This window comes from Oryctolagus cuniculus, chromosome 8 (genome assembly GCF_051225735.1).
Source record: "Oryctolagus cuniculus isolate XC-2025 breed Fujian yellow rabbit chromosome 8, ASM5122573v1, whole genome shotgun sequence".
NCBI classification, from domain to species: Eukaryota; Metazoa; Chordata; class Mammalia; order Lagomorpha; family Leporidae; genus Oryctolagus; species Oryctolagus cuniculus.
Window position 1 is genome coordinate 75,171,771 of NC_142874.1, and position 273,159 is coordinate 75,444,929.

The window sequence follows — 273,159 nt, forward strand, 5'->3', positions numbered from 1 at the left end:
CTTTTTAGTTTTCACAATGGATATTTCTGCTTCATGTAGTTTTGATTTATAATGCATATGTGTTCCTGAACTGCAAACTGTGTCTGATGAGATTAAGATATACAATCCCCATTAGAGGATACTGGCTGATGTAGGAAAAAGAACATGGCAAAATAGCTGATCAGAAGCAAATTTTCAAAATGCATACCTCTATAGATTCAGCATGCATTTGCTTGTCTTACAAAATCAAACTCGAGAACTGGTAGTGAAAAAAGAAGCTGAAGAGCATAAAAAAAGATGGGAAATATGCTAAGATTTAAGGGAAATTACAAGAATATAGGAAAATATGTTATGGGCCTAAAATCAAAAAGTGTACAATTACTGCAATTTGACACCAATGTATACCTTGGGGTAAATATTTGAAATCACATTTCATTCTGAAATAAGCTTATGGATTGAAAAGTAGAGGTAAAATTTCCACAACAACTACCAACAGAGAAAGTATATTTTCTTCTTTTTCCCTGAGCCCCATTCCACTAGAATGTTGGCCTTCACCATTCAGTGGCCCAGAAGGGGAACCCAAAGATTTACCTACCCAGAGCAGGAAGCAGTTTTGCTGGAAACCACACAGCATGGATGAGAATCTTGATAATTGCATTACCCGTGTCCTGGTTTTCTTGTTTGGCTCCTATTTTTCTATGCCCGGTAAGCCAGTGCAAATGGCGGCTTTTTTCCCTAGTCCCAGTATAACCAGCTGTGTGGCTGCTATAGATAAGAGAGATTGGGGGAAAGAAGAGCTTGATGATACTGATTTGATTAAAGTCTAACAACCAAGAATGGGTAAGGAGCACTGTATTTTTCTGTGTTGATAAGAATAAATTTCTATGCTGTTCTGGGATGCTGCATTTTAAATTTAATGTTAGTTGTACGTTTTTGTGTGTGAAGCTAGCAATTTTCCAGTATCTGGAAAGATGGCTGAAAAATATACCCATATGTAAAAACACAGACTTAGTGAAAGGGCAAAAAGGTCAACTGAGAAGCAGTTGAAGTAGCAAAGCATGGCTGAATTTTTAAACAAGAGTGATGGCATCACAACCATTACCAACACCAAAAACTTCAAAATCAGACTGCCAGAAGTCTCACTCATGCTTACAGGGACCCAAACCAGTTTTTCTCATGACAAAGCAGAAATTATGGGAAAATATCCTTTATAGACTTTGGCTGCTTGACTAAGAGTGTCAGAAAGTACAGTGATGCTAGCAGTTTCTGTCCCTCTTTTTTCCTCACTCTTATTTTCCATCACTCTCTCTCTCTCTTTTTCTCTCTCACATGCATACACACATGTGAACTCTTGAATAGGAACTGTATCTACAATCCTTAACACTGTCTAGGTTGGGATCAGCAGTTCTATGTTTGTCCTCCTGTTCTCTCCTCAAGCAGAGTCAAGCTTTGAGCATATGCACACACAGACACATAGGCAATCTCCTAAATATTCGTTTGGCTAACAGTTCAGAAAATTCCAGTACTCCAAGGATTAAGCAGTCACTTTATTTCTTTTGGAAAGCTCTGGTATAACTGAAGCCCAACACTTTGTTTATCTTCCACTGTTTATCTTCCAAGGAACATGCTCAAATGTACTCATCATGACAGAGTACCTGCTGTGGAAATAAAACTTCAAATTGTGAGATGAGAAGGCTTTTTGGAGGAAGAAGTGTTATCAAATTTTTATAACGATTTTATCCTTTTTTGTAGAAGATACAAAATAGAAGATTCTTAGAGATTTTAAACAAACTTTATTGAAGCAGACTTTCTAGTCCCTCTTTAGTGTTCTTGCCTAAAACCGATAAAACTATGTAGAACCATCTTAATGGTAAATGGATATTTAAAACTTACAAATACAAATTTAATGAGATCATTTATTTAAATGAAACAGAAACAAGCTTCAATTATGTTAAGTGGTTTGATTTCCCCCATCAACATCACTTTTTGGAGAACGTCTAAAAAATTAGTACAAGAAAGAGTTGTGTTGCAGAGCCCTTTATTTCCCCTGGTCAGGCACTAGTATGTGTTCTGATGAATAATGCAAAGATTCAGTGCAGGAAGCCAAAAAGAGAATAAAGATAACCAAAGATGATATAACAAGCAACACCATTTCAAAGACTGAAAATTATTTATTAGTAAGCTAATTTTTCTTGTCCCAATTATCAGATTTACAAAGTGTCATAAGACATGATTAAATGAAGTTGCTCCCAAAATTCTTTTTTTTTTTAAATTTTTTTTTTTTTTTTGACAGGCAAAGTTGACAGTGAGAGAGAGAGACAGAGAGAAAGGTCTTCCTTTGCCATTGGTTCACCCTCCAAAGGCCGCCATGGCTGGCGCACAGTGCACCGCGCTGATCCAAAGGCAGGAACCATGTGCTTCTCCTGGTTTCCCATGCAGGTGCAGGGCCCAGGGACCTGGGCCATCCTCCACTGTACTCCCGGGCCACAGCAGAGAGCTGGCCTGGAAGAGGGGCAACCAGGACAGAATCCAGCGCCCCGACTGGGACTAGAACCCGGTGTGCCGGCGCCGCAGGCTGAGGATTAGCCTATTGAGCCATGGCGCCAGCCCCGAAATTCTTAAATCCTTATTTTTCCCTAAGTGGACGCCAACACTAGAATTTTTAAAGCAATATGTCATTGAGAAAAAAATAGTAAAATTATAGCTTCTTCTCTAAATATATTGTCACAAAAATAGACAGGAGACAGGAGAAATCAATGACTTGATTTCTTGTCTCAATGGCTAGATTTTGGCATTTAAATATGAACAAATAACTTTAATATGATGTAAGTGCTATATTAAAAACATTTGTTATGAGAGGACAGAAAACATGTTATATGGGGTTTCTAAGGATTGTGTCTCACAGTCAGATCCCTGATCCAGAGATAATGGCCTAATAGGATAGCACCAAAAGGAATGAGATTGTTGACAGCTTTGATGGCGTGAACTTCCCTGATTCCCTCCTCTGTGGCATGTACACCTATGGTCTTGAGAAGTTCTCTGCCATCCTTAAGCATATCATTCTTCCTTGTATCAAGGATTATGATGTGATCTCTCAATCCCAGTCTTGGACTAGGAAAATAGTAACATTTGCCATACCATCTCTACAGCAAGATTCTACATCAAATTCTCTTTTCAAAGATTACAAAATAAATGAGGATTAAAATGGAGAGAGTCAATGATTTGCCATGGGAACATGAGAGGGAGAGAGTATTCATAGACCTAGAGAGAACCTCAGATGTGCTGATAAATGTTTGTCAACTTATTCTCCAGGGTTAACAAAAAGTCTGGCTCATAGCATTTTTCAATTAATATGGCATAAATATGAACACTGGATCGCATCTGAAGCCAGTAGGCAGACATTAACAAATGTGAAGTTACAAAGAGATGCCGCAATCCATTCTGCAGATCCACTGTGAGTCCTCTCTAGCACAACGCTGTTAGTCGTCACCAGATGATGGCTTTCTAGGGCCACCCAAAGAGCCTTTTCACAGCTCCAAAGGAAGCGGCACTTGGGGTTAAGTATTTGTGCAGAGTGACTAATAATCTCGCATGGATAGATTTATCTGTGCCTTCAATATCTTCACTTCTCCTCTTGTGTGGATGCGCATCCACCCTCACACCCTGTCTCACTTTAGCATCTAGCCACTGCTACAACAAAGAGAAAAGAGCTTCTAGTTAGGGAAACTGACAATCAAGTCAGCAAGGGGTCTCACTATTTTGTTACACAAAATATTAAAGAAAGGTGAACTCAGGGGTGAGGTTACTAAATGAAATCAATGTTTCTGCTTCCTGGTGCATATTTTTTAACTTTCACTTAGTTCCATGAAGATATTTTTCTTAGCATGTTGGAAAGCATACATTTTGCATGTATAATTATTTTTAATTTTTATTAATATAAAAAGAACAGATTTCATGTATTTCATAATACAATCCTAAGAAGATAATCATACTGCCCTCCCTCCTTCCCTTTCTCTCTCCATCCCTCAATACCTCCTCCTCCTGTCTTTCTTTTGCTTCCTTTCATTTTGGTAATAATGTATTTTCAATTTACTTTATGATCACAGTCTTAATGTACCAATAACTATAATGTTCAATAAGTAAAAGTAAAAAGAACACAGTTCCACAGGAGTATAGATAAGGACTATAGACAATAATTAAATTATAATTTGTCAGTTACAATATTGTATGCTGTAGATTTTTTGTATTCTGTATAAACTACCATGTACTAGAGAAAACACACGGCATTTTGTTTTTTGGGACTGGCTTGTTTCCCTAAGTATAATTGTCTCCAGTTTTATCCATTTTGTTGCAAAAGACAGAATATCATTCCTTTTTTATGTACTATATTTTCTTTATCCAGTCATCAGTTGCTGGACTTCTGCATTGGTTCTGTATCTTAGCTATTGATAGAAACATGAGGGTACAGATAATTCTTCCATGTGCTAATTTCATTTTATTTGGCTAAATTCTCAGGAGTGGGATGGCTGGGTCACATGGTAGATCTACTTTCAGATTTCTGAGGAATCTCCATATTGCCTTCCATAATGATTGTACTAGTTTACATTCCCACTAACAAGATAATAATGAACCTTTTGTCTACAACCTCACCAGCATTTATTATTTTTTTTCAAAGATATATATATTTATTTGAAAGGTAGAGTTACACAGAGGCAGAAGCGGGGAGTGGGGGTCTTCCATCTGCTAGTTTACTCCCCAAATGGCCACAATGGCCAGAGCTGGGCCATTGCGTTATTATTACTTAGTATTTTATTATTACTCTGTAGTTATTATTCATAAGAATGTGATGCTTGGGGTCTGCGCTGTGGCATAGCAGATGAAGCTGCCTCCTGCAATGCCAGCACCACATATGGGCACTGGTTCAAGTCCCAACTGCTCCACTTCCAATCCAGCTCTCTGCTATGGTCTGGGAAAACAGTGGAAGATGGCCCAAGTGCTTGGATCCCTGCACCTACATGGGAGACCTGGAAAAAGCTCCTGGTTCTGGGGAGTGAACCAGCGGATGGAAGACATATCTCTCTCTCTCTCTCTCTCTCTCTCTCTCTCTGCTTCTGCCTCTCTGTAACTCTGCCTTTCAAATAAATAAATAAATCTTAAAAAAAATAAAAAGAATGTGATGCTGGTTATTTTTTTCTGTTTCTCTGTACATCCTTCAGTATCATTTGTAAGACTAATCAGGTGGTGAAAAATTCTTGCAATTTTTTTTTTGGAGTGTCTTTATTTCACCTTGATTTATATATAAGAACTTTGCTGGGTACAGTATTCTAGGCTGAAAGTTTTCTTTAAGGACTTGGACTGTAGTTCTCCATTCTCTTCTAGCCTATAAAGTTTCTAATGAGAAACCTTCTGTTAATCTAATTGGAAATCTTTTAAAGGTAATTTGGCATTTCTCTCTTACCTATTTTAGAATCCTTTATTTGTGTGTTTTACACAAAAGTGTAAAAGTTTGAATATGTGTCATGGTGAAGATCTCCTCTCATCATGTCTGTTTGGGGTTCTATGTGCTTCCTGTACTTGGATGTCCATATCTGCGTCCAAATTTGGGGAATTTTTCTGATATTATTTCACTGAATAAGTTTTCTAAATAATTATGCTTTTCCAATCCTTCATGAATGCCTAAGACATGAATAGTTTGTATAACATAGATTCTGAACACTGTTTTCAATTTTTCCAAGTTTTTCTTTTTTCATTTTCTAGTTTCTTTTTTGGTCTGACTGATATATCTCAAAACCTTTGTCTTCCTGCTCAGATATTATTTCTTCTACCTCACTAAGTCTATTGTTTAGGCTTTCCACTGTATTTGTTAATGGACATTGAATTTTTCATTTCTTATATTTCAGTTTGAATTTTCTTTAATACTTCTATTTCCCAGCAAATTTCTCATCCATACCATTCAAAGATTTCTTTAACTCATGTAATTGCTCCTATGTGTTTCTGAGTAATCTTACAATCATTCTTTTGAATTTCTTTTCAGGTATTTCATCAATCAACTCATCACCACAGCCTAATATTGAATTATTATTGTGTTCCCTTTCGGAAGTCATATTGTCTTCCTTGTTCATGTTTCTTATATTTTTGTGCCTTTTATCCATAAGAAACATTTATTGATGTCTCCTCTGAAGTCTTACCCAGAGTTAGGTACTAGGTGGGGCCAGAGAGTTCTGACCAGTGCTTGTGGGTGGGGTAAGAGTCCAAGGCTACCCCCAAGTTATGCAGGGTAGATCTCCTCCATTGTCAGTAGGGGAGAGGAGATGATCACCCTGGCAAATGTGATCACTGTTTCCTCCCTCTCTGTGTCAAGGTGAACCTCTCTACGCCTGCAAATACCCACCCACTCGGGCCCATGAACTACACAAAGAATCTATGTGCTCTGTAGTGTGAGCGTGGAGCCCTCCATGATGTCTATCCCCAACGCTCAGGGAATTCTGACCTCTGGCGTCAAGCTCAGTAATTTCCCAAAGACCCAGACACACAACATGCCCTTATCAGTTTCCTGGCCTGGCCTATCCCATAGCCACAGGATTCCCACAGCCACAGTGTGCAGGGTTCCCACAGTCAAAAGCAGCAAGAGATCCACTCTGCCCTACAAACATCCCCATCCAAAGAGAGAGCTGCCCCATACCTGGAACCAGCCACTGCCCATTAGAGGTCAATTGGTGCTCCACCCTGAAAGCTGAGTCTGGCACTTTGATGGGAGGAGAGCAAGGAGAGTAATGTGCCAAGTGGGTATCCTTCCCCCCACTCCACCAAATCTCTACCAAATCACCAAAACCAGACCCTACTTGCCTTATCCTGGAATGATGGCTTTCCACCCATTCGTCACTGGGTGCCCTGGGGGCAAAAAGGTGGAAAGCAGTGTGCCCTCTGTTCACAGAGTTAGGTAGGCACCCTGCACCCCACCAGCTCATCTGCCAACTTGTGGGGACCACAGATTTCTCCCTTTGACAAAGTCCCCAGAAGGGTAGAGGCCACCATAGCCTCCACTTGCTTTATTCTGGGAAGATGGCCTTTCCCTGCTGGTTGCTGGGAACCCTGGTGGGGTGAGGGGAAGAAAGCAATATGCCCTCCATTCACAGTTAAGTAGGCACCCTAACCCTGCCAACTCCTCTGCCTGGACTCAAGGTGTAGGGACTCCAAGATTCTCCTCCAGGTGAAATCCCCAGTAGCACAGGCTTCTTCAGGATCCCTTGCTCTGAGAAGATGGCTTCCCTGCTAGCCACCAGCCATGGGTGTCATTGGTGGTGTCCTATGAGCTGCTCTCAATGGATATCGTTAAGGAAAGTTTGATGTTTTTCACTGAGAACATGCTGATATGATGAATTCAATGACCATGAGCACAAATGTCTCGGCCTCAATTGGAGCTAATCTCCAGAACTAAGACTCTCAGACCATCAGTGTAACTATCAAAAAATTTAAAGAGAAAATAATGTCTTAGTGTCAATTCAAAAATATTTTTCCTTTGTAGACCCTCAAAGGGATCTGTTGAATCCCTTAGGATCCACAGACAACACTTTGAGAACCACGGCCTTAATCCAAGTCACAGTTGTCTCTTGGTCTGGCTATTGCAATATCTCCATAACCAGGCTCCCCAAATCCAGTCTGAACACCTGTAACCCATTCACCAACACTCAGCCAAAGAGTGATCTTTCAATAAGGCAATTCTAATCATGTCATGTGCCCAAAAACCTTTTATGACATCCCATTCTTTTTAGGATAGGATTCAGACACAGATAGAGCCCTCTGTGGTCTGATCTTCTTAGACCACTGCAGCCTTCTGTTTTGTTTTCATTATATTTCTAATGCTTGCTACATGTTAGGGCCTCTAATGTTGTCTGATTGTATTGAGAGTGTCACCTAAAATGAAAAAGAAGGAATTGAAAGATCACCTTCATGTTAGTATCAAACTGTCTATTCCTTTGAATGTACATAAAACTGACCCTGTGGCCTCCATTGAAGGAGTACGTAAAGACCTTCATCAAGTTCCAAAGTCCCTAACAAAGACTTTATCGCTAAAAATACTAAAAAAAAAAAAAAAGCAAAATGGAAATCCAGAGAACACATTTCTTACTCCCGCAAGAATCAAACTTAAGCTCATAGGAGAGCCAGATCAACATTGTTATACTCAAAATTGAAACAAAATTCAGATTGTTATGGAGATAAATTTGTTATACCCAAATCCATCTTTCTTTAAATAAGATAAACAACCAAGGTAATGCTTAAATTCCCCACTCAAAGAGACTTCAGATAATCTATAGAGATGTCCAGCAAATTTCTGAACTCTAGCACTATGCATAGCTTGGCCCAAGAATGGACTTCCAGTACCCTTTACTCATTCATTTCATTCCCTCATCTATCCCTCCATTCCAGTAAAAACAGTGAAATAATGATCTAGAACAGAGTCCAGTCTGTAACTTCTTGACTTTCTGAAAAAAATGATTATGCTTCCAAGTTTTATAACACAGTGAGTCATCAACCCAAAAATATTGTGGCTCTTCTTCTATTAAAGAAAAACATGACATAAATTAAATAATTCCAGTAAGGCTCAGTCTTCTTCCTTATGACTTGCACACCTCATACCAGGTGACATGCAGCAGGTGAATGGACGCAGCAACCTAAAAAGGTACCACTAGAAATTATAATCTTTAATATTTTGTTTGCTCGGGTCAGACTAAAGCACCAAAATGATGCAAACCTTCTTGAAACACTCTTGTAAGTATCTCCATTAATTCTACTCAAGATAAAAAGTAATGTATCCAACACAGTAAAAGTGTATTAACAATTCATAGTAAGCTACGAAACTCAGGGTTGCATGGTGATGGAATGTGAAAACTTTGGTTAAATTGCTAAATATTTGATCTCCATTGCCTCAGCTATGTTTAGAAACATATATGAGACATTGTTTCCTGCAGTATTTCTCCCAAAGCTGGAGTTTGCTTTAAAAAGACAAAAGTTTAAACAATGCAATGAAATATGTCTGCACTGATGTGCACACATTTTTTCTTTTTCTTTGTCCTTGTGAATTTTTGAAATATAATTTTATTACATTGTGCTTGAAAAAGAGACAGATTAAAATTCAGTTTCAAGGAGAGAAGATGGTGACCATGTGAGATCTAATTACAGTGATCTACCCTAATTGGGTCAGCAAGAGGGTAGGAATAAATGCACTCAACAATGGAAGTGGGAACTCATCTGGAACACAGCTGGTACTGTGCCATCGCCTTGGAAACTCACTGGGATGGAATGAGTCATTTCTTCATATTGGGTTTGAGAAAGGAATCCCAGATGGAAACATTCAGAATAGGAGGCTAGTATCTAGGGAAGAGATAGTGGTCTTGTTTACAAACCTGGTAATCAACAGAAAACTGAAAGAGATGATTGCTGGAAGGAAAAAAACACCAGGAATCCCAATCCCGTAAGTGTGGAAGCTTCAAGAAAAAATCCAGTCATCAGTTGTCTTGATAATTTAGATGCTATTTACCTATACATCTATCTTTTCTACTACTAATTCCATTTTCCATGTATAGCATTCGAATTTATGCTACGCACTCAACTGATGAGTCATATACTACAATCCAAACTCCTTTAAGAAAAGTTTCATTCACCAAAAGCTATAAAATTCAGTTACTCATCTATGAGGTATGATAGCATATAGAAGCTGGTTGTATGATTTGTGTATTACTCTGCCTCTTGCTTTTGCATTCATTCTCATCTACTTTAGACTTGCTTTACCTATGGTCAGTACTTTCTCCACAGCTAGCACAAGGGGAAGGCAAGACTTAAAACTCAGTCCAGTTGAGTTATTTTTATTGGAATGCCTTGAGAAGAGTATGGAAAATAAGAAATGCCCAGCAAAGTAAAGTTTGCAAATTATCTATGAATTGAATTGATTCATATTGTCAATATCCCTTGCTTTAGAACAATATTCTCTAATGGAGTTCTGTGATTATGGAAATGTTCTGTAGTTGAGCAACTGAGTAACTGAATTTTCAATTTTATATCAACTTAATCCATTTAAATTTAAATTCAAATGGCCAAATGTAGTTAATACCTATCACACTGGGTAGTGCAGGCCTAGCATGGGTCTTCCTAGTTAGCATATTCAGCTGCACCATATAATTTTATTAACTCTAAACACATTAATTTAAAAATCATGAGCATTTGACATGTATTGAACAAGTCTGCTATTGACTTTTGTACCAGGAAGAGAATATCTGCCAATTACAGTAATGTAAAACATGTTGTAGACCAAGATTAAACTATCTAGGGGTATAAACTAGTTATAAGAACTAGTTCAGAATTATTATAATTATTTATATGGTGTCACTATTATGGTACAGTGGGTTAAGCCACCACCCGTGATGCCAGCATCCCATAACAGAATGCCAGTTCAAATTCTGGCTGCTCTGTTTCTGATCCAGCTCCCTGCTAATGCTCTTGGGAAAGCAAAGGAAGAAGGTCTAAGAACTTGGGTTCCTCACACCCACATGTGAGAGAGACCCAGATGGAGATCCTGTCTCCTGGCTTCAACCTGATTCAGCCTCAATTGTAGTAGCAATCTGGGGAGTAAACTACAGGATGGAAGATCTCTTTCTGTCTCTCTATCATTCTGCCTTTTAAAAAAATGAAATGAATCTCTAAAAATACTGTAATTATTTAGGAATTATTATAGATAATAGTACATTTATTAGATAATTATTTATTTATTATTAACTTATCATTAATGTGAAGTAAGTCTAAAGGAAACTTTACTTGTAAACATTGCTTATTTATTCAAACAGTATGAGAGATACTGGGCTTGTACTGCGGATATTTTTTTCTTTTTCTTTCTTTTTTTTTTTTTTTTTTTTTGACAGGCAGAGTTAGACAGTGAGAGAGAGAGACAGAGAGAAAGGTCTTCCTTCCGTTGGTTCACCCCCAAAATGCTACGGCCGGTGCGCTGCGTTGACCCGAAGCCGGGAGCCAGGTGCTTCTCCTGGTCTCCCATGCAGGTGCAGGGCCCAAGCACTTGGGCCATCCTCCACTGCCTTCCCGGGCCATAGCAGAGAGCTGGACTGGAAGAGGAGCAACCGGGACAGAATCCGGCGCCCCAACCAGGATTAGAACCTGGGGTTTGAGGATATTTTTTAAAAGCTTTTGGGGATGGGCATTTAACCTTAGTGGTAAAAACACTACCTAAGAAACCCACGTGCCACATCACAATGCTAGGTTCCATGCCTATGCTGGCTCCTCACACCGACTTCCTGCTAAAGCAGGCTCTGGGAAGCAGCAGCAAGGGCTTTAGAATAGGACTCCTTGTGGGAAACCTGGGTTTCTGGCTCCTGGTTTCAACCCCATTGTTGTGGGTATTGGGGGGAGCGAGCTAACAGATGGCCACTCTTTCTCTCTCTGTCTCTGTTCAGCAAATAAATAAATAATTTTTAAACTAACATGTTCCCCTCAAAAAGCTCTCTTTAATTTTTAAATATGTAATATCGAATGTATTTCATATTTTGCACTTTTCACACAAATGGGGCTAAATTTTTCCCAAACAGTAGAAATGAGTGTTTTAAATATTTAATTTACTTGTATTTTACACTGATTATTATTTATATGGTTTTAGTATACTATATTAATATATATCCCATAGTTTATATATTGTATGTGTGTATACATATATAAAATAGTTTAAATTTTCTGTTAACAATTTGTTAAAATATTTCTCAGTATTTAAACCCTAATTTAGTTTTGTATATAACAGTAATGTACTAATATAAATATATATACTGAGATAAGAGCATATTGTATTACTTATATTAAATACTCTAACTATACCTGCGTAACCATACTAGTAGTCATAGAGATAAGTACTCATGGCTTATTCTTTTAATTTCCTGCACTGCTATTATTTTAATGCTCAATATGCACTATCAATAAAAATGGTTAACTGATTTACATTTAATGAACTGACTTTAATATGTTATTTTTTTAGGAATATGGAGGATTGGCTATTGAACTAGATTGCCAGACCATTCAACTCCTGGCTTTCCCACATACTAGATAACTCAGAGCAAATCATTCAACTATCTCTGCTTCAATTTCCTCACCAGGAAGGTGGGAAGTAATAAATACTCCCTAACAGGATCACTGTGAAGAATATAAAAATTTGTGAACAATGCTTGGGTGGCATTGTTCCTGAAACATAGTAAATGCTCAATAAAATTTTCTTTGTAGTAGTGCTACTATTATTGTTATTAGAAATAGTACAAATAAAATTAATAAATGTGATGTCCTGACGTCTTTGTAGAGCAGTTATCTGTGGAAAAGAAGCCTGCTTGCCAATACTCAATACAGAATATACCAGGTAGTGTCTGTCCACACAAAAAAAACTAAGCTAGAATTTAAATATCAGGAGATTTTTTTATTCATTAGGATCTAAGTACATAGATTAAAAACTTCAAATATTTTCATTTCTTTTTTGAGTGTTAATTTACTTATCTTTATCCTCTAAGTACAAGACTGGAAAATCCATAGCCTTTTCTACCTTTTGTTCTATATTTTGATGAGTACATGTTTGACATGGCATCATTGCAGAAGGATGGACTTCATGTGGAAAACAAATTTATTTTTCTCTGGCAGATACGCGTATATGAAACTTTAAATGTGAGCTTTACTCAGTATGAATATGTTTACTCAGAATGAATATATTAAAAATTGAAAAACATCTAAGGAAACTTTTTTATAATAAATACTGTCCTAGAAAGGATGTAATATTTCATTAAAGCTCTGATCCAAAAGCAAAGACAATTTCAAGTAGAGCATTGAATTAGATTACTAAATGCCACCATGATTCTGTAAACAGATTTAGCTGGCAATGCAAATTAAATTAGGGAGACTGAACATCTCAATAATGTTGCTAATTTGCTCAGGCCTCAAAGATGTACATCTTTGAAATTAAACTTAAGTTAATATTGTTTAGTAGTTGGAATGTTTTATGAGCTTAAACCTTATATTTAAAATTAGACAATTGGGGGTGGGTGTTTGATCTAGTAAAGATGCCTGTTTCTCACTTCAGAGTTCCCAGGTTTGAATCCTGACTCTGGCTGCTGACTCTTGATTCCTGCCAACACAGATCCTAGGAGGTAGCTATGATGGCTCAAGTTGCTGGGTTCTTGTCACCCACATGGGAAAATGGATTGCATGCATTTGAGAACTGAACTAGCAAATGGAAATTCTCTCCCTTCTTTCTCTCTCTCTCTCTCTCTCTCTCAACACTTGCTCTATTATTTAAAAAAGTAAATACATAAAAATGCACATTTGTAATTCCACTATCAGTGTACAATTATAGGATATTTGAAAGAAATAACTGACTCTAAACTGCAGAGCTAAATGGAGAAATGTGGGCAGTCAGCCAGGGTCGCTTTTTAACCTCCATTTCTTTCTTTATATTAGTTTTCAGAGCATCAACTACTGTAATAAATTAGCTTACAAATGCATAACTCAAACACAGCAGAAATATATGTGTCACTCATGTAAAGTTCAAAATAGGAGATCGCAACTGAAATATGAAATTTGATGACTCACGCTGCTTCCAATATTAACTCCATTACCTCCAACATATTACTTCTAATACAGTCATGCTAATCTTCATCAAATCAAAGGGGGAAAACTAATAGCATCAAATGGGAAGGCTTCCTGGACCCAACTTGGGAGTCAGATCATTACCACTTACAATCATATTCCATTGGCTGGAACTCAGCCCTAAAGTCATTGCTCACTATGACGGGAGCCTGGGGAATGTAGCTTGATACACACCTAGGATGTCGAAAAATAGCAGGACCATATCCTTCCTGATGACCTGCACAGGACAGAGAATAGTTACTCCTCCTGGGTCACAAGTGACCCCCAGCTTCCTCTCTCCTCTTTTTAATTTCCTTTAGTCAGTCATAGCTATGGGTCAGTCCTGGATGCACATTTTGAAACCAGGGTCATAGAGAATGACTACTCACCCCACAAGGAAACCAATAGAGAAGGTTTGGAGTTTCCTGTTTTGTAGGAACAGAATCAAAAAATGTTTTAAGCAAAAGCAACCTATTCCATGAATGAGGCACATTCTAAACAGTAGTCAATTTCTTAGAAATGGAGAGGGGATAAAAATAAAGAAAAATTATTGTAAGTAGCATCTATTCCTTTGATTCCTTTCTCTTCTCCTTAGATATTTCATGGAGTAGAGTATTAGCAAACAGATGACTCATCTGGTATTGGGTGAAACGATACTTCATCAAGCCAATAATTATGTATTAATTCCTGCTAAGATACTATAATTTAAAAGGTGTAATAGAAATCACAAAATGCAATATGTTCTGATACTGAGATGTTGACTTTCCTCCACAGACCTGCCCCACTCACCTCCTTTTTCTTCTCTATAAATGCAACTTTATATTAACAGTTGCCCAAAGACAAACTGTAGAGTCACCCTGCATTCATCTCCTTCTCTCATACTTCTTATCCAAGCTGTCAGAAAATCCTGTTGACTCTACACTGAAAATATCCAGAACGCTGCCCCTCATCTTCACTGCTAGTTCAGCCTCCCAGCCTCTCTTACCTGGATAACTAAAACAGCCTCCTAACTACTTTTATGTAGTGCCCACTTCTCTCTCTCTCTCTCTCCCACCTTCTCCCTCTCTCTCTCCCTCCACACACACACACACACACACACACAGAGAGAGAGAGAGAGAGAGAGAGAGAGAGAGAGAAAGGAGGGAGAAAGAGAGGCAAAGTTACTCTTGATCCAGGAGAAAAAGCAGAGGCAGTGAAATCCATTAGGGGACAATTGCACTAATCCATGAGAGAGATAACACACACACACACACACACACACACACACATATTCCTACTGCTCTGCCCTTCTGAGAGTTCACTTCAGCTATATTGACTTCTTCACTGGTATTGAACACACTGGCTATTCTGTCATCTGGCACTCTAATGTCACTGTCTCCACAAGGCTTACTCTGAATATCTGATTAAATATTCTAACATTCTACTCATCCTTTTATTCACTGTCTGTCTCCAAAGCCTCCTAAGCGTATTTTTCCTTTTTATGTAGCAATGAGTTCAAACATGCTTTATAATTTGCAGTTTTGTTGCTTGCCTCTCTTCCAGAATTTAAGCTCCACAAGAACAGAGATATCTTTTGTTGTTGCTTTTATCCCCATTCCTGTCTTTCCAATGCTGAAAGTCTACCTGGGACATAACATATGTATTTTATTTATTGACTATTGAGTGAATTTTTCTAGACAGCAATATATAGTTTGATGATTGATGACATTATTAGGTCTAAGGTTTCCTATGTCCCTTTCATCTGATAGAGTTTAGTCAATATTTTTGAGACCAAAATATCTGAACTGTGTCTAATGGAAATTCAATTTCAAAAGATATCCTTGCTACATGGGCTTAAGATAGTAGCATGCCATACCTTCTTGAGGATTCACAGGCATATTAATACATTATATAAGTTATTCTTCTATAGAGAAATCTGTTTCTAAACCAGAATTCTTAAACTTAGGGCCGGGCAGGTTTAGCCACTAGCTGCAGTGTCAGCATCCCATAAGAGCACCAGTTTGAGTCCTGTCTGTTCCACTTCAGATCCAGCTCCCTGCTAATGTGCCTGAGAAAGCAGCAGAGGATGGCCCAAATCCTTGGGCCCCTGCACCTATGTGAGAGACTCAGAAGCTTCTGGCTCCTGGCTTCAGCCTCACCCAGCCCTGGCTGTATTGACCATTTGGGGAGTAAACCAGTGGATGGAAAATCTCATTCTGTCTCTTCCCCTCACACTCTAACTCTGACTTTCAAATAAATAATCAAATAAATCTTTTTTTTAAAAAAAAAAAAGAATTTCTCAAACTTAATGTGCCTTCTTTGTGAAGCATTAACTACTAGGGTCCTATGGATTACAAATACTGCTCAAAAGCCACACTTGGGGATCATGGCTGTCAAAAAAAAAAAAAAAAAGAAAGAAAACAATTCCATTAATGCCAGCATATAAAACAATGAAATATTTAGGAAAAAAGCTAACAAAGTAATTGTAACATGATTACACTGAAAACTCTAGACATCAGAAAGATATTCCTTATTAGTAGGCAGAAGGACTAAATGTTTTTAACATAATAAACTGTCCAAACTTATCTGAAGAATTAAGGCAATCACTCTCAAAATAACCTGTGGGTTTTTTGGTGTTGTTTGCAGAAATTGACAGGCTGATCCTAAAATTTGTTGGAGATTCAGCAGATTCAAAATAGCAAAGCAATCCCAAAAAAGAAAACAGCTAGGTAACTCACACTTCCTGATTTCTAACTTGCTACAAAGTCACAGTAACTAAGATTTTGTAGAACTGGCAAAAAGACAAATGCATAGATTAAAGGAAGAGAACTGAGAATTTTCACAGCCAATCAATGATGGACCTGAGATTCCAACTCAGATCAGACTATAAAAGCTGTGCTTTTTCCACTAACACATCAGTACTTTTTGGAAAATATTGTTTTCCACATTCTCCACAATATCTAGTGCAGGACTACAGACTATCCAATGAATCAAAGAACAATGTTTCTATAATGAAGTAAAGGGTGTATAAAGAAGGTCCAATTTATTTTTAAGTACCATCCACCAGTTAAGTCTGAAACTTAAGAAATTAAAAGTATAATTATCTATGTGCTAAAAACAAAAACATGGAATTCCTACAGGGTGATGTCTTTAACCCTTCAGAATAGATTAAAAAGCTATTACAAAAACTATCAGTCGGAAATATGGGCACCATCAAATGTAAGATCAAAACTAAAATTAAAGCACCAGGAGATTCACAGTATGCTATGGCTTGAGCGTCTCCACCAAAAGTCATGTTCAAAGCTAATTTCCATTCTAACCATATTAAGTGGGCTCTTTTGGAGATGGGTCAGAGATGAGAGCTCTGCTCTCATGAGTGGATTAAGGCTGAAATGATGGGAGTGAGTTAGTCATTCCAGGAGCAAGTTCTTGTCATAATGAATGGCTTCAGTCAAATTTTCCTCTCTCTGTGTGCTCGCTTATTCCTCTGCCACGTTATGATGCAACACAAAGCCCTCAGCACATGCTGGCACCACATTCTTGGACAGCCCAGCTTCCAGACAGTGAGCCAGGTAGACTTCCTTATTCATTACCCATCCATGGTGTTCTGTTACAAAAGCACATAATGGATTAAGACCCTTTCCATTCTCATTTTTCCTGCTAATACATCATTTTCAATTAGATTAAGGTAGCTAAGTGGAAAGGAGAATTTTTCATGTTTATGTACTGATACACACGAATTTTCCTGGAAGACCTGAAGGTCATCATAACCAAAGATCTTGGAAAATTCTTCGTCTGGGAATACATTTACCAGCAAAACAATCCGGAAGAATTTAGCATCATCATCAGTGATGAATGTGCAACATTATAACTGCCTCCTCAACCACTGAGAACAAAAGGTTTCCACAATCAAGCCTGAAGGGAACAGTACTGGAGCATGAAATGACTTTCTAACAAATTTAGACTGGACAGTTATTTTGTCTTGCTCTTGTCTTAGCAGATTAGCCCATGAGCACACCACATAGTCTCAGGAACTCACGCCATCCTATCTGCCTGCCAGGTGGCCATGCAGGAAGGGTGTTCTGTGCATCTGGCTCTAGGGTTGGATCCATGACAGTTGACATGACAGAGGAAGGATGGCTTGGGGAGATTGTGCATGAATGTCAAGCCAGACTTCTCACTAGTCTCCTTTTATAGACTTGAGAGCTAACCACAGGCTAGCTTTGATAAAAGTGAATCATAGAAATGGGAATAAATGCAATGTCTGCCACATATTTTAGGCCCATTTCTTTTGACAATGATTGCAAATAGAGTTGTCTTTTATGGGGTAATAATATCCAGCAGATATTTTAAAAGAATCTTGTTTTATCTAACACTCTGATATAAATAATGTCGTTTTCAGGTAAAGGAAATAACATCTGAGTTGGTGTTTCATTTTCATTGCCCTGAAAAATTTGCTTCATTTTCTAGAGCCTACCATTTCCTGCTTATAAAAACAGCAATAATACAAGTCATCTTTCTATTTCCCTTCTGTTTCTTGTGTGAACAAAGGGTCATTGCACATATAATGGAAAATGTCTCTCCTGTGCAAACTTAGGCCTGAACGCCTCAGGCCTGGGAGCAAGAGTACAGAACTTCCCAGGGAGCTTCCCGGGCTCCAAAGTTGTAAGGCTGAGGCTATCTTCCTTCCTTGGTCTCTTCTCTACTCCAGGTGTATGATTTTGTTGTATGTATGTTTGTTAGTACTAGCCCCCTAGTCCTTTTGCATTACATAAAGTGAGGGTGTAAATAATCAGCTTTTAATGAAACAACATAGCCACTCCTTGGGTTTCCCGAGCACACACACTGAGTAAGCATGTTCAAGAGTACCAGCTTCAAAACCAGTTTTAAATGCAGAGGTCACAAGTCAAACGCTCTTCTTAGTGTTTGGGAGAAATTTTAAATGAGAAATTGCAGGAAATGAGTATTAGATATCCACTGATGCCCTCAACATACTACACACTGGCTGCCAGACACTATTCTACCTGCTGCACAGGGATCAGTACAGGGAACCCTTGCAGCAATTCTCTGATGTATGTTCTATTATTACCACCACTCCTACTCTACAATACAAATATGGAGGATAAGAGTGGTTAAGTATGTTGCCTAAAATCACACGGGTAGAAAAGTGGCAGCCTGGATCTGAATGGATCTGAAGCCAGGCTGGCTGGCTTTGCAGTGAATTATACCACTGTGGAGCATGGCCTCTCCAGACAGTGGAAGCCAGTTGTGTACATTCTGTGACTCAGCACTGAAGGCCCAGCAGATTCATGCTCAAAAGGGGGCAGGAGATCACCCATTCTGATGTCTGGGCCCCATTCAGACATCACCATCTGTATTTTCTGAAAGGCCCACAAGTGATTCTGTTCTTGCCCTCTGGTTAAGAACCATTGAAATAGATGAACCATCTATTTCTGGTCATAAACTAAAGAACAGCAAGGACTTTGAAGATATATTCTGCATCCTAGGCATGCTCATCACCATCTTTTTTACACAAAAGTCATGAAAATTCAGACAGTGCCATAGTGACAAAATGGTTATAAGAATAAAAAATCAGGCTGGCACTGTGGTGCCGTGGGTTAACGCCCTGGCCTGCAGCGCCAGCATCCCATATGGGCACCGGTTTGAGATCAGGCTGCTCTACTTCCAATCCAGTTCTCTGCTATAGCCTAGGAAAGCAGTAGAAAATGGCCCAAGTCCTTGGGCCCCTGCACCCCACTGGGAGACCCGGAAAAAGCTCCTGGCTCCTGGCTTCAGATTGGCACAGCTCCGGCCGTTGTGGTCAACTGGGGAGTGAACCATCAGATGGAAGACCTCTCTCTGTTTCTCCTTCTCTTTCTGTGTAACTGTGTAATTCTGACTTTCAAATAAATAAATAAATCTTAAAAATTAAAAAAGAATAAAAAATTATAACTGCCAAAAAATCTCAGCCATATACAGGCCTTGAGCTGCTACTCACCTGTCAACAAAAGACCACATTTGCAACCGTAGGGAGTTGCTAACTACATTCAAGGGAACACAGATATAGTCCAGAGTGCATGCAGACAGATGGAGCAATAGCTCTTTTGTAGCATCTGTTGTTTACACTTTTCTATTAGCACAAATGGAAAGAAATACCATCATAAGACAGCCACCCACTCAGCTAAAGTACAGCTGCCTAACCTCTGTTTTTAATACAAGAAAGAGAATGTCCTTTTAAACGTACTTTTTTCAGTCCAAACTATGCAAAGTATCTTTAACAACTTTAATTTGTCATAGATGATCACAGATATTGAAGGTACAAAACAAATTGACCCTATACTCAAAAACATGACTTATTTGGAAGACAGCAAGAGAACAAAGTGAAAGAGACAGAACAAAGTATCACAAATGATAAACTAAAGCTAAAGTGTGTTTTCCAGGGAGGGTTGGTGGCTGTGCGGGAGACACATGATGCATTGCTTTTGAAGGTCAGACTTCCAACTCACAATGATTCCAGTTCCCGGAGTTTTCAGTAAGCAGCAACGATTTACCGAATTACAGAGATCACGTATACGCCTTATTCACTGGGCTACTCAACGGGTTTCCCATTGTTCTCTGCCCTGCTAGATACAAATGCATTAGGAGCCATATTCTGCAACAAGAGTTGTCCCTTTTTTCAATAATGGCTGAGATGCTTCAAATCCTTTGTGGCACAATGGGAATAGAAAGAACTGGACACAAATTCTGTGCCCTCAGGGTCTGCCTGTGGTTGTTCCTGCCCTCATGCCAAACCAACTGCCTGCTGAAGTGACCTAATAAAGTGATGGTCACTTTTATTTCATTTGTGGTTTCTTAACTTTAGGGGATAACTTGCTGTGTGTCCCCAGAAACTCAATATTTTGTCCCATTTCACACCGACTGCCCTGTGGTAAATTGTTCCTGCCCCCAGGTGGGTTATTTTTCTCTTTGCTTCTCTTTGGGTTATACAGTTTTATGAGGCAGTTTGACAATTTGGAACTGGATCCTCGAAACTTTAGGGAACTAATCACATGTCAATGTGGATAAGCAAAAATGTCAGCGTTCTCTAGACTCCATGGACTTTCATTTGTGAGGTATTATACTAAGTCGTTTGATGCTAAGGGAGAAATCAATCAAGCAATGAGAAAAGTAGTAACTAAAACACAAAGTGGGGCAGGAATTGCGGTGCAGTGGGTAAAGCCACTACTTGGGACGCCTGCATCCCATATCAGAGTGCCATTTTCAATATTTTCCAATCCAGCTTCCCTCTAATGCACCTGGGAAAGCAGTGGGTGATGGCCCAAGTATTTTTCACCCTGCCACCAAGGGGGTGACCAGGATGGGGTTCCAGGCTCCTGGCTTCGGTCGGACCTAGCCCTGGCTGTTGTAGCCATTTGTAAAGTGAACAAGCAAGTAGATTTCTCTCTCTCTCTCTCTCTCTCTCTCTCTCTCTGCCTTTCAAATAAATGTTTAAAATAAGAAACTGAAATTATAATGATTTAGATAGAAGCTAGGTTGACATTACCACAGATAGTATATAAATAGTTGAAAGATGCATGTTAGGCAAAGTAATACTCTGGGTGAGAGTACAGAGCCTGCCGCAGCTCAACAGGCTAATCCTCCACCTGCGGCGCTGGCACACCAGGTTCTAGTCCCGGTCAGGGCACCGGATTCTGTCCCAGTTGCCCCTCTTGCAGGCCAGCTCTCTGCTGTGGCCCGGGAGTGCAGTGGAGGATGGCTCAAGTACTTGGGCCCTACACTTGTGTGGGAGACCAGGAGAAGCATCTGGCTCCTGGCTTCGGATCAGCGTGGTGTGCCAGCCGCAGCAGCCATTGGGGGGTGAACCAACGGAAAAGGAAGACCTTTCTCTCTGTCTCTCTCTCTCACTGTCCACTCTGCCTGTGAAAGAGAGAAAGAAAGAAAGATTAAAAATGTCTCTTGCTCTGCACAGACTAGGAAGGGTACAGAACTCTAGAGGCCTCATTTTTCTCTCTTGAACTTTACCCCAGTGTTGCAGCTTGCCACGGTCAGGCAGCCTGGGGTCCTCCACATAGTTGGCAAGTGTCCATGGAGTCTGCGCTGCAGCACCAGCTTTACCTGTGGATATGGGAGTTCTATTAGCAGGCACTGCCACTGTCACCTTGGCCCCGGCTGCAGGGTCCAGTCTGGCTTCACCAGCCACTAACACACAGACTCTGGTCTTTAGTTCAGCTTGCATGTCTACTTTCTAGTGCTCAGAACTCCGAGAAGCAGAATGACTCCTTGACTCCTAACTTTCAATGGCTGCCTTGGGCAACTTGCTTCACTTCCCTAAGTTTTTCAAATATAAAATAAGATCATGACCAAAGTCCCCTCTACCTACTGAATTTGCAACTTTTCTAGGTAATGCATTTCTTTTGAAAGTCAGTTTTAACTGGTTATAATCAAAAGTAGTCAAATGTGCATCTCTCTGAAATCACCACAATTACACCCAGCTCTTCAAGAGAGGTTTCTCCACATCTGCGACGCCTTAGCTGTAGGAATTAAAACTACAAAATAAAATCTCATCGATAATATTTCTTTGTATTCCTTTGAAGCAGTTAATCAAGCATCTGCATTCCTATCAAAATTTTTTTTTAATTTTTTATTTTTTGACAGGCAGAGTGGACAGTGAGAGAGAGAGACAGAGAGAAAGGTCTTCCTTTGCCGTTGGTTCACCCTCCAATGGCCGCCGCAGCTGGCGCGCTGCAGCCAGCGCACAGCGCTGATCCGATGGCAGGAGCCAGGTACTTATCCTGGTCTCCCATGGGGTGCAGGGCCCAAAGACTTGGGCCATCCTCCACTGCACTACCGGGCCACAGCAGAGAGCTGGCCTGGAAGAGGAAGAGGTGCAACCGGGACAGAATCCGGCGCCCCGACCAGGACTAGAACCCGGTGTGCTGGCGCCGCAAGGCGGAGTAATCGATTAGCCTAGTAAGCCGCGGCGCTGGCCCCTATCAAAAATTTTACAAACATCTTTATTATATTCTTATCCCATTTGGGATACAAGTTTCACCTGGAAAATTCAAAAAGCAAGAAAAAAAACAAAGATGTGAAAAGACATGTGGATACAACATGTACTCATGAAATAAATATCCCAAGGCCTATCGTCTCCAAAGCCAGATGGCTGTATCAAATATCTAAACTGCAAAATACTGCAGTGACATAGTTTACCAAAAAAGGGGAAAAAATGGAAGAGAAAGGAGTTTATATTTTGAACATCTAGAAATGCTAAATACTATGTTTGGACATTTATATATCTATGTAATTTAAATCTTTGCAGCGGTTTTGTGGGGTAGTTATTTTCATTCCCATTTTTATAGAGAAGTCAATTGAAATGCAGAAGACTGAATGCCCTCCTCCAGAGCACATGGTCAGTAAGATCTAGAGTTTGAACCCCTGGCTGACTACCTCAGATCCTAGGTCTTTTCCAAACAACCCCCACCATGCTGCCCTGGACTCCCTGGGTGGCGGCCACAGAAAATATGTGAAGCAATCCACAGCACACTGATGACAGGGTGGCTTTTCACTTGCGGCCAGATACACTCTTTGTATGTTCCCATCAGCTGGGCTCTTTTTCAGAGAGCATCCACTCAGATCCAAGGTCCACATCCTCAGGAGGCAACTGTCCCATCACCCATAGAGGACCTTTGCTTCCTTAGGTGGCATGAGGTAGCTCGTCAGGCCAGGGTGATTGGTTTCTGCTTAATGTTTGATGATGCATTTGTCTTAAGGTCAAATGGGATTATTACCAGAACTGTCCTGAAATATAAACAGCAAATGGAAAAGTGACACAAAACATGGTTAAGTCAGAACTCAAAAAAGAATATAAAATTAGTTTTATGTAGAAAAGGGAAAATTGGAATAAAAGCAGGAAAAAACAGTAATAGAAATGTGTTTTACAAGTATCATTAAAACACTTTTAAAAAACAGATTTCAGTTATGCAAGGCAAAGGAATGGATAAAGAAATTCTTGCTTCTTTGCTATAGAGGGAGAGGAAGTAGTAACAGATGACATTGCAAACACGGATACTTTAATTTTACTCCTTCAAAAATTTTATTTTTATTAAAATATAATGGGAGGTGGTGCTGTGGAATAGCAGGTAAAGCAGCCACCTGTATTGCCAGCATCCCATATGGGCGCCAGTTTGAGACCCAGCTGCTCCATAAAGTAATTAGCCTGCTTTGGCAAGCTCAAATAGTGCTGGAAAAACCAATTTAATTTCCTTTCCTGACATGTGGTAAACTAATGTCAATAAACAGAGAACTACATTTATTCTCCTTACTCATCAAGAAGGCCTTTAACTTCATCCCACCTGACATTCCTGGGAGTATTGGATTCCCAGGCTCCTCAAAGTGTGAGCATTGGCCCAGGGCCAGGAGTATCAACATCACCTGGAAACTTGTTAGAAGTGGAGCCCCATGGATCCCTCCTCAGATACACTGGGTCAGAACCTGCACTTTAGCAAAATTCCCAGAAGAACCTCATGCACATTAATTTTGGGAAGCACTGGACCAGACAACTAAAATATCTACTGATCTGGTAACCTACATTTTAAAATATAGGTTAAGAGTGGAAACAAGGATAGAGGGGTCAAAGGGGAGAAACCAACAATCATCCCAGCTAAGGTTCAGTCTGGCTGCACATCCAGGTTCTGAGCACCATGTACTCTCGGCCTGCAATTGTCTTTCTCATCATCTCATCATCTCCATTGGCTCTTGGCTCTTTCGCCACAGCCTCTATAAAAGTCATAATGATTAGAACTTAGTTTTACTTTTGATATCTAGCTCAGGTCCAAGGTGACAGAAGAGGAGAGGAAGGTAGGAAGGCAACGTCTCTAAAGGAAATTGTGCCGGCGCCGCGGCTCAGTAGGCTAATCCTCCACCTAGCAGCACCGGCACACCAGGTTCTAGTCCCGGTCGGGGCGCCGGATTCTGTCCCGGTTGCCCCTCTTCCAGTCCAGCTCTCTGCTGTGGCCAGGGAGTGCGGTGGAGGATGGCCCAAGTGCTTGGGCCCTGCACCCCATGGGAGACCAGGAGAAGTACCTGGCTCCTGCCTTCGGATCAGCGCGGTGCGCCGGCCGCAGCGGCCATTGGAGGATGAACCAACAACAAAGGAAGACCTTTCTCTCTGTCTCTCTCTCTCACTGTCCACTCTGCCTGTCAAAATAAATAAATAAATAAATAAATAAATAAATAAATAAAATAAAGGAAATTGTGGCTGATGCATTGTGTTGATTTCTCAGTCAGTCACTGATTCAGCCCAAAACCATTCTCTTCAACCTCTGACTTGGAATCCTAAACTCTATCTATACCACCTTAGAAGAGAAAAGCAGCATGAATACACTGGGCTAGTTTCTAGAAATTTTTTTTTTTTTTTGACAGGCAGAGTGGACAGTGAAAGAGAGAGACAGAGAGAAAGGTCTTCCTTTGCCCTTGGTTCACCCTCCAATGGCTGCCGCGGCCGGCGCACTGCGGCCGGCGCACCGCGCTGATCCGATGGCAGGAGCCAGGAGCCAGGTGCTTTTCCTGGTCTCCCATGGGGTGCTGGGCCCAAGCACCTGGGCCATCCTCCACTGCACTCCCTGGCCACAGCAGAGAGCTGGCCTGGAAGAGGGGCAACCGGGACAGAATCCGGCGCCCCGACCGGGACTAGAACCCGGTGTGGGGGCGCCGCTAGGCGGAGGATTAGCCTAGTGAGCCGCGGCGCCGGCCTAGAAATTATTATTTATTATTGTCAGTTGGTTTGTGGAAGTACACTCTGGTGACTTAAATGAATGCAGTATGTGGGTAAGTTTGATCACCATTGTGATGAGCGAACTCAACGGTGTGTGATCTGCTACACAGCCAGGTCCACTCTGTCAAGTGGGTCTCCTAAAGAATTGCCTTTTGTGGGGGCCTGGGTGCCTCTTCCTCTATGGAGAAACTGAATGCAAATGACACCTTAAGAAAAGCTTTTCTAAAAGTATGGTATTCGTGGTTCATCTAATGAAAAGCTAATTCGAAAGATTAGAGAACATCTGTAACCATAACACCATGTCATCCATGCTGAACGTTACACTCTGCTCAAGTTTACAGACTGTGGGTATGTGATTGATGAGATATTCACATTGAAAGCAATGTGCAGGGGGAATTCTGGACACCACTGCCCAAGTGTACAAATATACCTGAGAGACGCAGGCTTTGCAGATGTGGGTGTGAATTGCAGCTATGAGAAGTTCCTTCATGATATAAATTGTGTGATCAATGGGATGTGAACTGGGTTTCACTTGTTTTAATTCCAATTCCTAACACATGACTTGTCTATTCCTGTTCTTCATTTATTTGAGAAAAGAAAACTTCTCCAATTACTTATCAGATAAGCATAATATCACTTAGAGGGAGGGATGAAGCAAGATGACCTTTTTGTGGTCAATTACTAGAGATTCAGTACCACAAATTAGATAGGGTTTTGTTAAAAATGCAAGCAATGAATGAAATTTTACTTGTGAGAAAAATAGACTTGAACCAGAGAGGTTAGATACTTGCTAATATTAAACTCGAGAATCAACTCACATCAACTCCTTCTTAAGAAAATTCAGTGTGACAAATAAATTGCAAAATACACCCTCAAAAAAGTGTTTTATCATCAAAATACATTAGGATCAATGGGTAAGAAGGAAGCCTGATGATGCATCCCTATTGAGACATATTTTAGCTAATAACTCAAGTAAGTTATTCTAAATGCTTCTAACTTTTGAATTCTAGTGCAAAATAAAATAATTGTGTATAATTTGTAACATTGATTATATAATGATTTAATAATTGTTTATATTGACCAGGGTGATGGTTCACTGTTTCAGCTAAGCACACTCATAAATATAATGTTATTACATTTAAGCTAAACACATGATAGTTTGAAGGAAATGTCAAAAAAGTCTTTTAAAAAAAAGATTCATTTATTTGTCTGAAAGTCAGAGGGAGTAAGAGAGATGTTCCTTTTATTAGTTTATTTCCCAGATAACCACAACAGCCCAGACTAGGCCCAGGCTGAAGCCAGGAGCCACAAGCTTCATCCAGGCCTCCCTCGTGGGTGGCAGGGCCCAACCAGATCATTAGCAGGGAGCTGGATTGGAAATGGAGCAGCTGAGACATGAACCAGCACCTACATGAGATGCCAGTGTCGCAGGCAGCAGCCTTACCTACTATGTCAGAATACCTGCCCCTAATGAAGTCCTTGAGACGATAATATCTTGACATTTTACAATAATAAAATGAAAATTATGGACACACTACTATGGCTCCAGGGTGAATAGTGAGTGAACAAAGGAAACTTTCAGTCAATGACTAAGCCAAAAGCCTCCAAACAAAATGGAGAAATGCTCCAAGTGTATAAACACAAGACCTTTGTATGAGTATTTACATAAACATGGAAGATACAAAACAATACTCTATCAGAATATGCAAAAGAAATACCTTAGAAATCCCTAACAGGCCGGCGCTGCGGCTCACTAAGCTAATCCTCCACCTGTGGCGCCAGCACCTGGGGTTCTAGTCCTGGTTGGGGTGCTGGATTCTGTCCCGGTTGCTCCTCTTCCTGTCCAGCTCTCTGCTGTGGCCAGGGAGTGCAGTGGAGGATGGCCCAGGTCCTTGGTCCCTGCACCCACATGGGAGACCAGAAGCACCTGGCTCCTGGCTTTGGATCGGTGCAGCGCGCCACCGGAGCGGCCACTGTGAGGTGAACCAACAGAAAAGGAAGGCCTCTCTCTCTCACTGTCCACTCTGCCTGTCAAAGAAAGAAAGAAAGAAAGAAAAAGAAATCCCTAACAAGTACTGCAGAAAATGGCCTACAGCACCTGGCCACATCTGACCAGCTTGGGGCATCTTTCTGGGCAAGTCACCGCTTTCATCTTTTGTGTAATCTCAACCAGAGACTGGAGTGCTGATGACACTCACAGTCACCTTATTTGTGAGACTCAGTCAGGGAAATGTGTGCATCAAGGCACAAGCTGCCATGGTAACGAATGTCACTCTACCCCCTCTATATGTTCGCATAATGTATCCAATTGCTAAAATGTACCACAAATGCTGAACATCATGTTTGGCAACAGAAAGGAGTTTATATAGTACATTTACATTTTCAAATCCTACTAACTTGGATGAGTTAAGACCAGAAAAAGAAAAAAGAACTAGTTACCGTGAAAGATGAGTTAACAATGTAAAAGGATATGGGAGACGGGGATGGATTTGGGTCCTAAAGGTTAAGCCGTGGCTTAGGAAGATGGCATCCCATATGGGACTCCCCAAGTTTGAATCTCAGCTCCCCTTTTCACTTTAGCTTTGTACTAATGTGTTCCCTTGGAGGCAACAGGTGGTGGCTCAGGTGCTTGGGTCATTGCCACCCACGTTAAGATACCTGGACTGAATTCCAAACTCCTGGCTTCAGCCTGTCCTAGTCCTGGCCTATTGTGGGCATTTTTGTTGTGAACCAGGGATTCAAAGATCTTTCTCTGTGCCTCTCTTTGTCTCTCTACCTTGCAAATAAATTCAAATAATTTTTTAAGTTCATGAAAAAGTCTTTCTGGTGCAAAAAAAATTTTTTTCACAAACCATGGAAATGCATATTATGGGAAAAAAACTATGCAAAGATGTCAAAAAATTTTGTGCCAAAACAGTCATACTTCGAATTTCATTTTCTATGAAGTGTTTGAAGTAACCTTATATGAAGGAAATAGTAAAGAGTCAAAAGGAAGAACAAATTAACTGCATTGTCTCAAGCTTTATGCCTATATATTCAAGGCTTACAAGTAGGACAGATGGGAAGATGGGCACTAGTAACTGCTTTTCACTCAAAAATCAACATGGGCAAAAAAATAAAAGATTTGCATTTAGGAACCTTGATTGGCAAAAATAAAGATATATGAGAGAACTTAGAAAAATGAGAAATCATTTAAAATATGGAAAGCCTTATGAAACATTATAGATGTATAGTTAAGGGGAAAAAAGTCTGTTTTCTGAGATGCTTAACTCCCTCTTATTTCATCTTAATATAAAATTAAATACTTGCTTACTGACTTCAGATGAATGGAACTCTTTATAACCCTTTCTTGGGATGAAGCAATCAAATCCTATATTTCCGCAATGAAAAATCACTTCACACCCATTAATGTGGTTATAATAAAAAAAGATGTACCATAACCAGTATTGATTAGAATGTAGAGAGTTTGGAACCCTTGTACACTGCTCACGGGAACATAAAATGGTGCAATCACTTTGGGAAACAATTTGGTACTTCATCAAAAAGTTACAAATAGAGTTACCATAAAACTTATCAATTCTACACCTGAACATGTATCTAGGAAAATGGATAGCAATATTTTTACAGACTAACTGGTACATGAGTGCTCACAGAAGCATTATCCATAAAAGCTAAAAATTGTGGAAGCCCAAATGTCCATCAATTGAGAATGGGTAAACAAAACATTGTGTATTATTTCAATGGAATATTATTCAGTCATATAAATGAATTATACATATTACAACATGGATAAACCTTGAAAATATTATGTTAAGTGAAACAAGTTAAACACAAAAGGCCACATATTATATAATTGCACTAATATGAAATGTTCAGAATAGGCAAACCAATAAAGTTAGAAAGCAGAATAATAGTCCTGGAAGGTGGGGATGGTGAGAATGAGATCAGAGTTTCCTTGGGGGCTAAAGATTACGTTCTAGAATTAGTGGTGATGATTGTGAAACTTTGGAAATGTACTAAAAACCACTGAGTCATCTATTCGAAGAGGACAAGTTTATTACATGTGAATTATATTTCAATTTGAAAAAAATCTTAGTAAATGACAAATGAGTAACTAATATTAGCTATTAAGTTCTACAAAAAGTGTTTTCCCTTAGATTCTAAACTTTCTCAGTTTATAAACCTTTACTTTTTTAATATTTATTTTGTTTATTTGAAAGACAGAGTTACAGAGAGAGGTAGAGACAGAGAAAGAGGTCTTCCATCTGCTGGTTCACTCCCCAGATAGCCACAATGGCCGGAGCTGCGTCGATCCAAAGCCAGGAGCCAGGAGCCTCCTCCGGGTCTCCCACATGGGTGCAGGGGCCCAAAGACTTGGGCCATCTTCTACTGCTTTCCCAGGCCATAGCAGAGAGCTGGATCTGAAGAGGAGCAGCAGGGACCAGAACTGGCACCCATATGGGATGCTGGCACATCAGGCCAGGGCTTTAACCCGCAGCACTACAGCGCCAGCCCCAGTTTATAAACTTTTTAATTGAAAGAATAGTGTATACCAGCTGTTCCTGAAGATATAAAAAGACTGAACTTAAAAGATTCATCAGAGGGGCTGGCGCTGTGGCATAGTAGGTTAACCCTCCTCCTGTGGCACCAGCATCCCATATGGTAGCCAGTTCATGCCCCAGCTGCTCTTCTTCCAATCCAGCTCTCTGCTAATGCACCTGGGAAAGCAGCAGAAGATGGCGGAAGAGCCTGGGCTCTTGCACCCACACGGGAGACCCAGAAGAAGCTCCTGGCTCCTGGTTTCAGATCAGCCCAGCTCCAGCCATTGCAGCCATTTGGGGAGTGAACCAGAAGATGGAAGATCTTTCTCTCTGTCTCTTCCTCTGTCTTTAACTCTCCCTCTCAAATAAATAAATAAATATTTTAAAAAATAAAGAAACATACATGATTTCTGCCTATATGGATTTCTCTGTCCATCAGAATAGGCAGACACAACATGAAAAACAATAAAGACACTACATGAGAAAATAAACAGATCTATACAAGATATCATACCACAGAAGGGATAGGAGCTAATTCTGGTAGCACTGGGGCTTAAAGAACATCAAAGACAGTTTAATTTCATCTGAGTCTTCATGGAAGAACATATATTCACAAGACATGTAGGGCAAGGGCAAAGACCAGTAGGCCTGAGAGATCCTGTCAGTTTCATGGATCTGTACATCATTCTATTGGGTGAGAACCTAAGAACTTTTGCAGATGAGCTGATTGATGAGGCTTTAAGGTTTTTGTTCTTACAGTGAAAGAAATTGTGAGCTCTCTTCCTTGGGGGTGGAAGGTCATCAAAGATACTATCCCAGGAAATGAAATATTCAGATTTCAATTTAGGTAGAACTTGCTGGCAAAAATGTGGGGCGAGGATTAGAGGAATCCAAGATTGGAGGCCAGGAGATCATTAGAGAATAAATGGTTAGAGCAAGTGAACTCTGAAGCACTATTGGTAGAAAGAGAGAAAGCGACCAGATCAGATACTGTACAGAGAAAAACACTGTGAGCTGAGAGAAGATAAGGAATAAGAATGAGTCATGTATGATCGGAGCAGGAAGAACATCAAGGTCTGTTTGTGCTGTTTCAATTTCTACCAAAATTGAATTTAAATTGTAATATTGAATTTGAAATGTCTGCCCCTGGTGTAGAAATCTAGAAGACGGAGGTTTGAGTGTGCAGCTTGAGGGAGAAAGTGTGGTCTGGAGATATGAATTTGAGGGCTTATTAGGACTTAGGTAATGGGAATGAATGGGCTTCTCCAAGAAAAACAGAAAAACAAGGGCAAAGACCAGAGACTATTGGAAGCCTAGATCATCAATAGGGCAGCACAGAACTTGGATATTGCTCAGTGAGTGCTTATCAAATGAATGAACAAATAAACATCAAACTGTGTCCATAGGATGGCAGATAGGGTAAGGGGATGAAAACAGAACCAAGAAAAACACTACAAAGTCTTCTCGATTTCTTTTTTTTTTTTTTTTTTTTACAGGCAGAGTGGACAGTGAGAGAGAGAGACAGAGAGAAAGGTCTTCCTTTTGCCGTTGGTTCACCTTCCAATGGCCGCCACGGCTGGCGCGCTGCGGCCGGCGCACCACGCTGATCCAATGGCAGGAGCCAGGTACTTCTCCTGGTCTCCCATGGGGTGCAGGGCCCAAGGACTTGGGCCATCCTCCACTGCACTCCCGGGCCACAGCAGAGAGCTGGCCTGGAAGAGGGGCAACCAGGACAGAATCCAGCACCCCGACCGGGACTAGAACCCGGTGTGGTGGTGTTGCAAGGTGGAGGATTAGCCTACTGAGCCGCGGCGCCGGGCCCAGAGTCTTCTCGATTTCTAATGTTTGTATGTCACAATAAGATATAAAAAAATCGGTTTTGTTAAACATTGTCTGAGCACTCAATTTCGGGAATTTCAAGGTTAGAGTTAAGAAAGCCAGGAAAATGAGGATGAATACAGAATACTGAAGACTGACTCCTTCTCAGGAAGAGAAGGAAGCTCCAACAACAGAGACAGGTAGCCTCTGAATAGGGCTAAGAGCAGATCTGAGCAGCGGTGTGAAAACCAAGCCAAGCAAATGGTAAAAGATGCCCCACTGTGTGAAAGGCTGTGGCCATGTCAAGTTCAATGAGGACTGAGACTTCTACACTGGCCATGGTAGAACAGAAAGCATTTGTGACCTTAATGCGTGCTTTTCTGTGGAGTAGAAAGGGAAGGAAGCCTATGCAACAATGCCTTCAAGAGAGGATTCTGTGAGGGACTACAAGAGCAGACAGAGAATGAGGGAGTTAAGGGAAAAAAAGAGAGAGATGGAGTCCACTCTGATGGAAAGCAGAGAAATCAGCAGACTACGGTAGGGGAAAGGGAGTGGCATTAAGGAAGGGCTTTTGAAAAAGACATTCGGTGGAGGACATTACAGGATGGTTTTCCTCCTTGGGGATGACATGGTGCAGAGATAAAAAAATGGGGATACAGAAGAGAGAAGGGGCAGCAGAGCCTCCAGGAAGTCAAGGAGGAACAGGAGCTGGTGCCCAAGAGGAGGAGTGGCAGGCACGCTTATCCCCAAGGCCAGCAGGAAAGGCAGAGCATGTGGCAACAGATGTAGGAAGGGTGAGAGGGTTGGTGGGGTTTAATTTAGCAGATAAGAAACGACAGAGGAGTAATAACTTCCCAAGATCCAGGAAACCAGAATAGCTAATTTAATTTCTGTCTAAAAATGAATGTGACATATGTTAAATGCTGACCCAAATGGGACTCAGTATCATTGCTTAAAAAGATTATTATTTTTATAAAGTAGTTCCAGTCTCTTAGTAAGTGTAAGAGCATAATGCTATGAATGTTTCAACATGGGAAATAGTTGGTTTCTACATATCAAGTAATATGAAGCCTTTACATTGGAATCTATGTGAAGGAATTTTTAACACAACTGGAAGATCTCTATGGTCAGTTGACTAGCCTGACATTAAACAGGAAGCCATCACAGCAATATTTACTTTAGGAATACAAATCGAAATCAAACAAGCTCAGGGGGATACGTTTCCTTGCAAAATGAATGAAAAATAAATGGTCTAATAGCTGCCTCCCCAATCACAGTCTATTTTTACAAATCATTTTTAAGTAATTACGGTCTATTTTACATAGGAGGCATTCAAAATTCTCTGTCAATTAATACCCTCAAAAAAGTGAGTGAACCTTGAATAAACAATAAGGACCTTTCTGGATCCTATGCATAAATAACTGAATTCTTCTTGGATCCATGACTTATTCCCCTTCCAGAGCATTGCCTGTATGTGTTCTAAGGCAGCAAAAACAACTTTATACACTTCAAACTTAAGTTTTTATAGAAAAAATAATATGAAGCTTAAATTTATCTGTGTAGAGTCATATTCTTGCTAAGTACTGAGAAAGGTTTGAACAGGCAAAGTGATAGACATTTCAAAAGGCATTTAGGATTTGTTTTATTTTCTAACTGAAACACTAACTGAAGGATAGGTGTTATGATCATTGTCACTATTCATGTTTCCAGGGGCTTTTTTTGCAACTAGATTTTCTCTACAGTTAGCGATGAGGTTTTCTTTAAACAAAGAAGTTGGAACGCTGTTTCTACCTATGGGGTGAGGATGCAGCTTAAACAATCTGGATTTTTTTGTCCAAGAAGGAAGATAATAATATTTAAGTATAGCACATTGCACATATAGTCAATGAATATCTGTTGACTTGGTTTAAAGATTGTAACTATTTTCCATAAAGTAATAAACATTTAACATAATGAACTATGAATTCAAGCATGAGTTGAAAAATAAATACTGTAAGATCAATTGGGGATAACACTGTAATTATAGATGAACAAATTCTGATCAGATATTCAATTTTATTAAAAACAGAACCATTATTTACTCTAGAAAATACAAAAATATTAGAAGAAATCTCTCTGGGATTCCAAAAGCTAATCTTGCAGATTATCTAAGAGATGGATTAGGTTTTATTCCTTTGCTCCAAATAAATGTGCCACAAAAGATAGTCAGGATGAAAAACAAGCAAACATATGAAATAGCTTTCCTTCACCCACAGACATCAAATGCCATTGCTCATTTTTACAGAAAATAGCTTCATTTTAAGCCAAAAATAATCATTTAACATAAAACCTTTCAAATTGTTAACATGAATTTGGGTCTGTTTTATACGCAAGAGCATATCTACTAAAGTTGTAAACCTGCTTTCAGAATTATAAGTAAAATGATAATTCATAAATTGGTAGTTATTCTTCCCCGCTAGATCTTTGAACTAAATTAACACGTTGTTTTGGGCTAATTGCTTAATGCAATCTCCGTTTGAAAGCCCAGATTGATAGTTCTGAGACTATTTAAATTGGGAGTGTTTTATAGATTACCATGATCTTCCAAAGGGTCAAATGCTCTTTTTATGGTAAACAGTTTCGTTACCACTTAATATTTTGTTTTGTTTTGTTTTTTTGAGACGTAAAGAGACAGAGAGAAAGAGAACTCCCATTCTCTAGTTCACTCCCCAAATGCCCGCAAAGCCTAGGCCAGAGCCAGAGACAGGAGCATGGAACTCCATTCAGGTCTTCCACATGGCTGGCAGGGGCCCAAACACTTGTGCCATCCCCCACTGCTTTCCCAGGTGCATTAGCAGGGAGGTGGATCCGAAGCAGAGCAGCTGGGTCTCAAACCAGGATCTGCTATGGAATGCCGACGTCACAGGCAGCAGCTTAAGCCACTGCACCACAATTCCAGTCCATGTGCTTAAAAAACAATTTGTGACCTTAGCTTCATTTATTCTATGTTTTAAAATCTGCTAAGCTTTTTTTAAAAAAATTTTTAATATTTTCCCATGGCATTAAAATACAAAATTCAGACACAAATTATATACCCATCTTCTCCCTTCACTTTGCTTTGCTAAAAAATTTTTACTTGGATTTCTTGCTATCACAGGAAATATATAATTTTAAAAAAATACAATGTACAATGTCAGAAAATTGGAACTCAACTGATTTCAGATGAACAGGCATATTTGAATTAGCAAATTTTTAAACTAATACAATCTTTAAAGGGTGTGTATCTCACTTGGCAGGCCCCTGTGGACAGAGTTCTGGGTTTGTGTGCCGGTCCTATCCCTTTGATGCCATGAGCTACAATAGTCTTTTTCTACCTTTTCAGTTGACTCAACACCAGAAGTATATCTACAACAGAAGTGTTGATTAAAATAAAGTGCTAGGAGGCTGGCACTGTGGTGCAGCAGGTTAAAGCCCTGGCCTGAGGCGCCAGCATCCCACATGGGCGCCGGTTCGAGGCCTGGCTGCTCCAATTCCCATCCAGCTCCCTGCTATGGCCTGGGAAAGCAGCGGAAGATGGCCCAAGTCCTTGGGCTCCTGTGCCCATGTGGGAGACCTGGAGGAAGCTCCTGGCGCAGCTCCGGCCGTTGTGGCCATTTGGGTAGTGAACCATCGGATGGAAGACCTCTCTCTCTCTCTCTGCCTCTCCTCTCTCTGTGTAACTCTTTCAAATAAATAAATAAATATTTAAAAAATAAATAAATAAAATAAAGTGTTAGAATACTATCAGCCACAAATAACAACAAGTCCAACTCACAGCAACGTAAGCAATCAGGGATTTATTAGCTGGATTAACTAGAAGAAGGGAAGGAAGACTGGCTCTTGGATGGTATTCATCCTTTGACTCTCGCTCACTCCCCTACTCTTAATAGAAGCTCAATTTTCAAGGTAACAAAACAGCCTGCAGAAGAATCCCGACAGCATTCAAAGAAGACTTACTCTGAGCATCTCATGACCACAATGAGTCCTTCCCCGAGGCTCCTTTAAGGCCCCTCCTCACATTAACCAGCTCACATGTCATCCTCTGTACCAGTCACTTGGCTGCAGGATTGGCTTAGCCTTACATACACCAGAGAACCCTGAAGCCACAGTGAGTTCAGGTTGTCCTGAAACCCAGGCTAGGCGTGAGCAAATGGAAAACATCTCCATAAAGTCTGGGTAGTGTTAGAGGAAGAAAGGGAGGGAGGAATGCTGGAGGCAGCAGAAATGGCTATTTCAAACGGTGATTGGTAGTCATGTATGAAATATAGCCCCTCAAGCAAATAGAAAGCCTGAGAGGACAATATTCTTCCCTATATCTAGGATTTATCTTTTGTAGCTGTAGAGTTATTCAGTCAGGAGAATTTTTGCAGTCCTATTGCTCAAATTTACAGTGTGCATCCCACCTTTTTGTTGAAAAGATTTGTATACCAGGCAGGTCATTCTGTAGCTGCTGGTTTTGAAATCAGCCTGTAACTTTAGACATGCTACCAAGCATTATTTCCTTACCATCCCTACTTGTTACTGTGCATTTCAGATTATGTATTTGCTAACATCTTATTCAACCAAAATTTAACAAGTATTTCTCACATTCACAGCACAGTGCTAGGCTCTCTTTTAAAAGATTTATTCAATTATCTGAAAGACAGGGTTACAGGAAAGAGGAAGAGAGAGAGAGGGAGGGAGAGAGAGAGAGAGAAAGGAAGAGGAAGAGAAAGGGGAAGGGGAAGGACACCAAGAGCCAAAGCACTTGGGCCATCTTTTGCTGTTTTTCCAGGTACATTTGCAGGGAGCTGGATTAGAAATAGAGCAGCCTGGATTCAAACCAGTGCTCACATGGGATGCTGCATAGCAGGTGACAGCTTAACCCGCTGCACCACAACACTGGCCCAGCTATCTTCTATTTATCCATATATCATACTTGCAAGGCATATCTAGAGTTCAGGTTATTGGTGACAGAAGCAAAGTTTAAAAGGGGTATACTTGGCAACTTGCTAACAGAAGGGAATGAATGTAGAATAGAACAATTTCTCTTTGAAAACTCACATGATTATTAAATAATTTAAAATTTATTTTTAAAAGCTGCAAACTTTTTATGAATCTTTGAGTAGCCCGTTTCTAAAAGTGTAACTCAGATATCAACAGGTAGTGTGTTAAATGATTTAATTTTCACTTTTGCAGCACAAATACTGGTGATTTACATAAAGAAATAACCACATCAAAGGGTTTCTTTTGTTTTAAATGGATTCAGGCATCCCTTGAGTGATATCTCTTAAATGCTGGGCCAGGGGTGGGGAGTGGAGATCAGAACCAGTTATCTGTCTTCTATGTTGTCCATTGTTTAGGTTTGTTCCTGTTGTCAAAACTGCCCCCACCCCCACTCCAAATGGTGTGACACATGCTCATGCATAAAATGTTAAACTGAGTACACCCCTGTATTTGTTTTGTTTTCAACATTGCCAAGGTGTTATGGGAAATTAAAGTAACAACATTAGAAAAAAAATAAAATTATTAAAAAAAGAAATAATTGGAACAAGAGAAGTATAAACTATTGTTATAATTACATCTTATATTTGTGTTATGTCTTGATTGTGCCCTTAGATTACCTATGTTCAAGATGAGGCATTTAAATGCAAATCATTTAGATTTGTGGTATTACAAGATTTTGTGTGTGTGTGTGCGTGTGTTTATTAAGGGCAAAAGTGAAGAATATAGAGACTGATATAGGTTAGTTTCAGATTTCAAAAATACATATACTAGACCAGAAATCCTTTTGTTAATTTTCCAAGCAAATAGCAAGTGTTGCTAGAGTGACCACCTTCAGAAGCCCAGAGAATAAAAGCAATTATAGCACATCTCTTATTTTGCTCTAAATGATGGCCCAGTCAAAACAAGTCTTGCTAGTAAGTTCTCCAGCACACCGTCTTAAACTCTGTCCCATGTTCACCCTCCAGTCCCCATTTACAGAGAAGTGTTCAAGATTGCTCCATCCCCAACGTGGTCCCGACAGCTCCTCACATTTTTTTTAGGTCTTCCATCCACTGGCTCACTCCCCAAATGGCCACAGTGGTCTTGGGGGTTCAGATGTGAACGCCTTTGGAAGCCCACAATTCTGTTTGCTAACCCATTCAGGAACTTCTTTAGACAACAAAGATCTACTTGAGGGGGACTTTTTGTTTCTACCCTGAGCATGATTGAAAGAGGCAGAATTTTTCATTGTTTGTCTAAATGGGCATTCCCTTTAAAACCTACATTAATCAAAATACTGACTTGCACTTTCTTATTTGCATGGTAAAGTGAGAAAAAAAAATCAAAATCTCAGCTTTTCTTTAACCTATAAGGAGCTAAATAATATATTAGCTACTAGAAGAAAATATGGTCAAAGACATGATTTGAATATAAAACTCAAAACCTGCCATTCCATGGTCTACCCTCAGCTCTCCTACTTCTTGCTGGTTTCATGAAGATGAAATCCAGGAATTAGGCTACTTGGGTTGTTCAAGGTTATCCACCTTTGAAGGACAAACTGACATGTAGGTTAATCCACTTTAGCATTGGTGAGCTGTACCAAACAATATGCCTAGCCCAAAGTTTTGCTGACTTCATATCTTTCTAATATATCACTTTTAATTGAAAAATTAAAATTGCACGTATTTATCATGCACATGATGTTTTGAAATATGTACACATTGTAGAGTGGTTAAATCAAGCTAATTAACATGTGAATTTATATTATCTTTGCTTATCCCTGAATATCAATAAAAATGTTTAATGTAATCCAATTAGAATATCCATCCTACATAAGTATTTTAGGTAATCCTAACTTTGAAAGCACCCAAAAATAAAACAATGGAAAGTAAAATTTTTAGCCATCAAATATGAACAGTTGGCTCATTATTACATTTTTTATAAAGAATTATTTTATTTATTTGAAAGATAGAGAGAGATCTCTCACCCAATGGTTCACTTCCCAAATGACCACACCAACCAGGGCTGGGCCAGGCTGAAGCCAAGAGCCCAGAAGCTCAAGCTCTTGGACCATCCACCCTCAGCTGCCTTCCCAGGCACATTAGAAGGGAACAGATAAGAAGCAGAGAAACGAGCCTCCAAAACATGATGTCAGCATCACAAGCAGTGGTCTAACCTGCTGTGCCACATGCCACATGCCTATTGTTAATGTTATTGTAAAGTATCAGAACTCTAGGTTCAACTATATGAAATTACCCATAAGTATTTAGCTAGTATTTTACCTACAAAAATGACATTTCATATTGCTTAATGTAATTCAGAGTCTGTTAACAGAGCACTGCAAATTCCAACAGCATTCACCCAAATCTCTACAAGGTACAATTGGTACCCTTCACTGCACCCCCAGTAAAACGTGGGAGGCTTTGCTCACTGCACATACCCACTGTCCAGTCTATTTCATTTTGTGGGTTGTGGGTAGCATTTCTCCAGGCACTCCTGGAATTAGACAGAGGCTGTGAGGCTGTGATGGGCATTCCAGGCTTCAGACAGAGGGCCAAATCGGAGTGGATGAACCTTCAAATGACTACACTCCCTAGTCTCCTGTCTTCCACTTGAGAACCCAGAGAGACTCTGCTGTATTCCATCTGAATTCATGACCCACAGAAACATTGAGAGAGCAACCTGTATTATTGTTGCTTTATGCCACTAAAAGTTGGGGTAATTACTTACACTGCAACAGAAATGACTACACTTGTCCTCCAGAAACTATCATCTAAGGCCCTCACCTCTTCTTTCTTTCTTTTTTTTTTTTTTTAAAGATTTATTTTATTTATTTGAAAGACAGAGTTACAGAGAGAGGTTGAGACAGAGAGAGAGGTCTTCCATCCGCTGGTTCACTCCCCAAGTGGCCGCAATGGCCAGAGCTGCGTCGATCCGAAGCCAGGAGCCAGGAGCTTCTTCTGTGTTTCCCATGTGGGTGCAGGGGCCCAAGGACTTGGGCCATCTTCTACTGCTATCCCAGGCCATAGCAGGGAACTGGATCAGAAGAGGAGCAGCTGAGACTGGAACCAGCGCCCATATGGGATGCCGGCACTTCAGACCAGGACGCTAACCCGCTGCGCCACAGAGCCGCCACCCCCCCCCCCATCTTCTTTCTCCCTCCATCATTCCTGATGCCCATGAGAAGAGAAGGCTCTTGCATTCACTGAGTCCATTTCACATCAGACCAAGGGTACGCATACGCATTTCTCCTGTTCTCTACATATCCCCTGGCAAGCCTTATGAGCACCTCGTGGTGGCAAAGCCTGCACACTCTGTAGCTGAGCTGTGTGGCTTCAAGTTCTAGCGTTGTCATGTACTAGTGGGGAGACCTTCAGCTCATTATATAATCTCTGCAGGCCCCAGTTTCCTCATCCATCAAAATAGTAACAATAGCAAATCTCGTATAAAATGAGGATTAAATGAGTTATTATTTGTAAAGAGAGCCTAGGAATAGAAAGTGTAACAAGACACATAGAGTATGTCAGAAAATTCCCAATTTCCTCATGAGTAGAGCAACTCTAAGCTACATTCATGGAATCCAGGCAACCTTAGGAATAGTCTTAAAGACTTACTCTATCACAAAGTATTCTGAAGTATTTCATTTAGAGTAGCACGTTAATTACTTGATGTAAGTACTTGATATAAGTAAATGATCATACTGTTTTGCATGACTATCTTTTCTGTGACTTTTTGAGCCTAATTTCGAACCTCATTGCCCACACTATCAGCTCTCTTCTCTGCTCCCAGTACATCTTAATAAATGAACAGTGGGAGCATGGGTGGCAGAGAGGTTAGGGTGGGAAGCATCACTGTGTTCCTGAGTCTGTAAATATGAAACATATGAAATTTGTATACCTTAAAAAAATTTTAAAAACAAATAAATAGAAGAAAAAGAGATGTATATGATGGGGCTGGATGCTGGTATCACAAATGAGTGCTGGTTTGAGACCCACCTGCTCCATTGCTGATCCAGCTCCCTGCTAATAGCCTGAGAAAAGCAGCAGATGATGGTCCAAGTATCTGGGCCCCTGCCACCCATGTGGGAGACTCAGATGAAGCTCCTGGCCCCTATCTTCAGTCTGGCCCAATGCTGGTCATTATAACCATCTGGAGAGTAAAGCAGGGGATGGGAGATCTCTCTCTGTCTCTCCCTCTCTGTAATTCTGATTTCCAAAGTAAATAAATAAATCTTTAAGAAATGTATATGAGGTTTGATATATGAGCCTACATTCCAACAGGAAAGATATGTCACTATCAAACCAGGTAATTCAGAAGGGTTTAATGAGGGACTCTTTTTAAAAGATGGATGTTATCGAAAACAGCCAATGAGAAAACAATGGTGGGGAGCCATTACCTCCCAAGGGATAGAATCCAAGAGAAACTGCACAGGTTCTTCAAAAAGTACATTAAAATGCATATTATGAAAAGCTATAAACTTATCTTTGAATTCCATTTTCTATGAACTTTTTCAATTACCCTCCTGTCTAGGGAGGGTTATCTTGGAAGAATTTTGGCAGACACGACCAATCCAGGGTGACCCAGCCTGGAGGTTGCCAAGTGTTTGGTTATTTATTACTGTGTAGAATTGTCCCCAGACATATTAGTGTCAGACAACTATCATGCACTGTGCTTACAGTTGTGTGGGTCAGAAATTCTGGCAGAGCACCATGGGGATGGGTCATCTCTGCTCACAGTGCCTGGAACCTTGGCTGGATTGGTCTGAACAGCTGGAGATGGCTGGGACAGTTTGATGGGGTTATATGTCTTGGGCCTCCATTCTGCTGTTGGCTGGGCTCCTTGGTTCTTCTCCACAGTGCATCTGCTGGGATGGGAATGTCCGCCAAGTGTCATCTTCACTCATTTCTCCCTGGGAAGGCTGCAAGAGCTTGGCAATGGCCAACACTGCCCTCTCCACACAGTCTCTTTCTTGCAGCTCACTTCCTGTGGCTTCCTCCAGTGGGGTAGTCCCAGAGCTGTTGAATTCCTTACAGGGCAGCTCAGAGCTCAGGCTTGAACACTCCAAGGAGACCTGGACAGATGTGGGCTGCAAGACTTCATGTGATGACCTAGCCTTGGACGTCTGAGTTCATTTTTTCAGGCAAGTCCCATTTGCGAGTCCACAGCAAAAGAGGAGAGGAGAATTAGACTCCGCTTTTCAAGGAGAGAAACAGCAAAGAACTTCCCACTGTGTTCATTCTGCTAAATCAGGTTAATAACCACTCTGACCTCGTTCTCCTCCTGCCCTACCTGCTTTCTATTAACTAGGACAACCAATAGCCAGAGGGCAAAGGAACAGCTTATGCCTACAGTTCAGCCTTCCGGGGATTAGAGTGTACCTGGAGGGACCAGGGGAATGTATCCAGCATAGCCAATGATTCTGTCATTCCTCAAATACTTGTTTTAGGCCTTCCCGGCATGGTGCCAGATTATGTATCAGTGTTCCTGGTCACACAAAGATAATCCCTGGGTGACAGCCATATAAGCCCTCCATTTCTACTTTTGCGTTCCCAGTATAGTAGCTTTTTTGTTTGTTTTTCTTTTTTTCCTATTATTTAAATTTTTATTTGTTATACAAGTTTAATGTATTTCATATATATAGATTTAGGTATATGGTGGGATTTCCCCCTTACCCTCCCTCCTGCCCACACTCCAACCCTTCCTCCCTCTCTTGAATTCCCACTCTTAATTTTGACAATGATCTATTTTCAATATACTTAATGATCTTCTGGTTAACCTTACTCTACTCTTACAGTGTTAGTCAGTATTTATATAGAGCTTTCTTTGGGGGCTATAATTTCATCCCCACAACATACTCACTGTTTCTGGGAAGTCAGTTCCTCACCACCACCATAAAATCACCTTTCCTTACAAGAAAGATCACCTTCCCCAACACATCAGTCCGTCAGCCAGCATGCTGAGACTTGGGATGTCATGCTTGTACCTTCAAGTCTAGCACCATCAAACACTGTGTGTCCTCTATTGTGGTGAAGTTCAGTTCACAAGAACATTTTTGTATGGAGAGCAGGGAATGATATTTCAGTGAAGGCCTTTGAAAAAAATCATACTTGGGACAGGCATTGGTGCAGCAAGTTAAGCCACCACTAATATGCATGTATCCATGTCAGAGCATTTAGGTTCATGTCCTGGGGCTGCTATCCATTCCAGCATACTAAAAATGTGCACTTTTTTGAAGCAGCAGATGGTGGCTCAAATAGTTGGGCTCTGGCCACCCATGTGAGAGAGCCAGATTGAGTCCTGGGGTCTTATCTTAGGCCTGGACCAGACCTGGCTATTGCAAGCATTTGGGGAGTCGACCAGTAGATGGAAGATCTCTTTCTCTCTCTTTGTCTCTCTCTGCCTTTCATATACATGAAATAAAATAAAATAAATTTTTAAAATTAGATTCTACATGCTGTTCCTTTTGGTCTAATATTAAAGACTAAGTAAATTGATACCTTCCATGGCAAAGTCTAGAAAAATAACATTCCATTTCTTCCAGAATCTTTTGCTAACCATTGAATACCTGTCCAGTGATTGTAAGATAAAATGAAGCCAGGGACTGGGAACCCAACCTGAGTCTCCTATGGGGGTAGCTGGGGCCAACCACCTGAGCCATCACCTGCTGCTTTCCATGGTGAGCATTGACAGGAAGCGGCAATAAATGCACAGTAGAGCCACAACTCCAACTAGGCATTCTTATGTAGGCTGTGAGTTTCCCAAACAGCGCTTAACTGCCGTGTCAGATGCCAACCCTGCAGTCTCATTTTAAACTAAGCCTCATCATGGTCCTCCAGATTCCTCAAATCAGAAAGATCTGGTTTCTCTTGAACTATGCATGTTGTTCTGACAATAGGGAATGAGGGCACATTCACATCACACTAAAGATTTTGCCCTTCTTTTCTGTGACCAGATGATCCTGAAGATTGGGTGGCAGGGGTATTCTTTTCTTCATTGGTTATAAGACTGATTCTCCTTATGAAAATAAAGATTAGGGAGAAAAGCATAATGCATTTATTTAACAAAGGTTTACCTGACACTGAAGCTTCCAGAGTAAAGATCCACAGACTTAGGGAAAATTGTGAATTTGTGTGCTAAGTCTGATCAAAGAAGTAGATAGTTGTGCAGAAACCTGAGTGGACCAAGACAGTGTACGTTAATGGCAATGAATTGAGTGAGGGTGGGGGTGGCCTAGCAAGACTTGTGTGCTCAGGTTCTTCCTGGCCTCTGCTTGTCCATTCCTTTGCCCTGGGTGTAGAGCAGGACCCCTTTCCAATGAGAGACTTACTTCCGGGGAGGTAGGTCAGAGTGACCCTTGTGACCAGCTGTACACAGAAAGGTGAGAGATCATAATGACCTTCTCGCTTCTGAGACCCTCCCCATGTCCTTCAACTCAAAGGATTGGGTCAATGTTTTCCCAACCCCAACATTTGCAAGTCATCTCCACTCCAGGGCAGCTTGCTAAAATTAAACAACAAGCAGAACTGACTTTGAATCAAGTAAAGAAATCCCATGTAAACCAAACTAAATCTGTTCCTAACTCAACTCCCCTATAGCTGGATCTCCAAATGCCTGCTATTACTGAAGCAGTCTGAGGTGGAAATGTTAGTGTGGGGTCAGTTGCCTTAGCCAATCAGCAGTTAAATGCACCGCAATCAGGCAGACACATTGCTCGGGGTCTGCCCAGAGTCTCAGAAGGGAGGATCTGGAGAGCTTTCCTAGCTTTAGAGTCAATGCACCTGAGCCCTTCTGGCTGCTAAGCGTCCCTCAAAGCGGCCATTGCTCTTCTCTGCCTCTGACTAGGTCACGGGCATCCTGATTCAACCTGACATGCTCCCACCACCCCCATGCTAAATCATAGGGAATAAACTCCCATGCTTTGTTCCTCTCCTACAGAGGTTCCAAGCACTCTGTAAATTAATCCACGTCTATCTCAGGGACCTTCCTTTGCTCATCGGAGACTCAGAGAGCAGCCTTTTGTTTAAACTACCATCCTTTACTTTAAAGAGGGCAAAATTGTCTATACTATATTTCCATGACTAAGGGCAAAATTTAGTATGATGCTTAGCAGAACAAAACTCTGAATCAAAGAATCTTTCTGCCTCTTTTAATTAAACTTAATTCATTTGACTCTCCATCACTAAGAACACCCACAATTAACGTGTGCTTCAGAAGGCATCCTGTTACTCATTCATGAAATCAGCTCCTCTGAAAAGACACAAAAGGCCCATATAGACTTTAAAAAAATTGCTTTATTTATTTGAAAGGCAGAGTTGCAGAGACAGTGGGAGAGACAGAAAGAGACAGATTGATCTTCCATCCATTTGTTCACACTCCACATGGCCATAATGGCCAGGACTGGGCCAGGCCAAAGCCAGGAGCTTACAACTCCAGCCAGGTCTCCCACGGGAGTAGCAGGAGCCCATGGACTTGGGCAAATTTCCACTGCTTTCTCAGGGTCATTATCACAGGGCTGGATTGGAAGTAGAGCAGCTGGGACTTGAACCAGTGCTCATATGGGATGCAGGCATTGAGGCTGGCAGTGTAATCTGCTGCATCACAACCCTACCCCCATATATAACCTTTTAAGTGATTTCAATTAATATAAGTATGTATATATTATTCAGTTGTATACTATAGCATTTTAAGGAGACAATGGGGAACATACATAGTGTGCTGTTCTCAAAGACTTTATAATCTTGTATTCAGTACTTAACACTAAGCATCTGCTATGTGCCAGGAAGTAATGTGGGAGCCAGAGATCCATTTTTGAAAACAACAAACTCCATCTTATAGAGCTTACAAAGAACAGAAATAACAAATGTGAAAGATAGAATAGTGTCCAAAAATTTTTTCAATAAATTCCAACCTTCTAAGGTACCTACTTCACATGGAAACTCACTTGCACTGATAAATTCTTGTGATTTAAAATATTATTGGACTGTTTTTTCAGATCTACAAGAAACTTTTAGCCATAACCTAAGTGACTGTGCTCGCCTTTCTGCCAGGCTGAGAGCTTGGGTAACACTTCTACGTACTCCTCAGTGATTTCATAGCCAGGGAAGAAACACTGGGGCCTGCTCTGTGGCTTCAGTTCTTTCTTTCTATTGATTTATTGGTTACTCTTCGTAGACATGCTAGCACTTAAAGATAACCTTTTCTGTAAGCATAGCTGGAAAATAGTACCCTGGATCTCCCCGGCGGGAATGGTTCCAAGTTATTCCCTTTCAAGACACTATAAGCACCCTGTTAGGAAGGGCTGAGAAAACTGAATTGCTCTGGTTGTATCTACACAGAATGAATGTTTGACTTAGTCCAGACCTCCATTTAACCATTGGTTGGTTTTTAAAATGGGATATTTTTAAGACATAAATCAATTGAGTGAAAATTTTTGCACAACTTACTTTGAGAACTTGCTTGAGTTTTAACTGATTGTATTATGTTATAAAATGTTGATCTTTATTCTAAGGAAAAAAAAAAGATTCAAAGAATCTTGTTCAAAAACTACCCCTAAAAAATAAAAATCATGTGCAGTCACGAGTTTCTCTTTTTTCTCTGGCATAATAATTAAATCGCACTTTTCCTTATGTATTTGGGAGAGAGCTGGCTCCATATTTGTGTCTCAGGGGTCATTTGAGATTTTTTAAGTGACACTTTGAGCATCAACTAAAAATTTTTTACCTCTAATTTATAAAGGAAAGAAAAATGACTCTCCAGAGTAGAAATTAAAGATTGGTAAATCTCTATTTCTCTGAATTTTCTTTTAAAAACACATAACTTTGTTCTCTCCGTTTTTAAAGAGTCTATTTTAAATGGCCTATTTTAAAATTGGTTTTTAGTTAAGTGTGTCACACCTTGATGCAGTAGACTTAAAAGTTTCACTCCTTGCTATTTCTTTCTACACTAATTATTTTATTTTTAGTCACTCTGGCTAGTGTAGGAGATTTTCTTCAGAGAATAGGATCTCTTCTTTAATAGAAACGTGGACCAGAGACACACAGCTTTGCTCTAACTGCGAGTGATTGATGTTAGTTTATGTTTCTGAGGGTGGTCAGTATTATTTATCAGTAAGAGCAATGTAATTCCTCAGTGTAACAGCCTCTCCATAGGCAAGGGAAAGGGCAGCGAGGCACCCCAGGAACTCATTAGGTTGCTGCTTCTTAGCCAGGACTTCAAAGCCTTAACACAGAAGCTTGTCCACCCCACATGTAAAAGTCTTTAGAGAAAAATTCCACAGTTGTTTTTCATCATGAATCCATGTGGATTACATCCTGTGTCAGAAAATGTGCCTAGTATCTGTCCAAAATGCCTCCTGTTTTAATGTGGGTCCATTTCCTCTCCATGTGACCTTTGTTGATGCGATGAGCAGCTGCTCCCCATCCTCCGTGCAATGGCTTTCTACGTGGATCAGCCTTTGTGCTCAAACTGAACTGTCTGCCATGACAAGAGACTTGGGTAGAAAACCCCATGCATGGTCTGGGGAGGGGAATGTTGTGCATTCACGGGCATCATTGCACCACCACAAGATGCTGCTCCGCACACGTTGGCCCTGTGCTGAAAATCTAGTGCCAACTGGGGAGCCACCACTTGTGATCTCGGCATAGCATATATGAGCACTGGTTCAAGTCCTGGCTGCTCCACTTCTGATCTAACCCCCTGCTGACATTCCTGAGAAGGCAGTGGATGATGGCCCAATCACTTGGGCCCCTGCTATCCATGTGAGAGACTAGGATGGAGTTCCTTCCAGGCTCCTGGCTTTGGCCTGATCCAGGCCTGGATGTTGTGGGCATTTGAGGAGTAAAAGACCAGATGGAAGATCTCTCTCTCTCTCTCTCTCTCTTTCTTTCTCTCTCTGTTGCTATCTATGTCTTTCAAGTAGATAAATTGTTTTAAAAAATTCAGAATCAGAATCTGACTTAAATTCACATATTGAAAATATTAGGTTCCCTGTCAAATAATTAAAAATAAATAAAAATGAAAATATTAGGTTCCATCTGAAGTATGAGGCTGATCTCTTGTTTCTGACAACTTGAAAGACAGGCTCTAGAACTATCAACAGAAAATTAAATGAATAGAAACCGCACAAGCCTGGGGCTGCTAAGAGTAAAGGGCTATCTTATAAGATAAATTGTGAGAAGTCTCAAAAAGACCATCAAAAGAAACAGCCCTTCCTCAAAGATTAATTCCCACAATATTTATATACACTACATGGACAACCTAAGAGGTCATTCTGATTTGTTCTTAAAGTTATCCAAAAAATACCTACCTTACACCATGCCTATTTATACTGTGTTCTTCTAGACTCTGATTTTTTAAATATTTATTTATTGATATATTTGAAAGCCAAAAGTAGAGAGAGGGGAAGACACGCACGCACACACACACACACACGCAGAGAGAGAGAGAGAGAGAGTGAAAGAGAGAGAGAGAGAATCTTCCATCTTCTGGGTTACTCCCCAAAGGCTGCAACAGTCCAGGCTAGTCTAGGCCAAAGCCAAGAGTCAGAAACTGTCCACATTTCCCACATGGGTGGCAGGGATCCAGGTCTTGAAACCATCATGTATGCCTTCCCAGTTGCATTAGCAGGAAGCTGGGTGGGAAGTAGAGCACTCCAACAGGTAGACTCACCCCTGAGGTGGCCACCATGATTCCTGCCCTAGGGTGACCCCCTTTCCTTGTGAAGAAGAGAGACCTTGTTTCCAAAACAGAATACAGCAAAGGTGTTGGGACGGAGGTGAGTATGTGCAGGGGATGTGGGATTGTGTCACCCAGGATTACAGAGCCCATCTTGCTGTGGTCTCTCCTGTGCTAGCTTGGGGAAGTTGTCAGTCCTGCTCTTTGTAGCAGGGAGTCTCAAGGTTCCTAGACACTGAGAGCAGTCCCACCCTCCAGCCTCTCAAGCTCTCTAGCCAGCACTGATCATTGAAGAGAATCCCTCAATTCCACAAGCCCCAGGTACTGAATTCTGCCAACAATGTGAGTGAGCTGGGAATTGAGTCTTCATCAGGATGAGCATCAGCGGATTCCATGCGTCCTGCTGGTACCTTGATTGCAGCCCCCTGGGACTCTGCTGAGCGGAGGGCCTGCTAAGCCTGGAACTCAGGCATCATCAACGCGTGTTGCTTTCCACCAGGAAGACTGTGGTAACACTGTTCCACAGTAGTAAATAGCTACACTGCTCCTCAGTCTCTGCCTGGCCTCCTCTGAAAGCTTCAAAGCAAACAAGCCAGCTACTTTGCAGGAAGTCTCCGAGTCTGGGGGCATGTTTCCTCATGGTTAGATTCAGATTTCACATTTTTGGAAGGAATAACCCAGAAGAGAAGTAGTGTCCTTCTCAATCTATTCTATTAAAAGATATAAACTTTTGTTTTATCCATTGTAAATGATGTTAATCACTTGTGAAGCTACTGTTTTCCCATGCTCACAAATAACTAACTTATGAGGAAATAATTTAGGATTATATCAATAACCCATTCATCATCAAACTCTCACCTACTAGCAACCATTAATGACTTTCTGTACTACTTGTCTCCTTTTACGTGTATCAGTTGGCATTCTACTGAGGAGTATTCCCTTTTTTAAAATATTTATTTATTTACTTGAAAAGCAGAGAGAGAGAAAGAGAGAGAGAGGAAGAGAGAGACATTTCCATTGTTGGTTCGCTCACCCGAATGGTCACAAATGACCAGGTCTGGAACCAGGAACTTCATCTGGGCCTCCCACATGGGTGCAGAGGCCCAGGCACTTGTGCCATCCTCCATTGCTTTCCTAGTCTCATGAGCAGGGAGCTGGATTAGAAGAGGAGCAGGAGGGGACACGAATCTCACAGGCAGGGGCCCCAAGGAACATTCCCTTTAATCTTACTTATTTACTTATATCAGTATGGAGTCACAGTTTCTTATTTTTACTCAATAATTTATAATTTTTATAATATTACAATTTTGACTTTCAGATTGTTTCACATTTGCTTTTTTTTTTTTTTTTTTTATTTTTTGACAGGCAGAGTGGACAGTGAGAGAGAGAGACAGAGAGAAAGGTCTTCCTTTTGCCGTTGGTTCACCCTCCAATGGCCGCCGCGGCCGGCGCGCTGCGGCCGGCGCACCGCGCTGATCCGATGGCAGGAGCCAGGAGCCAGGTGCTTTTCCTGGTCTCCCATGGGGTGCAGGGCCCAAGCACCTGGGCCATCCTCCACTGCACTCCCTGGCCACAGCAGAGGGCTGGCCTGGAAGAGGGGCAACCGGGACAGAATCCGGCGCCCCGACCGGGACTAGAACCCGGTGTGCCGGCGCCGCTAGGCGGAGGATTAGCCTAGTGAGCCGCGGCGCCGGCTCACATTTGTTTATTAGGAGTGTCCTTCAAGATGCATCTCCTATGCTTCTCAGGTGTTTCCAGTGAGCCTCTGTCCTTTCCTGTTTTCTGAAAAATTGAGGATTTTTTTCTGGGACATCTTGTAAGCTCCCTGCCTCAGACCTGGAATCTTTTCTGCACAAACTCCTGGTTTCTTACTGGAGAATAGTATGTAGAAATCAAATCTGGGCACTAAATATACTCATTACTGCTCAAATTCCTTGACTTCTTGTACCTCTCTAGACTAAAGAGATAAATTTACTAAAATATATGTAAGATGTTTGCTCTAAAAACTGGAATAAATATTTAAAGACCTAAATAAATGGATATATACACTATGTTCATGATTCCAGAACTCAATAATATTATCAATTATCAGCTGCCTTCTACTTATCTGAGTTCAAGGTATTGTCTGGGACTGTGATCTCATCTGAGGCTTGACTGGGGCAATATCAACTTCTGAGGTCACTCAAGTTCATGACAGATTTTAGTTCCTCATGGTTTTAAGACTGAGGGATTCATCTTGCTGGCTGGGGCTCCTTGTAGGCTGTTAGCTGAAGGCTGCTCTAAGCTCTTAGAAATTGCCTGTATTTCCTTACGATGTAACTTTTCCCCATATATATTTGTAAATACATAATATAATTTTAATTTTTAAAATGTTTTCAATTCTATTTCAATAACACAATGTAAATTTGAATCTACCCCTTTTCATATGTATAACTTCCTTCTCCAACAGTGAGAAACTTGAATCTCATTATATATGCAAATATTCATTTTTCTCAAGCCAAGATATACAGAAACTAGTTTCAGAACTGTTAACTCATACCATTGCAAAAAGCAAGAATACAAGCTAGATTTTAATATTTTAATAGGTTTTTTAGATAAAATTTATGTAGAGATTTCTGAAATTTAATGTTTTGAAAAATGCAGGTACCCAACCCATACTACTTGAAAGACACAAAATCTTAATAACACCCAAGAATGTTCCCTGATACCTTGTCTTGATTGGCTTCCCTGCTGGAAACCTCTACCTTTTTAAATAATTTCCATTGTACATTTGTTTTACTTGTCCTGGAATTTCATATAAATGGAATCATGCAATGTTATTTTGTGTACATAGCATAATGTATATGGTATTCATCCATGTTCTTGAAAAGACCAGTGGTTTATTCATTTTTATTGCTAAGTCATATTGCATTTAATGAATATACTACAATTTGGTTATTCATTCTCCTTTTGGGACATTTTGGAATTTTCTGTTATTAAGGATAAAACTGGGGGGGGGGGGATGAGGGAGGAATGGAATATCAGTATATTCTTATAATTGTATCTACAAACTATGTTAACTATGTTTAAAAAACTGATTAAAAATTTAAAAAGGAAAAAGATAAACCACTTTGAACATTTTTAATAATTTTTTAGATGTAAATTTTCTTTCCTTTGGCGAAATGTCAAGGGATGAAATTGATAAGGAAAAGGGTAGGATTATGTTTAACTTTGTAAAAAAAATAAATAAATAAACAAATAAAGCCTGTTTTCAAAATGGTAGTACCATTTTATCTTCCTATAGGCAATGTACCCGGTTCCAACTGCCACATATCCTACATCAAGCATTTGGCATTGTAAATCTTTCTAATTTTGATCATTCTAGAGGCTGCAACCATGTGTTACTGTCATTTGATTTGCATTTCCCTGAAGTCTTATGGTACCTAGCATATTTACACGTCTTTATTGGCCACTCATGCGTCTACTTTGGAAAGTATCTGCTTAACTCATTTAACAGTTTTCCTCCTAGCTGGTGTTTGTCTTTTTGTTATTGAGTTGTGTGATCCCTTTATGTTTTTGGACACGAGTTTTTGTTATATATATATATATATATATATATATATATATATATATTTTACAAATATATTCTAGTCTGTGGACTAATTTTTCTTTTTTGTAGTGATGGCTTTCAAAGAGCAGATTTAAATGAAGTGTAGATTTTGTTCTTGTTTCTATAGTTATTTATTTCAGCTTCTTCCCAAGAATTCACTGCTACCTCCAACGTGTGAAGATATTCACCTACATCTTCTTCTAGAAACTACATTTTAGATAATGTTTGGTTTCTAATTAATGAAAATGAGCCCAGTGATCCATCTGTTCTAGCAATATTTATTGAAATGACTTCGTTTTTTCTTTGAGAAACTTTGGCATCTTTGTTGAAAATCAGTTAATTGTATAAGGAACATTTCTAAACTCTCTATCCCATTGTTCTATTTGACTAAACTTATGCAAATAGCAGACAGTCTTGATTATTGAAGCACAATGATAAATCTTAAAAACTATGTAGCAGAAGTTCTCCAGTTTTATCCTTTTTAGAGATTGTTTGGCCATTCTGTCTCTTGTATTTCCATATAAATACTTTTGCTTTTTCATGAAAATGCCTGGGGAGATTATGATTGAGATAGTATTATTCAATTTGGAAGGACATAGCATCACAATATGGAGTCTTTCAATCCATGAACATACGTATCTGTCCAATGCTTTCAGTCTTTTTAACTTAATTTTTTCCACAAAATTTTTATATAACAAGTTTTGAAAAAGTTATGAAAAAGTTCATAATGTACATTACCTTTTAATTTCATTTTTATTTTCTTTTTAAATATTTGCTTATTTTCATGAAAAGCAGAGTCATAGAGAGAGAAAGAGAGAGGGAGAGGGAGAGAGAGAGATCATCCATCTGCTGGTTCATTCCCCAATTGGCCATAATGGCCAGGGCTGGGCCAGGTTGAAGCCCGGAGCCAGGAGCTTCATCCTGGTCACCCACGTCGGTATAGGGGCCCACGGATTTGGGGCTGACTTCTGCTGCTTTTTCGGGCATATTATAAGTAGGCATCAGGATCAGATGTGGAGCAGCTGATACTTGAACCTTTGTCCATATAGGATGCCAGCATCGCAAGCAGCAGCTTTACCTGCTACACCACAATGCCAGCCCTTACAATGATAGCCCCTGATTCCATTTTTCTACAAACATTCCGCGTACCCTCATATTTGTTACATTTATTTTGCTTAATTTAATTCTAATACTGGATGTTTTAATGCTATTGTCAGTAATATTGTTTTCTACTTGTTTTTTGCTAGTTGTACTAGTTTGTTAGAGTTGTCATGACAAAGTACCACAGACTGAGTGGCTTAAATATCAGGTATTTTTCTTCCCACAGTTTGTGAGATGAGAAGTTCAAGATCAAGGTTCCAGCAAGGTTGGTTTCCTCTGAGGCTCCCTCTTTGGCCTACAAATGTGTGTCCTCTTGCTGTCTCTTGTCATTATTGTTCCTCTGTGAAGAGCATCCCTGGTATGTCTTTGTGTGTATATGCAAACTTCCTCTTCTGATAAAGGGACAAGACTAGAGTAAGGCCCACCCAGATTACCTTAGCTTAATCACATCTTTGAAGGCAATCTCCAGGTACAGTCACATTGTGAGGTATTGAAACCTAGGACTTCAACATATGAATTTTGCAGATGAGGATACAAGCTAGCCCAAGCCACTCGCATACAGAAATACAACTGATTTTTATATATATTGGCAATTTATGATGCAAACTTGCTACATCACCTGTGAATTCTTGCAGTTTCTTAGGATATCCATCATAGGCACTCGTGCTTGCAAACAGAGAAATATTTATCTTCTCTTTTCCAATCTTTATGCCATGCATTTGTTTTAAATTTAATTAATTAATTAATTCTCTTTCATTGCATTAGCTAGGACTTCAGTTCAATACAGAATAGAGGGGCAGGCGCTGTGGCGTAGCGGGTAAAGCCACTGCCTGCAGTGCTGGTATCTCATATGGGCACTGGTTCGAGTCCTGGCTGCTCCACTTCCGATCCAGCTCTCTGGTATGGCCTGGGAAAGCAGTAGAAGATGGCCCAAGTCCTTGGGTCCTTGCACCCTCATGGGAGACCCAGAAGAAGCTCCTGGCTCCTGGCTTCGGATCGGCACAGCTCCAAGCTGTTGCAGTTGGGGAGAAGTGAACCAGTGGATGGAAGACCTATCTCTCTCTGCCTCTCCTTCTATAACTTTGACTTTCAAGTAAATAAATAAATCTTAAAAAAAAAAAAAAAAAAGATGCTCTCCAGCAAATTGAAAAGTATGCTTCTATTACTTCTTGGTCAAGGATTTTTTAAATGAGAGTGTATTGAATTCTGTCAAATTTTTTTCTGCATCAATTGAGATGAGCAGTGAGTATTTTTGTTCACATGATGAGTTGTGTTAAATGATTGTTAAAACTTAAACCAATAATATATAACTGAAATAAATTCAATATGCCATGAATTCAATGCAATTCTTAATTTTATCTTATCTCAGCTTTGGTTAGCTGTGTTTTTTGTTTTTTTTTTTTCAAATGACTAATCCATTTAATCCAAGTTGTTAAAGTTATTGTCACAAAATTGCTTGGTGTACTTTAGTTTTATTTTATCTTACATGTTATAAGAGTGTTCCGAAGAAACAGAAGATAATGTAGGCTGTTTTTGAAAACAGAATTTGGTCATCTGTGTTTTTTTCTAGTTAGATAACCAAAATCTTTAACTGTGGAGACAGGTAAGAGCCAAATAATGTAGAATCCTGTAAGTTGTGTTTGAGTTTGAGTTTTATTCTAGTACAATGGAAATAGATTATATTGGAGGTCTTGACCTAAAGTTGTTGACATTTGTTTATTAGAAATAACAGTAAAAACATTTTCACGCTCTTTCCTGGCAATGTTTATTATTTACTTGGCTATAATTCATTCCAAAACAAGATTTGAATTGCTTAGTGTGATCCATCCCAACAAGTTAAAATATAAACTGATCAAAAAAATTGGGGATAAGAGTAAACCAGAGTTGTAAACTAAGAGGCCATGGTAAGGCCAGATAAAAATATGATTATCTTTGAGGACATACTTTAATGTTAGAAGAGATTACTGTTACAAATTTCATCTGAGCTTCCCAAAGACCAGAACTGTTTGAAACACTCCTGTTCCTCAAGTAGCAGAACTCACAGTAACCCCCAACCTACCTTCTACAGCATACAGAATTTACAGTCACTGTGGGCGAGAAGCCACGGGTTGTTGAGCTTGCGGCAGTGTCTGACGAATCTGCAGACCGGGTGGCCAGTGAAGGCTGCTCCATGCTGCTTGCACCCTGTTGCTGCATCCTCCACAGGCACCGGCTGTGCTCACTTGTTGAAGAGTTGGAACCTTGAACTTGTCCTCTAAGCCCTTCCATAAGGCACTAATCCATGCAGGAGGTCAGAGCCCTCTCAGTCTCATCACTTCCTAAAGACACCACCTTTTGCATTGGGAATTAGAGGACGTATTCAAATCATTGCATTTTTTAATTTTTAAAATTTATTTGAAAGGCAGAGTTACAGAGAAAGAAGGAGAGACTGAGATCTGCTGATTCACTCTCCAAATGGCCATAATGGCCAGGCCTGGCCCAGGTTGAAACCAGGAGCCAGAAGTTTCATCCAGGTCTCTCATGTGGGTGCCTGGGTCGTCTTCCACTGCTTTCCCAGGCCATCAAAAGTGGAACAGCCAGGATCACTGCCGACGGCTTTACCTGCTGTACCACAACACAGGCCTCACATTTGAGTAGTTAATCAAGATAACCAACCAATGCAAACAATCCAAGCCCAAAATTCATTTTATGTCCAGTAGTTAAATAGAGTTTTCAAATCATAATTGACCTCCAGTTAGGAGGAAAGCATGAATTTCCACAGGGAAAAAATGAACATCAAGAAAGTCTCTATTTCATGAGCGTTGTAATCACCATCACAGGAGACAACAGTCATTTTAAAAGCTGATCTAATTTATTACACTTCCCTCCCCCTATCCTATTGCTTTGCTTGCTTTTAATTAGTTGTAGTTACTTGACTGCAACAGTGAAGTTTCAGAGGAACTGAAGTTCCAAAAGGAAAATTATTCAATGCAGAAAAGATAAGCCATTGCAGTAGGGGACTGGACGACATTTTTAAAAAAGATTTATTCACTTATTTGAAAAGCAGAGTTACAGAGAGAGGAGGAGAAACCGAGAGCTCTTTCCATCTGCTGGTTCACTCCCCAGATGGCAATAAGGGCTGGAGCTGTGCCAGATGGAAGCCATGAGCTTCATCTGGGTCTCCCACATGAGGGGGTGGGGCAGGGTTGGAGTGCCAAGCATTTAGACCTTCTGCTGCTTTCCCAGGTGCATTAGCAGGGAGCTGGATCAAAGTGAAGCAGCGGGGACACAACACAGGATGCCGGCTTCACAGGCAGCGGCCTCAGTGCTATGTCATAGCGCCGGCTCCTGGAAGCCATCTCTTTAAAGTTTCCATATTACCAATTGAATGATGTGTATGTATGTAGTGAGTAACACCTTACATTCACGCCAGGAGCATTTTGAAGGGAGCTTGTTAAAAATATGTCAGCTGAATCACTTTTGATATATTACTGCTAATGGTGTCATTCACACATTGTGCAACATAAAACTCCAAATTTAATTCTGCCAAAAAAATTAGGTCATTGCAAAATGCCACATTAAAACTCCAACTTGCTGCGTGACGGGGAAATGAGGATGAGGACAAAGCAAAGGAAGACACTAAATCCCTTTTTTAAAGCATGATCAGAGGACACACACACTACGGTAGGAGGACTGGGCCCTTTTGGCTGTTAATTCCAGTCAACGAAAAAAATGACGAATTCATGCAAAATTGGGCCAATTGGTTGCTCTCTGCTGTATCCGGGTACAGTGCTTGCAACTTTACCCACTTGTACGGAGGTGCCCTTATTTCCCTAGGAAATCTCTCTCCATTTATAAAATTTATATCTGGTTCAATGGTTAAAGGCACTTAATTCATAGTCATCGTGGTTGTTACCTTTAGGGTGGGGCATGGCTTCCAATCTCAAATTTCACCTGGGAACCCCCCTCCCCCTCCCACCGCCTGGATTCCTCCAACTGCGCGGGGCTCCTGGCTGGAGCGCTTCGGGCCACTGTGAGATTTTGTTCAGAGACAGATCGGTGCCCCTTCCTCCCTGATCCGAGCCTTGGACTGGAGAAAAGCGAGCGGGACGTGTGCTTGTATTCCCAGGCCAGAGGGAAAGCGCCCAGGACAGCACTGTGCTCGCCCTCTGGGGGAAATCTTCCCTGAGCGGTCGCTTTCTGGGCTTGGATTAGGTCCTCTACTTCTGACCCTCGCCTCCCTGGTCCGCCTGTAGCTGCACGCGCGTACACACCCACTGTCACCTTCGCGCGCTCCCCTGGAGCCAGCCCGGCACACAGCGCACCCCAGCGGCCGCCTGCCTGCCTCCTAGCCCCGCCGCTTGGCTTCCGGAGAGCTCGCGGGTCCCCGTCGCGGCCGCCTGGGAACCACTGCACCCGAGAACCAGTCTCGGAAAGACCCCAGGGAGGGCGCGGGGCGGCGGCACCCGGCCCCGCCCGCCACACCTGGGAGCCCAGAGGAACCGGGAGGGAGGGGCGGGGCAGGAGGCTGGCCTAGCGCCGGGGCAGATTCACTGAAAGCCGGCCAGACCCGAGCCAGGCGCACGGGGAGGCTCTCGGGGCAGAGTCCTGCGCCTCCGAGGGAGGGACCCCAGCCCGGGTGCGAAGCCAGCCGCGGCTCGCCGCGGAGACGCGCGGCGCAGATCATGGAACCGGCCGGCCCCAGCCCTGGGCGGCCGCAGCAGCAGCGCGACACGGACTCGGTGGAAGCGTGGCTGGACGATCACTGGGACTTTACCTTCTCTTACTTTGTTAGGAAAGCCACCAGGTAAGAAGAGGACCCTCGGAAGACCCGGCCTGGGCACGGTGCGTGACCTGAGGCTGACCTCTCTCCCCTATTGAATTTCCCCCTTGGGTCACTCTTAAACTGTTCCCGGGTCCTTTGCTTTTGAAAGAAGCCTTCGGTCCTCTTACTGGGTAGAGACCTCCTCGACTTTAAATGAGCACAGTCGCAAACCCCAAGCGTCGGTTTCGATCCAACTTGCCCGCAAAGTTCAAATACAAAAGTGTATGTGCCCACCCCCTCGACCCCCGGAGTCCCCGCGGAAAGAGATGATACCCTGGAACCCCTCTTTTGTGTACCCTAAGTCCTCTTGGCAAAACCAAAATACGGTCTGAGCCCCTTCTCCGCAGCTCCGGAAGCACCATTTCCAGCTCGGTCCCAGCGGCCCCGCTCCTCCCCCGTGCCCCACGCCCTGGCCCTCGCGGGGCGGGGAAGCCGAGGGTAGGGACGAGACCACGAGGATCCCTAAAGCCAGCAACATGACGGAGCCCTCCCAAAGTGAGTGTGAGCGTCTTTGGCCCCCACCCCTTCCAGCCCCCCGTGGTCCCGCGCGCCTCCTTGCCCTCTTTTTTTTTTTTTTTTTTTTTCCTCCAAAGGCTACGCCGCCTAAAGGAAGGCTCTGCCCAGAGGGTGGCGGCGCGCACACAAAGGGCGCAGGGGAGGCGCGGCAGCGAGCGGACCCCGGGGGCTGGCAGGTCCCGTGCGGCCCGCGGAGACCCCGGAGGCCAGCTTTCCCCGGTCTGTAGCCAAGCGCCGGGGTCGGCCCCTGCGGAGGGCGGGGAGGACGGAGTCTGTCCCCTTGGAGGCGGCTGCGCAGCGGGCAGTCGGGGCGTGCGTGGAAACTGCTCTCCGGAGAGTTGGGGAGGAACTGAGACCGAAGCAGAGGGACACGAAGGGTGGAGCGCAGAGAGCGCGGCGGGAGGGTCCCGCGAAGCCGTAGGAGTCGGAGCGAAGCCGGGGCGAGGCAGGCCTGCGCGCGCACTGGGGCTGGCTCCAGGACGCAGCACTTTGGAGAAAGGGCTCGAGCCCCGCCGCGGCCGATCCGGGGCTGCGGCTGTCGGTTAGCCGGTGCTGGCCGCTTGGGCCGGGAGAGCAACGCTCGCGAAGGCTGTGATGGTGGAGGAGCGGCCCGGGGCTGGGCGCTGGGCTCCAACCCGCCGGCGCGCGGCCGCGGCTCTGCCGAGCGCTCCCCGCCAGGGGGCGGCGCGGTGCGGAGAGAGCTCGCGGCCGCGGGCGGCAGAACGGCGGCGGGGGCAGTAGGGGAGCGGGCTTGGTGACACCGACCTCACCTGGGCGCGTCGCGTGCCCCACTCCGAGCCTCCTGGAGCCCAGGATCCGCGGAGTTCGGAAACGAACTTCCCACATTTGCTATGTTGCCTTTTGGAGACAAAACAAGGTACTTCCTGCAGCATCACCCCCTTCCCACTCTCCCTGGGGGCGCGGTAGGGACCTTGCGCGGAGTGGTGGCGCACTGGTCACACCGGCGAGGTGATGCCCAATCGAAAATGGACCGTGTGAGTTTCTGGGTTTTTGTCTTTACTCTCTTGCATTTCTTTGGGATCTTGGCTTGGGCCCCTTAATGTTGTTTTTCCTAACGAACGTTCAGAGCTGGTGTGGATTGAATTAATCGCAAGATCTTTTTGGTAGAGGCAAATCTGATCTGTGTTTCATTACTCAAACCTCCTTTTTCAAAGTCCTCCTCCCTGCTTTCGCTTTCTTCCTCCAGAATCCTAAGTCTGCAGAGGTCAGAGGGTAACCTTGAAAGTAGTTTCTTTCTGAAGGCACTGTTTCTGCGAGCTTGGGGTGAGGCACTGAGGCCGCGTGTGGACGCACAGCTTTCTGGAGGGGGTCACCTGCTACTCCTTGTGCGGTTTCCTTTCACTCTTGCATTGGCCCACCTTTGAGTTAGAGCACAGAGAATGGGGAGGGAGTCTGGAAGCAGGCTGATTTTTACAGTGCTTGTGGGATGATCAAGAGTTTGGAGAAGAAAGCGGTAGTGTGTGACTAGTCAGAGATAAGAACACTTTCAGAACCTGCCAAAACTTTGAAAGTATCACAGCTTTCTTACTGGGAAAGAGTTAATGAAGACACATTTATTTTCCCATTACTTCTCCTTCTGTGTAATATCAGGTTAGAATCCCAATTCTCAAAATTACAGTGCATACTCTGAAGTTTAGGTCATCCGAGGCTGCCAGCGACTTCTGTTTAACAGTTAGGGTTTTAAATGTTAGTTGATGGTGGCCATATAGGCTGAACATTTTCGAGTGTCTGTGTGTGTGTGTGTGTGTGTGTGTAATGTGTGTGTTGGGCATACAGTGGAAAACGAAAGTGTAAAGTATTTGAGAGTAATGCAGGCCTGCAGTTTTAAAACTTGTAAAGTTTTCAGACTTGTGCCAAGAACATAATTTAATCTAAGAATTTGTGTATACCCAAAAGTTTCTCATGAAACAGTATTCTGGTTTGGCTGTGTATTTGGTGGCATTAACGGAGAGGCTGGACTTCAGTTGATGATAAAAATGTCAAACTACTAAGCGCAGTGCAATCCACTTGATGGTAAAAGCGTATTGCATACATTCTAACTTAGCTTCAAAGAAATATTTTTAAGTAGAAAGTCAGATCACTTTGCTTTTTTCTGCTTTCCTTAGAGTGCGTAAGTGTAAAATGAGTATTGGATGTGATTCAATGAACCCCTGAATAGTTCTAAGGGGACAAGAGTCATGTGGCCCATTTTAAGAAATAAAATAAATGTAGATTCACTGATTGTTCATCTGCACCAGTCATCAGGCTTCCTGATGAAGGTACTTCTGCATTATTTAGTTGTCATTTTCATTCATGCATTCTTCTGCATCCTGCCTGTCCCTGGATCTGGAGTCATTGCACAGAGTGGAGGTTCTTGCATTCCTAAATCCCCAAACACCTGTGAATTTCCATTGTCTTTGAAGCAGTGATGCTGCTGTATCACACTGTTTCCTATAACTACCTTCCGATACAGAGCTAAGCACCTCATTAAAAGCTAAACCTTGGAGCATAGACATACATGGGCTTTCTTCATCACAACCTGTTTAGGTACATTTGAGAATGTCATTTGAACAGTTCATGACTTATCTGTTGGCATAAAGTTGATTTTGGGCTAATAAACCACATCTGGAAACCTCTCACCCTCCTGTGCTGCAGGCCTGGGATCCTGTGTTAACTGAGGACTCTAACGTGAAAGTGCTTACAAATGAAGCCCTTCCTGGTGCTAATACCACTTAGCAGCTGTTGTTATCCTTGACAGCATTATTAGAATAATGTTACCTTTCATTAGCTACTAATCAGCTCTGGGATTGTGGGTGTTGTTTTAGTCGTTTAATATTATAAAGGTGACACGATTGATTTTTATTCCTTTGTTTTGTACTAGGCAAAAGCTTGAGAATATTTGTCATATACTAGAAATATGAAATATTAAGTGAGGACAAGTTTTTATGACAGTGTGGATCAAAGTCCAGAAACCGATGTTTTACACTCCCGTGCTCGCTCTGATAGACATTTGACAGCAAATAGCTATGCTGAATTCAGTGAGGTTCCAGGTGCTCTGTTTGGGATTTCTTTTTTCTTTCTGTGTTTCTTTGTAATTCTTTTTTCATTTCTAGAAGTTGTACCATTTTTGTTTGCAAGGTGTTTATATTAAAATCAAGTGATGGAAATACTGTAAATATTGCTACTCATAATTAAAATTGTTTCTAGAATTATGATGGAATATAAACTTTTTCACAATTTTCAGGCAAGTGATTTGCTAAGCATATTTTGTTAGGCACATGTTAGTGCTGAAGACAATAAAGCCCTCTGGGCATTGACCGAGTCTCACTTCGCTATTATACATAATATTTTTATGATGGAAATCATGTTGTAGTAATGGCGCTGTCCACATAGCCAGCTCTAAACTGCCTTTTCATTCCCTTGAAGCAGTTCTTATAGATTGAATTCTTCCCCCCGGAGGAAGCTGTAGCAGCCCCTGAAATGATGTTTCTGATTACCCTTCTATCTCCAGCACTTTCCAAGTTCCAGAGCTTAGATCCACTTAGGACCCAAACTGAAAATGTGATAGAATGAATGCAATGGCAGTCAGTCATAGACAGATAGCTTGAAATAAACCCGTTTGTGAAGTGTAATACAGACTTAAGTAGACATGTTGCAAAATTCAGTAGCTTTTTTTTTCCAGCCTGAACATCTGTGGACATTGCCAGTATTTTCAGGAGATCATGTCCTCAGCACCTCCAGATCGGCAGTGTTTTCAGTGTTTTGATTAGGCTAGGCCACGAAGTTTCCTTTCTAGCTAGTTCCACCTACCTAAGTATGGACTCTGGTCTCTAATTTCTTTTAAAGTATTTGACAGTGTTTTCGAGTTGTACATGTAATTTGAACCTTCACCCCTATCTGATTACAGAGACTACATCTGAGTAAGATGCACTTCTTCCTCTACATGTGAAAATGAAGTTTTGTTTAGAACTTTGCTAGAACTGCCTGGTGTATTTTAATATTGCTTGGGAAAGATTTCTTTTGTAACCAAAAAAGGCTAAAGAGACCTGCATGACATATATTAGTTTATCCTGCATACAAATTTATTCTTTTCTGTTTTAATTTGAGAGGCATGGAGACAGAGGCCTCCTATCCTCTGGATCACTCCCCAAACGCCCACAAGAGCCTTGCTGAACCATGCCGAAATCAGGAGCCTGGAGCTCAGTCTGGGTCTCCCAAGTGGTGGTAAAGAGCCACCACCCTGTGCAGGGATCCAGCTGCCTGAGCCATCACTGCTGCCTCCCAGGTGCCCTTTAGCAGGAAGCTGGAGTCAGGAGTAGGGACAGGATTCAAACCCAGGCACTCTGATACGGGATGCCAGCTTCCTAGCGCAGCTTAACTCCAGCCCGCGCCTCACACACACACACACACACACACACACAAATACAAAATAGTTTTCAAGCTAATAATTCATTGTATCTATTACTGCTGAATTAAGATATATTTGTTTTCAGAGCTGATTGTAGGATACAAATCTTTTCCTATAATAAAAACAAAACAAAAACCTCACTAAGAACTATAGGACAATTAAATAAATCAATGGGTTGACTGATAATTGGACAGTTGAAAAATGACTAATTTCTGAGTTTAGGATGCGGGCCAGCTACTGACTTTGCAGGACTTCCTATGAAATTAGTTTAGCTGAACAGAGATTCAGTTGACCAGTGTTACAGCTGATGGATGTGGCCTGGAAACATCTGTAATATCAGGTTCTCAGGAAAAAGTGCCTGTGAGCTACATACCTAGGAATAAAAATTGAAGAAAATCTTTCCACATGAGTCATTCATTTGATATTTAGCTCTGTAAATCTTATTTACTGACTTGGTGTTCTCATTTTATTTAAATTTTTTTTTTGTTTAGCGATGTAAGTGCTTTGTATTTTTTCTGAATGGTCAAAATTTCTGTTCATTGTCAACCAAATGTTTAAGATAGGTAAAGCAAATTGAATGTTAAGTCCATTAGAGTCATTTGGATAAATTTTCCAAAATCTTTCATTAAAGGGTTTAAAGAAGTCTATTTCTCTGATTTTTAGTTTGTAGTGAACAGTTATTACAGTCTCATGGGCCTTTGTTATCATCTTTATTCTTTGACAGAGGGACTGTTCTCCTGATTCTGAATTTCAAAACAAGGGTAACTTGTTGCAGCTTATCTTTTCTGAATAATTTTCTTATACATAAATTTGGAAGTGAAAAAAAAACCATTTGATATTATATCTCTAGAGATAATTATAAAAAATAAGAACCATCCTCTCTACTGCCTGTGGAACACCTATGCTAGAGGTATAGTAAGAAGACACAAGGTCCTAATCTTTTGGGGTGATGAAATAACTAACTCACACAGACATACAGGATTGCTGACTGTTAGAGGGGTCATGTAGTCCAATTTCTCAAGTATAAGTAATCTACTCCCATTAAAGAAAGATGCTTTTCATGATTTCCAATATATTAATTAAAAAGCTTTTGGTCACAAGTGACAGAAACAGTAACTCATATAATTGAAACATCAGGGCATTGGTTTAGCTGTGAAATCAGCTGATCAAATAACCTTGTCAAGATCCAGCCATCCATTTATCTGTCTAATCTGTCCATCTGTCTGCCCATGCTTCCTTCAATCCATCCTTCTTCCAGGGGTACAGAGCCATTTTTTTTTTTTTCTGCTGAGGGCCATTTGGATATTTGTAACAGCATTCACAGGCCATGCAAAATCATCAGCTTAACAATTAGCCTGGTATAGATGATTAATTTTGGGTCCCACCTGTGGTTGCCTTGGCAGGGCCAGATCAGATGGTTTCATGAGTCTTACATGGCTGGCCAATCAGACATTCCCTGCACGGATCCATCATCTCTCCATCTTTCTATCTACCCACATCTGTCTGTATTTGCTTCTGATCTGTATTGCCTTTATTCCCCACGTGCTCTCTTCATAGGCTGCAAAAGTTTCTTCTTGATCAATGTGTGTGGGTCTTAAGCATCTAGTTTTAGACAGGCATCCTCTTTTCCCTGTCATTCCTTCCCGGAATCCTCTGGTCTTACTTGGTCATTTGTCTGCTCCGGACCAACCATTGTATCCAGTCTGGTGGAGTTGCTTGGCTGATCCTGAGGGGCAGGTAGCCCATAGTGAGGCATATCATTGGAGAGGAGGAAAAAAAAATCCCAAATGAAAGTGATGTGTGCAGTTGCAGAAGTTCCTTGTATCTACTATATTTAGTGTTGCCTTTGTTTTATTTTAAGGTTAGTTAAATGTGGAATTTTTTACAGTCGAATAAATAAAAGTAAATATAATTTAAGCGTAGTTACATCATTTAAGCCAGTGTAATACCAAAATAAATTTGAAGCTAATTATGAACAAAATGATAAAACCTCAGCCAAATGCACATTGACAGCATTCATTAAATCACCCTTACAAAGTAAATATGGCCCTGACTGCCCAGTGAACAGCCTGCTGAGGTCAGCTGGCCTTTGCTACAATTGCCCTATGCTGAGTCACTTCTCTCACTGGAGCTGGTACAGAATACTGGCTTTTAGTTTTTACTTGGTGCAAAACCATATTTGTGTATTAGATTTACTGCTTTTATTTTCTTATTAACACAAATCTAAACAGGGACACTAAAATTGTAGGGCAGCCCTTGGTTATCAGGTGCTTATCCGAGTAATTTCAAGCAGACTTCTTTCATCTTGTTTTTGTTTGTTTGAATTATGATCAGTTTGAAAACACAAAGTGAAAGCATTTTCATAGAAAATGTACAGATTTTCAAACCATGCTAGTTTTGATCTTTTAGGGCTTTTTTTAAAAACCATGGATTGAGAAATACCAATCCAGTCCATCTAAGCTATAAAGGAAGTCAATTTTCATATTTACTGGGTAGATCTTGGTTGTTTTCTTTCGGATATTGTAGTTTTTCCTTGAGACATAGTCCATACCATGTGACCGTGAATGCATGGGAAATCACAAAACTCTATGTCCCTTCCAACTCTCAAATCTGAGTGTAAAACCATATGAAGCAATTCTGGATTTTATTTATATTTGGTCCCAGTAAGCTTCTCAGATGTTTTCACAGCTGGAGAGAACTTAGAAATGCTAAATAATTTTAGGCAGAGCATGCATTTCCCTACCATGCCAAACCCAAACGAACTCCTCACTGTGGCTTCAGAGTAGATTGTGGCAGGATATCTATCACGCGGAGGTGCCCCACACGTCCCATTTTGTCTAATGCCCTTTTATTAATCTAAACCAGTGCTTTTCAAAGAGGAAAGGATGTTGGCATCTGATGGTGATGCTGATTTTTCTGTGAGAGAGATACTGCCTGGCACATTGCAGGTCATTAAACATAGCTGGACCTCAGACACTAAATGCCAGGAGCACCCCCATACTGTGACAGCAAGTCTGTTCCCACACCTTTCCAAACGTCCCCCCAGGGGCTGGCACCACTCCCTGGTGGGAGCCCTTTAGGATTTATTTCTGTTTATGATGAGGAAGGGCCCTAGATAGGACAAACTTAGACTTCAACTCTAGAACAACCTTTCTAAAAGTATGCTTTTGGGAACGTTATTTACTCTCTCTGTAAAATGGAATTGACCTCAAATGAAAATGAAGTGATATGGTACATATGTCCTGATCTGTGTTAGTAGTGGTTTTGAGGAGTTTACCAATTTACCTTGAGAATTATCAGAGTCTTAAATATAATCACACACTTTAACACTCGTTCCCTTACTCTGGTATGTGGCAATCAGAACACAGTAGCGACTGTGCAGACTTGCAGTACCCTTCTTATTTTCACATGAAACATTATTAATGGTTTAGACAGAAGCTTTGGTAGGATTGAGGAAGATACTGGGAAGGGAAATGGAAAGGGAGTCCAGACCCCCAGATTTTGCTCCCAGCCTTGCTATTATGGGTTTTGTGACTGGCCCAAGTTAATAAACCTGGACCTTCAGCTGGGAGGCAAGAGGGGCTGAGGAATCAAAGCAGAGAGATTCATAAAGTAGCTTAAAAATCTCCATCTGCTCCAAGAATTCTTGATTTTTGCTAGGAGAGTATCAGCTTCTCAGACTGAGTAGTTTAGTTCTTTAAAGTATTTTTCCGAATTTGAGTAGTGGATCCAGATCAAATTATGCAAACAACATAACTACAACTGTGTAAAGTAAGGATCCAAGAGCAGGAAGTAGATCCAACATTATTTTCTCTATGAATTATTTTCTCATTTTTCCTACAGATAATTTTAGCAGATTAGCACACAAGTTGTCACTCTTCCTTCCCAGTCAGAAAATTTAGTGCACTTTTTGTAATTCTAGAATTACTGATTAATTTACATGACTAATGAAAAAAGCATTGAAAGATGAAAGGTTGACATTTTAATAGTAGAGTTGTGAACATGGAAATGCACTGGACTTTATGAATTTTTCAAATACAGCCAGGAAAGTTTTCCTGTGTCTTGTTTGAGCCATCCTAGAAATATCCTAAAAAGTGACTGCCAAAGGGACTTGAAGTGTAGCTGCCCTTGAGATCCAGGGTGGCATCAAGCTATATTTAGAATTTCCCCCACATAAGTCCCCTTGGATTAAAAAAAAAAAAGTCAACTTATTCCCAAATCACCTACAGCAAGGAGCTAAAGCATTCTTTTATGAAATATTAAAAACATGTTCCAGATAACTAATCATGGTTATTGAAATATTGCTGTGGTTTCCATCACTGGTAACTATTGTATATTTTTTCACATTTGTTGTCAAACAATTTTATTATTGATGTTTTGGGGAAGAAAGTGCCCAATATCTAACTTATTTAAGGGGAAAATTAATTTGTAAGTAATTAATGGAACAACAATAGCATACAGTCTTGCATTTATTTTTTTTTCTCAATTAAATGTGCAGCTAGCTCCTAATGTTTTATGTAGAATTCAGAAAATTTGCCATATCTAATTGTACTTATTGGTGTAGGGAATCCATTTTTTTCAATTTTAATTTCAAAAAATAGTAACATTAAATCAATTTTTTTCCATACAAAGTGTTTCTGTAGAGAATGTGGTGCTTGTATATTAGAAACTTAAAACGAAGCAATGGCTGACATCTGGTTATTCCATGTAAGCCCATTGAATAAATACTTTTTATTGAAATAAATATGTTTAAAAAAGAGACCATTTAATTTTCAATTAACTTAAAAATGATAACTATCATTTATTAAACACTGTGTGTCAGACTCCATCTTATCACATTTCCTTTCATTTTCTTAGGGAGCCCTGAGAGGTAAGTAGCCATTATTTCCATTTTACAAAGCGAGTAAATAATGTACCCAATGTCATATTGATAGAAAGAACTGGATCCAAGGTGGAAGGGTGAGTCTGTTCCACCCTAGGACCCTGAAGAACCACTATGCTATACTGAAAGTCACGTCAATGTTAATGGAAGCAAAGCAAAGATTGAATACTGGGAAGAATGTACTCAGGAAGAGGTTAACGTTTCTCCCAGGGCCTTTTAATATGCAAGCACGTTACTTAATGATGTGCCTGGAGACTTTGCCCAAGTGAGTTTAGTTTCCGTATATAATTGTAGAGTATAAAAAGGGGAAAATCTCAAATGACATTTTAAAATAGAGTGGCTGGAAATTTAGGTACTAGGCCATCACAATTTTATTTTTAGTATTAGAACACAAATGTCCCAAGTACAGGATATTTTCAAAGAATATTTAACCTTTGATGCAATTGTTTTTTGGCCAAAGTGCAAGACACATAAACGAGTTACTCTACAAGTCGGTTTCACCTAATTATATTTCTAACTTGTGGGGCTATTATGTTTATATCAGAATTTTACTTTGTATTGTAAATATTTCTTCTGCTTACTTTTCTAGAAGCCAGTACTCCATAAAACCTAGACAGCATATTGTAATTAATTTTCCCTTTCAAGACACTCAAAATGTCAAATATATATTTCAAGGCACTGCTGTCTTTTTCAAGACTCGTTTTTTTTTTTAAAAGATGAGTGAATAGTTCACCTCTGGTAGACAGTAGCTACTTGACACAGAGACCCCTTAAGGACACAGGCATTTCTCTGTGTGTCCCTTTTGCTAATCATTTTTAAAACACTGTTTGGTTTTCATGTCCTAGTTAATACTTCTGGCATTTGAAAGAAGCTGTGACATGTCTAGATTAGTGACGAATTCCTAAAACAGACTCTGAATACCTGGGATGGAATTATAATCTTGAGTGAAAATGGGAAATTGGAAATTGGGGGATGTTTCATGTGCCAGGTGACACATTGTTTTCAATGAATATTATTGATCAACTTATAAATTTTGAGAGGTGAGGAGACAACTTAAACCTCTTTTTTTTTTAAAAAAAAGGGTTGATTTATTTGAAAGTCAGAGTTACACAGAGAGAGAAAAGGAGAGGCAGAGAGAGAGAGAGAGAGAGAGAAAGAGGGAGAAAGAGAGAGAGAGAGAGGTCTTCCATCACCAGTTCACTCCCCAGTTGGCCGCAATGGGCCAGAGCTGCACTGATCCGAAGCCAGGAGCCAGGAGCTTCTTCTAGGTCTCCCATGTGAGTGCAGGGGCCCAAGGTGTTGGGCCATCTTCTACTGCTTTCCCATGCCATAACAGAGAGCTGGATTGGAAGTGGAGCAGCCAAGACTCAAACAGGTGCCTATATGGGATGTTGTCATTGCAGTCGGCAGTTTTACCCACTCTGCCACAGCACTGGCCCCACTTCTTTCAATGGCTGTAAAAAGAGACACCACCAGTTTGGCAGCATTTAATTTGATGATTAAGTTAATTGAGACTGGCATTTTAAAAAAATGCTGCTTTTTATCAGCTCTACAAATATGAACACACAGGACGTGTTGAATGAAAGAAATAGCACTCACTTCAGCCACGTGTGTGATTTTGAGAAACTGTCAAAACCATTGTAAACACTGATGACCATTCGCCTTCTCATTTTCCTATGCCCCAGAATTGCCCTCGTCTTTCTGTCTCCTTCACAAGTGAACTTACCCTTAAAACTCTGTTACCCAAGACTCCCAGGGTCCCATGCTGGAAAACGCAGCAGCTTGAGTGTTGCTCGATGCTGCACCACATGGCAACCTCATCTAGGGGGGCTCAGCGCTGTGAAGCCGCCTCCTGAAATTCAATGTGTTAACCATTATTCTTAATGACACTGGTTTTGATACTAAATCACTAATGCAGGAGCACTTTGAGCTGCAAGAGTCTTCCCTAAAGTCATAAATTAGGATAATAAACGTGGGATTGTATTCATTGTTTAAAAAGATTTAAGTCACAATTATGACAGGCGCTCATGGCAAGTTTTTGGCAACTTCCATTTGGTTTTATTTCCTGCCGTCTAATTAATCTGAATTTTGTGAGTTCTCTGCTTGCTCGGTGTGGGAAAGGGTGTATTAGTGAGCCTCAGCCCGCATCTGGGGTACAGACACATGTGAACCCACAGGTGGTAATGGCATTAGTGTCACCTGACTGGAATAACTCTCACCAATGACTCTGGTACCCTCCAGGATTTCTGCAGTCAGTTTAAGACATGTTGTAAAAGTTTAAATACAAAAGCAATTTACCGATTAAAAAAAGGATGTGTACTACAATTCATTTATGAGGTAAGAAAATTTTTTTGTAATAAAATAAGGTAGGAAATAAGAGACCGGAGAATAATAAAACAGAATTTGGTGAGGAGCCGGGAAGATTTGGATAGGATGTTAGACATCAGGATCCTGTCATTGATTCTGCATTCTTGGCATCCATTTTCATTGCGTTTCCCTTGGCCATGGCCTGTTGTCTTTCATTAACAGCCTTGTAAAAGTTAAATCAACTGAAAGACTTCAAGCCGCTGTGCTTTCTGATTGCTCCCAGGTTTGCAGGCTGTTAGCAAGGACGTGCTCAGACAAGCAAGCTCAGCGACTCTAAATTATTAGTGCTTGTAGCAAAGGGGAAAATACCTCAGTGGAGCTTGCCTCTGGTTTTTTCACTCAGATGGCTATGATGTAATTTAACCTTTTTTTTTTTTTTTTTTTTTAAACTCTGAGTCTTTGTAAAGAATGGCACTTGGAAGTATCTGCTTCGGCTTGGCCAAGGTGTACATCCACAGTGTACACAGTGCATGCTGTTAGCCTACACCCCGGCCCTGTTAAGTCCCCTCTGCCGTGCGCTTGTTCCACTAGGAACACAAACTTTTCACCCCCATCCTTTTGCTGAATCTCTGGGCTGAAGTTTGAGGACATGAACAGCAGTGGCTCCTTACCCCAGCCCTCCATCTCCACTGGAATAAGCCCCAAGGGTGCAGGAGAGACAAAAAGCTCACATATGTGGAAGATTCTGATGTGCTTCCATAAGCATTTCCTAAAAAGTGAAGGAGTCTGGAGGCTTCCCATATTTAAAGATGAGGAAGTTGAGGCACAAAACAGGGTTAGGTGAATGGACAGACCCGAGGACTACCTCCTGGCCTGTTGCTAGTGCAGGCCGCTGTGTGCCGAGCTGTTACCGCAGGAGTCCCTATTTATCACTAAAGAACTCAGAACTCCAGAGAAGTTACGGTCCCTTTACCATCACGTCTAGTGGTGTTGTAGCTGGAACTAGGGTTACCTCCTGCTTACTTGCTTGGTGGTCTCGACTTGACACCATGCTGAAGACAGCAACTTGTACTTCATAAAGAGGTCAGACCTGGTAAGTATTTTCCCTATTTTATCAAGGATGAAATTGGAACTCAGTGGAAGAAAATAGCTCTCCACGAGTCCCACATTCCATTAGTAGCAAATGCTAAGATTAGAACTCAGGACTCTGAATGCTTTGTGATCTCAAAAATTGTTAGTAAGCAGAGGGTGGGTGTATGGTGGGGTAGTAAAGGCACCATTTGAGACAGCTGCCTCCAATATTAGAGTGCCTAGGACCGAGTCCTGGCTCTATCCCTAGTTCTAGTTTCCTGCTCACAGACACTATGCAAAGCTCAAGGAATTGGATTCTTGCCACGGAGAGACAAGGCTTGAGTTCCCAGCTCCTGGCTTTGCCTGGCCCAGCCCCAACTGTTGTGGGTATTGGGAGAGTGCACCAGAGGAGGAGAGATCTCTTTGTCAGTTGGTCTGTCTTGTCTTTCAAATAAATAAAAAATTTAAATTTCTTTACAAAGAATTTTTAGCAATTAGCATATCTCTTTCCTGTAAAAAGACTACCAGTTGGCTGGCAACGACATGGCTCACTAGGCTAATCCTCCACCTTGCAGCGCCAGCACACCGGGTTCTAGTCCCGGTCAGGGTGCCGGATTCTGTCCCGGTTGCCCCTCTTCCAGGCCAGCTCTCTGCCGTGGCCAGGGAAGGCAGTGGAGGATGGCCTAAGTGCTTGGGCCCTGCACCCCATGGGAGACCAGGATAAGTACCTGGCTCCTGCCATCGGATAAGCGTGGTGCGCCAGCCGCAGCGCGCCGGCCATTGGAGGGTGAACCAACGGCAAAGGAAGACCTTTCTCTCTGTCTCTCTCTCTCTCACTGTCCACTCTGCCTGTCAAAAAAAAAAAATTTAAAAAAAATTTAAATAAAAATAAAAAAAGACTACAGGTTTTGTTTTTGTGCCCCCCCCCCATAGAATATACGGTGTGGCTTGGAGAGCAAAATAAATGCTTGATTTAAGGAGCAATGTTCTGCTCTAAGAGCAAATTATTAATCCCAGAGCATCAGAAGACCCAGTGATCATACCTAGGGCACAGTGTGGTAGTCCTTTGTGCTCTGTCAGTGATAACATTAGAAACTTGATAGTTTAAGATACATTAGTGTGCTACAGAGAACCTACCTTTTCTTTGGTTTTGTGTCACCAAGAATTTCAATTAAGGGGGAAAAAAAATAGAATGACCACAGTGGCCAGATGAAATACAGGGCACTGGTTCAATTTGAATTCCTGATACTATTTATGCTATAAAAATTGTTCATGGTTTATTTGAAATTCAGTTTCAGTTGGGTGTCCAGTATTTTTGTTTGTTGACTCCAGCAACCTTAAGACTCATCTGGAACACATTTATTATACATTCTTTTCAGTGCAGTGCTTTAGGTTTTTAAAACATGACCTGCTTTCAGAGAAACATAGACATGATTGGATTCAGTTGGGCTTTTTGAAGGGTGCTATCTTCAAGAGTCTTTGTTCTTTGACTCTTTTGAGATAGAATTTTTCTCAGTGTAATAGTGTGTCATCCTTTCATGGTCTGAATGTGGAGGAAAATTAGAGCGTGTGTTTATTGTAGGTGGTCCTGTTCTCTCTGCCTTCTCTGCTGGAATTTGGTTTTGACATTCGCATTCAGCTAGACCTGAGGGAGTGCTTTCTTCCTGATGAGCACTGATGCTGTGGGAATTTATATATTCTTATAGGTCATAGAATCTGCGATAGGAAACTTGGATTTGATTGCTGGCCTTGCCACCAAATAGTAGCATGATTTTCTTCCAGCCACTTAATTCAGCTTCATACTTTAGAAAGTAGAATTGTTAATGCCTATCTCACTAGATTTAAATTAAATGATGCTTCCCCACATAGCATTAATTGAATATTTTTCAAAATCCCCTAAAATCAAGACAGAAAAGGGAAAATTGAGATCCTGTCCCAGACCATGGAAGTGATTGGTCAAGTCAGATCTACCACTTGGTTTTCTTGAATCGCTTATACTGAACATGTTCACACACATCTTTTCCATCCTTAGTTGTATACACTTAACTTCATATACCAGCAAAATCCCATATGTGTATAACTTAGCTGCTGAGCATAATGTGAACTTAAAGTTTGGAGGGGAGAGATCACTTTACTGTTTGTCTGAGGTTGCTCATTATTTACTGTAACCTTGGCACCCAGCAGAATGTCTCATGGGAATCTTGGCTTTATGGGAATAATTCATTCCAAAGAAAGGACACTTAAAAGTCAATCCTATCCAAATGAAAAAGAAATTAGTGTAAAGATCTTGATTCAGACTTTATCTTGAAACATGGAACCACATATTTTGAAAATAAATAGTTTCAATCTAATAGAATTTAAATTATAATGAAAACTCCATGCTAATTATTAGAATAAACAAGTTTCTGGCAAAGCTGTAACCACAAACAAGAGCTTCACTTTGTTTGGCTTTTGCAGTGGGATCATAAAGGAATTATCTTTCACAAAAATTCTTTTTGAATAAAGAGTTGAAGGCTTCAGCTTTTCTAAGGAGCTTTCATTCTTAATAATCAGAGTGTAATTCTTTGAATGTTATTTTTTTCCAGATATTCAGATCTGTCATGTCAATATCCTTATTGAGTTTTCTTTCTTTATTAGTTGGTCTTTCTTTGGTCTTAAACCTTTGTTATCAATTGCTTTGTGTAATATTAGAATGGTTCTTTCTCTACCACCACTTTTAACTACAAGAAAATCTGTATTATGTTAGTCTGTTTGGACTGCTACAATAAAATACTTTAGGTTGGGTAATTTATAAACAACAGAAACTTACTGCTCATGTTCCAGAGGCTGGAAAGTCCAGATCAAAGTGCCAACAGACTTGGTGTTTAGTGAGGGCCTGTTCTTCATGGATGGTACCTTTGATATAGCCTCACATGGTAGAAAAGCAAAAGGGTTTAGCAAGCCCCCTTGGGCCTCTTATAAGGGCATTAATCCTACCCATGAGGCTGAGCTTCCCCAAAGGCCCTACATCTTGATACCTCTCAGTCAAAAAAAAAAAAAAAAAAAGATAGTTATTAGTCTTAGGAGGAAAGACCCACTTCACACAACAACATAGGTCATGCCATGCAAAGAATACCTGGAGAGAGAGGTATGAGAGATGGTGTAATTGCATTTGCGGTTGGTTCATAAGTGAATGTTTTGATGTTATGATAATGTGAGTTTTCTTTAGTAGGTGCGTAATTACAGGAATTTAGATAATCAATAATATGGTCATGGGAACTCCTCTTCCATTACTGGGGATTAAAAAAAAATTGTTGATTAAATGAATGAAAACACTAGACCAGCTTTTCCTATGCCATTTAATACTGTTATTCTCTGTAAGAAGATATCTACAAATTAAACATTTATGAGAAAAATTAAACATATTAACCCAAAACAGAGTTTTTAAAATTTCTGTTTATTCAAGAGGCAGGCATGTGCACACACACACACATACACACACACACTCACAGAAAGAGCTTCCATCTGCTGATTCACTCCTTAAATGTCCAGCAGCCTTTGTCAAAGCCCAGAGCCAGGAACTCAATCCAGATCTCCCAAGTGGATGGCAAGAATGGAACCAGCTGCGTCATCATCACTGCTTCCCAAGGTTTGCATTAGCAAGAAGCTGGAGTCAGGAACAGGAGGTGGGAATTGAACCCAGGCACTCAAATGTAGGATGTGGGCATCATAACTGGTCTCTTAACTGTTACACCAAACACCTGCCCCTAGAGAATTTTTTTTAGCACTGAATCTTCTTAAGACATTTACTAGGCACAAAAGGGTGTGTAGGGATGTATCAGCCGTGATCAGTTAGGAAGCTTACATCCAAGGCATGATGAACATTAACAGCTAAAACAGGACGTTGACTTTGTTTAACAAATATGCCAGCATTCAGATATTCAAATGACTGCTTCTTTAAAGAGTTATTGATTTATGTATTTAAAAAAGTTACAGAGAAAGAGAAGCAGAGGGAGAGGGGAGAGGGGAGAGAGGGCAGGGGAGAGTTCTTTCATCCTCTGGTTCATTCCCCAAATGGCTGTCATGGCCAGAGCTGGACCAGGCCAATGTTAGGAGCCAGGAGCTTCATCTGGGTCTCCCACATGAATGCAGGGTCCCAAGGACTTGAGCCATCTTCCTCAGCTTTACCAGTCAGCAGTGAGCTGGATTTGAAGTGGAGCATCTGAGACTCGAACTGGTACCCATGTGGGATGCTGGTACTATGGGCAGCAGCTTAACCAACTGTGTCATGATGCCAGCCTCTCAAATGACTGTTATCTCTTTTGATGCATTAGGAGTCTTCATTTATTTATTCAAGAAATATATACTGGGGCAGGTGTTGTGTTGCAAGCAGTTCAAGCCACTGAATGAGATACCTGGGTGCCATACCAGTGTGCTGGGGATCAAGTCTTGGCCTCCACTTCCAATGCTGGCTTCCTGCTAACACACATGGGAAGCAGAAGACGTTGCCCCATGTACTTGGGTCCCTGCCATCCATGTGGGTGACTCAGATGGAGTTCTTGGCTCCTGCTTTGACCTGGCCTAGCCCTACCTGTAGTGGGCATTTGGGGAGTGAACCAGAGGATGGAAGATGTCTCTCTGCCTTCTAAATAAATACATCAATAAATCTTTAAAAAAAGAAATATCTACTGAGGGCCTGTGATGTGGTTGGCACTGATTAAGTGCAAGAGGTCAGCGGTAGACAAGTAGCACTGGTGAAATTTATATCTTGTCCAAGGAGACAGACCATACACCAACGGACTAGTAAACTAGAAAAATAGCAGATATTGAGAAAGTGTAGAAAACATGATGGGGTTGAGCGATTTTAGGTGGAATGATCAGCAAAGACCTTTCGAAGTGGAATGTGGAGGTAATAAGCTGCGCAGGTGGAGACGAGGGGCAGTTGGAGCTCCGTATGCTTGAGGAATGCCACGAGGCCAGCACAGGAGCAAGGAATTTACAAAGTGGTAGAGGAGTAAAAGCCTTCAGGTTTTATTCTCTCTTTAATGAGAAGCCAAGTACTGTAGTTAGGATGCAAGATTTACTTTGATACAAGGTTACTGTGTGGAGAATGGATTGAAAGCAGCACAAAATCAAAGAGACCAATTAGGGGGCTGTGGCCAAGATCCAAGTGAAATGTGGTGAGGCCCAGACCAGGGCAGTAGTCACGGGAGAAGTGAGCAGGTTGGGATAGAGGACTTTTGGGACATGAGTTAATGGAACTTGACTGCTTGACTGAATGTGAGAATTGGAGTAAATAAGTTTAGAGTTCTTAGATGTTTGAGTAACTGGGGAGGTGAAGGTGCTACTTATTACCATGAAGAGAACAGGCAGGGAATGAGACTGGGGAATTTGATGAGTAGGGAATTAGGAGTTCTGTATTCATCATTAAAAAAAAAAAAAGATTATTTATTTGGGAAGCTGAGGGGGAGAGAGAGGAGACGAGTAGAGTGCTCATCTGCTGGATCACTCTGCAAGTGCCTGCAGCAGCTGAGGCTGTGCCAGGTCAAAGTTGGGAGCCAGGAACTCAGGAGCAGCCTCCCATGTGGGTGTCAGGATCCCAAGTCTTGAGCCATCACCTGCTGCCTCCCACATGGTATGTGTTAGGAGGAAGCTGAAATTGGGGGGTGGAATTGGGACTCAAACCCTGGCACTCTGATAAAGGATGCAGGTGTCCCAAACAATGCCTTAACCACTAGGCCAGTCACTCAACCCATCACCATTTTATCTATTTAGACATCCACACAGTTGTCACATGGCTTAATTAAAATAATTTAAAAGGAGTGGTGGGCATTTAACTTGGCTATTGAAATGATGGTTAAGGTTGTCCATTCCTCCATCCAGAGTACTTGAGTTCAGTACTTTTCTATGACTCCTGACTGCAGCTTCCTGCTAATGCACACTCTGGCTGAAATAACTGAGTCCCTGCCACCCACCTGGGAAATGTGTATGGTCATACCAGTTCCCAGCTCCGGCCCTGGCCCTATCCTGCTATTGTAAGCATTTGGGGAGTAATCCAGTGGATAGGTGCTCTGTCTCTGTCTTTGCCTTTTAAATAAATATAAAAATTTGCTTATAATTTTTAATTAAAATTGTAATTAAATTATATAATATTAATATATATTTTATATAGTATATGTATTATATCTGTTTACATTTTAAAACTATAAAGGGTATCTTCATTTTCCATTGAGAAGGCAAGAGATACATTTGGGCCAAGTCTTAGATTTGTTTTTGAAATAATTCAAATTCCTATTTCATACTGATGTAACAATTTAGTTACATGTACATATTTAAAATCACACCAGATATGTTAAACACACTACTTTTCTTCTGACATTTCACAAATCAATTTTTTTTTTATTTGAAAGAACAAGAGAGAGAAAGAGATCTTCCATCTGCTGCTGGTTCACTCCCCAAATGGTTGCAACAGTGGGGGCTTGGCCCCACTGTTTTGATGTTGATGTCTTAGCCACAACTAGTACAATTTTGGGAGTTACATAGACATTTCCCAGGGTTTGTCACCCTCATTTCTAGTCATGTTTTTTGAAGTAGAACTTCATTTTGATCAATGCATGTTGTCCTCATGGGGAATTTGTCCTAAGCCACAGCATGCAGTTATAAAACAGTTATATATATATATATATATATATATATATATTTAAATCTGTGTAGGGAAATCCTTGTAATCTGTGCACCGTTATTTTTCTTTGTAATCCCAATTTTTAACATCTCTTTCCTATAAAGTCAGACAATGCATAAGACCAATGAAGCTATTTCTTTTAAATTACATAGAGGATTTAAAATTTTTTAATTGACAAATACTGTACATATTTATGGTACATAACATGCTGCTCTGATACATGTATTTTTTTTAATAAAGGTTTATTTACTTATTTGAGAAGCAGAGCTAGAGAAAGGTCTTCCATCCACTGGTTCATGCCCTCTGCAGTGGCCAGAGCTGGGTTGATCTGCAGCCAGGAGTCTGGAGCTTATTCCGAGTCTCCCACGCAGATGCAGAGGCCCAAGGACTTGGGCCATCCTCCACTACTTTTCCAGGCTATTAGCAGAGAGCTGGATCAGAAGTGGAGCAGCTCATATGGGAGCCTATATGGGATGCCAGCATCACAGGCAGAGGTTTAACCTACTACGTCACAGAGCCGGCCCTGTACGTATATATCTTAAGCTAATTAACATACACATCACATCACATACTTTTCCTTTTGTGTGTATGTGATGAAGGCACTTAAAGTTGACTGTCAGTATTTTTCAAGTATACCGTCCCTTGTTATTAATTGTAGTTTCCGTGTGGTACAAGTGATCTCTTGGACTTATTTCCCCTAACTGAAATTTTACATCTTTGACAATTGTTTTCTAAAGAGGTCTCTAGAAGATTTTTATAATTATATCCAACATTGAAATTATGAGGTAATGTCCTCTTTTTATTTTGACCCTAACGTTTCAGATGTGATTAACAAATAATACATCATTGTATAACTAAAGGAATATCTCATAAATGTAAAGGCTCAGAAATAAGCAGTTGCTTCATTTCCATTTCCACATCTTTTATTTTCATTTAGTAAATCATGGTGATCACACATGTCAGTATGTATAACTGTTTTTAATGTCTGTCTTGCATCCCATTGCATAAATGTACTGTGATATAGTTACCCTTCTATTGGTGGTATTGTTGATTTTGATCTTTGCTGTATCAAACAATACCACAGATAATTACCCTTATATTTCCTTTGCCACATGTGTAAAAATCTCTGGAACAAACTAGAGATGCATTTTAAAATTTTAGAGATTGCCTACTTGCCTTTGTGATATCAATTTTTACTATAACCCAGAAGGTGGGAGAGTGATAGTGTTTCTACACTCTCTCCAAAATCGTATATTGCCAAGGCTTTTAGTTCTGACCATTTGTTTGGTAAAGACAATCATGCCATTGTAGATTGTGGCACTCATATTATAAGCAAATTGTTTTAAATATTACCAGTGCCAGCAAATTTTTATCTTTTGAAGGTAAATTTTAGTTGTGGAAAAAGTCCAGTCTCATAGGAAGATGGATAATGAAGTTAGCTGTTATCCTAGGATTTGGGGGTTTTATTTTATTTGTATATTCATTTTGAGAGAAGGGATTAGTTAAAAAAAAGAAAACAAGATTTGACTTTTAGATAAAACTGATGTTTTGGGAGCAAGCATTGTGGTGAAGTGGGTTAAGCCACTTGGCACAGGGTCCTCTCACATTGCAGGGCCTGGTTTTGAGTCCCAGCTATTCTGTTTCCGATCCAGCTTCCTACTAATACATCGTGGGAGGCAGCAGATGATGGCTCAAGTGCTTGGGCCCCTGCCACCCACGTGGGAGACCTTGATGGAGTTCCAGGTTCCTAACTTCATTCTGGTCCAGCCCTGGCTGTTGCAGGCATTTGGGCAGTGAACAAGCAGATGGAAGATATCTCCCTCTCTGTCTCTCTACCTCCCTCCGTGTGTTTGTGTGTTGAGAGAGACAGAGACAGAGACAAAGACTCGACCTTTCGAGTATAGAAAATAAATGAGCATTAAAAAACTGTTATTTTTTCTTGGGTTATGAATTGTCTCAGAAGTACATTTCAAAAGAGGAGTTCCAAAAATGTCTGAAGTAATGGCACTATTAATTGGTGTACTAGAGCAGCAGTCCAAGGGAAATTATTTGAAATGAACAATACTCATTTGGATTGTGTGTGGTCTGCTATATTTGTTTTAAAGAATCACCCACTGTGAAGGATTTAGCTCAAACAGATTTCTTTCATAGGATGGTACCTTAAAAACCAATAATCCCAGTTTTCTTGGACAGCATTGTTAACTTAGGCGATGCTTATTTTGAATTTTTTTCCTTTATATAAGGACTAGAAGAAATCATTTTGCCATTAAATAACAAGCATTATCAGGAGAATATTTACAGAAGTTTATGATTGTTCTATACACTGGATCAAATTCCTTATATTTTCTATTTCTCCTTCTAAATCTTATTTATTTTTGCAATATAGATATAAATTATGCATATTAGCAAGCCAAATTTTGAGAAATATTGTTTATAGTGTTCAAATATTTTAACTTCAGAACAAGTTGTGTTAAACATCAAATGAGCATCCATATATATGTTTTCTTAAGACAATTGTGAAATTTAATGTCTTATTTTGAAATAAACTAATTTTGAGAGAAGCCAGCTTAAAGCTTGATATGTTGCAAATAAGATATCTAAATTATTATGTATGTTGAAGTTAAACTTTATTAAGATTTTCATTGAAGCAATTGTCCTCTATAGTTCTTCAGAATACAATTGTCTGTCTTAAATAAACCGTCTTGTTTTTATTTTCTATGACAAATCCAATTATTATCTGGTCCGTTTCCTGCAACAGGATTTGTAGCAGTTCTCAGGGGGAGCCGTCTTCCCCCTCCAGTGTCTCATGTGTCTGCATGTTTTGTTCTGCAGAGAAATGGTCAATGCATGGTTTGCTGAGAGAGTCCACACCATCCCTGTGTGCAAGGAAGGCGTCAGAGGCCACCCCGAATCTTGCTCTTGCCCCTTGCAGCAGACTCCTCGTGCTGACAGCAGCGCTCCAGGAACACCTACCAGGAAAATCTCTGCATCTGAATTTGACCGGCCCCTTAGACCCATTGTAGTCAAGGACTCTGAGGGCACCGTGAGCTTCCTCTCTGACTCGGAAAAGAAGGAACAGATGCCTCTAACCCCTCCGAGGTTTGAGCATGATGAAGGGGACCAGTGCTCAAGACTCTTGGAATTAGTGAAAGACATTTCCAGTCATTTGGATGTCACAGCCTTGTGTCACAAAATCTTCTTGCATATCCATGGACTCATCTCCGCTGACCGCTACTCCCTATTCCTTGTCTGTGAGGACAGCTCCAACGACAAGTTTCTTATCAGCCGCCTCTTTGATGTGGCTGAAGGATCAACACTGGAGGAAGCTTCCAATAACTGTATCCGCTTAGAATGGAACAAAGGCATTGTGGGGCATGTGGCAGCGCTCGGAGAGCCCTTGAACATCAAAGATGCCTATGAGGTAAACAGGGGATCAGGGAGTAGAGGCTGGCAGTGGGGAGGGAATGTGTCTCAGGCGTTGAACAACAATTGTGGTAGGGATGCTGGAAAGTAAAGTGTAATGATTGTATACTTATTTAAGCCTGGTCTGGATAATAACTTCCGTTCCTTTTCAATGCCAGCATTTCTTCTCTGGTGGTTCAAAGACATGGGCCTCAGCAAAATCTTATTTTTCTCCTTAATGGTAATTTAAGATAACTCATCTAATAATTGTGTCCTTTCATTCATCTAAGCCCTGTACATAGCCCTATCTGTGTTATCTGGATATGAACCTCTTAGGATTTTGCTGAGATTCTAAAACAATCCATAGTCTTTTCTCATTCATTCACTCATTCATTTAATCGGTTCATTTCATTTATTCCTTCCAAGTCCCACTGATACCAAGGTCCAGTTTTCTTTCCCTTGTCTTCTCATTTGTTTCTTTTTAAACAAATAAACATAGATGCCATTTAAAAGTGGAAATTATTGCTTAAAATATTTTATTGGAAAGATTTGATGTTTCTTCTACTTTTGCTACAGTGATACCTCAGTCTTTATGGACTTACAGATTACACTGTAAGACTCTTCAAATTTCCATTTAAAATTATCCTTTTTAATAATAGAACTGTGATTTTGAAATAAACCATCTCAAGTGAATGACATTTATGTTATGAGAAATTTTATAGCATTCTTGATAAAACAAATGTTATAGCATCTGGTACACTATAAAGCCTCAGTAGTAACTCTGACCTCTTTTATGTAGTTTGAAGGATCACAGGTGTTTCTTTCACCCCTGAATTCCTGGTGCCTGGTCCAGTGTCTGGCATACAATCTGATCTTAATATTGGTTGAATGAAAATAATAGAAGATGTGATAGATAATAGACATTAAAGAAAACATGGGAGGGTTCAGAGAGTCAGGATGTGACATCTAGATGGGCAGGTAGAAATACGTTTCTTTGCAGAAGAAATGCCTGTTGTGGACCCCGGAAAATACACAAAACTGGGGCCAGCACTGTGGCGCAGCAAGTTAATGTCCTGACCCGAAGTGCTGGCATCCCATGTGGGCACCGGTTTGAGACCCGGCTGTTCCACCTCTGATCCAGCTCTCTGCTGTGGCCTGAGAAAGCAGTGGAAGATGGCCCAAGTCCTTGGGCCCCTGCACCCACATGGGAGACCAGGAGGCAGCTCCTGGCTCCATCTGGGGAGTGAACCAGCAGATGGAAGACCTTTCTTTCTCTCTGCCTCTCCTTCTCTCTCTCTGTAACTCTGACTTTCAAATAAATAAAGAAATCTTTAAAAAAGATAAAATACACATTTTGATAAGTTGAGATATGTCCATGTGAGATCAAAATGTAAAGAGAAGGTTTTAAGAGGAGATGGGGAATTAGGACAATGGAAATGGGTCTGTGAGAGCATAGGGATTGAAGAACCATGGTAGCAGGACCAGAAAACCATTGGGATCTTGAATGCTGGGCTGAGAAATAGAAATTTTCAGATCCAAGAGGAGCATATAAGTCAGATTTTCATGGCTACATCAAAAGCTAACTAACATGAGAGGTTTATTAAGCTGCGTTTTGTAGGTTCAAGGAGACATCTCCTTCATCAGTTGAGTTCTGGAGTGGGCTCTTCGGGCTGTGTCACATTAGTTGACAGTAGGATTTCCAATGGAAGGAAGAGCTCACATCTCCACACAGGAAGTGAGAGGGCAAATCTGGGGTCAGACCCAGGCTTCCTTAACAAGTCACTCTAGCAAGAACCAGGAGACCATTATTTCTTTTTGAAGATAATGCCCTCAATGACCCAGACACCCCTCATCAGGCCTCACTTCCTGTAGGTTTCACACCACACCCCTGTACTGAGTGGGACTGAGTCTCAAGTATATGGACCCTTGAGGAACAGACCACATCCAAACCTTACCAAGAAGTAACTGAAGATGTTTTGGAAAGTGGTCTATGGCTGTACCACCCTGAACACGTCTGATCCATCTGATCTCAGAAGCTAAGCAGGGTCAGGCCTGGTTAGTACTTGGATAGGAGACTAGTATGATTTAAATGGTGCTTTAGAAACATGAATTTCATAATAGTCATTAAATGAATTATTGGGGGAAAACCCTAGAAGCTGGGAGGGTGGAGGTGAAGTTTAATAGTTTAACTTTTGAGAAAGCAAAGATCTGAACCAGGACCCGGAAGATCAAAAGGAGAGGATAGATTTCAGGTGAAAAAAGTTAAATCTGCTGAACTTGTCAGCTGATAACAGCTGGAAATAAAGGGAAAAGAGGACTCCAGGCTGCTCGAGATTTTGAAGTGAATGAGTAATGGATCTGGTGAGGACTCCTGGGGGCATGGACTTGGGATGTGAGATGTCAGAATGCATTCTGTATGAGCAGTTGATTCAATTCTGATTCTCTGTGCAACATGTTCCAGTTCTCATGGAGCTATCTCTATGACCTCTCAGAGCTCTGGAATAACGTCACACTGTAGGCTCCAACAGGGAATTAAGGACACAGCCAAAGGATCGCTGCCAAATTTGCACAAGTCCCTTCCTGATAAGCTTGGTTTCTGCTTTTCAGTGGCACTAAGTCCCAAGTACGGTAGGAACATAGATACTCTTTAGCTTTGCTGAGAAAGCCTTTGTTTTGTCAGTGTGGTGCTAAGTGTATCCAACCCTGAGAATTCTTCACTTACATCATTTTATTTAACCTGTTTGTGGTCTTTAATTTACTTTTATTTTTTAAAAACTTAATTTGAAGGCAGAGAGAGACTGATAACAATCTTCTATCCACTAGCTTATTTCAGAAATGCTCACAATTGTCCGGGCTGGGCCAAGCTAAAGCCAGGAGCCAGGAATTCAATTCAGGTCTCCTATGTGGATGGCAGGACCCAAGTACTTGAACCATTTCCTGCTGCCTCCTAGGGTCTAAATTATCAGGAAGCTGGAACCAGAAGTGGAGCCAGGACTTGAACCTAGTCAGTCCAAAATGGATTGACCGTATCACAAACAGCGTTGTAACCTCCATGCTGAATGTCAACTTTTGCTTGCCATCTTTAAGTGCATTTGACAGTATTATTACTAAACTTCTTTATTATTTGTATTTTATTTAAAAATCAAGAGAGAAATATTCCATACACTGCTTCACCCTCCAAATGCCCTCAACAGCCAGGGCTGTACCAGACCAAAGCCAAGAGTCCAGAACTCATCTCCCATGTAGGTGGCAGGAATCCAAGTACTTGAGCCATCGCCTGCTGCATCCCAGGTTGTGCGTTATCAGGAAGCTGGGATTGGAAGCATAGCCAGGACGGGGACCCAGGCGCTTGGATATGAGATGCATGTGTCTCAAGTGGCGTCTTGTCTGGTGTGCCACATGTCTGCCCCGACAGAGTACTTTTTGTTTTGCGGCTGCTATGATTTGCTTTCTGTACTGCTGTCTAATACAGCCAGTGTCCTTGATTTGCCCTGCTCCCAGTGTGAAGCTCTTGAGCCTGTGGATTCCTTATGTTGCTGCTTCACTCTGGGTACCCTGGATCTGGGTTGATGGTGACCTTGTTGAAGTTATTCATGTTTCAAGAATTTCATTGAAAATTGTAGGCGTTGATCTGTGACCTAATTTATGTTGGTATTAGCAAAAGTCAGTTGGTTAACAGATTATAACTCAGCATTACTCATAATTTGAATAAACAAAAAACTGGCTCATAGCCTTTTGTGAAAGTAGTCAGAATATGGAAATACATTCTAATATTTTGAGTCCTACCTCTATAAACCTATGTCTATAAAAATGATCCTCTAACAATATTCCTTAAGGTATGTGACCAACAAAATACTTTGGAAAAAATATTTATTTTATTTATTTCAAAGGCAAAGTAACAGAGGGGGACAGACAGAAAAAGAGAGTCCATCCACTGGCTCATGCCCCAGATGGCCACAATGGCTAAGATGGGCCAGGCCAAAGCCAGGAGCCTGGAATTCCATGCAAGTCTCCCACATAGATAGCAGGGGTCCAAGACCGTGGGCCATATTCTGCTGCTTTCCCAGGCACATTTGCAGGGAGCTGGATTTGAAGCAGAGTAGCCAGGACTCAAACAGGTGCTCTGATACGGGATGCCGGCATCACAGGCAGCGGCTTAACCCACTGTGCCACAATGCCAGCCCCAACCACAGAACACTTTAAAAAGTTATAATGGAACAGGGGAAAATCAAGAAGTGGCTCTGGAAAATAATAATGCTTACATTAATATTACTACTAATAAGAATTATACTGTCAGGTAAATTAATTGAAATAAGTTATGAACATTTGACTCTTTAAAATTTTGTAACAGAAAATGATACAAAATGACACAGATTGGAAAATGCAATTATTTTAATACTGATATAATTAATATTCCTATTTTTAAAGTGTGAGACAAGGTATAAGACAGCTTAGCCCAGTGATTCTCAACTAGACCACGGATACCAGTGAAAAGGTTAGTTGGTGCTTGCTGCCTGAACCATGGTGTTCAGTGACACTTCTGCATCGGCCAATCATCCATGCAGTTTCTTTGAATGTGACATAGCATTTATTAATACGATAGTAAGACATTTATTAATAAGAACATGAAGATATTAACACATATTAAAAAGATGTAAAGTTGTTAGCAAGAAGATACATAATCAGGGTCAGGTGCTATGGTATAGCAGGTTAAACTGCTGGCTGCAATGCTAGCACCCTACTTGGGTGCCTGGTTCAAGTTCCCAGCTGCTCCACTTCCGATCCAGCTCCCCACTAATGCACCTGGGAAAGCAGCTCAGGATGGCCCAAGTGCTTAAGCCCTTGCCACCCATGTGGGAGACCCAGATTGAGTTCTAGGCTCTTGGCTTTGCTCTGGCCCCATCCTGGCTGTTGCAGCCATTTGGGGAGTGAACCAGCAGATGGAAGATCTCTCTCTCTCTCTCTCTCACACTCTCTGTAACCCTGCCTTTCAGAAAATAAATATTTTAAAAAAGAAGATACAGAATCAGAATAATAATGTGTTAGTGTTTTCCTTCTGAATGAAAATGAGTGTTGGCTGTCCTGGAGAAGTCTTAAGCTTCCCCAACATTTCCTTAAGTCAACTGGAATGCAAAACCTAGGTGCTTCTGTTTCCACAGGACTGCCACTCCATGTGTACCATGATTTCTCCAGAAAACACTCGGAGGCCTTGTAGAAGGGCCTCATTGCCACTGTGTAGTCTTCACCACTTAGCTGCTATTCCTCCCAGCCGCACTTTGTCTCTGCCTTTCTTTGTCCAAAGAAACAAAATTTTCCCCTTTTCTCATTCTACAGGTTCATTTCTAAAGAAATAGGAACTCTCTCAAGTGAATTCCTGCTGAATAAAATGATTTCTGAAGTGAATTTTAGAAGACAAAAAGAACACTAGCAACTATTTTAATTTAGATAAATCTAATCCACCATGGAGCATTTGTGCCCTAGGGAAACAATTTGGGAACTGCTGTGTCTGTGCTTATCCGAGGGTCTAATCACTTTTAAGGCATTATCTTAAAAATGACACTCTTTGGAAGAAAATAAGCCTTGTAATTTACCAAGACCTATGTGGTATTTCTTTTTATTGTTTTTGTTTGTTTGTTTCTTTTTATTGTTTTCTGTAACAAGAATGTTCACTTCTTTTTTTTTTTAATTTTTAATTTTTTTGACAGGCAGAGTGAACAGAGAGAGACAGAGAGAAAGGTCTTCCTTTTGCCGTTGGTTCACCCTCCAATGGCCTCCGCGGCTAGCGCACTGCGCTGATCCGAAGGCAGGAGCCAGGTACTTCTCCTGGTCTCCCATGGGGTGCAGGGCCCAAGCACTTGGGCCATCCTTCACTGCACTCCCCGGCCACTGCAGAGAGCTGGACTGGAAGAGGGGCAACCAGGATAGAATCCAGCACCCCGACTGGCACTAGAACCCAGGGTGCTGGCGCTGTAAGGCGGAGGATTAGCCTATTGAGCCGTGGCACCAGCAAGAATGTTCTCTTCTATTAAAAGTACCAAAATCAGAATATTTTACATTGATCCAATGTGATTATCTAATCTGATACAATGCTATTATTTCACAATGCATACTCAAATGACATTCTTTTCTCTATTTAGAGTTTCTCCAAAAATTAAAAAATAGTCTTCCTTGTTCTTTATGTATTTACTCATGTATTCAAATCAGCTTCTTAGCTCTTTATTTTGTAGACTCTACTATGTTTCCCTTCAGACTGTATAACATTACTTAATACTTCTTGTAGTTGTCTGGTAGTAAAAAATTCTCTTTTAGTTTATCTGAAAATACCACAATTTTACTTGTATTCTCGATGAACATTTTCACTGAATAAACCACTTAGAGCTGACAATAATTTTCTTTCAGTGCCTTCAAAGAATGTTTCCATTTTTTTCTGCTCTTCATTTTTCTCTTGAGAGGTCAGTCAACCATGCTTTATTTCATTTCTGCCTTAAATGTTTCACTCTATATTTTGTTTTTACACCAGTTGTATAAGCTTAAGATTTCCACTAACTTGGGAAAATTTAGTGTTCCAATACCTTTTTTTTTTTTTTTTTTTTGACAGGCAGAGTGGACAGTGAGAGAGAGACAGAGAGAAAGGTCTTCCTTTGCCGTTGGTTCACCCTCCAATGGCCGCCGCGGCCGCCACACTGCGGCCGGCGCACCATGCCTATCCAAAGGCAGGAGCCAGGTGCTTTTCCTGGTCTCCCATGGGGTGCAGGGCCCAAGCACTTGGGCCATCCTCCACTGCACTCCCTGGCCACAGCAGAGAGCTGGCCTGGAAGAGGGGCAACCGGGACAGAATCCGATGCCTCGACCGGGACTAGAACCTGGTGGGCCGGCGCCGCTAGGCGGAAGATTAGCCTAGTGAGCCGCGGCACCAGGCTGTTCCAATACCTTTAAACACTTTTCGAGTCTCTCTCTCTCTCCACACACACACACACACACACACACACACGTATATGCACACATACACATATAACACTTGATATTGTCTAAGAAAATACCAAGATTGTGTTAGCTTTCACATTTTTTTTTTCTCCCAGCACTTCTGAATGGATAATATCTGTTGATTATAGCCCTTTCTGTGCTTTTTGTGATGTGCTGTGAAATCTCATGAACTTTCCATTTTACACATTATGCTTTTATATTCTGGAATTTCTCTTTGGCTATTTTAATAGTTTTTCCTTTCTTTGCAGAAATTTCCACCTGTTCATTATTACCCTATTTTTCTTTAAGTTTTTAGTTGCATTTATAATAGCTGCTCTAAAGTCCTTACCTGTTACAACATCTCAATTGTCTTCGAGTCATTGTCTATTGACTTCTTTTTCTCTTCACAGTGGGTTGCATTTTCCTTTTTCTTTACAAGTATATTAATTTCTCATTGTATGTTAAACATGGGTATCTTTTCTAAAACAAGGGTGAGGATTTTTTTCTGATGGGTAGTAAAATTACTGGCAGATTCTTTCAATCATGTAAGGCTTAGCCTTGTCATTTATTAGGGTGGATCTATTTTTGTCTTGAATTTAGTCTTACAGAGTACCCCCAACTATATGTTGTAGAACTTACTCCCACAGAGTAGCCTCTCCCTGGCTCAACTGATGCTTGAAGAGCTTAGTAAACGCTTTCCTCCCTCTGGGGTGGAACTCCAGTGTTCTAAGCATTTCCCTAACTGGTGTCATCGTTCGGCTTTCTGTATTTAGGAGATAATGTTTGCGACCCTCTCAGAATTTTGTGTTGTTCATGTACAAAGTGAATAGTCTTTAGCTACCCCTGCCTTACTGATTCTAACTACCCCAGAAGTTGGGAATTCCTCTTAGGTCATTTGTTCCACTTGGGTAGCACCTGCCTTCTCCAAGGCAAGAAAATGCCCTCACACCGAAAGCCAGAGTGTTGCCCGGCAGCCACACCATTCCTCTTTGCAGTGCCTGTGGCTTTGCTCTCACATGTTTTGTCTAGTCGTGATCATCTCTAGCAGTAGGACAAATCCAGTACCAGTTACTGTGTTATGGCAAGAGGTTATCCAAGGCTTGTATTGTTTTATGCTGCCATTCTCTCATAAACAATGAAGGGAATAATCACAATAACATTAGTGTTCTATTTTGTTTTTTGGTTTTTCCTGGACCTGAAGGGTTAGAAGGCCACTATTCCAATTGCCTTTGTACTGAGCATATTGTTAGTAGAAAACTCGTTGAGATGTCAGGAGTTTGAAACTCCACTTGAAGTGAAGGACTTCAGTGAGGAGAGATCCAAAACTAAAACTGTTGAAACTAAAAATAGACTCAAAGAAGTCGTGAATCCTACTAATTTCCATCTTTCAAATCCCTCTGTTTTGATTAGATAGTTGGGTCCTATGATCCTATGATTTCAGTGTTCATTAACAAAATAATTGCAGATAATGCATTTTTATTCATCACCTTTTGAATATTAATTCACAAATCACTATTTGTAAGTTTTTATTTCTTTAATACATCAGTATTAGGATCCCCTCAACTTTCATTAGATATGTTGGCAATCTTAAGATAAAATATCTAAAAACCCAAAGATAAAATAAGAGCTATCTCATTAGATACATTCATCTAAGGTTTTCTCTCTGTCTCAATTAATATAACTTGCAACATGTTTGATGAAAAAGCAAAAATTCAGTCATATAATATAAAATGTTTACATTGATTTCTATCATTTTATAACTTTCCTTGTGAAATTACCTTGAAAGTCAAGTTTGTCCCTCTCAGGGGAAAACTGGCCTCATTTCTGACCCCAATTGATGGAATCTAATGTAATCACCTACTTCATTCACAGCTTTGGCTTTGAGTGACTTTAGACTAATTTAAAAAAAAAAAAAAAGCTAAGACCTTCAAAGATGAGGATGTTCCAATGTGGATGTTCCATATTCTCTGGAGGGAATTCCCAATGCAGAGGTTTTGAGGCAGCCTTGCTGTTACTAGGTTGAGTGTTTTACTTCCCAAGGCTCTTGCTTTGAAGGGAAAACACCCATTTATATGTTTATGTTCTGAGATGTGTGTTTTACCATTCTGATCTTACCTCACATACTTGTGTATCTGTTTTTCCTCTATGTATTTCCACTACTAGTTCCCACCCTCAATCCAAAAGATTTGCTTTCCACTATAATAAATGCACAGTGATCACATTTGATAACTATATATCATTTGTTGACCAGTTCCCTCCTTTATTTCACAAATGCTTTGAGTTTCTGTGCTAAGTATTGGGAATTCAGTAATCAACAATAAAATCCTTCTGAGTTGAGAGCCTAATTTTACATCTTCCCATTCTAAAGTATAATGGAAAGTTTCCTTTTACCTTTCTTTCTTTAACCCACATTTAAAATTTTATTGCTTTCAAAAGCCCTCTGTGATGATGTTGATGATGATTAGATGTGCATAATGTACTTTCCAAAATTGATTAAGGAATTCCTTACAATCTGAGTGAATGTCTCTTTTTTATAGATACAAAAAAAAAAAAGCGCCTTTTAATTCTTATGAACACATGAAGTGAAAGTACAGAATAGTGGGGAAATATAAAAGCAACTACTTAAAGAAAGTCACCTAATGGAAAGGTCATTTTGGAGGTGGAAGGTTTTTAGAAAAGTTGTGGAGCACAAATGTTTGTCTTGAGAAGGCACAGTAAAATCAGGGAGTGAGATGGAGACAGGCAAATTGCACTAAAGAGGTGCAGAGATGCCACTTTTTCCTGAATTTATGTAAGGCTGTCTAAAAGAGGTTAATGTTTTGAATTTCTTTTATTTCTTTACATTTGTTCAAGTCTGTGTTTGGTTCTCATAAACGCTAGCTGCTAAAAGAGAAAAAAACAGATTTATCATTGTCAAAAATTATGTATACCTACATGATTTGATGCCTTTCACAATGATAAAATTGTTACTCAGAGTAACAAGGTAAGTCAAAGGTTAGATTTCTCTAATCTAATAAATCTGAAGTATCAAATCAATCTTTGAACCAGTCAGTCATTAAATTGAATTTCTTTTTCCTTACTAGGATCCTCGGTTCAATGCAGAAGTTGACCAAATTACAGGCTACAAGACACAAAGTATTCTTTGTATGCCAATTAAGAATCATAGGGAAGAGGTAAGCCAATTTTCCATTTTATAAAAAAGCATTTGGAAATTTTTTTTCTCTGAAAAAAATTATTTACTTTGCAGGTATATGAAATAATACTATGGTGACAAGGTAGCTGTGAATTATGTAAACGTTCTCATTGATGTTTCTTATATGGCCTTTGGTTATGGGCTTGAACCTTGACCAGCTTTACTGTGGCCTTTTAAAAAGTCCTATACATGTCATATCATACCCCCCTCTTTCCCTAGAGGCCTTTTGCTTTCTGAAAATATGTGATTATGTCTGTGATTCAAAATTAATTTATTCCACATTATATCCAAAGTGTCTGAATCATACTCATTTCATAAGTGGTCATCTACTTTCAGTAGTCACTAGCTGATTTATTTGGATTTAAATTGAGGTCTTGAAGAGATGGAAATTGTGGCGAATTCCAATTGTTTAATTTCAGTATGAAATTATAACTACCAAATGATAACATGTTGGCCTATATTTTACCTAGAAGATTGGGATTCTGTTGGCACTGAGTTCTATCTTCATTTTACAGTTATTTGAAAAAAGTTAACTCATTATCAATTAAACTTTATGTTTCAATTGCACATTCTGAATATTGGCTCTGCGTTACAATTAACTGGAAAATTCTACAAGATTACAAATTCTATCAGTCAGGGTTCTCCAGAGAAACAGAATTAGTAGGATATATATAGCTATACAAGTGTCCCAAAAGTTTGTGGAAGGATAGGTGTTTGGCCTAGAGGTTATGATGTTGCTTGGAATGCCTGCTTCGCCTATCAGAGTACCTGGGTTCAAATCCTGGCTTCACTTGGGATTTTAGCTTCCTGCTAATTCACATCCTGGGAAGGTAGCAGGTGATGGCTCACACATGCTTGAGTCCCTACCACGCACATGGGAGACCTGGATTGAGTTCCCGGTTCCTGGCTTTAGATTGGCCCAGCCCCAGCTATTATAAGCATTTGAAGAGTTAACCAGCAAAAAGGAGCATGCTTTTCTCTCTCTCTTTCTCTCTCTCTCTCTCTCTGCCTCTCCAATAACTAAAATAAGTAATTTTTAAAGTTTGTGGAAAATAAATTTTAGTACAAAAGATTTTGAAAGCTGGGTGTAGTTTTTGCATTAATAGACATTTCCATGAACTTTTTAAAAAAGATTTATTTATTTATTTGAAGGGCAGAGTACAGAGAGGCAGAGGCAGAGAGGGGGGGGGGGAGAGGGGGAGGGAGGTCGGTCTTCCATCCACTGGTTTACTCCCCAAATGGCCATAATGGCCAGAGCTAGGCCAATCCAAAGCCAGGAGCCAGGAGCTTCTACTAGGTCTCCTACACTGGTACAGGGCACAAAGACCTGGGCCATCTTCTGCTGCTTTCCCAGGCCATAGCAGGGAGCTGGATCAGAAGTAGAACAGCAGGGACTTGAACTGGTGCCCATATGGGATGCTGGCACTGCAGGTGGCAGCTTTACCTGCTATACCACAGTGCCCGCCCCTCCATGAACTTTTTGAAGACCACTTTTATGTGTGGATTTCAAAAAATTTTGCACCAAAATAAACTTATCTTTTAATTCCATTTTCCTTAAGCCTTTTGGAGTACAATCATATAAGAGGGGATTTATTATTGGAACTGCTCTTGCAATTACGGAAACTAATGAGTTCCATGATCTTCTGCCTTTAAGTTGGAGATCCAGGAATGCCAATGGGGTGATCACTCTGAATCCTAAGGCCAGGAAACCTGGGGGAAGCTGCTAGTGTTAGTCCCAGACTCCAAAGGCTGAGAAGCTGGAGTGCTGATGCTTGTGGACAGGAGCAAGTAAAAGCCTCAGCTCCAGAACAGATAGTAAATTTATTCTTTCTTTGCCTTTTTGTTCTATCCAGGCCCTCAGTAGATTGAATAAAATGTCTACCCACTCTCCTGAGAGTGACCCTCTCATGCTACCACTTTAAATGCTATTCTCTTCCAGAAACACCCTCACAGACACATTCAGAAATAACGTTTCTCCAGCTGACTAATTATTGCTTAACCCAAGTGCGTTAGTCAGCTTTGTGCTAACAGGGTGAAATACCTGAGGCAGTTAACTTTATAAGTCAGCTTTGTGCTAACAGGGTGAAATACCTGAGGCAGTTAACTTTATAAAGAAGTTTATTTAGATCATAATCTTGGGGGTTCAAGAGCTGGTGCCTGCATCCACTCAGTTCTACTCAGGACCTCATAATAAACGGCAGCTGATGAATGGCAAAGCATGTATAGAAGGGTCCCATGACAAGCCAGGAAGCAGAGAAAGCAGGGTGACGCTGGACTTGTTCCTTTTAAAACAGTCCTCTTGGGCGGGCCACCAAGGGCATTGCCCAAGTACTGCTTTCCAAGAGCGCATCCCCTGTGACTTAAACACCAAGCTTCCAATCACAGAGGGCCCTATGGGGACGCTTAGTCCATATCCAAACCATAGGCGAGCTGAAAATTAATCATAACACCATTTAGATGAGATCGGGCGCGTTCAGAGTGGTATGGCCGTAGACCATAACACCAGTTAGATCAGAATCTCTAAAGACAGGATCTGGATACTAATATATTTTAAAAGCTCCCCAAGTAATTCTTTTTTTAAAAAACTTTTATTTAATGAATATAAATTTCCAAAGTACAGCTTATGGATTACAATGGCTTCCCCCCCCCCCCATAACGTCCCTCCCACCCGCAACCCTCCCCTTTCCCACTCCCTCTCCCCTTCCATTCACATCAAGATTCATTTTCGATTCTCTTTATATACAGAAGATCAGTTTAGCATACATTAAGTAAAGATTTCAACAGTTTGCTCCCACACAGAAACATAAAGTGAAAAATACTGTTTGAGTACTAGTTGTAGCATTAAATCTCAATGTACAGCACACTAAGGACAGAGATCCTACATGAGGAGTAGGTGCACAGTGACTCCTGTTGTTGACTTAACAAATTGACACTCTTGTTTATGGCATCAGTAATCACCCTAGGCTCTTGTCATGAGCTGCCAAGGCTATGGAAGCCCCCTGAGTTCACTGACTCTGATCTTATTTAGAAAAGGCCATGGTCAAAGTGGAAGTTCTCTCCTCCCTTCAGAGAAAGGTACCTCCCTCTTTAATGACCAGTTCTTTCCACTGGGATCTCACTCGCAGGGATCTTTCATTTAGGTTTTTTTTTTTTTTTCCCCCAGAGTGTCTTGGCTTTCCATGCCTGAAATACTCTCATGGGCTTTTCAGCCAGATCCGCATGCCTTAAGGGCTGATTCTGAGGCCAGAGTGCTGTTTAGGACATCTGCCATTCTATGGGTCTGCTGTGTATCTCACTTCCCATGTTGGATCATTCTCTCCCTTTTTGATTCTATCAGCTAGTATTTGCAGACACTATTCTTGTTTAAATGATCCCTTTGGTTCTTAGTCCTATCATTATGATCAATTGTGAACAGAAATTGATCACTGGGACTAGTGAGATGGCATTGATGGGATTGTGAGATGGGATTGAATTGGAATCCCCTGGTATGTTTCTAACTCTACCGTTTGAGGTAAGTCAACTTGAGCATGTCCCGAATTGCACATCTCTTCCCTCTCATTCCCACTCTTATATTTAACAGTGATCACTTTTCAGTTAAGTTTCAGCACTTAAGAAGAATTGTATATTGATTACAGTATTCAACCAAAAATATTAAGTAGAACAAACAAAAAAAAAATACTAAGAGGGGTAACATATTAAGTTGTTCATCAACAGTCAGAGCGAGGGCTGATCAAGTCACCATTTCTCATAGTGTTCATTTCACTTTAACAGGTTTCCTTTTTGGTGCTCAGTTAGTTGTCACCGATCAGGGGGAACATGTGGTATTTGTCCCTTTGGGACTGGCTTATTTCACTCAGCATAATGCGAGTTTACCTTGCTTTGTCACGGTACTGGCCCCTTAATGCATAATTACCAGCAACCTAGGAGAGTTCCAGTTGCTTCGTGTCCTTGGCAACATGTGGTGTAGCAGTGGTTTGCATTCTAGTAGTACCTGTAGGGAACTGTTTGAGTTAGTCTACATGAATGTGCAACCCCACTCTCAGCATGGGGCCCACTCCTCACTCACAGATCTGGTATAAGCAAGCTCAGCCCAGGTCCCCAGTGGCTCAAGGCTCTTCCTCGGGTTTCTCTCAGGTGCCCAAGCTTCTCTCGCATCTCTCGTGGTGCTCCTAGGCCCTTTCCTGCTGTCTCTGCTTTACTTGATGTGCATCCTGGGCTCTTCACTGGTTTCTAGAAATATTCGCATTTTGTGAGATTAAAAACCTTTAGTAACTTCACTGGAGACTTTACTCAGAGAGGGTTCCCAAAACACAGCTTTTTAAACATCTTGCTGACCCAGCCCACTCTCTATCCTCTTCCCTCCTGCTCCCTCTTTTCTCAGATTCGCACTGCCCAGTTCAAAATTATGTCCTCTGATAACGTTCGTCAGACACAAGAAATGAAGAGCAGCTATTGAAGAACGAATACACTGTCAGTATGGCTGTTGCGCATAAAAGTGTAATTTGGCTGACCACGCACCAAGGCCACTAACATGATGCAATATACCACTTCCAGAATTATCTTTGAATTTACAGCTATGTAAACAAACTCATGGCAGTATTTGCTTTTGTTTGCACAGACAGCTTCTCTTTGTCTCCCATGAAATAGCTGAAACCAGACAGCAGAGTTACAGTGAAGGTTTTGGGAATAATTGTTAAGATTGCTTGCTGTGAGCTTGAACCCCATCTTCACCACCTCCTTGATGACTAAGCAGGATGGAACTGGTTAATGCCTTTGAACTTCGATTTCCTCATCTACCAAATGGAGTTAATAAGAGGACCTGCCTCAAAAAGTTCTTAGGAAGATTAAATGTGCTACAAGGGGCATACTGGATGTGAATGATGAGCTTTGATTCGTGTTGTTTAAAAAGAGACACCAAGCTAACAGCTTTTAAGAAAGGCAGAGAGTAAGAGTCGTATGAAAAAGTCATTAGCCATGTAATAATTAGCCAGCTGGGACTAGATAACACGCACTGCTCCTGACTTAACTATTTCCATTTATCTATTTATTACCCTGCAGCGAACTTTAAGCTTAAAAGAAAAATTTTTTGCTGTTTTTTTTTTCTCATGAATGTTGCAAAGTGAACTTGGTGTCTTCTCTTTGTGTAAGTCTAATGGTAGTGAGTAACCAACACCCATTCCATCTAATTACCAAAGAGCCTACAAAAAACTGTGATTGTTAAATTACTGTTCATTGATTGTTTCCAAAATACTCTGCTACCTTTTAAGGACACCACTTTTTAAAGGCATACGTACCAGCTCTGGAAAGCTGTTTCAATGGAGCAGTTGAATGTTGAATACTATAACACGGACCAGAAAATTCCCAAAGAAAATGAAAACTCACTAAAATAGCAAAGCTTTTTGCCTTTTCTTCTGGTGAAATATTCCAACCACTTAAAAATGTTCAGAACTTTCTTTTTTTTTTTTAGATTTATTTATTTATTTGAAAGGCAGAGTTACAGAGAGACAAAGAGAGAGGGAGAGACAAAGAGAGATTTTCCATCTGTTGGTTCACTCCCCTGATGACCACAACAGCCAGACCTGGTCTGGTCCAAAACCAGGAGCTCCTTCCAGATTTCCCACGTGCCTGGTAGGGACCCACGCACTTGGGCCATCCTCTGCTGCTTTCCCAGGCCATTAGCAGGGAGCTGGATCGAAAGTGGAGTAGCCAGGACGGGAACTGTCACAGGCAGTAGCTTTACCCACCACACCACATGCCTGCCCATTCGAGCTTCTTTTCATTAATGTTTCAATTTTTTTTTTTTTTGACAGAGTGGACAGTGAGAGAGAGAGACAGAGAGAAAGGTCTTCCTTTGCCGTTGGTTCACCCTCCAATGGCCACTGTGGCCAGCGCACCGCGATGATCCGATGGCAGGAGCCAGGTACTTCTCCTGGTCTCCCATGGGTTGCAGGGCCCAAGCACTTGGGCCATCCTCCACTGCACTCCCTGGCCATAGCAGAGAGCTGGCCTGGAAGAGGGGCAACCGGGACAGAATCCAGCGCCCCGACCGGGACTAGAACCGGGTGTGCCGGTGCCGCAAGGCGGAGGATTAGCCTAGTGAGCCGTGGCGCCAGCCAATGTTTCAATCTTAAGTGAAATAGATACAGCAGTGCTTTGTTAAAAGTAGGACCACAGATATCCCAAAACTTCTGGAACAGTACGCTTTGACAGAAATTAGAGGCGAGGTTTTTTGCAATCTCCCCTTCTCCCTGCTTCCTTCTAAGAGAATGGGGTCACTGGGCAAAGTGGAAACAAAACAAAAAAACAAAACTGGAGAAGCCTGAGGAAGCTAAAACAATTTATTTTGGAAAGGTCAGAGAGAGCTGCTGGCTGGAGCCAGCATGAAACTATGCTGGAGAAAATGAATGAGGAAAAGGGAAAGCAGCAAGGGGAGAGAAGCGAGCCAGGCCTGGCTGCAGATGGAACAACGGTGGAGGAGTAGGGGGCGGCACTCCGGAAAGGACCCTGAAATAACTGTCCCTGTGCTGGCGATGACTGAGGTGTGTGATGCGTATTGCGCAGATCCTGGAGAAATTATTCTAAGGACCTGGAAAATTCTAATTCATGGCATCATCACAGTAGTCATAGGAAGTGGTCATCATCTGAGTTCCATTTAGCAGAGGAGGAAACACTTTGGCAGCATTTTGGGAACTTAGAGTCTCACGCAGGTAAAACTGAGATTTGAATCCAGTCTGACCACAAGGGCGTTAAATGGGAAAGAGGGTTTTTGTTTTTTTTTTTTAATATTATGCTGTGGATACTGAGGGTGCTCTACTTCCCTCCCAAATGGTGTTTTCTTGAGACACTGCAGTGAACATCTAAATTACTGTTGATTTTGGTGGGGTGGGGGTGGGAGCCATGCTGATTGTTTAATGTGGCTCCGGGCAGAAGCAGGGCTGGCGAGCTGCAGCAGGAGACCAGGCTGTGTTCCTATGGCCGTCCATGTTAGTGTTCAAAGTGCTCTGCATGCAGACTCCTTTTAAAACACACACACACACACACACACACACAGAGAGAGAGAGAGAGGGAGGGAGGGAAGGAGAGAGAGAGAGAATCATAGGCACATCCTCTGCAGTCCCTTAACAGGAATCCATGAGGACTTTCTAGCAGGGATAAAAGAGTTACAGGAGCGTGTTTTATATTAATCTGGGCCAGCGTGCTCCAGAGAAGAACTAGGATATGCACATGAAGCATAATAAAAAAAAAAAAAAAACACTTCAGCGAGTATGTGGATTTTTAGGACTGCTGTGAAATTTCTTTCAGACTTAATTCTGGATTATTCACATGGGGGCACTTGGACCAGTTCTTAGTTCTGTCATTTGCATTAGTTATATCTATAATCAGACAGAAATTCTTTATTGTTTGATAATGAAATACAGGGCAATGCAACTCTTCCCTCTGGCTCAGCTGACCTATTTCTGAAATCCCGGTCTCCCTTGAAGTATCGCTCGTTATGACACGGTGGAGACCAGTGTTCTTTATTTATAGGAGCTGCACCAGTGTAACTGACCCCAGATATTAACTCTTACTCAGAGCCCTGTTTGTTGCTCTGGGCCTGCTGACTTTTTCTTTGTATATCATTCAGGAAGGAGGAGCGAGGCTAGAAGGCAGGACATTATGAAATAATACAAACTCTGTGGAAATTTCTTATTGATCCGAGTGGGAGATTATGTTCAATAATATTCTTCAGGCTAGGCTGAAACACCACAGCTGAATGTCAGCTCCACTTATTAAGCAGAAATTCAATATGGAATCCGAGCTGTTTTTTCCTCTCTTTCTATTTTATCAACTTGATTTTATTTTATCATAGTTGACGGGCCTGGCAATCTCTTGGTGCAAACAAGACAGTTACAACAGAGAATTTATGACATGTTCTTTACTGTGTGATAAAGGAGCATTTTAGAGAAATGTCTAATCATCTATATCTTTTCTAATAAAAAAAACTCAAAAAAAACCAACTAAAGTTTACTACATAAATACATTGATGAATCAGTCTGCTGAAAATCACCAAATAAAGTATGAATATAATCAGATGTGTATGTCCAACTGCAATACACAAAAGTATGTTTCCTAGAATTTAGACTTTATATCTGCTCATTTTAAAAATACTCCCTTATTTTCCCTAAACAATCTTGTTTTGAAAAGTAATTATTGAGGGGCTGGCGCTGTGGCACAGTGGGTTGGGGCCCTGGCCTGGGGCGCCGGCGTCCCACGTGGGCACCGATTCTGGTCCCGGCTGCTCTTCTTCCTATCCGGCTCTCTGCTGTGGCTTGGGAGAGTGGTGGAGGATGGCCCAAGTCCTTGGGCCCCTGCACCCACGTGGGAGACCCAGGAGAAGCTCCTGGCTCCTGGCTTTGGATCGGCTCAGCTCTGGCCATTGTGGCCATCTGGGGAGTGGACCAGCAGATAGAAGACCTCTTTCTCTGTCTCTGCCTCTCTCTGTAACTCTGTCTTTCAAATAGATAAAATAAATCTTTAAAAAAAAATAAAAGTAATTATTATACCATTGCAATATGAAAGTACTTCAAAAAAGTTCATGGAAAGTGAGTATTATAAAAAAAACTGTTCATGGATTTCAAGAATTTTTCACAAAATTAAAATTTTTAATTTATATTTTATTTATTTGAGAGGCAGAGAAAAACAGATCTTTTATCCACTGGTCCACTCCCCAAATGCCCACAACAGCCAGGGCGGGGCCAGGAAGAAGCCAGGAGCCTGGAACTCAGTCTGGGTCTTCCAGGTGGGTGACATAAGCCCAGCTACTTGAGCCATCACCTGCTTCCTCCTAGGGTGTGCATTAGCAGGAAGCTGGAATCAGAAGCAGAGCCAGGTCTCAAACCCAGTCACACCCCAGTATGGGATGTGGGTGTCCCAAATGACACCCCATCCACTGCACCAAATGCCTGCTGCAACGTATCTTTTAGTTCCCTTCCCCCACAAACTCTCTGAAGTACCCTCATTTGTAGTGCACTATCTAGGCAAAGAAGATACTTGCTTTTAAATTTTTTCAATTTGGAAAGGTAGAACTTGTATCCCCAAAATTCTGGATCTATACAATGTAACAACTGTTAAGTAGGTCTGATATTTAATGCATAATTTCAAGGATAGACTGTGGATTGGGTAGATAGAAAAACTACTGAGGAGGGATGACAACTCCGTACTGTGCTGATCCCTGGCCTAAAGGAGAGAAGCAGGTGAATGCTGTGGTGACAGATGCTTGGTCTCCGTGGACGATGGATACAGAGGAGACCCTTGCCTGTGATCACATGCTCATAGTACTAATGTGGCATTCTGAAAGTGGACAAGTAAACCTGGAAACAAATAAACACTACAGTTTTATGCGTAGGGCTTAATTCTAAGTCAAAATAAATGAAATATGATTTTTAAAAAGTAGAGTTTAATAACAAACTCTGCCACTGGATCTAGGTCTATTTTAGTCTTAAAGAATTGGCTAGTAATGTGTTTTTAAAAACTTATAAATTGTTAATTGTCTTTATTCCTTGGCAGTATTCTTTCCTGTAGCTTTATTTTAGAAACAAAACAGAAGCTCTCCACAAAGTTTCTGTTTGTTCTGGACTTGGTGTTGTAATGGTGATGATCCTTTCTTTCTTCTTTTCCACATTGCCCTTTAAGGAATGAACAAGTGCATTTTACAAAGAAGACATTAACTACTTTCCTAAGGAAAAAATATTTAAGAGCAGAAAATGGAAAACACAGTGCTAATAGTAAATCCCTGAGTCAACATTACTGATCCAAGAGAAGAAGAAAGCGCGCGTAAAAGTTTGAGACTGAAAATTAAGTGAATCCTGGGCTCTCTGAACCCAAATCGTATCTTAAGTTTAATGCTCAGAAAGTTTGATTCACACAGAGGGCTGCTGTGTTTTATTCAATAGGTTTGTTTTCATTGGTCCTCTCAGGATAATCATTCAACACTTGTTGGAATGCATTAAACTTCTAGCTTAACAGATCATTCCTAATTTTCATTTGGGGGAGTTTTGCTTGGTCCATGACTAATGATTATTATAGGCCTGAAACCAGATGCAGATAAGCATGGACAATTTTCTTGTATAATGTGTGACCCAGTATCACACAATTAGATCCTTGGATGGATTTGGACTAGCAAATGATATGCACTTTTTAAAAAAGATTTACTCTTCATTTACTTGAAAGTCACAGAGTCAGAGAGAGAGAGAGAGGGAGAGTCAGAGAAAGAGATCATCCATCTGCTAGTTCACTCCCCAAATGTCTGCAACAGCCAGAGCTGGGCCAAGCTGAGGCCAGGACCCCACAGCTTCCTCTGGGTCACCCATGTGCATGCAGGAATCCAAGTATTTGGGCCATCTTCCGATGCTTTCCCAGGCATATTACCAGGGAGCTGGATGGGAAGTGGAGCAGCTGGGACACGAATCAGTGCCCTATGGGATGTCAGCATCACAGGCTGTGGCTTTACCTGCTACACCACAGTGCCAACCCTTATAGGCACATTTTTGTGCATTCTTCCAGTTAAAGTAGTCACCAATGAAAACGCTGGTCTCACTAGATGGATGTGCAAACATCTGTATTTCTCTATTAAGAGAAAAGATTATAGGCAGAATGCTTTATAAACTCTTAAATATTATATTTCTTCTTACAAAACCACATCCAAAAATCCCTACTTTCTTCCCTTCAACCACTGAGTAGAAATTAATATTCTAGGCTGAATTTGAATAAAAGGACAGGAGATGATGATCTTAAAAAACTTTTAAAAAATTTGTGTTCCTTCATAGTAGTGAGGGAAGAAAAAGGAGAATGACCTGGATTTAGAATTGCAGACCTCTTTATTTAATACGAATTGTCTCCTGATCATGAGTACTATATTGGCTATCTCGTCCAGCATAACAAATTTCACTACCCTTAGTGGTTTTGAGCACACATTCCTTATCTCACTGTTCTGGTGTTCAGGAATCCTGGAGGGACTTTTCTGAGCTGCAGGTGGCTACAGTCAAGCTGTGGGCCAAGACTGCCTGACTAGTGCTTCAACATCCGCTTCCCAAAAGGCTGTGAACAGGAGACCTTAGTCCCTTGTCATGCAGGCCTCTCTGTAAGTTGCTTGGTATCCTTGCAACAGAACACCATGGCAGTTAATTTCTCCACAGTGTACTTTGCAGGAGAAAGAATGGCCTGGTTTGCAGAACCACTATGCATCTTGCATATTCTGTTCTGTAGAATCAAGGCACTGAGTTCTGCCCAGACTCAGGGATGGGAACAGAAACTCCACCTCTTAAAGAGAGTGGGATCAAAGAATTTGTGGAGATTGTTTAAACCCACCAGAGGTGGTACTGATGGGTTGTTATTATTTATTATATGTAAGATTGATCCATATTTATTATTCTCTTTCATCAAAAACCTACCAGGTGATACAAGAGGAGCTCTACTTGTTAATTAAAATAATATTCACCAGTCATTTATTTTCAATCTTTTGTGTACTAAAAATATGAACAATCAGACTGGGTTTATCAAAAGGGAGTGAATTGCTGTTCAGGACTGGATTTTATGGTGCAGCCTGTGCCTGAGACACAGGCATCACATAGGAATGCTTCTTCAAGTCCTAGGTGTTCCACTTCCAATTCAGCCCCCTGCTAATTTACTTAGGCCCCTGCTACCCATGTGGAAGACCCATATGGAGTTCCAGGCTTAAACCTGGCCTAGTCCTGGCCATTTTAGCCATTTGGGGAGTGAACCAGTGGATAGTTGATGGGTCCATTTCCCTCTCCCTCTCCCTCTCCCTCCTCCCTTTTCCTCCCTCCGTCCTCCTCCCTTGTCCCTCCTCCCTCTCCATATCCCTCTCTCTCCTCCGTCTCCCTCCTCCCTCTTCCTCCCCCTCCCCTCCCTTTCTCCCTCTGTAACTCTGCATTTCAAATAAAGGTACAATAAATCTTTAAAACAAACAGAAAAAGATTGGCTTGAGTCAAAGGGTAGAGAAGAAGTAGAGAATCAAAAGAGGAAGACTGAGGAGAAAAAGAGGAAGGTACCTGTTTCTTTATAGGGTGGCAAATGATTGAGCTATTAAAAACTTAAAATGTTTTGCCACCAATGCCGTGCGCAACATTTGAGGTGACTGTTTGCATGTAATAGAGGTATTTTGCCACTTAACTACACACAGGGGATGCTGGTTGGTGAGTCTTTATTGTGTCTTTCTGTACCATGGTGTTAAACCTCTGTTCATGGAGCAAGAACGGAGGGAGTGTGTCTATTACTTTGTGACAGTGTTTGCTTGAGTATAAACTGGAAGGCCAGAAGTGCCTGGAAATGAGGCCATACAGGTGGGGTGGGGGCAGATCCTGAAGCACCAAGCACATGCAAAGGAGGTGCTGGGTATTTTTCTTTTTTTTAAAGCCAGGAAGCACGTGCTATTATTTGAATATCTGTGTGGCGATGGCATTAAATCTTAACATTTTCCTTGTGTAACATCTAACCCGCAGCCACAGAATTTGACAGGGGATAGAAATTGATAACTTAGTAATTTCTATGTTCTTTCACAGTTAGACTACTTTGTCTAGAGGCAGGAAAGCTGGTTAGTTTGTTGCAATAAATCTAAATCTAAAATACTTTATAGGTTTTGAGATAGGGTTAGAAGGATGGGAGTGGGGTTAGGCTTGTGATATTCCCTAAAACAAAACAGAGCAGGGAGGCTTGTTCTTGGGGGACAAAGACAATTAGCTATTTATTTATTTATTTATTTATTTTTTGCATCTGCTGTTTGACAGCTAATTACTTTCTGCTCTCCCCTCTAAACTGTACACTGCCACCCTTCAGTGCAAGGTGAAGTCATTGGAAGAATTTTCCCTATTTGCTTCCCCAGGTCCTGCATTTGAGTCCCTGTTTCCTTTTTGCTTTTAGGGGTAAGCTGTGAACCAAGTAAAGCTCAGCCTCCTGTTTGTGCACCAGATCTTATCTCGGCTCCTACTCAAAGACACAGCAGGGCAGGTCTCCCCTCTATGTCCAGAATTATCACGGTTTCCCACTCTAGTCAGTCTGTTCATCAGTAGACATATACGCTGCTATTTCTCTCATCTTTAAAACAAAAGACCTACCGGACCACACATGTCCCTTCATTTCTTGACCATCAGAGTAAAACTCTTTGAAAGAGTTGTCCTGTCCCTGTTTGCCATTCACATTTCCTTCTAATCTCTCTTTGAACATATCCTGCCCAGGTGTGCACCTGCTGTTTCCACCATCTGGAAGTCTCTTGCCCCAAATGGCCCACTCCCTCACCTACCTTGAGTTTTCACTCAGAGAACGCCTCAGTAAGACCTGCTTTGACCGTCCCTACTGAATACCAGCCATTGCCTTTCTTTGCTACTCTGCTTTCTCCGTCAAACTTTTTTTTTTTTTTTTTGACAGACAGAGTGGACAGTGAGAGAGAGAGAGACAGAGAGAAAGGTCTTCCTTTGCCGTTGGTTCACCCTCCAATGGCTGCCGCAGCCAGTGCACTGCGGCTGGCGCACCGTGCTGATCCGATGGCAGGAGCCAGGTACTTCTCCTGGTCTCCCATGGGGTGCAGGGCCCAAGCACTTGGGCCATCCTCCACTGCACTCCCTGGCCACAGCAGAGAGCTGGCCTGGAAGAGGGGCAACCGGGACAGAATCCAGCGCCCCAACCGGGACTAGAACCCGGTGTGCCAGCACCGCAAGGCGGAGGATTAGCCTAGTGAGCCGCGGCGCCGGCCTTCTCCGTCAAACTTAAGCATATAGTCACCACTTGACATACTACATATTGGCTGCCTGGGTTGTTTACCATCTGTCTCTTTCCAGTCGACTGAAAGCTGCCCGAGAGTGATGTCAGATAAGAATGTTTCATGAAGGAGGTGACGTTTAAGCAGGAATCTGGTTCGCCTGAGAATTTGTAGTGTGATTCTTTTCTCAAGGGTGTTTGTTTACCATCTTGAAGTGTGGTAACCAAAACTGGTTGACAAGTGAAAGGATCGTGAGTAGAAATTTAGCCAAAGCTCTGTGATAAATAGCAGTACTGCTGTGATCTTCATTCTGAGACTTAGAGATGCATAATAACTTGTTTATTGATATTATCATCCCCATTTTAGGGGAGGAAATGTGGGCTTGGTCCAGTTAAGGAAATTGCCCAATGTCACCTCTCATTTAAGTAGTAGAGCTGGAATTCAGACCCATATCATTGAATTCCTTTGTTGTTGTTTTTTTTTTAAGATTTATTATTTATTTGTATGTCAGAGTTAGAGAAAAGGAGAGGCAGAGAGAAAGAGAGAAAGGTCTTCCATCCACTGGTTCACCTCCCCCCCGCCCATGGCTACAACAGCCGGGACTGGGCCAGGCAGAAGCCAGGAGCCAGGAGCTTCATGCAGGTCTCCCACATGGGTGCAGGGGCCCAAGGAAATGGGCCATCCTCCACTACTTTCCCATGTGCATTAGCAGGGAGCTGGATTGGAAGAGGAGCAGCAGGGATGCAACTGGCACCCCTATGGCTTGCCAGTGCTACAGTGGCTTTACTGCTACACAGCAGTGCCAACCCCACATCTTCAAATTCTGAAGCTGAACTTCTCTTCAACACAGAGCAGTTGCCTTTCTCCACCTTTATTAGTGGTAGTTCCTTAAAAGCCACCCACAGACAATTTCATTTTGAAAATACAATTTATGGACTGGAATAATATTCATCTGGTAAAATATAGAGTTGAGTACAATGGTCCCAAATACCATTAGCAATTTTATTGTATAATATGTGGCACAGCTATGTGGAGCAGGATATGTGTTTTCTGCTGGTAACACCTACAGCTAGGAGTTTTGCTGGTGAGACAGAGGTTTACATCTCAGCTTTTGGATGTTATTAGCTTTTCAGGCTCATCTTCTATTTGGAGGAAATATACTTGGAAAATTACTTGGGCTGTGAGGACATGATAAGATATTTCCTCTATGTGAAGGACTTGAGTATAAACAAATTATATGCACACATACACACACAATAATAGGGATATCCAGCCTTCTGTAGCTAACAATGTGGTTAGTTGGATGAGCAGAATTGCATTATCAATGTCTGAATCTTCAGTTTGAGTATAAGAAAGGTGGTATTCTCTCAGCCCTTTTGATACCAATTTTTTTACATGAGATTCTACCTCTTCAATGTTTTAATGTGTGAAAAGTGACTTTTGACACTTTCACTGTGCTATTTCTCTTCTGTTTGTACGAGGTATGTATCATGGGCACACTCCCTCACCCTGTAATTATAAGGAAGCTTTATTAGCACAGCACTTTACCAGGCTATCAAGACATGACCTTATTGTGAGTGCAAGCAATGCTGGAACAAACTTGATCTTGATGTAACAGAGTCCAAATCCAACATTATCCAGGGTATGCCTGTTCTTTTGCAGGCCAGTACCCGGTGGCAGGCAGAACACCACCCTTAAAATAAATCTTAGTTATGAAGTAAATCCAAGGCTCTGATGTCATTTTAGGTAATATCATGTAAAAAGGTGGGTACCAGCAGTGGAGGAATTATTCTGATACAAAGTACAGTTTGTATGATATACACATTGTTAATTAGAGCAGAGAGACAGCCTGTGAAAGAGCTCAGACTTTGTAATAGAAGTGACTTGGCCTTAAATGCTGACTCAAGAGCAGTGATTCCCTGAGCAACTTTCTTTGCCTCTCTGTGCATTAGGCATCTGTCTGAAGTCCAAACACACAGGGTGGTTTTGAAAGTCCTCATGAGACAAAGAATGTGGCAGTTCCCACTGCAGAGCTCTTCACCTAATGGGTGTTCAGAAAATGTCCATTTCCTCCTTTTGAGGATGTTGCAAGGGCAGACAAATGGGAGAATGGAAAGTTCAACAACAGTAAACACAGCACAGATCCTGCCCTGGGAAAGACAGCAGGCTGTTTTCTGCTATGTAACCTTTGTGTCTCCGGCTGTTTTGAAAGGGCATATAAGGAGACTTTACTTGCATTGGCTATGTGCTTTTCTGTCTCAGGGCTGAACTTCTGTATCCCAAGGGGGACAGAATGGTCTAATACAAAGGAATAGGGTCCTGTGGTTCTAGGTTGAAGAACTTACCTCATTGCTTAAAAGCTAGTGTGGTAGGGAGTTGGAGTTTAGTATTTGGCAAGGATGAGGGATTTTGTGTGTGTGTGTGTGTATGTGTATGCAAAGGTATGAGTACAAACACTAAGATCAAAAATTATGGCCAGCACCATGGCTCACTAAGCTAATCCTCCACCTGCGGCACCGGCACACTGGGTTCTAGTCCCGGTCAGGGCGCTGGATTCTTTCCCGGTTGCCCCTCTTCTAGTCCAGCTCTCTGCTGTGGCCTGGGAGTGCAGTGAAGGATAGCCCAGGTTCTTGGGCCCTGCACCCACATGGGAGACCAGGAGAAGCACCAGGCTCCTGGCTTCGGATCAGCGTGGTGCCCGGCTGCAGCGGCCATTGGAGGGTGAACCAACGGCAAAAGGAAGACCTTTCTCTCTGTCTCTCTCTCTCACTGTCCACTCTGCCTGTCCAAAAAAAAAAAAAAAAAAAAAAAAAAAAAAAAAAAAAAATTATGCCCAGCATCCCCCTGGATGCAACTGGAAACCATTAGACTTTGGGAAATAAGCCAGTCCCAAAAAGATACATACCATATGTCCTTCCCAATCTGTGGTAACTAATAGAGTACCTAAAAGGTAATCTATAGGAGTGAAATTGACACTTTGAGAAGTGATGATCTTTACCAGCCCTTTTCTCCACTGTTGAGGAACAGTGCAAGGAACTCAATCTCAGGTTGAGTGTCCAGAGACAGGATATCTACTGCCCCCCAGAGGCTGGCCTTGCTCTGGCCCCATCTGGGGAGCATCCATTCTGCCAAGTGGCACAGAGCAAAGGATCAGAGAAACTCAGCCTGCTTCACCATGACCCAGACAGCTGGGAACTCTGTGGGCCTCCTCATTCACAGACCTTCAGCGATCACAAACTCGTGCAGTTTTTTTAAATAGCAGACTTACAACGTACATACAGTGAAATACACAGAACTCAGATCTTATTGTACAATTTGATGAGTTCTGACAAGTGTATATGTATCTGTGTACATTAACAACCCAGTCATTCCCCACCACCCATTGCTAGCACTGTTCTCATAGCAATCACTGTAAGTTAATTTTGCATTTTCTTGAATTATCTGCCTATTTTGGGGGCTGAATTATTTCTAGATATATCAGCATTTTTTCCTGTTGGATAAATGATTTTGGCATAAAAACTTTCACAAGATTTATCATCCACATCAAAGAAAAAACCTGGCACAGCCACACTGGATTTGTTTTTGTTTCTTAAAGTTATAATTCTGAAGTTGCTCCTTTTCCTTTGATGAAAACATGCATTAACAAGACAAGCATACTTATGGAATCTGAAGACTAAGCCATGGTATAGTTGGTTCTTGTGATTCTTTTAGTTTAAAAGAACAGTCCTTAGCAACCTGTATCTCATGCAGGTGCTGGTTCTACTTTGCCCTGGGTCATGGGAGTTCAGAACAGCACAGGGGATTCACTATGGGACTTTTCTGGACTTCAGCTCCCTCTGCCATACAGTGGAAATAAGGACAGGTCCCTCCAGGGCTGTAGCAAGGACCACATGAATGAACAGGCACAAAATGCCTATCACATGCAGATCCTACCTTCTTTTATCATCACAAATCTGTGTTTGGCTGGGAAAAGTTGTATTAACTATGATAGGACTATGTTAACATCCTTAACTGTGTTAGCTATGGCATTGATTATGTATGAGGGGGCTGCATAAAGCTCGTGGAAACTTCCCATTGTCTTTTAATTCCATTTTCCACAAACTTTTTGAAGACTTTTTGCATTTCTGATGCTAGTTATCTTCAGAGCACTGCTTTTTCTATCTTGTAACTTCTCAGAAGCTTCTCACCTGCGTGGCTGCCTGCAGCCAAGGCTTGGAGAGTAAACTAAGTCACCATTCCCCTGGACTCATCCGTGTCTTAGCCCCCAACCCTGGGAGATCCATAAACAGTCTTTGGAGATAAATCATAGGTGCAGCAGCATTTGTACAAGCAGATGAAGGAAAGGGATCACAACTAGATAAATCGGTCTTACAGATCACTCAAAGGAATGTCAGCAATAAAAGCCCAGCAGCCTATCTGAACAACTGGGAAGGTCAAAGTTAGTAAAGGCACACGTGGGCGACACAAAGAAGAAACCGATACAGCCAATTTTAAAAAAACGAAGGTGTTCAGTATCTCTAGTAATCAGCAAAATGATGATAGAAACAACAATGAGATCTACTTTTGTGACCATCAGGTTGGCAAACATACAAAAAAAAAAAAAACCTGATAATACTGGGGCTGATGAGGATGTCAAGTTAACAAAAACTCTTATGCATTGCAAGTAAAAGTATATATTTCTGTAATCCCTTTGAACTGTAACTAGAGAAGCGCTTGCCTATGTGCATAAGGAGACACATGCAGAAATGTTCACTATTGATCATTTGTAGAAGCAAAAATGTCGCAAACAACCCAAATATCCTTGCAATGTTGTATGAACATTGAATGAATCAGACCTAAATATATTGGAATAAATAACATTAAATAGATCGACAGGCTGCTGATGCATATGATGTAATTTAATTTAATTTAATTTAATTTTGAAAGGCAAACATACTATGTCTTACTTATAAGTTTATGTATTAAGAGAGTATAATGAACAAGATGGATTGTTGGGAAAGGGATGGGAGGAAAAAGATTGAGACTGGGAAGAGACAGTTCGATTTAATTTTATGTTAATTTTATAGTAATAGTAATGAGGAAAACATCACCAGATATTAACAATTAGTAATTTCATATATCAGTGATTATCAAACTGTCTTTTGTCACTGACCCAATGTCACATGGCATCATCTGAGAACTTTTAGCAGCACAGATTCTCAGGCCCCTACCTAGGTCTGCTGATCTGAAACTCTGGAGGTGGGGCTCAGAAACTGTTTTAACAAGGCCCACACTACCACCGCTCCAGGTTACAGAGACAGGGATGTTTGCCATTTTATTCTCTGTGATTTTCCTATATTTTTACTTAAAAACTTAATAACATCATGCTTTCTTTTCCCTGTCTCCAAAATCTTTCTAGGTTGTAAGTTGAAACTTATTAACCAAATAATTAAAGGCTTGTTAAGGAAGGAAACTTCTCATTGCCTTAAAAAGTTCTCAGATATAGGTGGATCTCCTGCTATCAAGCCAAAGAGTAGAGAAAAATGGGCATATATAATTTATACTGAATACCTGTTATCCAATAAGTATATCACTCTAAATATTTTTATCCTTTTTAACGATTCTCCCATTATCATCAACATCAGATATCTCTGAAGCATTGAGTGCATTTAGAACAATGCAAAGTATTGATGATCTGTAAGGGATAAGATATAAGTCATGTCCTAAAAAAAGGATCTAATTGGAAATTCAAGGTGTGAATAGATAAAACGAGATTCAAAAGGAGGATATCTATCTCACTGTCAGATGTATGGCATACACAGCTGTCACAGGACGTTCCCGAGGAGTAGGTTTGAAGGGAAAGCTTTATAGAGCCTCAGCTTCAGTAGAGAAGGTAGAAGTAATATTTCCAGGAATGATATGAAGAAAGGAAATTGCAGCATTCTAATTCATGTCAGTGATTTAGTTTAAATTGATGGTATGGAATGTTTGGCAGTCTTTAATTTTTATCCATTAAAAAATTTTTTTTGACAGGCAGAGTTAGAAAGTGAGAGAGAGAGACAGAGAGAAAGGTCTTCCTTCTGTTGGTTCACCCCCCAAATGGCCACAATGGCTGGTGCGCTGCACTGATCCGAAGCCAGGAGCCAGGTGCTTCTCCTGTTCTCCCGTGCGGGTGCAGGTCCCAAGCACTTGGGCCATCCTCCACTGCCTTCCCGGGCCACAGCAGAGAGCTGGACTGGAAGAGGGGCAACCGTGACTAGAACCTGGTGCCCATATGGGATGCCGGTGCCGCAGGTGGAGGATTAACCAAGTGAGCCACGGTGCAGGCCCCTCTACATATTTTAACTTCAGTGGCTAAATGCCTAGGAAACTTCTGCTTTAATACCAAATTCATCTGGACTATAGGCAGGCACATTTATTTGAAACAAAACTGATGAACTGAACTGGAAGAAGAGCAACTGGGACAGAATCCGGTGCCCCAACCAGGACTAGAACCCCCAACCAGGACTAGAACCCCGGGTACCAGCACCACAGGCAGAGGGTTAGCCAAGTGAGCCACGGCACTGGCCTATCCATTAAAAATTATTGAGAAATGAGGTGACCTATGGTATACAAAACAGTATCCTAAGAGGATAAATGACTTAAGTGTCTAAGATGGACTAAAGACAAGACAACTGGGAAAGAGATACCAGAGCCTTCAAAGAAAGTAAAGATTTATTTGGTGAAACAGAAGATACAAGTTGAGGAGAAGGAATGGAAGAATGTAGTAATAATAATTTAATGAAGGATTTTTTTATTGCTGCTATTAAAAATCTTCCAGAAATTTAGTGACTTAAAACACAAAGGTATCATCTTATAACTTTGGAGGTCACAATCCAAAATAGTTCTTAGGGCCAAAATCAAAGTGTAGTGGTGCTGTGTTCCAAGGAGGAGTCTTCAGAGAGGAATCCATTCTCTTGCCTGTTCTAGCTCCCATAGGCTACCTGCATCTCTTGGCTCATGGCCCCTTCCTCCATCTTCAAACACCTGCACCATTTCTTCAAATCTGTTTGGTTGCTTTGTTTTTTATAGCAGTTATATTCAGTTAATCATCCCTTAATGAACTAATCTGTACTGTCAAAGTCTATAGAATCAACAGTGAGTTCAATAAGCAGTTACCAGAAAGGATAAAAATAATTGTTCTTGGAAGTCCTCTTTCCATGAAGTTGCCTAATGGAAACACTTTTCCTTAATATTAGGGGAAAAAGACTAAATAGGAAATATCTGGTGTTCAAGGGATACAAAGTATGTTTTGAACCCCTTGAACTAGACTTCTATAGACTGAATAATGCAGAATATTCCCCACCCCAAACAGGAGTCAGATACAATTCCACCAAAACCAGTTTTTAAAACATACAAACGAGCTCAAGAAAGGGAAAACTATATGTCCTGGAAACAGAGGAGAATCTAAGGTGAGAAAAGTGAATGACCAAAAGTCATCTAGGTCCATGGAGGCCCAAGGTTCTGTGTAGTGTGGTAGATGTGTGAGGGTAATGCCTGTAGTCCATGAGATGAAGTTGGTGCCCACAGAAAACCTACATTTGTGAAGTTCCTTCCATGACCATGCACCTAGCACAACTCTACTGGCAGCTGGGAGAAGCAACAAGGATGCTTGCCTTCTGCCTACAGCAATGAGAGAAAGAAGAGTCTTTTGTAGACCGTGAGGACACAAGCCTGTGGCACACACAGGAAGGGATTCAAGTTCCCACCTTCAGTGCAGTGAAAAACAGAAACACAGGCTCTGGACACTTCATGAATCAGTGAACATGGCAGTCCCATAGGAAACAGATCCTGCTAAGGAGGACCTTACAGTCAAAATTAACAAAAAGAATTTTTTGAAAAAGGAGAATAGAAACTAGCATCTAAAAGGAGAAGAAAGAATAGGCAGGTTTAAAAAAATCAAAAATTTTAGAAATTAAAAATAGTTATTAAACTGCATGAACACAGCTGTGTTGGGGTGAAAACTGACCAATGGCATATAATCAGTATGGTTTCAGGGACACTGTCCTTTTAACCACGGAGAAAATTTTTAGTCTAGAGTTAGGAATAATGCTTTTATGTATATATAAAATCCTTATATATATATTTATATATAATATATATTTATATATATATATAAATAATCCACAGTATAAAACATGCAGATAAGAACTAAGCTGCAACTGTTATTCAGATTTTAATAAAGGGAGAGCTCTGGGGACCATCCCCCTGTCTACTGAAGAAGCTGCTTTTAAGTGTTCTTGTACTTCCGTGGGAGAGCCTGCACATCCACTGGGAGCAGGCTGTGTTTTAATTCTGCCTTTCCAGTAAGGACTGATGCTCCCTGACCCAAGCATAAACTATTTTACATTGTCTTCCCTTTAATCTCTCCCCTACAGTCCCAAACCATCATTCAGTCACTCCACATACAGATTATTGACTAGGTCAAGGGTAGCTCCAGCCAGCAGCCATGGACTACAGTGAGCTAATTGGCACATGCTGACTTTGACCTCATTTTTAAGGGACTACAATGAACTAATCTAAATAATAGCATTTTTACAAGTCTCGATTTTAGAAAAACACATTTTGCAGCCAATTTTATTTTTCTTTTAAGACTTGGAAAGAAACTATTCTCTCACTGTCAATTTATGGTAATATAATGATGGAATAAAATATAATATTAATAGTTTGATTATTGGACATTTTAAAAGCAGCTGGCAGGGACAGGTGCTTTGCCCAGTGGTTAAGATGCCAGTTAAGGCTCCCATAGCCTATATCAGAGTACGTAGATTTGATGCCTGGCTCTGGCTGCTGACTGTCTTCCTGCTGTTTGCAGACACTGAAGTTAGTGGTGATGGTTCAAGTAGTTGGGTCCCTGCCACCCTCTTGGGAGACCTGGGTTGAGTTCCTGCTTCTAGCGTGAGTCCAGTCTCAACTATCATGGGCATTTGGGGAGTAAGCCAGCAGCTGGGAGCTTCCCCGCTCTCTCTCAGTCTCTCTACCTCTCAGGTAATTTTTAAAGCTGTTATATTTTTAAAGAGCAATGGGGCATGGATGTCCTACCTGACAGCCTGACTACTCGGTGAAACATCCACCCCTGCATTATATTTTTGAGTGAGCAGAGCTTTTTCTTTACTTTCTTGCCGTGTACATTATTTCACACAGCCTCAAGTACAAATAGAGTATCAGCATATACTTTTCATACCATGTAATTATCAGGAAAATTTTGCATTAAGTCTCTATATCTGGTTTAAACTCAGTTTCTGGGGATTTAGAATTTAAATCTTTATTGTATAAGGCCATTTATTAGGGCAAGTGTTTGGTGTAGCAGTTAAGATACCACTTGGGACACATGCATCCTGTATCTGAGTAACTGGGTTCAAGTCTTGGCTCTGCTTTAGAATCCAGCAGTCTTCTAATGTACACTCGGGAGGCAACAGGTGATGGCCTAAGTAGTTAGATCCCTGCCACTCACCTGGGAGACTTAGATTGAGTTTCAGCTTCTGTCTTTGTTCTGGCCCAGTGCCACCTGTTGTGGGAATTTGGGGAATTAACTAATAGATGGAAAATTCTCTCTCTCTCTCTCTCTCTCTCTCTCTCTCTCCCTCTCCCTCTCCCTCTCCCTCTCCCTCTCTCTCCTCCCTCCCTCCCTCCCCACCTTCTCTCTTTCTCTCTTTGCCTTTCAAATAAAATATACATTTATTTAAAATGTAATAGAAATTTAAAAGTAATTTCCTTTTTATAGAAAAGGGATTTATTTATTTTGAAAGTATTAGAGAGAGGGAGGGAGGGAGAGAGAGAAAAAGAGAGAGAGAATCTTCCATCCACTGGTTCACTCCCCAGATGGCCACAATGGCTGAATCCAGGAGCCTTATCTGTGTCTCCCATGTGGGTAGCAGGGGCCCAGATACCTGGACCATCTTCCACTGCTTTTGCCAGATCATCAGCAGGGAGCTGGATCAGGATTGGAGCCATAATCCAGGGACATACACCGGGCTCTGGTGTCATAGGCATTGGCTTTACCCGTGGTGCCACAACACCTGCCCCAAATGTCATCTTTTCTGAGAAGCTTTCCCCTTCCCCACAGTGGATGCCCCTCCAGTACACTAGCAGTCTAAGGGCATCTGCATCCTAGAAACTCAACACACTGCGGCAGTGTGCTCTAAGTATGTTGATTCTCAGCCCCTTCAGCGTAGTCTTCAAAGTTTTTAACACTCTGATATATAGGCACTTCAGCATTAGCTAAGTAAATAAATGAATTAATGAACATTGAAAATAAGTTAGACCTCTGCTACTGTATATTAGACCCAATACCCTTAGGTGATTTTCGTCAGTTTTGTTTCAAATAAACGTGCCTGCCTATAGTCCAGACGTGTTTGGCATTAAAGCAGAAGCTTTCCTAGGCATTTAGTCATTGAGGCTAAAATATGTAGAAGTCTATCAGCTATTTTGAAGAACTGAAGAATGTAAAAGAACAAAAAAATAAGAGCTGAACTATGTGTAATAATAAGGCCCAGGTACTTGGGTCCCTACAACCCACATGGGAGACCCAAGTAGACCTCTAGGCTCCTGGTTTTGGCTTGCTTCATCCCTCATCCCTAACTATTGTGGCCACTAGGGCAATGAACCAGAGGATGGAAGATGTCTCTTTAGCTAGCTAGCTAGCTGTCATCTATCTCATATTTTCAAATAAGTAAATCTTCACAAGATATAAAGCTTAGGATAATTGTACAATTTAATTTATTGTTGTCAACATCCCCTCTCTCTTTCTCCCTCTTTCTCCCTTTCTGTCTCTCTCTCTCTGATGGAGAAAGGAAACGTGTTGAAAAGAGCAGAAGGCTGGCGCCGTGGCTCACTAGGCTAATTCTCTGCCTGCGGCGCCGGCACCCCAGGTTCTAGTCCCGGTTGGGGCGCCGGATTCTGTCTCAGTTGCCCCTCTTCCAGGCCAGCTCTCTGCTGTGGCCCCGGGAATGCAGTGGAGGATGGCCCAAGTGCTTGGGCCCTGCACCCGCATGGGAGACCAAGAGGTAGCACCTGGCTCCTGGCTTCGGGTCAATGCAGCGCACCGGCCATAGCAGCCATTTGGGGAGTGAACCAATGGAAGGAAAACCTTTCTCTCTGTCTCTGTCTCTGTCTCTGTCTCTCTCTCTCTCTCTCTCACTGTCTAACTCTGCCTGTCAAAAAAAAAAAAAAAAAAAAGAGCAGAAACAATATCAGACAAGATGTATTTCTCCTTCTTCTAGAGGTGGGGTTTATATCAGTTCATTAAAGCTGAGCACCTAGAATGAGGTGAGAAGTGAGGATGAACCTTCCACACAAAACCAGGGACTGCATATTCCTAAAATATAACCATTTAGGAGATAATATTTTATTTCACAGATACTACCTTGAAGGAAGGAAAGAGTAGAATTTACAATCAATAAAGAGAAGACAAAAGTAAGTTAGTTGAAGTTCTTTCTAGGAATAAGGACATAAACTGAAATTGGAACTAAGCAAGTAAGTGAAATACTCTTTGAATGAGAGGATTCTTAAAGTCTTATTAAATTTTTTGTAGAAAGTTAAAGTGTATTCACAGAGTGTAGCTCAGTCATCTTAAGGTCTACTTTATCTTTCAGAAACCTTCTGATCTATTTGAAATAAGGCTCAGCCTGTTAACTTCTGTTTTGATTTTTCTTTTCTCCAAAATATGTGAAAATGAAGCTGGACTACCTCCCTACTTTAAAAATTCTTCTTCGCCTTCCTGATCCTCTTGCATTCCTCCTGTGGTTGGCTGCTGGGTCCTGTTTCATTTCCAGTGAAAGAACTTTTAGCCCTCTTGAAATGTATTTAGAGCTAATATAGAATGTGCCTTGTATTATATAGGTCTATTTGAAATATAATAGAAATATATTCCTTATTCTCAAAATCTGTGGAAAATATTCACTTAAAATGTGGTTGCCAATAATTTCATAAATTTACTCACAATGTAGGGTAACATCACAGAATCCAATGTAGTTTGAACCTCAGGAAGATAAAAACCTTGAAATTCTTAGGAGTGTTGGGGATAAAAAATGTAGTAAGAGATATAGGACTTGTCCACCTGATGAGCGGTTTTTATTTAGTATAATTCAATGCTGTGCTTTGTGTTTTGTAGCTTAATGTTATTTTAAAACATTGTGACATAACTTATATAAATATAATTTCATGAATTTATATTAATAATTCAGTCAAGGAAAAACTTGTCACTTTTCTTTCCTTATACCAGGTTGTTGGTGTAGCCCAAGCCATCAACAAGAAATCAGGAAATGGTGGGACATTCACTGAAAAAGATGAAAAGGTACCAAAATCTGTGTCTGGCATGATGCTGATTTAGGAAAATGCTATCTCCTCACTGTGTCTGCAATTCTAGGATTAACTGTTGCTGAAATGGTTGATCGCAAAAAGCACTCTGGTTAAAAATGGTCTGAAGTGTTCAGAAGTGTCTATTTGGCTAAATACAGTAATGATTTGTCTTAGTTGCGTCTATGTAATTCAACCAGCAGAATCTCCCAAATGCCCTCCTCTCTGTGCCTCCACTGTGCCCGGAGCATGTTGGGGCCAAACAGAAGAGGACTGATGGTACTCTATGTCATTTACCTTCCATCGCTGCTATAAAAAAATTCAACCCTGAGTATAAAAACACCCTAAGAATGCTGCTCCAAGTTCAGCATGCCAGATTGGCTAAAAATTGGAATTGCTTCCTGGTGAGGCAAATTTCCTAATGTTTTATAAGCTTTGCACACAGACGGTGGGGCGCCAAGGTGCGAATTCGGTCTGGATGCTGTGAATTTAGCTTCAGAAAGAGCAGCAGTCAGCATTCTTTTATTACTCTTCTCATCCAACTCTGAAGGAGTATATGCTGCACACCATATTGACGTGCTGTCCATTTAAGCGAGCTCTCAGGCCTGTTTCTAACTTCCTTGTGGTAGGTTTTATTATTTCTCTTCTTGAATGTAAGTCTATGTATGTCATCGTGACCAAATTCTTTCTATTCCAAGTCTACTGCTATTTTTTAAAAGTTTTTTTTATTTGTTTGAAAGACAGAGTTACAGAGAGAGGTGGAGACACAGAGAGAGCAAGAGGGAGAAAAGAGAGGGAGAGAGAGAGAGAGACAGAGAGATCTTCTATCTGCTGGTTTATTCCCCAAATGGTTACAATGGCTGGAGCTAGGAAGCCAGATGCCAGGAGCTTCTTCCAGGTCTCCCATGTGGGTGCAGGGGCCCAAAGACTTGGGCCATCTTCTACTGTTCCCAGGCCATAGAAAGAGCTAGATAGGAAGAGGGGCAGCCAGGACTAGAACCAGTGCCCATATGGGATGCCAGCGCTTCAGGCCATGGCTTTAACCTGGTGCACCACAGTGCCAGCCCCAAGCCCATTGCTATTTATGTTGCTCCATTGAAAATTAGAAGGAAGATGTTCAAAGAAGACAGTTATTTTTGTCTCCATGCTGTGGGTGGATTAACACCTGTATTGGTCTCAATGATTTAATTGCTTCAGAACATATTAAGGACTTTTGTAAATCAGAGTAATACACATTTAACTTCCTGTGTTCCATCAAAGATACCTGAAATTCTTTGGTGGGAAGCATCCTTCTTAGATTGTGTTACATCCATTATTTTGTTCACAGTCTATTAACATAAACTCCTCTTCAACTGATAATGCAGTTTTTGGATTCTATCACATGAACAAAATACCTCTGTGATTATGAAAAAGTATGTCATCTAAAGATTTATTTTATACTGTAGTTAATATAACTGTAAGCACATCACCCTAATGAATTATGAAGCAATAGGTCCATATTAAAAAGAGAATATTTAAATTAATATTTGCAGGGGCTGGCACTGTGGTGTAGTGGGTAAAGCCGCCACCTGCAATGCTGGCATCCCATATGGGCGCCGATTTGAGTCCTGGCTGTTCCACTTCCGATCCAGCTCTCTGCTAGGGGCTGGAAAAGCAGTAGATAGAAGATGGCCCAAGTCCTTGGGCCCCTGTACCCATGTGGGAGACCAGAGGAAGCTCCTGTCTCCTGGCTTTGTATTGGCTCAGCTCTGGCTGTTGTGGCCATTTAGGGAATGAACCAGCGGATAGAAGACCTCTCTCTCTACCTCTGCCTCTCTCTGTAACTCTGTCTTTCAAATAAATAAAATAAATCTTAAAAAAAATAATATTTGCAAGTTTATATAATTTTTGCTGTTAAGCCGCTATTGCCAATATTCTCTTAAGTATTTGAACTTTCTTTCGCTTCAGTAATAACTTGCAATCTTTTTATATAGTCCCAGAATAGATCCAAGTCTAAATATCAGGCAGAGACTACCCTAAATTTCTCACAGAGCAAGTTGCAATTCCAAATAATATAGAGATTATCTTAGTCTCTCTCCATTTTCTCCTATTAATGTATACCTATCACATGATCTTATTGGAACTTATCAATACTTGATATCTACCAGTTGTACCATTCTAATTTTATCCAGAACAAATATCTACACTTTCGGCTTTCTAATATTTATTTCAGCTATAAATATTATTGGATATACTTTGTGTTTCAGAAAATAATACTTAAACTATTGTATGGACAGCTCTTACTTGGCTGTTGTCGTATTGGTTTTCTAGGACTTTGCTGCTTATTTGGCATTTTGTGGTATTGTCCTTCATAATGCTCAGCTCTATGAGACTTCTTTGCTGGAGAACAGGAGAAATCAGGTAAGTGATTAGTAAATAGAGAAAGTACAGAATTTATTTAAAAAAATTAAAATTTTATCCAAATAAAGAATGCATGTAATTAAAATCCAAATAGTATAGATTCGGTTTCTAAATATTTTAGCTGTCTCTTCCAATAGTTGGTTTCACGTCCTGTTTTCCATGTTCAGTTGCTTTTGTTAGACGATATTCATCACTCAAGAGAGAAGAATTTATATGGTCTGCACTACCCATTACCTGACATTGTTCTTACCTCCCAGTAGCATTGCATCACTATTTGAAGTTACTGGGTGGTCACATTTGTGATCTTAAATAAACACTTTTGAGTTCTTGCTCTATTCACTAAGGATATCACTGTAGTTCTGTACTTTATGAGCTTCTTAGCATCCCTCTCTTTCCCTTCATCTCTCTCTACCACTCCTTAGTTTTTCCAGTTTGGACCTTTTTGCCTACTTGGCTAGCATATTGCTCTACAACCAAGATGACATTTTCTTAAGTTTTGTCTAGGTTGATTCTACAGTTCCAGTCTAAAATAAGGTGTTTATAATTACTATGATCATGCAAATTATTGTTCATTTTATTTTTATATATAACTTTCACTTTTTCCTGATGTTTCTGAATTCCTTCCTTTTTCCCTTGAAACATTTGCCCTTGTTTATTCATTTGGTGATTTTTCCCTCTCAAACTCTCCATTCTGTTAGTCATTCCATTGAGTTCCCCTTTTTTCTTGGAGATGTCCAAATTGAGGTTCTCCATCTTCCATTCAAGCATTGTTATTTGCTTGAAGTATGTGGGGGGAGGGGAAGAAGGCACAGAGAGAAAGAGGGGGAGGGAGGGAGGGAGAGACAGAGACAGAGAGAGATCTCCTATCTAAGTTCACTCCCCAAATACCTGCAACATCCAGGACTGGGTCAGGCTAAAGTCAGGAACTCAATCCAAGTCTTCCATGTGAGTGGTAGGGACCCAACTATTTGAACCATTACATTCTACCTCCCAGTGTGCATTAGCAGGAAACTGAAATTGGGAACTGAGCTGCGACTTGAACCCAGACACTCTAATATGGGATGTGGGTGTTCCAAGTGGAGTCTTAACTGCTATGTGAATCACCTGCCCCTAGATTCCCCAGGTTTAGTATTCCAAGATAAACTATTTTCCCTGTTTTCTGCACAGGTATTATCATATAATTTTCTTTCATTGCTTCTTACAAAGTTTCCACTGTTTTCTGGCTCCCATAACTTCTCCGTTTACTTCCTTGTTTTATTGCAGTTCATTCTCAATTTACCTTTAAAAGGGTATTGGTGAAATAAAGCTTTCTGATCAAGTCTTAGCACATATGAAAAGATCTGTTGTACCATCCTGTTACTGCCTAGATATAATATTGTAAATCGATAAACCAGTCCAGGACTGGCACTGTGGCTGCTGCCTGCAGCGCCTGCATCTCATATGGGCATTGGTTCAAGTCTTGGCTGCTCTACTTCCAGTTCAGCTCCCTGCTAATGTGCCTGGGAAAACAGCAGAGGATGACCCAAATGCCTGGGCCTCTGCACCCATGTGGGAGACCTGGAGGAAGCTCCTGGCTCCTGGCTTCAGATCAGCCCAGCTCTAACTGTTGCAGACATTTGGGGAAGGAAATGGAAGGTAGATTGTGTGTGTGTGTGTGTGTGTGTGTGTGAGTGTATGTGTCTCCCTCTCTCTCTGTCTCTTTCACTTTGTAACTGTGCTTTCCAAATAAATAAATAAATCTTAAAAAAAAAAAAGAAGAAAAATAAAAACCAGTCTCAGAATTTGATGATAGTGCTTTATCTTCTAATATCCATATGGTTCTAATCATTGGGTTGTTGAAGATATTTTATATATATGTAATTTATAATCCATATAATGTATAATGTGTGAGATGTTAATATACTATATAATACATGTTTATTTTACTTTTATATTATTTATTTTTGTCTATTTCCTGTAAGCTCAGATGATTTCTCTCTGCTTTCATCATTGCACAACGTGACTCTTCCTTCATCATGATGGTACCTGCATGTCAGGTCATTCCTTTCAGTCTGGAGACTTCAATTCTCTGTGATACTTTTTTTGATTTCTTTGATAATTCATCTTCTCCAGCCTCTGTTTTCTCCTGTTAGAATGTGGGTTAATAAGGAATTGGGGCTTCCATTGTCTTCAGCTGCAGTGTCTCCCTACCTGTCCACCCCCGCCCCGCTTCATTCCTGCCTGAATCTTGTCCCTATTTTTAACACATGGATATCATCACACCTCTTCCGTGTGCAGTTTGTCACAGTTCAAATTGCTTCAAAAACATTCAAGGCTTTGCTGCTTCTTTCTCTGCTTAACCCCACAATCTGTTTTTCTCTTTAGAGTCTACGCTCCCAGAAAACTTGATCACAACTTCCAGTGTGCTGCTTTATCTCTATCGCCTGAAATGTTTCCCTTCCCACTTCACCTGAATGATGGCTACTTGTGTTTCAGACCCCGACTATGATATTATTGCCTCTAGTAGGTTTTCTGGAGGAAAGTTATTCTGCCTTCTCCTCACATATGTGCTTTCTGAAGCTACAGGAAATTCTGTGTGGAGTTCAGAGAAGGGGGAAATTGCCAGGAAAAACACAAAAGGAACTCTGAAAAGTCTGTTGACTTTGGACAATATTTGCTAAACTCTGAAAATATTGATAATGTTAATAAATGTCTCGCAGGAGTTTTGGGACAACAGTAATAGTGTACAAGATACTATCTAAAATGCTTTAAAATACTAAATTATTTAACTCTCACAATAACTCTGTGATTTTTTTTTTTATTATCCCTATTTTCCAGAAACTTGCCCTAGGCCACAAAACTTGCAGGAAGCAAAGTTAGGATTAAAACTGATCACTCCGTCTGGCTTCAGAGTCTGTGATCTTAATCACTATCCTAACTACATTAACTGTCAATAGGGAATCTTGTATGGAGCAGAACCAAATTTCATACTTGAATGCAAACTTGGTCATACCTCGCTATATTACATAAACAACTATAACCTAAGTATATCATTGTATTTGCTTTGATAATTGCAATTAATAAATAATAACCTTCATTTTTTTGATTAGGTGCTACTTGACCTTGCTAGCTTAATTTTTGAAGAACAACAATCATTAGAAGTAATTTTGAAGAAAATAGCTGCGACTATTATCTCATTCATGCAGGTGCAGAAATGCACTATTTTCATAGTGGATGAAGATTGCTCCGTGAGTACAGAGTATGACTTTTTTATTTTCAGAAAGACAGAAACTTGGGGGCCAGCGTGTGGCATAGCTGGTAAAGCTGCCTCCTGTGACACTGTCATCCCGTATGAGTGCCAGTTTGTGTCCCGACTGCTCCACTTCTGATCCAGCTCCCTGCTGGTGACCTGGGAAAAGCAGTTGCAGATGGTCCAAGTGTTTGGGCCTCTGCCACCCACACAGGCCCTCCAGATGGAGCTCCTGGCTTCTCACTTCAGTCTGGCCCAGTCCTGACCGTTGTGGCCCTCTGGGGAGTGAAGCAACAGATGGAGGATCCTGTATGGAAGCAGAACCAAATCTAATATTTGAATGCAAAATTGGTCATACCTTGCTGGATTACATAAACAACTATAACCTAAGTATATCATTGTACTTGCTTTGATTATTGCAAATAAATAAATAAAATACAAATAAATAAATAAAACAAAAAAGAAAGACTTTCAAAAAATAAACTTACAAAAAAGAAAGACAGAAACCTATATTTCTTTCTTTATCACTACCATTTATTTAGTTTGTTTTTCTTTTCAACTTTTATTTAATAAATATAAATTTCCAAAGTACAACTTTAGAATGATAGCAGCTTTTACCCCCATAACCTCCCTCCCACCCACAACCATCCCATCCTCCACTCCTTCTCCCATCCCATTCTTCATCATGATTCATTTTCAATTATCTTTATATACAGAAGATCAACTTAGTGTATACTAAGTAAAGATTTCAACAGACTGCACCCACAAAGACACACAACGTATAGAGTACTGTTTGAGTAGTAGTTTTACCATTAATTCTCATAGTACAACACATTAAGGGCAGAGGTCCTACATGGGGAGTAGGTGCACAGTGACTGCTGTTGTTGATTTAACAGTTGACACTCATATTTATGACATCAGTAATCACCTGAGGCTCTTGTCATGAGCTGCCCAGGCTATGGAAGCCTTTTGAGTTCGCCAACTCCGATCTTATTTAGACAAGGCCATAGTCCAAGTGGAAGTCCTCTCCTCCCTTCAGAGAAAGATACCTCCTCCTTTGATGGCCCGTTCTTTCCACTGAGATCTCACTCACAGAGATCTTTCATTTAGGGTGTTTGTTTTTTTTGTTTTTTTTGCCACAGTGTCTTGGCTTTCCATGCCTGCGAAACTCCCATGGGCTTTTTAGCCAGATCCAAACACCTTAAGGGCTGATTCAAAACCTGTATTTCTTTTTTTTTTTTTTTTTTTTTTTTTTTTTTTTTGACAGGCAGAGTGGACAGTGAGAGAGAGAGACAGAGAGAAAGGTCTTCCTTTGCCGTTGGTTCACCCTCCAATGGCTGCCGCGGCTGGCACGCTGCGGCCGGCGCACCGCGCTGATGCAATGGCAGGAGCCAGGTACTTCTCCTGGTCTCCCATGGGGTGCAGGGCCCAAGCACTTGGGCCATCCTCCACTGCCTTCCCTGGCCACTGCAGAGAGCTGTCCTGGAAGAGGGGCAACCGGGACAGAATCCGGCGCCCCGACCGGGACTAGAACCCGGGGTGCCGGCGCTGCTAGGTGGAGGATTAGCCTATTGAGCCGCGGTGCTGGCCTTTTTTTTGTTTTGTTTTGTTTTGTTTCGTTTTTTGACAGGCAGAGTGGACAGTGAGAGAGAGAGACAGAGAGAAAGGGTCTTCCTTTGCCGTTGGTTCACCCTCCAATGGCCACCGCGACCAGCACGCTGCAGCCAGCGCACTGCGCTGATCCGAAGGCAAGAGCCAGGTGCTTCTCCTGGTCTCCCATGGGGTGCAGGGCCCAAGCACTTGGGCCATCCTCCACTGCACTCCCTGGCCACAGCAGGGAGCTGTCCTGGAAGAGGGGCAACCGGGACAGAATCCGGTGCCCAGACTAGGACTAGAACCCGGTGTGCCGGCGCCGCAGGCAGAGGATTAGCCTATTGAGCCGCGGTGCCAGCCCAAAACCTATATTTCTGAAAGCAATGCTTATAAACTTTATTGTAGCCTCAGAGCCCTGCCTCATACCCAGCTATATACAAATAATTATGTAAAGCCAATCAGAATATGAGCCGTTCTGTCTTGTGAGAGGTGGGGGATGAGGATGGCCCCCTTTTACCTCTGTCCCCAGCTGCTGAGTAGTTACCATGAATGTCTGTGTTGGCTTCTGTCAAGGTTACACCATCTGGATGGAGAAATTCATTGTCGTTACGATGTACTTAGTTTTCATGATCATGAGTTGCTATGAACAGGTGGATCCCCATTCTAAGTGGGCTGATTATACAAATTTCTTTTCACCAAGAATTATTTAGAAATCAGAAAGCATAGCCCAATAGAGGGAATATTACTAAATGTATGTATACCTGGGTATATGTTTTTGGAGGAAAGTAGAATAATAAAAGCTATTCAATGCTTAATTTATATCTAAAATTTTTTAATTGATTCAGATAATGACTAGACTGTGTGACCCAACATGATCTGAAACATCTCAGATGTGTGTATGTCAGAAAGGAAGTGTTGATTAATACAAAATTCTTATTAATATGATATCAAAAAATAATTCACTGTGCTAAAACATAATCAATATTTTTACAGCTACTATTTTGTATTTTCAATCTGTTATATAATGCTTAATATAGAGATGATTATAAGATAACAGCTATCCTTTTAAAGTTCAGGTCAGAATTCATTAAAGTGATATGGCAATTTATCATTTTTTCTCTGTGACCTGCTCTTTAGCATTTAATTTTTGAAAGTTATACATGAGACATTCCTTTTTTAGACATCTTTGATATCATTTAATTAACATTCAGTGCATGCTTCTACCATTTAACACTTGTCATGGTGGCAAATTCAGCTGGATCACTGGCACTTTGAACTCTCAACAATGTGCCCATGACTATGCCTTGTTCACTTTTGACAACTTAAGTTGTTGGATTTAGAAAAGGAATTAGGTGAACTGATATTCATTTACATTACAAAAATTTTTATTAAAAATATTGCAGTATGAGCAAAAGTCAAATTGTAGGCAGAAGAAAAAGTACTAAGTTTTTTCCTGATTATAGTATCATTGTTCTATTTCTGCATTTCCTTCTAAATCTTCTTTATTCCATTGTAAATATAGCATGGATACAAATATGTGTTGTGATTTACAAAATAAATTTTAAAGTATTTATGTTGCTAAAGTCTTCACAATTATTTTAATAATCTTATAATGTATTACTTAATATAAAATATTACTTAATGATACATCTTTTAAAAAAGACATCTTTAGCTGAAATCTAAGAACAGTAAGGAATGTATGCCTAACACTAAAATTTAAAGACTTTGAATAAATGTAGAAACATTTGAAAAATATATTTTTTTTAGTTTATTTGAGAAGCAGACAGAGAATTCTCATCTGTTGGTTCATTCCCCAAAAGCCCACGACAGATGTGGGGGTAGGCCAAAGCCAGGACCTGGGAACAGAATCCAAGGTGTCCCACCAGGATGGCAGGTGCTCAGTTACTGAAGGCATCACAGCTGCCTCCCCAGGTCTGTACCAGCTGGCAGCAGGAGTTAGAAGATGCAGTTGTCTAAACCAGTGCCTTAACTGCTGGACTGAATACTTGCTGGAGCATAGGGGAATTTGAAACTAATCTATTTAATACTTCATAGACAAAAATAAACCACATATGGCCGGCACCGCAGCTCATGAGGCTAATTCTCTGCCTGCGGCACCGGCACACCGGGTTCTAGTCCCAGTAGGGGCACCGGATTCTGTCCCGGTTGCTCTTCTTCCAGGCCAGCTCTCTGCTGTGGCCAGGGAGTGCAGTGGAGGATGGCCCAGGTGCTTGGGCCCTGCACCCCATGGGAGACCAGGATAAGTACCTGGCTCCTGGCCTCGGATCGGCGCAGTCCGCCGGCCATAGCGGCCATTTGGGGGGTGAACCAACAGAAGGAAGACCTTTCTCTCTGTCTCTCTCTCTCACTGTCTAACTCTGCCTGTCAAAAAAATTAAATTAAAAATAAACCACATAGTACTCAAATAAGCTTTTTAGCAAGTGACAATCAAACTGTGTGAACAAAGCCTTTAATGATGGCAAGCACTTTGAGGATGTCATGAAATGAGTACTTAAACCAATGTAATCTGCAAGTTAGTAAAAATATATTAAAAGTATTGGAGTCTGATCAATTCTACAACACCTATGTCTGTGTCTAGATAGTATCCATAACCCTGTCGAACTTATTTCTTCATCTGTGTTGTCACTCTTGTTTTCAGGATTCTTTTTCTAGTGTGTTTCACATGGAATGTGAGGAATTAGAAAAATCATCTGATACTTTAACAAGGTAAAATAACTTATTCTCTATTTATCTTTATCAGAGGTATATAATACTGGCTAAAGAATTATTTTATGATCAGTTTGACCTTAGACATATAGATATAATCTACAGATCATTTCTCCCTCAAAAATAATTTGAGTTGTGAAAATACTTTTCTATGTCTCTACAGTTGACCTGAGAATTATTACAAATGGGTTCATTTAAAAGCCATAAGTACAATATTTCAATTGTTTTTATTCATTGCATATTGAATCCTTACTAGAAATCTGATAGTATCCTGCACACAGTTTTCTGAAGTCGGTTCTGATTTAGAGTTGGCCATGAGGATTTAAATAATAACAGAAGGAATCCCATGGCCCCCATCATAACCAGTACACATACCCCCTAGAAACAGATCAGATATCTCCATTGTAGTTCAGTGCTTTTCCACACTTTTCATTGTTTTTAAATTTGTATTCATTTTTAGTGATGTTGCTAAGAAACAACATAAACTGTTTATGTGATAGAGGTTATAGATGTTATTGTCTTAAATTTATATTACAAAATATAAAGATGGTATATAGCCATCAATTTTCTGAAGAATTTTAAATGGATTTAAACTACCAAATATTCTTTCTCATATTCCTTCTTTCACCCCTAGCAAAAAAAAAAAATAGCTTTGTTTGCTCAAGTTATAGGATATTCTAAAGAATATAAATTTTTTACGCTAAGTGTCAGGAATTCATTGTTTACTATTCATTTGTTTCAAACTAGTTTATTTCTAATTATTGACATTATATGTAAGAACCTTATGTGGAAAAGAACATGGCTTCAAGTTTACTATTTGACATTAAAGTCCTAGGATTTTTGCAATGCAAGTGACCTATCAGAGAATTATTTCATGTAATGAGTGGTGTCACAGTACATACCATATGGTTCTCAGTAACTAATCATCTCGATGGTGGCACTTTAGAAATTACCTCTGTGCCCATGTAGACTACAGAACATTCTTTAAGATAAATGGCCTGGTCTATTATTCAGTATCATGGAATAAAATGGATGGAGGGTACTTTTCTTGTTGACATAATAGCTAAATGCATTACTTAAACCTTGATTAGATCCTGGTTGAAAGCAAAATAAAACAGCCCTCAAAGACATTTTTGGGAAAATTGGAAATTTCTATATGGACTGGATACTAGATGGTAATAAGGAATTGCTTTTTTTTTGGAATTAAAAAGACATTATCATTAGTTGGAGAATGCTCTAGTTTTAGATTCATGCTGAAATATTTAAAGTGTCATGATGTCTGCAACTTACTTTAAAATGGTATAGCCAAAGGTAAATAAGTAAATATTTTTATATTTAGTATATTTAAACAAATAGATATATGTACACATCCATGTATAGATAAAACAATATGACCAAATATTAAAAATTGTTGAGGCTGTCACCTTGGCTCAATAGGCTAATCCTCCGCCTGTGGCGCCGGCACACCGGGTTCTAGTCCTGGTTGGGGCGCTGGATTCTGTCCCGGTTGCCCCTCTTCCAGGACAGCTCTCTGCTGTGGCCAGGGAGTGCAGAGGAGGATGGCTCAAGTGCTTGGGCCCTGCACCCCATGAGAGACCAGGAGAAACACCTGGCTCCTGGCTTCGGATCAGTGCGGTGCGCTGGAAGCAGCGCGCTGGCTGCAGCGGCCATTGAAGGGTGAATCAACGGCAAAGGAAGACCTTTTCTCTCCCTTTCTCTCATTGTCCACTCTGCCTGTCAAAAAAAAAAAAAAAATGTTGAAACCAAGAATTGGATAATCACTTTGCTTTCCTCTTTGTTTGAATTTTCCTGTGCATTTCAAACTGTTCATCATAAAAAAATGGGAAGAAATTATTTATAGGTGGAAAACAAAACAAAGCGAAATCATGGCTTCAGATCGTATCGGCAGAACTGGCCGAGGGTGCAGAGCCTGCTCCTGCTGGCCCTCAGCAAGGCCGGCCCCACAGTGTGGAGAGCTCTGCAGAAGCTGCGCTGTGCAGCCTCCTGTGGGCCTCTCCGCTCTCCTGCCCCGCTTACCTTCCCGCACATGCCTGGTTCTCCCAAGTCTTCTCCTATCGAGGTAGATACACCGTTACCGCAGGTGTGTGTATTAACATCAAAACACATTATTGTGAGACTATTATGTTAACAATATGATATAATGAAAGACCTTTTCTCCTATTAAAAAAGTTTTAGAAATAACAGGGGGACAGACTTCACAACTTGGGGGCTAATGGGGAATTGATTATATTCAGAGTGTACCTGAGGTAGGCCTTCTCTGCTGAACTGGGTATGGAGTGGGTAGTCCCGGCAGCTAGGGTGTGGTATCTCTATCCAGAAAGTTTTTGGTTCACATGGTCATAACTGAATTTTCTGGCCTTTAATCCCCTCTTAGTCTTATTGGTCATGAGCTGAAGGTTAATATCCCATCTCCAGGCCTATGCTTTCCCAAGGCCCATGCCATTTGCTTTTTCTGGCATATTTGATTTTGTTTTAGTTAGCACTGAACCCTTTTTGAGTATGTGATAATATATGCCTGACCTGGTGTGTGTGTGTTCTTAAATTCTAGTATTAGGCTATATAATTCTGCTCAGTTATTAAATTTCTTATCTGTTGGAAGGGCACTAATATATATTATCTTGATTTTATGATCCTCTAACATCTTAGTTGCTTTTTGGAAATAAATATTTTAGAAAGCTTCCAGTTAAGACATATGTAAATATTTGAATATTTTACCATGTGGATTGCATAATTAATGAATCTCTATTTATGTAAACATATACAATTATACCTACATATTTACCTTTTTCTTCCCAGGACAATAGGGAAACTGATATGATATTACATATTGAAAGTATAAAATGATGAATTATCTACATTTACCTGTGGATATGTGTGAAGCAGGATATGTCTGTGTAATTAACTGAAAAGTGATCCCTGTTAGGAATTTGGAAAACGTTATGCTGATTTTTATTATTAATACAGTCAGGTCTTGTAATTTTAATGATAGGAGAACAAACTCAGTGACTTGATGTAATAATACTGACCTCTACTGGTGAATACGATTTTTCAAACAACCAAAGCAAAGTACACTTTTGTTTCTAATGAATACCATATTCCTTCTTTGTAGACAAAATGGAAGGTATCTTCTCATTAAAAAAAAAAAAAAGATTTATTTATTTGAAAGGAAGAGTGACAGAGGAGTGAGGTCTGATGGGGAGATCTTCCATCTGCTGGTTCACTCACTAGATGGCTCCAACAGCCAGGTATGGGCCAGGCTGAAGCTAGGAACCAGGAGTCCTATCCTGGTCTTCCAATGGGCTATTATATACTGCCTTCCTAGGCACATTAGCAAGGAGCTGGACTGGAAGCAGAGAAGCTGGGACTCAAACAAGCACTCCCAAATGGGATACTGGTGTCACAGGCAATGGCTTAACCCACTGCACCACCATGGTAGCACTCCACCCTCCACCCCCATTTTTAAGAATCACAATCCTAAAATAAAGATTTTAAGACAGTCCTTAATACAGTCCTAAAATAAAGATATTTTTAATATAAAGAATATATAAGGCCAGTATGATTACCTTAAAAGATACTCAATTTAACTGATTAACTCATTTTATAGTCATAAAAGTCATTTAAAGTTAATGGCTTATGTCAGCAAAATATTTCAAAGTTAGCCTTTATTCTAATGATTCAATAAAAAGACTTTCTTGTCATATAATTTTTTTATTTTATTAAAAAAGTAGATATCAGAGGCCGGTGCTGTGTTATAATGGGTAAAGCCACCGCCTGCAATGCCAGCATCCCATGTAGGTGCAGGTTCAAGGCCAGGCTACTCCACTTCCAATCCAGCTCTCTGCTATGGCCTGGGAAAGCAGTGGGAGATGACTTAAATCCTTGGGCCCCTGCACCCACCTGGGAGATCTGGAAGAAGCTCCTGGCTCCTGCCTTCAGATCGGCACAACTCTGGCCCTTGCAGCCGTCTGGGGAGTGAACCAGCAGATGGAAGATCTCTCTCCCTCTCTCTGCCTCTACCTCTCTGTAACTCTGCCTTTCAAATAAATAAATAAATCTTAAACTCAGAGTTAAAAAAAAATAGATATCAGACCCATAATAAATACTCAGTAAGTGTTAGCTATTTTTCTGTCTCTGATTTTTTTTTATTTTTCATTTTTTAATTATTTATAATTTTGTATGATATACTTTTCAGATTTTGGTTTGCCTGAACTGACTCCATTTAATTCTAAAGGACAGAACTTAATCTTTTTTCAAGCTCCACGTCCCCAAATCTGTCTTCCCTAGAATGCACTCACAAGCAACTCCATCTGGTATCTGCTGTACACAAAGCCTTAGATGGCTGAGTTAGCCCAGGTCTTCCAAGAAGCAGATGCCAAGTCTGGACCAAACGTGCAGAAATTTATTAGGGGAAATGTCTTGTGAGATTAAAAGCGGAAGGAACCTAGAGAAGCTGGGAGATCCAGCTGACCAACGCAAAGTGCCCTACGGTGAAGAAGAGGGGGAAAGGAGGAAGAAGGGAAATGTGGTAGCCGAGCAATCCTAAGGAATGGTTGGCAAGGCTGTTTGGGAGTCTTTAGCCAGTTTCCTGGCAGAGGAATTCTGGATCTCCCAGAAACACTCCTACCTTAGTCTCCTTGCTGTGCTCAGTCCTTGACTAGGAGCAACCCTGGGAGGTGTGGCCTACATGCACACTTGGTTTTGGGTTCCATATCACAGCAACTGGAGACACTGGTCAGTTACACTTCCTGCAGTTGCAGCTGAGAGGCACATTCTCAAGGTACCATGATATTCCCATTATATAAAAAATTATATCATCCATATTCTTTACATTGTACTTTCAAAAATCTTCCCTAACCCTAACCCTAACCCTAACCCTAACCCTAACCCTAACCCTAACCCTATCCACTGTCTGTCCTAGCTTAGCATTTTCTGCTTGAGATCATCGCATTAATCCTGACAATCTAACCATTAAATGTTTCCCAGATGCACAGAGAATGCTTCCATTTGAACACAGTGTTTTATATTGCCTTTTTCTACCTGGAATATCCTCTCTTTGAATCCCGATACCTTTCTTCTCTTTTTAACTCTTAGCTAACCATTTATGCATTTCTGTAATGCCACCTCCTCAACCTACTCCATTTAAGTGCTCTCTGTCCATCTTCTCTATATGTGTGGTATTTGCATGGGTACCAACTCTATTGACCAGGATGCATGAAATCCTAGCCTGTGAGACATGAAAGCCCAAAGCAGAAATAGCTTAACCTAGAATGCAGTATTCTTACTCTGCTGCAAAAGCTCAGAGGGTGGCAGCTCAGGGTTGGTGCTCCTACACCACAAAGCCCTCAGGAATCCAGGCATCTTTGGGTGTTCTACTGTACATGTCTAGGGTAGGATCCTTCCCTTCAGGATCAAGGAGACAGCTGCAGCCATCATGTGTGTGTGTTAAACAGTTAAGGTGGAGGATAGGGACAAGAAGAGCTGAGAGGAGGCATGAGCTGCCTCTTTGGTAAGGTTTCTAGAAGCTGCCTCACACATTTCCTCTTACATCCTCTTGACCAGGACTTAGTCATGTGGTGATACTAACATTAGGGTGGCTAGAATTTAGTCTTTATTCTAGGTGACAGTGCATTCAGATGGAGAAAAGAGCAGTTATTGAGGGAAGAGTTGGCAGGCCCTGCACCAGATCCTACCCTAATAGTTGTTGCAACTAAAACTGTATTTTTCATTCTGCACAGCCCTCTAGTAGAGGTTGCAAGTTCCCTATAACAGTTACTAGCCTGTAGAAGTTTACCTAATGGAGCATGCGTTCCATCTATATTTACTGAGTACAGAACTGAGAACTTAGGAAAATTCCTTATAGAGTAATAAATAAATATGGCATCTTATAACTTTAATAAATCTGGTATACATTTTTCACTAAAATAACCATTAGAAAAACAAGATTTCCAGAGAATTACAAAAGGAATTAGGTATCTGTTGATTTATAGGTAATTATAGTGCTTCCATCTTTATGTCAACTCCTGGGAATTTGAATTTATAACCTCTTACAAGTTACTTAAGTATTTAGAGTTTCTGCTGGTCTTTACTGTTAACATAATTATGATAAGAATAATTATTATTGTTACTTTAAAGAATTACACAAGACTGACTTCTCTCACGTAATTTTCATCTTTTTTCATTAGTAGAGCTGCTTCTTATTTACTTTTCTCCATTCTGTTGCTGTTTATAAAATATTAATAGTTTTTTTTAAATATTAATAGTTTTAAACATTCTCTTAACCTTTCCTTGAATGTCACTCAGATAATATTCACATGATAGGTCCCTAAGAGACTACGATTACATCTGCTGTATGTGATAATTTTCATGCCTTCACAGATTATCAGTTTAGTCTTGAGAAGTAAGGTCAAATATCCTTTATTCAAAATTCTTGGGATCAGAAGCATAATGATATATCTTAAGGATGGGACCCAGGTCTGAACAGGAAATCCATTTCTGTTTTGTGTATACCTTATAAATCTGGCCTGAAGGTCATTGATACAACATTTTTAGTGTACCTGCAAATCTGATTGTGACTGATCACATGGTGTCAGGTGTAGAAATTTCCACTGTGGTCTTAGTCAGTGCTCTAGACCTTTCAGATTCTGGAGTGTTTTAGATTTCCAACCTTCAGATTAGGGATGTGCCTCCTGTACATATGATGTATTTTAGATAAGTAAGTAGTTGTGGACTTTTGTATTTTTAAAATGTTTGTAGGAGCTACCAGAATTGTAAATCATCAAACACATTAACAGGCTGCATTTTCCAGTGAAGATATAGATTTTTACGTTTAAGACTGTTATGTTTCTCTTTTATAATTTATTTACTCTGTTTTCTTTTTTTTTACTACATAGAAGGAACTCATATCTGTTATTTTCACAGAGAACGTGATTCAAACAAAATCAATTATATGTATGCTCAATATGTCAAAAATACTATGGAACCACTTAATATCCCAGATGTCAGTAAGGATAAAAGATTTCCTTGGACTGTAAGTAACTCAATTTTAGATTTCAGACTAGAAGACTGTTTTCCCCTAAATTTGTATATAAGCAGTTATTGACAACTGAAAGACCAGTCCTTAAATGAACTAAGAGTGATCTGTGCTTTCCCTGGTCTGATAAAGGAGAACAAAATATCTTACAACACTATTGAGAGCTGTATTGGTTATTTTTCTTTGCACCATTTTCAGTGTTTTAAATGTGTATTAGTGGACTGTTATATATTCATTTGGTACTCTAGGTAATTTATTACATATATAAGGTCAAATGACATTTCTTAAATACTATTGCTGGTGTTCTACATTTATCCACAGAAATTAAATTGCATATGACTTGAATATATGTAATTGGTAACCTACCATAGTGAGTTGTTCTGCAGGAAAATGAATATTTGTTTTCCTTGACAGAAAAGCTATTAGGATCATGTCTCAAGCACTAGAAACTTTGCATTCTAGCATTTTCTCTCATCTATGTCAGAAAAACAAGTGCTTTGATCTTGTGATTTGCATATCTGGGAGACCTTTTTAGAACTTTAATATTATGGGTGATAGAAACATTGGTATTACCAAAGAACAGGTTGCAACATCATTGTTTAGGTAGAAGGATGCTTTTGAATTCTGCCCCTCTTGTTAAATTATTTGTGACATGTATTCTACCAGTATAATAGCAGGAATATTTTACTTAAAATTACTATAAAGTACTTGGGAAGTTTTCATGGAAACATATAAATCTTGGACATTATTTTTAAATAAAGACTGGTTGCTTCACATTGCATTTATGTGAACTTCATTATAATGTGTACTTTTTCTGCATTTCAGTGTTTTCTCCAGCTAATAAAAGGGGACTCTCTTAGTGGATTCACATTTGCCATATGGTTCATATGATCTCTAATGGACAAATCAATCTTTTTATCATTTTAGCTGTTTTGTTTTTGTTTTTGTTTAGAGTGAAAACACCGGAAATATAAACCAGCAGTGCATTAGAAGTTTGCTTTGTACACCTATAAAAAATGGAAAGAAGAATAAAGTCATAGGTAAAGCCTTTCCATTAACCTATATGCTGCACTTTTTAAAATGTATTCTCTGCTACTCTTTTTTCAAGTATAAATGCAAAGAATAAAATGTCTGAAAAATATTGGAATAAGAGAATTTGGAAGTCATTTAATATTGATAAATGCCAACAGATTTTTTAAAATATCTTATTAGCTACTCTATAATTATAATCTTATTGAGCAGAATATTTCACCTTAGAATGATGCTATATTGAAAGTTAGTAGACTTAACTGGGCCATATCAAGTTGATTATGTGTATTGTTTTAAAATCTCACTTCCTGGTTTTCAGGGTTTTTTTTATGTAGTTTGGGATTTAGGTTGTATTTATTTATTCTTTCAATAAATTTTTATTAGACACTGCATTGTTCATGGCATTTGGGATAAATCAGTGAATGTAACAGAAATCCCTGTCCTTGGGGGTTTACAGTCTTCTCTGAAGGTTATGGGGGAGAAGTCTACTTCAGGGATAGTAGAAGAATGCATTATCCAAAGATAGAATCATGTTTCCTATTATGGACATATTTGTTTCTTGTATTGCATATATGTTAAGAGTATGGCAGAAAATATGGGGTTTTATACGGCAATCATCCATGATTGACATAGATCATATGAATTATTATCATTGTCCCAAAAACCTGAAAATAAAGGAAATATGAGTGACTTGTAAAGATTTAAATTTAAAAATTAAAAACCTAAAGGGAGCAGCAGCTAGATTCATAAATTTACTTTAAAAGGTCTGAATAATTTCAGGTCGCAAGATTTGACTGTACTTTTATTGGAGGCAAATATCAGTCAAAAAGAGGGAGCAGGAAGTATCGTTAATGAAAAGGGAAGCAAAAGACAGATATTCAAAGTGTCTATCCAGGTTCAGACCGGGAATGAGGGAACTTTTGTCCCTTAACGTGGAGCTGGAGGTAAAGAGTTGTGTCAGTGTGCACTGAGGATTCTTACCATATGATGGGCCACAGCTTAGGTGGAGATGATGGATGCAGCAAGTTGTAGCCAACAATTTCTCAGCACGTCCAGTCCCTTGCTAATGTTAATATGCATCCTGACCATGAGATGGGTACCTCGGCTCACTGCCATGGAGTGTTCCGTGACTCTGACGTCCCTTGATCTCATTCCAGGCCCATCCCTCTGACTTCCCTTGTTCTCAGTATTTTTCTTTCCAGTGTAGGTTAGCTCATAGGAATTGAATGCATTATTCATGTCCTCTCGAATATCTTAGATGTCTGGATAGTTGCTTCTTCCTGTATATTAGTAAACTGGACTTGAAGCAGTAGGCTGCAGCTGCAGGTATATAGACCCATGTTCCTATGACAGATCTATTTCTTGTTGTGCATTAGTAAATAGTCTGATTTTATAAATCAGTTTTGTCAACTTAGTAACCGTGACTTCACCCCAGAGAAAGAGAGAGAGAGAGAGAGAGAGAGAGAGAGAGAGAGAGAGAATCTGTCCCCAGCATACCAATCTGGACTCTAAGCCAGCAGGACTGAGAGTCAAATCCTGACCCTGATGAATTGCATGCTAAAGCCTCTTAGAAGCCAGCATGCCAACTCCCTGCTGGGCTGTTAGGTCAACTGTACTCTTCTATCATTCTGAGAGCAAAAAGGCAGAAGCTTATGAATATGTAAACTTTTCTAAAGATTATCACTGATCAGCTATCTAACAAGCATTAAAAGGAACATGCAGAGTATACCTTACAACGTATGATCCGAAGCAAATGTTACATTATAAAATGTTATTTCCTAGGGAGATCAAGGGGAAAACCACATGACAAATGTTATGTTTGTTTTAAGATGATTTTTCATATGCGTACAAAGATTTACGGTAAAGCTGCCCGTGACCTTTGAAAATGTGTAGTTCAGTTCCAGGAGGGATACAGTATTTACCAGCAAGTTGTCATAAGAAGGAAGACAGAACAGCAACTTGCCAGACAGTGAGCCCTACCTTCCCTTTTCCTCCATGGGCTCTCTGAGAACAGGACTGGCTGGCAGAAGCTATGCTCGGGCTCTTTCATGCTGTGTGCAGATGATACATGAGAGCTGGGTAAGGGAAGTGCAAAGAGCACTGGACTAGGATGGGGACTCCCAGCTTCACGTTGGCTCCCCTCTCCCTTTTTCAGTGTAAAGGATTAAGGGCCCACTATGGGTCTCTGGGGGGATGAACTCCGTAACCTTTCAGATCTATTCACAGTTCACATTCTATGCACTTGTCACTGTTTCAGACAAGTGAGCAGCAAAATTGAAAGAACTATTGAAATCAACAGACTTTTCTTGGCATGCATGTTGTGTCACTCTGCTTGATAACTGAACCAAAAGTAAACAAATGTTTTTTGGGGGGGAGGAAAAATTCTCAGTAAATGAAAAAGAGAAAAGAAAGCAGTGATTCACTTAGTGGTGTTGGAGCTGAGGGAAGTTGCTCAAGTTGATCTCAGTTACAAGAGAGAAAACTTCCGCGTTCCTGGCTGTTGTTTAAGTGTTACAGCACTAAGAATTTGAGCTCTGGGCCATTCTTACACACCCACAGATGCAGCATGGAAAATATCATGATTGTAGATCGTTTGTCTTACAAGTCACAGACCGGATTCCACCCTTATGTAGTTCTAATAGAGAATCCCTATAGAATCGCATGAGGAAGGACAGGCAGACCCATGTGTTTTTTGTAATTTTCTTCTGGCCCTGTCATTTTTTTTCCATTACTGAGATTTAGATGAAATTACAGCCATTAGACCATTACAGGGTCTGCTATATCGTCAGATTTATTCCCTGAGGTATTGTTTCATATCACTAAATGTTTGCTTAGAGCTCTGGCTAATATAGAGTGTTTCCACCACTTTGCTTCCAGCACTATTAGGAAAATATTTTTTTCACTTGACACTCATTTATTTTACCCAATTACTTCCCCTATTTATCAGGCAAAATATGCCTTTTTTCCTGCATCATATTTATCATAAATTTTGATGCCTCTTTATAGGATAGATTTTTTCAACTTTTATTTAATAAATATAAATTTCCAAAGTACAACTTTTGAAGTATAGCAGCTTTTCCCCCCATAACCTCCCTCCCACCCATAACCATCCCATCTCCCAATTCCTCTCCCATCCCATTCTTCATCATGATTCATTTTCAATTATCTTTATATACAGAAGACCAACTTAGTATATACTAAGTAAAGATTTCAACAGACTTGTACCCACATAGACACACAAAGTATAGAGTACTGTTTGAGTAGTAGTTTTACCATTAATTTGCATAGTACAACACATTAAGGGCAGAGATCCTACATGAGGAGTAAGTGCACAGTGACTCCCGTTGTTGATTTAACAATCGACACTCTTATTTCTGATGTCAGTAATCACCCCAGGCTCTTGTCATGAGCTGCCAAAGCTATGGAAGCATCTTGAGTTCGCCAACTCCGATCTTATTTAGACAAGGTCATAGTCAAAGTGGAAGTCCTCTCCTCCCTTCAGAGAAAGGTACCTCCTTCTTTGATGGCCGATTCTTTCCACTGGGATCTCACTCACAGAGATTTTTCATTTAGGTTTTTTTTTTTTTTTTTTTTTTTTTTTGCCACAATGTCTTGGCTTTCCATGCCTGCGAAACTCCCATGGGCTTTTTAGCCAGATCCAAATGCCTTAAGGGCTGATTCTGAGGCCAGAGTGCTGTTTAGGGCATTTGCCATTCTATGAATCTGCTGTGTATCCTACTTCCTATGTAGGATTATTCTCTCCTTTTTAATTCTATCAATTGTTATTTGCAGACACTGGTCTTATTTATGCAATTCCTTTGTCACTTAATCCTATCTTTTTGATCAATTATGAACTTAAACTGATCACTTTAACAAGTAAGATGGCATTAGTACATGGATGAGATTGAATTGGAACCCCCTGGCACATTTCTAGCTCTATCATTAGGGGTAAGTCTGAGTGAGCATGTGCTGAACTGTACATCTCCTCCCTCTCTTATTCCCACTCTTATATTTAACAGGGATCACTTTTCAGTTAATTTTAAATGCCCAAGAATAATTGTGTATTAATTAAAGAGTTCAACCAATGTATTTAGTAGAACAAAAAAATACTAAAAGGAATAAAATAGTAAGTTGTTCCTCGACAGTCAGGACATGGGCTGATCAAGACATTGTTTCTCATAGTGTACATTTCGCTTCAACAGGTTTTATTTTAGGTGCTCAGTTAGTTGTCACCGATCAGGGAGAATATATGACATTTGTCCCTTTGGGACTGGCTTTTTTCACTCAGCATGATGTTTTCCAGATTCTTCCATTTTGTTGCAAATGAGTTAGTTGTTACTGATCAGGGAGAATATATGACATTTGTCCCTTTGGGACTGGCTTATTTCACTCAGCATGATGTTTTCCAGATTCCTCCATTTTGTTGCAAATGACCGGACTTCATTTTTTTTTACTGCTGTATAGTATTCTAAAGAGCACATATCCCATAATTTCTTTATACAGTCTTCTGTTGGTGGGCATTTAGGTTGATTCCATGTCTTAGCTATTGTGAATTGAGCTGCAATAAACATTGAGGTGCAGACCGCTTTTTTATTTGCCAATTTAATTTTTAGGATAGATTTTGAAGAATTTAGTTCCATAGCCATCCAAAAACAATGTTTAAAACTTCTCCACTTTAAAGAGCTTACATTCCTATCTCCTTGTTTTTATAAACAAACAAAATGCATAATAAAAATTACAGTGTTCTACACATTGCTTGAGTGAGAAATACAATGTATATTTTTTACTGAATGTGTGCTCTAAAATGGATTCTCTCTCTTGCTATCTATCTATACACACACACATATATATACATACATATATATATATATATGTAAGAGGAACATTGTTATTTTATTTCCACAATTAATTTTTCAGTCTCTTACAAAATTGACTACATTTCAGTCAACTATGGACTGTGCATTACTGTCATATAAGTAAAATATGGAAGATAATATTGCCTGGTGACATAGCTGTCTTGTTTGTGTCAACACACACTATAATGTTCACACAGGGACTAAATTGCTTGATGACACATGTCTAGAACATGTCCTTATTAAATTCACATGTTGTCCATATTTTAACATCTGTTCTGTTAGCCTATTTGAACTGGCCACACACCTGCATCATTCTGATGTTCTATAAGACACTTTTTTTGCCTTAAAGATTTATTTAAATATTTTAAAGACAGAGTTAGATAGAGAGAAAGAGAGAGGGAAAGATCTGTTGGTTAACTCCCTAAATGGCCACAATGACAGGAGCCGGGCCAATCCAGAGCCAGGAGCTTCATTCTGGTCTCCTACATGGGTGCAGGGGCCCAAGCACCTGGGCCATTTTCTGCTCTCTTCCCAGGTACATCAGCAGGGAGCTGGATCAGAAATGGCACCCATATGGGATGCTGGCTCCACAGGAAGCTGCTTTACCCACTGTGCCATAGCATCAGCCCCCATAAAGCACTTTTTTTGGCTTCCTTTGTGTCAACAAAATTCAAGAGACCTGCATGATCACAGAATGTTCCTGAGTAGTCCTAAATACACTTTGGAATCATTGATTCTGACTCATGTCATCTTATCTGTTCTATTCACTTATTTTGACCTTGTTTAGTAACTGATGCAAATGTGGATCTTTAAAATAGGTGAATAGTTGGAGAAATAATCTCATCTATATGTTACAATATAATTCCAAGGCATAAGTAAATATTCTAATGTTATATAAGTGCACAGTGACTTCTGTAGTTAATTTAACAATTAACACTCTTATTTATGATGTCAGTGATCACCTGAGACCCTTGCCATGAGCTGCCAAGGCTTTGGAAGCCTTTTGTAACCACAGACTCCATCAGTATTTAGACAAGGCCATAAGCAAAGTGGAAGTTCTTTCCTCCCTTCAGAGAAAAGTACATCCTTCTTTGATGGCCCCTTCTTTCCACTGAGGTCTCACTCACAGATATCCTTCATGTAGGATATTTTTTGCCACAGTGTCTTGGCTTTTCATGCCTGAAATACTTTCATGGGCTTTTCAGCCACATCCAAAAACCTTAAGGGCTGATTCTGAGGTCAGAGTGTTACTTTAAATGATTGTCATTCTATGAGTCTGATGTGTGGAGTGCTTCCCATGTTGAAACATATCTCCTTTATAATTCTGTTATTATTGCCAGGCATTTTATGCTATTTATATGATCTCTTTAACAAAATTCTAACTAAAGCCATCAGAGGAGTAGAAAAGATGAAATGAGACACAGAAAAAAAGAAGGTAAAACTAAATGATTTACAAATGATATAATTGTTAAATGGAAAACCTGATAAACTCAGCTGAGAACACCTGTCTACAAAAGACAGTTTTTAGTATGTTCCTGGTTATAAGATTATTAAAAAGAAATAATTTTAACATATACCAAAACAAATTTGTTAGGAAAAAAAGTGAAAATAAATTTCATTTAGCATATTAACAAGGAATAAATTTGGCCAGAAATAGGTACCATCTGTAAAAGGAAAACTGTAAAATTATACTAACTTAAAAGTCTTTAACAAGTGAAGTAATGTTTCCTGAATGATTTGAATCTATTTTCCAGTGTATTGACTCTTCCTAGATCAGATTTACATTAACTTAATTCATACATACCCTTGTCAGACTTTTGTAGGCAGGATCAGAGTTTTTTTGTTTGTTTGTTTCTGCTCTGAGATTTTTTTTGTATTTTTTTTATTTAGTAAATATAAATTTCCAAAGTACAGTTTATGGATTACAATGGCTCCCCCCCCCCATAATTTCCCCCCCACTCTCACCCCTCCCATCTCCCACTCCCTCTCCCATTCCATTCACATCAAGATTCATTTTCAATTATCTTTATATACAGAAGATTGATTTAGTATATATTAAGTAAAGATTTCATCAGTTTGCACCCACACAGAAACACAAAGTGTAAAATACTGTTTCAGTACTAGTTATAGCATTACTTCACATTGGACAACACATTAAGGACAGATCCCACATGAGAAGTAAGTACACAGTGACTCCTGTTGTTGACTTAACAATTTGACACTCTTGTTTCTGGCGTCAGTAATCACCCTAAGCTCTAGTCATGAGTTGCCAAGGCTATGGAAGCCTTTTGAGTTTGCCGACTTTGATCTTATTCCAACGGGGTCGTAGTCAAAGTGGAAGTTCTCTCCTCCCTTTAGAGAAAGGTACCTCCTTCTTTGATGGCCCCGTTCTTCCCACTGGGATCTCACTCACAGAGATCTTTCATTTAGGTCTTCTTTTTTTTTTTTTTTTTCCAGAGTGACTTGGTTTTCCATGCCTAAAATACTCTCATAGGCTCTTCAGCCAGATCCGCATGCCTTAAGGGCTGATTCTGAGGCCAGAGTGCTATTTAGGACATCTGCCATTCTATGAGTCTGCTGTGTATCCTGCTTCCAGTGATGGATCGTTCTCTCCCTTTTTGATTCTATCAGTTAGTATTAGCAGACACTAGTGTTGTTTATGTGATCCCTTTGACTCTTAGACCTATTAGTATGATCAGTTGTGAACTGAAATTGGTCACTTGGACTAGTGAGATGGCATTGGTACATGCCACCTTGATGGGATTGTATTGGAATCCCCTGGCACGATTCTAACTTTTTTAAAAACTTAGGTATTTTTGTTTGATATAAGTACATCTTCTGCAGGGTGTAAAGATAGCAATGGGATTATAATATATCAATATGTAATTGACATCAGTATCAAGTACATATCAATATGGCTGCCCATTCCACCTTCCAAGCAGAACTAAATGATAAGATTCATGGATAATTTGTTTTCAGTGTCCCTTTCTTTGCCCTGAACCTGTCTGTATATCTATTTCTGTAGTGGTGCATTGTGACTTAGACGTGTGTTAACTGTTCTGCTCTGAGCTGTGGTTGTTACAGCAGACTCTTAATATTTATATACTTAGCATTCCATTTAAATGACTTGTGAACAATTCCAGAGGTATTGCTTAGGACCTCTTAATGTCTTCACAGGGTGAATTTTGACTGAGACATAGGTTTGAACTGCTGTTCAGAACAGTTACTTAGCTAAGTCATAAGGCTAGAAGATTGCCTGCTAGCCATGTCTCCACTCCTCCTTGTGTGTACTTTCCTTGCTATACATGTAGGAATTCTTATGAAGTAATAAAGAAAATTCTTGCTTATGAATGCTGGCCATCAAGCAGGCAAAAAGTTTAGTAAAAATTGAAAAGCAATTCCACTGTGATGTGAATATAAGGGCATGAAACACATGACTCTCAGGAAAATGTGATCTGGGAGGCAGCCAGAAGCCTATATAAACAGTTCCATATTTATAATTTGGAGATTCACAAAGACTGAAGGACATAGCCCTTGCATTTTTACCATACATGGGATATATACTTTTAAATTGAGTTGACTGCCATTTAGTACAAGGTTTTTACTTGTAATGTCCAAATTCATTATTACACATATTTTTAATGTTTTGCTTGATAATGGAGTGTTAGAAGTAATCATTGCAGCACTAATGATGATAAATAAACATGCAGATATAGTTACTGCTTAAAGTAGACAAAATAAGAAGAAAACAGAGTACATAGATCATTTTTTTAAAGATTTATTTATTTATTTGAAAGTCAGAATTACAAAGAGAGAAAAGGAGAGGCAGTAAGAGAGAGAGAGAGGTCTTCCATCCGCTGGTTCACTCTCCAAATGGCTGCAACGGCCAGAGCTGTGCCGATCTGAAGCCAGGAGCCAGGAGCCCCTTCCAGGTCTCCCATGCAGGTGCAGGGGCCCAAGGACTTGGGCCATCCTCCACCGCCTTCCCAGGCCATAGCAGAGTGCTGGATCGGAAGCGGAGCAACTAAGACGTGAACCGGCGCCCATATAGGATGCTGGCACTGCAGGCAGCGGCTTTACTCACTAAGCCACAGCACCAGCCCCGAACATAGATCATTTATAGTGTTCAAAATAAAGTGCACCTGGTGGTGATAAAGAGACAACCATGTACAAATCCATGCATATGAGGATACTTCAAAAAGACTATGGAAAATGTGCATTCTGAAAAAAATTATGCATGGATTTAAAAAAAAAAACTTATCTTGTAACTCCATTGTCCATGAACTTTTTGAAGTGCCCTCATGTCATCGCAGATTTTATGCAATTCTTTTGTGCTCCAGGAAAAATAAAGACTAATAGACTGTAATCTTCATGGGAAAGTAGTTTGGGTCATAGCTGCAGTCCTGTACTTTCTTATTAACTGAGCCTTTTTTTTCAGTTTCTGCTGTGTGCCAGGCATGTGGCTAGCTGAGGAAATGGAACTGAAAAAAACATCTCTAAGCCCACAATATATGCTGCTCAGAGAGACAGAATTAAAATCCATCATGATACATCAGATGATAATGTTAAAGGCATGGAAAAGAGAAGTACCTGCCACACCTGGGAGGCAGGTGGCCTCCAGAACTCCCCAAGGAAGTGTAGGGATCAAGTGGGAAGCCGGTTAGGGGAACGATCCAGGCCTGTGGAAAAGCCCAGGTGAAGGTGTGCACAGACAGGATGCAAACAGAACTGCTGGCAGTGATCCGACAGGAAAATGGGCAACAGAGCGTGGTGAAAAAAGAGACCCTTAGAACCCAGTGGAGTTGGGGAACAAACTGAGTGGGAGGCTTAAATTTCGAATCCACACGTAGTACTTGAGAGACTTTGAGCAAATAACAAAACCCTCTGTAATATAGGGATCATCACACCTACCTTACAATATAAACTGAGCTCCTCAATTATGCATTTATTAACATATTTTACACAATGCCTGTGCCTCCAGTGTGCACATGACACAAGTCTATTTTATAATTAGAAATAGAAGTGATAAGGACTTATGTTTTATCCAGCGGTAGGCTATTTCATTGAACTCCTGGAGAAAGCACTAGACTCAGAATCCCACAGGACAACCAGTTCAATGCAGCTATGTATAATGTTGATAAACTCTTCCATTCCTATGGACTACAGGTTTTGTTTTCCAAGATAGGTGGGAACTAGGGGTTACAATTGTCTTCAAAGAATAGATCTGCTTAAAATTTCTCAATAAACAGTAATTTTTATTTTCATGCATTTGTTGCATCAAAAGTTGTCTGTGGCAGGCGCCTTGGCTTACTAGGCTAATCCTCTGCCTGCAGCGCTGGCACATTGGGTTCTAGTCCCGGTCGGGGTGCCAGATTCTGTCCTGGTTGCCCCTCTTCCAGGCCAGCTCTCTGCTGTGGCCCAGGAGTGCAGTGGAGGATAGCCCAAGTGCTTGGGCCCTGCACCCCATGGGAGACCAGGAGAAGCACCTGGCTCCTGGCTTCGGATCAGCGCCATGTGCCAACTGCAACGTGCCGGCCACGGCGGCCATTGGAGGTGAACCAATGGCAAAAGGAAGACCTTTCTCTCTGTCTCTCTCTCTCACTGTCCACTCTGCCTGTAACAACAACAAAAAAAAAGTTGTCTGCAAATATGATTCTTCTGGATATGCAAGTATATAATTAAAATTTGAGATTGTCTATGTGAATTGCCTGCTTTTTTTTTTTTTTTTTTTTTTTTTTTTTGCATTCTATTCTGTATTTGTGTTTTTTAGCTTCTGGTTTCTCAGTACGAAAAGGCGATCTGTGTGACCCAAAATTCTTATGTGCATCAAAATTGTTCTCTTGGCAAGTGTACAAAAATCCAATTAGTTTCCAAAGGACAGATTGTCTTTGGGGATTCAACTGATCTAAAATTCGTGACCAAGTCTAAAAGAAAATAGCACTCTAGGATTTTTGGAACACAAGCACTTTGTTTTTAGGATTGTGTGAACCTAGTACTCTTGGAACATAATTTTTGCCTTTCTAGCTCATATTTGTGGGGGTTCATTTTGCTTAAAGAGTAAAGTTATGAGCCAATTCTGGATGTGTGTATTACAGTCAATAAAAGCCATGTTAATTAAAATAACATATGCTCAATTTCTTGATTTGTTATAGGGGTTTGCCAACTTGTAAATAAGATGGAGGAGAACACAGGCAAGGTTAAGCCCTTCAACCGGAATGATGAGCAGTTTCTGGAAGCTTTTGTCATCTTCTGTGGCTTGGGGATCCAGAACACACAGATGTATGAAGCAGTGGAGAGAGCGATGGCCAAGCAAATGGTCACATTAGAGGTGGGCTGGTGCTTCCTGCCCTCGTGGTCTCCACATCTGAACACAGCTCTTACCTTTGCCTCCCAGTAACTCGTGGCATGTTTGTTATATCACAGTGTCCTCACACGAATTGTGTGATTGACATGCTGAGGCCTTATTACCCTTCTTTAGACCGTTAAGGAAGCTAACGTTTTAGAAAGTCCCCAGAAGTCACATGACCAAACCAAGACTCAGGCTGTTTGCCCCTTCTTGCCTTTTCTGCAGAAGGTAATCCTTGACTTGAATCTCCTTATCATACAGGTCTGCTGCCACTGGAGCCTGTCCTTCCTGTGCCCACTGCCTGAACCTCCCCATCTCTCCAGGAGAACACTTAGAAAAAGAAATTAGAAACAGAAACAGAAACCATGATTGTAGAGAATTAAAAGTGAGGAAAAGGGAAAAAAAAAAGAAACAATCAATGAAAAACAGAAATGGTTTAAACCCTGGACAGGCTACTTCAGAATCATCTAAGAAATTCCTTCAAACTACAAATTATTGACCTCACTGCTAAAAATTCTGATTCAGTAAATCCGGGTAGAGGCTGGGAATGTGTATTATTACAGAGTTCCCCCAAGAGATTCCTAATGTGCAGGAAGCAAGTGAACCACTGGCTTAGAGAGACTGATCTCAGGCAGGCTCCCTCCCATGTAGCCTGCCCTTTGCACATATATTTTGCTAGCTGCCTTGAAAGTATGCACTTTGTAAGACATGGAAATTTCTTAAACTATAGGCCAGTTTAGGGCAATAGACTTTTCAAAGAGTACAGATGTCTTTACTTAGGCATGCATTCATTGCTCTGAAATATATTTGAATGTTGTACCTACTTTTACCTAATTCAAATTGGTGGAAACCAATGTTTGTGGTATAGAAACATTTCCTCCAATCCCTAATATATAAATATCAGGAAATAAAAAGATACACATTATGCATCAAGATTAACTAATAAGGATTCCAAGATGAATGCATAACACTAATATATTTGCTGCAGTATTACATAAAAGACCTTGGACTGTAAACCAGTGGAAATGTTTCAGATACACACACACACACACACACACACACATGTATTTCAAATATTTTCAATTATGTGACTACACACATACATAGATTTCAAATATATATACAAATATGTGTGAATATATATTACATATATATAGTTTTTTTAAAGATTTTATTTATTTTATTTGAGAGTTACAGTTACAGACAGTGAGAGGGAAAGACAGAGAGAAAGGTCTTCCTTCCGTTGGTTCACTCCCCGAATGGCCACAACGGCCAGAGCTGCGCTGATCCAAAGCCAGGAGCCAGGTGCTTCTCCTGGTCTCCCATGTGGGTGCAGGGGCCCAAGGACTTGGGCCATCCTCCACTGCCCTCCCAGGCCACAGCAGAGAGCTGGATTGGAAGTGGAGCAGCTGGGACTAGAATCGGTGCCCATATGGGATGCCAGAGCTGCAGGCGGAGGATTAACCTACTGCACCATGGCGCCGGCCCCTATATATAGTTTTTAATCTAATTTTTCTGGGCTTCATGGGTTTTATATTGAAGAATTAAATAAAGTCAGCTATGAACTATCATTTCTTTTTTAAATAATTGTTTATTATGGAAAATTTCAAACATATATGAAAATAGAGATAATAGCATTGTGAACCCCTTTGTTCATCAGCCATCTTCAGTAACGACCAGTATTCCTGCATCTGTACCTACCCTGATTCTCTGCACTCATTTCCTCCCAGTAGATCATTTTAAAGCAAATCCCGGACATCATTCCATTTTGTTCAGAATCTCCAAATGTTTTCCTGATTCAGTTTATTTCTATTTTCAGTTAAGTATATGAATAATTAGCTTTCACTTGGTATAAAAAGTTTTCAGTTTCAGGTCATTATGTGGAGTTATTTCTGTGATCGTGGGTCTAACCTTATTAATAATGTTTCCTTATGAAGCCTTTGTTCAGAAGGCAAGGATGCAGACCCCTCAGGTCTTGCAAAGACAGTGAAATACTTTGATCTAGTAGGCATCATCATTATAATAACAAGAAAACAGAGTAACAGTAAAATAGTCAACCTTTAGCAAATTTTTTTTCCGTGTTCTAGTGTTCAACACGTATTAGCAAAATTAATCCTTACTCAAATGTTATTTTTATTTTCAGTGTGATAAAAATGTTTTACATTAGAATGTGTTAGGTTATTCTTTCATCCATTTTTCGATGTGCGTGACACTGACTAATAACAGGCCAGTTCATAGTGCCAGTCTTAGTTTTTCTTTTTCAACAGACTGCCTCTGTGGTATCAGCAGGAGCAGGTGACCAACCATGACTTGTCAGTTTCACATGGGCAGAAGACAGCAGCTCTGCCTCCCTGAGGTTTCCTAGTCTTTAATGTTAAATGCTAGAAGAGATTCCTTGCAGCATAGTATTCTAAATGTTCTGATTCACAAGATGGTAAATACATAGAACATTTGGCTTTAGAGTTCCTGGCTGCTGGCTTCAGTATGTTCCAGCCGTGACTGTTGCAGACATTTGGGGAGTGAATCATAGGATGGAAAATTCGCTCTCTCTCTCTTTTTCTCTCTCTCTGTCTATAACTCTGCCTTTCAAATAAATAATATTTTTTTAAAAGTTTTACTTAAACGAAATAGCAATGCTCATATAATTTTCTCTCTTTATATTTGAGTAAGTTTGTATAATTATATTTTCATTAACCAGCCTTTCAGAGAGACTAAAGTAAGGACTTCAAAACTGCTACTCTGACTTCTTTCACGAACTCTTTCCTGTCAGGAATGTTGTTGATGTTTGTGTCCTTAAATTAGTTTTCTTTATCAGATACATCTCTTATCTATTTATAAATCTGTCCACAGATCTATAAGATCTGATTATTTTTGCCTTAAAATTCTTTAATCACCATTTTTGTATTCTTCTTCTATTTTATTTTCCACTTATCCCAAATTATTTTAGCTTTTTTTTTTTTCTGTTTCTTCTTGTTAAGAGTTGAAGACTTAATACACATGCTTTTCTTTCTTTCATTTGCCACTGAAGAAATTCAATGGTCAGGTATTTTTTCCTTAGAAAATTGCCTTCTTCTTTCTCCTCTCTCCATCTTCTAGGTTCCTTGCTACTACTTTCTAATCATTGAAATAGTTGCCTTCTATTTAAGAGGTTTTCTATGGTAGTTCTAGGCCTCATCTGAGAGCTACTCCTAAACTATTCCTTTTCCATGTATTAACATTAAAATATCACTTTTTGCAAAGAGTGTTTTCCCCCTAGATTTGTACACAAGCCGGAATTTAAAAAAAAAAAAAAAAAGGCCGGTGCCGCGGCTCATTAGGCTCATCCTCCACCTGCGGCACTGGCACACTGGGTTCTAGTCCCGGTCGGGTGCCGGATTCTGTCCCGGTTGCTCCTCTTTCAGGCCAGCTCTCTGCTGTAGCAAGGGAGTGCAGTGGAGGATGACCCAAGTGCTTGGGCCCTGCACCCCATGGGAGATCAGGAGAAGCACCTGGCTCCTGCCTTTGGATCAATGCGGTGCGCCGGCCGCAGCGCGCAGGCCGCAGCAGCCACTGGCGAGAGGGGATGAACCAATGGAAAAAGGAAGACCTTTCTCTCTGTCTCTCTCTCACTGTCCACTCTGCCTGTCAAAAAAAAAAAAAAAAAAAAAAAGACATTTAAATTTTTTAAAAAACACTTCAAAATTTTCTACCATGTTAGAGCCAAAGTTATTACTAATGTGGCTTATAAACAATGTATTCATTCTCTCAATACTGCCAGAATAAAAGTTCCAAGGGTTTTCTTTGAACATAGGGGTTATAACTTTTTGTGAAAGCAGCAGCAGAATCTAAATCTGGGACTTGCACCCTGTGGAACAAAGCAGCAAATGAGGATTGCTCTTCGGAGGAGACTAGTTATTTCTGAAAGAAGTCTTAGCAGAATTGCAAGCTTGAGCCCCTAGTCTGCCGTCCTTATTCCTCGCCTCTGTAACCTGGACTCCTCTTTTCTTGCCCTGTAGGTTCTGTCGTACCATGCTTCAGCAGCAGAGGAAGAAACAAGAGAGCTCCAGTCTTTAGCGGTAATGCTCTTTCTTTTTAAAAATCACCACCTACAGACATCTAATTAATACACAAATATACGTTTCACAGGATAGCTGCATTTACTAGTAGTCATCCCCTAAAAATTTAGTAAAATTTGGTAAATATTTAAACACTCATAAAAACTCTTTTTTGTTTGTTTGTTTACTTTCTAAGAGAGGTACAAACTCACTGATGGTACAAAGTAAAAGGCAATAATTTTTATTGACTTGGTGACACATCACATGATTTCAGTGTTTCCCAGTAATTGCTAAAATCTTTACATCTACCTTAGGCCAGTTTTGAGTTCCTGGGAAATGAGGACAGGTGACTACCAGGTTGGTTGTTTGTCTAACGACAGCATAGATTTTATAGTTTATTACCAACAGTCTACTCTGCATTATCAAAGAAGTGAGAGTGAGTTTAATTTCTGACCAAATGGCTTATAGAGTGCTATTTGAAATTGGTTTCAAATAAGGTCAGTTAACAAATTCTCATCACATTGTTGTTTTAGTACATGATGGGAGAAAAACACATTTTTATGTGAGTAGACATGGCATATGTTCCAGGTCTTGGTTATGATGACTTTGACTGGAGTCAAGAAAATTTGAGGCACTTATACATTTGCAACCACGTCTGCCTTCTGAATTTCATGTATTGGCTATGACATACATAAGGTCTATGTGAAGTGTGATGAGAGTCACATAAGAAATGGAAAGAGTGTGAATGGCTATTGTCATTAGCATCATATGCTAAAACTTTCACACTCTTATATACATTTCCTCATGTACACTGCACAACTACATTAAAGATCACACTGATGCCTAAGAAACCACGTTATTTGCCTGGAGTCGTTGAGCCATGGAGCAGGGAAGTCAGGACAGGATATGAGCTCAGTCTCCACCCCAAAGCTCTCTATATAACATCTGTTGTAGTATTGTATAGCCAAATTATCCATGACTCAGATTTTTTGATATAGGTGTTTCAAAGATTAATAGTGCCAGCTGGCGCCGCGGCTCACTAGGCTAATCCTCCACCTTGCGGCGCCGGCACACCGGGTTCTAGTCCCGGTCGGGGCGCTGGATTCTGTCCTGGTTGCCCCTCTTCCAGGCCAGCTCTCTGCTGTGGCCAGGGAGTACAGTGGAGGATGGCCCAAGTACTTGGGCCCTGCACCCCATGGGAGACCAGGAGAAGCACCTGGCTCCTGCCATCGGATCAGCGCGGTGCACCGGCTGCTGTGCGCCAGCCGCGGCGGCCATTGGAGGGGAACCAACGGCAAAGGAAGACCTTTCTCTCTGTCTCTCTCTCTCTCACTGTCCACTCTACCTGTCAAAAAAAAAAAAATTAATAGTGCCATTGCCCAATAAAAGTGGCAATATTAAGAAGGAAAACAGGCATACTTGATTTAGGACAAGACAAATTTGAGTGGACATCTTCAACAATCAGAAAAGGCAGCATAGAGTGGTAAGGAGGTGGTGGTAAGAACAAGAGGTAGGGATTTAAAAGTTAACTTTCCGTGGTAGAGGAATCATAGGACTGGATCAGTTGACAGAGAGTACAGAGCTGTGTGAAAGACTGGGATCAGAACTCTTGTGAGGACAGGTTAAGATGGGAGCAGCAGGAAAATAAACAAGCTAAGAAGATGAAGAAGTAGTGATTAATAACAGAGAAAGGATTAGGGTAGTACAGTGCTACAGAAGGCAAATTAAGACAGTTTTTTTTTTACTCATATACATTACATTGTTTTTGTATTCTATGTATTACCACGCATCAGCTTGTCTCTTTTTTTGGGAGACTGGCTTACTTCGCTAAGCATATCTCCAATTGCATCCATTTTGTTATGAACGTCAGGATTTCATTCTATCATGTGTCTGAGTAGTTTGGAGATCCCAGTAGTTGTAGCAAGGTTGAGAAACAAGACTAAGAAAAGACTGATGGATTTGTCAATGAAGTGATTCTTGAGAAAGCAGTTTCAATGATGAGAAAATGGAGGAAGTATAAATAGATATTTAAAAATAACTTTTATGTAAAACTGAAAGGGAGTGGAGAAGTAGATATGAAAGATTGGCTGAATGGTGAAGTATTTTGTTTGTTTTTTTTTGAGTTTGTTGCTCACAGGCAAGGGAGCCAGTGTGTTCTGAGATAAATGGGGGAAGATACAGGTGTGAGTGTGAGACAGACAATCCCAGACAAGTGAAGGCCATGGGCCGTGAAGTGGCCTAGGCAGGAGGGACATTGCTTTTACCAAAACAAGAGGACAGGAATGCTAACAACAGCTGCATTTATTAAGCACTTCCTTGGCATGCTCTAAGATATTTGTGTACTTAACCAAGTGCACTTAATCCATCAAGTATTATGTACTAAACCTAATTGTACAGCCGGAAGTGTAGCTTGTTTACGCCAGCATCACCACCAACACACGAAGAATTCACTCCACTAGGAGGTAATGATAGCCATGATGTCACTAGCCAATAGGAATATATCAACTCCATTATAATTTTATGTCATCACTGTCATACTTGCAGTCTATTGTTGACCAAAATGTTTTAACAAAGTTTTCTAGGTTGAAATTTATCATTTGCCTCAGCCATAACTGGCCCATTTATTTATTCTTTATAAGAGGATATAGTTTTCAACTAAAAGTGTACTGTGACTTGAAAATTATCACACAGAAAAATACATATTGGAGAACATACAGACACTGCAAGGTTATTTAGTCCTAAAATGAAAGATTACACTCTTTAGGTTTTATTTTAGATAAATAAAAACTAGTAAATTCTAAAGATAATGCTAAAAAACAGTAGTATATTAAACTTTTTCACTTTGTTTTATTTTCTCTTTTTTAAACTTTTATTTAACAAATATAAATTTTGAAAGTACAACTTTTGGATTATAGCGTTTTCCCCTCTGTTTTTCACTTTGAAAACAGTGTAGTCTTTCAGAAAAATCTGAAAATTATTTCCTCAATTATGTTTATAATTTTAGCCAGAAATGACACTGTCAGAATAACTGAAAATTGCTGTATTGTAGTATTGTTCAAAACCATCTGTTCTTCCATTTGGAAAATAGATTTCTGGCAGCTGCAGTGAGAAATTTAGGGTTACATAGCTTGCAGGTCAAGTAATCCATTGAAATTCATTGAATTTCAGCAACTGATTTCAATTCTAGTTTTCTATCAATCAAACAGAAATGTCTTTGCAGCCCAGCCACACAGGTGTCTGCATCATCCAGCAGTTACCAAAATTGTTGTCCTTGTCCTGTATCTGATTGTTTATTTCCAGTTAAAACCTAAAATAACTTGAAAAGCTGTCAAATGTTTTCTTAACTTCCATTTCTAAAAATTTATTCTGAAATAATGTACTGAAATACACAGAATAGTTGTGCCTATCTGGAAAAGTTCACTGATTACAGCAGGATATTCAGGATTCCTTATTTACTTCCCCTTGATTTGAGTTGTTTTGTCCCATTTTTAATCTAAGCTTCTCTTAGCTTAAAATTGGATGTGACAAAAATAAGGCTTTAAACTGAACAATTTGCCATATGCTTTTTATTGATCCTAAGTTGCAGGTTATTGAAATAACAATAAAACAACATTAACTGACTTGGCTATGGTTATTAGAAAGCTAATTGGTTAAGATATCAGAATGTAATAAATGTTGATTTCTAAACAACCAGAAAGTGACTGATTGACCAATCATTGTTGTCCATCTTTTCTGCCTTCCTCTCTCGGTAGCAGAGCAGTTAATTAACATTAACAGTAAAGTAAACTAGCCTCTCAGTTTTGCCATGGAGTCCGTGCCCATTCAGCTCAGTCCTCCCAGATTCCATTTATTGCAGTCTTTTATCAGAGGTGATATATTTAAAAGCAGAAACTCTGGTGATCCTGAAGTGTTTTCTGTACCACAACAGTGAGATGAGAAGCCTACTCCACAGGCAGATTTCCTAGGACAGGAGGCCCCTCATCTTGACCTCAGCCTTTCTGAACTAGAAATATCATATGGCCACAGTCTGAATCAGACATGTGTGTGGTTGCTGTAGGTGACAGCACCAAGAAGGAGAACCAGGGACCTGACGCAAGTCTCTGATGCCTAGGAGAAAATCTGTGTACAGATCAGAATCCTTACAGAAAGATGGTCATCACATTCCCTCACATTTTGGGAACCCTGAGTGGATAGCCAAATTATAAACAGAAAAATGTTAGCAGATGTTTTAGTAAAGAAGAGTTGAGCCTAAGATCTTGATAGCCAGGATCACTGGACTGTGGCAGCCTGTGGCATCCAGGAAGGCATCCTCTTTCTAAAACAGTGCCAGAAAGACTGAAACAGTGCTTAGACTTCATGTAAGCCATCAGTTGACATACTCATTATTATAGAAGTCTGCGGCATTAACCAGTCTACATCTTTTGCACATTGCAATACTTATTACAATCTTCATTTGATATTTCCTGACTTCATTTGACAAACTAATCTTATCTCTTTTTGTTGATTTTACTAGTGGAGGGCTAGTAAGTATACAATGGTAATTATGGTTCCAAACTATGGGGTACTCTTCTTGAGCTTCTTATATACAATTGTTGGATATAGTGCAAACACTACAGCTTCAGTACAGGTTTTATATAGAGAGCTACATAATCAAGTTGTTAACCATATCTTGTGTTAATCCCAACTGTAGTCATAAATTTACCCTAAAGATTTTCTTATAAATATATTTTCTCAAAGTCTTGACATTAGTACATGTCTTCTTTGTAAGATTTTGAAAAACTAAAATTCACTATCCAGGTTTTTATACTCTGTAATTCTTCCCTATAGAGATTCAAGGAAATCCACTGATATGAATATAATGTTAAAAAGAAAGGAAAGTCACATCGCATAAAGACAGTTATTTAAGAAAAACTTAAGGCCCCTCTGTGCCTTATTTACTTCTTTACTGCCTGTAAATTTTGATTTTGTATAATGAGTTTCATAAAATTCACTTCCCTTTTGATATTACTTTCTCATCTGTATTGGATTCACTTGCCCATTACATAATGATAAATTCTATAGACATAAACTAATTGTATGGTTTCTTTTAAAAAAGATATTAAAAGTGGGAAAGAGAAACTTATCTTCTGTAAAGTGCAATGCGATAGCAATGTGATGGCTATCAAAGGGGGCTATATCCAAAAATCTGGAACTAACCTTTATTTAAAAAGTATGTGGAGTTCTTGGCACATATGCCATTGCCACCCCACCCCTACCACCCCTACTGAGTATTATGGATATTGGTGGGAGCTGACAGGGAGAGCTTAAAATACTTTGCAGAAGACAGCTCCTTATAGCCACTGATACAACCTATAAAATTTCTTATACTACTTTTGTCCCTGAAAAATAAGTTCCTTAGAAAATGGATCATTAGGATTAAACTCGCTCTCCCTCCTTACATTTATAGTGAGGAAATACCAAGGAGTAATGTAACAACATGCTTACTAAACACTGAAGCTAATTGGAAGAATTCGACCTTTTATGGCAGAATGAGTTGTCGCTGCCCTTCTTTTCAGACTTACTTTAATAAATAACTCTCTGAATAAGGAACCTTTTCTTACTAGCTGGCCACGGGGAGTTGTTTCCAGTTTCCACAATTTTTATTTTGGCTCTTGAGATTTGATAGTTCAGACCCAAGGCAGGAAGAATGTCTTTGATAGCAGTGTGACCTTTTCTGTGCAGAGAATACACAATTGAGCAAATTGTGTAGCCAGATAGCCACATAGCTTTATTTTCTCCTGAGGTTACCAATGACTTTACCACAGGCTAAATATAAAACTTTTTCATGAGGCATCCACTAAAAATAAGAAACTCAATTTTAAAATGATCATTGTATTTTACTTTACTCAAGTGTGTTCTTTTCCATTAGTGTATGCTTTATGAGCTTCAAGATGCCCATACACTTTATAGATGTGTTTCCTCCGGTAAAGTTTCATTTCTCTATCGAGTAAACAGAAAAGTACCCTCCATGCTTGTATAGAAGGGTTGTGTGCCCTTTCTGCTGTGTGAATGGCCTTCATAGTGACAAATACCCAACACTGAACAAAAAAAGGAGTAACATTTGTCGTAAGTCACTGATAAAGCTCAGAAAATATTCTCTTCAACTACAAAATGTAGCTACATGTAGACTTGTCATTGTGTTGTTAGGGGTCACTTGTGCAAGCTCCCAACATACTTCTGTTTTTGCACGTAAAAACTGTGCATTTCAGTTATTTATGTCTCTCCCATCAGGCTATTGTTTCTTTTTAAAAATATTTATTTATTTATTTGAAAGACAGAGTTACAGAGAGTGATAGAGACATAGAGAGAGGTCTTCCATCCGCTGGTTTACTCCCCAGATGGCCGCAACATCTGGAGCCGAGCCGATCTGAAGCCAGGAGCTTCTTCTGGGTTTCCCACGCAGGTGCAGAGGCCGAAGGACTTGGGCCATCTTCTACTGCTATCCCAGGCCATAGCAGAAAGCTGGATTGGAAGAGGAGCAGCCGGGACTAGAACTGGCGCCCATGTGGGATGCCGGCGCTTCAGGCCAGGGCTTTACCCCACTGCGCCACAGCACCAGCTCCAGGCTATTGCTTCTTGAGTCTTGATAATAATATTTAATGATTGCTTAACAAGAACCTGGTGTTTTGTTGAATGGCTGCATGAATAGATTTTGGAAAGCCCAGTCTTTTAGAAACACTATAATCTAAGCATGACAAAGGAAAAATAACAAGTCAAGCTCCTTTGATCCATTCAACAAGATTTTGCTTAATTCTTCCTTAATATAATTAATAAGCTAGAAATAATTGCAATGTCGATTTTACCTAGAAAGCAGCCTGCTGAATGATTATAGAGCCAGACATATCAAGAAGCCCTGTGATCTCAGGCAAATATATGACTACTCTTTGCCACAGTGTCTTTACCTAAAATAAGAACATAATGCAACTATTTATGTCACAGAGTTGTAGTACCCATAGTTCCTGGAACCTGTGCTGCCACTGTCACCACTCTGCCCCCCAGAGTATTAGCTACTGCTAGTTGTGGTAATACTTTGTTCCAGAGCAAGTAGGGGAATCGATTTTCAATATCTAGTAGTAACAGCATCAAGATTTTTATGTCTTTGTTATCTTTTAAAACTTTTTGGACAAGCCATTCTACTAATTAATGCACTCAATGGATTATATAAGTAGATGGAAAACATACTGAAGGAAAAAGTATCATGTGTTACAAAAACAAATGTAAACCTTTTGTTTATAAAGTAGAACCAATTCTTTACCTGTGGGGAGTAATCTAGAACTGATAATTTCAAGTAACTTCATTCCAGAGATGCTACAAAGTAGAAAACTTACTGATTGCTATTTTATCATCCTGCATTACCAGAGTGCTTGAAAGTGAGAGGATTGAACTTGAATGACACCTGAGACAAGCTGAAACTGAATTTTTAAAATTATATTAATGAAGTATTCATTATGCAGATGAAAAATTATAATTAAAAATTTTCAAAAGCAAATAAACTCAATAATTGAACTACACAAGAACATATTTGTTGTTTCTTCCACAGTATGGTTCATTACTAATAAGAACATCTGTGTTACAGCTCTTTACCAAATTAAATTTATGTGTAACATTTCTGCATAATGTGGAGAACTGTTTAGGTGCTTTATGAAAATAAAAGAACCCTATTCCTTTATTCTTTCAATATTTACTGCCTACCTCATGCAGACCTTATAAACACCTTAGGTGTTCCAAATATAAAATGAATAAATAGTTGCATACATATGGCATAATTATGTCATATGTAATTACAATCAGAGAAAAGAACTCTGTAAAGTGTAGGACATTGTGAGATTATGTAGAGATATTCTAGAGTTTATGGTCTGAAACAGCCATAGGTACTGGGATCTTCTCAGGTGTTTCCATCCCATTGCTTGACGCTGCCTTCCTTCCTAATCAGTGTTCCTTCGCACAGGAGGTGTGGGAAGTCTGTGGTTTCAGCCTACACTGTAATTCTCTGATCTGGGACAACCTAGGTTTTGGCTGCCTCAGTGTTACAGTAATGTTTTAGGAAATCCATAAGAATTCTAAATCATTTTCTGATCATAATTTGATCAGAAACTTAAGGTCCAGAACATTTCATTTTCTTTCTTTAATTCCTTCAATGCAGCAAGGAGCACCCCAACCACCTTGCAGTTTCTGCCCATCACACTATGATAAGGCAGTCACTACTAGGTGCACAAAAAGCCATTTAATTCTAGAGAACCACAAGTGATCATTTAAATGACTGTTAAAGGCTATTGATTACTCATAACCTACATTAATATAGCAGTTCTGTCCACCTTCATCAGCATAACCTGGAAGTCACAGAAATTGCTAAGCCCCACGCCTAGGTTTCTGATTCAGTAGGTCTGTGTTAGAGCCCAAGAATTTGTATTTTTGCCAGGTTACCAGATTCTGCTGTTGGCTTTCCAGGAACCAAACTTTGAGAGCCACAGCTCTATTGAAAAATGTGACCACCTTCTGCCTTTAAAACCACACAGGCCAACTATCCAATCCCACATTCCTAGCCTTCAGAGTATGTTATCTACAGACAATTTTGCCAAACAGAGTATCATCAGGGCTCAATTGAAGATAATAGAAGCTACTTTAGCTATTTAGGCAGGACAGAAATTAATTAACTGCCTTCAGATATTGAAAGGGTTTGATGAATAGCTATAGGAATGACTCCCAAAATAAAACTGCAGATCTGGCTTATGATGGAAACATCGATGTAGACCAAAATCGGAAAGCCACTGGTCCATCCACTTCATTCAGAATCAACCATCCTCACATAATCTAGGAGTCAGAAAGTTGCTTCCAGAGCTGTATTATATCCTCTAGACATACATACACAAATCGGTTTCCCACGTGGCACATTAGTTTGAAATTCCAGTATACATCACTGGGGAAACCAAAATCCATCTGGAAAACTAGCTGCAAAGGAGTCAAGGAAGTGTATATTTTAATTTTCTAATCTCTTCAGAAGGCTCACAAAAAAAGAAAAGTTGAAATAAATGATATCAGTCTCACTATGGTATCCAATACAGGGATTGGTGAATGTTTCCTTGATGCGACTAATACATGAAAATCATGGGAAAGAATTCATGTTTTGAAATCTTGTACGTATATGTTCCAGTTAGAGGAGAAAGAGTTACAGAGATCCAGAAATGTGAAGTATTAATTAACCTTAAAAACAGATGGCAGGGGCAGGCGTGTGGCACAGTGGGTTAAGCCACTGCTTGGGAGGCTCGCATCCCCTATCAGAGCGCTGATTTGAGTCCCAGCTCCTCTGCTTCTAATCCACCTTCTGCTGATGCATCCAGGGAGGCCGCAGATGATGGCTTCAGTGTTTCTGTTCCTTATGCCTATGTGGGAGACCCAGATGGAATTCCAGACTTCTGGCTTCAGCCTGGCCCCGTCTGGGCTGCTGTTGCAGGCAATCAGCAAATGAATTAGTGAATGGAATCTCTCTTTCTCTTTCCTCTCTCTCTCTCCCTGCTTCCCTCCGTCCCTCCCTCTACTCTACCTCCTCTTCTTCTTGTCTTCTGACTCTCTTCTGCCTAGCAAGATGAAAATTTTTTTTTAAATATGGCAATTTCAACAAACTCAGTTTTCATTTCAAACATTATTGCTATTAGAGGTTACCACAAATCAAACCTAACCCTCTTCTACACTCATGCAGAGACTAGGTACTCTATTTAAGCTAGAAGTTATGGAATATCCCTTCTCCCTCTTGTGAATACTCAAGGTCAAAATAATGTGTATGAAATCAACCATGAAAAAATGCAATATCAAAACCACGAAAGTACACCTATCCTTTTACCTTAAATGCTGACGGAACCAGAGGCAGAGTTGTGTCTCACACAGAAGGTCAGTGGCAAGATTTAAACTCCATTGGTATGACATTGGTATCACATTTTGTATGATATTTGGTTCCAAAGCGAGAAGGCAGAAAAACGTGCTGGAACCCTCTGGACACAGAGATATAAACTCAAAGAATATTATATCTTAGAGTGATTCTAATTAAATTTTCTCATTTTACAATTTGAAAAAGTAGTCAGAGAGGCTGACCATCTTGTAACAGAGTCAGTGTGATATCAGGACTGGAACCCCCAATAGCAAATGTCCCTTCCTACCACCTGCTTCACCTTGTAACTGTGGCAGCTGATCTATGATTCTGTCAACTGGTGATCAAGTTCATAGTTAGCTCCTTATCAGTCATATAATATTCAGAACTGTTTTGATCTGAGATAATTGGGAAATAAAAATATTTTTATGACTGACCACTGCCTCCTTTAACTCAAGAGACAGGTCCACTCTCAAAGATATCCTGAGTTCCACTCAGTGAGTTTCACTGATTTTTTTTTTTTTTTTGAGAATAGTGAAAAGGGGGCCCAAAATATTTTTAGAAAGGTAACTTCAGTGAAGAATTTCTTTTAAATAATAGCACATGCAATTAAAGAACTTAGAAGAATATATATAGTTTCAAGCTGTTTATTAGATTGACTCTTTAACCCAGTGAGTTTGTCTTTTTATGTTTCTTATTTGGCTAATTTGACACAAATTAAAACTATAGGCCTACAAGAGCTTAACCATATTTGAATCGAGCGCTGAAATAGCTAAGTGCTGTTGCCTGAGAATTCATAGCCATTGTGCACTCTTGTGGAGAGAGAAACAGGCAGTATTTGGTGGTTTAGGTGGTATCATGGTTGTAGAGATTTCAAATTGGATTATTTAACCATAAAAATGCACATACCAACTTATAGTATTTTATTATTATATAAAATCTTTAAAATGTGTTATTTCTATTAGCCTTCAAAACTGTAATGCAGTAAAGTTATAGTATCCCCTTTAAAAAGTCAGATGCAGAAATTTCACTTTGCAAATTCTAACAAATAGAACCACCACAGGAAAAGCTGTTAACATCTGAAACTGTGTATGTATGCCCTATCCCAGAAATATCACATACTTTCATTCCCAGCTGTTAGTAAAATTTAGAATATTTTCTTATGAAATGGTGAGGGGCATAGGTTTTACTGAAAATCACCTTTACTCCTAACCTTTCCAAACCAAACAACACAGAATTCCTTTGTGATGATCAAAGGAGCGGATTACAAAAACTTTACATGATTTCTGACTTTCTCTTGGCATAGTAATTGATCCCCAGAATTTGGAAACTCTGGGTCCCTGACCACAAGGCTCTAAAGGAAGAGTTCTGCGTGGCCGCATGGGGTCAGCTCAGAAAGTCTGAGTCCTGGTGTGGCGTGACTGAAAAAACAGGATTCCTTTCTCTTGGTGGAGAAGGGTTGGGAATGAGAGTGCCGTGCATATTAGAGAGAAGCACAAGCTGTGTTGGCTCCCTCTTTCTTGTAGCTTTTAGAGGATCCTTTGTGGAAGGAAAGAAAGAAAACTTCCTGCTGTAAGAATAATGATGCCCTAAGGAAAAAACATCTGTTCTCCTGTCTAGTGCAGTGTGTTTAAGGAAAGCAGCTGTTATCTGCTTTGAGTTAAAAGGTGGGATTGTTTCCACCTCCACACTTGCAGAACTGGAGTTTACTGCTCCATCTCTGATGTTGGAGGCTGGGGTAAACAACTAAGGCCTTTATCTAAACAGTTTAAATCCTTCTCTCTTCCTCTGTTTCAGCCCACGCATTAGCCTGTGGAACTGGCTTAACAGAATGCATATTTTCTTGTGGATTTTCGTCTTGAGAAAGATTGTTAAGAGTAGGAAGAGGGTGACATTCATTGAAAGTTTAAACAGGTTAGGTACATGGAAGTGAAATCTGAAGGCCAGGATAAGCAGAACATGCAAGTGCCCACAGATTGGTGGGGAAATCTAATTGCTCCATAAGATTTTATTATTTTGTCCCCCTTTTTTTCCCTCAGAAAAATGGCAGTGAAGGCAGATGTTTATAGAAAACCTAAAGAGTTTAGGAACCTGGTTCAGATTTCTTTTTCTTCCCTCTGTCCCAAATCAAATAAAAGGCTCTTTTCATCAGGTTAATCTCCGCTTGATGTTCACAAAGTGCTGACAGTGTAAATGGTGAGTGGTGGAGGGGTGGGGGTTCCTGCAAATTCCAGTGCCCACAGGGTCCATCAGGAAGCCTAGGAGAGAAGCCCCAGACTCTGCTCAGTCTGAGGGAACCAGGGCTCCTTGGCTTGGCCAGTTGTTACTTCCCAGGAACTGGGGCTCAGGACGGCCTGGTTTTTCAAGAGAAACAGATAATCTTTTCTTGTTGATAAATTCTCCCAATTTTTGCCGGCGCCGTGGCTCAATAGGCTAATCCTCCGCCTAGCGGCGCCGGCACACCGGGTTCTAGTCCCGGTTGGGGCACCGGATTCTGTCCCGGTTGCCCCTCTTCCAGGCCAGCTCTCTGCTATGGCCAGGGAGTGCAGCGGAGGATGGCCCAGGTGCTTGGGCCCTGCACCCCATGGGAGACCAGGAAAAGCACCTGGCTCCTGGCTCCTGCCAGGATCAGCGCGGTGCGCCGGCTGCAGCGGCGGCCATTGGAGGGTGAACCAACGGCAAAGGAAGACCTTTCTCTCTCTGTCTCTCTCTCTCACTGTCCACTCTGCCTGTCAAAAAAAAAAAAAAAAAAAAAAAAAAAAAAAAATTCTCCCAATTTTTAAACAGTGTAAGAAATTTTGTGATTTTTTTTTTTTAAAAAGTACCAAACAAAATAGATGGGAATGCACCTACCAAGTCTGCAATTTTCTTCCACAAGTTGCATGGGCTTCACCTTCCCAAGAAGCTTCCAGAGCTTAAAAAAAGAATTAGGGACTAGAATCTAGCCTAGCAATTAAAACCTGGGTTTAATTCCCAGTGGGATCCAGCTCATGACTCCAGCTTCCTGCCAATGCATACTCCCAGAGGCAGCGGTGATGGCTGAAGTAGTTGGGGTCCTGCCACTCACACGGGAGATCTGGATTGAGTACCTGGTTCTTGGCTTCAGCCCTGCCCAACCCCAGCCATTATAGGCATTTGGAGAGTAAACCAGCAGTTGGGAGCTCCCTCTCTCTCTGCCTCTCAAATAAATGATAAATACATTTAATTTTTTTTACTTAAAAAAACAATTTACTAACAAATGAAGGGAATGAGATTTTATTCCTTCCCATTCACTTAATAAGCATCCGTATTAACAAATATTAAAACCACTCATAATTCATTAAAAAGTATAAGATACAGCCTCAAGTGTAGATCCCAGGGTAGTTTAGGAGTCAAAGAGAAACAAAATTAAATTATAGTAAACTTACTAAAATTAAGCAGGCCCAAGTGGGGCTAGCTTCAAGGGGCACTTTCCTTCTTTGGATGCTTACTGGGTCTTAGGAGTTCTTCACAGGAGAAGCAGGAGGTACAATGGAAACACTGATGAAAAAGAACAAGTTACATTTGAAGAAATTGCAGGTGTTTGCTATGATTAAATGATGAAATCAAAAGCAAGGCTGTTAACAAAAAAATTCCCCCCTACAGAAAACAAAAGTAGCTTCCTGAGTCCCATCCCAGACGTACTGAATCAGAGTCTTCAAGTGATGGTTTTTAGCGGACACCCAGGTAACCGTCAGGAGCAGGATTGGGTAAAGCAAGTGTGGTGAAGACAGGTTCTGCTAGTTTGCACCGTGGAGCTAAGTCACATCTGTGAGCAGGGCAACCTGCTTAGATTAGAGGCCTGAATCCTTCCCTTCGCTAGCTGGATTAGTTAACATTAACCTCTTTGTGTCTAAGTTTCTGAGCCTGAAAAAGTAGAGTTAGTGTATCCACTTCATAAGGCTGTCCTGAAGATTACATGTGAAATGCTTAGCCCATTACCATCATCCTGCTCACCACTTGATTCTCAACCTAAAGCCAGGGGATGGTACCAGAGTGACTTCTCCATAAATAACGGCTGAGTGAATAACACCAGGGATGCATAAAGAAGCTAAATCCTTGGGGATCTTCATGCCACTTAAGGTTCTAGGTATAATCTCAGGGCAGCACCCTGTCCTCTCCTAGCCTAGCTGGAACTATATTTGTTACCCAACATGGCTCTGTTGTTTAAAAAAAAAAAAATGTAAGTTGCTCCTATATTATACAATTCTAGTGTGTGACTTTAAAAAAAACAATTGCTATCCCAATAGCAAAATGGAAAAAACTTTGTGAACTACAGCTGCTTTAATTAAGTTTATTTTACTTTGTTTTCCTCCTCTGTACCTAAGGCGGCTGTGGTGCCATCTGCCCAGACCCTTAAAATTACTGACTTCAGCTTCAGTGACTTTGAGCTGTCAGATCTGGAAACAGCGTTGTGCACAATTCGGATGTTCACTGACCTCAACCTTGTGCAGAACTTCCAGATGAAACATGAGGTAGGAGTGATGTCTTTTGGGAAAGTGTGTGTGTGTGTGTGTGTGTGAGAGAGAGAGAGAGAGAGAGAGAGAGAGAGAGACAGAGAGAGAGAGAGAGAGAGAGAGAGAGAGAAAATGAATGAATTGATTTTGAGTGCCAGTAAGGAAGAGGAAGAATTAAACTTCACCCATCAAGGTGCTATCACCTAGTACATACCTGATATTTTGAAAGAAATATCATCAACTATTAGAAAGACATTTATTGGGCTCCCACCAGGCTGAATAAAGGAGAGTGGTATTAAAAGTGAGAACAGTACAAATGCTTTAGAGCAGTGGTTGAGGGGTGAGAGTGGCAAGAGAAGCAGCTGGAGACAGAGGTAAGCAAATCATGTAGTACCTTGTAAGCCATTCAGAATACTCTGGATTGCATCCTGGAAACAGTGGTGAGGCGCTGAGGGGTTTGAAGCTGGGAAGTTACACGATGTGATTGCCGGAAGTTATGATAACAATGTACAGGGGAGGACAAAGCAGAGTCAACTCCTGGGGGAATGAGGGAGGAGAGGGGATTGGTGTGAGGCCAAGCCTACTTGGAATGAGATCACCTGGATGGGGTGAAGATGAAAACTGATTTTAACCATTTATGTTATCTTATTCCTCTCTCAGAAACTACAACTTTTATAAGTACCTTTTGATATCAGTTTGGAGATACCAGAGAATTCAATTTTGTTTCATAAGATCTGCATCTATAGCATCAAAGAATAAAGGAGAGCAGAAAGGACTGTTTGGGGAAAAAAATTCAGTAATCTTGCCTTTAGAGTTATTTTTTCTGGTCAGCTGAATGTCTGGTCTCCCTCTACAGCTTTCTTATCTGGAAAATTAAATATCTTGAAGGCCTCTACCATTTAGCACTCCATTAATTCACAGAATGAGAATGTATTAACATATACTGTGTACTCAGCATTATGCCAGGTGCATATTTCAGCAGTGGGTTGTCTCTGCTGTCAAAGCCCTCATGGTTAGGAATGAAAACTAAGGGTGAATACAGATAAGATTAACAGAGAATCATTTATGGTATCACTAGAGACCTGAGTCTAGTTTTTTCTTGAATTTAGCCAAATCTTAAATGAGAATAATTTAAAAAAATTGTGGAAAATAGAATTAGAAGATGTTTATTTTGGTGTAAAAAATTCTTAACAGTTTTTGCATTGTTTTTTCATAATGCACACTTCTACAAACATTTTGAAGTACCCTCATATTACTCTTTTGTTTTAGTGTAGAAACAAAGAACAACTGTCCAAAGACTGTTCTATTACAGTACTTGACTTTTGTTAGAATGTAGTAAGGGATATTATGTTATTTATTATCTAACAAGCTTTAAGAAAGATACTTTTGTTTTTTATTATCCCAGTATTACAATTGAAGGAATTCAGACTGCATTATAGATTAGGAAGATCATACATTTTGAGTCATAGTTCTACTAGTGATAAACCCTATTTCCCTGAGCAATTAATCTCTCACACTGTTACTTTCCTCATATGTTCATAAGGGGAAATGTTATTACTTCCCTTGTAGGAATCTTGTGATACTTAAACGTACATCAGTGTGCTGTTTGTATATATTTGTTTCTGTGTCTGCAATTCTGCTTAACACTTGGTGCAGAGTCCATGTCAGTTATCATATTCTTAGGCCAAATTTTCCTGTCATAATCACCCATCAGATTTCTTGTAGGTTATAAGACTCATTTGTAGAAGCCTTCTCTATTAATAGGATGAAGATCTATTTAGGAGCCAGAGGTTCTAAATGTCAAGCTTAACACTGCATTTTGCTAATTATAGGACCCTATAAATCTACATAATGTCTCAAATCCTTCTCTATTCCTGAGAGGTCCTATGCTGGAAATTAGTGATGATTCTGGTGAAGGGCTTGGCCAGAGAAGAATGGGGTTTTTGTATTTTTTTAATGAAATTTATGTAAGTTGATCTTTTTTCTTTTTGGCTTGCAGATACCATTTGAGGATTAGGTAATGAAGATAGATACTTACAGTTTCTATAGCAATATTTATTCTTATTTTTTTCTTGGATTTTTGTTTATTAGGAAAATATTTCTTTTCAATGTCTGATTCACCTACCTTCCTTTTCTATTTGAATAACCACTATTCTGGTTCTGGCCAACATCAACTTGAACACCATAATCATTCTGACTGGCCTTCCTGCCTTAGTGCCTCTTCTGTTTTGTTTATTTCAGATATTATTGTCAGTATAATTTTAGTATGATAAAATTAAAATGTTACTGCTGGAGAGGATGTTAGAATTATGAAGCTGCTCTGACAAAGACTATTCCATATTGATAGATGTGTCCTCCTGTCTTGAAGTGGCTTCTGAATATTGAGTTTCTCATCAGTAACCACTGTAATCCTTGCCTCTTGCTGATCTCTGAAACAGAAACAAATCTGATTGTGTGTTTATTTTACATGCCATCCGTCTCCTGAATTTTGCCTGCCCTACTTCATGCCATAACATGTTTCCCTTCTTCAGAGCCCTCCTCAGTGTCTCTGTTCATGGGAGGACTCTAGGAATGACTTCATGCCACTTGGAATGCTGTTTGGCTGTTTATAAATTTGCAGTCTCTATTTTATGTTTCTTTATTCCTTTGATATATGCACTTTTGTTATTTTCACTGCTGACTGAATTTCCTAAAGGCAGGTGTTGATCTGTTTTCTTTTTTTTTTTTTCTTTTTGTCCCATAGCATCTTAGGAAGCCTTCCAAATTGTTGGCGTGTGTTGAAAACATTCTCTAGAGCCATCCAAACTACAAATAACTAGAACTAGTTATATACAAAATACTGTTACAAATTTGAATGCTTAAAGCATATCCAAAATTTCCTGTATGCTGTTCAGAACATCTTGATAACAGAATCTTAAAACTGAGCTTAAATCTAGGTATTAGCTAACTACTCTATCCATTGGGTTATCCAATTCTATTAGGTCTATCTTAATAAAATCTAATAGAGTAGTACATCAGGAATTATGTCCCATTGAGTCATTTTGGTCATTGTTTCACATTATGTGGCATATATAAATATTTATTTATATCTGTAAATTTTTGATTAGTAAAAAGATATATCCAAAAGTTCTTTGTTTTTTACTGCTTATTTTCTTGCTACTTTAATTAATTGCAAGCAATTTTCTATATCATGTCATTTTATAGTTCCTAAACATATCAAAGAAACTTAATGCTCTTAAAAATTCTTCTAGTAGGATTAATCCACCATCTTCTTGATGGGCTTTATTCAGAAAAGATCATAATGAAAGAAGCTGCAGTGTACTTAGGGTGAACACATGTCAGCCATCGGCGCATACAAATCCTCTGCTTGATATACAGCAACTCAGGGTGAAAGAGTTTGGAGACATTGGGTTCTTTGTTATCAGAATTCCCTGTGAACTGAGCCATAAAACAGAAGCAAAAAGATCTGAAGAGAAATGTGAGAATATGAAAGCATTCATTTTCTACCAAATCCTCTATAAGCAGTTTCCAACAACAATGAAGAAACCTTGTCTGGGCCTACTTCTGTAGCCGATCATATTGTGTTGAATATTGTCAAAGCAACATTCTTTTTCCATTCCCTAGGGCAGTGCTCTTTGTGTTTGAAGCATCCCCAGTGATATATGCAAGAGAGAAGCACATATTTATTTTTGCAAATCCCCAAAGAATATTAAATCATCCAGATTTGAAGAGAGGCAGATTCTGATGCTAGCACAAACACAGAATAGCCATGTTTAGGGCCCATGAATCCCTGGGGATTTTATGTAATACACCACTTAGAAGTTGAATTAAACACAACTTGGGATACTTGCTAAACAGTCTATCCTTTTTCCCATCTTTGAAATTACTTTTTTTTTTTTTTCATGTGGACCCCAGAGCTTTATTTTGCATATATATATATATTACATCTTGAAAACCAAGAAGTACCTCTGCCTGAATATTTAAGCATAGTTTAAAGGACAATGATTTAATGATAATAGTGGCACTTATAGCTCTAATTTGTCCTTGATGTTTGATATATACTTTATTCCCAGCCCACTTCCTCAGAGCTTTGCACTAAATACCTTTGCAGATACACAACGCAGAAATGTGGAAAGAACTTGAGAGTGGCTGATTTTTTGGCTCTCTAAAAGTGAAGCCATACAGATGTAACTCTTTAGACTGTCTTAATTGATGACACAGGATGTCTTATCCTTTAAAGATCTAGTTAGTGCCCTACCCTACCCATGCCAGATAGACCTCTCAGAGATGTCTTGCATTTTAGTTAATGTGGTGGTTAACACTGTAGACTTTGGAGTCAAACTGCTCACGTTTGAATGTTGGCCTCTTGCTAGTGCATGACCTTCAGCAAGTTACCTCTGACCGTCAGATTTCTCAGCTGCGAAATGGTCAAAATAGTAGTGCTGCTCTCTACCACTGTAGAGATTAACAGTGAATGGTATGTAAAGTGCCTAGAATATAGTAAATGTGTGATAACTGTAAGCAATTGTTGTTACAGTGTATGCTTTATTTCCTGAAGGTTCTGTGCAGATGGATTTTAAGTGTTAAGAAGAATTATCGGAAGAATGTTGCCTACCATAATTGGAGACATGCCTTTAATACAGCTCAGTGCATGTTTGCTGCTTTAAAATCAGGCAAAATTCAGGTATTTTTAAGAGTCATTCATATATTTGAGACATTTTGTCACTTCATAGTAAGATATACAGCATAATTTTTTATTGTGTACTAGTAATTGAAAATATTTACTTCCACTTACAAAAAAATTCTATTTCATTAATTAAGGAGGACTCATGGCAACATACTTAGTTACCAATTTTCTTTCATACATAATATATATTTAAAATATTTGAAATACATCATGGAATCTTTGGGACATTTTCACTATAAATAGTCTGGGAAAATAAATTTTTCTACAGAGGAAAATAGTACAGCATTAAGAATAAAAAAAGTATTATATTTCTCATGTTCACACTAAACCTGCTCCATAGTAGAATTCTTCAAAAGCTACCCAAGTTCTGCATTTGGCTTCATAGGTAACTCCAGGATTCTCTATTTTACCTTCTCTGGAGCACTCACCTAATTTTACAAGTCCTCATTTGTGTTAAGGTTTGGTTTCATGTACATTGACCAGAGTCTGTTTCAAAGGAAGATCAATACAGAAAACATTTAAGTAATTCATTCCTTTCCAACCTTTCCAAGCCAAATTTTATCCATATCTCTGTCATTAGATTCTAACTTCAGTGAGAATCGTCTAGTTATTCTAGGTAAGTGATTCCAGGCATCCATCATGTAACTGTGGTTTTTTTTTTGTTTTTGTTTTTTTTTTTGTTTGTTTGTTTTTTGACAGGCAGATTTAGACAGTAAGAGAGAGAGAGAGACAGAGAGAAAGGTCCTCCTTTACGTTGGTTCACCCCCGAAAATGGCCGCTACAGCCAGTGCGCTGCGCCTATCCGAAGCCAGGAGCCAGGAGCCAGGTGCTTCCTCCTGGTCTCCCATGGGGTGCAGGGCCCAAGCACTTGGGCCATCCTCCACTGCACTCCCAGGCCACAGCAAAGAGCTGAACTGGAAGAGGAGCAACCAGCACAGAATCTGGCGCCCCGATCGGGACTAGAACCCAGTGTGCCAGCGCCCCAGGTGGAGCATTAGCCTATTGAGCCGCGGCACCAGCCGTAACATTTTTTAATTCAGAACTCCCCTGCTCATTTTAAAAAAGTAATCTAAAAATGGTATTCTCTCTCTATACTGTCATAGGTTGACATTTTGACTCAATAGATCTGAAAGAGGTCACTGTTACCAAGAAGTCATATGATATTGTTTTCCTTCCATAGCAAACATTTATAAGAAATAGGATAACCTGTGTTGCGATATGGAAATGTCATAAAGATTATTACCATTGAAAACTATCCTTGTTTTTTGTGAGAAATAAGAAAATAATGATTCCTTAATATGTTATAAAACCTATGTAGAGTGTTTATACAGTTCCTACAGAAAAGAGATGAGGATGATTTTATCCTTTTTTTTTTTTAACTAACAAGAACAGTAGTGTAGATAATACAAATGGCAGATACTCAAAATTAAAACATATTTGAATTGGGAATATATTATGCAACTTTTTAAAACCAACTTTGCATTCCTAATCATCTGTTTTCTGTCCTCTCACTTAATATTCACATCACCCACATCCCTTGAGGACCAAGCAACTGATAGTAAAGCAGAACCTGCAGGGGTCTAAAAGAAACCCAGGCTTTAAAGTTTACTATGTGGGCCAGTGCTGTGGTGTAGCAGGTAAAGCTGCCGCCTGCAGTGCCAGCATCCCATATGGGTGCCAGTTCGAGTCCCGGCTGTTCCACTTCCTATCCAACTCTGTTATGGCCTGGGAAAGCACTAGAAGATGGCCTAAGTCCTTGGGCCTCTGGTCCCACATGGGAGACCTGGAGGAAGCTCCTGGCTGTTGACTTTGGATCGGCCCAGCTCTGGCTGTTGCGGCCATTTGAGGAGTGAACCAGTGGATGGAAGACTTCTATCTGTGTCTGTCTCTACCTCTCTGTAACTCTGCCTTTCCAATAAATAATTAAAAAAAAATCTTATAAAATAGGCCGGTGCCGTGGCTCACTAGGCTAATCCTCCACCTTGCGGCGCCGGCACACCGGGTTCTAGTCCCGGTCGGGGTGCCAGATTCTGTCCCAGTTGCCCCTCTTCCAGGCCAGCTCTCTGCTATGGCCTGGGAGTGCAGTGGAGGATGGCCCAAGTGCTTGGGCCCTGCACCCCATGGGAGACCAGGATAAGTACCTGGCTCCTGCCATCGGATCAGCGCGGTGCGCCGGCCACAGCGCGCTGGTTGTGGCGGCCATTGGAGGGTGAACCAACGGCAAAGGAAGACCTTTCTCTCTGTCTCTCTCTCTCACTGTCCACTCTGCCTGTCAAAAAATTAAAAAAAAAATAAATAAATAAAAATAAAAAAATCTTATAAAATAACAAAGGTTATTATAATTCCACAGATATAAAATTAACAATTATTGGTATTTACTGTAGGCAGATTACTTTTTTGAGGTGCTCAGCTCTTTCTGTTGATAAGGGATATTTGTAGTAACCTCATCTTAAATGACAAAATACAGCCATTTCCTTGGAGAGCAGGATTCTAGGATGAGTCCTTTGTGACTCTAAAGAAGTGTGTATGTAAAGTGCTGAGGGAAAAAGCAGGTCACAGAAAAGATGTAGCACATCACCCTTCACTGAGTAAGGTCTCTCCCTTTCTCTCCTCCATGCCTTTGGTCATGCAGAATAAGCTCACTGACCTGGAGATACTTGCATTGCTGATTGCTGCACTAAGCCATGATTTGGATCACCGCGGTGTGAATAACTCTTACATACAGAGGTAAGACTTTCCCCAGCAAAATAAGGAAAAGTTCCATTGAAATTATAGAACTGTACTTTTGTAAAGTTAGAGCCCCAGCAAAATCTTATGGTACAAAATTTCAATTGGTCAAGGTCCTGTTAATATACTCTGGTTACATTCAAGGGAAGTGGGAAAAATAATGTAAGCCCAATCTTCTCTTGGTAATGTTTCAGCCCCGAAATTGAAAAAATATTTATGTTGAGATTCTTATTTCATTAAATAATTACCATGACATTTGATTTAGTTTATGTGTACCCAGCTTAATAGCTTCTTTGGAAAAGTATTAATACTCGTTCAGTAAAGGTAGAATTTCACCCAAGAATAGAAAAGATAATATTTGAAAAGGTCTTAGCTCAGCCCTTGTGTACTTAGGAAGTGTTCAGTAGAAGGCAGCTTTGGGTCTTGCTGGAAGTACTATAGCCCAGTGTTGGAGAACTTGAGCTCAGCAGTCAGATTTGGATTCAAATCCTAGCTCTGCACAGTCCCTGTATGGCCCTGGGCAATGGAAGCACCAGTACTCCCACTTCCTGGGGTTGGTGTAAGTTTTAAGAGATCGCACACAATACCAAGTAGCATCCCCAGTGCATATATTAACATAAATGTTAAATCTTCACAGTAGGTGCTTGAGATAGTTGTATCATAATCACCAGAAATCTGCTCCTTGACTGATTTTAAGAGTAAAATACCAGGGCTGGCACTGTGGCACAGCAGGTTAAGCCACTTCCTGCAGTGCCAGTATCCCATATGGCACCAGTTCCAGTCCTGGTTGCTCCACTTCCAATCCAGCTACCTGCTAATGCACCTGGAAAAGCAGTAGAGATTGGCCCAAGTCTGTGGGTCCCAGCACCTACGTGAAACTCCTGGCTCTTGGCTTTGGCCTGGCCCAGCCCCAGCTGTTGGGACCATTTGAGGGGTGAACCAGAGATGGAAGATCTCTTCTCGCCTCTCATCTTCTCCTCCCCCTTTCTCTCTCTCTCTCCCTCTCCTCCTCCTCTTCCTCCTTTTCCTCCTCCTCTCTCACTCTGCCTTTCAAATTTAAAAAAATTCATTAAAAAAAAAGAGTAAGATACAAATCCTTTGGAAAGAGTTTCAGACTCCTTCAAAGGCCATAATTACATGACATTTGCAATGACAACCAAGATGTTAAAGGTGACAAAACTTTTCATCAAATTGTTGAGTTACTGTGGTATTTGTATTTTCTTGCAAATATTTGAAAAGTCTACATTTTAATGGCAAAATATCTTACTAATGAACATATTTTTTAAGTATGCAAGTGTTTTAACTAATGGAGAGATCTCTTAAGGAAATTCCAGTTGTCTGATATCTGGAGGGAATTCCAGAAAGCTCTCTAATCACATTCCCTTTATCTAAACAAATGGAAAACTTCATGTAAAAAGAATTGTAGTGATGTAGTAACATGTCCTCTGCTGACCTTCGATGGGAAAAGATAGCAAGCTCTTGCTTGAGTGCATGGTCTAGCTGTTTCCTCTTGAAAATCCACTGTTTTGGAAAACTGACTGGGTAACATGTCCTTTGTCCCCTGTACTTTGTTATGTGATTTTGATCCTCCGTAAACACTGAGAGTAATCATGAAAGGGGCACCAGCATGAGAAGAGTAAGAGCACAGAGTCAGGCCACATAGTATAGCCTTTATGATCAGCATGACCAGAAGTCAGAGTCAGCTTTGGCTGTGTTCCCTCCCTACTTCAGAACTGAATGGCATGATTACTGCATGGACTACCAGTGTGTGCATTGCACTAAGATGCTGCATTGCCCTCCTATAGACTGAAGACAACACACTGTTTTTTCCATTTTGTTTATTTAAAATAATTATCCGGAAAAAAGTCATCATCTCTTCAATAAAAAAAAAAATAAACATCCTGGGAAAAAGTCATAGACTGCAGAATCTTGCTTTCACACACACCACAAAGCAGACTTCCATCAAGTAATAATACCTTTTTTTAAGTTAAAGCAGTTTCAAAGATTTTTATTTCTTCCTACATCCTTGCGGTTTGAGTAAGAGAAACCAAGAATTTTCCAGGAATATTTCTCTTTTTTTCTTTCCTTGCTGGTAACTGAGTGATACTCAAAGTAGGATGTTTTAAACCAGGGAACTTTTGGGAGAATATGAGTACTATAAAAATTTCCATATAAAGAACTCATTTAAAAAAGATATACAGTGTCTGGATCTGAATCTATCAAACCAATATGTAAAGAAAACCAAAACAATAAAAAGTGATACAGAAATAAGAGCAATACTTCAAAAAAAGAAAAAGTGCCATGGAGTAACAAAGTTAAAAACTAAAATTCTCTTCATTCATTTTTGAACATCTTTTTAGAAGTTTACTTTGAGGTTAAGATATTCCCTGAATTGGGAACTGTCTCTTGATTCATTATTTAATTCTTCAATAAGATTTCATTTAGGGCAGGCGCCGCAGCTCACTAGGCTAATCCTCCGCCTATGGCGCCGGCACACCAGATTCTAGTCCCAGTCGGGGCGCCGGATTCTGTCCCGGTTGCTCCTCCTCCAGTCCAGCTCTCTGCTATGGCCCGGGAGTGCAGTGGAGGATGGCCCAAGTGCTTGGGCCCTGCACCCACATGGGAGACCAGGAGAAGCTCCTGGCTCCTGGCTTCGGATCGGCGCCGGCCACAGCGGCCATTTGGGGGGTGAACCAATGGAAAAGGAAGACTCTCTCTCACTGTCTAAATCTGCCTGTCAAAAATAAATAAATAAATAAAATTTTTTAAAAAAATTTCATTTATTGGGGAGTACTACATGTAGCCCAGTGAACTACTTAAGAGTTCACTGCCCATGGGGCTGGTGCCGTGGCTCACATGGCTAATCCTCCGCCTGCAGCACCAGCATCCCATATGGGCACCGGGTTCTAGGCCCGGTTGCTCCTCTTCCACTCCAGCTCTCTGCTGTGGCCCGGGAGGGAAGTGGAGGATGGCCTAAGTGCTTGGGCCCCTGCACCTGCATGGGAGACCAGGAGGAGGCACCTGGCTACTGGCTTTGGATCAGCGCAGCGCCGGCCATGGCGGCCATTTGGGGAGTGAACCAAAAGAAGGAAGACCTTTCTCTCTGTCTCTCTCTCTCACTGTCTGTAACTCTATCTGTTTAATAAAAAAAAAAAAAAAAAAAAAAAAAAAGAGTTCACTGCCCATGTTTAACCTCTCCCACATCAGTAGATAAAGGAGAGTGACTTCAGGTAGATATTGAATTATTATTTTTTAAATAGGCAGTAATAGGAACAAAATGTCCAAAGTACAGATATCCACTAGAAGAGTTGTAACATGTGGGTTAAATAGAGAAATTTCCCACATTAGGCTAATATCTAATATATACTGTTGTGGGCCCACTTATTTAGTTAGATGGATAATGAGCAGTTACTAGGTCCCAAGATCCCACTCCTATATAAAGGAATTGTCATAATCGCATGGAATAACAGTGGTCACTGCAGGGAAGTATTTATTGAGTCCTGAGTTGTTTAACAACATAGACTGTAAGTGCACGACAGAGGTCATAGGTCAAGACTTTTTTGTCCATCTTCTTTGTCAGTAGAGGAAGTGGGACTTAATCTGGATTGTATTTGGAGAAGAGACAGGATAACAATATTCCAGAAATGGCATGAGGTGAGAGTTTTCATGGAACTGTGTTGATGGCTAGCCTGGCTAGGGTCTCAAGGCTCACAATGACTAGGAATGAAAAGTAAGAGATGAACAAGTAGAAGTTATAAGACCCTTTTAAGTTAGGATTACAAAAACTAATGCCACAATTTTAGATTTTATATGGTGAAAAACAAGGAGCCATTACAGTGTATAGTATAATAAAAGCCATGTTACAGCAGATGTAAACTGAAAATAAGATATGAGTATTGACTAGAGAGAGGAAGAGAATAAGAGAAAAAAAATTTTTGGTTCATTATTGAACATCTACTTATGCAGGAAGGAAGGGGAAATATTATTACTTCTGATCCAGGAATTTGGAACAGTGATGGTGCTACTCATTAAAACAAAACAGGAAGTTTGTGTGTGTGTGTGTGTGTGTGTGTTTATTGTGAAGGAGGGAGGCTTAAAGAGTTTTGGCAATGAGGAGAAACTAGTAAGTAATAAAAAGGATGGTAGAAGAAGTAAGAATGATCAAATTAATGTTTTGTTTTGTTTTGTTTTTTACTTGACAGATAGAGTTAGACAGTGAGAAAGAGACAGAGAGAAAGGTCTTCCTTCCATTGATTCACTCCCCGAATGGCCGCTACGGCTGGAGCTACGCCGACCCGAAGCCAGGAACAGGGTGCTTCCTCCGGTCTCCATGCGGGTGCAGGGCCCAAGCACTTGGGCCATCCTCCACTGCCCTCCTGGGCCACAGCAGAGAGCTAGAGTGGAAGAGGAGCAACCGGGACTAGAACCCGGTGCCCATATGGGATGCTGGCACCACAGGTGGAGGATGAACCAAGTGAGCCACGATGCCAGCCCCATGGGGTGTTTTTTTGTTTGTTTGTTTTTGTTTTTTTGAGATTAGAGGTACAATAATAAAAAAAAGTCCTGGTAGCCACAACAATCAGAACTAGGAAAACTCATACTGTCTCACAGTCTTCTCTGTCCCATAATAGAGGAACAGGAATGAACTGGAGTCATGGACTGGCACAGTGCTAAGAGAGGGCCAGCAGGATCTGAGAGATTTAAAAGGGTACTCGAGTTGGCACAAATCACCTGTGAAGTTCAAAGTGGATAAAGTCCATTTTATCCAGGAATGAGATAATCCCTGGGACTTTGGAAGTCTTGGGAAACTGGAAATCTAAATATGAATAAAGTACAAATTCATTTAGTCCTAATGTCAAATAATGATGCTAATAGTTATAATAAGCTAACGCTTAATATTATCTTTATTACATGGCACTTGGAACTCTTTTTAACACTTTATGTATTAATTTAGTTAGTCCTTTTACCACTATGTAGTGGCTATGGTAGTTATGGTGGTTAAGGCCAAATCAAATCAGGTGCCAGTTCAAATCCTGATACCTCCTCTCACTGTGTGACCTTGGGCAAGGCATTTAACCTCTTTTTCTGTTTAGCTCTGTTTAATAGGATAATGATATTAGCTATCTCATAGAGTTTTTATAAGAATTAAGGGAATATAAATAATTATAAAGTGCTTGGAATGGTACCTGGAACATATTAAAAGCTCTATAGGTTTTAGCTGTTTTCACAAGGAATGCTATTAATGACAGATAAGAATTCAAGATCTTGCTTTATTGTTTGGTGGATAAAGGCAGTAGCAAAGAAAATATGCTCAGTACCCATACTAGCTGTGGAACAAAGGGATAGGCCAATGTCGATTTTTAATGTTAAAACAGTCAGTAGTGTCAATGAGGTCAAAGATCTGTGTAGTCAAAATATCGAATGAGTCACCAACTTGAATATTTGTATCATAGAATATGATTACAAAAAACGGAAAGCATAAGAAAACAGTAGTGAACATTTGGAGAGAAATAATGATGCAGAGTAGACCTAAATGGAGTTGACATGGGTAAAAGTGTACAGATTTAAGCCTAGACTATTATATGTGGATGATAAACAGAATGAGGACAATTTTAGTATTTGTGAACAGTTGAGGACCAAGGTGGACAGATTGTTTTTCTCATAGGGCTTTCATTTTTTTATTGATTTCTAAGGCTGTTTCTGGACTGCTTTCTGCCTGGGTATCCTAATACCCACTCTCAGAGATGGATCAACAACTGTGCTGGACAGAGGAAAATGCAGGGAGGGTATGCCAGTTCACTAATGTGCAGTGAGATCAGTATGAGAATAAAATTTTGCAGCAGTAGTGGTTTGAATAAATCCTTCTGATGCAACCTCAAATTAAGAGGCAACATAATCTTATGTTTGGGAAAAAATGAAAAGCAAAAGGATGTAGAATACTTTGGTTTCTATGAATATTTTTGTAAACAGGAAATTGGGGGCATTTGTCACCCTTTTATTGATTCATAAACTGTATTTTTAGAATGTGCTTATAAGTAAAGACAAACACAGTTTACATTCATCTGTGTCACAAGCCAAGAATTTTCTCTACTGTGAAACAGTACTTTCTGCACTATCTGAAAATGCAATGTGCATTTGAAGTTTTAACTTGTTCGTGTTATAGCCACCTAATTGCACTTCTCTGTCCAGCTCCTAACTAGGTCAGGGAGTGGAGCCTGTGTGCAAAGTACTGCGGTGTCCTGAGACACTGTAGTGCCATGTGGAATCCCAACTCCACCATTGACACCAACCTTGAGCAAGTTAGGCAATCTCTCTGAACCTTTGGTTTTCTAAAAACAAATGCAAAAATTCCAGTTTCAGAGAAATTTCAGCCTGCATTACCCTGAAGGCTAGCCTCAGTAAAAGCTGGTGTGCATTTAGCCTGTTAGTGAATATGACCCTAAGGAGCAGGAGATGCAGGACTAGGAGTGAAACAAGGGAGAAGGGGAAGCCAGTAAAAGGATGAGTTATCCCAGTGTCTACACAGACAGGTGACTGGTGCTCAGTCCTGCCAGGTGCTTTTGAAGTATTTTATGAAATGAGACCTAGGATTTAGCCTACAAAGCAAAAGCTAGTTTCTATATACCTCCGTACCCCATTAATCATAGGTAGCCACACAGGCCTTGAGTCCTTCCAGGCTGAACAAATGTGAATGCAGAAAGAGTTCCAGTGGGCACCAACTTTAGGGTCAGATAGCTTCAGGGCAGAAATGAGAGGTACACAGGGTGTGCCAGAGCAATGCATCTTCTAATTGGTGCTTGCATTAAGTCTGATAAAGTATCCATAGAACCAGACTCTACATCAATAACTGAAGAGCTGGGAGTGAGAATTTTGAAGTTATGAATAGAAGTGCCCTATAGGGGTTATTGTCAGCATTAAATATGAGCGACATAGGGGCCAGCACTGTGCCACAGTGGGTTAAAGCTCTGGCCTGTAGCACCCACATCCCATATGGAAGCTGGTTCAAGTACCAGCTGCTCCACTTCTGATCCAGCTCCCTGCTAAAGCACATGGGAAAATAGTGGAGGATGGCCCAAATGCTCGGGCTACTGCACCCACGTGAGAGACCCAGAAGCTCTTGGCTCCTGGCTTCAGCCTGGCCCAGCCCTGGTTGTTGTGGCCATTTGGGGAGTGAAACAGCAGTTGGAAGACCTCTGTCTGTCTCTACCTCTGTCTGTAACTCTGCCTTTCAAATAAATAAAATAAATCTATATAAATCTATATAATATATATAATAAAATATATATGAATGGCATAGCATAGTGCCTTGACATGTTATAGGCTCTCAGTCCATGGCAATTAGTACCACTAGAGAAAACAGTTATCACTAAATTCAAGAGGTTTATCAGCTAATAGGGCAATAAACATATGAAATATCTATCACCTGGTACAAAAAAAGTTATTAAAGGAATATCATATGTCCTTGAATTTCTTATATAAGTGAAAATAACATACTTTAGAAGCTTTTTTTTCATTTTAAGTGAAGGGAATGAGGATATGGCAATTGTTCTATTAACTTTAAACATAATCTAGACTGAGTGATGAAGTTTTGGCAAAATACAGAATACAGAATGCAAGGCAGATTCAAAAACAGAGCAATTATTGGTTCTATTTATCCTAGACCTCTTTCTTCATGTTCTAGGCCATCTCCCTGGATCATCTCACCCACTCTATGGCTGAGATGACCATCTACAGGTGAATGCATTCCAAATGTGTACTTCCAGTCCAGAACTGGGTTGAAATCTTTTTGTGCATTAGGACCGATCTCAGATACCTTAAAATGAACACGTGCAGCACTCAGCTGATCATCTTTCCCCATTAGCCTCCATCTCTAAGCATTTTATCTCGTTTTTCCTATCAGTTAATGAGATCCTCATCCTTATGCTACGTAAGGCAGAAGCCTAGCATTCACCCTTTCCCCTTCATCTCCTAAAACCCTCATCTCATTCCCAATCAGGATGCATTACAGCTCCTAGCTAATCTAACTCTCAGACATCTCTCTTTTCTCTCTCCTTACCCACCCTGCTCCCTCCCATCAACCCTCCTTCCCCACCCACTCACCTCTTCTTTTCCTTTGGGTTGCTTGTACTCTAATCTAGGCTCTCTCTTTTACAGAAGTCTCCTTACCTCCCCAGTCCTGTTTCTACCAAATTCATCCTTTTTTGTAAATATGCTCATGGTACTGCATTCACTGTCTTCCTGCTTTCCAGTGATGAGGCCTATACCTGCCTCATAGCACAACTCAATAAATATGGAAGGGGAAAATAAATCAGGCAAGAAAGAGTTAATTCAAGAAAAGTTACAATAATAATGACAATGAGTCAGCAGTATAGGTGATAGTTTAAACAATAGGAATAGATGAAACTACCCATTCTCTCATCTTTATTTTTCACCTTACTATTTGGTTTTCCCTCAAGTCCCTTTCACTCTACCCATTTTTTCCTACATTAAAGTTCTTCAATCTTGAGTAGTTTCTCTATTCCTAAAAAATTAAATGCAAAGTTAAATAGTGATTTAGATAGTAGTATAAAAATAACAGATCAATTTTGGTTCATAATTCATAAACCATGTTCACATAAATTTTAGGAACCGAGATTTTCACAAGCTTTTTCTTTTATAGAAGAAATAGTAAAAACCCATGCTTGATACTCACATGTGAAGGGTCATGAGAAATATGAAGTGGGGGACTGTGCGTGTCATGTTAGCATTTGATTTGTGACTGTCCCATACATATGATGAAAACTGGGTGTAATATCATTTCCTATCTCTTCACTCCGCCAGAGTGTGTCTGCTCCCTCCAAAGGTTCAGTTTACATAGTTAGCAGGATATCCTGCATTCAAATAACCTGAAACCCACACAGGAGGATCTTCTGATTCAGTTGATCCCTTCCCTTCTCCTCCCAAGAGTGCCTGAGCACTGATTGTCTTCATTTCCCTCACTTGTCATCACTCACACCACAGTTAGTTCCATCCCAGGCCTTTTTTTCAATATAAGCCTACATGGATAAGCTGACCTTGACCCTGAGCTGCATTTCATAGGAGAAAGCAGCATGCAAATTTCACATTTTAAATCAACTGCAGTTATGAAGTTGAAAAGTATTGTTGATACAATCATTGTGGAAAATTTTTTTCATGTTTAAACAGAAATTAGTCCTTTGTTCTTATTCCTTACATCACATTTTTATCGATATTAAAACCAATGAAGTTGTTCAACAGCATCAGTTACATTGGTATTTGAAAACAATTTGACATTTTGCATTTATTTTTCAGATGACTCTTTTCTCAACAAAAGGAGAGAAAATTATTAGGTTGATCAATTTTGTCAAGTAGCCTCTTTTTTAGTTAACAAATAATAATAAGAAATGGATAAACAGACCTATTGGGGAAGCTGATTTTTTTTTCCCTTTCTTAGAAGTGAACACCCACTTGCTCAACTCTACTGCCATTCAATCATGGAACACCATCATTTTGACCAGTGCCTGATGATTCTTAATAGTCCAGTAAGTACCTAATTTATTGTTGTGGAATTTTTAAAAGAGAGCTTTATAAATTCAGTTTTATTTTTAGGTTTTGGACATATTCCCAGCATCATAAATTCTTGAACATACTTTATTCCTTTTTGGGTAAGGAAGGCAAAGCCAAAACATTTGAGATCCTCACAACCTCTTTCTCTGTGGCAACCAAAACTATCTAAATGTTGCCTGATAAGGGAAATTTGGCTATTCAACTCTATTTGGCTATTCCAACTTAGCAACACAGCTGGTACTTTGTGACTCTCAGTTAATTGTCATTTTTTCTAAGCAAATTAGGTGGTCTATATAGTTTTTAGGGTTTGCTTTCACAAAAGGCAATGCATTTTCCTCTTTCTGTGAAAGCTTCTCATCACTAACAAACTTTTATTAAGGAATAAAGTTATCCAATAACTCATTTTAAATGAATATATTTATCTATGTAAGAAAGCATATGCTATGCTAAACATACCTGTGCTAAAGAAAAACTAAGATTAAAAGCATATATACCAGAATGTTAACAATGGTTGTATTTGTCTAGTGAAATTAACACTCTATTTCTGTTTATTTAATATTCACATCTGTTATATGCATATATGTTTCCTTTTTAATAAGAAAAAAATGAAAGTTGCAACTATTATGTTGAACAAATTATAAGGTGTATAACCTTAAAGCAATTTTATCACCGTATCTCTAAGTTTGCCCAGCAGGGCTAATTCTTTCCTGACCTCTGGAAGAAAATTCAGGGTGGCCTGTGTTTTTCCTGGTCACTGCTTTATAAGCAAAAGCTCTCTAATTACTTGGGGTTTCTTGATTACTTGAGGTTCCAGTTCTCAATTCAGGATCCATTATATCCAGTTCTGGGTAATTAATAGTCCAAAGTTTGAACTTAGCTTTAAGTGTAAGGTTTTCCCCCTTATGCACTGTTGGCTTCTCTTGTTCCCTACGTTGTGTTTCTTCTCTTTCCTCACTCCCAATTGCCCCTGTAGTTTCCTACCTCTCCAGACTTAGAGAATGGAATGGGAAAACAGGCAAGAAGAGGGGCCAGAACATTCTTAACAGACTGGTATGGTTTTGAGTATCCTACCCTTTGTGCCTGGAGGATGTTTAAGCTGAGTTCTTTTCATGATCCCTGCAAAGCACCCTCATTGTGGGGATATCTCACAGTAGATGCCAGCTGATACCTTGTCTTTACGTTTTCCAGATATGAATCTGCAACAAGACCACTCTAGCCCCACATCCATGCACTAAGCTACACAGGAACTTCAAGGCCTCTCTCCTACTTGAAGGGAACACTGTCACCCATCCCTAAATCACTACATGGGGTGCAGGTCCAAGATGCAGCCTGTCTGGCAATTTCCTTATCAAGTCTGCATATGGTCTAGTACAGACTGTTTTGCTTCATCATGTGATTGTTTCATTCAGTCAGTTCATGTGTGAATGCTCAGTAGAAAAATGATGTCAGTATACTCTAGAAGTTGTATCATTTCATGCACAAGTTCTTTGGGATGAGATGTGCCAGAAATATGGGAGTTGAATTTTGATCTTCAGCAAGAAAGAAAGAAAAAAAAACCCTCCACTTGGCTTCTGTACAAACAATCCTCTCCCTTCTGAGAATATTAAAAATGGTCACTTGGGGAACTGACATTTAGCCTAGTGGTTAAGATTCCCACTGCCGACATTAGAGTGCTTGGGTTTGATTTCCAGCTCTGGCTCCTGACTCCAGCTTCCTGCTCATGCAGACGCTGGGAAGCAGCATAATTGGGTTCCTGCCACTGTCATGAGAGCCCTGGGTTATAGTTCCAGTTCCTGGCCTCAGCCTAGCCATTGTGGGTCTTAGGGAATTGAACCAGGGGATCGAGTGCTAACTTGCTTGCGTGCTTTCTCTCATATTCTGCCTCTCAAATAAATTTTTAAAAATTCATTTTAAAAAAAAGGTGACACTTGTACTCAAGGCTCACTCTCTCTTGCTTTGGACAGCCTTGGGCTCCGGGCACCTTTTTCTTTCTTCAGGGCCCACATTAATAGCCCTACTGTCTCAGTGATCCAGTTCCATCTGCATTGTCTCAGGGTCCCCACAAATCCGCATTCTTACTCAATTGCTTTGTGCATGTTTAATGCCCTCAGAGGCAGCCTCCAGACCTGCAGGAGCAGGGCTGAGTGACCTTCAGAGAAGCCAATTCTTGGTTTGGTTTGTGTTCTTCGAGTGCTATGTCTGAACATTGTTTTTCCTATAAATTGTTACTTTTAGTGTGTAGGTCTTCAAAACCAAGGCTTTTCTGGAATGTGTATGTTGTGTCATAGCAGAGACACCTGTACATTTCTTGGTATCTGCTATCTATGTGTTTGAGATAAAGCTTACATTTTAATATGCTATTACAAATTCAGTTCCAGAAAAAGAAAATTTCAACATTATTTTTAAAAGTATATCTAACATACTTGTGCCATATTTACCTGTGTTACTAACAATTAATTTATTATGTATCATGTGTTTACTTAACATAATATATGAAGAATCTGGCTGTATATATGACCAACTCAAATTATAAAGTCTATATATATATTTCATCCTTTTAAGCACAATTACACAGCCTTTGTCTTTGGGAGGAAAGATAAACATACAGCACCAAAACTTTCATGGTGTAATAAATAAATGTATCAAAAACATTTTCTAAACAGTCTTCTGTTTGGCCAAGGGTCTAAAATGATTTCATATTTAAAAATAATGTTTTTGGTTGTAATTACAGATTTTTGTCATTAATTAGATCCATGCCTCAGTTTCAGCATCTAGTTACCCTCTAACCAATGTGTTTTGGCCCCAGCCTGGCACACCAAGCAGTTCCCCTGTCTTCATAACAAATCTTTGCCTCCAATGTCATTCTTAAGCCTCTGGGTTTTTTCTTGGCCCTGGAATTTAGGAAGCACATCTGACTCGATTTACAGATGTTGCTTTGAGTATATTCTGAGTGCCCAAACTGTGTGTTTTATTTAGCTCAAGATTAGAAACCCACTATGCTTTAAATTACAGGCAAGAAATAAAAAATGCTTATGTAGTGAACACACTCAAATGATTTACACATGGATTAGCTATCTTTCAAATGTTCCTTATGGATGTTTCCACTCCTGTTTTCTTTATACCACCAGAACCTTTACTCAGGCCCTTTACCCATCTGTACTGACATGTTCCTAAGGAATACACACTGTTCTCTATAGTGACTAAGTGAAAATTACATAAATTTGCACCAGAAATGTTACTGGGTTTATTACAAAAGCCACAGAGCAATGACTTTTTAATAATCAATTGTTCAAAAATTTCATCACTCCATCCTTAATAACTATTAATACAGCATTGATTTTTCAGTTTTGTTTTCAGATTACAGCAATCAATCTGACCTAAGGGAAAGGATAGGTAGCTGTTATATTTTAGGTCTGGACTAAGGCCTAAAATGTCTAAGAGCTGGGAAAAATGCTTATGTAGGCAGCTTAACATCATGCAGCTGTTTTCTCTTGTGTGACAGTGAGGTGGGGGTGGTGATGTACAGGGGAAACTTTGCCTCGTATTTACTGTAAGTACACAGGTGCCCTCCATATTCATGAGCTCACAATACTGGGCACATGTTAAGATTTGTGACTTTATTTTCAGATGTTCTCAGCAGCTTCTTCTGAAGGGACACTAATGATGGCTGTCTTTTTTATTTTTTATAAAGGGCAATCAGATTCTCAGTGGCCTCTCCATTGAAGAATATAAGACTGCACTGAAAATTATCAAGCAAGCTATTTTAGCTACAGACCTGGCACTGTACATTAAGTAAGTTTTAAGAAATACCCTGAAAGTTTTATATTACAAGGGTAAATGTCCTGGCAAAGCTGTGTCAGATTATGGAGCAGTTTCTTCACAGTAGCCAAAAGATCTATCTCTTTGGCTACTTACTGATAAAATTACAGAATACATAATTATTTTGGATGTTAAACTACTATTATGTCTCTGAAGTTATGTATGACTTAAATAGCCACCTGAGGGTCATTCTAAGTCAGGTTGTCTAAAGATTCTATAGCCCACTTGCTTTCCCTCTTTTCCCTCATTTCCCCAACTTGTGATCAATTCACAGTTCCTTTATCCTATTATACAAGCCTAGGTAAGCAGGAAAAGGAGCAAAAAGCAAACAAGGTCTCTTGCCTCTTTTTACTTGATTATGGCAAAAGAGTATTAATGTAAAACTTTGAAATTATCGATCGTAAAATAAGAATAGGCATTGGAGTGGTATCTGTGATTATGCATTTGCCTCATTAAACTGCCTTTCTAGAAACTAGAACATACTTTCCTGCTTTAAGGCAATCATTAGTTTCCAACTTAAAGACTGAGATCATCAAAGAATGCACGTCTGGAAATGAGGCATAAGAAATCACACTCGGGATTTTCTTGTAACATAGCTCTCTATTCCTGTGTATAGGAATTCACATCTATGCTTTTAGTCACTCTTATGAGAAGTACAAATGAATAGAACCCATAAAATCGAATAACAGATATCCAGTGTTGGGTATCTCAAAGTAACTGCGTGTAACTGTTTCATTGGATTTTGAAGACCTTTAAAGATTAACTACAATGAAAGAAAAAAAAAGTTTATTCAACATAATTACAAATAAAGACTATCAAATTACTGAGAATTTGAAAAATACCTACAGCTGCAAAGCCTTTCCAGTCTTTCCAAGCCACATGGGTCTCTCCTCCAAACCTTTATGAAATTTATTTTTCATTTTGATACTCACATATAATTTTATTATATGAGTTTTTCTTTCCTTGAGCCTTGTCTCTTCCATTAGATTTTAAACACTGTGAAAAGAACAACTCTCGTTTTATAACTTCTCAAGATGCTTAACAATGTTTAGCATATAGGAAATATTCACTATCCAGTGAATATTTTTACATTCATTGAATATATTATATTAAATTCACTGAATAATATACATTATTTTAACTTTACCTGATCTTTCTTTGCTTCAGAAGCACTTCAAAACTCTATACATCTTTTACCCTATACCATGATATATAAAGAAGATATGCAAAGTTAAACTAAAATATTTAGATCTTATGCATGTACTTAAAACATCTTAAATCACTTAGTGTAAAATTTTATAGCTCATCCTATTTCATTTTTCTTAACATAAAAAACACTTAAGAATCAAAATGTTATTGGTGATCTAAAATTAAAAATTACATGGTTTAATGTTTTATCTAAAATTATAGGAGAAAAGTAAAGCATTAAAGATTTTAAATCATAATCATAATTTTTATATTGGATTCTCTATTTTCTCCCCAAATTTTTATTCTGAGTCTTGGTAGACCAAAGGAATAATGACCTAAGGACTTTCCATAATCACCAAGTATTTTTCTTTATTTTCAAGGAGGCGAGGAGAATTTTTTGAACTTATAAGAAAAAATCAATTCGATGTGGAAGATCCTCATCAAAAAGAGTTATTTTTGTAAGTAGTTTTACTGTCTTTTGAGATGAAGCTTTTTGATCCATCTGATTTTCTCACTGTCAGTTTTTATTGCAATTATATGTTAGAACATGGTCATCTTAGAGGGTCTCGGTCTTCTCCAGCGTGTTGTACAAAAAACTGAATCTACTGGAAAGTAAAGCATTCACAAATTCAAGTGAATGAATTTTCCCTTTGTTCCAGAAGTATCTTTAAAATGTGGTAGAGTAACATACAAAGCTACAGAGTTGCCTTGTTCATTTTCCTAATTCTTTAGAATAGAAAGGATGAAAACAGCATCCAAGAGATTATAGGAGCAAGATGATGGCTGCAAAGTGTTCTCTTGAATGATGACATAGTACTGCTATCAGAATTGGAGCACTTCAAGAGTTCTGTTTTGCATCATCAAGACACTGGTCCCTCCTTTTTCTAGCTGTCAATACCATCTTGCTATTATTCTTACTGCCTTTGCCATTGCAAGGACTAGATCAATAAAAAGGAACAAAGAGTCATTAAAAAAGAGTGTACAACTGCCTAATACATAGCAGTACTAAGGATAGTGTTGATTCAGTTTTGAAATCAACACTTCTTTAAATAGATTTCTATTACTTGGCTTGTAAGTGAAGATGCAAATTATAAGAAAATAATACACAAATGCCCAGTTGTTCCACATAGTCATGTTTTACTTAGTGTCTGTACATGTTTTCAGAGTAGCACCTTAGGAAAGTCTAGGCTTGTCTGTTGTGATTGGCACACAATTTTTCCCAATAGCAAAAGAGAACTAATTCCAGATACTTGAATTCCAAGTCTCTGCTCCAGTCTTCTGATTTTGGACCACTTACAGACATGTACACAATGGACCTAGCACCTTTTAACATTTCATTTTGAAGATAGTAGTTATGTTCATCATATGTGCATAGTCTTTGGAGAAGCTGGTTAGTGTTGGCAGGTATTATTGAGATCATTCATGAAAACAGGTATAAATCGTGGTCAGAAATATCTCAGGTTTAATGCCTTAAGCTTATGAGTAAGAAATATCTCAGGTTTACTCCTTTCTCAGAGAGTCAGTGTAAGAGAGAATAACAATTAGAATACCTTTTCTTTCTGGCCTTACAGAGTTAGGGAAAATATACTTTCAAGTTGGGTTTCACTAGAGGAACAAATCACACTTTATCTTTGGTGTTTCTATTTTACAAACATAGCCTTATTGCCCATTTCTTCAAATTAAAGGGATTATATGACAGGTAATTTGGGTCTGACATGGGAGGACATTAAAGAACCACTTTAATGGGATAATTGTAGGACTCAGTTCTAAAACACCTTGTTACAGACTCGAGAAACCTATAAAGGTTTTGCTTTTCTGACAAGGGAAGAACTTAAAGGTATTGTCCTCTCATTTCTCCATTTAGCTGCTAGAGGAAAAGAGCCTATCTCCAGCAGACACTGTTTAATCATTCAAAAGTTTTTCTTGTAAAACCCAATACATCTGTTGAGTGAATTAGGATGGCCACCATAATTTTTGATATAGGACTCTTATCAGTAAGACACCTGATGTTATCCTGTAATGGTTAATTATTAGTAACCATGTGCTTTCATTATATTGTCACTGAGAATAATACCAAAGTGAAAAAAATAATAGCAGGAAAGTTTTCACCCTGAAGTTTAATCATTTTTCTCTGTACCAGTCTGGAGCTAAATGAGGCAGTGTAAGGACAAATTCCAGTGGTTTACAGGGTAACCAAAACAATGACACCCTGTTATCACTGCAACAGACTTCTATATAAATCCTGTCTCTATTTCTTTAGTCTTTAATAAGACTAAGTGATGCTATTCCCATCATTTAGAGGGTTTTTAACTTTCTTACTAGCAGCCATTTCCTCAGGGTGTATGTTCACATAGGCATTAATAAGACTTCTGGGTTTCTTTTTTCCTTAACAGAGCAATGCTGATGACTGCTTGTGATCTTTCTGCAATTACAAAACCCTGGCCTATTCAACAACGGGTATGTTTCTTAGTGACAATAAAAGTAATATGTAAGTCAAAATAAGGAAAGTCTTTACTCTTTAAGGTAGCCTCTGATACTTTTATCTAATTTTCAAGTAGTATTAAAAGTATACAGTTGAACACAAACAGGCTTTCCTTTTTTTAAGAGTTATCTGTACTTAGTAATATTTGTCAGATATATTGAGAAAGACAGCATACATATTACCACAACAAAAAACTAGCTGTTGACAAATTTTGATTTTAGTACTACTTCTGTGCCAAATTCTTGACCCTCCTTTTTTGTCTTCTTGATTAAGCCATTTTACCTATTGGTTTGTGGGAGGTGCTACAGTTTGAATAGGATATGACTCTGAAACTCATTCAGCATTTAAACCCCAAAGTCATGAGAGGATTGTGGTGAGGATGTGCAGAAAAAAGGTACCCTAATCCACTGTTGGTGGGAATATAAATTGGCATAGCCACTGTGGAAGACAGTATGGAGATACTATAGAAATCTAAATATAGACCTAACATATGATTCCCACTCCTGGGTATTTACCCAAATGAAAAGCATATGAAAGAGTTTTCTGTACCCCCATATTTATAGCAGGTTATTTCACAATAGCTAAGATATGGAATCAACCCAGATGTCCATCAGCTGATGACTGGATAAAGTAATTATGGTATACATACATTATGGAGTACTACTTAGCTGTTAAACAAAAAATGAAATCCTGTCTTTTGCAACAAAGTAGACAAAACTGGAAACCATTATACTTAGTGAAATAAGCTAATCCCAAGAGACAGATATCATATGTTTTCCCTGATGTGGAGTAACTAATAGAGTACCTAAAATATAACGTATTGGAGTGAAATGGGCATTTTGAGATTCAATGATTGTTTACAGCCTTTGTCTCTACTGATGAGGAACAGTGTTTTTTTTGGTGTTTCTTTTTTTTTTTTCATACTGTTTGTGAACTCTTAACTTGGAGTAGGGTTAACCTTATGAGTATAATGTAAACTGAAAATAGATCTTTGTAAAAATTAAGAGTGGGAATGGGTGAAGGATAAGTAAGAAGGGTTGGAGCATAGGTGGGAGTGAGGGTAGAGTAGGAATTATCATGATGTTCCTAAATCTGTATATGTGAAATACATGAAACTTATATACATTAAATAAAATTTTATTTTAAAAGATTTACTTATTTGTTTATTTGAAAGTCAGAGCTACAGAGAGAGAGAAGGAGGGGCAGAGAGAGAGAGGTCTTCCATCCAATGGTTCACTCCCCAGGTGGCTGCAATGGCCGGAGATGTGCCAATCTGAAGCCAGGAGCCAGGAGCTTCTTCTGGGTCTCCCACATGGGTGCAGGGGCCCAAGGACTTGGGGCATCTTCTACTGCTTTCCCAGGCCATAGCAGAGAGCTGGATTGGAAGTGGAGCAGCCGAGTCTCTAACCGGCACCCATATGGGATGCCGGCGCTTCAGGCCAGGGCATTAACCTGCTGTGCCACAGCACCGGCCCCAACATAAAATAAAATTTTTTAAAAAAATTTTAGGCCAGCACCGTGGCTCACTAGGCTAATCCTCCGCCTTGCGGCACCGACACACCAGGTTCTAGTCCCGGTCGGGGCGCTGGATTCTGTCCCGGTTGCCCCTCTTCCAGGCCAGCTCTCTGCTGTGGCCAGGGAGTGCAGTGGAGGATGGCCCAAGTGCTTGGGCCCTGCACCCCATGGGAGACCAGGAGAAGCACCTGGCCCCTGCCATCGGATCAGCGCGGTGCACTGGCCACAGCGCGCCGGCCGCGGCGGCCATTGGAGGGTGAACCAACGGCAAAGGAAGACCTTTCTCTCTGTCTCTCTCTCTCACTGTCCATTCTGCCTGTCAAAAAAAAAAAAAAATTTTTTTAAAGCCTGACTTGGGCCCAGCCACTATTTGCTTCCTGGCTCACTGTATGAGTCTTCCTCTTCTTGCACTCCACACTCCACCATCACTATCACTATTAGAGGCCAAAACTAATGGGGCTGCTCAGTCTTGTGCTTTAACCTCCAAAATTATAAGAGAAACTTTTTATATTTACAAAGTCAGCTTCTCTCAAGTATTTCATTATAGTGGCAAAAAGGTAATTGAGGAATAAAATAAATTCTAAAAAAATTTAAATAAATTAAAAATAAAAAATGTTGGTAGTTACCAAGGAGAGAGAAATTTATAGAAACAGGGAAGCAAATAATGTCACAGTCAAGATAACTTTGGACATGGATTACTTGTGTTTGAGTATTGTGCTGTTGCTTACTAGGTATTATCCTTGTGTAAGTTACTTCATCATGGGACTCATTTTCCCAAATGGACATTTATATGTCATAAAGTTATTTTGAGGATTAAATGGCAACACTTGACCCATAGTAAATGCTTACAACTATGACCACTGCTACTGATGACAGTGAAGTACCAGGGGCCCTAGTCTCTCTCCTCCAAAGCAGCGCCATTCAACCTTTGTATTTGTTCTTTGTATTTGTAATTTTTTAAATTTTATTTAAGTTATACAAGTTTCATATATTTCATATATATAGATTTAGAAACATAGTGATACTTCTTTTTGGGCCTGGCTTATTTCACTAAGTATAATGGTTTCCAATTATGTCCATCTAGTTGCAAAAGACAGGATTTTATTTGTTTTACATCTGAGTAGTACTCCATATTGTATATATACCATAAATTGTTTACCCAGTCAACTGTTAATGGACATCTGGGTTGATTCCGTATCTTACCTATTGTGAATTGTGCTGCAGTGAACATAGAGATTCAGATAACTCTTTCAGATGCTGATTTATTTTGGTTTGGATAAATTCTCAGGAGTGGGATGGCTGGATCATATGGTAGGTCTATATGCAGATTTCTGTCTCCATACTGTCTTCCACAGTGGCTGCAACAGTTTTCATTACCACCAACAGTAGTGGATTAGGGAACCTTTTACCCAAATCCTCACCAGCATTTGTTATTTGTTGATTTCTGTATGAGAGCCATTCTAACTGGGGTGAGGTGAAGCCTCACCATGGTTTTTATTTACATTTCCCTGATGGCTAATGATCCTGAGCATTTTCTCAAGTGTCTGTTGGCTGTTTGAATTTCCTTTCTTGAAAAATGCCTGTTCAAGTCTTTTGCCCATTTCTTAACTGGATTGTTTGTTTTCTTGTTGTTGAATTTCTTGAACTCTTTATAGATTCTGAATAATAACCCCTTATCCTTTGCATAGTTTGCAACATTTTCTCCTGTTCTGTCAGTTGCCCCTTCACTTTGCTGAGTGTTTCTCTTGCAGTTCAGAAGCTCTTAAGCTTGATGTAATCCCATTTGTCAATTTGTCTTTCATTGCCTGTGTTCCTAGGTTTTTTTCCATGAAGTCTTTGCCTATGCCAATGTGTTGCAAGGTTTCCCAATATTCTCTAGTAATTTGATGGTATTGTGTTGTAGAGTTAGGTCTTTGATCCACTTTTAGTGGATTTTTGTGTAAGGTTTAGGTAGGGGTCTAGTTTCATACTTCTGCATGTGGAGATCCAGTTTTTCCAGCACCATTTCTTGAAGAGACTGTCCTGGAACCAGGGATTGATTTTAGCTCATTATTCAAAGATAAATTGGTTGAAGATGCATAGATTGATTTCTAGAGTTTATGTTCTGTTCTGTTAATCTACCCATCTGTTTTTATGTAAGTTCCAAGCTGTTTTGATTATAACTGCCCTGTAGTATGTCTTCAAATCAGGTATTGTGATGCCTCTGGCTTTGTTTTTGTTGTATAACATTGCTTTAGCTATTTGGGGTCTCTTGTATTTCCATATAAATTTTAGCATCATTTTTTCTAGACCTGCTAAGAATGTCATTGGTATCTTGATTGGGATTGTATTGAATCTGTGAATTGCTTTTGGTAGTATGGACATTTTTATGATGTTGTTTCTTCCAATCCATGAACATGGAAGATTTTTCCATTTTTTAATGTCTTCTTCTATTTCTTTCTTTAGTGTTTTGTAGTTTTCATAGTAGAGACCTTTGACATCCTCAGTTAAATTTATTCTAACATATTTAAATCTTTTTGGCGTTATTGTGAATGTGACTTATCTTAAAAGTTCTTTCTCAGGCATGGAATTATCCATGTAGCAAAGGGTAATGATTTTTATGTGTTGACTTTATATCCTGCTACTTTACCAAACTCATTTATAAAATGAGTTCCAGTAGTCTCTCAGTGGAGTCTTTTTTTTAGATTTATTTATTCGTTTGAAAGTCAGAGTTACACAGAGAGAGGAGAGGCAGAGCAAGAGAGAGGTCTTCCATCTGATAGTTCACTCCCCAACTGGCCACAACAGCTGGAGCTGTGACATTGCGATCCAAAGCCAGGAGCCAGGATCTTCTTCCAGGTCTCCCACACGGGGGCAGGGGCCCAAGGACTTGGGCCGTCTTCTACTGCTTTCCCAGGCCATAGCAGAGAGCTGGAATGGAAGTGGAGCAGCCAGGTCTTGAACTGGTAACCCATATGGGATACCAGCACTTCAGGCCAGGACGTTAACCTGCTGAGCCACAGAGCCGGCCTCTCGGTGGAGTCTCTTTTGCAGTCCCTATATAAAGAATCATGTCATCTGCAAATAGGGATAGTTTCACTTACTCCTTTCCCATTTGTATCCCTTTGATTTCTTTTTCATGCTTTATAGCCTTGGCTAATGCTTCCAGGACTATATTAAATAGCAATGGTGAAGGGCAGGCAGGAGAGGGAGGCCGGGTCTGGGAGTCTGATGGCTCCCAGCCCAAGATGCCATGCAGGGCGGCGGCCACAGCTCCAGCACCCTAGATCATCTGTTCACGAGCTTTGGACAGTGCCACACCAGACGAGGCTGGGTGACAGCACGTTACAGATGTGTGCCCCATGGACTGGTAGCTTCCATCATGCTACAATACATTGATCAGCAGAGAGGAAATGTTACTGTCTTCCATCAATACAGTCCAACAGTTTGCAAACTACAGCCAGGTGTATGCTGCATCACAACATTCCCATCACCAAGGGATGCCTGTGCTCCTAGGACAGAAGCCCCATAGAAGTCTGTTGCCCAGTAACACTGCTGCCAACTGCAGCTCCTGCTTATCACCTGGGAAAGCAGTGGAGGATGGCTCACATGTTTGGGTCCCTGCACCCACATGGGAGACCTGGAAGAAGTTCCTGACTTCAGATCAGCGCAGCTACAGCCATTGTGGCCATGTGGGGAGTGAATGGGCAGATGGAAAATTCCCTTTCCCTCTTTCTGTAACTCTGCTTCTCAAGTAAATGAATAAATCTTTAAAAAAAAAAAAAAAAGCAGTGGTGAGAGTCAGCATCATTGTTAGGTTCTGGATCTTAAGGGGAATGCTTCCAGCTTTTCCTTCTTCAGTGGGATGCTGGCCATGGATTTGCCATAAATTGCCTTGATTATGTTGAGGAATGTTCCTTCTATACCCAATTTGCTTAAAGTTTTCATCATGAAAATATGCTGTATTTTATCAAATGCTTTCTCTGCATCTATTGAGATAATTATATGGGCTTTGTTCTTCAGCTCATTAATGTGTTGTATCACATTAATTGATTTGCAAATGTTGAATAATCCCTCATACAAGGGATAAATCCCACTTGGTGTGAGTGAATGATCTTTCTGATGTGTTGTTGGATTCGATTAGCTAGTATTTTGTTGAGGATTTTTCCATCTATGTTCATCAGAGATATTGGTCTATAGTTCTCTTTCCCTGTAGTATCTTTTTCTGGTTTAGGAATTAAAGTGATGCAGGCTTCACAGAATCAGTTTGGGAAGATTCCCTCCCTTTCAGTTGTTTCAAATAGCTTGAGAAGAATTGGAATTAATTCTTCATTAAATGTCTGGTAGAATTCAGCAGTGAAGCTTTCCAGTCCTAGGCTTTTCTTTGTTGGGAAAGTCTTTATCAATGATTCAATTTCTATCTTGGTTATTGGTCTGTTTAGGTTTTCTATGTCTTTATGACTCGGTTTTGTTGGGTTGCATGTATCTAGGATTCTCCATTTCTTCTAGTTTTCCCAATTTGTTGCCTGACAACTCTTTATAGTAATTCCTGATTATTTTTATTTCTGTGGTATCTGTTGTTACATTTCCTTTTTCATCTCTGATTTTATTGATTTTGGTCTTCTCACTCTTTTTTTTTTGGTTAGTTGGGTCAGTGGTACATCAATTTTATTTATTTTTCTAAAAGCCAGCTCTTCATTTCACTGATCTTTTGTATTTTCTTGTTTCAATTTTATTTATTTCTTCTCTAATTTTAATTATTTCTCCCCTCCTTCTAATCTGAGGTTTGTGTTTGTTGTTGTTTTTCTAGGTCTTTGAGATGCATTGATAGCTCATTTATTTGGTACCTTTCCAATTTCTGCATGTAGGCACCAATTCCCATAAACTTCTCTCTTAACACTGCTTTTGCTGTATCCCATACATTTTGATATGATATATTGTTGTCTTCATTCATTTCCAGAAATTTTTTTAGTTCTCTTTTGATTTATTCAGTGACCCACTGTTCATTCAGAAACATTTTGTTCAGTCTCTATGTGCTTGCATATGACCCAGAGATTCTTGTGTAGTTGATTTCCAGCTTCATTCCATTGTGGTCAGAGAATATGTATGATATGATTTCAATTTTTTTGAATTTGCTGAGACTTGCTTTATGGTCTAACATATGGTCTATCCTAGAGAAAGTTTGATGCACTGATGAGAAAAATGTGTATTCTGCAACTGTGGGGTGAAAAGCTTTGTAGATATCAATTAGGTCCATTTGGTCCATAGTGCAATTAGCTCTGTTGTTTCTTTGTTTATTTTTGTCTAGTTGATCTGTCTGTTGATGAAAGTAGGGTATTGAAGTCCTGCATTACCATTGTATTGGAGTCTCTGTCTCCCTTTAGATCCATTAACATTTCTTTTAAATAGCCAGGAGCCCTGTAATTGAGTGTGTATACATTTATTATAGTCAAATATTCCTGTTTAATTGATCCTTTAATCATTTCATAGTGCACTTCTTCATCTCTTTTAACAGTTTTTGTGCTAAGGTATATTTTGTCTGATATTAGGATGGCAACACCTGCCCTTTTTTACTTTCCATTAGCATGGGATATCTTTTTCCACCCTTTCACTTTCATTCTGCATGTATCTTTGTTGGTAAGATGTGTTTCTTGTAGGCAGCAAAGAAATGGTTCATATTTTTAATCCATTCAGCTATTATGCTATATCTTTTAACTGGAGAGTTTAGGCCATTTACATTCAGGGTGACTATTGATAAGTAATGACTTGGCCCTGCTGTTTTCCCATAAATATTCCTGTTGTTCACTTTGGATTTCTTTTGTACTTTTATTGGGAGATTTTCTGCCTTCACATTTTTTTGTAGTGATGGCTAACTTTCTGTGTTTCTGTGTGTAGCACATCCTTAAGCATTTTAATAAGGCTGGATGAGTGATGGAAAATTTTTTCAATTTTGTTATAGAAGGTCTTTGTTTCACCTTCATTCATAAATGAGAGCTTTGCAGGATACAGTATGCTGGGATGCTGGCATGACAGTTTTTTTTCTCTTAAGGCTTGGACTCTGTGTCTCCATTCTCTTCTAGCCTGTAGGATTTCTGATGAGAAGTCAGCTGTGAGTCTAATTGGAGAACCTCTGAAAGTAGTCTGCCATTTCTCTCATGCACATTTTAGAATTTTTTCTTTATGTTTTATTGTGGAAATTTTGACTACAATGTGTCATGGTGAAGATCTTTTCTGCTCATATCTGTTAGGAGTTCTATGTAGTTCCTGCACTTGGACATCCCTTTCTTTCTCCAAATTGGGGAAGTTTTCTATAATTATTTCACTAAATAAGACTTCTAGTCTATTCTCTCTTTCCACACCTGCAGGAACTCCTGACTTTTATGTTGGTTCATTTGATAGTATTGCATAAATCTCCAACACTGTTTTTAAGTTTTCTAATTTCTTTTTTTTTTTTTTTTTTTTTTTGGTCTGATTGAAAGATTTCCAAAGATTTATCTTCTAGCTTGGATATTCTTTCTTCTGCTTCACCAAGTCTGCTTTTGAGCCTTCCTACTACATATTCTATTTGACCAATGAATTCTTAATTTCTAATATTTCATTTTGATTTCTCTTAAATCTCAGTTCCATGGTAAAAATTTTTATTCATGTCATGTATAGTTTTCTTTAGTTTGTGGATTTTCTTCTGATGCTTTTGAGTAATCCTATGATTAATTTTTTGAATGCCATTTCCAACATTTCCTCAATCTCTTCATCTTCACATTCTGATATTGAAATGTTGTTATGTTCCTTTTGGAGGGTCTTGTTATCTTTCTTATTCTTGTTTCTTGAATTTCTGTGTTTTTAGGTGGGTTTAATTTTTTTTTCCCTTGATTGATTTTTATCTTTGAGCTATGCCTCTGGCTTACTGGAATATCTGCACTTTCAGTGAATACCAAGAGATGTGTGGTGGGTGTGGCCAGGGAGCTCTGGTTAGTGTGGGGCAAGTATCCAGGGTAACACCCATGTTGGGCATGATAGACCTCTTATTAACAGAAGGGGGAGAATGGTTACCTCTGTTGGTGTGATCACCGCCTTGCCTCCTCTCCCTCAAGCTGAATAATGCCTGGGTGTCATCCCTAATGTGTTCAACACTCATCCATGCTGCTGTAAGACTACACAAATAATCTGCGCTGACCTCTCTGTGAGCTCAGTCCCCACTGCAATGACCCGCCCTAGGCAACCAAGAAGCTCCAAGTGTGTGGAGCCATACCCAGTGATCGAGACACCACTACACTCTGCACCCTCTCATGTAACCACCGAGTAGCCATGGTTTCAGCTCACAAGACTTTCACAGTCCCTGGTGCAGAGGTTTTGTTCTGCCCTGCCACCCTATTCATTCAACAGAGAGGCAGATGTTCCCTGAGTCAGTTCTGTCTTGACCTCTTGATCCTGGGAGGCTGCGAGTGCCTCACCGTTCTATGTGGTTGCCCGGCTACCTCCGAACCAGGCTCAGTGGGGAGTACAGATTTTTTTTCCCTTTGCTAGAATATCTGGATCACGTACTTACACAAGAGCCGCTAGCTTAATGTTGCTTTCTCCCTGCCACTTCTGCTAGTAGTACCAAGAACATGGATTCCTGTCTCTGCCAGTTGCTGTACTCATGCACAAAGTCTTCCACAGATCCCACCCAAACCCAGAAGAGTGCCCACCCTTTCTCAGCTAGGCAGCAGGCGTTATTGTGGGAAAGTTGGGGCAAGATAAATGTGCCCCTCTACTTCCACAGGGTCCACTGGCAACCACTAGCCCTCAGGGATCCAGTCTGGACTCACGCCATACTCTCCCTCCAGCTAAATCATCACAGGTTGCTGCAGTCTGGTCTTACCTCTTGTCTCTAAGCTGCTGCCTGCTCTAGCTGTCGGCTGCTGCAGTCACTTGTGTCCATTTTCGTGCTGCATGTCTGTACCCTCCACACAAAGTCCATGGCATTCTACTTCCTCTTGTAGGATTTCTAGTGTGGTTTTCTCTCCAATTTTCCCTGAGAGTGCACATCAGAAAATTTTTTTGTTTTGTTTTTGTTTTTTGTTTTTTGTTTTTTTATTTATTTTTTTTTATTTTTAGACAGGCAGAGTGGACAGTGAGAGAGAGAGACAGGGAGAAAGGTATTCCTTTGCCGTTGGTTCATCCTCCAATGGCCGCCGCGGGCAGCGCGCTGCGGCTGGCGCACCGCACTGATCTGAAGGCAGGAGCCAGGTACTTATCCTGGTCTCCCATGAGGTGCAGGGCCCAAGCACTTGGGCCATCCTCCACTGCCTTCCTGGGCCACAGCAAAGAGCTGGCCTGGAAGAGGGGCAACCGGGACAGAATCCAGTGCCCCGACCAGGACTAGAACCCGGTGTGCCGGCGCTGTAAGGCAGAGGATTAGCCTAGTGATCCGCAGCGCTGGCTTTTTTTTTTTTTTTTTTTTTTTTTTTTTTGCTTTTTACTATTTATCCCTAGCCTAGCCCAGTATGTCATTCCCTAATCTTCCATCCTGGAATCTCTGTCATTTCTTAATTCATTCACCCCAACACCTGATTTCAAAATGATGTTAAATACTGCAGTTATAAAGAGTAGTTTTCATTATGGTAGCAGAACAACGGAGAAAAATATTATATGATCTTATCCACAATATAGCAATAGTATTTGTCAAAATGCAATATCAATTCATGTTAAAAAATTACACTTCCTTGGCCGGCGCCGCGGCTCACTAGGCTAATCCTCCGCCTAGCGGCGCTGGCACACCGGGTTCTAGTCCCGGTCGGGGCGCCGGATTCTGTCCCGGTTGCCCCTCTTCCAGGCCAGCCCTCTGCTGTGGCCAGGGAGTGCAGTGGAGGATGGCCCAGGTGCTTGGGCCCTGCACCCCATGGGAGACCAGGAAAAGCACCTGGCTCCTGGCTCCTGCCATCGGATCAGCGCGGTGCGCCGGTCGCAGCGCGCCGGCCGTGGCGGCCATTGGAGGGTGAACCAACGGCAAAAGGAAGACCTTTCTCTCTGTCTCTCTCTCACTGTCCACTCTGCCTGTCAAAAAAAAAAAAAAAAAATTAAAAAAAAAAATTACACTTCCTTAAAATATGGCTTATTTCAAAAGTAAATAAATAATTGTGTTGGAGGTATTAACCAATGGAATTAGAAAAGTCAAAGTGAATATGAGTTATAGAAATTAGAAACAAGGGAGTAAAATTATTTCTTTTTTTTTTTTAAACAGAGTTACAGAAAGAGGTAGAAACAGAGAGAGAGGTCTTCCAACCACTGGTTCACTCCCCAGATGGCCACAACGGCCGGAGCTGCGCCGATCTGAAGCCAGGAGCTGGGAGCTTCTTCCGGGTCTCCCACGTAGGGGCAGGGGCCCAAGGACTTGGGCCATCATCTACTGCTTTCCCAGGCTATAGCAGAGAGCTGGATGAGAAGAATAGCAGCCAGGATTAGAACCAGCACCCATATGGGATGCCGGCGCTTCAGGCCAAGGCAATAACACACTGCGCCACAGTGCCAGCCCCAGGAGTAAAATTATTTCTACTGTACGTAGTATTATTTATATCTGGAAAACCCAAAATAAGCAATGGAAAAACCTAAATAAGAAAACCAATTATAATATATAATGGAAAAGAAGGCCCTATTTACGATTGCAAATAGTAAATAATATTAATAAGATATCTAAGTATAAATGGGAAAAATCAAAAAACTTTAAAGAAGATTAGAAACCTTATTAGTAAAGCACAAAGTTAGACTAATATGAAAAGAAGATGCACCATGTTCTTAGAAGAAAAACTCACAAATATAATATTATCTCTCCCTCCCTAGGCTAATTTATATATTTGATGATTAGGTTGTAATAAAAATCCTATCAATATTTGTTTGGGAATTTCTCTCCTCCCTTAGGAGAAAGGTGCCTTCTTTGATGGCCAGTTCTTTCCACTGGGATCTCACTCACAGAGATCTTTTATTTAGGGTTTTTTTTTTTTTTTTTTGCCACAGTGTCTTGGCATTCCATGCCTATAATACTCTCTTGGACTTTTTAGCCAGATCCAAACGCCTTAAGGGCTGATTCTGAGGCTAGAGTGCTATTTAGGACATCTGCCATTCTATGAGACTGCTGTGTATCCCACTAACCATGTTGGATTGTTCTCTCTTTATTAATTCTATCAGTTAGTGTTAGCAGACACTAGTCTTGTTTATGTGACCCCTTTGACTCTTAATCCTATAATGATCAATTATGAACTGAAACTGATCACTTTGACTAGTGAGATGGCATTGGTACATGCTACCTTGATGGGATTGAATTGGAATCCCCTGGCATGTTTCTAACTCCACCATTAGTGGCAAGTCTGATTGAGCATATGCCAAGCTGTACATCTCCTCCCTCTCTTATTCCCACTCTTATATTTAACAGGGATCACTTTTCAGTTAAATTTAAACACCTAAGAATAATTGTGTGTTAATTGAAGAATTCAGCCAATGGTGTTAAGTAGAACAAAAAAAAATACTAAAAGGAATAAAGTAGTAAGTTGTCCCTCGACAATCAGGACAAGGGCTGATCAAGTCATTGTTTCTCATAGTGTCCATTTCATTTCAACAGGTTTCCTTTTAGGTGCTCAGTTAGATATCACCAATCAGGGAGAACATATCATATGTGTCCCTTTGGGACTGGCTTATTTCACTTAGCATGATGTTTTCCAGATTCCTCCATTTTGTTGCAAATGACCGGATTTCATTTTTTTTTTTTTACTATGGCCTTGTCTAAATATAATCGGAGCTGGCAAACTCAAGAGGCTTCCATAGCCTTGGCAGCTCATGACAAGAGCCTCGGGTGATTACTGACATCATAAATAAGAGTGTCAATTGTTAAATCAACAATAGGAGTCACTGTGCACTTACTCCCCATGTAGGATCTCTGTCCTTAATGTGTTGTGAATTAACGACATAACTAGTAGTCAAATAGTACTTTATACTTTGTGTTTCTGTATGAATGCAAATTGTTGAAGTCTTTACTTAGTAAATACTAAGAAGATCTTCTGTATATAAAGATAATTGAAAATGAATCTTGATGTGAATGGATGGGAGAGGGAGTGGGAGATGGGATGGTTGCGGGTGGGTGGGAGGTTATGGGGAGGAAAAGCTGCTATAATTCAATAGTTGTACTTTGGAAATTTAAATTTATTAAATAAAAGTTAAAAAAATATTTGTTTTAAAGTCAGGCAAATTGACTTCAAAATTCATTTGGAGGATTGAGGGGAATCAAAAATGCTCAAGAAATGTCACTCCCCCTCTTCGCGGAGGAACGACACAAGACCCTGCGCTGTTCTTTTGTCTGCTCGGCCCTTCCCAGGTTTGCTGCGGGTTCTTCCACCTCCGTGGAAGGGCGGCACCCTCTGCCACTTTCCCCACTTCCGCGGGGGAGCAGCACACCGCCGGCTGGCTCTCTTGGGGGCTGCTCAGATGTTATCCAGATGTTCCCTTTAGATGTTCCTCGTGCATGTTGTCTCTCTCCTCCTTTATAGTTCTCTTCCACCAATCCCAACTCTGCTATCCACATGCCGAGTACGCTGCTCTCCTCCAATCAGAAGCAGGATCAGCTCCTGCAGGTTATTGGTCGAACTGGAGGCAGCTGTGTAGAAGTTGTTTACTCCTCTCCCAGCGCCATATTGTGGGAGAGCAGATGCATAGAATAAGTCTTAATTCCAGTAACTTAGTCTAGTCTGAGTTGCTCCCCACAATTCCCTCTTTCTTTTTATTTTTTGGCGTTGATACGCGCCTGTCTTCGGTGCCCCACAGCACACACTCTGCTCTGCATGCTGGACTTGTCCACAGGTGCTTACAAGCCCTACCAATCAGGCAAACCGAATCCGGCTCCTCTCCTCGCCATGTTGTGAGGAGGTTTTTAGGCGCTGATGCGTGCCTGTGTTCGGTGCCCTACAGTGCATGCTCTGCTCGAGCTGTCTGCAAGTGCTTATCGCCTTAATCAGACAGACCAAATCCAAGCTCTCTCATTGCCATGTTGTGGGGAGACTTATTGGTGTTGATAACGTGCCTGTCTTCGGTGACCTGCAGCGATATTCTGCTAGCCGCCCACAGGTGCTTATCGTCTTACTAATCAGGCAGACCGAATCCAAGCCCTGTCATTGCCGTGTTGTGGGGAGGCCTTATTTTTCTCTATTTCTCTATCTCCGGGCATTCCTATCTCTCCTATTTTACTTCTATCTGCCAGCATTCCTATTTCTCTCATTTTACTTCTATACTTCTGTTTCTCTTATGCCCGCGGTTTCCCGGCACCCACCCCAAGGCAGCTTCTCGGCGACTCGCCCCACGGCGGCTTCCCGGCTCTGCGCGGCTTCAGCCTGCGCTTCTCTCATCTGCGCGGCTTCCCGGCTCTGCGCGCGCTCCGCGGTCTCTGCGCCCTTCGCACCCGCACCATGGCCTCCACGCCAGCCCCGCACTTCCTATCTACTCGCGCCCTGTGCGCTCTCTCCGCTTGTGCCCCGCGTGCTTTCTCTGTGCTCAACGGCTTCCGCGAATCACAGCCTAGCTCACGTTTCCGCCATCGGTTGGTTTAGTTTTCAGTCTAAGTTCCCTGGGCTAACCTGACGAAATCCAACCTAGCTTACGTCTCCGCTTTTCGGTTTGGCTTCCTGTGTTTTGCTCCCCGGGGCTGACTTGACGAATCCCAACCTAGCTTACGTCTCCGCTTCGGCCTGCCCCCGCGGCTTCATTTTCCCTAACATATTTTTTTTTTCTACCCGGTATATTTTCTAACTTTCTTCCAACAATATTTCTCCCTCATTTCTCCTGGCTTCTCCCCACAGTCTGTATCCGAGTCTAAGTTTTTTCTAGCTTTCACTTTCACTTTCAACCTGCAGTCCATATCCGAGTCTAAGTTTCTTCTAGCTTTCACTTTCGTTTTCAACCCTAGATTTCTTCCGGCACTTTTTCCGTCCGGCTTTTCCCTAGGCTCTTTGCCAGTCTCTCTCTCCGGTATTTTCCCGCTTCTTCCCGCTTCTTCCCTCCTAGGTTTCCTATCCGAGTCACGGCACCATTATGTCGCTCCCCCTCTTCGCGGAGGAACGACACAAGACCCTGTGCTGTTCTTTTGTCTGCTCGGCCCTTCCCGGGTTGGCTGCCGACCCTTCCACCTCTGTGGAAGTGCGGCTCCCCCTGCCACTTTCCCCACTTCCGCGGGGGAGCGGCACACCACCGGCCAGCTCTCTCGGGGGCTGCTCAGATGTTATCTGGATGTTCCCTTTAGATGTTCCTCATGCATGTTGTCTCTCTCCTCCTTTATAGTTCTCTTCCACCAATCCCAACTCTGCTACCCACACGCCGAGTACGCGGCTCTCCTCCAATCAGGAGCAGGATCAGCTCCTGCAGGTTACTGGTCGAACTGGAGGCAGCTGTGTAGAAGTTGTTTACTCCTCTCCCAGCGCCATATTATGGGAGAGCAGATGCATAGAATAAGTCTTAATTCCAGTAGCTTAGTCTAGTCCGAGTTGCTCCCCCACAAAGAAAATCTTGAAAATATGGAGCAAACATGCAAGTTTTGTGGCAGACATGGAAGCAATGCTATAAAGTCTCTATAAAGAAAACAGCTTGGTTTTCATAGCAGACCAATGAAACACAGCAGAAAATCTAGCATTTCATAGAACACTTGGTTTATAATGGATAGCATTTTAAATATCTGGAAAAAAGATACTTACTAAGTATTTTGGGGAAGAGTGAATAACCAGATGGAAGAAGACAAAATTGGTTCTACTCTACATATGTAAATTTCAAGTGAAATATTGAGTTCACTGTAGATAATTAAACCATACAAGTATTAGATAAAAACACAAGTGGATTTTTCTGTAATCTAGGAGGAAGAAAACTTTTCTAACTTTAACTCAAGATGCAGAAACAAAGGAAAAGACTGACAAACTTGGTTATGTAAAAATGTTTATGTTAAAAAGAAACATAAGCAACATCAAAGATAAGGAGAAACCGATAAAAATATTTATAACATATCTTATAATTAATATCCCTGATATATAAAGAACTTATAAAAATAGGGAAGAAAGATACAAACAATCCTAAGGGGAAAAAAACTGGGCCAAAATTTTGAATAGAAATTGATAGAAAAAAATGAATTACCTTTACTCATCTGAAAACATTCTCAGATCTTCAATCATAAGAAAAAATACAAATTAAAACTACATTAATGCAATAAGTGAAGACACTAGAAGCAACTGAGACATGTATCAACAGGACAATGGTAGTATATCTGGTAGCATATTCCTTCATGTGGTGGAATACAGCTTAACAAGAAAAATAAACTGTTGCTACACAGGGCATACGGGAAGAGTTTCATAAATGTTATGCTGAATGAAAACAGGCCAGATATCAAAGAATATATACTGTGATTTTATTTATATGAAATTCTAAAATAAGCACAATCAGTCAATGATGAGAAAAATTTCAACAGTGGTTATAGGAGAATGGAGAAAAAAGAATTACTGGGAAGGGGCAAGAGGGCACCTTCTTGGGTGATGGAAATAATCTATATGTTGGGTGGAGTGTACATTACATGGTTTCATATATTTGTTAATGCACTGAACTACATACTTAACACCTATGCATATCATACTATGTAAAATATACTTCATTAAAAAATTCTTTGAGATAATCATTTCCCAACCATTTTTTTTAATTTTTATTTTTTATTTAGTAAATATAAATTTCCAAAGTACAGTTTATGGATTACAATGGCTTCCCCCCCCCAATAATTTCCCTCCCACTCGCACCCCTCCCATCTCCCGCTCCCTCTCCCATTCCATTCACATCAAGATTCATTTTCAGTTATCTTTATATACAGAAGATCGAATTAGTATATATTAAGTAAAGATTTCATCAGTTTGCACCCACACAGAAACACAAAGTGTAAAATACTGTTTCAGTACTAGTTATAGCATTACTTCACATTGGACAACACATTAAATTGTCAAAAATCCAAAAGTTTTACATCATATTCTGCTGTATAAACTGTGGGAAAATATAGAATGCAAACTAGAATAACCTTTTGGAAGCATATACATATACACATATTTATCTTTATTTCTAGGACTCTTATCCCAAAGATATGCTGGAAAGAATATAGTAAGATATCTATACAAAGGTCTTCATTTTAGTGCTATTTATAATAACAAAGACTGGAAACAGCTGAAACGTTCATCAGAGGGCACTGATTGAATAAGTCATAGTACATTTATATAAGCTCAATGCTACTGTAAAAAGAAATAAGTGTCTCTGTAATGCTATGGATTTATTAGGAAGATAAATAATTTTAAGTGAAAAAAAACAAGATAGAGCAAAGTATATATGGTATGCTATCATTTATCTAAAAGAGTGAAATATGAATAAAGGTCTGTGTTCACTTATATTTTAAAAAGGATTAAACACAAAAAAGTTAATAGTTTCCAAGACGGAAAGAATAAGATTGAGGTAATAGTTTAAAAAAATATTTCCTTTAGTGTGCTTGTTTTGTAGATCTAATTTTAGAACCACGTAAATAATTCTCCTAGTTATAAAATAAAATTGAATAAATCAATCACTAAACCTTGAAAGTAAAATGAAACAAACTGATTTTGGTTGCAACACCATACTAAGAGGAACTAGTGCATTACAAGCAATATAATAACAGCAATTTGACCATATCTCCAAAAGAACTAAAAACTTTTAAAATCATATTGGTGGTAACTTTGACATTCGGTCCCTATTGTTCTCCAATAAAAGCAAAGAAGAAATTGCATTGATATTGTTGAGAACTGGCTTCTCAGGATGAATAGAAAGATCTAAGACAGATGAGGTTATGCAGAAATCCTGTATTCCTAAATCTGAATTTGAAGTATTGTATGAACTTAGGTTGTGTTCTAGCCCCATCCCCTAAATAGACTTAACAATAGTGATCAATCCAGTAATAATAAATAAGCATAGTGCCAGGACCGAAGTTTCTAAATACCTCAATTTAAAGGAACCGGAGCTCCAAGAAAAATAGCTGATTTCAGTTCTAGAGCTGGAAATATTCATGATAAGCCTAGAATATTTTGTTAATCAGAAAGGAAGGATGTGGGGGTGTGTCTACAGAACAAAGGATCTGACTCAATGAGCACCCACTGGCCAAAATGGAAGAATCTGCACATCAGTAAGACTGAAATACATAAAGTATGTTTAAATTCCAGAGTTCAATATAATAAAAACTAATTTAAAAAACTTCCATAGTCATATTTGGAAAATGCTTGAGAATCAAGTTATTAAAAAAAAAAGAAACCAAGCATTTTCCTTCCTTTTGTTTTATGAATTATATTTTAGGATAATTATGAGAAAATTTCTTTTTGTTGTATAATAAAGGAAAAGAGAATGCTGGCTTTGAATATCACACTTTTGCAGCTACTACATTAACAGTTTTAGGCAAAGATCATTAATAACTGATAATGCTGAAAAAGAGAGGTAACCAAGCATTGTATATCCACCAGTAGAAATATGTAGCATACCTATTGAGTAGCCATGTCCCTCCCAAAGTTAGTTAATTAATTAAAATTTTGATCTAATCTGGCCTCTAGATCTCATTACCAGTGTCTAGAAATACAGGATGTAAAGAATCATACTAAATGACACAATAGGAATGTAATCTATAAACTCCAGAATCTGGGAAACAGTAAGATAAACAACCTTATCCATTCATCAACACTAACGACAAATTGCAAAGAAAATTAAAGAGAAGAGAACTTAATATTAAAAGAAACTTATAAGGCCTATAAATCAATTGCGATATTTAGGCCTATTTGGTACTGTGTTTTTCACAGCACTTTTTATAAGCAGATGCTTAATAAATATCTCATTGATTATAAATAAAGATCGGAACACAGTTTTCCCATTTATTGGTGAAGTTGAAATTGCATTTTTTATGCTTAATTATAGATTACAAACCCTGTCCTTGTGATTAGTTACACATTTGAAACAAATGAAATATAATTATATAATATCTATTACTCATTACTGCTTTATTATGATTTTTATTGATGTGGTTGAACATTATCGATTTGACAGATTTTCTTACTTTCATTAAAAATCTCAGTTTTAAAGAATGATATATTTTCCACTGCCAAAATTCAGTCTGTTATTTATTTCAGATAGCAGAACTTGTGGCAACTGAATTTTTTGATCAAGGAGACAGAGAGAGAAAAGAACTCAATATAGAGCCCACTGTAAGTATAAGACTTTATTGGAAGGAATTATTAAAGTTCATTTTTTTCATTGTCAGTTTCTTTTTATGCTTCTATGGAACCCTTCCTGAGGAATATTTCTCATTTTATTTTGTAAACATTTTTCATAAAAGAAGGATGATATGTTTTCATCATCACAGAGAGCAAAAGAGGTCATCATATTGTACTTTTTTTATAATTTACTTTTTCTATTGAAGTATTATAAGCCGCTTTTTAATGTAACAGGTGTTTTTCTGTGTATTTACCATGGTTACATGAAATAAATGTAATCATAATTTACCACTTCCTTTTGTGTAATGATGTTTGCAGTGTTCACTCTCATAAACAGCACCGTGATAAACATCTGTACTGCTGAATTTTTCAATGCCATTCTTCATTATCTTGTTAGGATAAATTCCCAGAAATACTGTAACGAAGGGCACATAGAGAGTAAATATGTTTGATACACACTACCTTTTTATATTGAGGATGTCTCTCCAAATACAGGAGAGATTCTTTTCAAACCACTTATGCCTTTTGGAATGACTTTTTCCTGGAAGTGAAGTCATCTTTTACTTTATTTTATGGACTTGGTTGCTAATCTGACCTAAATTAGCCCAATGATTTTTCATCTTTTTGGAGCTAAGTTACATTTTGTTCTTTAACTAAATGTAGATCTGTGCTTGTATTTTCAGGATCTAATGAACAGGGAGAAGAAAAACAAAATCCCAAGTATGCAAGTTGGGTTCATAGATGCCATCTGCTTGCAACTATATGAGGTATTTATATCAAAACCAACAGATGTGCTAAACTTAGACTGTCTTATGAATTACAGCCTAAAGGAAATTGAAGAGACTGACCCTCTGCGTGTATATTTTGCTACTACATCAAGAAACAATAAAATTTTGAGAAATATTGGTTCTTTTACTAATGAACATGTTTGTGTTGAACAATCAGTACATTTTATATTTACTATTTCTCAAGAAATTAATTAGTTTAATCATCTATTTAGTGCCTACTATGTATTAGCCTCCATGTAACTGATACAGGGGATTACAAGAAGTATCATCTGACAGTGCTACCCACAAGGAAGCAGACTATACATATTCTATATTAGAATACCCTTTTTTAACTTTTATTTAATAAATTTAAATTTCCAAAGTACAACTTTTGGATTATAGCAGCTTTTTCCCCCCATAACCTCCCGCCCACCCACAACCATCCCAGTTCCCACTCCCTCTTCCCATCCATTCACACCATGATTCATTTTCAATTATCTTTATGTACAGAAGATCTTCTTAGTATTTATTAAGTAAAGATTTCAACAGTTTGCACCCACACAGACACACAAAGTATAGAGTACTGTTTGAGGAGTAGTAGTTTAACCGTTAATTCACATAGTACAACACATTAGGGACAGAGATCCTACATGAGGAGTAAGTGCACAATGACTCCTGTTGTTGATTTAACACTTGACACTCTTATTTATGACGTCAGTAATCACCCGAGGCTCTTGTCATAAGCTGCCAAGGCTATGGAAGCCTCTTGAGTTCACCAACTCTGATCTTATTTAGACAAGGCCATAGTCAAAGTTGAAGTTCTCTCCTCTCTTCAGAGAAAGGTACCTCCTTCTTTGATGGCCCATTCTTTCCACTGGGATCTCACTCACAGAGATCTTTCATTTAGGTGTTGTTTTTGTTTTTTTTGTTTTTGTTTTTTTTTTTTGCCAGAGTGTCTTGGCTTTCCATGCCTGAAATACTCTCATGGGCTTTTCAGCCAGATCCAAATGCCTTAAAGGCTGATTCTGAGGCCAGAGTGCTATTTAGGACATTCTATGAGTCTGCTGTTTTTCCCACTTCCCATGTTGGATCTTTCTCTCCTTTTTAATTCTATCAGTTAGTATTAGCAGGCACTAGTCTTGTTTATGTGATCCCTTTGACACTTAATCCTATCATTATGATCAAGTATGAACTGAAACTGATCACTTTGACTAGTAAGATGGCATTGGTACATGACGCCTTGATGGGATTGAATTGGAATCCCCTGGCACATATCTAGCTCTACCATTAGGGGTACGTCCAAGTGAGCATGTGCCGAAGTATACATCTCCTCCCTCTCTTATTCCCACTCTTATATTTAACAGGGATCATTTTTCAGTTAAATTTAAATGTCTAAGAATAATTGTATGTTAATTGAAGAGTTCAACCAATGGTATTAAGTAGAACAAAAAAATACTAAAAGGAATAAAATAGTAAATTGTTCTTTGACAGTCATAGCATACTCTTTTTAAATTTACATTTTAGCCTTTAGTCAGTCTTTATTTTTATTTATTTCCTTATTTGGAAAAAATAATTATCCAACTATTTCTCACTGTTTTCATGCAGATTTAATATTGCCATGTAGATATCTATAGGAATTAGAAAGAGGTGGCTAGAAGAATATTGCAGGCTTCCTTTTCCATATATTACTAACTTAGCTTCTGATGGAGGTTTTTTGGGGAGAGAGGATTCTAAGACAAATAGATTCTCCCTGAAACATAAATTTACTAGTTAGGATGTTTATGACCCAAGTACAGAAGGTAGATGCTGTCTCATCTTAAAAATTTGTTTTTAAATATTTTGTTTATTTGAGAGGTAGAGTTACGGAGAGACGGAGGAGAGAGACAGAGAGAAAGGTCTTCCATCCTGTTTGTTCACTCCCCAAATATCCACAACAGCCGGAGCTGGGCCAATCTGAAGTCAGGAGCCAGGAGCTTCTTCCAAGTCTCCCATATGGGTGCAGAAGCCCAAACACTTGGGCCATCTTCTACTGCTTTCCCAGGTCATAGGAGAGATGGATCAGAAGAGGAGCAGTGGAGACATGAACTGGTGTGCCCATTTGGGATGCTGGCCCTGCAGGCAGAGAGTTAGCCCACTATGCCACAGTGTCAGCCCCATTGTCTTAAAAATTTAAGAAAGGAATTGTTTTAAGTTTTAACTATTTGAGGAAACAATATTTATCTTTAAGCTATCATAAAATGTCAAGACCTAGAAATTTTCTAATGTAGACATTTCATAGATTCAGTAATTGAATTAGTAAAGTTTATCTACCAGGATGATGGAATGTTTGCCCCAAACAAGTAGTTAATGTGAAAACAAGATCTACAGTGCAGTTCTCACCACTAATCTTGGGTGCAAGCCATCAAAAGAATTTGATAAGGAAGCTGTGGCTGATGAAGAAGAAAAAGAGGAGGAAAGGACAGGAGACTCACAAAAAGAAATACAGAGGGAAAAAAGACCGAGTGTTTTGCCTCCCACCACTGTCTCCCACCTTTGTTCAGATTCTACTTGTTTACTTCTGTTTACAAGGTCCTTCCTCATGGCAGGGTTTCAAACATGCTTGAACATCTTGTTTTTTCCATAGCAGATGCTTTCCTTATCTACTGGATAAAGTGTTCCTCTGTTGAAAATAATAATGACTCTTTTGACTTTCCCCATCCCTGTAAAATGGTCAAAATAGTAATCAGATCACCTATTATAGATTCTACCTTTCTATCTTTCATATATCTACAAGGATTTATTTTATAATTCTTTGTGACATTAGTATGTTTTTACCATATTACAGAAGTAGCATGTTCTCATTGTAGAAAAATGAAAATACTAAGAAAAAAAGATCAAATCGCATATAATCCCACCACGTAGAGATAATTACTGATACATTTCTTTATGTAGTTTATGAAATGTTCATATTCTTTTCACTTAATAAAAATTGTTTTATAATCCATAATATTCATATGTATGTCAAAGTGTGTTTCTATGGCACTCTTAGTGGCTACAGAACAGTAATATACCTAACCCTGTTATTAAGTATTTGTTTTTTTCAATGTTTCTATGTTACAAAGAAAGCTGCAATGAGATTCTTGCAACTAAATGTTTATGGCACCACAGTTGATAAATAATAATGCCACAAGGGTAAAAACCTGCATAAATACATTTTACAGAAAAACACAAAAGCATCTCCTTGTACAGTTACAGTTAGGGAGAGTATAGTACCTAGAAACAAAATGTATTATTTTTTCTGAAAAGCAGATTCCACACAGACCTGGTCTCCATTGCCCAGTGATGTTATTTGGGAATGTGCGTGTTTGCTCTCTCAGCACATACTTCTTATCTGTTCAGCTTAAGAGGGATTGTTTGTGAGTGATCTGCCTATGTGCTCCAATGGCTTTTGAAAACTCCAACAGTGGGTCTGTTCATGAAATGAGTGTGGGATGTGGCCCTTTGTGACAAGCCTTGTTTCCCGGCGTCCCCCTAGAAGTTTGCTTTCTTTTTCTTTCCTTAGGCTTTGACCCATGTATCCGAAGACTGTTTCCCTTTGCTGGATGGCTGCAGAAAAAACAGGCAAAAATGGCAGGCTCTTGCAGAACAGCAGGAGAAGATGCTGATTAACGGGGAAAGCAACCAGGCCAAGCGGAACTGAGTGGCAGGTTTCACGCAGAGTTGAAGTTTACAGAGATGGTTATTCTGTATTACGCCTACTTTCCCTATGCACTGTACAGATTTGGTTTATATTTTACCACTGCTATATTTTTATTTTTGCACAACTTTTGAGAGTATAGCATGAAATGTTTTAGACTATTACCTATCTCTGTATATTTGTTTTATACCACTGAAATGAGATGATCAATGACACCCGCACTTAGCCTATTCACAAGAACTCTGATATTTTGTGTATTGCAGGGTGCAAGGCTTTCTTTCGCTGAGGTTGTTTTTTGCATAGGGATTTTAAATAATTGGTTTCTGTGTTTTGTGAATTACCAGCCTTTCAAGAATGTCTGGAATCTTTCCTTTCTCAAAAGTCGGTTAGGAGTAACTTGAATGTGTTCTGTGACATTTAAAGCCTTCATTAACATAAAAAAATTGGCTGAGTGGATTTTAAGGAAAAAATATGTATTTGTCAACAATGTCTTAACAAAAAGTTAAGGCACTGTGAAACTAATGAAAAGTAATATGAGACAGTATTGTAAAGAAAATGTTTTATTTAATTTGCTATTTTTGTGAAAGAAAAAGCTGAAAATGTTATTTTAGTGTAGCACATCTATCCAAATCACTTCAAGTTCATCAGTCTTACGTAAAGCAGGGGAAACCAGAAGAGATGATCTAGTCCCTGACTTCTTGAGGGATGAGTGTGATCCAGAAATGGAATGGCCATGGTGTTTGTCAGCAAAATGTTCTGTTGGAAGATCCTTCTGAGAGCCAGTGTTTTGAATATGGAGCTTTTAAAAAATAATTTTCTCATCTTCCATCTTCTTAGAAACCACAACTTGCAAGTCAGCAGTTTACATCTCAATGGAAAAGTGAGATGTGATCATTGGAACACTGACCTGGAGTGAGACATGACTATAAATGAGAAAGTACAAAGTGAGTCTTTTTATTCTCTGTCAAGTGAAGTTTATAGAAAAATTCCAATTATAATGAATAAAAGGGTATTGCCAATACTCAGACCATAAATGAATTTGAGAGAACAGTAAGATAAGATACTTTATGCCTGAATAAAACTTGGAAGTATTATAATCGAGAAATAGCCATATTTTGGTTTATCAGATGAATCAATTCAGGATCACGGATAGAAGTATGAGTGTGTACCCTAAATACTGACCCTTAGTATGTAATTGGTGTTATTTCCTTCCCATAGCTTTTAGTACAGTTAACATTGCTTTCTCAGGATTTGAGTTCATTTAAGTAGGTTACCACTGTTTGTGTGAGCTCTTGACTACACATTTATTCAGCATTGGAGAAGTAGATGGTGAAATGAGCATCTGGTTTAGGAAAGGAAAATCTGCTCCAGATATACAGAAATGTTTGCATGTGGGAAGAGCAGCAAGAGAGAGATTTGATTTGTTAACTTTAATCCCCCCACTCCCCAAAGAAAAGGTATTTGATCTGAGTATTGCCAATTTGGGTAGAAAATCTCATGGCAATATGATAGCATTCTCAGAGACCTTTCACAAAAGTACATTTGTCATCCATTTCCTTCATCCCCTAAACTGCCTAAAATTCAACATACTTATTAAGTTTTTGAAATTCTGAGTATATATATATATATATATATGTACTCAAACACACACATACAAACACACATATCTTGAAGTGATATGGCTTTCTTGTTGTATCATTCAGGTTTAAAAAGACAGCAAAACAAATTATATTGACAGTACTTTATTTTAGTAAAGGACAATCTAGGAATTTATCAATTCTTTAATGCTTTATACATTATCATTGTAACACTTATATTTTCAGAGTGCTATTTTTATTTCATGTCATATTGATGAAATCTGCAAGGTGGCCTCTTGGTGGCACTGGTGTGTAAATTACACAGAATGTCACTAAAGTAACAGTCATATCTATTTACTGATATACACCTATGCACGCATATATAATTCCTTAGTTTAGGAAAATTGTTTAAGGAACCATAATCTTTAATAAACCTCTTTTTATCACACACATTGTAATTTAGCAGTTATGCTAAAGTATGTAGTCATATACTTTAACAGTTTATTTAGACCCCTCTAAGGTATGTCACTTTTTTTTTTTAAAAGACATGGTAGATGGAGTTGGAGTATCTGCATGTGTGTCATTTAACAAGAAGACATACTTAGATTAGAAATTGTTTGGTGTGCCTTTGGTTAATGGTTTACTTTACTTCACTACTTAGACATTAAAAGAAGTTAGGTAGTATCATGCCCTTTTTATGTTATTATTGGATATTTTAGTTCATATAGAAGAATAGCACTTTGAATGGCTCAAATAATTTTTAGTTTGTAGTAAAATCATTCCATACATGGATTATTATCTGTGGTACATATACACAAATTAAAATTTTTGTTCTTATATGAATATTTCCTTTATAGTATCTTCTCAAGTTGGAAAATAATACATATAATCCTCCCTCACCTTACCCTATATTTATATTACCCACAACCTGCAAGAAGTTATTCTTGGCTCAGGATGTTTGTTTAGCTATAGCACAGTAACATGATTCTATTTCATTTCAATTCTCAGCCAAAAAAGTCCTCACTATTTTACTAACCTGGTAAAAAAAAGTCTGTAAAATTGCCTGGCCTTATGTTTTTCACAGGAACGGTCTTGACCAATCACAGTCATGTGTGAACTTGTGTAAGTCACTTAACCTATGTGTGCCTGAACAAGTTGGGCACTGGAAGAATAAGGTTTGGGCAAAGCCTTTGTCTTCAAGGAAGATGTCACAGAAGGCAGCTATTTTGTATGCCCTATGGTGCCCTGAGATGACTGTATGAAATAAAAGAGTGGGTTAGGGAGCAACTCATCCAGTGCTGTGTGTCATGTCTTGTTGCATTTCCAAGATTGAAGAAAACACAAAATTCAGCTTCCCATGCAGATGACTAGTGAGTGTGAGGTTTAGAGCTCCTTGAGTACCTTGCCCAAGGTAGAAACCCAGAATGATGATGAAATGTAATAGGCCATCACAAGCAATTTGGTTTGTTTTTGTTTTCACAAGATTGATTTGAAATGGGGGGGTGGGGAGACGAGATATGGACAACTGTAGCTAAACTAAGGTGGCACAGTTGAATTAGTATCGGTCATGCATCAGTTCACCTCTAAGAGAGCACCAGCCACAGGTTAGGTACTGTGCTCAGCCACAGAGCCAGAGCAGCGACCTCAGGGAGCTCACAGCCTATGCAGGACATGCCAGGTAACGGATGTAACAGTTTCCAATCCTGCCAGTTTGACACCAAAACATGGGACACAATATATGACTTTTATTCTCTTAACATGTATTGTCCATTTTCTTTACTTAAAATTCATTAATAATCTATCAGCAAACATCCAGCCTTCTTTCAAATACAAATCACTTAACCTGTTGGTTGCTTAAAGAACACTTTATAGCCAGATAGAGATTACACAGAGTTCTCCTGCACCAGAAAACTGTGTAGTTTTGGACCCCTTCTGCTCTACCAAAGGGAGCGAAGAAGAAAGTATTAAAGCTCACCTTGCCCTTCATATCCTTAACAAAACCCTGTGTAAACATGTCCTCATGAATGTTGTTGGAAGCACTGTAAATAGTTGAAAATATAAATTTCTATTACAGTTTAAAAAAACCTTATGGACCATCAGTAGCCACTGTTAATATCTATTTGTATTCTTATACCTTTTCAATATATTTGAACAAATATATAGTTTCTGGCACTATTTTTATACTAGGATAAAGGAGTTACTATGTATATTATGTTTAACTTTTAAGTCATTTTAAGTCATTGTGAATGTTGATTTCTTTTCTTCTTCTCCTTCACCGTGAGAATTATTGCGGATGACTCCTCTATGACAAAACTGCTTTCCAGGAACACTCACCCACCTCCGATCCTGTAGTATCATGAGACAATGATTTTCCTTTGTGCAAACTTTTCACCTGTCAGTTGTTCCCTCATGTTTTCATGCTTTGTAAAAATAAAAAGAATGAACAAGTAGGTATGAATATTGTGTGATTACTAGTCAGGGGCTGTGAATTTTAAGGGTGGTCACTGTGGGTTTTAGGCAGGGAGAAGAGGCCCAGTACTTTAAGAGACTTTAAGAGACTAGCTAACCTATGGCCTTATTTGCTGAAGCAAAACATGGTTTAATAAAATCTTTTCCTTAGTCTAGATTCCTCTCAGTAATAGTCTTGCTTTTATTAATACCTTTACTACCAGCTGGAGGGCAACATTTTCCATCCTCCTTCTCACTTCAAGTCCATAACAGCTCTGTGGAAGTGACTATTACCAGCCTCCTGGTATGTGAGGAGCTAAGCTTACGAGTTAAATAGTTGCCAAATGGCATGGGCTGGATTTAGGCCCAGATTTGCCTAGTTTCAAAGCAGGTATTTATTTCAATTAGTTCTCTTTTCGAATTTTAAAGGTCCCAAATCCATTCTTACTGGATCACATGGACTATGTAGGAACAGTAGACGCCAGAATTCCCTTACACTGCACGTGTAGTTTTGTTTGGGTTTTTATGGTTAGCATTCCTTAATTGAGTTCATCTGGGAATAGCTAATATTATGCCCGCCCAGACTCCCAGACCCTGCCACGTCTTCACGCTACAGGACTACAAGCATGGAGGGGTGATTAAATGCAGAATTTGTGATTTTGCTATTTTGCCACTAGAAAGCCCTCTTCATGTGGGGCAGAATATCTAGGTTATGTCCACACAAAGCTAAGGGGAAAAGCAAAGTAAAACCTCATGTGAAATAGAACTTTAGATGTTCTGCCCACCAGAGAACACCAGAGTTTCAGCCAAATTTTAAAAAGTACTCCTTACTGGCCATAAAGAATGAATAAAAATGCTTTTTTAAAGATGTTTATTAGCTAAAGAAAAATAACTGGAGAAAAAATCCATAGAGAATTTAAGATAAAGCAAAAAGTAGGGGGGAATGAACTATTTGTGGATTTTTTGACAATAATGTACCTGGCTCCTGCCATTGGATCAGCTCGGTGCGCCAGCCACAGCTGTAATAGACACTGTATGAATTACCTGTGGACCCATATATTTTCTCAGACAATAAACATGAATTAATAGTTTTCAACTGTAATAGACACTTTATGAATTGCCAGAAGGGCCACAGCTCACATTTTCATTCCATGTCACTATTATAACCTCTTACATACCCTATTGAAGAAATCCTAGGCTTTATCTGACACTAATCAGCATTTTCCTCTAAGAAACAAGCTCCCTACTTCTCTAACTACCGCTCTGAAAGTCAGGAATTCTTAAGTCTCACTGATCCGCCTACCTCAAGAGGAAAGGCATAAAATATAGTCAACTACAACTTTGTATCAGCTAAACCTACTGTCTCTCTCCAGAGAAGCTGGTAGACATAGCTACTAAATAAACCATATTCCCCCAGGGAGATGAAGACAGGATTGTGCCATTGTTGTCCTCTCCATTTCTTGAAGCTGCTGGCCTCTATCTACTCTCGGTCTACCCTGTAGACCTGCAGATGTCCTCAATTCTCCTTGCCCCAAGAATTCACCTGATTCACACAGCCTTCATAAGCTACCAGCATCTTGCATTCTTTCTTAGTTTTCAGGTACTCAAAAAATGATTATTTGTCGCTCCCCCTATTCACGGAGGAACGACACAGAACCCTGCGCTGTTCTTTTGTCTGCTCAGCCCTCCCCGGGTTTGCTGCTGGTCCTTCCCGAGTTGGCTGCCATCCCTTCCACCTCCGTGGAAGGGCGGTGCCCCCTGCCACTTTTCCCACTTCCACGGGGGAGTGGCACACTGCCGGCTGGCTCTCTCGAGGGCTGCTCGGATGTTCCTCTTAGATGTTCCTGGTGCATGTTGTCTCTCTCCTCCTTTATAGTCCTCTTCCACCAATCCCAACTCTGCTACCCACATGCCGAGTAAGCTGCTCTCCTCCAATCAGAAGCAGGATCAGCTCCTGCAGGTTACTGGTCGAACTGGAGGCAGCTGTGTAAAAGTTGTTTACTTCCTTCTCAGCGCCATATTGTGGGAGAGCAGATGCATAGAATAAGTCTTAATTCCAGTAACTTAGTCTAGTCAGAGTTGCTCCCCACAATTATTGAGTGAAAGAACAGACTTCTTTCACTTCCATCCTTTCTAACAACATAAAATTGAATTTTTGGTAAAGAAAGGAGAAAGTGATTCTAGCAAAGAGCAATAGAAAAATCAATACAGCTTATGGATTTTTAGAAATTCTCAGTTGAACAAGAGGTGACATTTAAGATCAAAACTGAAACTGAATAATAAAGCAATTTTTTAGAAAAAGTATTTCTGTTTCTACTGTGAGAAACAAGTCAGTTTCCAGGCTTTCGTTAACAAATTGGTAACCATTGTGAACTTTCTCCCAGTGGGAGTTTTTATTGCAAGGCGCCAAGGACAACTCATAAAGGCAGAGGCCAACAATCTTGTGGAGATGACTAGATTCACATAAAAAAAAAAATAAGAAACAGGTCAAAAGAAGACATTCATTCATTAATTCACAAATAATGGATTTCTAGTAAAGTGTCAGATTGAGGTTAACTAAACAGAACTTCTATTTCAGTGGAGGACACACACAAGGACAGACATAGTTATCTCTACACACTCAGGGTGCACAGTGGAGGGTACTCAATTCAAACTTGAGGGTCATAGCTGGTTTCCTGAAAGGTGTGCCATCTGATTTAGCTAAGTGCAACAGAATATTCCAGGCAGAAGAAATAGCATGTGTGACCACCAAAAAGTAGCTAACTAGAGAACTTGAAAGGCCTTCCCACCACATATTTAAGTATTTCCATGTTATCATTGTTACGTATGATATTAAAAATATTTTATAAAGTATAAATATTAAACTTAAGTACTTATAAATGTTTTACTAAATGAACCAAATGACCTTTAAGCCCATGGTTCAACTCTTGGGAAAAGAAAATCCCAAGAGGCCAAAAGGCAAATAAAACTCCAAGCAGTAAACATGTGATATGATCTGATGCTGTCAGATCTGGGAATACTGGCAGATCTCTATCATAAAGGGGGTTTAATGCTTATCCAAGCAGATAACATAAGCTTGAAACCTTTGAAGCCTTTAGGGGAATGGCTCTCTAAGCAAGGCTGACACCTCCAAACAGCTATGTCTTCAGTAAACATACATGGCAGAGTTGGGGGAGAATCCACTCAGATTCATAGGAAAACATATTTCTTTTTTTTTAAAGATTTGTTTATTTGAAAGTCACAGTTACACAGAGAGAGGAGAGGCAGAGAGTGAAAAGAAAGAAAGGGAGAGGGAGAGGGAGAGAGAGAGAGAGAGAGAGAGAGAGAGAGAGGTCTTTCATCCCCTGGTTCACTCCCCAGATGGCCGCAAAAGCCGGAGCTATGCTGATCCGAAGCCAGGAGCCAGGAGCTTCCTCCTGGTTTCCCATGCAAGAACAGGGACCCAAGGACCTGGGCCATCTTCTACTGCTTTCCCAGGCCATAGAAGAGAGCTGGATGGGAAGTGGAGCAGGTGGGTCTTGAACCGGCGCCCATATGGGCCACAGCGCCGGCCCCAGGAAAGCATATTTCTTAATCCAGAATGTGGTTTTGAAAAAATGTATAACATGGGGCCAGCACTGTGGTGCAGCAGGTTAAAGCCCTGGCCTGCAGTGACAGCATCCCACATGGACGCCGGTTCTAGTCCCAGCTGCTCCACTTCTGATCCAGCTCTCTGCTATGGCCTGGGAAAGCAGTGGAAGATGGCCCAAGTCCTTAGGCCCCTGCACCCACGTGGGAGACCCATAAGAAGCTCCTGGCTCCTGGCTACGGATCGGCACAGCTCCGGCCGTTGTGGCCATTTGGGGAGTGAACCAGCAGATAAAAGACCTCTCTCTGTGTGTCTACCTCTCTCTGTAACTCTGTCTTTCAAATAAATAAATCTTTAAAAAAAAAAGGAGAAAGGTATAACATTGGGTCTGTGTTCAGAGTCATGCCAATTTGGGATCTGAACATGACCTAGGACTCCTACATTAAATTATAAGCACACACAAAAAATCTTAGGCTAGCAATATCTCCTGACACCTGGTAAAAGCAAAGACAAAATATCTTTGGAAAGAACACACCCTCAAACAAATCCTTCAATTTTCATCAGTTTTATAACACTAAAGACAAAGTCATAATTCATGGCTGCAAAACACATGATACAATTCACAATGTAAAGTTAGAAGTCATAAAACTAAAGGATAAAATGGATCTCCCAATAATTTAAACTACAGAAACATTTGATTGAGACTGGTGACAATCACTGACTCCTCACTCCTTTGTTACCATGTGGAGGATCCTCTCTGAAGTGACATTCCAGATTCTTGATCTACCTCTAACCTACTCAGTTGGACATCTGTTTGGGTCCATGTTCCTTAAATGGGTGACATTAATCTAACAAAGCAGTAAATGCTGGGGATTTGTTTCTTTTCCTTGACTTTATAACCTGATCCAGAGCAAGCTGGAAATCCTAGGTGTGTCTGGGTACAAGAGCTGTCTCAAGGTCTAGCCTATGGAAGGGGCAGGAGTTGAAACAGGGAATCAAAGTAAACCTATGGAGGGAGGCCAGTGCTGTGGCACAGTGGCTTGGCCTTCACGTGCAGTGCCAGCATCCCATATGGCTGCTGGTTCTAGTCCCAGCTGCTCCCTTTCCAATCCAGCTCTCTGGGGAAGCAGTAGAATATGGCCCAAGTTCTTGGGCCCCCTGCAAACATGTAGGAAACCTGGAAGAAGCTCCTGGATCCTGGTTTCAGATAGGCCCAGCTCCAGCCTTTGCAGCCATTTGGGGAGTGAACTAGCGGATAGAGACCCTTTCTTTCTGTCTCTCCCTCTCTCTATAACTCTACCTCTCAAATAAATAAACAAAATATTTTAAAAAGGAAAGTAAACCCATGTAGCCACAACATGTTCTCCATCCTAAACATTGTCTCCAAATACTTTACTTGTACTACCTGTTAGGCCCTCACAAAACAAACCAAACACTGGAGTAAGGGAAAGGGTTTATTGGGGAAACCCAGCAGGGTGGAGGGAAGGGGCAAAGAAGGAAAAAGGGAGAGAAGGAGAGTATAAGAGAGAGAGAGACAAAGGAGAGGAGCTAGCGAGGAGAGAAGAGTGAGCAGGAGAGAGCAGAGAACAGGAGAGAAGAGAGAAGCCAAGAGAGAGAAGAGCAAAGAGAGCCACATGTTCAGGAACAGGCCCTTTTAAAACTTAAAACTTTGCCGGAGGGCGGGCAGGGAAGCAGGAGCAGCGAATCCCATTAGGATGGGGGTAGAGCTTGACACCGGTGGTTGGGCCATGTGGCCTTCTGGCTTCCAGCAATGGCGGCGGTAGCCAGGGCATAGGATGTAAATCGGTGTAGATTGCACCATAGATAAAACTGCACCATTTTCCTAACACTACCCTCTCCATAAAGCTCCACACCAACTAATATCACAAAGGTTTCTGGGCATGGCTTTGTCTACCTTTTTTTTTTTTTTTTTTGTCTAATTTTCTAAACAGTTGCTTGACAATACCAATGGACGTCTCCAATCAGTACCCTCTCCTGTATCTGATCAACATGGTAAATCTGTGCTTTTCTGAGCTGTCGTAAGCTGCACCACACAAGGGACAGACATTCTTTGTGCCAATGAGAACATTCTTCCTATTCACCGCTCCTCCCTGTGGGTGACTGTGAGGGGGAGGCAGGGATGGAATCAACACTGAAGGAATCCCCAGTAGAGAAATGCAATCAATATGACCTACAGTGCTCAAGGAAAGCGTGATTGAAAGGCATGGTGTTTATGTATTCTTTATAGAATTTTGAAAAGTGAATTTAACAGAACCAAAAATCACAATTCCCATTTCTTTTCTGCCTCTTCTGTGGAAGATTTGCATTTGGGATCATCATCAACAAAGCACAATAACTCTGAGTCACTGGGAGTCAGTATTCACAGGCAGCAAATGGGGTGAAGAAACACCATGAGTCATAATATAACCAACATAGATCAACACAGATCAACAAGGGAACTGCAAAGGCAAGAAGGTTTATTTTATTTTCATACACAGGTTCTAACAAGCCACAGCATTGTCAGTATAGGAGTACTGCTTGCTTTTTTTTTTTTTTCAGCTCAGTGAGTTATATGAAATAAAGGAGGAGGAACACATTAAACAATTTAAAAAAAACACAAGCAGACTGTTTCTGGTACCTGACAAGAGATGGTACCTTGACAAGACATTATTATCAAGGTGAACTGATTTGCGCATGCACTAATTGGACAATGAAATATTTAAAAACTTCATCTCTACCCATTTTTCTAAATTTCCACTGAAAATCAGATTAGCTGCCTATTGCCAGTGTAACAAATTACCACAGAAATATTGGCTTGAAAGAACACAACTCTATTATCTTACAGTTAAGAAGGTCAAAGTCTAAAATGAGTTGGCAAGGCTGCATTCCTTCCAGAGGCCGTTTCTTCACTTTTGCTGAGCTTTTAGAAGATGCCTGCCTTGCTTGGATCATGACCCCTTCCTCCATCTTCAAAGCTAACAGTACAACATCTTCATACCCCTCTCTGTTTCTCTCTCTAATCCTGTCCCTGTCCCCTTGTGTGTCTGTGTGTATGTGTTTGGGTTTGTGTGTTGAGTATGACCTCTGCTTTCATCACATCTGTTTTGACATGGTCTCCCTGATTCATTCTTAAAAGGACCCTTGTAATTACATTGCACCCACCCAGATAATCCAGGGTGATCTTCCCGTCTCAAAAATCCCACCCTAATCACATCTGCAAAACTCCTTTTTGCCAGGAAAGGTAATACATTCACAGGTTCAAGAAATTAGGATGTGGAAATCTTTAGGGGACCTTATTCTCTCTACCACAGTCACCATCTCTATTGAAAAGCTTATGAATTTTGTATACATTTTTGTATGAAGTTTTTAAAAGCTTTATTTTTTTTTTAGCAGTTTTGGATTAGCATAATTAGGTGGAAAGTGCAGGGAGTTCCGATACACCTGCCCTGGCTATACATACAGCTTCCCTGCTTTCAACACTGGTGATAATATTTGTTACAAAGTCCATAGTTTACATTGGGGTTCACTTTTGGTATTGTATTTTCTATGGGCTTTGACAAATATATGGTGACATTTATCCACCATTGTAATACCCTACAGAACAATTACTGCTCTAAAAATCCTCTGGGCTCTCCCTGTTGAGTCCTCTATCCCATCTAATCCATGGCAACTATTGATCTTTTGCTGTCTCCAGTTTTGCCTTTTCCAGAACATCATTATAATTGTAATTATACAGCTTTATCAGGTTGGCTTCTTTCACTTAGTAAGGATGATGCTTCCCTCTAAGGTTCTGCCATGTCTTTTGGCACTTTAGTAGTTCATTTCTTTTTCCTCCAAATAACACTCCATGGCACAGATGTTCCACATGGAATAAATTTTTAAATCAAATTGTTTATATATCTAGGGCCTTGCATACCTTGGACTACCCTACCCTGAGTCTTCAAGAAAAATATAAATTCTTCCCATTATACTCCTTTTAGGTAAGCAAAGATAATCAAGATTATCATCTCATGATATCAACTCATGATTTGATGAGTTTTTTTAGAAAACTTTTATTTAATGAATATAAATTTTGAAAGTACAACTTTTGGATTATAGCGTTTTCCCCCCATAACCATCCTCCCACCCTCAAACCATCCCATCTCCTACTCCCTCTCCCATCCCATTCTTCATTAAGATTCATTTTTAGTTATCTTTATATACAGAAGATCAACTTAGTATATACTAAGGAAAGATTTCAACAGATTTCACCCACACAGACACACAAAGCATAAAATACTGTTTGAATACTAGTTTACTGTTAATTCGCATAGAACAACACATTAAGGACAGAGATCTTACATGGGGAGTAAGTGCATAGTGACTCCTATTGTTGGTTTAACAATTGACATTCTTATTTTTGACATCAATCAGATTTGATGAGTTTTTATAAGAGATTTTTTAGAAAGACACAAATAAAATGTACTAAGTGGTCAGGGCAGAAAGTACACTAACCAAACTAGGAGACAGCTACTATTGTAGTTATTAAAATGATGTAATGATTATGATGATGAAAGCTTTCAACCCTAAGCATTAAAATAAAAGATTTTATTCCTAGGTAGATAAAACTTGATTATTGAAAGCATTTCTAATAATGGTTAAACATAGATTGTGCTTTGCTGTCTACCAAATTCACACATGTGACTTTATCTGATCATTATAGCAATTCTGGGACACAGGCATTATTTTTGTTCCTGATTTTCAGATGACCAAACTAAGCCTCAAAGATTCAGTTGTTTTAATCATTTATAATTCACAGAGTCACCACTTGAACTGAAGTTTCCCTACATTAAATCTGGCATATTTCACATTACAAAATAGTTTCCATCTCCAAGGATTAGATTGGGCTTTTATTATGTAAATCAGTAATTTTCAAAAATGTAGTTCATGGACAGGGCATCAGCATGGCCATCTTATCAGGAAGGGTGGGGTTGACCATTCTGCACTTGACTAAGTCCTCCAGATTATTCTGATTCACCCTGAAGTTTGAAAACCACTAATCAAAATATTGCTTTTTTTCTTCTAACTGCTTACAATCCCAAGATTAAAGAGAAATAAGACAGAGCCACAGAAAGTAGTTAAATATGGTTCAGTGATTAAAATCCTACTTCTTTTAGAGAGATTCCAAATGTTTGAACATCAAGCTCATTTTACAACCTTGTTCTCTTACTAATTGTCTGGATTTTTCCACCTCAAGAAAAGAACAATATATTCCATTTATATAGGGAAGAGAGACGTGAGAACATGGAGGGGGGATGAGCTTCCACAGGGACAGACTGGGGTAATCATGAAGGTTTCTAGACTTTTCTCTTATTTTGTATTACCAACAATTGCTTAAGCAGGACCTTGAAAGCTTAGCTTTGTTATCAGTCCTCCTCCTCATAGATCATGTCTTGGGAGAACACTTAACTGCAAAAGGGCAGACTGATGAAATTATCAGGAAAAAAAAGACAAACTGGATGTCGCATGGCTGACATTTTATCTGTTGCAGATACTGCAACAACAAGGAAATTCACCACTTGTTCCTAGGATCTGGGAATAGAGGGCAAAGGTGCTATTTCTGATTTATCATCTAAATATATCCTGATGAGCTGGATCCACATCCAGGAGCAATTCAGAAGGGCAAAATTGACATCTAGAGGTCTAATGTTCACCATTCATTACTGGAACCAGGAGATCAGTCCAGCTTTGAAAGGAGCCATGGGAAGACTATGACCAACATAAATAAATAAATAAATAAATAAATAAATAAAAAGACAAAGAAGGAGGATCATTGCCTTTGAGAAAAGGTCATTTCTAGCTTGTTTCTGTGAATTTCACCAACACCTCAATGGAGATTACAGTGCAGACATCATCCGCACTATCTTTCTTCACCTGCAAACATTTGAAGGAACTTCAAAAAGTTCATAAGAAAATGGAACTAGAAGTTTATTTTCATGCAAAGAAATCCATGCATAGTTTTTCCATAAGATGAATTTTTCATAAATTTTTTCAAGACCCTTCAAATGCATGGATTTCAAAAATTTGTGCACCAAAATAAATTTATTTTTGTTGTACTTTCCATGATCTTTTACATCCTAATTATGCAGTCTTGAGAGAGAATCATTATGAACTTCAACTACAAAAGATTAAATTAAGGGCTGGCACTGTGGCGCAGTGGGTTAATGCCCTGGTTTGAAGTGCTGGCATCCCTTATGGGCACTGGTTCAAGACCCAGCTGCTCCACTTCCATTCTAGCTCTCTGCTATGGCCTGGGAAAGCAGTAAAAGATGGCCCAAGTCCTTGGGCCTCTGCACCTGCGTGCAAAACCAGGAGGAAGCTCCTGGCTCCTGGCTTCGGATCGGCACAGCTCCTGCCATTGTGGCCATCTGGGGAGTGAACCAGTGGATGGGAGACCTCTCTCTCTCTTGCTCTTGCTCTTTCTGCCTCCCCTCTCTGTATAACTCTGACTTTCAAATAAATAAAGATTAAATTCAGCTGAGTTGGCAGTACTCATCACAGATGTTCCTTACTTATGCTGTCTATTCCTTTTTATGCATCCAAACTTCCTTTCTCCATATTACTCCCATACAACACAGATAAAAGAAATCCATCATCAATTATTCTATTATCTCTTACCTGAGGAAAAAAGGGGCAGAGGTGAGCATTTTATTGCAAAGGTAATCAAAGAGCACTTGCTGCAATATGTTTGTTTCAGCATAATACTCAAAGTGCTCTTTTACTTGCCCTAAACAAGTTTCAAGTGTAACATAGTCATTACCATCTATGATATTTCAGCCAGTTATTCATTTACTTGTGATAGCCTAAGTCAGAAGATGCTTTCTGTAAATGTGTCTTTACTATTTTGAAGCTGTTCAAACTAACCTCTTGTAGAAACAAACTCCATTCTTCTTAAGACATGTACAATTACATCTTTTTTTTTTTTTTTTTGGACAGGCAGAGTTAGTGAGAGAGAGACAGAGAAAGGTCTTCCTTCCGTTGGTTCACTCCCCAAATGGCCGCCACAGCTGGTGCGCTGCGCCAATCAGAAGCCAGAAGCCAAGAGCCAGGTGCCTCCCCCTGGTCTCCCATGCAGGCACAGGGCCCAAACACCTGGGCCATCCTCCACTGCCTTCCTGGGCCACAGCAGAGAGCTGGCCTGGAAGAGGAGCAACCCGGACAGAATCCAGTGCCCCAACCGGGACTAGAACCCAGGGTGCTGGCGCTGCAGACGGAGGATTAGCCTAGTGAGTCGCAGCACCCGCCCATCCTTTCTTTTTATAAGCTATTTACCTAAAAAAGTTCACGACAGATGGCCCAAATGCTTTGGTCCCTGCACTCACATGGGAGACCAGGAGGAAGCACCTGGCTCCTCGCTTGGATCAGTGTAGCTCTGGCCGGCCATTTGAGGGGGGGGTGAACCAACAGAAGGAAGAGCTTTCTCTCTGTCTCTCTCTCACTGTTTAACTCTATCTGTCAAATAAATAAAAAAATGGTGGAGAGGATGTGGAGAAAAAGGTACCCTAATCCACTGTTGGTAGGAATGTAAACTGGTAAAGCCACTATAGAAGAGTGTGGAGATACCTCAGAGGTCTGAATATAGACCTACCATATGACCCAGCCATCCCACTCCTGGGAATTTACCCAAGGGAAATGAAATCAGCATATGAAAGAGCTATCTGTATATCTGTACCTCCATGTTTATTGCAGCTCAATTCTCAATAGCAAAGACAGGGAATCAACCCAAATGCCCATCAACTGAAGACTGGATAAACAAATTATAGGATATGTACACCATGGAATTCTAAACAACAATTTAAAAAAAAAAGTCCAGTCATTTGCAACAAAATGGATGAAAGTGGAAAATGTCATACTTAGTGAAATAAGCCAGTTCCAAAGGGACAAATTCTATGTGTTCTCCTTGATCTGTGATAACTAATAGAGCAACTAAAATGCAACATATAGAAATAAAATTGGGGCCAGTGCTATGGCGCAGGTCAATCCTCTGCCTGCTGCACCAGCATCCCATATGGGCACCGGTTGTAATCCTAGCTGCTCCACTTCCAATTCAGCTCCCTGCTATGGCCTGGAAAACCAGTAGAAAATGGCCCAAGTCCTTGGGCCCCTGCACCCATGTGGGATACCTGGAAGAAGCTCCTGGCTCCTTGCTTCGGATTGGCACAGCTACAGCTGTGGTACCATTTGGGGAGTGAACCAACAGAACAAAGACCTTTTCTCTGTCTCTCCCTCTCACTGTCTGTAACTCTACCTCTCAAATAAAATAAATAAAATCTTTTAAAAAAAGAAATAAAATTGACCCTTTGAGAAACAATGACTTTGAACAGCCCTTCTTTTGACTGTTGAAGAACAGCTTTTTATTCTATATTTTTTTTATTTTCTCTTCTTTTCCTTTATAATATTTTCATTATCTTTCATATAATCATTGAACTCTACTTAACATAGAGTTAACCATATATGTATAAAGTTAATTGAAAATAGATCTTAGTAAACAATAAGACTGAGAATAAGGAAGGGAAGAGGAAGGGGGTGGGAGTATGGGTGGGAAGGTGGGCACAATGGGAAGAATTACCAAGATCCTAAAGTAATATGAAATGCATTAAGTTCATAACTGCAAAGCAGTATAGTCCTGCATACACCTTTATGGACTTACATCTAAGGGTGCAGCTTAACAACTTGCCATGGGACCCCAAGTTCCCTTAAGCTGGCTGGTAAAAACAAGCAGCTTAAGTGTTATAGAGATCAAATGGATAGGACTAAGTGGTAAAGTGACCATATAGATAAGATCAAGTGTTCAAGTGATCATATAAATAGTACTAAGTGTTTGGAAATAATAATACACAGAATTAAAAAGGAGTGAAGGCTCCAACATGTGAAGCAGTCCACATAGCAGACTCATAGAAGGACAACTGCTTTAAGTAGCACTCCAACCTCAGAATCAGCCTTTAAGGCATTCTGGTCTCACTGAAAAGCCCAGGGGAGCATTTCAGGCACGGAAAGCCAGGACACTCTTGCAAAAAATGTTCTACATAAAGGACCTCTGTGGGTGAGGCCCCAATGGAAATAAGTGGCCACCAAAGAAAGATGTACTTTTCTCTGAAGGGAGGAGAGATCTCTTATCAGTTTTAGAGACAATTATTCTACACTTGGAAATATGGTTCTAACCCATTTAGTGAGTGATAGGGATAGCTGTTATCTTTCAGCACACCTGAAAGTAGAAAAGGGATCCACAATAGCTCTAGGTTGCTATGCAAGCAGCCCTGCTGAATAGCATACATGATTAACATTTAATTCACCAAAAGGAAGTGATTCTTGAGAACAAGTTTTACTATTAAGTCTCATTTCTCCAGACTGCATAAAAGAAAAGAGACACAGTAAAACTCTGTTGAGATCCCAGGGAAAGCTGATACTACAAGGTCAATAATTCATCCCATAAAACTTCTACTCTTATATTTCCTCAGAAAGAGACCAACCAGAATCCTGGAGCAGATATTCCCAGATGAGATGAACTCATTATATTAATCAAGGAAGATTTTTGTGGATGTTATGGAGTTCTGATATAATTCCCCCACATCCTCCACATACACTTCTCGTCCTCCCTCCACACATATACAGAACCATGACATTTATTCTCCAAACTGCCAGGACGGTTGACCTCTGGCAATGCCAGCTCACAGCCAGGTTCATCCTCAGAAACTGTTCCAAGTCTAAGGGAGCTACATGGCTCAAGCTTACAGCCCTCCCCATGGGTAGCCTGCATCTAATCACTACTCAAGGAAGTGAATAAATTCCCAACATCTTGCCTAAGTGAGGAAAGACTCAAGGGCTATTCCAATTCCATACCTCCAAAAGGACTGGTTGAGGACTTTATTGCTAATGCAGAGCAGATCAAATTCTGCCCTCGGCTCAGTTCCACTGCCTTCATTTTCCCATAGGTGCTAAGCCTGAGACCACTCCCCCATCACCTTCCTGTATCCAGTGCTCTGTCTTCAGTTCTATTTTTCAGGAAATGCAATCTAAGACAGATGACAGGAGCAGTAGTTTCTACATAGGGGGATTACAGAAGGTTACTCTCTCCTTTTAGTTTGTACTAATTTTCAACAATAAATATATATATATATATATAAATATTACTTCTGTAGTAAAAGCTGCATATGCATATATACACATACAAGTATACATATAAAATTTCTTAGAGTCATGAAGTTGGGGAGAAGACAATTTTAGTCTATAACATACAAAATGAAGACAAAATCAATAAAAATAAATTAAATATATTTGTGCAAAAAATTAAAAATTTTAGACAAGACAAAAACATTCTAGAAAAATATAATTTACTGAAACAGATCTCAAAAATTATAAAATATGCATAGTATTATTAAAATTAAAGAAATTTAAATTCATTTTAAAATTCTTCCCATAAAGAAAACACCAGGCCCAGATGGAAATACAATGATTTCTATCAGAATTTAAGGGGAAAAAAATTATTGATGAGGACATGGCCTAAGGGAATTGTCCCATGTACTGCTAAGGGAATGTACATTGATATGTCATTTTGAAGAAAACGTATTTTGGTATTCTATTTCTCCCATTTTCCCCTATTTCAAAGGCATTTTTTTGAAATTCAAGCTGTACAAAAATATTTATTCTAGCAACTTCCTAGAGAAAATGCTTTTGAGATAAATATTGTGAGACCTGAATGGTTAAAATCTACCCTAACATTCTATTGATAGTTTAGGTTGGTATGGAACCACAGATTGAGAAAAAATCAAAAATTTCCTTTATATATGCAAGTTCAATGCTCCTTTATCTTCTAGTTGTATTGCTATTGAGGAATTCAAATCCACTGTGTCCCTTACTCTTTGCCATTCCACCCTCTAATCACAGAACTTTATAAAAACATCTTTTCACCCTCACACAGTGTTATAAAATTTTATAATGTGCCTTAATATAGTACTACTTTCACCCATTGTGCTGAGCATTTCATGGGCCAATTCATTGTAGAAACTATTATCTTTCAACTGGGGAAAATTTTCTGGAATAATTTCATAGGGGATTTCCTGATTTCTGTTTTCACAATCTGGAGAATTGAGGGCACATTTGTTTTCATCGCTATGTTTCATATTAGGGGTTTCTTTCCCTCAAATGTCTTGATAAAGGGGCATTTCTAAATCATTGAGACTAAAGGCCTAGCGGGTGGGCTTAACAACAGTGAATTTCCCTGCAGGGTGATCTAGGTGGGCATTTGTTGGGGAAAGTGTAATGGCATATTGTTTAGGACTTTCACATGAGCTGGTCAGGTCCTCCAAAGAAGACTATCAAAACATTATGGATCTGTAAATATTTGCATGCATTCAATTAATCTTCCTATTTTGTTATTGCATTTGTGTCCTCCATTTTGCCTGGTATTCCCAGATCAAGAGTACTCCTATTTTACACTCTGCAGACAATTCCACTAACTATGAGGGATAATTATCCAAGGGAGTGGTTATAGGAAAGGTGATGTGGTTACAGAATTGCTTCTTTAAAAGCTTTCTATCAATTCACTATATTTCAACCAGCCCCTCTTTTATCCAATGTTCTGAAGGTACCTATTATCTTCTGAAGCCTTTAGATGTTTCAAAGTATAAATTACATTGATTTGGTGGATCTTTCCTATCACATCATCTCCATCAGCTTAGATTTAACTTTCTCAGTTTACCAAGTAGTTTACCATTCAAGATTTTTATTAATATTATCTCTTCTCTCTGCCAATCTATTTTTGCCATGTTAAAAGTTTTAGTGGGATTTTTGAAAGGAAATAAAATTAAATACATGTATTCAATCTTCTGACTTTACTAGGAAATGTAACTTTTAAAAATGTACATGTTCTGACTCAGCAATTTCACATCTATATACATATTATGAGAGATATATTGAAAAAATCTGGGACTAACCTATGGGTAAACATTAAAAATATAATGTTCAGTTTTTTAAAAATCACAGTGGGAGGTGTTTGCCATAACATTTAAGACACCAACACTTGGGATACGCACATTCCATATTGGCGTGCCTGGATTCAGGTTCCAGCTCTGCTTCCAATTTCAGCTTCCTGTTCATACACACCCTGGGAGGTCCCTGCTTTCCCATATAGGAGACATAGATTGCTTCCCAAGTCTTGGATTTAGCTGTTACATGCATCTTTGAAGTGGACTGGTAGGTGGGAGATCTCCCTCTATCTTTGCCTTTCAAATAAAAAAAATGGTTTAAAAAATTAGTCACAAAAAATGCACATGGTATAAAATAAACTGATACAGCTCAAAGATATTTGTTTTAAAAAGCCTGAAAAACTTAGTTACTGTTTGCAGTTGAATTGCGTCCCTTCCTAAATTTACATATTGAAATTCTAACTGCCAACACTTCTGAATATAACCATGTTTGGAGACAGAGTCTTTAAAGAAATAATTTAGTTAAAATGAACTCATTATAGTGGAACCTGATTCAATATCACAGATGTCCTTACAAGATAAAGAGAATTTGATTATAAACATATAATTAAAGAGAAAAGGTGATGCGAACGTATAGGGAGAAGACAGCCATCTACAAGCCAAGGAGAAAGACCTGGAATATATCCTTCCCTTGTGGCCCAAACAACACTGCCTATACCTTCATCTTAGACCTCCAACCTCTAGAATTGTGAGAAAATTAATTTCTGTTGTTGTAGTCACCCAGTCTGTAGCTTCTTACAGCAAACCAATGCATTATTAATATCCTTAACATGCAAAGGATCTGTCAAGAGTAAATGGAAAATGTGTATTATGTAGAAACTATGCACGGATTTAAATTTTTTGCAACAAAATGAAATTTATATTTAATTCCACTTTCCATGATTTTTGGAGCACTCTTATATTCAGTAAAAACTATAATAAAAGGAAAGCAAGAGAAACTTAAAAAAATCATAATAGTAGTTATCCTTGGTTGGGAAGAGAGTGACAGCTGAGATTCGGGATGAACTCAGGTTACTTCTACAGTATTGGTAATTGTTAAATTCTACCAGAAACAAATCCTAACATAAATATTTGAATATAAGTGATTTATTATAGGAAACATTGATAGAGAACTTGGGGAGAAGAGCATGTCTACACAGAGGGAGTTGATAAGCAGGATATTACTGTGAACAACAGGGTTTGATTTCACTGTGAACCTTTTTGAGACTTATAAAATACACCTTAAAGCCATCTTATCTGAAGGCAAGGAAGCCTGGGTTTTCATCCACCAACCTCTACTCATTATTACCTGAAGGCTGCTTCTGGTGGCCTTAACTTCAGCATGCTCTGTCTGCCGTAGATATTCATGTTTTAAGGCACAGGAATGTTTGCAGGGAAGACATCTCAGCAGCTTAGATAGCCACTGGAATTTGAAAATAGTGAGCACCAAAGGGATATGCCTCCTGTAATATTCTACTTTTGAAATTGGAGGTAAGGGCCAGACCTGTGGCATAGCGGGTAAAGCCACCACCTGCAGTGCCTGCATCCCATATGGGCACCAGTTCGAGTCCTGGCTGATCCACTTCTGATTCAGCTCTCTACTATGGCCTGGGAAAGCAGTAAAAGATGCACCCACCTGGGAGACCCAGAAGAAGCTCCTGGCTTTGGGTCAGCCCAGCTCCAGCCATTGTGGCCATTTGGGGAATGAACCAGCAGATGGAAGACCTCTCTCTCTCTCTCTCTCTGCCTCTGTAACTCTGCCTTTCAAATAAATAAATAAATCTTTAAAAAAAAAGAAAGCAATTGGGGGTGAGTAAAAGGGTATTTATTGCATTATTCTTTGTACTATGTAAGTGAAATGTATTCTTTCATATAATGATTACAAAGTTAATAAAAATATTAAGGGATCTTGTACATGTTCCTTGAATCACCATTTTATTCCTTGCAAAATGTTTATTAGAAATGTGGATTTCATAACATGTTCAGTTTCACCAACCTTCTGCTCACTTGTAGCCATGTGGCTATAGATTTCCTAGTGTCATTGGGCCCTAAATCATTCTTTGAACATATCTATCTTTCACTGTAGGAAAGCTGTTGTAATTCAGTTTAAATATAGCCTTTCAAATAGCAGCAGGGACTAATGTACAAAACCTCTTTAGGCCGGCACCGCGGCTCTAGGCTAATCCTCCACCTGCGGCGCCGGCACACCGGGTTCTAGTCCCGGTTAGGGCGCCGAATTCTGTCCTGGTTGCCCCTCTTCCAGGCCAGCTCTCTGCTGTGGCCCGGAGTGCAGTGGAGGATGGCCCAAGTGCTTGGGCCCTGCACCCGCATGGGAGACCAGGAGAAACACCTGGCTCCTGGCTTCGGATCAGCGCGGTGCGCTGGCCGCAGCGAGCTGGCCACAGCAGCCATTGGAGGGTGAACCAACGGCAAAGGAAGACCTTTCTCTCTGTCTCTCTCTCTCACTGTCCACTCTGCCTGTCAAATAAATAAATAAATAAAACTCTTTAGACAGTATATATCAGGTAAACAGCATGGTATGAAATTCCATCTGATTTATGTTTCTGTTTCAGTACTATATGGATCAGTTGACATAGTAAATTTTAGTATTTGGGGTTTCAGAGTTCATGTGCCATAGGCAGACAATTTTTGGGATTACAGTTAATTCAAATGACAATTATACTATTCCCAGCAAAAATGGTTCTACAAAATCCATCCCTGTGTGACTGGCATGTTGCAGTTTAAGTTGTTAAGCCAAATTCATTGTAAGTTGTGATTATGGAGCAAGGTCAGTCAGTTAACCACAGCAACCTCAGGTAACAACTATACTCTACAGAACAACACTTTGCAGTTGAACTCAAGAGGGAACCTTGCTAATTTGTTCTTGATTACACAAATAGGCCAACAGTGCCTTACCTGATTTTCAAGAATTATCCTTGATCATTCAAAATCATTGGGGATGGTAGTTCTACATGAAGTAAACTAAATAAATTGAAAATATTATTGACCATATTATTCATTTAATGTAACATTCTTAAAATGTTTGAAAAGTTTTTCAAACTATTGAAAAACAAATCTCAAAGACTATAAATGGCATGGATAACTGTGTCTTTTGATGCAAAGTTTAATTTAGTCCTCTGTTAACAGCTACCTCCAAGGTAGATGAAGTGTAAAAAAAAAAAAAAAAAAAAAAGCCACTGCCTGAAGTGCCTGCATCCCATATGGGCACCGGTTTGAGTCCTGGCTGCTCTACTTCTGATCCAGCTCTGCTATGGCCTGGGAAAGCAGTGGAAGATGGCCCAAGTCCTTGGGCCCCTGCAGCCACGTAGGAGACCTGGAAGAAGCTCCTGGCTCCAGATCAGTGCAGCTCTGGGCGTTGCAGCCATCTGGGGAGTAAACCAGCAGTTAGAAGATTCTCTCTTCTTTCAGATAAATAAATAAATCTTTTAAAAAAACAAATAAGGTCACAAGATTATATCTATAGAAGCAGAAATGTGAGCAGAAGAGAGGAATTGGTAGCATAACATATTTTGTGGAACATTTCTGCCATTTAGGGTCAGATGCATTGTTGCTCCCTTAAATTTTATGTATCATTTGTACTCAGTGCCTATTTCATGAGACATCATCTTAGTATTTCTTTTGTAACTGTAAACATTTCCACTTCAGTAGTTTAACTCTTAAGTCAGTAGTTTAACTCTTAAGATGGATTAATCATTAGCATTTGAAGATTGTCTTTATTTTACTTCATACACAAATCCAAAAAGTAGATGGATAGATGAATGTATGGACAGATGAATGGATGGATAGATGATGGTTAACTCTAATTTAAATTGGTAAATTTAATTCAATAATATAAAAATGCATTCAAAGTGAGATGTAACATCACAGAGCCTATATTCCAATGGTGGTGACTAATGCTAAGTTTCAACATTCACAACATAGATGATGGCAACTGGGAAGATTTTTTTCATGATTATTTTAATGGAAAGAGAAATGCATTATAAAGGAACACTGATGATGACTGTCCCCACTGTACCTCAAGACACCATGGAACTCAGTAAGTATCCCCTACCCTAATGTTTTCTTTAAACTTTTTATATTATTCATCATGGTGAGATGCTAGTATTTATTCTGTGCCAGTATTTATTTTTTAGTATTTATTTAAAATGCTATTTACCTTGATTGCTGAAGGGGTTTCTTGGGGCACCACCCCTTAAGTTTTACACTCAAAGGAAATTCATTACTCCTTTCACCTGGTTCCCAGATCTGACTGGGGAGTACAGGTTAGTAATGCCTGACCCTAAATGAAGCCTACCAATGAAGCCTATGATAACAGGATGAAGAAGTACCCTTATGAAGGTGCTGCACTATGTTCTTTTTTTTTTTTTTTTTTTTTTGACAGGCAGAGTGGACAGTGAGAGAGAGAGACAGAGAGAAAGGTCTTCCTTTGCTGTTGGTTCACCCTCCAATGGCCACCGCGGCCGGTGCACTGAGGCCAGTGCATCGCGCTGATCCGAAGCCAGGAGCCAGGTGTTTCTCCTGGTCTCCCATGCGGGTACAGGGCCCAAGAACTTGGGCCATCCTCCACTGCACTACCAAGCCATAGCAGAGAGCTGGCCTGGAAGAGGGGCAACCGGGACAGAATCTGGCACCCGGACCAGGACTAGCTGCACTATGTTCTAATGGTGGCTCAAAACTATGTGAATTCTAAAGACTAGATAAAAAATAAGTGGTAACCATATAAGCCTGGGGTCATTTAATAGGTATCTTGTCCAAGAGGATGGTCTTCAAAGATTGAGAATAAACTAAGAATAAGAGGCTTTGAGTATACTGCTGCAAGGCAGGAGAGGCATTGAAAGTGACTAAATGAAGGTGAGACACTGCCTCTACCCTCCACCCTACAATCCAATCCAAAAGGGTTAAGCAAAGTTTGTAACATACTATTCCCTGAAAGCTGCTGGTCTGCCAACAGCCAGGATCTGGGTCAAAGGTAGGGTGGGTGGGAGAAATCTTACTTTTGAGTGAAGAATATTCTTTAATATATTGGACAACATATTTTAAAATATTGAATTAAGACTATGATTTTTATGTTAAAGCGACTTTAGGCCACAGCACCATATTGAAAAACTCCAAGAGCACCATTCCCATTATAATTTATTCGAGTTAGGCTGTAGGAGATTCTATTTATAAAGATTACAATGCAAATAATGCCCATGGAGTTGTGTGACTTGGAGGCTGTGATAGAACATTTTATACTTGAATGACCAGAAAAAAATCTTAAAGCTGCCTAGGTTTTATGCAGGCAAAGGAAGGAAACTTCTCCCAGTGAAAGCTAAAGAAGAAAATTTGTATTTCAATTAAATTCCTAAGTAATGCTTGTTCAACTTAGAGAAGGATGGATAGAGAGATAAACAGATAAGCAAATAGATAGTAAAACTAAACTACTAAATACAGTGACTCTATTGGAATTAATCTATTTCTTAACAGGAAACATTCATTGGGGAGCAAATTTCAACATCAGATTGACTGATGTTGTTTAGAGACTTTAACTGTATTTCAAAGGTTCATCTCCCATATAGATGAGATAGCTGAAGAGACTACTCTGCCTGGATGCCCTTGGAAGATGCCACACCTATCTGACACAGCTGGCATCTGCTGTCTCATCGAGTCCTGACAGTCACCCCAAACTGCTGCATTTCTTTGGCTCTCTTTTCTCCAATGTCACTTCTGCCATCTTAGTTTCAATTCTCATTTCTCAGCAGTGTTACTGTAACAACCTTTAATTATCCTTTTCCTCCACTGGGCCCCTCAATTTCTTCCACATGAAAATGAAGCTGTCTAAAACCCAAATCTAATCAAACGAATACATCCGTGTAGGTATCTACACACATATGCACATATATGTGTATGTATTCACACATAAGTATACATTCATAGATATAAGCATATTAAGCATATGTAAATAAAAACATGTAAAGTAGTATATACGAAAATATAAACATACTTAAATCATACATAATCATCACCAAAATTATGTCCAGTTGGTGGGAATATGAATGCTTGATTAGTATCTTTCTTTATACCTTTTTATATTTTCTGTTACTAGAACTATTCACTAACATGTTAATTACTTAAAATATAGAGGAGTATCAAGTAAGAAAATGTTGACATAGCTGTTAATTTATAGTGTTTACATAGTATGAATCCAAGTATTTGTGTAAAATGAATATTTTATATAAATGAACATGTGTGTATATATGTGGGGAGCAACTCGGACTAGACTAAGTTACTGGAATTAAGACTCATTCTATGCATCTGCTCTCCCACAATATGGTGCTGGGAGAGGAGTAAACAACTTTCACACAGCTGCCTCCAGTTCGACCAATAACCTGCAGGAGCTGATCCTGCTCCTGATTGGAGGAGAGCAGCGTACTCGGCGTGTGGGTAGCAGAGTTGGGATTGGTGGAAGAGGACTATAAAGGAGGAGAGAGACACCATGCACCAGGAACATCTAAGGGGAACACCTGAGGAACATCTGAGCAGCCCCCGAGAGAGCCGGCCGGCGGTGTGCCGCTCCCCCGCGGAAGTGGGGAAAGTGGCAGGGGGGCCCGCCCCTCCACGGAGGTGGAGGGACGGCAGCCAACCCGGGAAGAACCAGCAGCAAACCCGGGATGGGCCGAGCAGACAAAAGAACAGCGCAGGGTCCTGTGTCGTTCCTCCGCGAAGAGGGGGAGCGACATAAATATGCATAAATAGGGGGTTCACACATATATAAATGCTAGCACTGATTATCTTAGGTGTTGAGGGCTCTGATAATTCTCATTTTTCCTTATGCTCTAGTTATATTTTCAAAGTTATCTATGATGGATATGTATATTAAGGATAGTCTCTCTGCTAAGTGTTGTTCCCTGTGACAAGAATGTAAAACTATGCATAAAGAGTTTAGTAAAGCCAGTTGATGCTTTTCCTAAAACCAGTGATATTTTCTTGATCTCCACAAGATTGCTTCTGCCATGCCTAAAAATTAGTACTCTAGCAACATCATTCTTTTACTGTAAGATGAAAATTTGCTTCAATTCACCAAAGAGTCAGACTCCTTTGTAGTATTCTGATAAGTAGATAGTTTGGGGGCCTATTAACTTCAATAAACTTTCTTTTGGTGAACTAGTAAATGAGAGATCTTCAAATAAGCTGCAAAGCAGGTAGTGAGTCAAATTATTACACTGGGTCAACACAGGAGCCTGGTAACACAGTGGAAGACAGTGATGTACAGTTCATTATTAAGTAACATGTTTGATGATCAAACACTAAGGTTCTGTCCCCGCAGTAGGAAACAATATCTGTTGAACAAATAAGTAGATGAAACAATTAACAGGAGTGAACAAAATAACACAGGTAACTCTGTAACTGGGAAGGCATAAATTGAGGGAATTGTTAGGTGGTTTGTGCTGTGAAGGACCATGCATTTCATCTGCTAAGGGAAATGGTAAATGGCTGTAGACTAAGTCATTGTCATGAATGCACATAGCTAAAAAAATACATAGATTTCCCAGACAGTGCAGATGATTTGGCTGAGACTAGAAACCACATGTGTGTGAGACAGCACCTATATCAGCTTTTACTGGCAAGAGGATATTGCTGGTGCCGTGGCTCAATAGGCTAATCCTCCGCCTAGTGGCGCCGGCACACCGGGTTCTAGTCCTGGTCGGGGTGCCGGATTCTATCCTGGTTGCCCCCCTTCCAGGCCAGCTCTCTGCTGTGGCCCAGGAGTGCAGTGGAGGATGGCCCAAGTGCTTGGGCCCTGCACCTCATGGGAGACCAGGAGAAGCACCTGGCTCCTGCCATCGGATCAGCGCGGTGCGCCGGCCGCAGTGGCCATTGGAGGGTGAACCAACGGCAAAAGGAAGACCTTTCTCACTCTCTCACTGTCCACTCTGCCTGTAAAAAAAAAAAAAAAAGAAAAAGAAAGGAAAAAAAAAAAGAGGATATCAACTGGACAGAGAATGTCGATAAACTGGGAGAGGCCTCTAATTTGAAAGAAAATAGGAGCAACTACTGACAAATTGAAAAGCAAGAACTGATTTGTAAGAGAAATTGAAAGAGCTAAGATGACAGAAAGCTGTGTTTATAGAGTGGCATATTAAATTTCACAGAATGAGCACTACAAATAGTGACAAATCACTGGACATAGCCCTGGATGAAAGTGGAGAAGCATACTAGAAGTAAAGGTTATGAGATACGAGGAGGGGTTAAGGAACTGCCAAGATCAGAATGGCAAGTGGCTTATCCACATGGACTTTGAGGTCACCCAGGATGATGGCAGGACACAGGATGATGGTGAGCCAGGCAAAAATATTTTTAGTGATAGTAGATAAAAAATTAGATGGGGGTGAATGATAGATAACAATGCTAGATTGGCTAGATGGCAGATAACAATGACAAAGTAGCCTGGAAGGTGATACAACCAAATGGAAATAGTCTCAAAGGAAAAGATTCTATTAAAAAAAAAAAAGCAGAAACATAGGTCTGGATGTAGCAGTGAAGAGTTGTGATAATCCAAAGCCACCTTTATCTGTAGTATGAGGAGCACTGATGAGCAATTTCCTATCCAATAGTGGTTGGAACAGTCTCATCATTCTTGAAACAGACACATATTACAAAGGAGTGATAAGTTCTCCGTGCATTCAACCAGTACACAGGAATCCTCTAATATGGCTGTTGTATTATTCATGAGAATCAGTAAGCCACAGTCACCATTATATGGTAGATATCTCCTCTGCACTGCTGTACCCATATAGTCTTTTTTGAAGAAAATCAGCCAGCCAATCTCAGAAACAACAACTAAAACATAATTAAACACGTTTAACTATTTCTAAAATTGAGGCTGATCATTCAAAAACAGTGAAGTAAACTTTATTGGCAAACTTTAAAATTCTCCCTTCTTCCTCATTTACTACTAATTGGCAGTAACCTTAAGACTTTCTGGTTATGGCTTCATTGGTCTGAAATCCATCTCATATGGCCCTGATAGAGCCTCTATTTTTCTTTGACATGTTAAACAATTAGAATCAAAAAAGAAAATAGGATTCATAAATTCTGATTACAAAATGCCTTAAAATGCTATTTATTTTTTTAAACTTTTATTTAATAAATATAAATTTTCAAAGTACAGCTTATGGATTACAATGGCTCCCCCCCCCATAACTTCCCTCCCACCTGCAACCCTTCCATCTCCCCCTCCCTCTCCCATTCCATTCACATCAAGATTCATTTTCAATTCTCTTTATATACAGATATCAATTTAGTATATATTAAGTAAAGATTTCAACAGTTTGCATCCACACAGAAACACAAAGTGAAAAATACTGTTTGAGTACTAGTTATAGCATTAATTCACACATTGAACAACACATTAAGGACAAAGATCCCACATGAGGAGTAAGTGCACAGTGACTCCTGTTGTTGACTTAGCAAATTGACACTCTTGTTTATGGCATCAGTAATCACCCTAGGCTCTTGTCATGAGTTGCCAAGGCTATGGAAGCCTTTTGAGTTTGCCAACTCCAATCTTATTTAAACAAGGTCATAGTCAAAGTGGAAGTTCTCTCCTCCCTTCAGAGAAAGGTACTTCCTTCTTTGATGGCCCGTTCTTCCCACTGGGATCTCACTCACAGGATCTTTCATTTAGGTTTTTTTTTTTTTCCCAGAGTCTCTTGGCTTTACATGCCTATAATACTCTCATGGGCTCTACATCCAGATCTGAATGCCTTAAGGGCTGATTCTGAGGCCAGAGTGCTGTTTAGAACATCTGCCATTCTATGAGTCTGCTGTGTATCCCGCTTCCCATGTTGGATCGTTCTCTCCCTTTTTAATTCTATCAGTTAGTATTAGCAGACACTATTCTTGTTTATGTGATCCCTTTGATTCTTAGACCTATCATTATGATCAACTGTGAACTGAAACTGATCACTTTGACTAGTGAAGCTGCATTGGTGGCCGGTGCCGAGGCTCAATAGGCTAATCCTCCACCTAGCGGCACCGGCACACCGGGTTCTAGTCCCGGTCAGGGTGCCGGATTCTTTCCCAGTTGCCCCTCTTCCAGACCAGCTCTCTGCTGTGGCCTGGGAAGGCAGTGGAGGATGGCCCAAGTACTTGGGCCCTGCACCCCATGGGAGACCAGGAGAAGCACCTGGCTCCTGCCTTTGGATTAGCGCGGTGCGCCAGCTGCAGCGTGCCAGCTGTGGCAGCATTGGAGGGTGAACCAACAGCAAAAGGAAGACCTTTCTCTCTCTCTCTCTCACTATCCACTCTGCCTGTGAAAAAAAAATTAAAAAAAAAAGAAACTGCATTGGTACATGCCACCTTGATGGGAATGAATTGGAATCCCCTGGCATGTTTCTAACTCTACCATTTGGGGCAAGTCAGCTTGAGCTTGTCCAGATTTTTACATCTCCTCCCTCTCTTATTCCCACTCTTATATTTAACAGGGATCACTTTTCAGTTAAATTTAAACACCTAAGAATAACTGTGTGTTAATTACAGAGTTCAAAAATAGTATTAAGTAGAACAAAAAAATACTGAAAAGGATAAAGTATTAAGTTGTACATCAACAGTCAGGACAAGGCTGATCAAGTCACTGTTTCTCATAGTGTCCATTTCATTCAACAGGTTTCCTTTTTGGTGCTCAGTTAGTTGTCGCCGATCAGGGAGAACATATCATATGTGTCCCTTTGGGACTAGCTATTTCACTCAGCATGATGTTTTCCAGATTCCTCCATTTTGTTGCAAATGACCAGATTTCATTGTTTTTTACTGCTGTATAGTATTCTACAGAGTAATGTCCCATAACTTCTTTATACAGTCTACTGTTGATGGGCATTTAGGTTGATTCCAGGTCTTAGCTACTGTGAATTGAGCTGCAATAAACATTAAGGCGCAAACAGCTTTTTTGTTTGCCAATTTAATTTCCTTTGGGTAAATTCCAAGGAATGGGATGGCTGGGTTGAATGGTAGGGTTATATTCAGGTTTCTGAGGAATCTCCAGACTGACTTCCATATTGGCTTTACCAATTTGCATTCCCACCAACAGTGGGTTAGTATCCCTTTTTCCCCACATCCTTGCCAGCATCTGTTGTAGGCAGATTTCTGTATGTGAGCCACTCTATTCCGGGTGAGGTGAAACCTCATTGTAGTTTTGATTTGCATTTCCCTGATTGCTAGTGATCCTGAATATTTTTTCATGTGTCTACTGGCCATTTGGATTTCCTCTTTTGAAAAATGTCTGTTTAAGTCCTTTGCCCATGTCTTAACTGGGTTGTTTGTTTTGTTGTTGTGGAGGTTCTTGATCTCTTTGTAGAGTCTGGTTATTAATCCTTTATCGGTTTTATAGTTTGCAAATAATTTCTCCCATTCTGTCAGTTGCCTCTTCACTTTTCTGACTCTTTCTTTTGAAGTACAGAAACTTCTCAATTTGAAGTAATCCCAATTGTTAATTTTGGCTTAATTGGTTAATTTGGTTACTTTGTGCCTCCGGGGTCTTTTCCAAGAAATCTTTGCATATGCCAGTGTCTTGCAGGGTTTTCCCAATGTTATCTAATAATTTGATGGTGTTGTTTTGTGGATTTAGATCTTTAATCCATGTTGAGTGGATTTTTGTGTAAGGTGTAAGATAGGGGTCTTGCTTCATACTTCTGCATGTGGAAATCAAGTTTTCCCAGCACCATTTGTTGAATAGACTGTCCTTGCTCCAAGAATTGGTTTTAGGTCCTTGATCAAAAATAAGTTGGTTGTAGATGCTTGGATTGATTTCTGGTGTTTCTATTCTGTTCCACTGGTCTATCCATCTGTTTTTGTACCAGTTACATGCTGTTTTGATTACAACTGCCCTGTAGTATGTCCTGAAATCTGGTATTGTGATGCCTCCAGCTTTGTTTTTGTTGTACAAGATTGCTTTAGCTATTTGAGGTCTCCTGTGTCTCCATATGAATTTCAGCATTATTTTTTCCAGATCTGAAAAGAATGTCTTTGGTATTTTGATTGGTATCCCATTGAATCTATAAATTGCTTTTGGGAGAATGGACATTTTGATGATGTTGATTCTTCCAATCCATGAGCATGGGAGATTTTTCCATTTTTTTGGTATGACAGAGATTAAGAATAAAATGAAGAAGTGATCTTAATAAATGGCATAGCTGATATTTGGCTTTTGTTCTTTGCACATGGCAAATGTTTAAGGCCAATTCTTTCTTCTCTGAAAATTTTTATGTTATCCACCCACATTTCCCCCTCTTGAAGTTTAACTCAGAGGCCTACAACCATTCAAAATCAAAACCATAAGCTCATGTGTAGCTACTGGATGCCATGTACTGTATCAGATGCTAGGATATTTATCTAAAACCTGGCAACCCTAGACATCAATCAAATGGCATATGAGAAAATTAATTTTCACTCTCAACAATCATATCAACTTCAACTTTTCAAGTGTATTTGGTCACAAAGTCTTATTTTACAAGGCACCTGTTACTGTAAAAAAAAAAAAGCTATAGGTCATTAATAGTCTCATTATCCAGATGTTAGTTGATATGTGCTATAAACTGCTGGCCAGAGTACAGGGTACACTTTGAACATATAAGTAGGAAAACTATCTTCAGACAGCATGCATTCTAATTCTTGAAATAATTAAGTCCACAGAGTATAGTTTAAGACATGGCAGGTATGCTTATGCTTTAATTGATTTGAATTTCAGAAATCTAAGGTATTTATGCAAAGAGAAACTAGAATGGGTTAGCATCAGAACAGTTAGGCGATTTCTTGAACTTTGAACTTCCACATCATAGTATGAAGTTGTTTCCAAGATAAGAAATAGAATAAATTCTCTCCTAAGGACTGGTCTGAATCTCTGATTGCCCAGAGACTAACTCAACTGAGATCATGGCGTTTGATGGTGCTTGGAAAGTTGACCGAAGTGAGAACTATGACAAGTTCATGGAAAAAATGGGTAAGAACTTCATTCTTAGTGGCACTTTCTGTGCTTTCTCACAGATGTTTTTCTGACTTAGGAATTGGTTCTGATATGGAGGAGGGGATCGAGAAGATAATGGTTCAGAGTAGGGAAAACCACATTCTTGCTTCCTATATTTGGAAGAATACATGGTCTCACCAGTGTAAACACAGAAAAAAGATCAAGATGTACTTCCTTCACTCTTTATCTATTGATTGTACCTATATCATGGAAAACTAGCATTGTTTTTTTGAGAAAGAAATGCACAGAGTAATGATAATTTGCAGATTTTAAAACATTGAAATTCAAAGGCAGCAAAAGCAAAGACCATATACTAAATTGATGGAAAAGAGTTCCATCAAAATTCACAACTGCAAATAAATTAGGTTAAGTTCTCTTTTCTCCTATAAAATTCTGGGAATAATCTCAAGAAGCTAAGTATTTTCTTTGAGGTTTTGAATTTAATTGATATATAAATCTATTCTAATATTCTGGCAGTTCATGCGCTGTATAAGAGGGGCAAAAAAAGTGTGTCATTTCCCTCAAAATAAAAATATGCATGAATTATATCTGATAGTTTAGGGATTCCAAGTTTAATTTTATGGAATTTGTATATTATTATTATGAATTTGGCTATAAAATTTTTTAATCTCATTTTGTGTCAGAAATGCCACAAGGAGCAAAGTGAATTATGAAGTTCAAAATTTATAAGCCATTATGGAAAACAAAGGGGCATTAATTAAAAAAGGAATACTGTATATGTGGTAGTAAAGTGTTTTTTTATAAATACAGGAGTAGACCTTTTATCCTTCATTTGACATTTCTGCATTTTGATTTCCTTAACACTATGACAAAAAGTTTGTTATTATTTTTAAAATTACTCAACTCTATGATTCTAAAATTCTTTTTATTATTAAATTTTTTATTTATACAAAGGGAATAAATTTCATGTATTTCATATATACAGTTTTAAGAATTCAATGAACCTTTGCACCATATTCTCCCTCCCTCATTCCCACTCTCCCTCCTCCTTTCTTATTTTTAATTTTTGCAATGACACACTTTCAATTTACTTTATGATTCTAAAATTCTATGTTTCACTTATCTTTTCTTAAGCTTTAGAGAAACAGTTTGAATCACTTCTTTTGATACAACTGAGCTTGAACTTTTCCTACAAAAGGAATCTGAATGCTCTTATGCAAAGGCAATGCTATTAGGTTTTCTTCCTCACCCTAAAAAATAAAAATAAACAAATAAAACAGAAATTAGAAAAATAAACACTTTCCATGCCACTTTGATTTTATTTTGTCCAATCTCTTTCCTTTTGAAGGTATTAATGTGGTGAAAAGGAAGCTTGCAGCTCATGATAATTTGAAGGTGACAATTACACAAGATGGAAACAAATTCACAGTCAAAGAATCAAGCAATTTTAGAACCATTGAAATTGTTTTTGAACTTGGTGTCACCTTTAATTACACCTTAGCAGATGGAACTGAAGTCAGTGTAAGAAATTTTTCATAAGTAATGCATTCTTGATTTTTCTATCCAACAGTAAAATAATCTCTACTCTATATCATTGGATGGTTTAACTATTGCAGGTCTCCTTCATTTACTGAAGAAACCAATGGATTCTCTTCATGTTAAATATTGCATAAATTCGCAGGGTATTTAAACATAATGTTTATAACCTCATACACATCTGTGAAGCACCTAAATTGAACAGTAAGAATTAGAAAAATACCCTGTGAATGACTGGGTATAGACCTATTTATAAAAAAATTTACAGTTCAGTGATTCCAACTTTATATATCTGAAAGCCACAAATGCTTTTAGAGTCATGGAACTTAAACACAACAGTTACTTAATAATTGGACTGAAAAAATAAATTAATAAATTAATAAGTGAGTGAGTTATCCAATTGAAAGGTCTAACATAATATAGCTCACTAGAAATGTACCTTCTCATGTTGGACATAAAAACTTTTAGGAAGTCATCATTTTCCACCAATTTTTTAAATTTCATAATTTTTAAAACTCAGAATTTTTCTAGTTAAATTATTTATTTACAATGACATTTTAATTGCTAATGTTTTGTCAGTTATGCCATTCTTTAATTACTACCACAGTCACAGGTTAAAACAGTGTTGATAGCCTCTTCATGAAACTAATTTGAACCATGACTAAATTTAAGACATTTTTCTTAAACGGAATGATTTAGAAAAAAGAAGCATTGCTCATCTGCCTTAAAATTCAGCATATGCAAAATACAGAGGTAGATAAGTACATCTACCAACATGTACTCTAGAACATAATAGCCTGGGTTCAATCCTGGCTCCATGACTTTAGGTGAATTATTATGCCATATCATAATTTCCTCATCTGTAAAATGGAGGAGATAAGAGTCTCACAAAGGGTCACTGTTAAGATTAAAGGGGGAAGAAATGGACTCACCATATAGATCTTTTAGTGCCTGACACGTGTAAGACTCTAATAAATGTCTCATTATTACTATTATTGTTATTTAGGGGGCCTGGAACATTGAGGGAAATAAACTTGTTGGAAAATTCAAACGGCTGGACAATGGAAATGAACTGAATACTGTCCGAGAAATTGTAGGAGGTGAATTAGTCCAGGTGAGTTGTAAAAGTATTTATAACTATCTTGCGAAGACAAAATGATAAAAATATTTTTTGTTACTGAATTACAACTTCAATAAACAGATTAGTTATTTTCTTATGAATTCTACCAATTTAAAAAATATACTTTCCAATACCTATTTATAAAAAAGAACATTATATATATATATATATATATATTTCAAATACATCAATGCCCAGTTTAACTAAAAATGTAAATGACTACAAACCAAAAGTGTTTTGAATGGCTGTATCCTATATCTGCATAAAATTTTGCTATCAAGTACAAGGAAAACAAGGAACAAATTCATTTAAAGTTATAATAATAATATTTTTCTTTATTTGACACTGACATCTTAATGACAAATTCTTCTGTTTCTTAACACCTTTCAGACTTATACATACGAAGGAGTAGAAGCCAAGAGGATCTTTAAAAAGGAATGAGCATTGTTCTTGGAGCAGGGCCAAGAATAAAACTTGGATGAAAGATCTATATTGCAACAAAACTGTTTTGCTTTCCTCATGAAATATAAGGTTACTGACTGATTAATCCTTTTATAAACATTGATGTATTTTCAGTCTTGCCAAAGCAAAAGAAGTAAACACTAATTTGGATTTAATGTGTTTTTCATTATTTAAGATATGCACTTATTGGCCTTCTAAAGAAATTCTGTAACATTTTAAAATAAAAATATTGTTCCCACATCGCTGTATTAGTAGCCTCTCCCTTAAAAAAAAAGAAGCTATGTGACAAAGACTGTTAATGTGGTAAGCCAAGTATGGTCTGCATGAGAATTTTTAAAATGTTACCCTGGTTGTGAATAATTTTCTTGGTAATCTTTTTTATTATAAAAGTAACATAGGACACCAGAAAACCTAGAAATAAGAAAAGCAAATGCAAAATAAATATTCTCATATATTCACTATCCAAAGATAATCACCATTCTGATTTTGATAGCTATCCTCGCTGTCCTCTTCCCTGGGTGTGGGTATTTCCCAATACATTCCACTTTGAAGACTGTGATAGGAAGCAAGTGACGTCCTAAGTTAAATGAATGTATGATATTTTTCTACATTGTCCATGGTTCTCATGAAAAGTAGGATCACCTGAGAAAGGCAAAAAAATTTTTCATACTTAATCTCCATCATCAATCTACTGATCAAAATCTCTAAGCTCTCTTCTACTCTTTTGGTACAAACATACTGCCAATTTGCCAGGCCCAAAAAGTTTCCTTTTACTGATTTGCACATGTGTATTATTTTATGGGCCTCAAACAATGGTATTTTAGCAGAATGCATTTCTATATTACAGGGTAGAAAGTGAGATCAATTTTTTGAGTGTTTACAACTCCATGGGCTTGTTGTTTTGACACATTCTTTTTCATACTGAAGTAGGTAACAGCTCACATTTTCATAGTTCTTACTATATGCTATGGACTCTTCTAAGTGGTATACACATATAACAAATAAATTACAATGTGTGAAGAAAAACGTCTCAGCCCATGATGGAAATGCACAGAGCATATGGAAGGTTTTGCAAAAACAAAACATAAATCTACTGTTCATCATATAACTTCAAGAGAATCTTTACATAGGAAATAGTAATTATTTATATTTTCACATGCCTTTTTATAGAGATTCAATATATATTTATCTCTCTAATCTTACTTGTCTACAAATGTGAAACATGAAAAAGGCAGGTATTAATCTCATTTAAAAGGGAAGGCTAAAATACAAAGAAGTTTATTAACTCATTTAATGTTGTATAGGGGCCATGATGAACACAAGAAATAAATCTAGGTCTTGATTATCAGTCTAGTACACTATGATATGCTATTACCCAGCTTGTTAAAAGTAAAGATATCTTCAGAAAAAAAAATCCCTGAATTCCTTAATGACACCCAGGTATAGCACTCCAAATGGGTCAGGTCAGCTGTAAAATAATGGCAATTCAGTGGTTAGACACTCCTATTTCAAGCCTCATCACAGATTGTTGTTGTTTTTTTAATTTGTATCTATCTAGTATTAAATTTCCACTACCTTAGTATTGGTAAATTGCCTATTATTTGCTTAGTGACTGTCATTTCAATAACCCCTTCTTGAGACAACAGAACTTGCCATTATGTCACCCTGTTTGGCCAAGTGAATGTGCCTGACCCAAGAGCAGCCAATCTACCAAAATAGGGCCAGGGTATGAAGTCTGTGCAAACTGAACAACAGCTACTAGCAGAACTTAGAATTATCTCTTTTTAGGGAGTTTGAAGTTGAGAAATAAGAAGGGAAAAGGTTTAAAGAGGACAACAAGTATAGAAGATTAACTAAGTCAGGAGTACAGCAAACCACAAGCAAGAAGCAGCCATAGGTTAGATAGCAGAATAGAGACTTAGATGCAACTGGAGTAGAAGTCAAAATATTTATACAGTAAATATGGTATCTTAGATTTGTATCAAATTGCTTTGTCTAGTATCTAGGGTTAGGGAAGAAGTGGCAAGGCTTGTAGATGAAACCAGATTTGGTCACAAGTTGACAACTGCTACAGCTGTTCAAAAGTGCCTGACTTATGATAACAAACTACAGGTTCACTGGGTACCTTATAAGACATGAGAATTCACATATTCTTCTCCCCATTTTTCTATGTGTTTGAAAGTTTCCACAACAAAAAGCTAAAAATATAATATTTATATACACACATAGCTCCAGAATCTAGCCACTTCCTGTCACTTCCACAGCTATATAAATAGCCTGAGATACCATTATCTCTCCCCTGAATTATAGCAATAACCCCCTGATAAGCAACTGAGCTTCTACCTTCCCAACCCTACCCTTTTAGGACTCTTTTCCAACATAGCACTCAGAGGATCCTTAAAAATCAGATCGTATGGCTTATTTGCATTAAACACTGCAATGACCTCATGTCATGCACAGAAAAAGCCAATGTTCTTAAATTCGTCTACAATTCTTTATATGGTTGGATCCCCCTGTGGTCCTATTTTTAATGAAATGACAGAGGAAAGAGTGTTTCAAGCAGAAGAAACATGCTAAAGCAAAAGCCTTAATGCAGCAGGAAGCATAGTAGAAATGACTTCAAAAAGTCTGTGGCATATAAAACAAAAAATACATAAACTATTTCTCAGCATCAGGTTCGAGACACTTTCATAATTGAAGATAACAGATATTTAGCCCATCCCTAAATAACTGAGTGTCCTAGGAATTTAACCATATCATTATTATTAACCGAAGACAAATGGGTACCCTTTAAAGATTTAAGATTAGGAAATAAAAAGAAGTGAGAAGGAGTCAAATAAGGACTGTAACATGGATGCCTATTGGTTGTCCCTTAAAACTCTCCCAAAGCTGTCCTTGATTGATGAAAGGAATGTGCAAGAGCATTGCTGTGGCAGAGAACTCTCTGATGAAACTCTCGGGTATTTTTCTAACTCAGTTTTGCCTAACTATCAAAACACTCTCCTAAGAAGCAGATGTTATCATTCTGGACCCTCCAGAAAATTGACAAGCAAAAAGCCTTGGGCATTCCAAAAAAAAAAACTTGTCTCATGACTTTCACTCTTAACAAGTCCACTTTTGCTTTGACTGTATCACTTCCACATCTTGGTAACCACTGCTTTGATTGTGCATTATATTCAGGATCCCACTGCTAAAGCCGTGTTTCAGCAGGTACAATTCTTCAAAGAAATGCTTCAGGACCTAGATCCCACTTGTCTCAAATTCCCAATGATATCTTTGCTTTTGTCTGCAGCTGATCTAGGGGCAACAGTTTTGGCACCCATTGAATAGAAAATTTGCTCTACTTTAGTTTTTCAGTCAGAATTGTGTAAGACACACCAATCGAGATGTCTATGGTATTAGCTGTTTCTGCTATTGTTGGTCCTTCTCAATTACAGCATGAACAATATGAATTCTTTCCTCACAAACTGATGAAGCATATTACTGTGAATAGCATGTTACTATGAGTTTAATCTTCAACATTATTTCATCTCTTCTTAAAATCAATTTTAAACTGTTCAGTCCTTTGGCATATTTTTCCCATAAACTTTTCCTAAAGCATAACTGAGTTCACCATTCTTTCACCCAAACTACTCCAAAAACTAATGTTTGTACTTGCCTTAATTTTAGTAGAATTCATGTTGCTCTGATAGTGACTTTTTCAAACTGATGTTTTATCGTCTTCGTATTTCAAACTAGATCCTCTTCAGACATGTTATAACAAATCAGTGCATGCTTATTTCACTACAGAAAATGAAATCCATGTATTTTTTCCATAATATGTATTTTCCATTAACGTTTTGAAGATTCTTTGTGAATGTAAAGATTGCAAAGAGTCCCAAAGATCATCCAGAACTGACCAAAAACAAGACCAGTGTTCAGTAACTGTGGGCTCACTTAACTTTTCTAGAATTCAGTAATGGTGTGCTGAAAACAGAGTGGGTTTTAGAATCACACTCTTATCTAAACAGTTGTCTTTTCACTTACTAAGATCCTTTCCAGTTCTTATCTCAATTTTCCTCATTTGAAAAATAGTAATTGTTGGAATATTATATGTAAAAGTATCTAGTATAGTTCTTAGCATAGAGCTGGTACTCAATAAACACAAGTAATACAAATATGCACCCTTCTCTTGCAGAGAAAATAAAGTATTTTTTTAGTATATGACAAAATTATTCTCAAAATCTCTGTCCCCCAGTCTGTGTGATAAAGCAAGCCGTGGCCTGGTAGATGAGAACCCTTACTTCCGGTCCCATCCATGACATAACTCACTGGGGACTTTGAGAGAGCCACTTCATCTCTTTGGAATGTAGTTGAATCATCTTCAAAATGAGGGGTTGGTCTAGATCTAGCTCTATATTGTCTTTCATTGCTAAGATTCTATAAACTATGAATAACAGTGATTATTTCATAAGTAGGTGTTTTGGTGTTTGTCACAGGGGAGAGATTGGTGCAATAAAGGAGAGTGGGGTAGAGATGGAAATATCATGAACATTATAAAGTATGGCTGGTTTCATCAGTGTAGGATTTGTGCAGGTTCAGAAGGACTCTATGCTTAGTTTAATGCTCTGCTGTTACTGTCTTAAGATTCTAATAATTTTTTAAAAAGGAGTCCAAAATTTCATTGTAGACTGGGCCCTGCATATCACTGAACTGGTTGGTTCTATTCTCTTTGAGCAATTAGACAGACTGGTAACAAGTTAACCCCAAGCACCTTAAGAGGAGTGAATTGGTGGGGAAGTTAGTTGCCTGGGGTATAATCGAAGTGGGAAATGAGGATTGGGGCATGGGCTAGATTTTAAACAATCATGAATTTAGTTTCTGCTACAATTTGCTCTCTACAGTATTAGAGTGCCATCTACCGGTCAAGGACATAGATTATTTCAAAAGTTTTCAGGGCAGTTTCCCCATATCTGTGTATAGTGTTTCAGAATGGTTTGACATTCCATATTCTGCAATTTGAAATGATATTTTATTAAGTGCTTCTTCAGTTTCAAATTTTACACCAAACAAAACTAATACAATGACCTCCTTTATCTATCCTCACAGAACCTATTCACTGAAGCTACTTTCATTTATTGAACCAAAATAATTTTGGAAAAGCACTATGTATCAGGCACTGACTATTTAATGATGAACACCATTGGTAGAGATATTTAGGCCATTAAGAACTGGTTACGCAGGTGCTTTGGTAGTAGGGTAAGCCTCTGCCTGCAGCACTGGCATCCCATACAGGCACCTCTTCCAATCCAGCTCTCTGCTTATGGTCTGGGAGAGCAGCAGAAGATGGTGGAAGTGCTTGGGCCCCTGCACACATGTGGGAGACCCAGAAGAAACTCCTGGCTCCTGGATATGGGCTCCAGGCTTTGGACTGGCTCAGCTCCAGCCATTGGGGCCACCTGAAGAGTGAACCAGCAGATGGAAGACCTTTCTCTATCTCTCCTCTCTCTGGCCGTAACTCTACCTCTAAAATAAATAAAATATCAGAGAGGTTCCAAAATGGAGAAGTAGGGAGGGAGATTACTGCTCAGATCTAGGGGAGGATAGATTTTAAAAAAGTGGAGAGAGTGCTGGTGCCGTGGCTCACTTGGCTAGTCTCTCTCTAACTCTGCCTGTCAAAAAAAAAAAAAAAATGTGGAGCGAGTACAGTCTCAGAGAGGAGTTAGGGAGAAAATGGCAGAGGAAACTCTATGCAAATTAAAGGGACACAGTGGACAAACGTGGAGGGCGTGGACGTCCACAGATCAGGACTCCAGCAGCTGAGTGGGAGAGGGAGGTAAGAGCAGACTGCAGCAGCCTAAGCCACTGGCAATAAAGCTGCATGAAGAGCCTAGAGGGAACCTAGAGATAGTGTATGTACCACCAGAGATAGTGTATCTACCAAAGTAAAGGGGAGAAAAAGAGAAAAGTTTCTCTCTACCCAATCCCCTTACAACGGTGTCCTGTAACAAGCCAACAGAGCAGGCACCATTTTGGACATACGTAACAGCTGCGCTAGCTTGTGTCTGCACCCAGCAATCAGCTGAGTGGAAACTCCTGACTCTGGTGAGGAGAACTAACAAGGGGCTGAGTGCTTGTGAATATGGGAGGCTTGTGAGCCAGAAGTGTAAATATAAAACAACTGAGGGTGTGTGGGAGGACTCAATGTGGCTGGGACTTTGGGCAGTCACTGTGGGAGACTCCACACACTCAGGGCTTCCTGGTAAGGGACACTGTTGGGGAATTTGAGCTTACACTGAAGACTGCACAGATCCTGTGTGTGGTCCTTGGGACAGAGTGGACTAATACCCCCTGGGGCTAGCACTCAGGCACTGGTCTCCTTTGAGGAGAGGGGCTCAGGTGGGCAGAATAAATCTCCCTTCATATATATAAAGGAGATTTACCACACCAAACACAGGTGTGCCACCTAAGGCACGCCCTTCACCCTGCAGAACTGAACAGAGTTCCCTGGCCACACCCACCACATGCCTCTAGATAATCACTGAAAGCAGACACTCCACATATCTACATAGGCATAGTACAATGATAACAGCTGCCACAGTGGAAAAAGCAAAGAAGAAATCAACAAGTACCTCCACAAATGCCGAATAAAAAAGGTACCCATTCAGGAAACAACAATAAGGAAGATGATATGATGCCCGCAAAAAAACACAACACTTCAATTCTACATTGTGAATGATGATGAGATTGAAGAAATGCAGAAATGGAATTAAAAACACTGATCATAAGATTACACAAAAGTAATTAGAAGCAAATGCATGAGCTACTGAATTCTGTACATGGCATGAAAGAAAATTTCTCCCATGAAATTGAGATCTTAAAGAGAAATCAGGGGCCGGAGCCGTGGCTCACTAGGCCAATCCTCCGCCTAGCGGCGCTTGCACACGAGTTCTAGTCCCGGTTGGGGCGCCGGATTCTGTCCCGGTTGCCCCTCTTCCAGGCCAGCTCTCTGCTGTGGCCAGGGAGTGCAGTGGAGGATGGCCCAGGTGCTTGGGCCCTGCACCCCATGGGAGACCAGGAAAAGCACCTGGCTCCTGGCTCCTGCCATCGGATCAGCGCGGTATGCCGGCCGCAGCGTGCCGGCCGTGGCAGCCATTGGAGGGTGAACCAACAGCAAAAGGAAGACCTTTCTCTCTGTCTCTCTCTCTCTCACTGTCCACTCTGCCTGTAAAAAAAAAAAAAAAAAAAAAAAAAAAGAGAGAGAGAGAGAAATCAAAATGAAATGAATTCAATAGAACAAAAAAAAAAAATGCAGTGGAAAGCCTCAACAACAGAATCGGTGAGGGGCCAGTGCTGTGGCGCAACAGGTTAAAACCCTGGCCTGAAATGCCAGCATCCCATATGGGCACCAGCTCTAATCCCAGCTGCTCCTTTTCCAATCCAGCTCTCTGCTATGGACTGGGATAGCAGTAGAAGATGGCCCAAGTCCTGGAAAAAGCTCCTGGCTCCTGGCTTGAGATCAGCACAGCTCCGGCCATTGCAGCCATCTGAGGAGTGAACCAGCAGATGGAAGACCTCTATTTCTGTCTCTACCTCTTACTGTAACTCTTTCAAATAAATAAAATAAATCTTTAAAAAAAAATCAGTGAAGTAGAACAAATATCTGACCTAGAAAATAAAGCACAGGAGGCCGGTGCCACGGCTCACTAGGCTAATCCTCCGCCTGGCGGCGCCGGCACACCGGGTTCTAGTCCTGGTTGGGGCGCCGGATTCTGTCCTGGTTGCCCCTCTTCCAGGCCAGCTCTCTGCTGTGGCCAGGGAGTGCAGTGGAGAATGGCCCAAGTCCTTGGGCCCTGTACCCCATGGGAGACCAGGAGAAGCACCTGGCTCCTGGCTTCAGATCAGCGCGATGCACCGGCCATAGCGTGCCGGCTGTGGCGGCCATTGGAGGGTGAACTAATGGCAAAAGGAAGACCTTTCTCTCTGTCTCTCTCTCTCTCACTGTCCACTCTGCCTGTCAAAAAAATAAATAAAAAAAATAATAAAGCACAGGAAATTATACAGTCAAACCAAGAACAAGAAAAGGAAATTAGAAAACTAAAAAATACTATTGGGGCCGGCGCCACAGCTCAATAAGCTAATCCTCCACCTAGTGGCGCTGGTACACCGGGTTCTAGTCCCGGTTGCCCCTCTTCCAGGCCAGCTCTCTGCTATGGCCCGGGAGTGCAGTGGAGGATGGCCCAAGTCCTTGGGCCCTGTACCCCATGGGAGACCAGGAGAAGCACCTGGCTCCTGCCTTCGGATCAGCGCGGTGCGCCAGCCACAGCGCGCCAGCCGTGGTGGCCATTGGAGGGTGAACCAACGGCAAAAGGAAGACCTTTCTCTCTGTCTCTCTCTCTCACTATCCACTCTGCCTGTCAAAAAAAAAAAAAAAAAAAAAAAACTATTTGAAATCTATAGGATACTATCAAATGACCCAACATACAGGTTCTTGGAGTTTTTGAAAGCATGGAAAAATAGAACAGATTGGAAGGACATTTTTGTGAAATAATTGCAGAAAATTTCCCTAATTTGGAGAATAGGAAGCACATAGAACTCATAATAGAAACGACCAGAAAAAGACCTTCACCAAGACACATTGTAATCAAACTCACCACAGTAAAACATAAAGAAAAGATTCAAAATGTACACAAGAGAAATGCCAGATTACTTTCAGAGGATCTCCAATCAGACTCACAGTGATTCCACTGAGATCCAGTACCAGAAAAGGATGCCCACTGTCACCATTGTTACTCAATATAGTCCTGGAAGTATTAGCCAGAGCCATTAGGCAAGACAAAGAAATCAAAGGGATACAAATTGGGAAGGAAGAAGTCAAACTATCCCTCTTTGCTGATGACATGATCCTATATATAGGGGATCCAAAAGACTCCACTAAGAGACTATTGGGCCGGCGCCGCAGCTCACGTCTGCAGCACCAGCACCAGGGCACCGTATTCTGTCCCGGTTGCTCCTCTTCCAGTCCAGCTCTCTGCTATGGCCAGAGAGTGCAGTGGAGGATGGCCCAGGTGCTTGGGCCCTGCACCTGCATGGGAGACCAGGAGGAAGCACCTGGCTCCTGACTTCAGATCAGCGCAGTGCGCTGGCTGCAGCGGCCATTGGAGGGTGAACCAACGGAAAAAGGAAGACCTTTCTCTCTGTCTCTCTCTCTCTCACTGTCTAACTCTGCCTGTCAAAAAAAAAAAAAAAAAAAAAAAGGGAGAGACTATTGGACCTCATAGAAGAGTTTGGTAAAGTAGCAGGATATAAAATCAATACACAAAAATCAACAGCCTTTGTATATACAAACAATGCCAAGGCTGAGACTGAACTTCTAAGATCAATCCCATTCCCAATAGCTACAAAAAAAAAAAAAAAAAAAAAAAGGCAAATGCCTTGGAACAAATTTAACCAAGGATGTCAAAGATCTCTACAATGAGAATTATAAAACATTAAAGAAAGAAATACAAGATACAAAAAAATCGAAAAATGTTCATGGATTGGAAGAATCAATATTATCAAAATGTTTGTCCTTCTGAAAGCAATTTACAGATTCAATGTGATACCAATCCAAATACCAAAGACATTGTTCTCTGATCTAGAAAAAAATGATGCTGAAGTTCATACGGAAACACAGAAGACCTCAGATAGGTAAAGCAAGTTTATACAACAAAAACAACGCTGGAGGCATCACAATACCAGATTTCAAGACATACTACAGGCAGTTATAATCAAAACAGCCTGGTACTGGTACAAAAACAGATGGATAGACCAGTGGAATAAAATAGAATCATTGGAAATCAATCCAAGCATCTACAACCAACTTATTTTTGATCAAGGACCTAAAACCAATCCCTGGAGCAAGGACAGTCTATTCAACAAATGGTGCTGGAAAAACTTGATTTCCACATGCAGAAGTATGAAGCAAGACCCCTATCTTACACCTTACACAAAAATCCACTCAACATGGATTAAAGATCTAAATCCACAAAACAACACCATCAAATTATTAGAGAACATTGGGAAAACCATGCAAGACATTGGCATATGCAAAGACTTCTTGGAAAAGACCGCGGAGGCACAGGCAGTCAAAGCCAAAATTAACAATTGGGATTACTTCAAACTGAGAAGTTTCTGTACTTCAAAAGAAACAATCAGAAAAGTGAAGAGGCAACTGACAGAATGGGAGAAATTATTTGCAAACTATAAATCTGATAAAGGATTAATAACCAGACTCTACAAAGAGATCAAGAACCTCCACAACAACAAAACAAACAACCCAGTTAAGACATGGGCAAAGGACTTAAACAGACATTTTTCAAAAGATGAAATCCAAATGGCCAACAGACACATGAAAAAATATTCAGGATCACTAGCCATAAGGAAGTGTAAATCAAAACAACAATGGGGTTTCACCTCAACTTAGTTAGAATGACTTTCATACAGAAATTAACAATTGCTGGCAAGGATGTAGGGAAAAGGGTACCCTCCACTGTTGCTGGGATTATAGACTGGTAAAGCTACTATGGAGGACAGCATGCAGATACCTCAGAAATCTGAATATAGGCCTACCATTTGACTCAATCATCCCTCTCCTGGGAATCTACCCAAGGGAAATGAAATTAGTAAATAGAAGAGTTATCTGTACCCCCTTGTTTATTTCAGCTCAATTCACAATAGCTAAGATGGGAACCAACCTAAATGCCCATCAATGGAAGAATGGATAAAGAAATTATGGGATATGTATATTATGGAATACTACATAGCAGAAAAAAAATGAAATCCAGTCATTTGCAATAAAATGGATGAATCTGGAAACATAATACTTAGTGAAATAAGTCTCAAAGGGACAAATACCATATGTTCTCCTTGATCTGTGAGAAGAATAGAACACCTAAAACGAAATCTGCAGAAGTGAAATTGACATTTTGAGAAGGGATTTCTTGAGCTACCCTTGTCTTGAGTGTTAAGGAACGTTTTGTTTGTTTGTTTTTCCTTTTTTTTCTCTTCATACTATTTGTTGAACTCTTTACTTAACACAGAGTCAATCATATGTGTATAAAGTCAACTGAGGATGGATATCAGTAAGAAATAAGAGTTGGAATAAGAGAGGGAGGAGGAAATTTGTAACTGTAAAGCTGTATAGTTCTGCATACATTCTTAAGGACTAACTTCTAAGGGTACAGTTCAAAAACTTGTCATGGACCCCAAATCCCATTATGCTGGGTGATAAAAATGTCATCTTAAGGCCGGCGCCGTGGCTCACTAGGCTAATCCTCCGCCTTGCGGCGCCGGCACACCGGGTTCCAGTCCCGGTCGGGGCGCCGGATTCTGTCCCGGTTGCCCCTCTTCCAGGCCAGCTCTCTGCTGTGGCCAGGGAGTGCAGTAGAGGATGGCCCAAGTACTTGGGCCCTGCACCCCATGGGAGACCAGGAGAAGCACCTGGCTCCTGCCATCGGATCAGCGCTGTGCGCCAGCCGCAGCGCGCCGGCCGTGGCGGCCATTGGAGGGTGAACCAACGGCAAAGGAAGACCTTTCTCTCTGTCTCTCTCACTGTCCACTCTGCCTGTCAAAAAAAAAAAAAAAAAAATGTCATCTTAAGTGTTAAAATGATCATATTAAGTGTTAAAATGAACATATAGACAACATTAAGTGTTAAAATGACCAAATAGATAGGATCAAGTATGGGGTAATTATAGTAGATAGAATTAAAAAGAAGAAAATGTTCCAACATGGGAAGCAGTCCACACAGCAGACTCACAGAATGACAATTGCTTGAAGTTAACACTCTGATATCAGAATCAGCCCTAAGGCTTCCTGGTCTGGCTGAAAAGCTGGTGAGAGCGTTTCAGACATGGAAAGGCAAGACACTGCAGCAAAAAAATATTCTACATGAATTATCTCTGTGAGTGAGATCCCAACGGAAAGAAGTGGCCATCAGAGAAGGATGTACTTTTTTTTAAAGTGAGGAAAGAATTTCCATTTTGTTAATGGCCTTGTCTAAATACTGATGGAATTTGTGGATTCAAAAGGCTTCCATAGCCTAGGCAACTCATGTCAAGAGCCTTGGATGTCACTGATGTCATACATAAGAGTGTTAATTGTTAAATTAACAACATGAGTCACTATACACTAACTCCCCATACAGGACCTCTGTCCTCAACGAGATGTATTATTAAAGTTAAATGGGGTATTTGTTCTCAGTTTTGTGTGTGTGTGTGTGTGCAAATTGTTGAATCTTTACTTAGTATAGAGTTGGTCTTCTGTGTACAAAGTTAATTGAAAATGAATCTTAATGGAAAATGGGACTGGGAAGGGGAGAGGGAGGAGGAATAGGAGTGAGAGTATGGGTGGGAGAGTGGGTATGGTGAGAAGAATAACTGTATTCCTAAAGTTGAAATATGGAATTTATATTAAATAAAAATAAATTAAATTTTAAAAAAAATAAATAAAATCTTAAAAAAAGAACATCCTAAGTGGATCCAAATTCTCACGCTCACTTTTGTCTAAATCATAATGCCTAAAATAGCATTATCACCTTCAAAATCAGCTGTTCATCTAGCTGCAGGGTTACATTTTCTCTCAATGCATGGTGATATGCAGGGTGCTGTGTATCTATGACTCTGTGGCCCAATAGGTAACCTTTAGGCTACTGACTGGAATACACATTATTGGAGAATCAAAAGAAAAAGAATAAGCAAGGCAGTGGCAAAAGATAGGAAAAGTTAGGTGCTACAGAGCCAATTACTGGTCATGGGTAAAGAATAGTGTTCCAGACGGTTTCTCTCATCCATAGCCATTTTCATTACAAATCCCATTAAAATAAAGGGTCACTGGAAGCCCTCCCTGCCATATAATCTAGACTACCAAGAGTAATAAAAAACTTAAATATTTGCCCAGGAATTAATGGTTCGGATTGCTGTGAAGGGGGAAGAATAGTAGAAATATGAAGGAGTGTGAAAAAGTTCTTCCTGGATCTCACTACAGTTTCAAGGCTGTATCTCTAGATTACAGATGATGTAACTGGTTCTTTTAAAACAATTCTGGCACTCTTTTTAGAGAAACATCAGAAATTTAAAGGTACTTTTTCTAGTTAGTATAAAGAGTGAGCCAGAATTATTTCAAAAGAACCAGTTATACCATCTATAGGCTCAATTACAATATTCTTCCTAAACCTGAAAAAATAGTTCTTTACACAAGAGTATATGCTTAATACTACTTCTTAGTTTTACTTTAAATAATTTTATCATGATAATATTTAATAAGGATATTGAAGGGCATAAATGCAATACCAAGCTTCTTCTGTTTAACATATTCTTAGATAAAAAAAAAAAAATGCCAGTGAAGCTGGTGTTTATTTCACACTTCTGAGCCAGATGGCTTCTGTGTTTTCAAAGCATGATGTTTTCACCTCCATCATACTGTATTGATGCTTGCCTGTGTCCTCTAGCCTGTACACTCCATGAGGGCAGAGATACAGTTTTATTATATCCTACTACCCCTCTCTAACACGTGGTAAATGTTAATAGTTGCATTTAACATGAACGGTGTTGTGACGTACAGGTTAAGCCACTGCCTGTGACACTGGTATTCCATATGGGCACCAGTTCAAGTCCCAGCTGCTCTACTGCCAATCCAGCTCCCTGCTAATGCATCTGAGAAAGCAGCAGAAGATGGCCCAAGTTCTTGGGCCACTGCACCTACATGGGAAATCTGGATGAAGCTCCTGGCTTTGGCCTGGTCCAGCCCCCAACCATTGCAGCCATATGGGTAGTGAACCAGCAGATGGAAGCTCTCTCCTTCTCTGTCCATATCTGTAACTCTGCCTTTCAAATAAAATAAACCTTTAAAAATTAAAATAAACAGGCCTTGCATCAAAAAGTCAGCTTTCCTCATCCTGAATTCTGACAGTTTCTTGCACAAATTCTACTGAGGGAATTGGTCCTAGTTATTCTTTATAAACAGGTAATCTTATTCAAAACCAGATCACCCAACCTGTATCTAACAGGTCAAAAAAATGGCCACCTGAGTGGTTCAAAGGCAGTCAATTTATATACTTGAGCACAGCCTCTGATATGAGAACTCTGTTCAAGACCAATAATTCTTTTTAATTATCTTTTGACACATAGTAATTATACATATTGATGGGATACAGTGTGACATTTCCACATACATATGCAGTGTTTAATCATGACATATCACCTCCCACACATATTTAAGAATATTCAAAACTCTCTACTAGCTATTTTGAAATAGTCAATTAACTATTGTCAACCACAGTTATTCTACTGTGCTGTACATGAGAAATTATCCCTCCTACCCAACTGCATCCCTGTATCCATTAACTATTCCCTTTCCAGTCCTCCTTGCCCCAGATCACACTCTTATATACTCTGGGAATCATTATTCTATACTTCTTTAATAACAATTCTTTAGCTTCCACATATAAGTGAGAACAAGTGATATGAATATTTGTCTTTCTGTGACGTAGTTATTTCACTTAACATAGTGTTTTCTAGATCCATCTATTTTGCTGAAAATAACAGAATTTCATTTCTACTTATGGCTTTATAATATTCTGTTAGGTTGTATAGACCACAATTTCTTCATCCATTCATCCATGAATGGACACCTCAGTTCACACTATATCTTAGTTACTGTGAACAGTGCTACAATAAACATGTGAGCGTAGATTCTCTTTGACACACTGATTTCAATTCCTTTGACTATGTACTTAGTGGTATGATTGCTGGGTCATATGTACCCCTATTTCTAGTTTTTCAAGGAACCTCTACACTGTTTTCTAAAATGGCTATACTAATTTACATCCTACCAACAGTGTATGAGAGTTCCACTTCCTCTGCATTATCACCAGCGTTGCCTAGGTTTATTAGTAGTAGTATTTAGCCATTCTAACTGGGGTGAGATATCCTGCCATTGCTTTGGTTTGCAGTTCCCTGATGTTCAGTGACACTGAAAGCTTTTTCATATAATCGTTGACTGCCTGAATACCCTCTTTTGAGAAATATACATTCAGGTCATTCGCCCACTTTTTAATGGGCTTTTCTTTTTTACTATGGAGTTGTTTTTTTTTTTTTTAATATTCATTTATTTAGTGGAAAGTTAGAGAAGTTATACACAGTGAGAGACACAGAGAGATCTTCCATTTTCTGGTTCACTTCCCAGATGGGTGCAACAGCTAGGGCTGGGCCAAGCTAAACCAGGAGCCAGGAGCTTCATCTGCATCTTCCAGTGGGTGACAAAGGCCCAAGTACTCAGGGCATCTTCTACTGCTTTTCCCAGGCCATTAGCAGACCTGGATCAAAAGTGCAGCTGCCAGGACACAAATCAGCGCCCATATGAAATACTGGTATCACAGGTGGCAGTTCTACCCACTATACCACAATCTCAGCCTCTTGAGTTTCTTATATATTCTGAAAATTAATCCTTATCAGATGAAGTTTGCAAACATATTCTCCTGTTCTATAGGTTGCCTGTTTACTCTGATTATCTCCTCTGCTGTATAGAACCTCTTAGATATAATCCCACTTCTCAAGTTTTACTTTTGTTGTCTGTGCTTTTGGGGTCTTATCCAAAAACCTTTGCCCAGCCCAATATCCTAATGCATTCCTCCTGTATTTTCTTTCAATATTTGTAAAGTTTGGGGTGTTACAGTTAAGTCTTTGATCCATTTTAAATTAATTTTTATATTTGGTGAGAGATGTGTCCTACTTTGCTTCTTCTGTATATTGATACCCAGTTTTCTCAGTACCATTTATTGAAGAGACTTTTGTCTTTCTCAAATGTATGTTCCTGCCACCTTTGCTGAAAATTTGGTAAACCGTAAATACGCAGATTTATTTCTGGGCTCTATGCTCCTGTTCCATTGGTCCATGTCTCTGTTTTTATTCCAGCACCAAATTGCTTTGTTTATATTGCTTTGTAGTATGTTTCCAGGTTAGGTATTAATAATGCATCTATCTTTGTTCTTTTTACTCAGGATCATTTTGGCTATTTGGTGGTATTAGCAGTTCCATACAAATTTTAATGGAGTTTTCTATTTCTTTGAAGAGTATCATTGGTAGTTTTATGGGAATTGCATTGATTCTACAGATCACTTTGGGGAGTATGGATGTTCTAATATTTTCAATTCTTCTAATCCACAAACTTAGGATGCAAGAAAATTAATTCTAATTATGATCAGGTAGAGTCTCTCTGTTGAGATTTGATTATTAATCACAGAAAAGGTTGTTAGCCAGTAACAATGGGCAAATATTGAAAGACACAGACAGAAAAGCAGAAAATAGAGGCCATGAGATCAACAAGCTCATTATGAATTCCAGTAAATAAAAACTAGAGAGAAGAAAAGGGTGAGGTAATAAGTAATTAGTTGTGGAAATAATGATTTCTTACATCTGATAGATACACATATAACTTGTTCACCATAGTTTACTTGAACCCTGAGTTGCCAAGAGTACATGCTACTTTAATAAAATATGAATTAGGCATCTACAATGTGCCAAATACAACATGAGTTCTAGTGGTGAAGAATACAAATCCAGTTTTATTCTCATGGAGCTTTGAATCTATCTTAGAAGCTAAGAATCTAAGCTTAGGATCTAAGATGTGGAAGACTGACACTGAAGAAGTAAAAACAATCATTATAAATATTATAAAGGAGTAGCATAAGCTCTCCTAGAAACACATAGCATCTAGAACTATATTTTTAGTAAACTACTTTTTTAAAAAAAGATTTACTTTACGTATTAGAAAGGCAGAGTGACAGAGAAAGGGAAAGACAGAGAAAGAGAGGAGGATTTTACATCTGCTGGTTCATTACCCAAATGGCCGCAGCAGTCAGGGCTGAGCCAGGCTGAAGCCAGAATCCAGGAACTCCAGCCACATCTCTTACACAGGTGGCAGGGGCCTAACCATTTGAGTCATCCTCCACTGCTTGCCCAGGTGCATTGGCAGGGAGCTAGATGGGACTTGAACCAGAACTCCAATAATGGATGTCACTATCGTAGATGGCAGCTTAACCCACTGCCTTAAAACAACAGCATCTGCACTATTTTTTTTAAGGTGCCCAACTATATCTCTTTTTCTGAGTTCTAAGAGGCCTAATTTAAATTTGAGAGGGATGTCATCTTATTTTCATCTGCAATTGTACATGAAAAGACTACTACCCAGTGCCTCCAAAATCATCAAGATACACAAACAGAAAGAAATAAAATTGTAAAACCTAAATAAATATTACAGTCATAAAACACTACACTAATTTAGACACAGTTAAATGCAGTTTTTACTATCACTACAAGTTAACACACACACATGGTATTTACAATGTGCCAGTTTTCAAAGAGCTTTATCAACAATTCATATAATCCTCACAACAATCATATACAATAAGAACTATTATTTCAAGGCTTGGTTGTGTTAGTGGTAGCAGAATATAATAAAATATAATTGAGTAAATATTAAATATCTTCCAGGTTCAAGACGATGTTTGAGGAACTGAGAAGGCTACAAATATGGTAAAAATGAATCTGTTCCTGTAAACAGTTAATACTCCAAAAGAGAAAGCAATTTATCTAAAATTGCAACAAAGTAAGTCAATGTGCTAGACAAGAATATCTGTGTTTAACGTTGGAGGCAAAAAAATTCTAAAAGATAACTATCCTCATCCAGAGTCCTATTAATAGCTAGCTGATATACAATACAGAGGGAAATAGTAAATGCTAAAGGAAGGTAAAAAACTTTGGAAACAAATACTTCACTGTCTTGATTTTGAGAAAATAACTCTTTTCCCAAGAAAGTATGGCATGTGAAGTATCTGGAGACAAGCTAAATGTAAAGTTTTTGCAATTGGTATGCTAGAAATACTGAGAATGGAGATATCAATGTGAATTATACAGAGGGAAACTTTATGAAGTCAATAGTTGTGTAGGATTCAGGTAGGTGGGGAATTATTACAGTTTAAAAGGAGCATGCATGAGACCCAGGGGCCAAGAGCAGGAGTTTCCAAGTGGAAGATAAAAGGAAGCAATCTTGCAAGAGCAAAGGGTATTTACTGGCGCCAGGCTGCTGAGCACAATGGAGCCAGATTAACAGTTAGTACAGGGTTGGTAGCAACCAAAGGCCAACATGAAGTAACAGAGAAGCTGCAACTTAAGTATGATGATACTATAACTCTCAAACAAAATTTACAATAGGTATGCAAAGTATTAATGATGAAAGAGAACAAAAAGCAATGGATGAAATGACCAGAAGATAGGATAAATAACTTTTCTCTACCAATCTACTTGGGCATTGTTAGGACAGGTACTCAATTTGAAAGCAAGGAAAAGAAGATGAGAAAGAATTGCTTTAAGGCAGATGTTTTCAGATAAGTTACTAAAAATGAAAAACTGTTGGAAGGGTTACTCTATCAAACTAGTTTAACTCCCACAGCTGCCTAAAGAAACCTACATTAGCACCTTAGGTTAAAACCTAATTTCTCACCTTCTTCCTGAGAACTTCAAATTTGCAATGCATACCTGTCTTTGGCCTAATTGTCAGGGTAGTCACATAAATTACCTTCTTTGCTCTAGCCCAATCAAATTCATTGTACTATATTGGGAATGTGTTGTATCATGATTGCAGTGCAATAATTCAATGTGTAGTCCCTGGTATTTTTTTTTTTTTTGACAGGCAGAGTGGACAGTGAGAGAGAGAGAGAGAGAGAGAAAGGTCTTCCTTTGCTGTTGGTTCACCCTCCAATGGCCTCCACAGCTAGCCTGCTAGGGCCGGCGCACCGCGCTGATCCGCTGGCAGGAGCCAGGTGCTTCTCCTGGTCTCCCATGGGGTGCAGGGCCCAAGCACTTGGGTCATCCTCCACTGCACTCCCTGGCCACAGCAGAGAGCTGGCCTGGAAGAGGGGCAACCGGGACAGAATCCGGCGCCCCGACCGGGACTAGAACCCGGTGTGTGGCGCCTCAAGGCGGAGGATTAGCCTATTGAGCCGCGGGGCCGGCCAGTCCTTGGTATCTTTCATCTGAACATGAGTAGTAGTAAGGTTCAAATAAGTCATGAGGAGCATGACTGACAGTATACCCACATTTCAGTTCAGTACTTTCTTTTAAATTAATTGCTTTTAATTTAGGGAAATGGTAAATTCCATTAACAACTCTATATTCATTTCTGTCATGTGGAATAATCAACGTGATTTTCACATAAAATCTGAAGTAATGGGATCTTTTAATTAACCCCTCCTGTTTGCATAATTACTCTTTCATTTGCATAATTACCACAGACCTTCCTGACTCAAGAGATCAGACTTAGTACCAATATCCTCTCATATATGAGTACATATTCTGGTTCAAGGACAGGTGTGAAAACATTTCTGAAGTTTTTCGCTTTATGTAGGCTATTTCTTTACTGATAGTTTCAATAATTTTTATCAATCCTTTTCAGCAATCAGAAATAATTGATCCAATCTTAACCAGTGAGAAGAACGCTTCCAACTCTGGTTAAGGGTAAAAGTTTACTTGCCTTTCCAAATTTTTGTAAAGGCTCAATGTCACTTAAGCCCAGAGTTTTCCAATCTATTAACAGCAGATAATCTGGGCTGCAGCACACAAATTCATTCTCGAGTAATGGCTCTTATTTCCAGAATCTAAAAGGCAAAGGGTGATGGTATTTTTCTTTACAGGTGATACAATATTTTTATCTCTATAACCTGGCATCTAATTAGGAGGCAAACTGAGGCATAAGGAACACTAATTTTGGGATCAATTTTAGGCTTTATGATTTTTTTTTCAAGTCTCAGACAATTCACTCTTTTGTTTCTCATTTTCTAATTCTGCAAAATGGAGTAATCACAGCTTCAAAGTTTTATGGAGGTGTAATGACAGTTTATGTAAAAACACAACACAGTCATACCCACTCATTAGGCAACTAGAGAACTACTTACTCCTACAGGTCTAGATGCATAGATTTGCTGAACAATCCAGGACTCATTATAATGACCAGAGGAGAAAATACTTGAACCGGGAGCACCGGGTAAAACCCAGGAAGCATGAGCCAATCATCTTTCTGCAAGCCTTGTAATCTTGCGGGGGCTAACACTGCCAAATCTCAGGGTTACTCTTATAATTCACTCACACGAGGAACTTGAAAAGTTCTCACGTTTTGCCCTCTGGCCCTCTCGGAAACTCAGGCTCATAATTAATTATGTGCACCTCATTAAAGCTGTTTCAAAGACTAAGTGTAAAAAGAGAGTAAAACACAAACCCACCAGAGGGGTCTAACAAAAAGAATACAGAGACGGGAGCCACCTTTGGCATTCCAGGGCGGAGTCCACCACTTGAGAGAAAACAAACGCGGAGGTAAATTCTGGTCCTGCAACATAATAAAACTCTGGCTCCTAAGGAACTCGAACAACCAGCTTTTGCTCGGGCTTTGGCAGGCCGGAAATGGGCGGGCCCGATTGTTCGGCTTCCGGGCGGAGGCGGTGGGCCTGCCTCCTGTCACGCCCGCAGCCGACCGCCGCGCCCGCGCCTGCGCAAGGGGAGGAACGTGTCCCGGGGCCATTTCCGGGGGCGGGGAGCGTAGGCGAGCGACTGAGTCCGCTTTTCTTTTCAGTGCGGCCAACGCGGAAGTTCGGGAACTGAGGCTTTGGCAGGTGCTTTGGCAGGTACTGGGGTCCCTGCGCGGCGTCGGGAGCCAAATGGACGCGCGCGCGGCGGTGGTTGACGGTCCGGACGGTCCCCGGGAGCGACGAGGCTTGGGTGAGGCTGGCAGGCAGCAGCAGAACCACCATGTGCAGCCTCAGTCTGGGACAAACGGGCTTCCCAAACCATCGTACTGGTTGGATCTCTGGCTCTTCATCCTTCTAGATGTGGCGTTGTTTTTATTCGTGTATCTTTTGCCCTGGTGAGTGTCCTGAATTCAGAGTGGAAGTGGTACGACGCTTAGAGGCCATTTGCTCCAAGGCTGTGGGCTGGTGTGGGAGGGGAGGCCACTGCAGAGTTAGTGCATCTACGTCCCAGAGTGCAGGGCCGGAGCGCGGCGGAATCGGGAGGGTGGCCAGCCGGGAGGAGAACTACGGGAAATGTCTGTCCTTGGCACCTCAGCGACAGTCCCCAGAGCCGTTCGGAGGAAGGGGCTTCGTGAGTTTGTTTTACGTTTTGGAGTGAACGCAGCTGAATTTTATTTCCTGCACCACCACAGGAGAACTAACGAAGTTACTGAGCATCTCGGGGTTTTATTTTATCATCTACCGTTTGGGACCAATAGTAACCGTGTAGTGGGGTTTAGTGATTGAATGAGAGGTTTATATCAATGAGGTTTGCCTGTTGCTCAGTAGGATGTGCTGAGCTGAAGCTATTGTTTTTGTGCAACTGTTAGCTCCTGAGCAGTCCCAAACACGTATCCCAAACTCAGCGTGTAGAAACCTGAATTCTTCTGGCCTGATCCAACGTCATCTTTAGCCACTCAGTTGCGCCTCCCTCCTAGAAACCTGGGACTCTTGGACTTCCCTGTTTTCTTGCACACACAACCCACACATCATCTGTTCATTCTCAGAATTCTGTAGAGCCCACTTGTGAACTCCATACTCTTCATTTTCTTTGCCATTCACTCTGAAAACACTATTCTGGCAGGAAGTAAAGGAAAAGAACTAAGAGAATGGGGCAGGCGGAAGCAGAACCAGAAAAGACACAGGACTGATGATAAGGGCTTCTAGAAGAAAAACTGTGTGTGCCGCCCATTTAGCAATTAAACAGCTCTGCTGCTCTTTGGTGTTGGTCGTTCACTCATAGATTTTAATTCCTCTCAGTCATTATGCTCGTAAGGTTCTATTTGTGAAGTCCCTTCTTCATAGGCAGTTCCTGTGTTCTTTCCCTACCCATATCTGAATTTTGGCAAATATCTGAGTATCTGACTGGTTACCATTACTGATTTCTTGGGCGGTGTGTCAAATTAGAAGGCAGAGGGCTGAGTGGAGAGAATGCAGAAAGGAATGGGTATATCTGTAAAATCCTTTGTCAAATCATTTGTATTTCTCACTCTCCAACCCCTTCTTTTTTGGGGTGCTTGGCATAGAGACTAATACATACCTCAAGTACAGTGTTGTTGTTTTTTTTTGTTTCATTTTTAATGCCCCGAATTTTCAGCTCTGGTTATTAAATGGAGGCCTTACAAGAGATATTCCAGGCCCTTATTATTAGCGTATTTTACTATTATCAATATTTTGGAACAGACAAGTGACTTAAGAAAGATTTTCAGAAGTTGATATAAAGTGTTAAAATGAAAACAAAAAGTAAGTAGTGCTGACAGATACCTGGTTTTTACAGACTGGTTTGCTGATACCTAAATTAAGAAGTTGACATCTGGAGTGGAATCTGAAAATGACTACAGACTTCTTGAATAAAGAAGACGGGAATTGTATTGCGGCAGAATTTCAGACCTCTAAGGGAACTTCTTTTCATTTTACACATCTGTTAAGTCATTTGGAAAACTACATTAAATGGATTGTAATCTCACTCACTCATACCTAAGTTCTTAAACTGGACTCTTCAGTTCATGTTTAAAAATTTTCAGACATCTGATAGTGTCACATGAGCTGAATATAAAAATGTTCATAAAATAAAAATGTCATTCCTGTAAGACTTTAAGGGTTTAATATGATACAGATAATATGAATAATAATGTGAGGTATTTAAAGTAAATTATTGAAGGAGGGAAAGATTTTGAGAGAAGTGTTCTTGGAATGCATGGACTCTATAAATAACACAAAAACTATACAGAAAATGTAAGCCCACAATGTTGGCCCTAAATACTCTTTAATTATAGATGAAGTTGGACTATTATGAAATGATGTCATAACTGATAGGTTGACAGGGTCTTGAAGTAGATAACAAATATTAGAAATTTAGCATGCATGTCCTTTTGTAAACTGAATCCTCTCCCTTAATTCCTTTTAAACTCTTGAGCTCCCTGAAATAGGATTATGCATTTCAAACCTCTTTTTTATTGTTGTTGCTTAGTGTTTGTGGCCAAAACATATTTTTATAATGTCTGTAGCTTAAATTTCAGGAAATCTGCATATTTACTCATTCAACAGTTGCTTGAGCCTTCTATTGACTAAGAATTTTATTTATTTTTAATTTGAGGCATAGTGACACAAAGAGAGCAGAGTGCCCGTATCCAATCCCATCACTCCTCAGGTGCCTCCAACAGCTGGTACTGGGCTGGGCAGAAACTCAGTTCAGGTCTCCCTTGGGGGTGGCAGGAACCCAATTACTTGAGCCATGACTGCTGCCTCTGAGAGCGTGCACTAGTGAAAAGCTGGAGTCAGGAGTTTGTATCAAACCAAGGCATTCTATTAGGGCATGTGGGTTTCCTAGCTGCTAAACCAAATACATGCTTCTATTTTTTTTTTTTTTTTTAAGATGTATTTATTTGAAAGGCAGTTATAGAGAGGCAGAGAGAGAGAGGTCTTCTAACTGCTGGTTCACTCCCCAAATGGCCACAACAGCCCTGGAACTGTGCCAATCCAAAGCCAGGAGCTTGGAGCTTCTTCCAGGTCTCCTACAGAGTGCAGGGGTCCAAAGACCTGGGCCATAGCAAGAGAGCTGGATTGGGAGTGGAGCAGTCGGGACTCAAACTGTCGCCCATATGGGATGCTGGCACTGCAGGCAATAGCTTTACCCACTATGCCATAGCACAGGCCCTGCTTATATTGTTTTTAAATCTATGTTACTTAGGAAAACTTTACATTCTAGGGGTCATCAGCTAACATTTAATCAGAAGGGCTCCACTCACAAAGCAGCTACTCTAAGTACCTAAGAAGCTATTCCTAATAACCCTAAAGAAACTGTTTATAAATGGACATTTGAAATAGGCTGTTAGCACTGAAATTAGTGGCAATCAGTATGTGTGAACTGTCTAAAATACTTGGAGGTTAGATAAACTCTGTATCGTCTACCTTTCATAATGATTCTTTGAGGGAAGTCTGGAATTGATTTAACAGTTATGCCTTTACAGTGTCACATCTAAAGAAAACCTTTTATGGAAGGCACAATGGAAACATCTGAACGCTGAGTTTATCAAGCAGACTCTGAACTATTTTTGCACTGCTTACTAATAATTTTGTCTAATAAATATTTATTTCCATGGCTGAATTTGGTTTTATTGTTAACAAGTCACCTAGCAGTGGCTTGTGAGAGGATTAACAGTTCTCACATACCTCACTGTGGTTCACATACAGACTTTTAATAATCCATAATACCTTTTGAGGCTAAAATTAGCCTACTACTACGACCATCAGATGCAGATATTTTGGTGTAGCAATTAATTTTATGTGTCAGCTTAACTGAGCTAAGATTTGCCCAGTTAGCTGAAAATAAATATCTGAGTATGTCTTAGAGGGTGTTGCTGGAAGAGATTACCATTTGAATCAGTTGACTAAGGAAGAGTTATCCTGCTCCACCCTGGTGTGGGTAGGCATCTACCAGTGCTGAGGACTTAGACCAAATCACAGATAGAGGACTGGCAAATTACCTCTCTGCTTGAGCTCCTGGTTCAAAGCTACACCACTGACTTTCCTGGGCAAACTGTAAGCCAGTTAGAAATTAAGAGATTTTTTATTCTGGCACAAAAATAAGTTTGTGCATAGGTATTTTTCCCCCATAATAAGCATTTTTCCATGAACCTGCTGAAGATCCCTCATACATCCTACTGGTCCTGTTTGGAAAATTATAAAACACTCAGCCCCTAAGTAGCATGGGAATACAGGT

General features: G+C 39.8%; 3 protein-coding genes across 9 annotated transcripts; all 3 read left to right on the forward strand.

Annotated features, from left to right (window-relative positions):
* Window positions 1-57,428: 57,428 nt before the first annotated feature.
* Window positions 57,429-216,694, forward strand: PDE5A (phosphodiesterase 5A). Of its 7 annotated transcripts, none has more exons than XM_002717227.6 (21): window positions 57,429-57,878; window positions 80,574-81,162; window positions 91,190-91,279; window positions 117,294-117,365; window positions 119,678-119,767; window positions 122,857-122,994; window positions 127,249-127,316; window positions 134,256-134,364; window positions 135,320-135,407; window positions 146,405-146,580; window positions 150,594-150,653; window positions 164,880-165,026; window positions 169,567-169,692; window positions 172,328-172,422; window positions 181,874-181,961; window positions 185,678-185,778; window positions 187,374-187,451; window positions 189,387-189,450; window positions 208,141-208,215; window positions 208,908-208,991; window positions 212,533-216,694. In XM_002717227.6, the coding sequence occupies exons 1-21, from the start codon at window positions 57,757-57,759 to the stop codon at window positions 212,668-212,670; spliced, it is 2,598 nt and encodes an 865-aa protein (XP_002717273.1). In that variant the 5' UTR covers window positions 57,429-57,756; the 3' UTR covers window positions 212,671-216,694. The 7 variants fall into 7 exon arrangements, with proteins under 7 accessions (XP_002717273.1, XP_008266123.1, XP_008266120.1 ...); XM_008267901.5 differs by having other exon boundaries at window positions 57,644-57,916; XM_008267898.5 differs by lacking the exon at window positions 57,429-57,878 and adding an exon at window positions 58,257-58,391.
* A 28,432-nt stretch (window positions 216,695-245,126) lies between these two features.
* On the forward strand, window positions 245,127-248,600 carry FABP2 (fatty acid binding protein 2). The gene is made up of 4 exons (XM_002717226.5): window positions 245,127-245,259; window positions 246,593-246,765; window positions 247,787-247,894; window positions 248,291-248,600. The coding sequence occupies exons 1-4, from the start codon at window positions 245,193-245,195 to the stop codon at window positions 248,339-248,341; spliced, it is 399 nt and encodes a 132-aa protein (XP_002717272.3). The 5' UTR covers window positions 245,127-245,192; the 3' UTR covers window positions 248,342-248,600.
* Window positions 248,601-268,961: 20,361 nt separating this feature from the next.
* Window positions 268,962-272,544, forward strand: ARLN (allregulin). The gene is made up of 2 exons (XM_002717225.6): window positions 268,962-269,293; window positions 270,715-272,544. Coding segments are annotated over exons 1-2 (207 nt in total). The 5' UTR covers window positions 268,962-269,087; the 3' UTR covers window positions 270,716-272,544.
* The last annotated feature ends 615 nt before the right edge of the window (window positions 272,545-273,159 follow it).

Coding starts and splice junctions, on each gene's coding strand:
- PDE5A (XM_002717227.6), top strand. CDS start 57,757: ATGGAACCGGCCGGCCCCAGCCCTGGGCGGCCGCAGCAGCAGCGCGAC. Junction 185,779..187,373: donor GACCTGGCACTGTACATTAA/GTAAGTTTTAAG, acceptor TTTATTTTCAAG/GAGGCGAGGAGAATTTTTTG. Junction 189,451..208,140: donor CCTGGCCTATTCAACAACGG/GTATGTTTCTTA, acceptor TATTTATTTCAG/ATAGCAGAACTTGTGGCAAC.
- FABP2 (XM_002717226.5), top strand. CDS start 245,193: ATGGCGTTTGATGGTGCTTGGAAAGTTGACCGAAGTGAGAACTATGAC. Junction 245,260..246,592: donor CAAGTTCATGGAAAAAATGG/GTAAGAACTTCA, acceptor TTCCTTTTGAAG/GTATTAATGTGGTGAAAAGG. Junction 247,895..248,290: donor TAGGAGGTGAATTAGTCCAG/GTGAGTTGTAAA, acceptor AACACCTTTCAG/ACTTATACATACGAAGGAGT.
- ARLN (XM_002717225.6), top strand. CDS start 269,088: ATGGACGCGCGCGCGGCGGTGGTTGACGGTCCGGACGGTCCCCGGGAG.